This window comes from Corvus moneduloides, chromosome 2 (genome assembly GCF_009650955.1).
Source record: "Corvus moneduloides isolate bCorMon1 chromosome 2, bCorMon1.pri, whole genome shotgun sequence".
Lineage (NCBI taxonomy): Eukaryota > Metazoa > Chordata > Aves > Passeriformes > Corvidae > Corvus > Corvus moneduloides.
This window is the reverse complement of record NC_045477.1, coordinates 43,989,146-44,250,392: the sequence shown is the minus strand read 5'-3', so window position 1 is coordinate 44,250,392 and position 261,247 is coordinate 43,989,146. Positions and strand designations below refer to the sequence as shown.

Here is a 261,247-nt window from a genome sequence, read left to right as displayed (position 1 = left end):
CCCACTGTTTCCTCAGTTCCCCACAGTCACATCAGGACTGGAACCACACCTGGCTACATAATAAAATTTCAGTGGTTTCATTTGGATAGCCATTCGTTTCCACCTCGGATAGTAGGGCCCAAAAGATTCTATCAGACTTTCCAACTACAACTCCATTGCACTCTATGCTGTAAATAGTACGATAAGGCTGTTTTTCTCTGGGGTCCAACACTGAGGAGTTCTGCAAAAGTGACAGTGCAAAGCAAGTTTCAGAGTTGTCGCTGAAACAGAGTGATAACAACCTGCTGGACTTTATTTAATATATTACACATTAATTAAAGAGCTAATAATCCTGCGCAAGGAAAAAACATATGTATTTCCTGATTTACTTGAATTATAATTATTAAAGACAGTTATCACTAAGGATTTATCTACACTGCTTACATATTTAATTTATAAGATGGAAGGGGAAAAAACTGATTTACAAAAAGATTCTGTTCAAAATGTAACCTGTATTTATACAATATCATTTCTCATTAAGCATTGGGTATCCATTTCTCAAGGAATTTAATTAAGTGTACTTGATGAGAGAGTGAACAGAAGTAATTGACAAGACTCATTAAATTCCCCTTAAAACTTACAGCTACGGACTTCAGTGGGAGTTAAATCAAACCCTAAATTAAGAGTCAGATTGCTTCAAGATTAAAACAACTCGTTTCAAAGCCTGGGGACAGTTTGTTCAATTTTATACTGTATTGGTATTCTTCTTTTATTAAGTGCACAAACAGGTGGGATGAGATTCCTCTCACCTAACTTTAGATAGATACAGTTTACAATTTGGAGCTAGTCATGCCAGACTCCCTTTACACTCAGTGGAGAGAAACAGCCTCTTTTAAGGCATGATTCATCTGACCTATTTAAATGTCTACTTTAGAATGAGATAAATTGTGTGCTATAACCATTTGGTCTTCTTCATTGAAAATAGAAGTAATTAGGCTAATTCATTTAAAGGGAGCTGTCTGCAGCATAAGTGTTTACATTTAGTAAAGTGATTACTTTCTTTGGCAGATGAAGGTATTTAGACTCATCATCAATGTGTGTAGAAGAGGATAAGTTAGTCAGTTGAACTAAAGCACAAATGTATGTTTTACCTGATCTTCCAGATGGAACTTACTGGCTATACACAGAGCAAAGGTAAAATATTTTTTACTCAATAATACTCTTTATTCTTCTGATCTACTATATTCATAGCTGACCGACATCCATAGTAACTGGTATTTAAAAGAAGGATGTGAATGGGCTACTCCTTCCCCTCCACTGTTAGGGGTATTTATGCAAACACAATAAAGTAAGGATTTTGTGTTATTCTTGTGATCCTCTTGCAATAAAAGAATTCTTGGAGTTACATGCTAAAAATGATCACAGAATTATCTGTCATATAATTAAGTTCAAGACAATCTGCTGCTTAGCTGGAATGAAAGGCATTTTCACGCCACAATTTATATTAATTTCCCCTGGCATATTCACAGAGGCATTCTGATTTAGCTCTATCATAGTTTCTGTACCTTGTTCTCCAAAACAGAGCATGTAAATAAAGCCAGAGTTTTCTCTGGAGCATTAATATTTGTACTTGCTTCAAGGTTTAAACAGAGTATGATATGGTTTTAGCTCAAAAACTATTTTACTAAAGATATCATTAGATTTTCTGTTATGCAACTTTATTATAAATTGTGAAAAATTTTTATTGTGTTTCATTTAGTTTAATTTTCTTAATTAAATGAAGATTGAAGTAATAATTTTTGTAAAATTTATTACCTTCTCCACCCAGCACTGGAAATCATTACGTTCTAAGGACACCCAGCACAATTGCTGTAGTGACTATCTCTGATAATCTGGTTATTAGTCTCTAGTAAAAGATGACCTGATATATACAATGAAACAAACTTCCTCATGATGGCTTATATTTACATCTTGCAGTCAGTACACAGAAGCATTCTGTGTCTCTGCAAATGTTTGTTTTGAAGAGTTAAGTGTGACATACGTGCTATAACCACTTGGAATCACAGAAGCATAAAGTAATCTAGATGGACTCTGGGACCTTGTCAGGTTGAATCCCCTCTCAAGGCAGGTCTAACTCTGATGTTAGATGCTCAGTGCCTTCCCCAGTTTTACATATCTGTAGTTCCTAGACAACTGGTTATAGTGTTGGATCAGCTATGATTCCATCATTGGAAGTGTTCAAGGTCAGGCAGGGTGAGGTTTTGAGCAACTTGATCTAGTGAAAGATGTCCCTGCCCATGGCTGGAAATGATCTTTAAACGTCCCTTTCAACCCAAATAAATCCAGGATATGTATATATATATATATATCTATTTTTTTTTTTTTTTAATAACGGTGAATAAGAATTTTTTTCATGGAATTTATGTCCATTATTACTTGTCCTTTTGTGTTGGACCCCCAAGGAGATCTGTAACCATCCACTAAAAAGTTGTACACAAGTAAATCCTTTTCATATTTTCTTCAGACTGAACAAACCCATTTGTCTCAGCCTGTACTCATGTGTCACAGGCTGCAGCCCCCTGGTCAGCTTTATGCTCCTCTACTGGACTTGTCCCTGTATGCTAATGTTTCTTGTATTTGGGAGTCCAAAACTGGACACAACATTCCAGATGCAGCCTCTTGAGTTCACAAGGAAGTCACTTTCCCTAGCCTGCTGGCTACACCCTTAATAACGCAACCCAGCATGCAGTTAGGCTTTGTTGCTGCAAGGGCACATTGCTGGCTCACGTTTGGGTTGTTCACCATGACCCCCAGGCCCTTTCCCAAAATACAAGGAGCCCACTGCAGCCACATGAAACACATATTCCTTATTACAGCAAGTTCTATTAGATCAATTTGGTGGCCCTTCATTCTTGTACTTGAAGAAATGCCCAAGTTAATTTCTTTCCACCATTTCCATACCATATAGAATTTATAGAACACCATATTCTAATTCCCTCGTTTATATGGAGAATATATATGAATTTGTATTCAGAATATATATTCAGAAATCTATGTTCATATGGTATAGGAATATGTAACATCATCTATGTTCCATACAGAATTCCATATTCATTTATAAGCTGTAAGAAAACTATGGATTTTTTTTTTCCTTTTCTAATAAATTCCAATATTTGGGTTCCTTTTCTGATGTTTTCACAAGTTATGCATATCATAAAGACCTTGAATCCAAATGATAATAGTCAGCTCAGAGTCCATTGCTTACTGTTGAAAGCTGCTTGCCAGGATTTTTTTCCTAGTCATTCTGTCTTACAAAAGCCTCTTGTACAAAAAACTCCCTCACAGTATGCCTTTGTCCTTATTACCCTGAATATCTTCATATCACAAACTTTCCCACCACACCAGCAAACTTGCTCGCCTCACTGCTCACTTCTTTTCCAGGTCACCTAAGAGCGTGCACAGAGCTTTGGGAAAATCAGTGGTTACCAGTGGTTGTGACCAGTTGTTACCAGTGACCTTCTTCCACTATAATAAGTAACCTGTCCTCTCACCCTCTGTTTCCCAAGTTGTAACCTGTTGTTTACGCATAATATTACTTTTTATTTAATGTCATGACTACTAAGTTTCCTTGGAAGCTTTTGATGATGGTACTATGAAATGTCTTCAGAAGTACAAGCAGATTGCATCAACTTGGCTGTCTTTGTCCAAATATTTGCAACTGTAAAGTAGGAGTTTCGTTTTTAGAAAACAAACTGAGTCTTCCATAGTGCATCTTTTATATACCAGTCATTCACCAGCCTTACAGACTCTCTGATGATCTTCTTGATGTGCTGAGGAAGAGTTTAGTCCTTATTTAGAGATCTTCAGCAGGATGCTCCTCCCAGGTCGGTTTTTTTTCTTTTTTTCTTTTTTTTTTTAATATATTATCAGCCAGAATTTATTAATTTTTCTATTTTCCTCATTTGGATATGACTTCAGTGTTTTGAAGGTTGCCTTCTTGCTTCTGATGACATCTCTTCCTTATTATTTAGTCATGCCTGGTTCTTTGTACCTTTACTCAAGCCTGTCTTAATAGGTTGCATGCACTGGCATATGACCTAAATATATTAAATGCATAATTCTGCCGTGTCCCAGGTATTGGCCTCTGGTGATTATATTTATGCACATATTAGTTAAGGAGGAAGAGAAGGTTGCCTAGTTTCTGCCAAGAGAGCAGATGTTATATGCAGTACTAGCCAACCTATGGCTCTGACAGTCAAGACATCAGACCTATAATAAAGCAGAAACCCTGCATAATTTCAACCAAATATGTTCACCCTCCCGTTCTAAGCAGTGGTTTTATACTCCAGAGCTGTAAAGGTAACAATCTGCTTCATATGCCTCTCCGGGCCGCAGCCCTCTGCAGCAACCCCCTACAAGCCCAATCTGTCTTGCCCTGTGAGGGATCCTACTAACAATACTCTCTTCTTTCCAGTCCAGGGAAAGTGCAGTCCCAATGACTATTACAAATTAAATTAGTGATTAACTGAATCCTAAAATAAGGGAGGAAGAAGGACAGACAGCCACTCATAAGGAAAAAGCAAAACAAAGGGGTGTCATGGAGTTATTTTCCAAAGCAGCACCAAATACACAGCAGTGTCATGAAGTGCCAGGGTCAGACTGCAGCTACCATTTCAGAGGTCTCTCTCATAACCACCTTTCCTTGCTGCTATGCAATGCTAATATGCTTTTGGGACACCACTCTTACCTTTCTTCTGGTTGGCAAAAAACAGATCATATCTTGCTATGATGTCTTTATGTCATTCTAAGGTATCAACAAGTCTATTTCAGCAGAAACAACCCTGTACAGGAAACAAATTGAGGAGTCCATATTGACAATGTATGGTGTAGGAAGGCCTTGGAGCAAGAGGCAGCAGCAACAAGCAGTACTTGTAAAGTGAGGAATGTGCTGTGTGGGCAGAGCAGAGTCTAAAAGTGGGGGAAGGGAGCAGCCCATTCTCCAGGGTTGGGGAGGAAAAAAGAAGCAGGTGAATGACAAGACTCAGCAAGAGGAAGTGCTGGAGGAGATTGTGAAAAGGAGTAGTCTGCAGTGACACAGGCTGCAAGATGTGACTTGTGAACACAGTGTTCCTTGAAGACTGGCTGTCCCTGTGGGAGCTGATCTGCTGCCTGTGGTGTTTACAGGGTGGTCAGTGATGGTCTACACCCCGCAGCCTGCTCAGCCTGGCCTTGGCTCTCTCCTTGCCTCACAAGGGGCTGTGTAGCACACAAACAGCTACAAAAACACAAACAGCATTTGGATCTTAATGTCCAGGCAATCTTCAAAGTGCACCACTTCACAGCTGAAATGCCTAAATGAAAGTCCAAAGCACTTTTGAAATGGGAGTTGAGGGCCAAGTGAGAGATCCTGGAGTACACCCACTGCTCAGTGAAAATGCTGACCTGTGGCAGTGGGAACCATACACTGCAATCCTCCATGTCCTCTGAAACTCAGATGGATCTCCAGATGTTAACACACATCAACACATAATGACTATTAGAATAAACTGAGGTATAAACAATGGGCTTGTTAAACAGAGGAGAGGCACTGCTTTCGTCCTTATGAGTACTTTGATCCAAGTATTTCTTACCTAGCCTAGTGTTAAAAATATTTATTTTAAAAACAATAAGCAGATTTAGTACATTTTAAATGAAAGACGCTCCGTATTTATGCTTTGCCTTGTCATGAAGCCATTCTCACTTAACACAGGGCGTTAATTAAACCAGCCTTCAGTAATCTGGCTGACAATTTACACAGTAATTAGTTCAACAGGAACAGACAAGACCTTAGAGTTCTTTCAAGCCTCAAGGCTGATATGAGCCTCAAGGCCAACTGCTACAAGATTTAACCAACCCTTCTGCACATTCTTCTCAATTTCCTAGGTACAGACCAACTTTTAGAATCAATCTTTCTGGCTTTCCAGAAACCTACACATTGAATTCCTCCACTGAGATAAGTGAATTAGCACCACCCATCTAGCACAGCAGTATTTGTGAAATGCAATTTTTGAAGAACTTTGCCCTATAATTAAGGTATGTGTGTCAGCATCCTCTTTAGTGGCATTCGCAATTAAGATTACTAATGATGTCTCATGTCTGCAGCCTCTCATATGCTATTTTGGCGCTCTGTTTCAGGTTTTTAAACCGGAAAACACTACTCATTTACAAGAAACACCTCTGTATCTTCCTGGAACAGCTGGTTAGCTAAAAACCATGGAAAAAAAAATTAAAGCATGTATCTTTATCTTAGGTTTATGGAGCAGAAATTAAAGCACATAAGGTGCAAGAGACTCTAAATAGTGAAATACAGGCAGTGTTTTCTTGCCATCATGATCCATACATGGAAAAGACATAAATTGTAAGTGAGGTGGAGTAAGGAAAAGACATTCTCATTTGGAAATGGGGTTATTTTTCACAAAATAAATTTCTGGTAAAAGACTCCATAGATAGGAGCTCCTTCTAGTCATGGTCCAACACACATTTTCTAATGCTTATGTGACGTACCAAAGATGCTGTGAAAAACAAAGGTCTTCTCATTATACAAATGGCTATGCCCAAATCTCTAAGTATTCTGGATAAAAGCCATTGAAATATAATTATCGCTGTGGTCTTGCAGCCTCCCTCTAAAGCCATTAGTGTATGTACTTGTCACTCTTCTAAACAATTCCATTGCTTTTTAGACAACAAAAAACATTTCTTCCTTATTATCTGAAAGACTATACATTGCTTATACATTAAATAAACATCTTGTCACTCCTTCCCTCTGCACTAAAAATATGCCAACAAAGATTTTAATGATGTGAAGAAAAAAGTACCATTAATCAGATTTCTAGAAACGGAGAAAAAGACTGACTGAAACTTAGAAATACAATTCCATTCTTGACTTACAGACAGGATAAATACAATTATAGATAGTCACCAAATTTGTGGGGGAAATGTCACCCTTTATTTGTAAGAACTGTATTACATAACTTGCTTTACAAAACCGTAAGAAAATGCACAGCCTTCCTATATATTCTGTATGTACGTATCTATTTTTCACCATAGAATCACAGAATGGTTTGGTTTGGGAGGGAATTAAAAGGTCATCAAGTCTAATCTCCTGCAACAAGTAGGGACATCTTACAAGTTTGCACAAGAAGTTAAAAGACCACAACTCACCAATAAGATGAAACATTGCTTTTGAAGGCAAGTGTGGGCATTGATGAGCTTCATTGCAATGGATGTGCAGAAAAAAATGTTACCATGTTCTCCCCCAGCTGTGGGAGCAGATCCAGCATGATGCAGAAGCACAGTGAGCAGCAACTGCTTCCCATATCCTGCAGGTGCCAGTCAGAAAGGGAGAGTGATGTCTAATTCACTGCCTGGGAGACTCCCTGGGAGAACTCCATGCACTCAGCTTCTGCTGGTGAAACAGTCACTCAGTGCAACAGAATGGGAAGCACAGGACGTTTACTCTTAGGAGGAAGTTCTCCTAGTGCACCAGGGACAGCTGTGGCCCTTGCACCTTTAGAAACAACATGCTTGGACTTTACCCAGAAGCGTCTCTCATACACTTTTAGAAATTCACCTTCTTTTCTCTGTCAGAGACACACCCTCTCCACATCATAATTCTTCATAGTTTGCTTTCTTACATTTTTATCAATTCTCTCATAGCCTTGCTTTTGTTGTTTGGTTACCAGGAATCAGGTAAGTTCCTCTGTGGGTCCGACAAATGATGCCAGAAGCTCTGCCAAAACCAGGAACCTCCTGCAACCTATTATTCCCGCTGTGCTCTGAAGCCCTTATTTCCACTTGCACCACTCAACTTCCTAGTGGAGAAACATTCTCGCGCAGCCCCCTGCTGCAGAGTGGGAGAGTGGCTGCGTGCATCACAGCCCAGCTCCTGCTGCACACTGCCCTGCCTTTTCCCACTGACTTGCTTTGCCATAACAAAAATTGTATTTTCTTTCATAGAACCAGAGAATGTTAAGGGTTGGAAGGGACCTTTAAAGATCACTCTAGTCTCAACCCCCCTGCCATGGGCAGGGACCACCTCCACTAGACCAGGGTTGCCCTGTCCAACCTGGCCTTGAACACTGCCAGGATTGGGGCATCCACAACCTCCCTGAGCAACCTGTTCCAGTACCTCACCACTCTCACAGTATAAAAATTCTTCCTAATATCTAACCTAAATTTCACCTCTTTCAATTTGTACCCATTACTCCTTGTCCTACCACTACAGTTCCTAACAAAGAATCCCTCTCTGGCTTCCTGGTAGGTCCCCTTCAGATACTGGAAGGTTGTTACAAGGTCCCCACAACAAACCTTCTCTTTTCCAGGCTGAACAGCCCCAAATTTCTCAGCCTGAAATAGTTCACCATAATTCTCTTTCTCCATCTGCAGTTCGGCCCTGAATAAAGCTCTTCTTTGATGTAAAAATTTGAACGGACATTTTACAAAGTATTCAACTAGTACAGTGTACTAGTCAGACACATACTTTGGAGAGACACAGCAATTCGTCGTGCTCCCACCAGCACAGAGCTGAGTTGCATTAGAGCCATTACAATGGAATCAGGATGAAATTACTTCTGAGATGTGATTATAACTCCCAGGTCAAGGACTTATGTTCTGTACTATTTCTTCAGGAAAACCTTAAAGGAGAGTAAATAGCAAACAGAGGAAACACTGCCCCGTTCTTCCCTGGTGGAAAAGTTGCCGCTTTGTATCCACTCCGCAAGACTACGGGCACGTCCTCCTGCAGCGGGACGCAGCGGGCTCCACGGAGGGGCTGCCGGGCAGAGCGGCGGGGCCGCGCTCGGGTGCCGCGGGGAGCCGGGCACAGACGTGCCGGGGCTGCCGGGCGGGAACCGGGCCGTCACCGCCATGGGGAACCGCAGCGGCCCCCCGTGCGGGCGTGTGCTCCCGGACAGCGCCAAAGCAGACACCGCGCCGAGTGCTCAGCGCATCACCCGACTCAGCCGTGGGCTCGCGGCGGGACATGAGCATGGGGCGAGCGGCGACTCCAATGCCAAGGCTGACTCCGATTCCGGCTCCGGCCCCGACAGCGGTGCCGCCTCTCGGCTCCTCCCTGCCCTGCCCTGCCCTGCCCTGCCCCGCCCCGCCCCGCCGGGCTGCGCTGCGGTCGCTCCGGAGGGAGCTGCCCGCCCCGCGCCCGGGCGGTTCCGGGCGGTGGCCGCTGCGGCTGTCGCCGTTCAGGGACACGCGCGTCCCGCGGTGCCGGCGTGCGCGGTCCGCCCGGCGTCCGGCCATGCTGCTGTGGCTGCGCGCTGCATGCGGGTCAGCGCTGCCCCCCCGCCTCCGCCCGCCCGCCCGCCGATAAGCAAAGCCATGACCGCAGCGCCTCAGGGGCCAGATCTCAGTTTTCTGAACGAAGAGGAAGCCAGGGCGATTTTCCAGGTGCTGCAGAGGGACGCGGAGCTCCGGCGGGCAGAGAAGGACAGAGTCAGGTACCGGCTTTCACCCCCGTCCTGTCGGTGCCCATCGCGCCCCCGCGGAGGCGGAGGGCGCGGAACGGGGTTTGCGGAGGGCGCACGGCCCCAGCCCGGCGGCGCGGGGAGGCGGCGGAGCCGCGGCCGCTTCATCCCGACGGGAAGAGCGGGAAAGGGGGCGGCGGGCGGGCGCCCCGCGGGGAAGGGTCTGCTCCGGCCAAGGTGGCGCGGGGCAGCGGTGCTGCGCGGCAGGGAGAGCTGAGCTCCCGGCGGTCCTGCCGGGGCATCGGGGAGCGCCAGAGCCTCCCGCCAGCGCCGGCTGCCGCCGGAGCCGTCCGGCCGGGCACCTGAAGCATCGGGACGTTTGGGAAATGCATATTGTGACAGAGGCGGCTCTGAGTCACGGCTGCGGCTCCCCGTGGCACCTCTCCTTCCCCGAGGAGGAGGAGGAGGCCACTTCTGTGCTTCACCGTGCCGCTGGCATGGGGTGCGGGCCAAACACTGGTACCCGGGAGACCACGGAGACAGGGAAGTTGTGCTGGACCTTGCAGGGAAACGTGGCAGCTCTGCGGCTTTTGAATCGATCCTGGCAGCTTTTGGAAACAAAGCCAGGCACTCACCTGCGTGAAAGGTAGTTCACAGGACTCGTGAAAGTGACTTAATTGAATTCTCTCTGCCTTATGGCACGTCGACCTTGCTTCTAACTCATATTTCCCCTTTGTGTAATCATCAAAGCTATTTGTGTTGATATTGAAAGCAAAGGTCGATGAAGTAATAGAAATTATGCTGGAAAATGAGCCGTTTATTATTAAAGGTTATCATTTCTTCCCGCAGGTATGACTTTTGGCACGTTGTGAAAGTGAGAGGCAGTGTCCTCTTAGATTTGCAAGTGGGCCCTTTTCACAAGTAATGCTTTCATGTAAGAGGTAGAAGGAATGTTAATTAGTAACATTTGCTTCAAGTGGGTTTTTGTACTGTGTGTTTTATATTTCAGTAAAGTGGATTTTATGATGGGCATGGTTAAATATTATGTGTCAACACTGACTTACATCTAAAACTCGTCTTAGTTTTCTGTGGCATGTGAACCTAGACTGAGTTAAGTTTGGCGATTTCTTTCTTCCATAATTTGGTATTACTTTTCTTTTTCTGATTAATTTCTGTTCCGTGTGCCTTATTATGACCCCCCGAAAAGGGAGGAAGATTTTGCTGGATGCAGGGAATTACATAGCTGGAGAGCCACAAGTTTAAAACTCTTAAAGTTTTTAGGACTAAAGCTGAAGCAAATGCATTGAAGTGTCCAATGCTGTAGAGAGTCTTGTGAAGCAGTAGCCTGCTCTTGAGCTCAAGGCTTTCACCTGCCCCCAAATTTGTATTTGTTTCTTCATCTGTGCGCTTAGGACTTTGTTAATAGAAAATGTTCTCTACGTGAAAGCTGTCAAAATAAATGTGGTATAACAGGATGTTTCTGGTTATGCTTTACTGAGATGTAGTCTATTTAAATCTCAGCTGAAGAGTCATTCACAAGTTGAGTGGAAGGTAGGTGGAGTGTTTATGACCAAGGCGCCCTACTGAAAATCTAGGTTAAACCCTGGATCTGTCAAAGGTATATGTCCTTGGGCAAGTTTCTTGCTCTCTCTTGGGCCTAATAAAGTACTTTCTTTCTCACTCCACTTGTCTACCTGGTGTTATTTAGACTGTAAGCTCTTCAGGCCAGAGGACTTCCATCGGGAGCAGACAGATTCCAGTCTGTGTGGTGTTGCCCTGTGCTACTATAATCAAAGTAATAACAGTGATCACCCTGGAGGGCCAAATCTTGCAGTTCCTATATGACCACAGTGAACTTCAGAGGCTCTAAACAAAATTGCATTTGTTCCTCTTTGTCCCGTATGCCTGCCTTCTTGTCATTCTTATTATTATTACTTCATTTTTTTCGGTTTAAAAGTTTTAAAATAATGCCTGAGAACTGTCGCAGCCCACTCCTGGAATATTTTCAGAGTGTGATTTTGAAGCTATTTGATTTATGCTCTCAGTCAAACAGGGTATATAGAAGATGCTGTGGAATGGAAGGAGCAATTTCATTAAGACTACTCTTTTCGCACAAAGTTAGTGAAGTGAGTTGCCCTTCAAACTGCTCTTGAGCGTGGTTTTGGAAAGAGCTAGTTGGAACTGGGCAGGACCAGGGAGAAAATCAGTAACAACCAGTGGTCAATAACAAACTGGTCAAGTTTTTTTCAGTGACCATCTGTATTTATAATATAGCATTTTCCAGTATAGACCAATCTAGACTGGATTGACAGAGGGAATTAAGCATCTGCTGGCAGACCAAAGTCAGGTTCTAATGACTGCGCTGATCCTGTCCATACTGTTTGATGTCATACAAGCAAGCATGTAGCTGTCTGCCAGTCTCTTAAAAGATCAATGAAGAATTGCAATTCATTCCCGATATAACTCTGGAATCCAAAAAGCAGGAACAAGCTACGTTAGTTATATTGAAAAATGTTAATGCCAGTTAATTTTGAAAGATGAAATAAGAAGTAAGGTCAGAAGATGAATTCTGACATTCTCTGTGGTTTATTCTGACTTCCTCAAATGTGTTGAGCTTGCAATTGTTTCCTGACAAATACTTTTTTTTTTCTTGTTGCTTACCTACACTGGGTAGAACCACTGGATCTCTCTTCATCCAGACAGCCCATGCCTTTATGAAATTAAGTGCATAATGGGATATTTTCTGGGAAAGGTTGCTTTATACAACCTCTCTCATCTCTCTTTCTCTTTGTAGCCTTTTGTAGAGCAGGAACGTGTGAGTTAGGTTGTCAATTGTGCGCATTTTTTGTCGTTCTCAGCTGTGCTTGGTGCTGTCCCCTCCTGTTGCTCCTGATGCCCCAGCACGTTCTCGGGTACCGTTGGCCCTTTCCTGGCTCCCTTGGCAGGCTTCAGACCTCTAGGCCTGGTCTGGGACACCTTTCAGTATAGCTTTCGCTTTTATACAGAAATGAACTGTGTGTCCTGTTGGACCTTAATTTACTCTCGCTACGGGCAGGGAGCAGAGCTCCTGCTGTCTCCTGGCCTGCTGGTTCCCGGAACTGCACTTTTTGGCTTGTTTTTCTCCTTCAGTGCCCTCTTCGTGGCTCCTCTCAGCAGTACCTTTGAGCAGCCACCGCAAACCAGCCGTACCTGCCTCCTTCTTCCTTGAAACAAGTCAGAGAAGCAGCAAACAGTCAGCTTTGGTATAACTCATATGGCGGTTCACTTCTATAAACACTGAAAATAGTTCAGAAACTTATTAATCACTTATTTAATAATTTAAAGGAAAAAATACGTATTTGTTTTGAACTTGGGTAACCCTTGCCTTCAGGTTTCTTTGCTCATCCAATCCAGTTTCATTCATAATACCAATGCAAAGAAAATTTCATTTATCATAAATGTTAGCATGGAAGGAGAGATGGAGTTAAGGTTTGTATATCAATATACATGCATTGTTCTGTAATAGTATTTGCAGTATTAAGGCAGAAGTCCAACTCAAGTCATGAAATGCTATTTTAGTAAGCTTGGTTAATGAAACTGATGATTTTACAGATGCTCATGGAAGAAGGTTCCTTGTCACAAATATTTCAGTTACAATGAGATGCCCAGGAGAAAACAGGAAGGAATACAGTATGTTCACAGTGCAGTATCATGTTCAGATGGCTCCCCAACAATTCAGTTTCCATAAGAACACAATGAATGCTCGTGCGATTATTAATACCACAGATCAACTTTCCATGTGTAATGAAATAGGCCTGAAAATCACAACATAAAAACATTCAAGATATTATTTGACTTACTGTTTCAAGACTTGAGGGTGCACTCTTCTTAAGCTTTGTTCTGCAGCTGCTGGGGACAGAAATTAAAAAAGAATTGACAGCTAATATTTGCTCCAGGTCCCAAAAGCTAAACAAAGCTGTAGGTGCTTCTCTTTTCTGTCCTTTATTGATGAAGTAAATGGGCTGGGCGAAGAGAGGCTGACTGCCTTCCATCTCTTCAGGACAATACTTCAGAGCTTGGCAGGTAGCAGAGGAACTGGCAGTCACTGTAGGAAGGCTCAGCAGCATTAGGGCATGAAGCTATGGAATTCAGAGGTGGAGCTTTTTATCTCCAAGGCAGCTCCTCCCTCTGCAGTGTGGAGAGACAGACAGTGCCCAAGCAGGTGTCATTCCAGTCAGCTTTGGGTCGCTGATGTCTCAGTGTCTGAGCACTGGGTGTAGAGATGCACCTCCACCCCTGGAACTGCATCAAGGCCCAGAGAAAGCAGCTGAGATGAGAAGAGCCAGGAGACATGGAGCCAGCTACTTAAAAGAGGCAGCAGGTAGGGGAATGTGGCATGGGAACAGGTTAGTTTGTACAGTTGCAGGCTGTCCAACTAATGAAACGGTTGCTAGATACAGTAGAAGAGCTATGGATAAATAGAAAATGCATGTAAAAGGGCACAAGAGCTCTGTATTTCTTTAATAATTAACTTCTATTTAGGAGACTTGGCTGTTTATATAATGCTCCTATTATGACTGCGTACAATAGTCTTGTGCTGTTTTTGTTTATTAGTTCTTGAGAAATGAGACATTGAAAATAAACTGAGAGACTGAAGCACAGAATAGGGAAATGAAACTGAATTGGTATTAGAGGTACCTCCTCTAATACCAATTTGCTTTTCTAGATTGTGTTTGAGAACTGTACATGTATTATGTAAGGATTTTTCTTTTTCCGGTAGGAAGAATGGCAAAATATTAATTGACAGCTCTAGAACATATCTAGTACCTCAGTCACTGTCTATGAATAGGAACTGAAAAAAAGTGGAAGGGAAATGAAGCTTTTGGGAGGGAAGAGCACTCATTCCATTTCATTTAATTTGTTTTGCTCTTTTCCAGGTTGGTTTATGCTTTTGGCGGGACAGGTGGTAGTTTAGTAGATTATTTTGCAGATGATAATGGGAAAAGATGGCAGCAAAACAAAGGTTTATTTTAATTTACCCTCAAATTTAAAGATGAAAAGCATATTAAATTAATTGGGAGGTACAGTCAGCACCACTCAGTGTTCCACTCTTGCTGACCCATTAACAACAGATGAGTGTTGTGGGAAAGATGAATCCCCTCCTTGGACCGTTCTGGGACAGTCTCTACAATAAATCACTTGGACGCAGCTATTTGTTACAGGCACACAACTGTTCTTACTGCCTCACGGCAGATCATTTACTGAGTTCATTTGTTGCAAGTAATTCCTTACTGTATTCTCTTGACTGACATTTTCTCTCACAGGTCTGGCAGTAGAAGGTGGGAATAAAATCCTGTGTTGGAAATGTATTTTTTCACCATATTCATAACTTTAGGAAGACATTTGTTGCAGAAGTGCAGACATACTCAGTTTTGTAGGTATTTGAGCATATTCATGCTTGGTGCTTCAATTATATTGCCTTGCTTACAATTTGAGGGGTCTACCATTGCAGGCTTTATTTTGTCATATTCACAAAAGTAGTCCTGTTTACCTTCTTGGAGACTAAGAATAACTTATTGGGTGTTAGAGATCTAGATTTGGGACTCAACTCCTCATAATTACAAAGAGTTTTTAAAATCAGCTCCAAAATACATGAGCTGCATGGGTGAGGAAAGCAGACAGGATACCAGGACAGCATTACTTGGGTATATTTTTGTTCCAGTGGAGCTCCCTCCCTGAACAAAGCATTAATAAAGAAATTCTTTCATAAGAGATACTCCACCTGGGAATGTTTCAGGGTGCAAGTTCCACTGTGTCGTGTTTGTGGAGGAGATACTATTATTACTTACCACTGATACTGTGCCACTGGCGTGTTTAGTGGTTTGTCAACACTTAGGAAAATAGGTCCTTGGAGCCCTGAAGGGCTAATATGCTAAAGAAGTGCAAATAGGAGCTAAAATGGCAGGGAAGACCGGGATTTAAAAACTTTTGCTCAATTTGGTAAACAATTACCATTGAATAAGAATCCCATTTTGGGACTTCCCTTGTTTGAGTGGGGGTACTGTAATCAAATGTAATTGGTAAGTTGTCTATCAAGTTTTTTCCTCATTGTGTTTTTTCAATAGTCCTGTCCTTGTGGTGGGGTCTAGACTCATGGACTGGGGCTTCACACAGGGTGAGAAGAGCAAGTAGAAATGGCCAGGGGCAGGTAGGCACTATGTGTGCCATTTTCTCTGTTGCTTTTCAGCTCTGTGCATCTGGGCTAACTAGATCAAAGTCTGTGGTGTAACTCCAGTTATACATTTTACAGAGCGGGGTCCGGACCAAAATTGCTGCCAGCTCGTTGGTTTTGTCCTTTCATAGTGAACTAATTTCAGTGTCAATCCTTTCCTCTAAAGATTTGCACTTGGTGTTTGAGGGTAGGGGGTTTCCTGTGGTGTTTGTGGTGGCAGAAGGAAGAACCTTTTGAGGTGTGTTACATTTGGAAGAGCCTGTCTGTAGGGCACTGAATGTACTTCTTTCTTTAGGTTACTGGGGCCATGTTGGCTCCTCACAGTTGCTCCCCATGGGGCTGGCAGGGCAGTGCCTGGCCACCAGGGCCTGTCCCCAGTGACACAGATGGGTGGCCCCAGGGATGGCTGTGGTGGCGTGGCAGGGCCGGGTCCCGGCTGTGGGGCTGAGTCACGCTCAGGGTTGGGTCAGTCCTGCTGATGGCAGCCAGGTCCACCACAGTCTGGTGGTCACGGGGCAGGGCTGGGATGATGGTGCAGGGCCATGGTCAAGCCAAGAAGTCATGTCAGGGTCAGACCTGGAGACAGTGACTAGGGTCAGCCATGGCCCCGTGATGGCCAGGCAAGCCAGGGGTGAGGTGGCCAGGCTTGAGGCCAAGTTGGGCTGTCAGCCCAGAGGTCAAGGCAGTGGCCATACACAGACAGAGCTGGGGATGCATCTGGGGCTGTAACTGGAGCATGGCCCAGTGGGACAGCCTGTGCTTAAACACAGCTCCCAGGGGAAGGAGGGCTCGCCCTTGCTGAGGCCTGTGGCTGTTGTCTTCACGACACCTTTCTCTAAGGACACCCAGCTCTGCTCTTCCCAAGCTGGTCCGGGTCCTAGGCAGCCAAACCCACAGGAGCGGGAAGGACGTTCTCAGGGCACTTTCACCCATGCTCATTCAAACACAGGCCTTGTGCTAGGTCTTTCGGACCATTGAGACTAATGTTTGCATTTTCAAGTGACCAAACAGTGTAAAAGTGGAAATCACAGATTATTATTGTTATTATTTGAGCTAACTTTCTGATGTCACTAGGGCTGCCAAAAATAAGACGGTGTTGAAATTGATCAGATTTAAGCAAAGAATTACTGTTAAGTCATAGGCAGACATTTTCTAAGTCCAAGCTTAATGGTAAAAGTAGAATTTATTGAACTCTGTCGATATAGGTAAATTGACCAGGCTTCAAGAATAAATAGGTCAGACGCAGCAGAGCAGGCAAGCACTAACTACTGAGTAGACAGTCAATATGAGGAGTTATTCTGGAATAGCTAATGCAGAGCAGTCCAATTTTTTTAGGTTTTCCATGGACTTGTGACCCAGTTACTGTCTTGTGCACTTTGTAGGAAGTCTGCACACTTCCCAGGTTTGATCTTTCCAGTAGTAATGTTTCTATATTCTCAACACCTTGTCTCCTCCACAATTCAAGTGCAGAAGTTAAATTAGTAATTGACATTAGTTGAAATTGGAAATTGACATTAGGTGGAAGAAGACAGCTTTATACTTAGCTTATACTAAGCAAGCAGAGAGATGTTGAGGTGTCTGTATGAGGAGAAGAGAATGATTTTCTCATGCTGACAGCTTCTACACACTGTGTCCCAACACCTTCAAGTCCTTGCATGTATTTCAGAGCTAGTAAATTGGTTATGCCAGAAATTCAAAGAAGTGTTTCACAGAAACACATCTGATTCAAGTTCAGAGTGTCCCACGCATACCAGCACAGCTGTTCTCCAGTAGTGAGAGTAGAGCTCCTGTGCTCAGGTTACGTGTGTCATGTAGGCCTGTCAAAGACTGCAGCACCTGCTTTCCATAGTGAAGCCTAAGGTGCTGGAGTTTTGCTGGATTTGGTCCCCAATGTACTCCAAACTCCCATGTCCATCCAGACAGGCAGCACTTGCACCTCCCGCAGACATGGCTCTGGGCGAGGCCTGGCTAACAGCTGGGAGCAAAGCTACTTGGGCTGTGTGTTAGGACTCCAGCTGATGTTCACTGGTTTCTGTCAGATACTGTTTTGATGGCATTTAAAATTGTTGTGTGTGTCCATCTCCTTTTCCTCTTTTAAATTTAGGTTTTGTCAGTGGTTTGTGTATACTGAATTTAATTATCCTTTAAAATCTTTTTACTCTCTGAATCTAGTTTTCAAATCGAGTGGAGTTTGGCACACTGGAGTTTTGAGTTTGGGCACGGAGACCCTATTTTCTTTTCTGCTCCAGAAATTTAACACAGGGCTATATAAACTAAGGCCTGATCTCAGTTTGGTCTTTCAGGTGTTCGTTTTAAATTGAAAAATTACTTATTTCCTTGGAGCTTACAGTCTGAAAAAATTCACTACGTATGTATTTCATGCAAGAAATTCATTAAAGCAGGTCTTTGGGACTTGTTCTGAGGACACGTGCATCTAAAAGTTCATATGAAATGTATTTCTAATCCTTCTTTGCAGCTAAATTATTATGTTAACACTGTTAACTATAATAAACTGTATTTAAATGTCTGCATTTTAAACTCCTGACAGAAACGATCTCCTTTTTCTCAGTCTTACCTCAGAAATAAATAAATCCATGTACTGGTACCATATTAACTGTGAACAAACACATCAAAACCACAAAAGCTAAGAGTAAATGATGGAAAGTACTGTCTGCTTACACTTTATAGCACATAAATTACATGGATTTTACTTTGTTGTTGGAATAGTCAGGGAACTGTAACACTTCTGCTTGCCGTGTCTTTGGATTTTTAGATCAGTAGGGGTCTGAGCGCAGAAAGCTGCAGTCAGGAAAAGCTGCAGCAATGTGTCTGGGGTGCTCTGCAGTCTGTTTCTTTCCGCATTATAGACTTGTGTATTCTTAAATACATATTTATATGTGTATATGTGTGTTCTTTAATATATGTAAAATTATATACATGTAAATATAATATTTTAAAGTGATATTATACTATAATATTTCTATTTCCAGTGGAAGAGTTGTGATAAACTATGAGAGTCTAAGGTACTATAGCAGAGGTTCTCTGTGTAGGTATATATTACATACATGTACATATATTACATACATATAAGCATTACATTTGCAGATGAACAACACCCACTGTGTCAACTTTTAAAGCTTATATTAATTCTTATGACCTCTTTCCTTAATTTAAAGCAATGTAAATGAGGCTTTTGTAGTGTTACAGTAATACATTAACTGTGTGCAGGTACACTGACCTGTCTTACTTCTGTTGTCCAGAACTGTAAACCCTGCTCGATGTGAGACTGTGCACAATTATCTGAGATTGCAAAGGTGTATTTTGAGAGCCCTAGGCTTCAGGCTTAGCTCTGTACAAGCAAATGTCTAAGCCTGTTTGGAACCTCTCAGTTTTAGAGCTCTGTCCAGACCCATGGGCCATCATACACAAACCTACTTGTAGAGGTGAGGATATGCTCCTAATTTGAAACCAATTCCCCTCTTTCAATTTCCCCTCTTACTTGGCCTGTGTTTTGTTTCTGTTTCTTGGGGATTTTTTCTTATGTTGTTGTTAGGAAAGGCTTTACATAAAGAAAGTCAAACAATAACATGAGGAAGAACATCTGCATTGTATGTCTTTGTAAGGCAGTTAAGTTTATAATATGTGACTGAGCTGTAAATTACTTGCAATAGACGACTGTCTCTTTGCATGCTATCAATATTTATGAAAGTTGATTGTAATCAACTAGCAGCTCTACCCTGGAAGAGTAAATATGCCTGCTGTTAATCATTTGCTTCAGATTTATTGAGAGACCTGATCCTCAGCCTTTCAACCCATCATGTGGTCCACATGGAATACATCTTACATTTCCATGTAAGATTTCTGGGACAGAAATTCAGGAGCTCAAAACTTATTCCTGGCATGCAGTGTTTCTGGACTGAGACTACATCTATACTGCAAACAAATCAGAATCTTTACATTGAGAATTATATCCATTGCCCCCATTAGCATGAATTCATATTAATAGAAATTCCTACTAATGAAGTAATCTCATTAGAGACATTAATTACTACCATCTGAAGCTATGTGACACACTTTAATGATGATAGGTGGCTTTTCTTTCCATTGCATCATAGATTTGTTTTGTTATTACCATATAATATTGGTAGGTAGCTTGCAAATATTAACAGTATAGTAAAGTAACACCCTTTTTTCTTGACTGTTATTTGTAGTCTCCAGAGACATTGTAACTAATTGATAAAACATTCACAGAACAGAGCTTTCCCCTGTTTTGCACACATTGTGAAGGGAATGGCAGAGAGTCAGCCCACACTGGAGAGTCACCTACAGCTGTGACATTCCTAGCAGTATTCCATCTCATTCATTCTTCGTGACCAGCTGCCCAAAGGACTAAAAGCTTTCATTTTCTAAGTATGTATAACCGCTAAAAGATCTGTACTTACAGACTTCTCTGGTTTTTCCAGCAGGGCTGAAATGATGTTTTCACTGTAAACTCAGGGTAGCTGCTAAAGAAATAGTTTCATGTTAAAAGTAATGTTTTGAGGCATTGTTACACCTTGAGATGCATGATTAATCACCCTCAGCTCCTGTGATCTCAATTTTCAATGCTCTGTATTTTGAAAACTTAACTTTTTGAAGACACTCATTGAGCTTCTGATTTCAGAGCTTTAACTGAGAGCTTCTGATTCCTGAGCTGCCAGAACAGAGGAGTTATGTAGTCAGCATGAGAATTAACCTTTGTTCTTGCCCTTAGAACATTTTCTAGTTTTCCATTTCAAAGGAAAAGTGTCATTCCATGCTCTTACTCAGGAAAGCAGACAAAAGCTTCAGGGGGAAAGCAGTGTTGGACTTGGTGAAGGAAAACAGCAGCTAGTGTAAGTATATTAATTTCACATAGTTTAATATGAGAAGTTAATGTTTTGGAGAAAACAGAGGTAACTTTTGGTCACTATACAGAGAGTGCTTAAGTTACAGTATTGTAGACACAAAAGACACTGCGACTTACAGAGTAGAAGTATTCGATGTGCACTGGGAGTCCAATGAGAATGTGTCATGTGTGCTCACAGTCTCACTGTCTTTGTGGGTTGTGTATAAGGAATGCACACAATGCCACTGGATTAGGCTATCTCAAAGCAGATGATCACCTTTAATTTAAAAGAATACATTTGCTGAATAGAGATAGTGTAATAATGTCAGATTATTCTACTCTTTAATTAAGAAGAGGAGAGGTTGAAATAGAAATGCTCCCCGTGAGCAGACAAGGTAGAACTTTAGTAAGGGAAGAAGAGATGTTCTGCCTTTAACTCACATATTCCCTGACTGTATCCCTGACTTAATGTGTGAATCTGATACCTATTCTCAGAAAAGTGTTCTAAGGACAAAATTATATTTCTGTTTGCAGGTATCTGTTTATGTAGCCCTACTTGCTGTTTGAAAGGATACTTCAGGGCGCATATCAAGATCATGTGCAGAAGTGAGATCTTTGTGTTTTAAGTACTTCTGCCTATTAAATGTACAGTCTGGGAGGAAAAACTAGAGAAGATTAATTCCCTTTTCACTTTCTTCTGTCTTCTGTGTCCTGGTTTTGCACATTTCCAGAATCTAAATATTTAGGGATAATTGTGAGCTGGCAACTTCATGTGACAATGAAAGTGGAACTGAAAACATATCCCATACAGTTCAGTGCTGAGCACCCCTGGCCTTCAGGTGACTGTTTCTTGGCACTTCCAGTTGCTCCTTTCCGTTCAGGGGTGTCACCACTAGGGGACTCCCTCCCGCAGCGTGACCTGATGCCTGTTCAGGAGAGTGAAAGTCCTTCCTTTACATTCATTGGTGTTTGGGTCCTGGTCAGTAACAAACACCGAGCCCACACACTCTTTGTTCTTCCTTGTTGTGGCCCATCCTCTTTGCCCATGCACATCTACAGTTTTATTGGTCACACACTGAGATAAATACATCTGAGGGCAACTTAGTGAGTTAATGGGCATTTTAAAATGAATACATAATAACAAAAATGACAAAAGGATGAAAAGGATGAAGATTTAGAAAGAAAACTGGTATTTCAGGGGAAGACAAAATTCAATATGGGTGGTTGATTGGCAACGACATAGCAAGTTAGATTCAAGCATTATTGCCAACACATTTTGTTCATCAAGCTAGAGGAGACCTTGATTTTTCGAGAATTACTGCAGAAATGTTAATTTTACAAATATCAAATAAAAAAGAAGTGTGTTTTCAGTTAGATCTTTTTACATTGTCTTGTAGTATGTGCAACCAAAACACAGGAGTAATTTTTCCTCTGTGATTCATCTACTTGTGCATAATGTGTCTTACATGTAATAATGAGGCTGACTTGGTTCATTTTCATTAGCCAAACACACAATAGTAAGAAAGAAAAATAAACAAAAGATGCTTTAATGTGAGTAAAAGTGTACCATCTACTAAGAATAAAGACTGCCTAAGAATAATGACACACCTGTCGGGTGTCTGGTGTACTAGGAAAGAGTGTGTTGACTCAGTATCACTGTTTTTCTTCTTGGTAGGACTAACCTGTCACAGGAGCTTCTCTGGCACCTTGGAAACCAGAATGTTGTCATTATTGCTATTATATGTTTCCAGGAAATGACAGATAATATTTTTTTTCAAATTACTTCAGCTGTGGTAGCTTTTGCCTTTGTCGGTAGTACTTTTTTCCCCCCTTTTTTCCAAATAAGATGATAACTTGGAAGTGTGTCTTTAAATTATTTTCATAAAATTAGAAGGAACTATAAGTAAGAAAATATTATTGCATATGCATTTTAGAGCTACTCATGGCTGTGATAACAGTCAGTTTTCTAGAAAAATAGCTGATTATAGAAATTATGGAGTTGTACTGTTCACTAGTGCAGCATGATGTATAAAGCAGTGGGAAGGGGATAAGTTGAAGTAAAAATTAGGAAAGAACAGGTTTTTCGGGCACTGTTTTTTAACATCTCCAGCTTTTTTTTCCTGACAAAGCAAGGAGTGTGAACAGAGTAAAGAGAAAAGCTTGGCTTAGGTTACTGTTTCTGCATGTTATCTGCCCTGCTGTAGTTTTTATCTAACGCTTTCAACACTGTTTTTATCTGCAATTCTTTCAGCCTTGTCTTTTCAGACACTGAGAGCTTGATCCAATGAGCAGATTGGATCTGCTTATTGTTCACCTGGTGCCATTCCTCATTCTTCGTAGTTGCTGTTTATTTGTTCTCTTATGAAGTGTGTGGTAAGAGTCATTTAGGGCCAAATCCTCCTCTGCTAAATTCAATAGGAATCATAATTTCTGCTTTAGCAAAAATGGGATAGAGTTCTTTGTCCCCTGCAAAAACCAGCATTGTTCCCAGATGTCCTCTTTGGCAACCCAGTTTCTACTACCTTGAACACGTGTTCTTCTCTATATTCAGGGTGAAGTTGGTAAAGAAAATACCTTTCCTCTTACAGTAGCATTTAAAGCTCCTTATTATCCTAACAGGAAGTGGCAGAGGAGGCTACCCATCTATTAACAGTATTTATGATAACCCACATGAAAGTCTAGTGCATACAAACCTTTAGGTTAACTTTTCCCTGGAGATGTCTGTAAGAAATACTGGGACATCCTTGTGCCAGTAAGGAAGAGATGTTTTTTAAAACAGTGCGAAGAAATTGCTCCTGAGTGATTCATTAGTTTAGATGCTGTGCAGAATAATAGATGGGAAGAGGTAATGAGCCTGTGAGGTCATTTAGGATTGCTGCCTGCTCTGGTTTGTGGAGCAGTCTCCTGTAAGTAATCCTGGGAATGGATTTGCCTTCAATCCCACAACAGTTTGTAGGTACTTTTCCCAGTAACAAGGATGTTTTCTCCACTCAAAATGTAGTAGCTCCAAATGTACAAAAGTAGCTGTAGACAAATGAGGAATAAGGATAGATGGAGCAGACTGGAAGCAGGATTAGTACATTCAGTTTAGAGGGCAGTAGATGTTTTTGACACTCCTATGGAGCAGTGGCTCAATACATAATGTGTAATCCCGAGCAACAATAAGGCTGCCTCAGAGGCAGATTCATTGCAATACTGACTGCAGATACCATCTCCTGCTGTAATTGTTCTTGAGACGGGCTTTCCTTCTGGCTCACAAACTGTCATTCATTAGTATCATGAGGGGGCATGTAAAACTTGACAGTAGCATGTAGGTATGTAGGGAAATGATGTGGTTTGGCTGGGAATCATTGCAAGGGAGAAATACTTACTAGTCATGCGATATTGCAGTTACATATCGTTTATCATATTACTATTATTCGTTGCTCAAATAACTATGTACATAGGGTTCCCTATATGGGCCTGCGTGAGTGCATAAATATAAATACACACAAGCAGTTTAAAGGATTTATTTGATGAGCTGGGGGTGACAGCACAATTCAAAAGCAGCACATTCACGGATAAGAACTACAGATAATGCCAAGCACGTACCAGTAAAGACTTTACAGTATTTAAGCATTAAAGTCAGTGCTTGTGCAAGACTTCATTTCTCAGTGCAAGGCATGTTCGTGCAGTAGCTGGTATGGTCAATGTTAGAGTGGTTGCGCGGTTTCTATACTTCCCCTTTGCTCTGGAATGCGCAAATGTGCAGCAGATGCCTGTTTTCATGTCAGTCTGTCGCTTCCCCGCCGCGGGCGCTGGGCTGGCGGCTCTGCCCCGGGAGCGGGCTCTCGGCCGTGGTGCCGGCGGCCGCCGCTGGGGGGCGCCAGGGCCCCGCCGCCTGCCCGGGAGCGGCGGTCCCAGCGCCTGTTCCGGCCGCGGGATCCGGCCCGGCCCGCTTCCCAAAGCCCGCGGCTGTGGGTTGTAACAAATGCTCTCCGCTTTCGGGGCTTCAGCAGAACTGCCACGGGGCTGTTTCCCGGGCGGTCCCTGTGTCTGCAGCCACTCCTCGAGCAGCTCATGCCTTCCTCTCTGTGCTTTTACTCCTCCCAGTATCTTGGATCCCCTTTGGTAAGGCCAGAGGAGTGAGGTCATGGAGTTGGCTCTTGAGAGCACATTGTTCGTCCCCTCGTGTTTCACATCAGTGCTAGGCTGTGTTCCAGGCTGCACAATGCATTTACGGTGTTTAGTCACTCCCATGGTGCGGTAGTATCTGGGATGATTAACATTTTTGCCTTTGTAATAAGTTTATTTGGAATGGCTAGTACTCGTGCATGTGGCTGTGTAATCTTCTTCAAGGGAAATACTCATTTCCCAAAAATGTCTCCCTCCAGCCTTCCTGTCCATCAGATGCCACCAGATGCATGGTAGGGCCTAGTATGGACAATGAGCTCTATAAATTCCATATCAAAATATATCAATTTCCAGACTAGACGTTTAATTTTAAGTTTGTTTTTGAAGAAGTATTGTCTCAGATGAGTTTTTATTTAAATTGATAACTGAAATGACTTATGTTCTCTGAGAGCATTTGTATTCCTAGACACAGATTTTTACCACTGATCAAGGAGGCAGATTTACATGAAAGCCTTGCTCAAAAATTGGTGTTGCATCTCCAGGCTGTGCACAGAGTCTTGTTTTGTTGCCATCAGAATCAGTTGGGGTGTGGATTTGCTGTATTTGCATCTATACTTTCGACACTAGTGTAATGTAATTTGAAAACAAGTAACTGCAGTATTCCCACTCCTTTGCAACTGTACCTTGTTCTTTTGTGTCCAGCTAAACAGTTAATTCCTGTGACCTCTTGGTCTAAAAGCTGAACTTGCTACTAAATATCTTCTTCAGTTGCAGCCACGTGTGTGGCTGGCTCAGGCTGCACCTCAGTGTAGTAGAACATTCATACTCAATATTAGTTGCCTCCATCCGTATTGAACACAGGGAGAATCACTATGCATCAAGGAAAGAGGAGAATGTGATAAACTTGTTGAACATGTTGCATGAATATCTATTAGCTGAATTCACAACTTACTGTTCTCTTTTGCATAGAAAGGGTGTAGTGAATGCCTCACTGTCAGGGCATCAGTGATCTTCCTCTTGAAAATAAAAATAATCTTGTTATTGCTTCTACTTAAATGAGTGAATAAGTATCTCAAAAATTGCTTTCTTTAGAGTGTTATTTATTCTTACTTGATTATTGGATCGACTAATCTTACTTTCAATTAGTTTTAGAATGCGTGTGAATTGCCTTATTCTTGCAAGGAAAAAAGATGCGCTTCCTCAAGGAAGAGAATAATGCAAGCATATGAGTCATCCACTTAACCTGGTCACATAATCTCATTTGTTAAACTGTAGAATGTTGCTGTCACTAAAACTTTAATGTGGTTGCTGTGAATGTATCACGTCTTGCTGACTTTGTAAAAGTCGTTATATGTAGAGATATACTGTAAATACTTTAATGAACAATAGGGAGGGTTCCTAATGATGGGCTTGTAATACCTAAAATGGCTTAAATTTTTTTTTTTTTTCCTTTTTAGCAAGCTTCTTAAGAGAAAGAAGTCCAAAAAAGGGCTGCAGGGAGTGACTGGAGAATGGTTTGAAGAAATAAAAAGAAGAAAATTTCAGAATTACATTGATGTCAATAGAATGCTAAAACCACCATTAGAGCATCAGCTAAGGAAGAGCAAAAACACCAGTGAGTTGCATTTGTCCATTTCCTTATCACCAAACCAATGTCTTATAGCATGTCAGAGTGTAATAGTTAAGGAGTTTCTGAAATTGCACCGAGCTTCTTCTCATATCATAGTTTTACCAAAGATATATTTACAAAATGGGTATGTTTCTTTAAGCAGATTTTGTTAAAAGCAGAGCTGGGATTCACAAGAGAAAATCCCTGTTATTGTTATGCCATAGTTAGAATCATAGTACGGCCCAGGTTGGAAGGACATCAGATGATCTTCAGGTCCAACTTTTCATAGGAAAGGGAACCTGGATGAGATTATTTAGTACCATTTGCAGTCACATCTTGTAAACCTCCAGTGATGGGGACTCTACCATATGCCTGAGGAGGCTGTTCCAGTGATTAATTGTCCTCCTGTAAAAAATTTCTTTATTAATCAAAATGAAATTGCTATAATTATGGTAAATACAGTGGTAATTTCCCAGTCAAAGCAGTGATGTTTGCACTGTATAAAAAGGTTGTGGTTTAACCCCAGCTGGCAGCTAAGCACTACATAGCCACTCACTCACTTCCCCACCTTGGGAGGGGGTGAGAATTGGAAGGCTAAAAGTGGATTGAGATAAAGAGAGTTGATAGATAAAGCAAAGCCACACACACAAGCAAAGCAGAGCAAGGAATTCATTCACCACTCCCCATGGTCAGGCAGGTGTTCAGCCATCTCCAGGACTCCATCACATGTAACAGTGACTTGAGGAGACAAATGCCATCACTGTGAACGTCCCCCCCCTTCCTTCTTCTTCCCCTAGATTTTATATGCTATATTTAGATTTTATATCCCTATGGTATGGGATATCCATTAGGTCAGCTGGGGCCAGCTGTCCCAGCTGTGTCCCCTCCCGCCTCCTTGTGCACCCCCAATCCACTCACTGATGGGGTGGAGTGAAAAGCAGAAAAGGCCTTGGCTCTGTGTAAGCCCTGCTCAGCAGTAAGGAAAACATCCCTGAATTATCAACACTGTTCTCAGCACAAATTCAGAACATAGCCCTGTATTAGCTGCTGTGGAAATAATTAAAGCAGCCAAACCCAGCACATTCTCTACTCCTTATTCCATACCTTTTGCATCATACTCAGGTCCCACACTATCCAGTATATCCCCATTAACCACCCCACTGCCTTCCCCTTGCCCCTGCTCTTGCTTGGACTTACCCGCATACTGCAGTCTCTCAGGGGAATACCTGCTCCAAGTAGAGCCACAGTCTCTCCAGGGATATACTTGCTGCAGCATGGACTTATCCACAGCCCCAGTCCATGTGAGGTGCAGATGCTGCCCCTTGCTATTTTTATAAATGACACTTAGCTTTCATTTCTGGGTTTGCTTTCTCCTACAGTCATTGGATAAGCCATGTTCAGGCTGTTGTGTTGTTTCAGGCATGCGGTGTTTAAAATGGAAAAGAAAATGTAATGCCTTATTTCTGAGCGAAGTCTTGTTTCCTTATATTCTCCAGTTCCCTGTGGTGTGTAGCAGACCCTGCTGCTTCTTTCCCTGATCTGTGAGCAATACTCATCCTCACCTTCACAGCAAATGCCAGCTGCTTTTACAGGCAGACTGAGTTTATGTTCCATTTGAAGAAAGCAAGTCATAACCTTCCCAGAGAAATCATTCACAGTATCTTGCATTGAAAATACAGTTCTGATATGCAATTTGTAGCAGAAAAAAAAAGGTACTCCAGTGGCCACAGGAATCCCATAGTAAGGAATTCTATGATACAGAGGACACATTAATCTGAATTAGTGTTATGTAGTTATGTTACAGTCTGTTAAGTCGTATATTCTGGATTGTCACATTCATATTTCTTACAAACATGAAAATAAAGTGAGTAATGATTGTGGGTGGCTCAATTTTCAAATGTTTGATTTGCTTATATTTTAAAACAGTTATGATTTTCGAGTGATTGAGTGCTGATTACTTTCAGAAAATCAGCCTCATGTATCCCATGTTCATCATCCAAAACCAATAATACCTTCTGAAACGTTAGACCTGTTTTCTAGTTAGTCATTATAAACCAGCATGTCACATAGTCTGTCCAAAAATGTCAAAACTGGATTTTCCAGACATAAAAGGTAAGCAAAAGAAAATTGTTTATGAAGACATAACATTTATGTATATTTTAATACTGTATTTATTAAGAACTTCAAACAAGTCTACTTTTTATCATGTTTTTAGATCATAAAGAAATAAAAATGTCATCCCGCACAAATCCTCAAGCACAAAAGAACACTTCAGCTTCTTTTCTGGGGTTCAGATCACCTTTTGCTTGGCTTTCCTCCTTTAGAAAATCCAGGAAAACCCAGACTCAGAAGCAACCACGGTGAGCTATAATCAGAACATACATTACTTCCAGCTTTTAAAAAGTCTATGAATTGTTCTGTGTTTTGCTTAGAAAACTTTGTTAAATTATTTTTCCAGTCTCTTGCTTTTCACCTCATTGGGAAGATTGGGATTTTACTTGGTCATGTAATGAGAGATTATCTGTATTGTATCAGAAGAAAGAGGACTAAGTCACAAGTAATAGGCAGAGTCTCTTGGCTAAATCTATTTTGTTCAGGTTTTGCATAAAGGCTTAAAGTATATGAACGACCGTAGACTTAGGAGTAGCTGCAGCCTATTTAGTTCCCTCTCAAGAGGACACGGTGTAAGGTGCATGGGGATCTGGTGCCCTATGGCTGTGATACAATAGGAAAGTGTAGCTTTCCCATGTCATGGCAGAGAGTACCGGCCCCAGGCAGCTCTGCTGCATCAGTTCCCACCACATCTTGCCCAGAGGCAGCTTAGAGGCAGCCCTGCAGCTTTAGTGCCAGCCAGGCAAACCAGACGGCTCTTGGCACTTTTGCCTTCTGTGCTTTGTCAGTGCTTTGGTTTCAGCTGGATCTGAACCAAAGATGGTCTCATACGCAGGTCTGGAGCTGCTGTTTGAAGAGCATCCTTCTCCTTTGCCATTTCCAATGTAAAAGGTGCTGTTCAGAGGGAATGGGGTGGGGGAAAGCTACAGCCAGGCTGGTTAGGCTGCCTGTTCTCTCTTAACTTTTGTCCTGTATGGCCGTATGTCAGCAACAAGTGAATGAAGTCTTACTATTCTTCTGTGCATCTTAGGGTAATGCTTGGGACTGGCAATCACAGGTAGAGCTGCATTGTGCAGTGCTGTGAAATCTAAGTATAAAGGTGCAAAATCTTTGGTACAAAAAGCTGATTTTCACTCAGTGAGTCTCAGTTTGGTATTCTGGTCTGTGCCTGGGGCTCCATGCTGGCACGATGGTAAGACAAGGAACAGCTGTAATAAACAATGAGAGGGAATGTAAGCCTCTAAAGAAATTATGATTAGTCTGATATGTAGGTTTTGTAACAGAGCAGCTTGCTATTGTGGAGTGTTTGTATCAAAGCAGAAGATTTAAGGAGAGGTTTGAGTAGAGGCTGTGAGGTTAGCTTTGTGGATGTTCACTGGTAACTATTCTCTTACATAACAACACAACAGAAAAAGAATATGCAGTGTTAACACTGCTCCTTACCTGTCATCTTCTCCTTCCTTTTTCTTGTAACCTCGTAATGCCCCTCATCCTGGAACACAGAAATGTTGGGCCACAGTCTTCCCTGAAGAATAAAGGGACACTTGTGTAACTGAGAATCAGATTTCACGGGTGCTTTTTCCTTGTGAACAGTGAGGTAGCCAATGCACACATGAAGGTCTAGGCTTTGCTGTACAATCTAAGCACTGAAATGATTTCTTAATTTAAGAAGGCAAAAAAACCAAACCGTGCCTACTCATTGCATCAGCTTTTTTCCTGTGTGTTTATCTGGCTTTTCCATGGAAAATCTATCGTATCTCGGGTTCAGATGCCTTTGATTTCTGACCGAGCATAACTTGAAAAATAAACAAGTCAATCCTGACGTGTAACTGAGCTGATTGCTACATTTTCTAGTCACGCCTCTCTGTTGAAAACTTCCCCCACCCTCTTCTAGGTGTTGCCGTGGCATGTGGTTTGCTTTATGCATAGGCAAAGCACTGAAATAATCTGCCTCTCTCCAGGTAGAGTTATTTTGGAGAGCCAGTGAAACACTATAGGACGCAGCACTGTAAATCCTTGTAAGTAAGCCTAACTGGCAGAAGCTTTTCAACGGCTAAACATTAATGGCTGGTTAGAGGGTCCTTTAAGTTCTGGAGAGACAGTTTCGTCAGCTGCGGTGGTGTTTTACTGTGAGGATAAATTATGGATGCTGCAGGAAGGAGTGCGCTTACATGGAGATACAGAAGATGCTAATAAAAGGTTTGTAACTGTAGTCTGAAGGCAATGAAATGTTTGCTCACTTTTGGTTCAAAGGTGTCAGTGTTCTAGAATTCATCCTTATTATTTTCTAATAGGTAAGTGCGATTCATCCTGGTCAAAAATGCTGTTTAACTGTGTTTTCAGCATATGTGAGTTATGCGTTTGGTTTTTAGTTGGCTTCTTATGTAGTTCTGATAAGAATAGTATTGAAGAAAATGGATTATACTGACATCAGACAGCTTGGAGGTAGCCTGGGGAAGACAGGTGCCTTGCCTCTGTGGAAATACTAATTTGCAGCAGATTTCAATTCATGGATTTTTATTACTGTTACCAGTAGTGATAGTCATCTTTTACTTTTAATCTTACATTAAAAAGATACATATGTATGTAAGTGGAAAAGTATAAAACATAATTTCTTGTCTTCCATACTAAGTAGTATTTTCCAGATGGCAAATATTTCTGAACTTGAACATCAATTTAGTTTCTTTCCTGTTTATGAATAATAGACAATATTTACAAGTATGTGTGTATGCATTGTTTGCAAAATAATGTAAACAGTGCTCAGTATCATTAACCAAAAAAGAAACTGTATTGCTGTTTCCTAAAATTAAGCAATATTTCTCTGAAAGTAAGCAAAACTTTAATTTTGAAATGCTGGAAACTTAAAAATGTTCGTAGAAAATAATGAGGCAGTTCGGGAAATGAAGAGATTGGCATAGGGAAAAAATTAAAATAACCTTGTTTGTATAAGTTAGCAGGGAGAAAAATAAAGCAGGATGCAGTGACCAGTTATTTCTGAGAGAACAGTGACAATAAAGACACGGATTAATTTAGAATAGTGCCAGAGGTGCAAATGAAAATTTAAATTTTGCCTAGACTATCAGAAGACATTTCTAACTGACATTTCTAACTAACATGTCTACTTCATGTAGGTTCATTGCAAGGAGCAATTAATCCAACATCAAGTGAGGAGAGCTTTGTGCTCTTGGGCTTTGCCAAAGAGTGGCTTTGCACAGTAAAGCTGAAAAAGAAAGCTTCTAACAAAGTTTTTGCATTTTTATTATGGGTATAAGTAAAACTAAGGTAACTTGCTAAGCCACAGGATTTTACTGAACTTAAATTGCAGGAAATCATTGTAAAAGCTCTGAAACGTGAGTTTCGTTCTTAATTTGTTTTAAAAGCATTAAAACATACTCAACTTTATTTAAGTTTAAAGGAAGAGCTACACATATTTCTCAGTTCTGGTTCTGTAAACTTCATTCAGAAGGAGAAGTAACCCACTGATTTAATGGCTGTTTTTATTTAGAGCTACAAGGAAAAATTAGGAATTTCAGAATCAGACTGTCTAGCCAAATCCTAATCCCGCTGAAGTCAACAGGCTTGTTTGGTTTCAGCTGGACCCCGTGTCAGAGAGGAATCCTGGTTTTACAGTTCACAATTACAGAAGCAAAAACAAATTGCACCTTTCAACTGTTCTTCCCTGCCTGCAAGCACATTGCAAACAAATGACAAAGCACTTCAGGAGGAAAGGCTGGGCCACAAAGAACTTGCCAACAAGCCGGTTTATACTTGCTGTTGAAGCACAATAAAGTAGTCTACCTGAGCACAGGGAGCTTTTAAGAGCCTAAGAACAAGGTCATTCATAAAGACTTTGAGACAAACAGGACTGAGCAGAACCATCTTTCTCTACTTCATTTTCTCTCAAGAATTAACTTCCTGGGAAAAAACAGTTTCTGAGACAAGGAAGAACTGGCAATAAGCACAGGCTGAACAACATTTCCTTCAGGGCTTTTGAACAGACAGGGTTTGCTTAATTGTAAAATAAGGATCTGCAGACTCGAATAGACTCAGTGTAAGTCAAGTCCTGTTCTTGTTTCTTTAGTTTATTTTGTATTTGTCTGCAAGTCACCCCATTGAACAGAGTACTTTTTATATTCAGGGTTTCTCGGCACGTTCTAACCACTGCATTACTCATGGACGCTCGAGCCAGTTCTCTGCCAAGCCCTTGCAGTCTTAAATAGCTTAGGAAAACAGATGAGCCTTCTACCATGTCTTAAAAATTGGTAAATAAAGGCCGTTTTGGGTGAGTAGCAGCAAGTTCCAATTTTCACACCAAAAACAATCTGCTGTCTGTCTCTCATCCTTTGCAGGGACAGAGCACAGCTCTGCATCTGAGCAGGGTGAAATGGAAGAGAAAAACAATAGAATTGCAGATGCAAACCAGTCAGAGATTTACAAGTATATAACTTAGGCTATGAGTAGTACCTACTAAATTATTGCTGTTTGGAAAAAGAATGAATACCATCTTACCATAATGCTGGATTGAAACAACTGCTTTATGGCTGTTGAAGACACTGAGATGTCAGTAGGTTGAGTTCATGTTGGGCTGTGCAGTTATGAAATTTGCAAGCTGACAAGGCCAAACTGAATGGTACATTTTCCCAGCACTCTATTTTTGCAGGATTTTGGCAGGGCGGGGAGTTAAGGATGAATTCTTCATAGAGCAAGTTTTCTTCAGATGCTTCTCAATAGTTGTTAAAATGAGAAGCTGCTGGATATTCACTACCTGATGAAATTACATCAAGTTCCTTTTAAAAGCCAACATTTAAATCCCTCTGCCTACAGATATGACAGTTCTGCTAGCCCATCCTCAAAAGTGGAAGAAATGGCAACGGTAAGTAGTATATCAATTTATTGTCTGCGATGCTTAAATACTGATTTTTCAAAAACTAGTCCCCATGGTTTAGGCCGTTGCTTTAACATCTGTTTAAGTAGTATTCCTGAAGTTCTTGTTTTAAATGCTGAGTAAAATGTCTGTGCTGTGAACTTGTTGCATGTAGTAGAATGAGCTTGCCTGTTAGCTATAAAAGTCCAAAGCCTTCCTAGCTAGGCCCTAAGTCTAGCTCTGCCAGATTTCAGTTCTTTCATAATGACAGAATAATTGCATGGATCTTTTCCTAGGTCAAGACACTCACATATCTTGGCAACTGTAACCAACCTGTAAATAGATCAAAACTTACACTAAACGATAATCTCATGTATTTACTTTGTTTCGTTTCATTTGTACAAGGATGAAAAAGAGTAGCTGGCTTGGGCAGGCAGTAGGGTAGAACCTCTTCTGCAACGTTTCCATGCACAGAGTTGCCATGTAAATGTAAATTTTGAAGTAGGAAATTTTTTTTTTATGTATGTTTCCTTTTATAAGCGCAAGCTCATTTTAAGGATAAAACAACAGCTTTATTTCTGATGTAATTTTAAGTGCATGCTGTTGAAATAACAGATTTTCTTCCAAGGATTATATTTTCTAGTTTAATTACTTTATTACCCTGTATTACTAACATGTTTTTCCTCATCTTCAGTTGGGTGGTATAAGCACAGAGGGGACTAAGAAGGTATACAGTGTATAATCAAAGGCACAGAGGATGTAAACTGGCCACCTCCCTTCTCTCATATTTCAAAAACAAAGGGATAATCTATATTAATATATGGCTGAGCAAAGATCTTATCAGAGAATCCTGTGTGTTATATAAACATATGATATAAAGCTGTATTATAGCTAGACTAGTAAAATATTATGAATATGGTGAACAACAAAGTAGTAAGGTGGGTTTTTTTGAAAAAAGGAGAAAGAGTTTCAGCTAAAATAATTCAGGAGTTAAACAGTTGTCTGCACTTCTACCATCTGAGACTGTGAGCTGAGAGAAATATGGATGGGACAGAGCCTCTCCAGTTTAAGATTTGATCCAAACACAGATGGGGAATAGGATGACATTTTCCCCACTTTTACCACTAAGTGCTGTCTTGCAATAAGAAAATGGACTGTAGTGTTAAATTACTAAATCTCTGTTGGGAGGTCAACGTGTGAATTTTAAAATACACTGGTCAAGGAAGAAGTGATTGGGGAAAACTAAATTGAGAGATACAATTCAACGTGTGAATTTTAAAATACACTGGTCAAGGAAGAAGTGATTGAGGAAAACTAAATTGAGAGAAACAGTGCAATAAGGATGCATTTGGATAAAATAAGTAAACTATGCCCTTATCCAAAACATGCTACAGTATGAGGACAAGATGAGTAATTCTCCTTATTATATGTGTAGAAGTCTATAAAATGCATGCAATTTTACAACCCTCAGTTGTGTATTTTAATAATACGTTATTTAATGGACTGACAGAGTTTGCTCACCTCTGGGACTTGTGACACAATTTGTGATGTGACATGTGAAATGTGATTTGAACTCACATGTAGAACTGAAACCAGGTTACCTTACAATTTTTAACAGGCTGAAATGTGTAATTCTCCAAAGTCAACTGTAACAAGTGGTCATTCTTTTGATACAAACCAAAATGAAATAATGGAGAAAAGTACACTGGAATGGAATGAACAGCTGGAGAAAGAGATTTTCAGTGGTAAGTGTGTGTCCTTACTTTGTTCTGATGGTATTGTTACCAGAAGTGACTGTGTTTTGAGAGAATTTTCTGCAAAAGCACAGGCTTTATAGACATGGCTCATTTCTAGCAGAGTGGCTACTTTTCGTTCTCTTCATCTGACCGTGGAATGTCTACTCCAACATTGACTTCAAGAGATGTCACTGATCACTCTTTGAATGCATTTTATCTCATACTGATACAGTTCAGAAGAGTCACATGTAGCTGTGTACAGTTCTCCCTGCTGTTTCTGTTGGGAGCCCACACTGCACCCTCTAGATGCAGACATGTGGTTCTGTGAGAATTCTATTCCAGTTTCCTGCATGCATAATTTTGATAATGATGAATTACTGGGCTGATTTTAAAAACTGTAAAGCCACAAACCACAGAAGCAAGATGCATTATGGCATTCAGTTAGCTTTCTGGGAGCCTTTATAGCCCCAGTCAAGAGTTGCATGTTCTTTTTTAGCTTGGCTCATGTCCTCCCAATGAAAGACTCAGAAACAACTCATCTTTTTTCTTGTTCTGAGTTTCTCAGGAGTATTCTCTTTTGTGTGCTGAAGAGAAACTTAGAAAAATGGAGAATTTTAGTACCTTCAGATCACATTTTATTCCAACTATACATACTTATCAATGTCAATGCTTTCTTAATGATTTTGTACTGTTAGCACAGATCTGTAATGACTGGTCAGTCAGTCTTACGTACTTAAGTGGATCAGGAAATTCTGTAACAAAACAGTCATATCCATTGTATATTATGTATATTCTGGTATTTTCAAAATACCAGAAGAAGACAATTAGCAAAGGCATAATTTGTTTTGACAATAAAAATAGTTTTAGTACATTGCTGTCAGTCTTCTGACTGAATATCTTGGTTAATTGAGCTATATAATGTTTAATTCCAGTTCATGAGGTTGCCTATATATGTGTATATAAATATGTATTTGTTGCTAGATTGAATCCTAACTATTTAATTACCCATTCTTATCCAGAAAATGCCATTTTCAGTGCTCAATTAAGTGTAATAGACTACAATTCAGAAGAGAACTTCTTTTATGAATGAAACAAACAGTGGACACGCCAGACTACTGAATATGCTTCTTTGATGGTTTGCAGGATTTTGTTTTCTTACAGTTACGTCATAACTATGCTTTGTGAACATGCAGAAAGGTCCATGGTTGCCTAGTGAATTCTTTTCAGGGATTTTTTTGCTTACAAACTATATTTGGAAGGTTCACACACACACAAATATACAATGTGTGAGTGAGAACTCAGACTTCAAATTGTTTTGTTCTTCTTTTGAATAGCATGAAGACTAACATTTACATAAAGAGCAGTCATGGCAGAGGACATTTTTTTTCTTGTAGTTATAATGGGTGACTGCTGAAAGGTCCTATGGAGGAAGAATGTGTGGTTTGGGAAGGGTTTTGAATTCTTTTAAAGCCAGTTCTGATTATTAATGTAGTACGTGAAACTTTTTAACATAAATAGTCAGAAGATTATTAAAGAAAACAAAACCAAGTATGTTTGTTTTTTTTTTTTTTCCTGTGCAGTTCTGAGTGATCTGGATGACCAGCTGGCCCAGGAACAAATCCAAGACCCTTTGGACAGGACAGTTTCTACTAGCAGTGCATCAAATGTCCAAAGTAGTAGTGCATTCCCTACTTCAAAGAGGCAGACTGCTAGTAGGGGGCAACAGAGAAATGACTGGAGTGATATGCCTAGCACATTTTGCCCAGATGGACTGAGAACACTAAGGGCCAAAGATGAACACAAGATTTTCATCAGACCAAGGAAGTTACACAGTGCATATATGAACTGGCACCAAACAGCCTTTCAAGAAGATTGCAGTTATGGTGATGCAATCGATGGAAATCCTCGTCTGCACCGTAGGAGGCTGTCTTCGGTTTCTTTCGGACGGTCTTCAGAAGGGAGCTTATATCCTCCTTCTGTAACACAGAACAGTGGATTTAGGCACAAGAGTTGTATGAACAGGGATACAGCTGGCAGAAGTTACTCTGTATGTTCCCTTCGGAGATGTCCATCATCAGTATCTTCTGATCAGCTATCAGCATCAAGTTTACAGCATCCATTGGCAAGGGAGAGCAAGAATGGTTTTGTACCAAGGTTTGGTCGACAGAACCCAAAGAGAATTCCTCTGTCTTCCATTGTATGGAACAACACACCAGACTCTTCTGAAGAAACTCCAGAAAAAATGTTTAGAACTCAATCACTGATGGAGTTTCATGCTACAGACTATGGCAGATATCCCAGCTCTTTACAAGAAACTAAGAAACGCTCAAGTTACCACTCAAAACACCACTATAGAAGATCTATTTCAAGTAGTAATTGCTTTAGCAGAGTTAGTTGCCCTGATAAAGCTACTTCTCCGTTGCCCTTTGATAACTGGGAAAACTATCCTTTGTACAAATCAGAAAGTAATCTCTCTAGGTCCTACTACAGAGATACCTCTTCTCATGGCAAGTTGTATGCAAACCAAAAAAATTCTTCTTATGGAAGAAAAGACAGCTATCCTTCTTGGGCTGATATTCCTCAGTGTTACAGTGATGAAGTGTTTGTTTCCCCTGATGCCAGCTTTGAAGTGTTTATGGCCAATTTAAATGACCAGCAGTGGGCACATACAAAGAATGCCAAGTTTGGTTCACAGCGCCTGCAGAACGATTTTCACATGTACTCTCCAGAAAATACAAGTATCAAAAGGATGACAAGAACTGCAAACAGAACTTCTTCAGAATTCACTGAGGGCTGTCAGCCTTGGCTAAATCGTAGCTCTTCTGTTTCTTCATCTGGTATCAGAACTGATGAGTCAGTCTTTCCCAGTTCAAAGGACCAACCAAAACCTACAGGACTGAACAGGAATTCAGTTGTCATTACCCAAAGGAGTACTAAGGCAGACTTTGCACACCTGGAAAGGGCTGAATGTATGAAACAGCAAGATGGAAACATGCTGTTACAGTCAGTTCCTCAACAAGCAGATACAAGCTACATCAACGCACAGAGTTTTTCCTCTAACAGCCCTGCTTCTGCCATGTGGCAAAGAGATGTATCTCTCTTTAACACAATGACATCAAAGAGACAAACCCAAGCCACTGCCAGAGGAGATACTGCAAAAATTTATATATCAAATGGTGATAAAAGAAATTTGGAAATGAAGGAAAATGATTGCCCACCCAACAGTGTGTTCAGTCAGCCTCTCTGTATTTCCCCAGCTGGTAAGAGCTGGAAAGAACCTTTTCTTCCAAGTCAGAAAGAATGGGAACATAATCTGCATTATGCAGCACAAAGAGAGAGCATCAAACAGGGTAACTGGAGTGCAGAAGCCCTTAACGAAGCTACTCCAAAGAGACAGTCCTCCCTACTGAATGTTACTTCTGCTCTATCCACTGAAAAATTAGCAAGCTGTCAAGGCATGTTGTCCTGTCCTCCTGAGTGCTCATCTAGTTTCTCAAAAAGCTCTCCACAAGCACTTTCTCATAAAGACAATTCTCAATGCTTAGGAACACTAACTAGCTCTTCAGTAAATTGCACATTTACTGACTCTCAAGCAGAAGAGAGAAAAACAGCTCAAGTGAGCAGAACAGGTGTTAGCAAAAAGATTTCACAGAAAACATGGCAAAACGCAAGCACTTTAGTTACTAAGGACTGTAATGGACAATTCACTGCTAGTTCTCCACAAAATGGAAATAATGGAAATTCTGGAAATATTTATATTCATAGTTTTGATGGAGACCCCAATACCTCTGAAAATAGTTTAAGTTATTTTTGCCTTGAAAAAGGAACTGGAAAAATGAGGAGTACTTCACCTTGTATCGGAAGGTTTCACAAGCAAGACAGCTCACCAAGACATACCAGTAGCTGCAGTATTACTGGCTCCCCTGGCAGAAACAGCTCCAAATCTTCTGACCCCCTTGTTATTTATTACACTTTGCCTAGAAAATCAGCTAGCATTGCGGGCGGTATTATGTCAGATACACCCATCTCTTTACCTAGAGAAAGCAGAACAACATGCGATTGTTTGAGGTCTGAAACTCCACATAGAGCTGACCCCTTTTGTTCTAATCAAAGAGATGTGTCTTCTTTAGACCCAACATGTTCCTTTTTAACATCAGCATCATTAAATGCTGCTACAAGTAATAAAGATTACCCCAGTCCTTTAACCAAAAGTATGAATGATTCAATAAGTAGTAGTACATCAGTTGATCTGACAGACAGATGTAAACATCTAAGTAGAAGAGAATCCTCTGTGTTTTCAGATTATAAGGAGGGGGGAAATTTTTTGCAGAAATATAAAACCACAAGCACATTTACAGTTTGTGTTGATGAAGATCATGTCAAGTATCATGAATTAGTTTCAATTTATTACACACTACCACGGAGGCATTCAAGAACATTTTGTAGCCTCTTTAGAGATAATTCAGAGGATGCAGATTTACCTTGTCCCAAAGAAAATGTTCAGTCACCAAGAATACAAAACAAGAAAAATGAAGATCATGTGAGTTTAGCAAATGGCTTTTTCCCTACTACTTCAGAAAAAGAGGTGCCTTCATATTCTTCTGATCAAGTATCTTCAGTTTTGGTCACACCTCAGAATTTAAGAACTGCTGCTGATAGTGAAGAGGAGAGTTCTCACTTTTCCCCTAGCTCTGAGAAGTCAGTGAGTGTGGTAACTAACAAGAAAGAAAATTCAGCATATCTTTCATTAGCAGAAAATGTGCTTTCTGATGTGGTGACAAAAGAAATTTCTTTTGGTAGCCCACAACCCACTGCAATAGTGGCTAAGTCAGGTAAGGTCATTTCTGATGCTTCAAGCAGCCAAAATGCAGAAATACATCTGAAAGAAAAGAAGGAAATTTTACAAAGAGCCACACCACTAATGTCCACTTCATCAATCCCTCCCAAGCCAGGCAGACATTTAGAGAATCGTTTATATTGTACTTCAACGAATAAAAATATTATTCAGAAGGGAAGCTCTGAAAGTTGCTCTCAGCCCCCAAAAGTGAACAACAGGAAAAATTTGAACAGTTTACTCCTCTGCTCCGGAGAGAAGAGTTCCCTTGGAAGGAGTGGTAACACAGCACATGCTGATGTGCCACTTACTCCCGTGGAAGACGTGTACACAGATAGTACCCAAGTTAAACAGAGAGTAAATTTCCTACACCAAACCACCCCTCTGCGTAATAATAAATTTAATGGACTGCAATTAAGAGCTGACAGTTCAAGAAAAAAAGAAAATGGTTTAAACTTTTGTAGCAAAGTGCTTCCAGAGTCTCAGAGAAAAACATCTGAGGTGAGCACAGCTTCCAGTGCTGATCCATTACTTCAGCTAGGCAAAGTGACTAGCACAGATACAGATGAAGTAAAGAATTTAAAAATTAAAAAAGAGCAAAACTCACAGAGTTCTCATATGGGTAAAGTTTACAGCAGTTTTCAGGAATCAAAGAGGCGTAGTGAAGGCAACCTGAACACTAAAGATAAAGTTCCCAGGGCTACACAAGATAAGAAGATAACACAGAGTGCAGAAGATGAGAACAAACTTCTCTCTGACTGCACAAGAGACAAAGTCAAAGATATAGAAAAAAGGAAAAACAGACCTTCAATTAAAAATAAATTGGCAGCTGTTTACAAAACAAGTCGTAAATTTTCAAGTAAAAATTTACCCCCCAAGCCACACATAAGTAACATTTTTTCACAGAATGATGGAAGTGCCACTTCTTTAGAGGTCAACATGTCCCTTGACTCATTGATTTCAATGGATTCTCACCAGCCATTCCTGGAGTTGGACAATGAAAATCAGAATCACAGTCTGAACTCTGATAAGAATTTGCCAAGACCAAGAACAGCTGAGAATAAGAAGACTGAAAATCAGAATGATCCTTCTTTGCTTAACACCAAAAGGAGGCCTTTTACAAGTTCATACACCCAGAAGGAAGCCATCAGTCCTCGAAAAACTGCAGTGAAAGTGGAAAATAGGCCAAGACTCACAACTCTATTTCCAGATAAACCAGTAACCATGAGAAATAAGAATTCCCAAATGCTTGATCTTGGGTTAGAAAGCAAAATCCAGCCCATCACTCCCAGTGCTACTACCTCATATCCACTGGATGAAGAGAAAGGAAGAGCTAGCAGTCATGCCTGCACTCCTCCCTCGCCACTTTTAACTGACAAAAACTTAAACACCTATGTAAATAACTGCTTGCAGGCAGACACATGTCCAGAGCAAAACTTGGCTTCCCAGACAGTGCTTGGTCAGCGTCAAAATACCTCTCAGCCTACTGGCTTAGAAAACGCTAACCTCAATAGCTATCGGTTGCGCAAGAGCCATGCGAAAAGTCAGCGTGAGCGTCACCTCTCTGAGAGCATTTGTGCTCGAGATTCCCTTGAGACCTCTGCCTCAGGAAGCAATATTCTACCCAAAGATGGCATACATGGGAAGAGATTTAAATCTTACTCAGAGCTGTTGTCTTGTGACGAGAATGAAAACTGGGCATCAGACCATGAGAAATGTTACAGCACTAGAAATTTAATGTATCCGTCTGTGGAATTTGGTATATTTGGCAAAGAGCAACAACTGGCTTTCCTGGAAAATATCAAGAGGTCACTCACAGAAGGGCGATTATGGAGACCGTGTCTTCTTAATAACCCTGGCGCTTTCAGAGATACAGAGAACTCTTCTATAAACAGGGCTGAGCTTCTGAGCTCGAGTTCTGCTGGGAGCAAAATGTCATCAGCTGCTTCATCGCCCCGAGAGCTGACTGATACCTACGTGGAAGACCCAGCCGCTTATTCGGACTCAGACAGTGATACCACCACCGATGATGAATATTACCTAGATGAGATAGATAAAGAATCAGAGCTATGAAGGGACCGTGGTACTAAGAGGGCATGATAGCGTGGTAGTTTCTGGGCAGGCAAAAACATGTCAAATACGTTGAGTCCATTCTTGTGCTGCTATAAATCAGTACAGCTTCCTTAGTTTCAAGGGAGTTAGTATGTTATATTAGCTGAGCATTAGACTTTTGTATCAAATGTGTGGCTTCACCATTCCTGTTTCTCTTAGCAGGGAAAAACAATGTTAAAAAATCCCTTCCCCAAATACTAGAAGGTAAATAGCTGTGGAGTTTTGGGCAGTGTGAGTCCAGGAATGGCTGAGTCAGCAAGCAGTAGTTAGGTTCCTGCCAGTTACAAAGCGCTGGAATGGATAAATTCTAGCTTGAGCTGCTTTTTCTTACAGAACTTAATAGAAAACCAAGAAGTTAATTTGCTAATAATTTGCTGTTTCTCTGATGTTCCTCATTATCAAGCATGATAATGCTAATCCATCTCACTGAACAAATATCCTCACAAAATGAAACCTCTTAAATTTTTACAGCATATTCTGTATGAATGTTATTTTTCTGCATTCCTGGGAAGTGTAGCAGTAATGTCCCTGGTGGCATTTATTCTGCTGTGCTGTTGAGGCAGATTCCACATCAGGACTTTCCAGCATTGCAAGAGCAGTGAGCAGTGTGAGTTGCAGAAGTATTTCTAGTGTAGGAGAAAAAGCTCAACACAGGGTACAGCACTAAAAACTGACTGAAAGAAAGACAGCTGAGCATGGAAATCTGCTTTCCAGACATGGAAGATTCATAACTGGCACAGCTTTGGTTACAGTTGACATGATTGGCCAGATTTCTGCATTTGACTTAGAAACAGGTCAATTTGGATTAGTAGTCAGACACTTTTAACAATTCAAAATATGAAAATATTCAGCCTGTTGATTTCCTATATAAACCTCATAGGTTGAATCTTAAGTTGTTGTGGGAAGATAACCAAAACAACTTGTGAGGTCCCAAAGTTCTGCAGCTGCCTCTGCTTGGCTGATCTCAGGATGAGGCAGCTGCATCCACTGGGCTCCTTCAGGGCAGCAGCACCTGGGGCAGCCTGAGAGGGCATTTGGCTGGGGCACCACTACTCTGGTAGTACAGATTGGTAGCTTTTTACATGCAAAGTAAAAAAAAAACAGTAGGAAAGGCTCTTTGTCCTTTGCTAAATTACCATCCGTTTTTGGTATTTTTAAACTGTTCCTGCTGTGACCACAGTACTCTTTATCCTCCAAACTGAACGGCTGTAAACATGTTCCATTGGCTCTTCTTCAGCCACAACAATAATGTAGTATTATTACTCAGTAGCCAAAACTTGTCCCTGGCCATTAAATTTCTAACTAAGCTTTGTTCTCTTTTTATGAAAAATCAGAAGTGGCTCACTGAGCCAGAAAATATATTTTAAAATAATTATACATGTTCTTCTACTTAATTTCTAATTTCACATATGGTCTGAAGTGATGGTCCATATTTTTATATGCTTTTTAATCCAATAAAATTTCTGTAGGATATAACTATATTTTTCTAACTCAAAGGACAGTATGCTGGTATTTTAAAATTATATCTTTCACACAAAACAAGCTTGTACCACTGACTACTCCACAAGAAACTAAAAGATGAAAATATTACAGTAGGTAAGAGGTATCCTTATTTTTTCATACTGTAAGCTTCGTTAAAGAAGTGGGTCTGTAGTTCAAATCTGTACTGATATGTAAGTATTATTTTATGCTGGGGTAATTTGTCTTTAGTTGTACATAGAAGGACTAACATAAACTGTATACTTATAGTCAGAATTGATCTCTATGACATGCCTGTTTCACAGGGATATAAGAATATGCTGACATGGGCAATGCTGTAATGAAATGACTACTGTATAATTGCAGTCTTGTAAAATGTGGTATTCTAAGGAGAAATTATGTTTTTCTGTAAATGTTTCTATTCTCTGTGTACAGGATTCTGTAGAGTAAGACAATAAAACCAGCTGAGTATCTGTGCGGAATTTCTGCTGTTGTACATTTCTGCAAAATATATTAATCCAAAAATTTGGGATACCAGCCTACATAAGGTAAAGAATAATAAAAGAAATGTTTACAAAGGAAGTAAATGGTCATACAGTTTTTCTTGACTAGAGGTGGATGGTTTAGAACATTTTTATTTGTAAATATTTTCTACCCATTCAACAGTAGTTGGATTAAGTTTTCACCTTGCAGGCATAAATTTTTTTCATTTGCTATGCTGTGTATGACAGGAAATCAGGTGGCTTGATTTAATGATTTAATGTAAGCAAGTAAAAACTGCTTTTGATTGTAAATCAGTTGTGGAAGACTGCAGCCTGTTGAGGATCTGTAAACTAAAATTTCTCTGAACTCTTAACAGTTGATTGCATGAAAACATAGGGAGAAATACCTTCCGAGTAGCAATCATTTCCATTCATTTTAGCAATTTTGACACTTCCACTCTTCCAAGATTTTCTTTGGCAAAGATATATTCTATAAATATTTATAATTTATAGGATTTTCATATTTAAAACTATTTGTTTGAAATAAATTCTGCATTCACATGAAAAAATGTATTGGTACTGCATTTGTTTTTCACTTGCTGTGAATGCAATAGATTATAAAAAAAAAATTTAAAAAATCCAGCATCTTAATATGGTTGCCAACATCATCAGGGTGCTGATGCCAACAAAGCCATGGATTGAGCGGGGCAGCCAGTCTTGGTCCGTCTTGCAGCTGTAGCCAGCAGCCACATCAGCTGCTGGGCTCAGGCCTGCATCCTGCACAGGAAGGATGTGCTGCCTTCTCCTGTCCTGCCAGCTGATGAGTCTCCAGCACACAAAAACTTTCCTGTCAGTGGTAGAATCTTTACAGTAGACATATTAAGCCCTTAGAGAGCCATATGCCTACAACTTGCCTTGAGGTGCCAATACTCCATGCAGGGGCCAAGGGTAGTGTTTGGTGAGTAGTTTTACAAGGTGATGATCTCCACATGAAAATCCCTTCAGCTGCAGTTAGGCCTGAAAGAAACCTGGCTGCCACGTGCCTGTAATGGTGTGTGAGACTCATCACGGTCTTTCAACCTTAATTACTGCAGCCAGTATTTGTGGTACCTGAGCTCAGTGATGCAGTCCCTCAGTCTGGCTTCAGAAGGAAACATGGTTTATGAACTAAGGTGGTTTATCTGTCTAGACCTCTATCCACCCAGTAGGTCATGCATGTGCCCAGATGATCTTTCAGCATTCTACCATCTTAATGACATTTGAAAGAAGGGACAGAAATCTCATGGTTTCATCAAAGGATAACTCAGGGTGGGTGTGACCTCAGAAGGTCTCCAGCCTCCTGCTCGCAGCAGATTAGCTTCGAGGTCAGGGCTGGCTTCTCAAGGCTTCATCCAGTTGAGGCTTGAAAATCTCTGAAGATGGAGACTGGACAGCCTCTCTGGGCAACCTGTACCTCAGTCTGTAACATGGACACATTACAGGGTGACCATCTCTTCTTTCAACTCATGCCAGTTGTCTTTCATCCTTCTGCCCTGCACCATCTCATGATCTTCCTGGGGGCTTCTGTAAGGCCCACCCCCTCATCGAAGGTATCTCTTAACAGGCTTAGCAAGTCCAGCTGCCCCAGCCTCTCCTCACAGAGCTGATGCTCCAGCTCTGCCATCTCAGTGGCTTCCCCTGGAACTGATCCAGTTTATTGATGTCTTGTATTGTGGAGCACGAGGCTGGATGCAGGATCTAGATGTGATCTAACAAGTACCGAGTGGAGGTGGATAATGACTCCCCTTGACCTCTGGCTCTGCTCGTGTTCATACAGCCCAGGCTGCTGTTGGCCATCGTTACTGCCAGGGCTCATTGACGGCCCATGTCCCTCTCCCTGCCCAGCAGGACCCCCTGGGCCGTTCTCTCAGAGCTGGTCCCAGCAGCTGGTCCCAGCTCATACCAGAACAGGGTATGAGCTTCCCAGGGACAGTGGCCCAAAAGCACTATCAGGCCCAGAGCCCCCCACCTCCTCAGAGCTCCTCCTGCTCTCCCTGCCCATGGCTCATGACACCATTTCAGCCCAGCCTGGAGCCATCAGTCCCTGCCCCACTGATGGCACAGATCACTGGTCTCCACCTCTCCACTGCCCTTCCTGGCCAGCCCACCCTGTTGAGTCTGGCCCTATCTGCAGGGTGACATCCCCAGGACAGGCAGCTAGCCCAGAGTGGTGTCTGACCCCAGTTTCCCTCACAGGGACCGATCCTGATCTGCAGATTGATGTCCTCACCTGACCTCAGCCCTCACCTGTACTCTGCAACATGACACAAGTTTTCTCTCACCTGTTGGGAGTATCACACATGGTATGTTGGTGGAGATCTGTGGCTGTCTGAAGTGAGGGAATTGAGGAGACTAAAGACAAAAGCAAGGAGGAAACCAGACTTCGTAATTCCCCCTTCAAGGAACCTGTTTTTCATGGTCTATATGCACAGAGACTTGAAGTTCACGTTATTCAAAACCAGGCAGAATTCATTTGTGCTCTCATTGCTTTGCATGTGAAAATCCAGGCTTGCCCGGAAGCTTCATTGAATTCTCCTACAGTCTCGTAAGCCCTCCCATCTACTCATACCTTGAAATACTTCTTGGTAGCAGCAAGTAGTAAAAATGATAAAACAACCCTAGGAGACAAATCGTTTGAGTTTTACCCTCTTTACTTGTATCTCAACATTTTAACTCCATGAAATTACCTTGTTGTTACATTTGCTAGAGGATTCTGTTATCCCTTTTTCCCCATCACCACGCATCACAGCACTGATGAAGGCCACCAGCAGCACCTCACCCACAGGCCTCAGGAGCACCTGGGCATGTGTGCATGCCTGAGCCTCCTCTCCGGGGCACGGAACTGAGCCCAGGGACAGGGAACAATGTGTCGGTGCATCCTAACAGGGTCCCTGCTCTGTCCTTCGCTTTAAATACAATTGCTATGGGAAACCCCAAAAAGAGAGAGGAATTTTAAACTGTGTCAGGGTTTTGGGGTTTTTTTCCTTTTACAGCAATTTACATCAGCAGACACATGGCAGTAACAATAAGCTATAAAGAAAGACGATTTTTTTTCCTCTTTAAATTCCAGGCTAGCTGTTCAGTTGCCGGCAGAGTTACACCCTAAACCACAGGTAATGTCTTCTTTGAGGGGGGGCGACACACCCCCCAGTCATCTGCTCTTCAGCGCGTCCCGCAAAGCGCCCACAGTCAGGGAAGAAAACCTCTCGGGACACGCAAGCGCAGACCAGTGGGTCCGAGCCCGCTCCTCGCTCTCAGAGCGGCTGTGCTGTGTTTTTCGCGGCTCTCGGGAAGTGCACGGCTCCGAACCCGCTCCCGTGCCTGAGCCCCGCGGGCAGGGCACGCTCCCGCCGCCGGCGCGGTCCGGCGCACACGGGCTGGGCTGGGGCAGCCTCTCACCCCCCCGATCTCCCCGGGGACACCGCGGGACGGCCCGGAGGAGGAGGAGGAGAACGAGGAAAGGCGGCGCCGGATTCAGCCGCCCGGGGGTAGCTCGGCCCTCCCCCCCTCCCTCCGGCTCTCCCTGGCCCCGGCCCCGTCGGGCCGCCCCGCGGGGCGGGGAGCGGGCGGGGGCCGCGCAGGGCCGGAGGAGGCCCCGGACCCCGCTCCGAGCGGGCGCGGTGGGGGCCGCGGAGCGATGGGGGCCCGCGGGCTGTCGCTGCTGCTGGTGCTGCTGCTGGGCGCCGCGGGGCCGCTGCTGCTGCCGGCGGAGGCGACGAAGCCGGCGGACCCCGTCAGCGCCGAGCAGAGCCTGGCATGGGGCCCCGGGCTGGCCGCGGGGGTCACCGTGCCCGTGCGGTACTTCTACATCCAGGCGGTCAGCGCGGCCGGACGCAACTTCTCCCGCTCTCCGCCAGGTACCGTTCGTGTGCTCCGGGTGGGCAGGGGCGCGCATGGAGACCCTGCCCCGGGCTGCGGTTTCACCGCAGGAGCTGGCCGGAGCTGCCCACCCCTTCCCTTCTTCTCCTCCTCCTTGCTTCCTTCTTTCCTTCTTTCCTTCTTTCCTTCTTTCCTTCTTTCTTTCCTTCTTTCCTTCTTTCCTTCTTTCCTTCTTTCCTTCCTTCCTTCCTTCCTTCCTTCCTTCCTTCCTTCCGAATTCCTTCCGAATTCCTTCCGAATTCCTTCCTTCCTTCCGAATTCCTTCCTTCCGAATTCCTTCCGAATTCCTTCCTTCCTTCCGAATTCCTTCCGAATTCCTTCCGAATTCCTTCCTTCCGAATTCCTTCCGAATTCCTTCCTTCCTTCCTTCCTTCCTTCCTTCCTTCCTTCCTTCCTTCCTTCCTTCCTTCCGAATTCCTTCCTTCCTTCCTTCCTTCCGAATTCCTTCCTTCCGAATTCCTTCCTTCCGAATTCCTTCCTTCCTTCCTTCCTTCCTTCCTTCCGAATTCCTTCCGAATTCCTTCCGAATTCCTTCCTTCCTTCCTTCCTTCCTTCCGAATTCCTTCCTTCCGAATTCCTTCCTTCCGAATTCCTTCCTTCCTTCCTTCCTTCCGAATTCCTTCCTTCCGAATTCCTTCCTTCCTTGCTTCCTTCCTTCCTTCCTTCCTTCCGAATTCCTTCCTTCCGAATTCCTTCCTTCCGAATTCCTTCCTTCCGAATTCCTTCCTTCCTTCCTTCCTTCCTTCCGAATTCCTTCCGAATTCCTTCCTTCCTTCCTTCCTTCCGAATTCCTTCCTTCCTTCCGAATTCCTTCCGAATTCCTTCCTTCCTTCCTTCCGAATTCCTTCCTTCCTTCCTTCCTTCCTTCCGAATTCCTTCCGAATTCCTTCCTTCCTTCCTTCCTTCCGAATTCCTTCCTTCCGAATTCCTTCCGAATTCCTTCCTTCCGAATTCCTTCCTTCCGAATTCCTTCCTTCCTTCCTTCCTTCCTTCCTTCCTTCCGAATTCCTTCCTTCCGAATTCCTTCCTTCCTTCCTTCCTTCCTTCCTTCCTTCCTTCCTTCCTTCCTTCCTTCCTTCCTTCCTTCCGAATTCCTTCCGAATTCCTTCCTTCCTTCCTTCCTTCCGAATTCCTTCCTTCCGAATTCCTTCCTTCCGAATTCCTTCCTTCCTTCCTTCCTTCCTTCCTTCCTTCCTTCCGAATTCCTTCCTTCCTTCCGAATTCCTTCCTTCCGAATTCCTTCCTTCCGAATTCCTTCCTTCCTTCCTTCCTTCCTTCCGAATTCCTTCCTTCCGAATTCCTTCCTTCCGAATTCCTTCCTTCCGAATTCCTTCCTTCCTTCCTTCCGAATTCCTTCCTTCCTTCCGAATTCCTTCCTTCCGAATTCCTTCCTTCCGAATTCCTTCCTTCCTTCCTTCCTTCCTTCCTTCCTTCCTTCCGAATTCCTTCCTTCCTTCCTTCCTTCCTTCCGAATTCCTTCCGAATTCCTTCCTTCCTTCCTTCCTTCCTTCCTTCCTTCCTTCCTTCCTTCCTTCCTTCCTTCCTTCCTTCCTTCCTTCCTTCCTTCCTTCCGAATTCCTTCCTTCCTTCCGAATTCCTTCCTTCCTTCCTTCCTTCCTTCCGAATTCCTTCCTTCCGAATTCCTTCCTTCCTTCCTTCCGAATTCCTTCCTTCCTTCCTTCCGAATTCCTTCCTTCCTTCCGAATTCCTTCCGAATTCCTTCCTTCCTTCCTTCCTTCCTTCCTTCCTTCCGAATTCCTTCCTTCCTTCCTTCCTTCCGAATTCCTTCCTTCCGAATTCCTTCCTTCCGAATTCCTTCCTTCCGAATTCCTTCCTTCCTTCCTTCCGAATTCCTTCCTTCCGAATTCCTTCCTTCCGAATTCCTTCCTTCCGAATTCCTTCCTTCCTTCCTTCCTTCCGAATTCCTTCCGAATTCCTTCCGAATTCCTTCCTTCCTTCCTTCCTTCCTTCCGAATTCCTTCCTTCCTTCTGAATTCCTTCCTTCCTTCCGAATTCCTTCCTTCCTTCCTTCCTTCCTTCCGAATTCCTTCCTTCCTTCCGAATTCCTTCCTTCCTTCCTTCCTTCCTTCCTTCCTTCCTTCCTTCCGAATTCCTTCCGAATTCCTTCCGAATTCCTTCCTTCCTTCCGAATTCCTTCCGAATTCCTTCCTTCCTTCCTTCCTTCCTTCCTTCCTTCCTTCCTTCCTTCCTTCCTTCCTTCCTTCCTTCCTTCCTTCCTTCCTTCCGAATTCCTTCCTTCCTTCCTTCCGAATTCCTTCCTTCCTTCCTTCCGAATTCCTTCCTTCCGAATTCCTTCCTTCCTTCCGAATTCCTTCCTTCCTTCCTTCCTTCCTTCCGAATTCCTTCCTTCCTTCCGAATTCCTTCCTTCCTTCCTTCCTTCCTTCCGAATTCCTTCCTTCCTTCCGAATTCCTTCCTTCCTTCCTTCCTTCCTTCCTTCCTTCCTTCCTTCCTTCCTTCCTTCCTTCCTTCCTTCCTTCCTTCCTTCCGAATTCCTTCCGAATTCCTTCCGAATTCCTTCCGAATTCCTTCCTTCCTTCCTTCCTTCCTTCCTTCCTTCCTTCCTTCCTTCCTTCCTTCCTTCCTTCCTTCCTTCCTTCCTTCCTTCCTTCCTTCCGAATTCCTTCTTTCCTTCCTTCCTTCCTTCCGAATTCCTTCCTTCCTTCCGAATTCCTTCCTTCCTTCCTTCCTTCCTTCCTTCCGAATTCCTTCCTTCCTTCCGAATTCCTTCCTTCCTTCCTTCCGAATTCCTTCCTTCCTTCCTTCCGAATTCCTTCCTTCCTTCCGAATTCCTTCCTTCCTTCCTTCCGAATTCCTTCCTTCCTTCCTTCCTTCCTTCCTTCCGAATTCCTTCCTTCCTTCCTTCCTTCCTTCCTTCCTTCCTTCCTTCCTTCCTTCCTTCCTTCCGAATTCCTTCCGAATTCCTTCCTTCCTTCCGAATTCCTTCCTTCCTTCCGAATTCCTTCCTTCCTTCCGAATTCCTTCCTTCCTTCCTTCCTTCCTTCCGAATTCCTTCCTTCCGAATTCCTTCCTTCCGAATTCCTTCCTTCCGAATTCCTTCCTTCCGAATTCCTTCCTTCCTTCCTTCCGAATTCCTTCCGAATTCCTTCCTTCCTTCCGAATTCCTTCCTTCCGAATTCCTTCCTTCCGAATTCCTTCCGAATTCCTTCCTTCCTTCCTTCCTTCCTTCCTTCCTTCCTTCCTTCCTTCCTTCCTTCCTTCCTTCCTTCCTTCCGAATTCCTTCCTTCCTTCCTTCCTTCCTTCCTTCCTTCCTTTCTTCCTTTCTTCCTTCCTTCCTTCCTTCCTTCCTTCCTTCCTTCCTTTCTTTCTTTCTTTCTTTCTTTCTCTTTCTTTCTTTCTTTCCTTCCTTCCTTCCTTCCGAATTCCTTCCTTCCTTCCTTCCGAATTCCTTCCGAATTCCTTCCGAATTCCTTCCGAATTCCTTCCTTCCTTCCGAATTCCTTCCTTCCTTCCGAATTCCTTCCTTCCTTCCTTCCTTCCTTCCTTCCTTCCTTCCTTCCTTCCTTCCTTCCTTCCTTCCTTCCTTCCTTCCCGTTCCGTATGCTCGCTGTGCCATCGCTGTTCCCAGGCTGCCCCCCGCGCCCGGTCCCGCACCGCCCGGGACATGCAGGTCCGATGGCAAGCGAGGCACATGGTCAGACCCTCCTTTCTTCTGGTGCTGCCCAGTGCTTCCTCTGCTCTCACCAGTAGTCTACTCTAAATAATATGTAATTTACAGCAAAGAACCAGCAAGCTCAAAAGGAACCAGTGCTCCTGGAACTAGTGGACGTAAAATCCCAGTACACCGCTGGGAGTGGTAACGCAATTATTTTTAATGCCGAACACAGACCAGTTGCTTAAAATTTCTGTCTCGGTCAGCACAGCCCTCTGGGCTCTGTTATCCTACTGCTGCTCCGTTAAGGAGTAATTTTCATCTGTTGTTTACTCAGCACAAGCACAAGCCACCCCGTGACACTTCTCCTGAGGGTGGGAATTGGGTTTGTTCTCGTAGGCCAGTAGTATGATGCCAGTCAGCTATTTGCTGCTGCAAGTTAACTCCACACACTATATTAATAGTTTAAATTTGGAATAAAAATTACTTTTGTGTCACAGATTCTATAATGAAGATAACCCTGAGATAGCCCCAGAGGAAATCCTGGGTTGTAAATTTATACTGGGTAGAAGCTACTTACTTTGCTGTGTATTATTTACTGTTCACAGAGATGGTACTGAGAGGGCAGCTACCAGGTATGCAGGGCCTCTTCATGTCTTGTTAGTTAGAAAGCTGCTGCCTGCAGAATCAAAGAGTAGACGTATATTATACTGGGTATGTCTTCAGTCTGACAGGACCATGGATACTTCAGATCTTTCAGGTCTGGACTTTCTCCATCTGCTGTTGCAGCTTGGTGTTGGATGTCAGCACACTTTGTAATTGCAGTCAAGAACGTGACTGCATGCTCACTGCCAGTGAAGTGGAGGCTGATATCAGCTGCACAGCGAAGGCCTTGGGTTCAAGCACCAGGTTGCTAAAGGTGAAAAGGTGTGAAGTTCAGTTAGATTCTCATGCTAGTTTAAGTCCTCCAAGATAAACTGGTAGGACATGGGTACTGAGAACCTAGTTTTGATCGCGGTGTGTTCGTGTGTGTTCATATTTATGTTAATAAATTCAATGTCCCAGGAAAGTTTCCAGGTCCCGATGCCATCTGGCATGGAGTGATCTCCATTCATCCCATGACCTGCTGTGGCCTCCAGTCAAAGACAGAGCATGCGTGCTGTCGACAGGGAAGAGCTGTTGCCTCAGCCTGTGCTAACTGCTGTCCCATGCTGAGAATTGTTTAGGAGTGTGCCAAGGATCCTTAAAAAAATTAACAGTAGACCTGATCATATTGCAGTGCATGAGCACTGTTTAATGTATTCATAGAGACCCTGGCTATAAATTTCTGTTCTCAAATGATTTAAAATGTTCAAATTCGTTCTGTAAAATGTCATTAAGAATTACAATTAACAATATTTTTTCAGGCACCACTCTCCAATATAAACTAAATACATCCCAAAATATCCCTAATGAGATAGCAAAAAATGGACATTATCACCTCCATTGCAAAACAGGAACACCGTGATCAGAGCAGAAGAGCTATGGTTAAGGCTGCGCATTGTGAGATTTGTCCAAATCTATTAAATTGTTTTTTGTGTGCATTAGAATTTCAGTCAAATGGGTCAGTACTTACTGGAATCCATTATAAAACATGTATAGCATAATTAGTAGATTTTAAATCCAGATTTGTTTTCTGAATGTCAAGTCTGTTCACCAGAATTGATATGCATCATTGCACATCACACTGAAATTTCAACCCAGAGGCTGTAAGTCTTTGACTGCCTCTGTAGGAAGATATCAAACAATGCAGAATTAATTCATTCCCTAGAAAAATTATTTAAAAGATTAAAAAATCCCTGCTGAAAATACAGAACTTACTTTTAGTGTAAACTGCATAGATTTTTTTTCTTTGAATACTGGGATACACCTTGTCATTCTTTCCTGCTGGGTTTTCCCCTAGGTTTAACAACTGCCAGCCATGTCTTTATGTGCTGTTGACCGTGATAAAATCAGCTGTTAACTGTTGTTCAGATGATCTACACACTCTGCTAACAAGTATTCTTCAAGGCCTCCCAGGTGTTCTTGCAGGTTTCACCAAATGCTTTCAAAGAGCAGAGCATGCTTCTTCCAGCTGTCGTTCCAGTGCTGCTAAACAGAGTTGTACACCTCGGTTCACTCACCTTCGTACCTGGGCACTGCAGCACCTCCCTTCCAGTCTTTGGTTGAGCATAATCCCTGTGCTTTTGTGAGGGTCACACATAGGACCTGTATTTGTTTGTTGCTGGATATATGCTCTTGCATCCGACTCTGAAAGTATATATTAATAATTCGAATGTCTCTTCAGTGACTCCATCGGTATTGTAGTTTCCATCTGTGAAAGTAACCAGCAAAGATTTCACTAAGTTGAATCAAAAAATCTTCAGATCTTTTAATTTCTCTTCAGCATACATGTCAGAAATAGGGTGACTAGGTTTTTTGTTCTTCTCTAGCAATTTTCCTTAATCAGTATCTTGTTATCTTTTCCCTCTTTTCCTCCATTTCGTCACTTGTTCTTCCATGCATGGCGTACCTCTTTTGCAAGCTGCACAGGAGGAAAAAGATGCATAAAGCAAGTGTCATTATCTGGATTTCTTAAAGTGTCCCATTTTGACTGTGTCTATATTTTAGTCTCTCTTCAGTACTGGGAAATTATTTCTGTACTTAAAATGCTGTCCCAGACATGTTTTCAGGGTAACAGAGAAGTACTAGTGGTACTGATTCAACAAGGACACAGATTTCTTTTATAATTCCTTTGGACTGAGAGAAACAAAAAAGCATGAGTGAAAGTACCATGGTAACTTCCTCCACTTAAAAAATAAAAATAAGCAAAAAGCTATTATAATTAAATACCTCAGTAGAACTTAGAGGCCTTGGCCCCATTACACAATGAATGTTGTGAATTATAAACAAGAAGTCTGTTGCCTCCAATGAATTATTTGTACTTACATGAAATACTCAATCTCGTTTTTCTTCCCCTTCCTTTTCAGTGGAGTTAGCTTCCTCCCAGAGAGTTTTGTTATCAGTCACTTCCCTTATCAAAGGATTCCTGTGTCTAAAGTGCCACCAACTAAAACTAACATATCATTTGGGTAGATCCAGGGCTCCTCATGTCAAGAGCAGGATGTACATAACCAGCAAGGAAAAAGACCCACATAGTTATTTCCTGTAGGTGAGGACAAGGACATGAAATTCAGTAATACTTGACTTGTGATTTCTCAATATTCACTCATTTTTATGACAGCTGAAAAGTTACTTTTCTCTAGTGGGAAATCACTGTACCTAGTAAAAATGTGGTTTAATAAAATGGGTACAAGGAGACAAAGACATGATGCCAACAGAAAGCTGTTTCCTCTGTGATCCTCATGACAGGCTCTGGATTTGAATATTGCTTCATGCAAATAATTCTAGGTGATAGTCATAGTGTGAGGGTACTTGGTTAAAGTCAGCTACTTTGAAGCAAGTTAAAAATGGTAGTTGTGATTTACAGTGACCTTTGGAAGCAGAGATGTTAATTCCTTCAGGAGAGTCATTTAATCTGGATACTCTTGCACAGTAGTTGACTTGAATCGAATGTCAAGATCCAGTGATCTAAGGAAGACATGATTGATTGTTAGAAGACTGGTACTTACCATTTGTCTGTGGATGCAAAGTATAGAATGAATCATTTAGTACTGTTGGGACACATTCAGATTTTAGTAACATCTTGATTTTATCTGGATTTTTTCAGTTTCATATATTTCTAAATACTACCTGGTGGTAGCATTCACTGTATTTGTTTGATTCACAATATCTAGACTGTCACACTTCATGAATAATTTGTCCCCCTCTTTTTTTTTATGAATAAAGTTTACAATGACCACTTGTGATAGAATTAAAGAACATAACAGATTTATGTTTTTTGTACTCGTATTGTCCATAAATTATTCCATATCCAGTTAAAAAGTCTTAGTGCATTAATGATGAAATGCTAGTGGTCTTTAAGCACCTTTAGCACAGGTCAGACAGATGTCCAGGGAACATCTCTATTATCATTCTCTTATCCCTGCTTTTCAGTAGCTGGGACTTTAAATGTTCAAGACAGTCAGCAGCAGCCCAAAGCTGAACAATTTGTATGTGACTCCTACATGCTGCAACTGCCTTTCTGCAAGCTGGCAAGTATTCTTTTCTCCTGTTACTTTAACTTGGTTTCCTGTCTTTCTTACTCTAGAGGAAATTATTGTTCCTCAGAGCACTAACTTGAAAACTCAGAATTAAACCTAGTCTTAGCTTCAAAATACTGTTAGCCTTTCCTTCTGTCTTGTAATCAAATATTTAACTTTTTATTTCCACCTGCAGATATTCCATTTAGAGGTATGCAATGACCAAGAATATTTGGTAGTATGATATTTCATCACTGGAAATTAGTTTTGCCAACTTGGTAATTAAATTAATTAAATTAAAAAATTGTAGTGAAAAAATATATTCAATTCCATGGTCTTAATTCAGTAGAGCTTGCTCTTACCCTTATTTACTAGATGTGATTCTAGTAGCTTAAAGTGCTTTTATCTGGTTTTATTTTCCTCTTTCCAGGGAGATCACAGTTTAAAGTGGTAATTAAAGCACTTTCTCCAAAAGAAGTCACAAGAATTTACACCCCTCGGCCTTTGGATAGAAATGATGGTACATTCCTTATGCGGTATCGGATGTATGGAAGTGTCACAAAAGGCTTAAAAATTGAGATACTTTATGGTGATCAGCATGTGGCTCAATCACCTTATATTTTGAAAGGTAAGAGTATTTTTTGATGTAATGTAATGTGTCAAAGTTCTGAATTAGGCTATATTTGAAAGTGCAATACCTGGCCTGTGGTAGCTGTGGACACCTCAAACAGTTCTGAGTCCCCCATGTGCTGGGCAGGTTCACAGTAATGGAGCTTCAATTAGCAGAATAATTTCACCCTGGTAACATGAAGTCTTGTATTTCTGAAAAGAGAAGAATGTTGCTGTTTTCTCAGTTACACTGCAAAATTCCAGAAATTATAGGAAGGATGATTTCCCAAGAAAACTGTAGAAAACATGGAATAAAAAATGCCAAGCCACTGTAATGTATACATTATGTTTGCTGTAGAATCACAAATACAGACTCTGCATGCTTTGTTTTCCACAGAACCAGTTTATCATGAATATTGTGACTGTCCTGAAGAAGACCCTGAGGTCTGGCAGGACATTATGTCCTGTCCATCCCAAGAACCTCAGATTACAGAAGACTTCATTTCGTTTCCCACCATTGACCTGCAGCGAATGCTTAAGGAAATCCCAGCAAAGTTCAGCCAGACAAGAGGTGCTATTGTTCATTACACTATTCTCAATAATCACATCTACCGGCGCTCCCTAGGGAAGTACACAGACTTCAAAATGTTCTCCGACGAAATGTTCCTGTCACTGGCCAGAAAGGTATCAGCTTGGATCATGTCAGACTATTGAGGCAGTATCACGGAATCACAGAGTGGTTGGGGTGGGAAGGGACCTCTGGAGAGCATCTAGTCCAACTCCCCTGCCGAAGCAGGTTCACCCAGAACAGGTAGCACAGGATCACCCCCAGGGTGGGTTTTCAATATCTGCAGCCTGTCTGGGCAGTCTGTTCCATGGCTCCGTCATCCTCACAGTAAGGAAGTTTTTGCTTATATTCAGATGGAACTTCCTGTGTTTAGGTATATGCCTGTTTCCCCTTGTCCTGTTGCTGAGCACCGTTGGAAAGAGTCTGGCCCCATCCTCTTGACACCCACCCTTAAGATATTTGTAAGCGTTGATAAGATCCCGTCTCAAGTCGTCTCTTCTCCAGGCTAAACATATTTAAATATGGCAGTTCTGCAGTTGTTGTTGTATCTTTGGATTTATAATTCCTGAAGTAAGATTTGACTTCCATTTTTTCATCAAGACAATGCTGTGTGTTAGGGGTAATATGTGGGGGCTGGCCTTGGCAGTAATGAAAATGCTCGGAAAGCTGCAGGGGCTAAGGCCCAACTGTGAGCTGTTTCCTGGCCTCTGGGTGTTCCTTTCGTACTTGCTTGCAGGGCAGAAACTTGGAACTCGTAACTTAAGCACAGCTAAACCTGTGAACTATCCAGTAGATGCACTGAGTCTGCGTGACATGAGAGAACTGAGGAATATGTGTAAGAGTGACAAACAGCTTCTCTGTGTTATTATCCTTTCCTGGGTGTACATTTAGGTTCGTCTTCCTGATGTGGAGTTTTATCTTAATGTTGGCGACTGGCCAGTTGAGAATCGGAGAGCTAATGATACACCTGGTCCTGTACCTGTCATCTCCTGGTGTGGCTCTGTGGATTCCAGAGATATCGTCCTGCCAACCTATGATGTAACCCACTCCACTCTGGAAACCCTGCGTGGAGTCACAAATGATCTCCTTTCCATTCAAGGAAATACAGGTGAATTAGAGAGCGTGGATTTAAAAGAATTTGTGATTTCCATCGAAGAAGCAAGTTGCATTCAAATAATGTGTCAGTCTTCAGTTCAAAGTGCCCTAGGACATCTCTGAATACAAGCAGCTTAGTCTTTACAGACTAAGTGCAGACACTTTTCAACGCTGCCACTAAGTAGATGTGTTATTTAGAATCAAAATTTAAGAAGTCCAGTTTGCAATAAATGTGAATTTTAACTTAAAGGTATCCAGAAGATACCTACTGTGACCTGGCAAAGGAAAACTAGATGTAATTAAAAGGCCTTTCTCCTCAGTAAAGGACTCAAATATGTTTCTTCTAGTCAAATAGTAACCCTTTTCCTAACTGTGTTGTGGCCCAGTGTTCTGTTTACAAAAAATGAATTTGAATCCTGAAAGAAGTAAGCTGATACTGTGCTGCAGCCTCTTTCAAATGAGAAAACATTGTATGTATGAAAAAGTACCTTGGAGTGAGATCTCCTGAATTGCTTTTCTGACTTTGAAAGAAGAGTCAGCTTTACTGACAGGTGTCTTCCTCTCCCTCAGGAAATTAAAGAATACTTAAGGATCAAACAAACGGCATAAGCAATACCTAAGGAGTAAAACTGGAGTGGAAAGTTATTTCTTTTTATTTAATTAGTTCTCAGCTCCTCTTCTCTTTATTAGTTTTTAAATTAAATATTTCAGTTAAGTAATCAGTTAGAGGCATTGTGTGTTTACTGATTTAGTACAGCTGCTTTTCCAATTAGGAGACAATAAGAGACTACTCCAATTAGTAGGTCCTTTAGGGAAATTTTCAGCAGAAAGGTGAGGAAAGACATAGTTAATGTTTTTAAAAGCAGGTAGTAAGCAGAGATTAAGTTGTTCAGGCTCTTGCTAAATATCTAGAGGACACAACATAGCCATTTATTTTCTTTTTTAAGGCATCGTTAAGTGGTTCTTCAAGGGCCTAACTAAGTTGCTGGGTAACAGAAATGGATTTTACTAAAGAAATGTGGTTATTGTGGCAGGCTTTATGAATGGAGAATTACTTTAATTATTAGTATTTTCCTTACATATTTTATAAGAATCCCTTATGTAGCTTTCAAGATAGTTGAAGTTATTGAAATACAAAATTGTTGAGTGGAAAAGCAATCCTCTGATTTTCCTATTATGAGTTTCTCATCCCAAAATTCCAACCAGAATTGGGAGTTTAACCCCGTGATTAATAAGTGGTTATGGGAAACCATGCATGTCTTACCATGTCTCTGAGTGTAATGCCACTGTCAAACCAAGTTCCTTACTTGCATTAAATGGATCCTGAACATTTCACTGCTGTTTGCTTTTGCCTTATCACTCACTGCTCATAGGCCCCTTCTGGGAAAACAAAACTGAGCGGGCTTTATTTAGAGGTCGAGACAGCCGAGAGGAACGTCTCCATCTTGTCAAGTTATCCAAGGAAAATCCAGAATTACTAGATGCTGGAATAACAGGATATTTTTTCTTCAGAGAAAAAGAAAAAGAGCTGGGGAAGGCTCAGCTGATGGGCTTCTTTGACTTCTTTAAGGTAGCGGTCAAATTACAGTTTTGGATTAATTTTCCTGTTAAGTTCTTACCAACTGAAAAGACAAGGCTTACTTTTGTAAATTCTTTTCAGTAAACAAAACAATTATGCTGCACTGGGAGCACGGGTCTATGCAGGGTAGATAAACCACCTGTAATTAATGTCCTAGTGTGACACACCTGTGAAGAAAGCCAAGAAAGACCTTTAGAGGGGTCACATCTTGTCTTATTTTATTTTTTAATAGATTGAGAAATTGGATTTCTCTCCATCAGGCTTTCCTTTATTTGGGGTAAATATGAAAACAACGGACACAATTTATATCCATTGCAAGTACATTATGGATGTCAGAAAGTCCTTGTTGTAACAAGTTAGAAAAATAGATGAGTAATTTCATTGTACTTCAACACATAAATTCCACGGCAAAAGAGGTATAAAAAAAAGGGGAACAGAGTCCTGTGTAAAGCCACTATAATATATAGCAATTGAAATTCTGTTCCAGAGATTGGTATTTCAGAAATGCTGTAACAGCCAAGAACATCTGCCAAAGCAGTACATTCATGGTTACTTTTAGTATAATGTTTCAGCTTATTTTATATAATAATACATGTTTCAGACTATTCTACATAATAATGTTAATTTTAAGTCAGAATAAATTTACTCTGTTTGAATTGAAGTATAGATCAGTTTTATTTCCTTCTCTGCTGTAGCCCTGGCTTTATCCCAGGACACTTCAATAGGATACCCATCAGGCAGTTCCTGTGACAGAAAGGTTCTTGAGTGTCATCCTGGTGTTGAAAACAAATCCTTTTTCCATTGTGTTATCCAGAAGACCACGTGCTTAATGCTAAAACGAGTTTGAAGATGAAGATTAATAAACATGATTACTCCTTGCCTGTTAAAATAATATTTTATATAGTCAGTGTTCCCATTCTGATACAAAACATTTCACCTTTTTTTTCCTCTCTCTTCACGCTGTAGTACAAATACCAAGTGAATGTAGACGGCACCGTAGCAGCTTACAGGTTTCCATACCTCTTGCTGGGTGACAGCCTGGTACTGAAGCAAGATTCCCAGTACTATGAACACTTTTATATTGGATTAAAACCTTGGAAACATTATGTTCCGGTTAAGAGAAACTTAGAGGACTTGCTAGAGAAAATAAAATGGGCTAAGGTAAGTTCCATTACTGATTCAAGTTCAAAATTATAAACAAACATGAAAATAATTTTTCTTAATAGTCTCTTTTTTTGTATTTCCACATATTTATTTTGCATGAACTCTGTCGAGATCCTGGAATAAAGGAAGTACATTTTGTTGTTAGTATAAAATGGGAAGGCCTTAATTGAAGTAACCATCTCTATTTAGGGCAATACTTAAGTGTTCATTTTAGGTATGGGCAGAAGAGTTAGTGAGTCAGAGCCTTAGTATACTGATTAAGGTAATTGTGGAAGAAACAACCAGATTCCTAGATACTACTTAATTAATGCTATAGCTTTTTTAGGCCCTGACTAGAGCAGAAGTTACTGCATGTTCTGTTTGAATGTACAAAAAATTACTGCCCTGTGTAACATGCTCAGTGAGAGGCTGGGATCCTGTAAGCAAAGAGACATGACTGTGTGATTGAAAACACCCTTTGTGCTTTAAGTCAAAGTGCTGTTAAGGTTAAAAGAACACAGAAGAAGTTTCTCTTCTGAGAGTACTGTAGTTCTGCCTAAGGAATCAGGAGAATACTATAAGCTTTGAAATATAGACCTAAAAAGCTTGGGAATAAGTACATTAATTCATGCAGTTATTTTCAAAAGGAAGGCATTGAATTCCATTGCATTGGACAGGACAACAGCTGTGGTTTTGTCTTCTGTAAAACTAAGTAAGTCTGGGAGATGTCAGCCCTGATTTTGAAGAGGCTTGTGGCTTGGACAAAAGGGTAGAGCAGTAATCAACTGAGTTTTCAAAATTGTACAGTTAGTCATGAAAGTTGTTATTGATAGCCCTAAGGTAGCAGTACTGACTGTAAAAGCAATCCAGTATTTTAAAACAAATCTGCAATTTTAATAACGCCTTTGCAATCTACCAGTAATTGCACATAAATTTGCATATTTGAGTAGCCCATTTAATAAAACTTCTAATGCTAGTCAGGCTTTGAGTAACTCACTGATTGCTCTGTTATTCATTTCTTTCATCTGAATTTTCCAGGAAAATGATGAGGAAGCAAGAAAAATTGCTAAAGAAGGACAATTAATGGCAAGAGAATTACTTCAGCCTCACAGGTTTTACTGCTACTATTATAAAGTGCTCCAGGTCAGTACAAGAGATCACCTTATTACTCTCCCCCAGGTGCTACTGCTACCTATGCTACAGATTTCATATTCACTCCTTACTTAGATCAATAGCAGACATGGTACATATTATTCACAGGAGATTAGTGTGAAGAGCTTTGCTAAACCCTGCTTCCTCATTAAAGCACATATTAGTTACTTTACAGAATCAGCAATTGTATTTTTTTGCCCCCATGCCCAATCAGCCCTGTTTTCTTTGTCACTTGGGAGTTGGTTTCCAGTAGATCTCTGTAGGGTATCATTTGTATATCCAGTTTTCTTCTTTTTTCCCTTCATGCTTACATCATGAGCTACTTCTACTACAAATCAATTAATACATGGAAAAGAAATTCCAGAAGTGTGACTAGTAGAGTGGTAGGCAGTGAAGCAGGCCCAGTAGTCATTTCTTCCTTAGAAAATGCAAATCTCTAACAAAAGAAGTTTCTACTTTCTGAAAATACGGATTTCTTTTTCCTGTTCTGCTGTGCAGTTAGATGTCAGCTTCAGCAGCCACAGGTTAACACAAAGTTTGGAGCTGTTCTGTGTACAAAAATGACATTATCTGCATAAAGTGGTTAGGAACGAATAATGACAATATTCAAGTTACCATAATAATAGGCAAAAACATGAAAGGAGGTTTTCAGAGGCAGTGTAGCCTATTAGTAGGTGTGTTACAAAGACACCTTGTGCGGAGGTTGTAAACAATGACATAAGGAGCCTGGATAAAGGTAGGCTTCTGACTGGAAGGGAGGAGGAAAATTCTGCTTCATGAATTATATGTTGGTGCTTATAGCATTCTTAAATGTTGTTTACATATTTCAGAAATATGCCGAACGCCAAGCCAGCAAACCTGAAATACGGGATGGAATGGAACTTGTACCTCAGCCTGATGACAGGGACTCAGTGTGCAGTTGCCACAGGAAAAAGCCTTTAAGGGAAGATCTATAACTGTACTGGATGGAGAAAATTACCCACTTAAAATGCAAGAATAGGAATTAAGCTGTGAAATCTAAGACACTTATGCAGTAGCAGACATTCTTAGTTATGTATTCTTCTTGTATTTTCATACCCTTTTTCACACTTATTCTGATGTACAATGTTGGTTCCCACAGTTTTGGTTCCATGACCACCACCAGACAGACACTGAGTCTGCAGTGGGGAGTGTCTGGGGGATTTGTTTGATGTACTGCATCATCAGGAAGAAGAGCACAGAGCTGCTCATGTTCCAGATGGGACCTGTTTACCAAAGTTTTATGAGGAACTAGTCACCACAAGAGATCTTGCCATGAGTCAGTGCAAGTTATTCTAAAGAAGCATTTGTGATACATTAAAACAGTGTTATGATTTCTTCATAAAGTTTACCTCAGTGTTAGATTGTTTCTTGTATACAAAACAACTTTTGAACTTGACAAAGAAAATGAATATTTGAGATTTACAGGTACCAGATCTGGTCGTGCTTTCAAATTATTTTGTGGTCTATGGCAGGTAACAGAATAGACAACATGATATAATACTCATCAATTTTAGAGGAAAATGGAGAGGAGGTGGAGAGATTAGAAAAATATGTTTATAAGCATCATGGCTGTGAGTCACCAGAATTAAATGCTGCTTTAAAACAGACTCTATAGCTATCACAATCACAGTACTTTGGGTGCCAAGTCCCCGCTCTGAAGACCTGTTCCCTACCAGTGACAGTGTCTGTGAATGTAGGCACAGATCCACAAAAGGACTTGGAAATTTCAGGCCATGGGAAACACTGGTGTCTTAGCTCAGCAATACCATCTACAGTATTCTAGACTGCTTGAAATCTGAAATTTGTTAGCAGAGTTTTAGACCACCTAGGTTCAACTTTTGTGTAACAATCTAGGGGTTGAGTCCATGTAAAGCAATTGGGAAGCTGGTTGTCCTCCTTGGTTTGATTCAAAGCCATTTTTTTCCAGAGGGTGCCTTAGCTCCAGACTGGACAAGAGGTCTTCAGGTCTTCTGCTGAAGTTCATGTGCAGCCATGAAGCTAGCAATGCAAAACTCACAAGGGCAGAAGGAGCTGGTCATACCTTTGTGCTAAAGTGTGTCTTCGGGTGTGGCAGAAGAAGACTCCTCGTCCTGGATGTGGCTCCAAATACCTCTGTTGATTTTTACCCAAGTTTGTCTTCTTCAAAATGCATAAATAGTCCTGGAAGGAGATGCCAATACCAAGACCAGTGCCCACAAGCACCCATTTCTGTGTTTTCATCTTGGCTAATGCAACCTGCCTGAGCAGCTCCCAACTCACTACAGTCAGATGAAAGCTCTCATGGATACCAAATTCTCCCTACACTAAAAAGAATGGAGATGTCTTAGGACAGTAGACTTGTCTGATTGATTTGGTGCACAAAGTTCAGTGCTCTATACCTCATGAAGGCTTCATTCTTGGTTCTATACTGCAAGTTACATAAAATTTCTCCATTAGAACAGGAAGAAAGGCTAGATTTTTCAGTATGCTAAGTATGGAAAGAACTTTGTGTTTCTTAAGAGGTTAATGCAACTGTCCATCAGTCATTTATTATATTATGCCAGTTAAGAAAAAAACCTGTATCATGTTGCTCTAACCATAATCCTCTTTGTTCTGGTTCAGCCCACTTCAAACACTCATGTATATAGTGGTTGTATTTTTATTTAGCATGAAAATCAGTCCTAGAACTTCAGGCTATAAATAAATGTTCAACTCATCTGACATAAAATTTTCTACATCAAAATTCAGGAACGGGGTTCCATTGCTGAAGCTTACACTTAAAACTGAGTATGTGCAGCTCTTTCCTTCTATGACAGTGTACGGTCATTTTTACTGTATTATACGATCTTATTTTGGGATATTACCCACTATACCATGTGCTTTTTATATTCAACAGGATTTGTGGAGGTGGTGTGCTCAGCAAAGGCAATTAAGCGTAACAGATGGTTGAACAACAAAGCTTTCCACATATTTCAAATCAAGAGTCCAAAAGTGGTCCATTTGTATTTTTTAAAATGGGAGAGAATAGGGGGAGTCATGACACATACTTTATGGTTCTTTGGAAATAGCTGTGTAGGAAAACTTGCCTGGCTTGAAACAGAAGTCTTTCAAACTGAAAGAAGAATCAGATAAAAGTTAAATTATGAATATAAATAAATGTGAATATTTTATCCCTCCTTTCTTCCCTCATAAAAAGGGAAACTATTTTTAATTCTTCTCTGCCAAAAAACTCCTTGCTTTTGTAATAAGCATCACTTCAAAGCAAAGACTAGTTTATCAACAGAGTGCCTTACAGATGCTTATATAGTTTACAGGCAAGAAACGTCCTGAAAAATATGACTGCATTCATCTTTTTGCTGTAATTTAAAAAGTAGCAGAGAGACGGTGGAACTTTTACTACAAGTCCATAGTAATTGGAGAAAATCTGGTTCAGTTATTAACTGTAGCTCTTCCAAAGATAAAAGAAGGTAAGGCAAAGTCTCTCTTCTTTGTATTGGTGCTACTCTATACAGTTTAAATTGTAATGAAGAACAGTCATAACAATTGCTCCACCAGGCCCGAAAAGATGTCAGATCTATTTGAGTTTGCTGAAAAGATGATACCCATTGGCCTGGTGTGTTACAGGAATTGCTAAATATTGAGTAAAACCTGTTTTTGCAAGTAAAGTGTAATATATACATTAAATAGAATTTCTAAGTGGCATACATAGACTGGACTTTGTATTATTCTGTGGTAGTTCTTGAACAGCGACTGTTCAAAGGTGTAAAAATCTCCTGTTGGTGGTAATTTTGGAAAACTGGTAGCATACCACAGTACTAAATTTTGCTATAGTAGTTTCAGTTTTAAAGTAGAGAGTAAAACCTGTCCTGTTTTCATCAGTGGTTTACCAGTGATGACAGAGACTGTTTTATTTGTTTGAAACAGTGTGTCCTAAAGCCCAGGGCAAGTGTTTTCAAACATAGGAATCTGCAGAGAAGGGGTTTGACTTCCAGAAACGTTGGGTAGGCAGAGTCTTTACATAAGGTTTTTTATTTTCAGATTCTTTAACAGTAGCTTCATATCATGAACACTGCTTTTGTGTTATGTCATATGTATTTCCTTATATATTTAGGCACCCACATTTGGAAATACCCAACTTCAATTTCATCTTGAAATGAGAACTAGTAAATCCTGATCTGATGAACATAAAAGAGATACAGTTTCATATATATTTTAGGCTGTATTTTTTTACATTTACCTCAAGATCACCAATATACTGGTTTCGTGACAGAATTGTGCCAGGCCCGCCCTGTAGATTCATAATTAAAAAAACCCTATAATCAAAGCTTGTCTGATGGAATGTTAGATTCAAGCATCCATGCTGGGAAGCATACGCCCGACATTTATTACATTACAAAGTAAATTATTTAGTTAGGGAGGAGAGCTGACAGGGAAAACATACATCACCTGTTGGAGCACGTTTGAGAAGCTTGCAAAGAAGCTATAATAAGGAAAAGAAGCATTATATAAACCTATGATATTATCAGCTCCTTTAGCAGTGCAGTTTTACGAAAGTTTTCTCTGTAAGGGCAGTGATGAAGTGCAAGATTTTATATTAAATATTATTGTTTGACTTCACAGGATTTAACGGCTGGAATCCTCTTGTCTGTGGAAAGTTTTACAGCATTTTAATGAGGCTTTGTGAGTACTAATGCTTGAGTTTTGAGTACAATGCTTCTGTGTTGAGTTGTTAATAGGAAAATCTGTACTGCAGACAGTTACGGCACTAATATTGGATTTTGCTGTGAGAATAAGGGAAAAAGGATTATTTGCATGTTTGTTTGAAAGTCATTTTAGACCTCTGCAGCACATTCCTTGAGTGCCATCATGTGAGCAGTGGTAAGCAGGAGGTGTACTAGCAGGAGTGTGGCCAGCAGGTCAAGGCAGGCATTTCTTCCCACCTGTTTGGCAGTTGTGAGACTGCAGCTGGAGTCCTGTATTCAGTTTTGGACTCTGCTGTACAAGAAATATGTTGACATCCAACATGGACCACCAAGGTGATAAAGGTGGGACACATGGTATATGAGGAGAAGCTGAGTGAGCAGGGTTAGGTCAGCCTTAGAAAGAGAAGACTTCTCAGAGGGACACAGCAGAAATCCTAACGACAGAGGCAGGCTGCGTCATCGGAAATTCCAATTAGATAAAGGAAAAAAAATCTTAAACTGCTATCCCCAAGGAGATGAAGCCTGGCCTACATGATCTCCAGATGTTCATTATTCTATGAACTACGTCTCAGTCATACAGCAGGCATGTATCTAGTCACATAGCAGAAGGATGAATCAAGCTCTTGAGTGTCTGCAAGAGGCAATGTAGCCTTTCTGTGCTGACAGTTCTGACACTAGTCATGGTTATGTCTCCCTTGCTTTTATGTTGGCTTGTAAGGCCATAAAGTTATATATTAATATTAATTATACATTAAATATATAATATTAATATGTATAACATAATAATATACCTTACTAATATATATAATCACAATATATCCTAGTTGTGCAGTACACAGAAGATTTGACAGAAGTGAGATACATTGATTTGGCAGTACAGGCCTGGACTGAAAGTGCAAGACCTGCTCTTTCAAGAAGCTGAATATATACTTTACAGGTATGAGACAATTGTAAAATGTTGTGAGTACAGTTATGAACCATCAAAGTAATTGATTTAAAACAGTCAGTGAGAATATTAATGTATTTTATAAGTTATACATATGCTTAAATGCCAGCATACTCTGTAGGCCACTGGTGAATGAGCATGACATATTCCCATCCCACTCCCAACACTAAAAAAATTCAGTCAGGATCCATCTGTACCACAGGTTCACAGTGTAGTGTAGAGAGGCTCAAGACAGCTCAGCAGAATGCCAGAAGGGCCTACTTGATTCAGATACATGAAACATGGTAACCATCCTGCTGAAAACCCACAAAATACATTATCCTGGATGGAACCTGTCTGAAAGATGATCACTTCAAGCTGTATTTGTGAGACCTTAACTTCCCCTCTAGCTTATGTGACTCAAAGAAGTAGTTTACCATTAGCAGGTGATTTTGCCTACCTTTGGGTCAACAGTAGCTGCACTTGCAGTTATTCTGTGTCTCCCAAAATGCCCAGCCAAGCTGTTTCACCACTCCAACTGCAGAGATCTGCCATCTCATGACTGATATCCACAATAAACCAAAATGCTACCACATTAATATCCTGCAGGTTCAACACCTGATTTCATCTTGCATGTTACTCTCACCAAATTTTTTGCCATTGCAACAGAAAGATATTTGAGTATCTTACTAACTTAACATGGAAATCTACTCTCAGAGTGAAAACAGTTTAGAATGAAAACTGGGTTTGCTTCCAAATGATGGGGTTTTTTTCTCAGGAACATCAGCTTTTACCTCAAGAAGAAGGTAGTTTTGTCAGTACAGTTCATTTCATTTAATGAGTGAAAAAAAGAAACATTATTATTCCAAACCAAACAAAAAACCACTCTGCATGTAAAAGTTGTTACTCTTTTTTAAAAAGATGCCTGTAACAGATATTTTGGTATGTTCCTTGTAGTGAAGGCAAAGCATGAACTGAACTTTATAAGCAAAATAAGTTTGAAGGGATACTTTGGGAATAGGCTATCCTGTATTACTGTACACTAATAGTGATCTCCAAGATTCAATAATTCAAAACAGTGAAAATAAGAGCCTGGGATATGCAGTTAGATTTTATTTGCTAAAACGTAAGATAAAGAAGAATCAAGAAAACACCATACCTCTGACATAAGCACTCAAACAAAATCCTGTAGAGAAGAGATTCAACTCATTCTGCCAAGTGTTCTTAAGTTTACTTCAGCCTTTTGGCAAGGCGAGTTATTTAGAAAATGTCAGGAATGTATGTTACTGATAGAAGCTGCATCTCTGCCAATAAATTCTGCTTTCTTCTGCCGTAGGAACAAAGGGACTTTAATGTGGACTAACCCTTACTGACAAACTCCAGCATGCCTTTCCACACTACAACCATTCCATATTATTTAGACTTTGGTATTTCCTCTACTTCCTGAAAGATTTATTTGTGTCTATAAGGTAACCAACAGTCACACTGATCCCAAACTTCCTGTAACTGAACCTGAAATGTAGGCGTAAATTTTAAATACCTGATTTGTACTGAATTAACTTTGACTCTTTAAAAAACCCAAGCATTTAAAGGTGGTACAGGTCACATAGATTATGACTTTCTAACAATTGTAAATATTTGGCAATACTTGAATGCAAGTAGTAAATACAAAATATGCAGATTAATTCTGAGTATTTTTTGTGAAATAGTTTCCAAATTCTGATTACCTATGGGAAGGCAAATTTCCCTGTGATAAAATGTTGTCTCACATCAAAATATTCCCAAAGATCCAGAAAAACTGTGACTTTTTCCTGAATATTAATAATACTGTATATATAGTGAATTGTTCACTGGAATCATTACTGGCTGTTGCTATTTACTCTTTTGCAAGATGTATATATGTAGATATAGATATATAAAATATGTATTTCCCTCATTGCAGTTCCATTCCAGTCACAGAAACACACACTATCAACTGGATCTTTTATTTCAAAATGGAGAGAGACATGGGAAAATTGGCTTTTCGCTATAAAATTTGAACCGATCAGCCCAGAACAGGCAATATGTGCTCTCAAGATGCCAATTTGAATGGGATCTCCTCTAGGTCTCCTCTACCATCATATGCCTACCCTATGAATCTAATGAATTAAAATCTTCAGGAAGTCCTTCATGAGCACACAGCTCTGAGTACCATCCACAGACTCAAGCGTTTACTTGAATCTGGTGATGATTGAACTACCCTCATATGCAGTAGATGTTTTCTCCACTCCAGCCCCAAATGAGTATTACCCCAAAGCCAAGCGATTCTTCTGCTCAGAAGTCACCACCTTCACCTTCTCAAGCAACTATGGTCCACTATCAAATGTGTTTGCTGTGTTTAATATCAAGTTACACCCTGCCCTGATGACATGCAGTAATGCATAATTGTTGCCAAACTGGATCTGTTAAGTAGGTTACTAGGTGCAGTTGTCACCCGTTCCTTGATGGATTATCTTGTTAAGGAGGCCATTAAAAAATCACTTTTGATGGGGAATACTAATTATGTTCACACAGAAAGGCCAAACTCTGGTCCCATTAGAGTAAAAGGCATTGGGTTTTTGCTGAGTGCATTCAGGTTTGTAACAATAGATAAAGGTCTTGAAGGTTACCTGATCCAATGAAAAAATTAAGGGAAAAGCACCTACTGTTCATAGACAAATGAAAAATTAGCTTGCTTATCTTTAGGGTTAAGACACAGGACATTTAAATCTAGCTAAGCAGTTTCCTATTTCTAAGAACTTGATTAACAATTAATGATTTGTCCTCTGAATCAAGTCCTTTGAACCACTCCATCATTTGTTAAGACTAGCTAAAAACCTAAAGCAAATAAGAAATTGTATGCATAACTGGCAAAGCTATGGAGACGAAATTTTATTCCTTGTCAGTTAGATTTAATTCTTATGGTTACACCATTAAGTACAATTTTAACAACCTCTGCGTAGATATGAAGAGCCCAATGAATGTGGATGATAAACTGTGTCATTTTCAGTGTAACAGAAGCAACATCAACACCCACTGAACTCATTAAATTGGCCCTTGAAAATTGCATCGTATCAGATTGTGGTCTCCTACTTGTTTCTGAGAACAAAATGGTCTGTTCTGAGAAATTCTTAATTCTATAGAAAAAGAGAAAATATGTTATGATACTGGTCACTTAAGTAACCCAATTTAACACGTAAAAAAAAATTCAGACATTTTCTGGGGCTTTGCACTTAAAATGGTTTGGCTTTTATTACAAACTGTGCTAATTAACCATATTATTAATTGTGGACTTCTTGAAGTGGATCACTATGCTACATTATCCCATGTTAATAAATGGTTAAAATTTTCCATACTCGTCTATTGCATGGGAAATAAATATTTTCTGATTAAATAAATATATTCTGATAGTGCTCAAAGACTTAAAAGTGGTTGCCTGAAAACTAGACAGAATAAAACTAAGCTAAGGCTCTCTTTCACACAAAAATATTGTATATTGGGTTGAATCCAAACTTGTAAATTTTCTCCTCTTCTTCTTGAAAAAAATCATCAGTTCATGAAGAATCAGTAGTTCACTGACTGCTGAGACAGATTTTCCTTTGGGAAGGAAAGCAAGTAAAGAAAACAAATCATGAGTTACAGAATGAATGTTTTGACCTCACAGGAACACTTGCTCCCATCATGGAGCCAGCAGGTAATCCCTTGGCTGGTATCTCGAGGTCTGAGAGCCATGACAGCTCTCCTGGCATTTTCCCATGATCGAGCATTCACTCACAGTAGGGAACCCAGCCCTTGTATTTTCAGTCAAACCAATGCTTATTGCAGGGTCCTCTCTGTTCTTCCATGGAACAATGGCATGTGTTTATAGTTATGGCTGCCTATTTGTATAATATTGCACCTACTTTTGTATTCTCCCTATATTGTCAGACTAATACTTGTCTGGATTTAGCTTTGCATTTTAATTTAATATTAAATTACGTGTAATTGCTTTCTGTAATAAATCGTTATTTGGAGTACTGATGAGGATGAAGGCCTCTGGCAAGAGCTGGCTCTTAAAACTGGCCTGAGTAGTTTCAAAAGCTATCTTGTGAGTGTACTTGGGCCTGCTTTCAAACAGATTTTATATTACTTTCACAGCTTTTTGATCACTGTTTCAAAGTCTTTGTCTATGAAATCCAGTTGCAATATCATCAGCAAGTCTAGGGTGTGTTTTCTCTTGTGCTTTATGTCCTCTTCTTCAATCAAGGATTTTGAAACTCTTTGTTATATAAAAGGCAAAAGGTTTTGTGGAACAGTATCTCCTGGCTTAATGAGTACAGGCATTCTCCTCTTTTATGTATCTGATTTTATCCATCTAGCTGATCTGACAGCATTAACCATATATAAGAGATTTATTTTAAAAGAAAAATCTCTATGGTTTGGTTTGGGGTTTTTTTTGCCTGTGTTAAAGTAAATAATACAGGACAATATGCTACATGATAAGAAGGACTAATAAACCAAAATGAAATAAAGTTTCTTCTTTCTCTGATACATTTAAAAATTCCCGTTACCTGGGGCTGGATCAACAGTGTGAATATGAGAGTCATCTCTCAGGTCTTCACAATATTGACAAAGAAATTCAAAGTAGTACCCATGCTGCTACCATATCTAACTGGTCGCAGGCTAGCCAGCAATAAAGGTATTTATTTGGTTATCTGGTAATCTCTGATCTAAGAAACAGAGATTCACCTTACTTACCAAACTGATGGACATTACATAAAAATACAAATGGACATACATATCCATTTTAAAAGGGATCCACTGGGAGATTCATTTGCATCAATCTTTAATGGCATTGAAATAAGTGACAAAATCTACTTTGTTGGCAGTAGGTATTATTTCCTTCTTCTTCTATTATTCTTTAAGTAACTGGATATTCTGACAGGGAGGATACTCACCAATGCTCTCCTTCCTGAATGTTCTTGATGCAACTCTAATTTAAACTCTAGAACTATTCAGCAGTAGAAGTATCATACTAAACAAATATCAAATTAAAAAAAAAATGACCGAGAGTGACTCCCTGGCAGCCACGAGACACCCCAGGCCCGGAGCTGACAGGGCTTGCTGTGGGAGTGTCAGCTCCCTGTGAGTCACCCCCTCCTCCTCCTGGCTTGGTCCTCAAAGAAAAAGGTGGATTTCTCTGCTCGTTCCCAGCTGGTGGGAAGTGCATTTGTCATGTCATGACATGAGTTTCAGCTTATGTTGCAGCTTACACCTGAGTGTCAAGCTGAGGGGGAAACAAGCACTGCTTGTGGAAAGATACATGGACTCAGAACTCTAAAATGGGGGTACTTTCATTGTTCAGGGATGGCTTTCTGTGATCCTCATGAAAGTTGCTAGTAGGAGGGGACCCACACGGATCATCGAGTCCAGCTCCTGGCCCTGCACAGGACACCCCGAGTCACACCATGTGCCCAAGAGCCTGAAATCATGTGTATCCCAACCTCAAGGATGATTATTCCAAACTTTCAGTGGTATCCTGTTCAGCCTCAGGTTCACCTCTCATCTCCTGTCTGCCCTCTCATGGTACCCAGGTCTGTTTTCTGGACCAGCTCTTGTGAAAGGCCACCCACAAACCTGCTCCTGCCTGCTTTGCCTTTCGTTATTCCTGCTTTTTTCCTTCTGCGCATGTCCTTTATTCTTAATTCAGGGTCATGTACTTACAGAGGTCACTCTTCCAAAACTAAGGACCTGTCCTATGTGCTTGCTTGTCCAACAGATGACTCTAATTCATCAATCATACACATATCCTCTGTTACTACTTGAAGAGGAGAAGAATTCTTCAAGGATCACAAGTAGTTACTTGTGGTTAGAAAATAATTCAAGAAAGGATATGGATATTATGACCTGATTTCATTAAAAAAGAAGTTGGGTAGGATTAGAACATTATTTTTTTATTTTTCAGAGTATCTCTGTAAATTCTAAGTTGGAGAAAAAAAGCCGAATTTCACTCAGTGATTATTTGCAGGAAAAATAAATTTAGGGATCTAGATGCTCTATTGCAACCTACTTTCTAAGTAGTCAGTGTGGGACTGTACTTTATACTGATACATACTTCTCTCTAAAAGCTTTTTCACTATTAGCTTATTCTAATATAAATATAAACTGTTTCTTCTAAAAATGTCTTCAATTTCTGTTACATGAATATGATTTATTAGACCATTTCAAGTTCTTAAATTCTCTAAGACTGGAACAGGAAAATCTGTTCATGGCTTTTTTCCACAACTGTAAGTTACAAAGACTTTTCTTTTGTATATTTGCACTTCTCTCCAGGATGCCCATATATCCCTTTACAACAAAGAACTTACAGGTTTTAGAGGAACAGATCTTCCTGAGGATTTACCCTCAGGAGATGAGGAGTGTACAAGTTAGGGAGTGCAATGCAAAATAAGATACATTCTGCTAGTGGCATGTTGGGTTCTACTGCTGTCTGTCTCACTGCTTTATAGTTGTGGCATAGGGTTGTAAAATAAGGCTTATTACAGTAATATAAATCAGACAGTTATTTTTGATTGCCCCAGTCTTTTCTGGGTCCCACAGTTACGGATGCACTGTGAGGTTAAAAACAACTGAAACTATGATCCAAGGGAAAACAAAGCTGAACATCAAAGTCAAGACAAAACTAAAGGGAAGGAAGAACAGAAGAAACTAAGCATACAGAAGGCAGCTGTCTTTTAGGATTAATTATGATGGACTGGAATTCATTTCTTACAAACCACTTGAAAGGTGCTTGATAATTATAAAAATATTTATAGGCCAAGTTGACTTCCTTTGCTTATTTGTGGAAGACTGTAGATGGTGTATTCTTTAAGCAGCTTTGTCTGCCTGCTATGTTTTGCAAGTTTTCTAGTTTCTCCACTAAAGGGCCTAAACCTGATCGAGAGCCTGTTTCTGCAAGCACTGCCAAGTAATTGAAACAGGGTATTCACCATAATGTACTTTCTGACCTAATTTCTCTGTGAGATGCAAGCATTACAGATTATTATCTTTCAACTTGCAGACAGAGTTGCTAGGTGTTGCAGCAGATACTGTCATCAACATCAGGCTAGGTACTGTAAGCATCATTTTACCATATGGGGTATTCTCTGTGGTGTTCATTCTGGATGCACAAAATTGCCACTGCATGAAAGCATTAAGAATATTTGCATTCACTAAATGTGTTCAGCAAAGCAAGTCACAAGGTGGATAAAACTAGATTCCTAAATCCACAAACTCTGCAGTGCTAACCACCTGTGAATGTTACTGACTTAGAGATTTTGGGGGGGTCTGCTCTTACTTAATCACAGCTTTTTTTTTTCCTGCTCAGTCTTAGATTTTCTGTTGGTTTCAGCTGCACCTGATCCTTATGGCAGACTTTTAGTGGCCAGATTTATTCCACCTGTCTTTGGTTTCTTAGTAGAGAGATATCAGTGAGGAGCAAGAGCTGTTCATGGTTCTTCTGTAGTCAGCAGGAAGAAACTGGTATTTCTGCAGGGCAATTAATATCTTGGCTGTTGTAAAATTGCTCTGGGGAACTACCTTTCCAGCTCTGGTAGCTACAGAGTGAGCCTGTGGTGTGTAGACTTCTGACTTGGGTGCTACAGGGAGACTTGAAAAATGGTATGAAATGCTTAGATGTTCTTTTACTTGAAATATCTTAGTACATGTGTCTGCTTTGATTTAAGCATAAAATGCTTGTCTCTTGATTTTTGGTGTTTAAATAACTTGAAAAATCATAGTCCTATGTAAATATATAATGCTTCTGAGGTATTTAACTAAGTATTATGGTTACCTAACCTGAAATTGCTGGAAGAAAGCTAGTTTATTGCCCAGCTGCCTTGCATTTTTACTAAATTTCTGCTTTTTGTCTATAATTGTTTGGTTTCTGTCTCAAACCTTCTCCTCCACATCCTTGTGCACAAAATGTCATTAGTATACCTCAATTAAATTATACAGGAGGATAATGAAGCATTAGGCACTGCTTAGATCTCTGTTCAAGTTGTAGTGTAAAGGCCAGGGTTTTCACAAGATGCTCCCTTTCTGTAAGTGTTAATGCCAAATAAGGAAAGGCTGTGTAGGTAGGAATTACAGAGCCCTGTCATAACTTTCTAGATACAATCTGTGCAGTGAGTTAGAGCTCCAGATGAAAGTACTATGGAAGGCACATACTTTGTGCCAGACCCATCACTGCCAGTCATGATTCAATGTTTATTTCTAAAGTTCAGTGGTTGTTGCTCCAGGCTCAGGAGGGCTCATCTCTGAGAAAGTAAGTCAATGCTTGCCACGCTTGTCATGTAGGCTGACACTGTCCACAGTGAAGTGCCATATGCAATTATTGCCATGAACCCTTCTCTACAGCAGTAGTAGCAGAGCAGTCAGCCAGCCAGCTGAATCCCAAAGCCTTAACTGTCCACTGAAGCCTGGTTTGAAATGTGCAGCTGTTGCAGTCAAGATTTCTGTATATTTCTTCTATACTTTTGAATTACTCTAAGGATTTAACTGATTTTATTGTGTTTTATTGTTGGCATAGGGTTTTGTTAAGCAAGATTGTAACACCACTGCACGTGCACTTAATTGTTTTAGGGTTAAGTTTATTTTGGTTCTGACTGTATTTTTGAAGAGAAACAATCTCATAAATGGCTGCAAATGCAGTCCTTTGCAGCACTTTCTTTCTATTTAACACTTCCAGTATTAGGAAATAGTGTCTTCTTGTACAATACATAGGAGTGGTCTTATGACTCTTTCAAGAAAAACAGCTGGTTTGTGTTAATCCACAAGGAGAAATCATTTCCAGATCATAAAAAATTGAGCAACACTACAACAAGGAAGCCCTAATTTTCTTCTTAGTGGATGATAAAGCATTTTCAGTAAATTCTAGTTAGCTCATAGAGAGACTTGGAAGACCAATATAAAAATAATGAGTTATTTTTTAAATTGGATATGTTAAATGCATTGTGACAGCCAGCAATAAAAGTAAATTACTTATTTTATATAGAGAACATGTAGTAACAGCCTCCTCCTCCAGTTAAGAAATCCATTAAACTCCGTGGTGTATAGTCAATTGGATCACTTCCTTACTGAGATATTTGTATTTCTAATAAAGAGTAACTGGAAAATGCAATAGGATAGAAATGTAAAAATATTTTTAATACCATCATATTGGTTCCTTTAAAATGGTTTTATAGACATGCAGTTTCTTAAAGCATTATTTAACTTCAAAAGCTTCAAGCATGCCTATAATTAAGAGATGAGTAGTTCTTTCACACCAAGGAGCTATAAAAAGACCCCTCAGCTAAACTGTAATGCAGATGCTGTAATGAAACTAGAAAACAATGAGTGAAGCAGGGGAGAGAGAGGCTGAGAGCCACATTCAGTAAGGGCTTTTGAAATTAAAAAAAAAAAAAGTGTACTCTATAACCATTAGAACAAAGACTCAAAAAATAGTGTAGGAGGGAGAGGGAAAGTGGTTGAGAAGGACAGTGAGAAACAGGGAGCCTACAAGCTGACTTCCATGTTTTACATAAAGTAAAACTGGTAATTTGGAACTGAATGATGACAAGACACTTTTGCTTTAAGTAATTGTTGTGTATCCTGAGGAGAAGCAGAGGCTCGAAGGTCTGTGTTTATCTTTCTGTACACAATGTCTGCCTTAACACAATACCTCCTGTATTGTCAGTGCTTTACGAGACCTTGTGTGTAAATGACAGAATTAAGGTGAACAGATAAGAGATAATTATAATGAGATGTGTGTCACATGGAGGTTTGCACCCACAGTGGTTTTCACAGACCTAAATAAATTGATTTAAAACTGGTTTTAATTACACTGGTAGGACAGCTGTGTGCTGATAGGGCATCAGTTTCTGTATTTTGACATAGCCAAGGGGCTCTTAGTGTGTATGATCTACTTGCACATTATGCAATGCATAGGTGTGTTAACATAACCAACTGATTAAGGTAGTGAGGCAAGTCTAAAACCAAAACAAAATCATATGAAGAACCAGATTCTCCTCTCCTTTACACTGAAATGATTGAAATGGTTTGATGTAATTTAGGACTCACACTGCTGTCTGGAAAAGAAATCGACCAACAAACTTATTTTGTGAGAAATTATTTTGTATTTTAAACAATGGAACAGTAGGAAGTAGAAATCATTAAGTAAAAAAAAAAAAAAAGACCCAAACCTCAGAGCATTGATTTCAGATATGTCTCATCATTACAGAAACTACTCTGTCAGATGTGCCATCTTAGGGAAATTTAATTTGCTTCTATCTCCATTTCTGTAGCACAAATAGAACTGTCTCTAGCTTTGATTTTATTGGGGTTTTTTAAAGTTTTAAGTTAGTGTTATAAGGATTTGTAGCAGGTATAGTGTAATTTTAAAGATGTAAATTATATCTTTACTAGTTTCCACTCTTTTGTTTAGACTTAGAGTTTATTAAATCACGGCATGATCCATATCCACAAACAGGCTTTTACTCCCTTTCAAGAAAGGGAAACAGACTTTGTATCAGGACCAGATATAACACCAGTAAGTTCACTTTTTCTCTGAGAAAGACCTTTTTCCAATGGATACAAATCCTAAGTGGTCTTTTTGCTAGTATTTGTTTTTGTTTTCTCTCTTCCATTGTGATGTGGAGTTGTAATTTCAGCAGTAGATGCTGACTAAACAAGCACTGCCTGACTGAAAAAACAAATGTCAGCTGCTTTATAGTGGACTCTGCTGTTTATAAACACCGATGTCAATGTTCTGCTCAAAATGCATTTGCAATAATTTAGTTTTTCAGAATGTATTCCTTCAGAGCACAGCACAAGGTTTCTGCACAGTAGATTGCTGAATTAATGCTCAAACTTTATACTGAAAGCTGAAAAAGTTGTTACAAAGTGATCTTTTTAGCTCTTATTACCAGGATCTTTAACCTGTTCCAGTAAAATTTAGTTAAATACCTTTTGCCTGTAAAGTCATCCCCTCTAAATTGTATTATTCTCTCTATCCAAGGCTGTTTGCTTTACTTCTGGCAGTTGATGACACAGAAGTTCCTCAGGCGAGGATGTTATGTGGGGACATTTTGTTCCAGTCAGTATTGCTTTTAGGGAAGATGAAGCCTAACCACAGGGCCTGCCTGAAGCCTAAGCCCTAAGGAACTATGTAGTTCACCTTGGATTTTGCTTAACTAAAGTCTTTACCTTTACTGCTAAATAAGAAATGGGTTAGGGAGCCTGAGGGCCATGGGTCAAGCAAGCTGCATCGCTGATTCTCCACACTGCTCAGTAATCACCGACTTTATGGGCTCTGCTTCGGGCAGCACCACTTGGCTTTTTCTCAGCTTTAGTTTGTCAGAGAGCTTGTTTCAGAAACAGGGTGCAAAAGGGACAGTGGATAGCAGTGCATGGGGTTTGGCTCAACAGGGTTTACATATATGTATATGTGTACATACACCCATAGGTCTGTGGGCGTGGTCAGAGAGTCTGGTAGAAAAAGGAAATGCAAACCAATGTGAAGACAAGCAGAGTGAGAGATACTAAGCGAGGCTGGCTAGACATTGCTTCCTTTTTTTGATTAGAGTAACTGACTTAACTTTTAATTTTTGAGTAAGGCGATGTTACTTCCAAATTAAAGACTTACATAATGTGTGAGCTATTTCAGGTATCTTGGCAAACTTCGTGGAATGAAAATCTTAACCGAGGAGTACTGGTCGAGTTCTGACGTGCCAGCTGCCTGAACACAGGTCAGGACACTCCAGGAGTCTCTCCTCCATGAAAGCATTTGTTTTGGGAGCTGCCCATGGGAAGTACTCATTTGAGCAAAACATCTCCTGTTGATAGGTATTATGCGGAACTTCTATGGCACGTTTAAGGGCCTGAAGCAGGGCTGGAGACTTGAGGACAAAGTGTAACTCTGTCTAACAATGACTGATTGTGTTGATAAAATTCATGATGTGTGACCTTGCTGGTAAGAAGTTGAATTCCCTTGAAGAACAGGACAGTGGGGTGGGAAGGCATTGAGGAATGTCCACACCACAAGCTGCAGCTACTCTACAACTATGTAATTTCAGGTTTTCCTTTGGCTTGATGGGCCCAAATCCAACAGTAGTGTCCAAGCAAAGGTAAGATCAAGGGTACAATGACTGGAAGGTGTCTGGAAATTCCAGGTGAGTCATGAGAAGTACAACTGCCTGATTAGTTGTTTATTTTATATAGTCTGAACTCTGTATGGAGCACTTCTGGACAGAGTTTCCAAAGCCATAATTTCCTCTGCAGTGGCTTGAGAAACACCTACAACTAAACGTGTGATCTAGAAATCAGAATCTATCTTTCTGGGAAACCTCAAGGTCTCTGCCACAGACAGAGGTAGTTTGGGGAAGGTGTATGGGAAAGCAAAGCTGGGTTTTGTATGGAAGTGTTAACAACTGCAATGGGAATCTAAAAGATCTGTATCTAGATGGAAAAAAGAATCACACAAAAGCAGGATCTGCTCTCCCTTTACTGAGGATATCCTGTACAAAAATACTACAATGATTAATAAGAGACAGTAACAATTTTTGGGCGCAGATAGATATGGAATACAATAGCATTATAGTTCACCCCAAGACAGTCTGTGGTGAAGAAAAATACTTCAAGGACTTTTTGTTTAGTCCTTTCCTACCTGCCATTGCTTGGTAGGACTTTTCTCCCTTTCCTAAGCGTCCTTTAAATTTCACATAAGGAGTGCATGCTCTGTCAGTTAAGTTTCATTTTCAGAGAACAAACAGATCACTGTACCCCTGGATGATAGCTCCTCCCCACAAAAAAGCCAGGATGCACTTTTGGTTGCAAGGATCAACAGAAATTTATTTCAGCTTAATGAAAACATAGTGCAAAAGACTCATTTTGCCACATAGACGGTATCTTATAAAATAAAGATCTAGCATAACAATTGTGGGAATACCATACAAATAAAAATCCATGAAATGGTGACTGGAACAGGAGTTCTTCATCTATGCTGCTGTAAAAAAGGTGTGAAATGTAAACCAAGATAATGCAAGGGTACACCAACCTTTATTCATATTTTTAACTATAAAGATGATTTGGGAAGATTTATTAACTAGGCCAGTTAGACCACTATTTGAATGGATTCTCTGATTATCCATATTCACTGACTATCCAATCTCTTGTTTTTAAGAAGGAGCAATGTTTTCTGTAAAACCATGTGCATTCAGAATGGGATTTCTGTGCTTGGACTACAACTTTGATGTTTCTGAGAGGTGTTTATTGCAGATACAGTGACCGTTTGCTTTACAAGCCTTTCCGATACACTAAAGTTTATTGTATAGTCAATTATGTTTTGTCAAGTCTGAGCAGCAAAAGCTAAATATTTTTTATTGTTTCATACTGTAAGTGTAATATAAAAATAAAGTACCAGCATAATTTAGTTTACAACAGAAAAAAAAGCAGCCATACTATACTTGACCTAAAGTCTGCACCTATATACAGAAGTGTCCATTTAACTAAGCTTAAAAAACCCCAAAACCCCTTGATTCATTACGCATGACATTCTCTGGTTTTCTTTCCTTTCACTGTGGAATGAAAGTATAACCCCCTTTTGGAAATATACTTTAGCTGGTTATAGCATGAGTCCTGGTTTTTGAATCATCCATTCTACACAGTCATGTTACCACACAGAATTACCAGACACAAGAGTCCAGCATTTTAGCAGATACACAACAGTGATGAATCTCATGTTTTAAGAATACAACACATCCAGTCTGCCCAAGCAAAGTCCTCGTGGGTCACAAGGAACATCAAAGCACAGTGCTTGGTAGTTTAGACTGTATGATGAATCTAAGCAGAACAAAAAACGTTTCTCAGTAACAGGTTACTGAAAAAAAACTCCAACGCATCCACCAACTGCTAATATGCATAAGGCTCCATGGTTGCTCCTGAGATAAGTTTTAATTGTGAAATACCAATTTGAAATGTTAAGACACTTTCTGCAGAAGAACAGGTTTCTTGTAAAAGCATGCTGGATCCTTCCAAGTCACACCCAGGGTTTCCATCCAGGAAAGAGTCGGCTCAGATTTTTAGGGTCCATGGCCTGTTGTATAAGGAGGTTCACCTGCCCTCCCACACTGAGCACTGTTCCCTCCTCAACACCTTTCAGCTTCTCCTGAAGTCTCATCAGAACACGCTCGGCCACCTTGTTAAAACTCTGGTCGTCACTGCTGGCAGAATAAAAAAAGAAAAACAGGTGCTGTAGGTGTGGATCCTGAACAACATGAGCAACATCCAGGGAGAAAACCATAAAGCAAGGCAACAGTGCAGAAAGAGGAGGGTAAGAAAAAAATCCTGCACCTGGCTTTTCTTTTAGGTTCTTGTGGATTAGTACCAAGTGTAGAGCTCATGTCAGCCTCATCCTCTGGCCTCTGCTGCAAGTACAAAGCTTTCAAGGGGTTCATAGTCCAGTCGAAAAGCGGATCATAGAGCAGCACCTACACAGTAAATAAACCTCTTTTTAATTTAAATTGTTAATTACAGCTAGTTCAGTGTCCTAGCACTGTTGGTAATGCTCACACTAACTACAGTATTAGGAGGTTGAGTGTTTTGGTTTGGTTTTTGTTTTTCTTTTAACCAAAAGAATTGGCCTAAATTGCTTAGTAAATGATCAAACAACAAAACTGCATCTGATCACTTACAGATATTTGTATTGTTCTTGCTTCACAAAGTTTTGCCATCAGTTCCACCTCAGCAGTGAACAAGTAATTTTTTAATACATTACTAGGCTCTAAATAGAATCATTAGCTTATAACCTGCTTTCAAAAATCAGTTTCATTTTCTTCTTTGTGACTTATGCAAAGAGGATTTAATTCAATCAGTATTATTCCTGCTGGAAATGTTGCACTAGGGCTAGAAGCACGTAGGTATTGAAGAGGGAAAACTGCCTGAAGGAAACAGTTCCCATAGAAAATGCAGACTGGTTATAACTTTACCAAAGATTACATGAATTAACAAATCTGACCAATGCCACTATGTTCTAATTCAGTACAAAACACCCTAAATGAGTATTTGGTGCAGTGATCCATATGAAGACAAAGCCAAGAAACTGAAGACATTCTGGCAGATTACTGTCCAAAAGAATGAAAAAATGCTTACCTCTACAATAGTCAACAAAGCTTCTTGAGAATTTCTCATAACAGCCATTGTTTTCTCACAGCATCTAGAAAATATTTTACAGTATTTTAGGTTCTTTTTGGTAAAATGAAATAGTATTTTTGTAATTTAAATAATGGATATTTGTACTCCACTTAATTTCTAACATAGGAGTTACTTCTCTGATAATTTCACTTGGGAAAAAAAAAAAGAGAGAAATTTAGACATGTAAGACCAAGAGGAGACTGTGCAGTTTGCTGATTATTATTTCTCTGTGGAATTATTATTATTATTTCTCTGCTTCACTGTCTGAAATATTTCTATATGTGGAATTAACCACTGAGTTAACACTGCCTGTTAGGGTGTGCCACGATAGCAGAATTGCTTGGCTGGATGAAAACAAGTGCAGGGGGTGCTCTGGAATGCACTGGAGAATCGTGGTAGGGTTGTTTTCCATGAAATGAGCAGAGCCAATAGCCAGACTACAAGCAATTGCCAAAACCTCTCCAATGACCTTTGATACAGAAGTTGTTACCTACATTCACTCTCAAGCAAACTAAACTCCTGGAAGGAATGCCAAACTATCCTATGGGACAGGTACTCCTGTGAAAGAGGGATTAGGCCTCCTGTCTACCTCAGGATGAGAACAGACACACCAAAGTGAACTGAACACGTTCACAGCCAATGACTTGTTTACCACTTACACCTGTCCTGTTAAGTACCAGTCAGGCTGGCTGAGGTAGAAACAGCATCTGCACCAGTGCCTTTTATATTCTTACTTACTTCAGCTGGAGCCAAACAATTCATGTTTTTCTGTATCATGGTTTCAGAAGTAATACAAAACTGTGAATTTGACAGCACCATTTTTAGACTGGAAGTGGCAGTGGCTGCTCCTTCACAGGACAAAGGAGTACTAGGAACTACTTATTAACCTTAATTGCTGCCTTAGAAAGACAACACCTACCCTGTGTGCTTTTTTAAAGACATGAAATTTGGGGGTTGCAAGTACTACGTTCATGAGCATTATCAAAACCTGAATTGAGAGAAATGTCCTGCTATGTAGGAATCCCTTGGGTCATTCACAGAAGATAGGATGGAGGCTGACAGAAACTCAACATGTTTGGGATTCTTCTGTTTTGCAGTCCAGATCTATTATGGGATTTATATTTTGCACTTGCAAAGTAATATAAAACATACGATCCAAAAGGGAAAAATGACTCCAAATTACTTACATAAAACTAAACAGAAATTAGAGTTAAAACAAATTGGTTCAAAGACATTTAACAACTCCAAATATATAGCATAGCTCTGAAAGAAATGCATAGTTCTGAAGGAAAAAAAAAAATCATTCTGAATCAACAGCTAGCTGTGGAGCCTTTGGAAACACTGAGCCCTCCCTGAATTCCACAAGAGGGTGACAGTAACCCATTAGCTAGGGCACAGTATGAAACGCTGAGCCACAATAATGAACTTGCAGCTGGTTATATAAATACAAGCATAAGAGTTAAAGGTCAGCATTTAGGTTTGGGTGTTACCAGCAGAAATCTGAGTCTCCTCTCAAGCATCAGAACTATTTAACATGTAACAATCACAATGCTGGAAGTACCCTGCTGCCTCCGTATCCCTGTGCAATACAGGAGCACTCACCTTCTGAAGACTCCCTCCACGCCAGTGATACCCATTCCATCCACAATGTCCCTGGTTAATCTAAATGGAACAGTCTCTGGTGTGGGAAGGATTTTGCCTTGCTCAAAAGCAACCCCTAAATGAAAGGATAATAAAAGTTAAAAAAAAAAAAAAAAGTTAAAGAAAAATTAAGGTTCTTTTGCTGTCCCACTTACCCAGATCTATATGCACTAGTTCTGCTGTTTGTTCATCTATCAAGATATTCTGAACATGTCTGTCTCCAAGTCCAAGAATGTAGCCAACTGAAACAGAAATATAAGTGCTGAAACCATGTCACAAAAATCACAGAAAGCTTAAGATTATTGGTGTTATAATAACAGGTGAAAACAAATTAAAAGTGAGAATATTTCTTCCCCCATATAAAGATATTACCAAGGAAAGAACAAATGCCATTCCACAAATCCAAAAAGAAAAGGTTGACTGAATGAAATTGCAAACAGGTTATTCCCATACAGATGTGCACTGTTTTATCTACTCACAGATTTCTTACCCATTTCTATTTGTAGATTAGAGTTTATCAAATATTGCAGCTTTCAAAAAAATTAAAAATTAAAAGCAAGTGCATAATAAAATCAGGTTTTGTTGTTATTACTATCATTAGCAAAACCCCCCCAATGAACCAAACAACTTTTGTCTAAGTCAATTTTAAAAAACTCCAGTGATCCAAATTACAAGATCTTTCATGTAAGCCTATTTCAGTGCTTTACTGTCCTTAAATGTGGAAGAACTCCAAACTACATTTCCCTTGCCGCAATTTACACCTGTTACTGTTTTCATTAGCTGATGGACATGGACAGCAGTAGTATTTCCTACAAAAATCTTTCATGTGAATTCTACTAAACTGCAGATTTACTTCATTTTTTTTTCAGTAAAAAGGGAGTGCACAACCACGTTAGCATCTAAAATGGGATCTACTGCAATGTGTACCGTCTGCTACCAAATGTACAGAACTGAGTCAGCCAAAAAAAATCCACAGTACTTACACTTAAGAACTTCTTTTTCTTTATTATGACAGGAAAATCAAAGCAAAAATCCCAGAGCTTAAATAACCATTTCAGCTATGGATAATAATGCCAGTACAAAGACAGTAAAAGATTGAGCTTTTCAACTCAGCTAAAACATCTGAGGCTACACATTGAATGGATAAATGTTAAAACAATGAAAATAAAAGTCAGGTAGGAAAAAAACCTACCAGAACCTAAGAATACAAACTGCTTATAAAACAAAGAAACACAGAATTTCATTCTTCCTTCTGCAGCAAAAATGGGGGTGGGGAGGAAGAAATCAGAAATCTTAATTACAAAAATAATGCTGATATTCTTGCTGGTCTTTTTTGCCCCCTAATAAGCTTTTTCTGACATGTGACAAAAGCAGGACATGGTAGAAACTGAAATGGTATAAACTCCTTGGCTGTGTAACCTAAAAAGCCACTGTAAATAATCCAATACCTATAGAAGATGTAGCCACACTGCGAGTGTATGCCAATCGTTTTTCAAACCACACTGCTGGATCCAGGAATTTCTCCATGCAGAAATACCGGAACACAGGCTGAAAATTCTCACAGACTTCCATGAACATTCTGTATTTCTCTTCAACATGTTTCTTTTGGGCATCCTTTAAACGCATAAGAAATGTTTTACCCAGGGCTAACTGCTTCAGAAGGCAATTACCTCTTCCTTCCTTTCTACCCACCTCCCCTCCATCAAATGCTGCTCTCACTTCTTTTCTCCTTCTGAGCTAAGAATTATTGTCTTTTTTTTCAGCAATTATTAATGTACCTATCTATCTGTTTTACTAAACAATTCTGTTTTCATACACAACTCAGAGGCTAAAAAACATGGGAAAAACCACACTCCTATTTCCTTGATGCAGCAGGTGCCCGTATTTTATAGGCATGTACAGGTAAAATGGATCTTGTTGGGCATTGTTTCCTTCCTTTGCACTCTGTTCTGGTAGCTCTGCTTATCTGATGGCCTCATGACACTGTGAGAAAGTCATTCTCACTCATTCCCATGCCAAAGCAGCTCAAAGCCAAAATTAAATACACTTTTATCCCTGTTACTACTATAGCAATTTGAAAGGAAACAGTTTCTTGCACAATCATGGGTATATAAAGTAACAAGTAAACTTGTCTGCAATTTTGTAAACTTCTGGTGAGGTGATCCATGAAAGGGAACTGAAACTCTGTGTTCTGAATCTATTTATTCCACGCCACTGGTCATATTCATTATTAGAAATACTAAAAGTATAGTACCTAGTTCTCTGTAAATTCCACCCCCCGCCCCCAGCAAATATTATGAGCCAGCTATTTTTCTGGTATTTTTTCAACTTATTTGGACTCACCTGCATTATTTTATAACACTGATAACCAGAGTAATCCTTTGGCCTGTACCTCTTGTGAGCTCCTTCTTCGGCATTCACAAGGAACTCGCCAATGGGAGTTGTTCCTGAGCACCACTCCAGGACTCCACTTCTCTGGGAAAGGGGAACCACCTGGAAAAGCAACACCACAGAGGTGAGGTTATACATGGGGAGGGTTATACACACTAAACTATGAATACTCACACTGCAGAGCATGGATGCACATTTCTGTTTGTTTAAAAAGACAAAGAATGCCAAACCATGCAGCTGGCCACAAAATATCTTCTAAATACACATGTATACATATATAAAAATCCACTCAAATTTTCTCTACCAAATAATTGCAATTTTTTCCTAGCCCAGAGAATCCTCCACTAGACGTGTCAGCACAACTTAATGATTAGCTACTGCCTGTTTCCTTCAATTTTCTTATGGAAGTCTCTTAATCTCATAATGCAACACCCATTCTCTTTTTCCCTGCTGTTGTTCAATTTTACACACATAAAAACCTGAGTCTTAAATGAAAATTATTCAAAAAATATGACTTTAACTCCATCTGAGAATTCTTAAAACCAGGCTAGCAATTCAGATAAGCACCTTTAGAGATTCCAGAGTGCGCATTTCTCATTTGTCAAAGACAAGGGCTTATACATCGAGAGCACTTATTCAGAGGTCACCTTCACAGCTATTATTATAATCCCAAGTACACAAAAAGGAAGGAGGAAGGAAAAGTTCAAGTACATTTTCTGCATCCACACTAAGAATTTATTGCTGTACTCCCAATTAAAAAAAAATCAGTTCAAATTCTGCATGAAAGACCCTCGATGGGACATCTGAATTCAACTGTAAGGAGTATTGCAAGACTAAAATTAATTATTAATTAAGGAATATCACAAGGCAAATTAATGAGAATTCATGAACAAACTTGTATGCTGAAGTTTAATGACTACCAACTTACAATTTAATGACAGTGCATTACCTAATTTCTTTTCAATTACAAGTTCATATAAAGAAAGCTTTGCAGAGTATATATTGGCCACAAAGAAATTTACTTCAATGATTTGAAAAAAATTAAATTGTAATAAATATATTGTTTATTCTATAACTTAAGGAGCAGTGACTGTTTCATTAACACATAAATAAAAATCCTTTTATATTCTTTTGGGTTAAAAAGGAGGAGAATGGAGAAATAGGCTTTATTTCTCTGCTGCTGCAGCTGTTCAGGGTTACCTTGTATCTTCGGATATTTAATTTCCTCTTTCGTGTTTCAGTGTTTTGCTGGAGCAATGTATTGCACATCTGGAAAACTTGTTGCATGACTGCATCTTGTCTCAGGTCATCACGCCCCTTCAGCATAATCAGAAAAAGCAGTTAAAAAACACTTCTCAGCATCCAATTTCTTGCTCAGCAAGTAAAAAAAAAAATTTTAAAAAATTGCACAAAACACAAGTTACTTTTCCACAATAATCACTTGCAATAAAATGTAATGAATAGTTGGTTTTTTCCTCTGTATTTCCTGTTTTCTATTAGTGCTCAGCTGCTTAAACAGAACCATCATTAACTTAAATCATCACCACTCTTTTTTTTTGACAGATGCTATTTGATTCAGGTTTCAATCAACCTACATGTTTTATGGTTCTCTTTTTAAAAATAGGTGTTTAATTCACCTTTATTTAGCAAGCCAGCACACAGGTGAAGCAGCATCAGTTGGCACTGCAGTTCTGATTGCTGGATGCAGATCTAGTGATTCATGCTTCTCTTTAAAGCTTTCAAAACTTAGCAGCAAAACAGAATTCTCCCAGCAACTGCTCAACATTTGCATTCAAAGAGAGAATGAAATCAGCTGAGTCTAAGGAGAAATAAATTTTTTGAGAGATTTTTACTTCTGTGTGCTTGCTTTTGATTGCCTCTGAATTGCAAATATTTTTTTATATGGGGAAGAAGAAAGGAGATATTTAACACAGTATGTTGATGGTTTTTATTTACAGTACACTTCAGGTCATCAGCTGAGACATGACTAGGCAAGTCTGGTAGTTGCCAGGTAAGGTACTGGATATTAAAGAACTGCTGAAAAATAATTACAAACATATATAGTATCATTACTTGTTATTTATATTGTATTACTTATTAATACTTTGTAATTTCATTTATTAAAGCATTCCTCAATGGAGAAAATTGACAGTGAAGTGTGAAAAGTCTGCTCATGGCACAGAAATGATACATGAGAAAACTGACAGGAGAACTGAAAAAATTCCAGTATGCCAAGTCTCTGAGATGTCATTACAACTGACAGAACCTACCTTAACCAGCTGCCTCCTTTCTTTACCATCTGATCCTACACAATCTATTATTTTAGGCAGATTCATGCCTCCTGCTAAACGAAATTCTTGCTTGAAAGAACTTATTGTGACCAAATTTTCATATTGTCCTGTGGGATCCACCTGAAATTAAAAATAAGGTTAAAATTAGTATAAATATTACCTCCATTTCACTCACACAATGTGGTAATGAGTTGTTTGCAAACCTCATTAGCAGACTATATGTTAAATATTAATATGAGCACTCCATCCTCTACAAGGATAATACCACAAAGGCTACGAAAATATGCTGAGCAAAGGATTTTTTTTGATTCCTCCTTGTTCATCTCATTGGTAGAGGGGACGTGGTGCTGCAGGACTTCCACTAAACAAGCTGTGACACAATGTTAGCCTGTCCCAGCTAGCACTGTCCCAGGAAAATGTTCACATATGGCTGGGGAGCATCAGGCTTAGACTAGGCTGCAAATGGACTCAGTCTACAATCCCAAACCTGCTGCAGGTTTGGCATTGTACAGGATCTGTACCTCAGCCACTCCCTGTATCCTCATGCCCCAGAGCAACCCGACTCAGTCAGCTGTAAGGAAATACTGCCCCAGCAGGCTACATCACAGACCTGCAGCCATTTCAGCCAGTCTGTACTGGAGGAGAAGAAAGGCAAAGAAAAGAATGATCCAGTTGTACAAAGGAGCAACACCTGGGGCCAACCGGAGCCCTACAAACAGATGTTATTCAGGCACGGGTGGCAACTTCCGGCCTCTGAAGTCAAACACCTTAAAGCAGTCCCTTGACTTACTCGGCTTTATAGACATAGCCTGAGGGATTTCAACACAAGGAATTCTGGCTTTGTAACATTTAAGTTTAGATGCTGGCCCAAAAAGCAACTCTACGTTCTTGAAACTGCTAAGTTTCCCAGGCAGAGCGTGTGGCATCAAAAGGTGAGTGCCTATGCACCCATCCAGTCAATTGTTTATGCCAATGGGAAGGCATAATTTCCCATTAATGAATGGTAAAAGCCTAACAGCAGAAAAGGCAAGTCTATTAATTCTCACACCTTTTTTGACATTCAGTGCCTCCCTGAAACTCTGAGTTAGCACCTACAACGCAGGACATTCAGCCTCCCAAATCCCCCGAGTGAGTTAGGTAGTTCACCACCCCTTTTGATAATGAGAAACTACTCAGAATTAAGTGGCAAAGCTGTCTTTGTACCATAAACCACTAACCAGCACACCTAAGGCTTGGGATCAACGTCTTCTAAGGAAACCATCTCACCCTGCACCTCCCACCTGGCAAGAAAGTATCCCCATAAATTGACCTGTAAAAACCATGGGAATTGGATGAAGAGATGTATGCCCTGACTGCCAGTACAAAAGCTTGAAGCTGATTCTATGATGTGGTATTATAGTGTGTACTTTTTCAGTTTCAGTCACCTTAATTTCCATGGTAGGAACAGCAACATCCTCCAAGTTCTTCAGTTTAATAATTGGCTGGTCAGCTGGAATACTTATTCCTTCTGTAATTAAAAGGAATTAATATTGATAAATTCAGAGCTATAAAAATACACCTAAATTGACAAAGCCCAGCTTACATTGCTTTTGGGACCCAAAACCTCACTGCATACTTGTATTGAGCTGATGTAGATAACCACAGGACAACTGGTGATTTCTGGAGTTTCATACTAAGGGTCTGAGCCCTACAGTGCAAGTAATCACTATGATTTTTAATCCAGACTACATTCTATATCTATCAAAAATAGGACACAATACTAATGCAGTACCTCTTTTAACTAAATATCATTATTTAGAAATACACTTTTTAGTCTGAGAAAATAAAACCTATCTTCACTATTAAAACAAAAACAGTTTTCCCAAGACTTACTTCTTTGAGATTTCCATGGACTAGGATCTAAATTAGCTAATGTGATGTAAGCATCACACAGTGCTTCGGTGTCTCTAACCATATGAGCTCTTCTTTTCCTTACAACATTCATTATAGTGCTAGCAGCTTCCATTCTGTCCTAAAAAAACCCAATGGAATGCAAACATCAGACCTTGTAAACTAAAGTTTTTAATATTAAAGGTGCATCATAACATGCAGTCAATTAAGTACAATTGAGATATGTCCTATGAAAACAGAGCAAACTGCAGTAAGGGACAGCCCTTTGTGACATGACCTGAAATAATCACGAGAAAAATTCTGTGCTGTCTAACCTGAGATAATGAGTGATGTAAAAGATTCCTAGGGATGGAGAGGGAGCAAACCTGTCCAGGCAAAGTGCAGAAACACATGCAAAAATTCTTCAGAAAAAAGGACAGGCAGGTTTTCAGATGTTCTTCCATCATCTGCCTGCTTCTGTTATTTGCTCCCAGCTGAAGAAAAAAATCTTGCATGCAAAAGACAGAAACCTGTCCATGCATTCCTTCTAAGCCTGACTCTGAAAGACTTAGTTGACTTCAGCATAATCCTGCTCCTAAGGGTGGGATCACAAAACCACTACAAATGTGAGAGAAAGGTAAAAAAACCCCACAATGAAATGTGGTAAAAAAATGTATCAGTGTGGGGGGTAAGAGGGAAGTGACAACCATGTCAGGCCTACAGTGATGGGGGAAAGAAGGGGCAATACTTTATATGCAGGATGATTCCAAAGATAGGTTAAACAAAAATTAAGCAATAATAACAGTAACATGAAACCACAGTTCAGTATTAGCTATCAGCATGGCTTTTAACATATCAAGGACCAAAAGATAGACTGCACAAGGCTAAATGCTTAGATGGAACACAGGGTACCACTCAAAGCAGAAAAAATACTCAATATGTACTTTCAATAATAAACCCACTCAAGTCTTTCTGGCATCTAAAATGCCTTTTACACAATGACACATCAGGGACTGTTATCACAAGAGTATGCAATAATTGGGGCTATTTGTGGCACAAAACATTAACTACATTTTGTTCAACCCTGTAATTATTTCTTTCAATAATAATTACCTACAAAAGGGGTTATTAAAAGTACTGTTTCCCTCCTACTGTTGCTTAACAAAAGTCTGCTGATGAGCTCTGTACTAAAATATCCCTTTACATGGTTTGGTTTTTTTTTTTCCATTTTTTAACAAAATTAAAGGATTGAATGCGATTAATAGAATAGAAGTTTTTGTAGTCACCACGTCAAGCTGGGAGATCTCTTTTGGTGCATTTTTAATTAACTTATTTGTTCTTATTGCATCTGGTTTTGTGAGGAGTTCATCTTTGCCAGCATTAGCCAAAGCTAATATTATAAACAGAGTATGATGTGGATGATCCAGTGAAATTCGAGCCATTAGCTGCCAACAAAAGAAAAAGATCCCATTATCAAAAACAGTACAGAAGAAGAAAAACAATACTTAATTAACATTATTAATTCTTTTGAACTTCTAAGGCTCCTAACACGAAATGAAAGGTAATAATTAAGACAGTATTTCCACAACTGAAAAAACATGCAAAGTATATTTCTATAGCTGCATAAGACTACTCTTACACTACAAATAAATACATGAAGTAGAAATGAAAAAAGTCCCAAATCCTCTTCCCCCACCATACTGATTTGGCATCACTCATTTTTAATATACCCTTATCACCTACATAACTTGTTTAGCTATAGTTGCTCAGAGGAAGGTGGATATGTTTAGAAGAAGGCACTACCAAGCCAATCGAGGTATCTTTAGATAAAAAAAGCAAATATTACATTATTCAGGACTTTGTGAAATCCTAAACCACCCATCATCTTTGTTCCCATCCGAGCAGCCAGCTGGTACATCAGAGGCAAGAACTTGTATGAAGGGATCTTCTGTGCATTTTTCTGTAGTAGAGAAAACTCAGTTAGAGAGCTGTACTAAACGCCTAACAAAAATTTTAACCATAAAATACATTTTTTTAAAATTAAGAATAATGGCTGTGTGATAAAATAACAATTCAGTGAGCATCACATCACCTTGGCCCATGTCTCCTAAATGCTACAAGTCCTTCATAGGAGAGTTACTATTTTCTATTCTACCTTTCTCATGGCTTTTCACCTAAAAGTATATATAATATGAACAAGAATAATGTACCCTAAGGATGTTGAAGATGGGAAGATTCCAAGGTATGTGAAGAACAAGGTGACCACAGTAAAGATCATGAGATACGTTTAATCATACAGACTTGTCAAATCAAAATGCTAATTTAAGTTAAATTAAAATGCATTGAGAACTACAGGTCTCACTGATGAAAAACTGTTGTCATGATAAGCAATGACAACTGAAAAAAGCAAGTTTTTGGGAAAAGTTGTGGAGCTACATAATTCATCTTCTAGAAATACAGGAGAAGGAGAAGAAAGATATTTATTTGTCAAAGCACTAGGAAAAAAATGGAGCAAACATATACCTTCATCATTTCGTTGACTCTATCAACTCCGGAATTTTCAAGCCATAGGGAACAGAGTCGGAATATCCACATATCATGTTCTTCTCCACTCAATAAACAGCTGATGTAGTTCTCCACTGCTTTACACAAGAAGCGTTTACGATCCTCAGTTAGGGCTTGTATTGCACCTTCATCCAGCTCAAGTTCTCGCTGAACCTTCACTGTGTATCTACATGAAGAGACATTATTTTTAAACAACAAATTATTTCTTAATGAACTTACAGGAAGGCCTTTCCCAGCTCTGTCACTTACTAATTTAACTTTTTTTAAGTTGTTTTGTATGTACAGGCACAGTAAAATAAACAACTAAGAAACTGAACAGTGGGAGCTACTCCCTTGCTGTATGTGCACACAGATGCACTGCTCTAAGTAAACTTCCAGTCAGTGTCTTCTTTTAAATGATTTAATCTCAATATCGGTATAAATTTGAATATCCAGTACAGATCATTTGTGTAAAGACTTCCGTTTCCAGCAGCTGAAGTTTATCCTTTTCTGCTCACTTGCAGTTGCTCTTACTAAATCCTTAAGAATTCCGTATTAAATTTAATTCTACTATCTCACTAAATGTGTAACAGAGAAAAATCTCAACTCATTTATTTACACTATGTAACATTTTGTCAAATAAACTGAACAGATCCAGGGAATAAACATGAATTCCAGGCCATGATCATCCATACTGTGTCCCTGGCTTAGTTTTGGCCCAAACTATCCAGCACACACCTAGACCATATCCAGGCACAGTTGAGAAACCATTCACAACAAGCACTCTGGATTTGATCACTGCTTTGTGGAGAAGGGAAAAGGCAGCTGTAAAGATGTGACCCATGCTGCACCTCTTGCCCAGAGAGTAGAGCTGAAGCCTGTGACAGCTCCACAGTAACCAGTCCCTACTTGAATGCTCACTTGTTGGTCTGAACTCTGCGCTCCCTGATGAGACCGACCTCCTCCTTGGCCTTCTTCAGCAGTGCCTGCTTATTTTCAAACTCTGAGGATTTCATGTAATTCTCAATTCGCTGGTACTGATTATCAGAAAAACGCGCCAAGGAGAGGAAAGCCTTCATCTTTCCTTTCTTCAGCTCATCACTGCTGTCTCCACTGGGGCTTGCAGCAATTTCCACAGCCTAAAGGAGAAGTTACAATGGTAAAACCAATAATCAGGTAACTAGAGCTGCATAATACTTGATGAAACTCTATTATCACAGAAAAACAGAATGGTTGAGGCTGGAAGGGACATCTGGAGCTTATCTTATTCATCTCCCTTCCTGCTCAGGCAGGGTCACCTGCTTGAATACATTATTTAATATTGCCTGTGATGGAATAAATATGCATACAAAATAAACCTAACAGACTGAATATTTTTCTCCTAAGTGAATGTAATCTTTGAGAAATGTTTCAGTGCAAACAGCCAAAAAGATTATTGTGTATGAAATAGCTTTAGTAACCATACAGGAATTTTCCACACTTATCTATCTCTTACAGTAATGAGGCATGAAGTTTTACAATAGTCTTACAGCCTTATGTCACAAGATGGTGAGAAAAAAACAGAAGCTAGTCCAAAATATACCAAAAAAAAAAGGAAATTAGATATGAAAGTCATGGATTCAAATCATCAGAGTGAAGAAAGTATATAGATAGCAACAGAGACAGGTAACTACTTTGATTTTCACAAATTAGCATAAAATAAAGAAATGCAGAGCAGACAAATATTAATAAAAACATTTCTATTACTGGCTAAGATCTTAAAAGAAAAAAATTACAGTACTTTGAAACACTAGAACAAGATGTTGCAGCATCTCGGGGTGACCTTATTGCTCTCTACAGCTGCCTGAAAGGAGGTTGTAGCCAGGTGGGAGCCAATCTCTTCTCCCGGGTAACAAGTGACAGAACAAGAGGACGTAACCAGAGCAGCAGCACCAGGGGAGGCTCAGGTTGGACATGAGGAAGAATTTCTTCACAGAAAGGGGGATTAGACATTGGAATGGCCTGCCCAGGGAGGTGGTGGAGTCACCATCCATAGCAGTGTTTAAGGGAAGAGTGGAAGTGGCACTCAGTGCCATGGTCTGGTTGATGTGGTGGTGGTGGGTCACAGGTTGGACTTGATGATCTCAGAGGTCTTTTCCAACCTGACTGATTCTGTGGTTCTGTGAAATATAATGGCCATACTGAAAGCCTGGCGAATGAATAATCTGTCCTGAGAAGGAAGAGGTAGGGAACAGGAAAGGGAAACTAGACTGGTAGTTGTAATCACTACACTTCTAAGCCAATATAAGATGTTCCACTGTGATTTCTACAAAGCCATATTCTGAACACTTTATAAGATTACAGTGCTACACAATACAATGTGAAACCCTAATACTTACATATAAGAAACCATATTTTCAATATAGAAAAATAAAGGCTGCACTGAAAAATCTACTTGGTATTTTAACACAGCATTATCTCAAAGATTGCACATTTCAAAGACTGGATGCACCTTTTCTAAGTATTTCTGCATGATGACTGTAGGGTTTTCCAAGCATGTTTCTGCTAACCAGGTACCGCAGAGCCTCAGGCACTCTGTATACATCAATTTCAGGTGAGGATCATTCTCGACCTTTGAAAAAGCAAGTTTTGGGAAAAAAATTAAAGAGAGGGAGGCATCAAACAAAAATATCTTTTACATATGAGGTAGGCAATTTCTAAAGCTTTTAAACCCTGAATAGAATTCAATCACTGAGGCCTATTACACATAATGCTAATCTACAGTCATTTTCCATCCACATCTACAGTAGTCAATAACCTTAAATCACATTCACATTCAATGTAAGACTAAAGGAGAGCACATATTTTAAAATACCTGATAGTTTGAACAATGAAAAACAGAATAAACCAATGATAAAATGAAATAAAAATTTTAAAAATTCACAACATGATTTCAGAATTGTATTTTATAACGTCCCCATTTAGTCGCAAGTACCACAGACAACTCCACAGATAACAGTCAGGAACCACAATAGCCATGTGTGATCATCAAATTCTTCAGACAGACTTCTACATGGAAACTTGATTAAAAGTGCTCTGAGAAGATGATGGAGCAGGTTTCCAAAGGACTTTTCTCCAGATTGGATGCTCAGCTTTAACTGTAGAGTAGGATATTATGGAGTATTGCAAAATACTTCTACTATAGGATACATATTAAAGACCATGTGACCAAGATGGCAACACTGACTGTGAAATACGTATGTGAACATCATAGGCTGTGAAAACACAAATATTCCTTACATGGACAAGGTAAATGTAAGGAAGGACTAAATTTTTGGAGGGCCTTATCAACTGATTCATGGAGAAATCACAAAAATCAAAAGAGCAGCAACTCTTGATTTTGCCCTGATATGTATAGAGAACTTGGCCCAAAATAATCCAGCCTTTCTAAAGTGTGATATTCTTTAAGAAGATACCTGGACTCAAAGCAAATGTCTTTTATCCTCCAGAAATACTCAAAGAAAGCCTTCATAGCTAAACATAAAGGTGAGGACATGAAGGAATTTTTTTCATGGTGCTATACAAAATTAGGTTCTATACAAGTATTTGTAGACCACATTTTAACAAACATCATCCTGAGAGATCTGGAAAGGCTGGATTGAGAGCCAAGGCCAACTACATGAGGTTTGACAAGGCAAGTGCTGGATCACAACCCCAGGCAGTGGCTGGAAAGCTGCCCAGCAGAAAAGGACCTGGAGGTGCTGGTCAACAGCAGCTGAACATGATCCAGCTGTGCCCAGGTGGCCAAGAAGGCCAATGGCATCCTGGCCTGGATCAGCAGTGGTGTGGCCAGCAGGACCAGGGCAGTGACCGTCCCCCTGTACTCGGCACTGCTGAGGCCACAGCTCCAATCCTGTGTTCAGTTCTGGGCCCCTCACTGCCAGAAAGACATTGAGGGGCTGGAGCGTGTCCAGAGAAGGGCACCGGAGCTGGGGAAGGGTCTGGAGCACAAGTCCTGTGAGGAGCAGCTGAGGGAGCTGGGGGTGTTTAGCCTGGAGAAAAGGAGGCTCAGGGGGGACCTTGTCACTCTCTACAGCTGCCTGAAAGGGGGCTGTAGCCAGGTGGGGGTTGGCCTCTTCTCTCAGGTTACAAGTGACAGGACAAGAGGAAATGGCTTCAAATTGCACTAGGGGAGGTTTAGTTTGGATATTAGGAAAAATTTCTTCACTAAAAGGATTGTCAAGCATTGGAACAGGCTGCCCAAGGAAGTGGTAAAGTCACCATCTCTGTTTAAAAGGGATTTGAAAGACATGTCCATCTGGTGCTTAGGGACATGGTTTAGTTGTGGACTATGAATAATGAATTCTTACATTTGCCACTGTTACAGATTCACTCTGAAAACCCCTAACAAGATTTGCTAACACAGGCTTTTTTGCTTTCAGACATTTTGAGAGTATAAACCAGATTTAGTAATACTGCAGAGGGGCTTTTAATTTTCTTCTATGGGAAAACTTCAGAAAGTGGATTAGAATCTTAAATAATTTAGTTCTCTTAAATTTATGCATTATGTAACACATACCTGAAACCAATCTGCATCTAATTTTTTAATCATCGTTTTAAGTATATTCAGTGCAAGACTCTCTTCCTTTTTAGCCCAGAAAACCTGAGCTTCTTCTAGTTGCCATTCAGAAACTCCATTTCCATTTGGATTGTGCTGTTTGATCTGAAACATAGCTCTTTCTGGAAGCTGAAATTGAAAAAATAATCATGAACAATTCTTTAAGTGAAATATCTGTATCTCACAGAAGGTTTTGTTTTCAGACTCTGTCTCAATTTTCTCTATTTGTGCAGCATAATCTGCCCATCCAGAGCTAAGAATTTATTTGCAGCAAAGATATGAAATTATTTTTCTATATACTTACAGAAAATCCTGGTTTGCAACAAAAATAGACTAGAATCAAACCTTATAAACTCTAAAATAAAGTATCTATGTTTAACAGTTTAAATTGGAGGTAGAGAAATTCTGTAAGTGTACATACTGAAGTAATGGATTTATAGCTTAGCAATTATTATTACATGTATTACAAACATTACTATAGACCACAGAAAAATAATTTAAAAAATGACACCATCATACACCAATGCCTTCACGTGCCTACATCGACACAGGTATCACTGGTAAAGTACCATCCTCACTACTTAGTATCACAATGACAGCACAGAGAGCAAACAATGTTTTTAACAAACTTGAGGCTCTTACAGGACACTCATTGCCACAGTGTTGGTGGCTAGGCCTGCATGAGACAAAAATATCTGACATAATTTTCCCAAAAAGCTTCAGAGGCACTGAGTAAAGCTTGCAAATTCATGAAATCAAAGACAGCTGTTCTACTGGTTTCATCATTGCTCATAAAAAGAGAACCTTTCTGAAACCAAAGTTTGATTTAATTTCGCATATGTGAAGTGTTAAACACCTTTCCTTTTCGTATTTAGCTGGAACTATTTTCTGTAGAGGTCCTTGGAGGATATTGCTGCTCTGTAAATTCTTGTGGAGTTATGCACTACCTAGAACAAGCCAAGACTGCCTCTGGATCTTAAATGCATCAGCAACTGAAAAATACCACTGATACTGCAAATCCCAGTAAGTGATTCACAAAAAGAGATTTACCACAGTGCAATGGTGCTTTGAGAGTATAAAACTTTGAAGACAACACTAAATATAGAGATGCAATGAAGTTATCTCTGCAGTTTTACTCTGGAACACTACAACAGTATGATGCCAGTGAAAGCTGGATATATAAAAATGCACCAAAAAGAGAAACAGCTAGAAGAGCATTCTTCACTAAAAATGTCATTTTCGTATTATCTACCTCACAGTGGCTTACACTTACGAACAAAATTCAAAAAACATACCCATAAATACAATTTGTTAATAAATTCTACATCGTTTAAGTCTCAGATTAATTGATTATTCCACTGAATAAACTTAGAATACAGCTAATCCTTAGTACTGTTAAAAAATGAAGTTCTTTTATAAACTAAAAAACAAACATCTGTTCCTGATCTTTCCTGGAAATTTTACCTGTGTATTTTTAGCAGTTCTTGCCAGTCTAGAGAGTTCCACTAGATGTTTGGTCAGGAGGTCTTTAATACATTCTCTTTTGGTATTTTCACTCTCCTTTTCAAGCAAGATTTCCAAAATTACAGTGCGCAGAGCCATGATAGGTTCCTGGAAATGGAAGTCACTGTCTTTGAGAAGCTGGGACTGTCTCTGCCATTTCAAATAAACGTCATTCAGTTGTTGAGTAGTAACAGATCTGCAATTGTTACCAAAAGAAAAAAGACTTGTTATCAATTCTCACTAAATATTAGTGAAATGCAAGATGAGTAAAAACTAAACTGCTGAGAAAGTTCACAATTCACACTTCAAAACCAAGAAATAGTTCATAAAACCCTACAATGGTTACTACATGCAGACTAAACTGGAAGCCTTCCAGTTTTAACAAACATGAAGTACACCACCACTCAGGTGGACTACTCCTCTGTAAACATTCTTGATTAAGCATCAAAAACTTGTGTTAAAGGTCCATCAGCAAAGGGAATCACACTCAAACACAGGACTGCTTAAAAGACTGTAGGGTGACTATTAGCTACCAAACTGGTAGAACTATAGCAGAGACAATTCACTGTTAATAGCACTACAGAGATAAATACCTTCCTGTGATTAAAAAGCAATCTTAAGAATTTAGGAAGAATATTGATGGGAATAGAGGTCCATGAAGAAGATTATTCAAACTGAAACAGCTTTCAGTAAAGCTATGGATATCATTAAAGAAACGGAAAACATTTTTAGAAAAGACACTAAAAGAGGAGGACTCAGTTCCTTGAGTAAACCAGAAGCTAGGAGATATGACTGCTACCTTGGAGTATGAGGGAACTCAATATAAAGGAAAGAAAACAATTATTTAAAACACAATACTGGCATGATATCAAATAATTCAAACTAGACTGTGAATAAATCCAGTCTGGAAATAAAGAGAATCTAAAACTGTCTTCACGTAGTGAGCTAAAATCCTTGTAATTTTTAACACAAACTTTGAGATGGTGATGAATAAAATCTGTTGAGGTCATTTGAAGTTTTGTGCTATGCTTGATTACTAAAAATCCTGAAAACTGAGAAAGTGGTGTTACACAATCTTAAGAAATCACCTGGAGAACAGCAGACCAGCATTTTCCAACTCTCCAATTAGCTGTAGTCTGCAAAGGGTTGGATATAAGGAATAAACAGACTCAAGACTGCCCTTGCACAGCTCTTCTACTTCATTCACTCTACGGATTTAATAGAAAAATAGTAGATTATTTTTATTTAATATCAGCAAGTAATTCCAAATATCCGTAACATAGTTTCCATACAGTGAACAGAAATTAAACAGCAAAACTCTTCAGTCTGAAGTTACTTTGTATTACCATTAAGATTTAAAAAAAAGTTTGTCAGTAAATGAAAACACAGTAAGCACACAGAAACTCCAAAGTCTGTGTGATAGCTCAGCTAAAGAAGAGCACTCAGCACTGGAATCCACTTAAGAGGACTACAAAGTAAGGGATGTGTAGAGGAAATGTATCTTCAACTGGCACACAAATTATATATGTACAGATGACAAACTGAAGTTAAAAATTTTAGCTGAAGTCTGGAAGTAGTTTTTATTCCATGCATGAGTCATTATTTGAGCCCATAAAACCCCATGATAGTCTTTCATGCATAACCTGTGATTATAAACACATACATTCTGTCCATCTCTCTCTAACATCACAGTATTTGCATACAATTTGTTACCTGGCATCTTTAAGACTGTCATGGAAAGCAGAGAATTCCTTATCTCGTAAAGACTGAAGGGCATCATACAATGATTCATGGTACCCTGGACTTCCTGCTTCATCTCTAACAAATAAAACAAAAGTAACAGAATAAAATGAAAACCATATTTCTCTACCAAGAAGTCAATTTTGTCTTTGTGACAAATTGTTTTAGTTGTACATTTTCTGCAATTGGACAGATCGCTGTTTTGCATGATAAAAAAATTGATGCAACCCTTTACATTTTAAATTAATTTAGTGTTTTATAAATTCAAGCTGTTCTTGAATCTTGAATCTTATTCTAGCTCACCCATACCAAGTTTGTTCTGATCATGGCATGGCATATGCCCTTCAACAGGCTGCTTGTGAAGTCCTCCAGGTGTGTCTAAACCATGATCTTAAGACAGTGTAGGAGAAGGGAACGAGCACACCAAGAGTATGTTCCCCATCCTAATGTAAGAGTCTTAGGAGAAAAATTCTCCTGACTACTAAAAATTGATGCAGAAGGAGTTACAGAAGACCCCATAATGTGACTCTTTTTTTTTTTGCTTTTGCCAAAACATAGTGAGTCTATTCTGTATTCCTAAAATGTGCAATGATGCAGCTGTACCAAGAAGGGACAGAGTTCACACCAGATCCTGGTCAGTCATACCAAATAACTGCTGCCAGGCATCCAGCAGTATCCTCTCTTCAGGAAATTATTCCTTACGAGGGAGTAGCCATGAATCAATACTGGTGCTTACTTATCCAGGACTTGATAACCTCTTGTGGCTTACTGAGCAGTATTTTCCCTATTTTCTTATAAATTAGATACTAAAAACTATCTATCCCTCTCCTGTACTCAAGATACATCTACTATGTGAGTCAAAAATTAAAAATTTCAGTTTAGAGCTACAAACAATCAAAAAGAAGAATCACCTGTGTACAGCTTCCCAGGAAAAGAAAAGCAATGGGCATACACACCAGACAAGTCTAAGTGAAAAACACTGCTTTTCAATTCAGTGATTAAGACGAATTAGGTGACCTGCTTCACAGGGACTATATTCTAATCTTGCCTTTTCAGCTTGGATCTGACCCCATTGCCTTTTACTTAAAGAACTAGCAAAAAGATAAGGTGGTTTACTTGACAGAAGAGATGTGGCTCCACTGCATATTCCTCCATGCTGCTTGGTAGCGTATTTCCCGGAGTTCTGCACACCACTCAGTGTTTTCACGTTCCAGCCCTTTTAAGTACATGGAAAGAGTGTGGCAAAGCCCAAAATTCTGCAAAGCCTGGAATTAAGAAAATTACTCAAAATTGATTTTCGTCCTTTATTAAACTGAACTAGTATTGTTTTAAGGGCTTCGTTTTACTTTAGGAAACAAAGAACCCTTTGCAGGAACCGTAACTATTTCTAAACTGTACACTACATAAGATGAAAACTTTTTAATAAAACTACTAATCACAGTATTGATATCTGCAACTAATACTGCAACTGATACTAAATAATTTGTGGTAAGAAAATAAAAGTACCATGTGAAAATTAAATAACGGAAAACACATACATACCTGTGCTACATTATTATAGAACTGGTATAAACATTTTTAGGCTAAAAAAGCAACATATTTAAAGGTTGAAAATAACATAAATTATTTTTATCTATTGTATCAGAAAAACCATGGTTTCATACTGGAGAGGTTTAAAGAACAAGACAGCAAAAATAACCAATTACATTACTTTCTATATCCTGTCACTTTAGGAGCTGGCCAAAATCTGGAAAAATATTAAATATACTTATTTTTAAGTATTTCAGAAAATTCATTACCCATGATGGGGATTGTGAGTGACAAGAGGTCTAGGAACCTTAATGTTTTCAGAACAAATATTGAGTTGTCTTACATTACACAGCTTGGATGCCTATGACAAAGGGCTAGATTTAATGAACAAAGAGATCACTTTCAGTCCTAAAACAATTTCAGACTCACTACAAATGATTCAATATGATGAATATCAATTCTTACACTCATTTCCTCTTATAAAATAAGATTACCTCTATTATTCCTGCCTGGCGAGTAGATGGAGAGAGGCTTGTCTCAAGGTCGTATGTTACAAGGGCTTTCTCCCACACTGCTTCATGCTCATATGTTCTTATCCTGTTGTAAGTGAAAAAGAAGTTTTCAATTTAAGTTCCTTACTAGTAAATGAAAGCAACGCCTTTAAAGAACATAAGAACACGAATAAATTATACCGTGCTAATGGCTGTAACATTCTTCCTCCACCACAGCCATAAAGACTGTCAGGTTCTCCAATGCTTCTATAGATGTCCATGAGAAGGTCCTAGAATATGCACCACAAGACAAAGAATTACCTTTTTTGGAGCCAGCTCCAGTTAGTTTTATATAAATTGTATCAGTTTACAAATGTTTTTACAGGCAACATCATTGCTTAATTTTCCTTTATGCAGTATCTGAGCCTGCTATCATGACAGGAAAAAAAAAGTTATGCAGTCTAGCCAAACTCTTCAGGACTACCTATTTTAATGCTAATTTATTTTTTAAAAATCCAGGATGGGGCCTTAGGTGGACTAGTTGAAAAGCAAAAGGCAATAGTACTGCATGAGCATTAGACACATCAGCTATGTAATGCATCTTAAAAGTTATACAAGCACAGTTCTGGAATAATGAACTTTGGAAAGAAGTAACTTAGACAAGGCTACTGGATCAGATTTGATACATCAAATAAACTTGTGGGAGATAATACTACTTCAGTTTTGATTATTACAACTTCTACATCACTTGCTGATTTTTAATGAACATATATCTGTGACAAAACAAACTGAAAAATATTTGCCTGGCTACCACCCTGAAGGCAACTATTTTGGGAAACAAAGTCTGCTTTGCTGTGATTTAAAACTTGCCAGTTAGTTAGTGTTTCAGGTGAACAAATACTCAATTTAATTTGTCTGGAAGGCCACTGAGTTCACTTTGAATTCAAGCATGAGGAGAACTTTAAAACACATTTTTGAATTCTACTGGATCTACCTTCAGCTCAGATGAAACCTACTGTTAATTGTAATTATACAAGAAGGTTTGCATTCTGATTATGAAGCACACACAAGTACCTGTAAACTTATGCCAGTTTCTTCTTTACTTTTTTCATTTAAAGTAGTAATAGGTGTTCTTTGACTTTCCTCTTCAAACGTCAAACTCTTAGCTGCTTTAAAAGAAGATCTAAAAGAAATGCTTTTACCAGCAAAGTTAAATGAAATTTCATATAGAGAACTAAAGAAATTCTGAGACAAGACCCAAGAAACAAGGGGCACAAACATTAAATGCAAGACTGTCATCCTCAGGTTATTCAGTATGGCTCTCCATCAGAATGAGGAAGTGATCAGTTGAGCTGGGAATATCAACATCAAGGGATTTTAATACCAAGATGTTTTTTTGGAGAATCCCCCCCACACACCTTGTAATTTCTAATCTTTTATTAAATCAAATTGCTTTGGTGAATGCCTGAAGTGCTCTTTCCTCTGTGAAAGAATAAAAGCAATTAGTTAATGTATGTGCTTACAACCAAACTTTTGTTATATTTTCACTACCTTACAGTGGGTTGTCACAAAATCTAAACTAGTTCCAAATTTTGATCTTGATAGACCAGAAAACAAAGATAATTGTCCGTTAGAGAAGAAAGCTCCTACAAGGGTCCTTTGGCTCTATTCACACATAATTCTGGCCATCATTCTGGGGTTTCTTTCCCCCCTTGATTAACTTCTGGCTGTAATTTAACCAACAGCACAAAGAAAGTTTCTGATTACAAGTCAACATGACGCTATTTTGAGGCTTGGATCACATTCAAGGACTGGAAATACTTTCCATGTCCATACACACACCTACGGAGTATTTTTAAAGCTTCCTTGACTTTTCATATAACTAAAACCAAAACACTGCTGGAACTCACAAAACATGATCCATTTTACCAGAAATGTCAAGAAAGAGCACTCCTCCTACCTTTCTTGCTGCTTATCCCTATTTATCTTGTCTGCGTAGATTTCTGCGTAGAGCAAGGCTGTGAAGTGAGCAGCACAAGACTGTGCTGCCATAGCAACCTCCAGATAATTCAGGTCTAGCCAGAAGCTGTCATCAAAAACTGTACCTGAAACAGATCTGATTAAATAAAGACTTCAATACTGCTGTAACAGACCTTTTCTCGAACATTAAACAAAATAAATCCAATATTAACTATAAAGCTTTCCAAAGGCTACTTTTATCTTAGTCCCTGGAAAACCCATACCACAAGAAGTTTACCAGACAAAAGGGTTTTAGAAAACTCCTTCAGCATAGTTAGAACCCTTCAAGGGTAGCCATATCACTTCTGTAACAAATGCAAGGTCACTAGGGTATCTTTTCTTTTAACCAGTATGTCCTCTACCATGTTCGTTTTCTTTAACCTAGAACACCAACAGATCTTTGAACAGTCACAATTAAATAAGGCAACATTTTGAAAAGCTTGAATTCACCTCTTTTGTCTTCTCAAGTAATCAACAACAGCAAGCATGGCTCGTCGAGATACTTTATCCAAACTTCTAAAATTATGGGCTTCTTGCTCTGGGATGTATATTTCAAAGGAAAGAATATAGTGAACTTTTGTCATAACATATCCATTTACAAGATAAAAAGGTCTATTTTGTAGTCAAGAAAATAACTAAAAGCTTCTTTGAATTGCACTTCCAAGATTAAATTAATAGTTTGTCACAAAATGTATTTCTTCCCGTTACATGATGTTAGTGACATCATAGTAGTTTACACCACAATTTTATGAAACTTTGTATTATTAGCTTATGGATTCTATTTTTTCTTACAGCATTCAGAGATGAACTAACATCATTATAAAAAGCTCCATAACAGACCTCTTCCATTAGGCTTCTGCCATATAAGTTATTCCAAAGTCACAGAAATACTTCTTATTAAATTACTTCATTGCAGATTTTAGAGTGTGTATGGTTACACAAAACCCCCTACTTTCCACACACAGGCCCATACTTTCATAGAATCTATGTTTCCATGTGCTGCTTCTGGATTAAAAAAGAAAATCAGACGGCTACAGGTTGTGTTTTGGTGATTGGGTTAATAATTTTTTTATTCCTCTGGTCATTTCTGAATTACCAATTAAAAGAAGCAAGAAATAGGGAGCACACAAGCAAAGGTTTGATTACTACTACATTACAGTAAGATGCAGAAGTAGCAATTTCTCCTAAAGAAAGCAAAAGCCACATTAAAAATGTATCTGGGCATTTTGTGTGTTCCTACAAACAGAAATAAACCTGATCAGAAGCATTTAAATCTTCCATGTCCAACTGCTTGATTTTTTCCAGTTTGGATTCTGATGGTTTGGAATGAAATTTACCCAGATTTCATAGGAAGAGCTTTCTCCTTGTTTTCCCAGGGCAACAGCTTCTACTTGAAGAAACTGGCAGCTACCAGATGATTAAAATTTTTGCTTTGAATACTGATGTTCTATGACTCCAATTTTGGAATTAACATATCTTTGCTGAGTTGGCTACTGCGCCTCCCATTTACCTGTAAACGTTTGGGGTTTTTTTTCTGCTACCAGGACAGTTTTTCATCTGGAGAATTCCATTTAAAGCTTCTATATGTCTTTCTTTTTTTTTTTTTTTTTTTTTTTTTGCACTTATTGCCTCAGTAAGTATCCCTTGCATAGAATTCTTTTAGGAAAGAATTTCTTCACAGAAAGGGTGATTAGGCATTGGAATGGCCTGCCCAGGGAGGTGGTGGAGTCACTGTCTCTGGAGGTGTTTGAGGAAAGGCTGGACATGGCACTCAGTGCCATGGTGTAGCTGACATGGGGGTGTTCAGCCACAGGTTGGACTCGATGATCTCAGAGGTCTTTTCCAAACTAATTAACTGTGATTCTATGAATCACAATGTTTGAAGGAGCCTCCATCATTTGCTCACTGGTATCATTGAACTAAGTGCAAGTTTATAAAACTTGGAAAAATCCCTTCATATTTTTCTTAGAATATTTTGGGTCACTCTATACATCTGAGCATAAATTTGCGCAGTATTTTCCCTGGCTGCTTCCAGGGAAGAAATATAAAGTTGTTAATCATTCTCTATCGTACGAAGTGAAACAATTATGAAAACATCTGAGTCGTAGAAACAGCTTGTCACCTGAATTAAAAAATGTGGAAGAATATTGTTCTAGTATTTCAGTCCAGGCTAGTGAGCATCCAAAAAAGTACTTAAAAATACACCTAGCATCACTAGGGTTATTTACACCACTCTTACTAAAAAGTGCAATACTAAGGGTTCCTCTCCCTCTCTGACAACCTGAAGCTTGCATGAGTTGCCTCCAAAGAGACTGCAAGACATTGTACAGACTCATTCCTTTGGTGATTTGCCACTGAAGAAGGGAGTTAGAAGATACAGCACAGTAGGTACTGCACAAAAAATAAAACCAACCCAAAACAAAACAAAACACCACCCTAATCTGAAGTTACTGTATTTATTTCAGCTCCTGAGAAAAAGTGCATGTACCATTCCCACTGTCTAAAAACAAAAATCTTACTTGTACAAGGATTTCTGCTAACTTCAACCATAATCTAACTGTAAAGGATGTGAATAGTTTGATTAAAAGGTGCTTTTTGTTAAAATGAACTTAATGCCTTTCTCATACTCTGCTGCAGTTCTTTTGGTTACAACCTCCTTTTATTTTGCTGGAATGGAACAAGTCTTTTGTTACATTGTATAGGAATGTACAGGAAGATCATTATCAATATTAGGCAGTAGTTAAAAGAAGGGTTAGTCTTCTCCAAAGGGAAAATTCAGGTGAAAACTGCTTTTTATTGCTCTTGTTTGAGTAAGAGAGGAATTTGACTGCAAATCAATCATTTTCAAAGGCAGTCCATGACTCAGTCTTGCAGCACAAGACACTGGATAACATCTAAATTCAGCAAGTACTAAACATTATCCAGGTGTGAATAAGAAAATAAGTTAAATAGAAGAATCTTCTCAGACGCTGCCAATGAATAGCTTCAAAATTACTGGTATCTCCACTGAAAAAAAATAATTGGGCAGAAGCTTCTAAATTCTGCCTGCCCCCAAGTGCACATCATACATTTGATACTAGAAGATAGTTTTTTCACAACAAGAATCCCTTTTTTAGCTGAAACAAAAATATTATGGCATTACCTGAATCAGAATTTGGAGTAGATCTACTAGATGAGGCAAATTTGCAACAGGCTGTAAAAAACTTCTGGATATGAAGTGACAGAAGATTTCTCCAAGATTCATCTGAGTCATGAAGAAGGATATCATGAATTAGGTATGGAAGCAAAGTTTGACACAAGTCTGTTTTCACCTAGAAAACAATAATGCACAGGAGCTGCTGAGAAAGAAATGCTTTTTGGTTGTCTTTCTCAGGTTACAACCAAACTCACAATTAATCAAACTTGAGAAAGAACATGCAAACCACTCAACAGGGCTATGCTGGCATTCAGTTAAAGAAGCCATATAAAGTTCACTTATGTTTACAATTATCTTCTAAATTCTGTATTTTGAGAGCATATTTTATGAGTACCTGCAATATATGACTACAAAGGTCCTGAATTATTTAACAGCAGAAACTACTAGTTGCTATCAAGACGAGTAATTGTATTTCTTGTGCATCACAGCACACGTACAGTGATTTAGCTCACCTCACACAGTGGCTTCATTAACTGGAGAACTTCATTTTTCACACCTCCACTGTCCAATATTGAACTAGTAAGGTGCTTGATCCAGGTCTCGTGACTTTCTCCCAGAGGAATCCACAGGTTTGTGTCATCCAATCTTTCTAAAGGAGCCTCTGTATCATTGGCAGGTACTACAAGAAACTACAAGGAAAATATACATATTGCAAACAATTAAAAATTCTATGGCATTTTAAAATGCCATACTGCAGTGTACACATTAAAATATATTAACTGGTCCTTCAAATGATTAACAATATCAATTTTGTTCATGCAAATGTAAAGTTTTCCAAAGAAACCTGAAAGTATTAAAAACAAAATTTTACTGGTAACATCAACAAGGTCACATTAGGCATCACATTTAATTTACAAATGAAAAGATTGAAAATTAGGAAATATCTGATTTATGGTTAATTATGCACTTTTTTCTGACTTATTTTCCACCTTTTTTTTGCACCAAATAACACTGGAATCCTGAGAAAGAATGTATTACATTATTAATCAGATAACCAAAAATTGTCTGTCTAAATGAAACCACACAGCTTTCTAATGTCAAATTAGTAATTTCCTACATGAAGGGAAAGCTGCAACTGGTAAAATAGAAAGGAGAAACAGATGTACAAAAGCAATCAGATTTGCAATTATATTGACGCCAAATTTGGCATTTATCAAAGCCTATCTCAAATATACTTTTAAATCTGCTTTTTAAAAAAATATATATATTTCTTTTTTTCTCTACTCCATATGCCATGTATATAAGGTGTATCAGAAGTACCTTTTTCCTAGATGTTCTGAAAGGCTGTAGATAGATTAACATGGGATCAGCTTTACTTTTATAAACTTCCCAAAATTCATTGCCAGACTTGGTGGCTAATATGTTTTTCAAACAGGAAACAGCAGCAGCTCTAACATCAATACTGAAAAAATAACATACACACAACATAGTTATTATTAATTTCATTCAGGTATTTTATTTTCAAAATCACCTTTATAAATATACAAGATAAATAATTCCACAATCTATGTGTGCATCAAATCAGAAATTTTTGGAGAAGGAATATGCCATTGCACATTTTATTACAAAACAAAGCCAGAGTATTTACTCCACAGCACTGCTACCCTCTCCAGCACAGAGGAGATTCTCTGGCTTGCATTCTACTACAGAATTTCTAGGAAACATCTAAGGCTGACTGAGTAAATAATCTGACCCTTGGAGAAGCACATGGTCGGACACTAACAGGTATTAAGAACACTTCACAAGAGTTACTCTGAGGTGATCTGAACAATGTAAAACTTAATGACTACTATTTTGCTTTGAGCTAACTAAATAAGTAAGAATACTCACCAATTATCTGTTAAAGCAGTGTTTATTTGAATTAACATTATGAAGACCCACTGAAGTTTTCTATCTTCAAGTAAGTCTGCTGCTCTAGAATCCAGTGCATTTTCAGCACGCTGGAGAGCTGTGGTGGAGAAATCCATGGGACCTATTTCTCCCAAGCAACTTCCAACAGCCTCTGCAAATGCATGTAATTTTATAGTCTTTCTGTAGTCTTAAGCACATTAAAACAAGGTCTCACCCTACTTTTAGAACTGAGACTGTTATGGGTAAAAAGCAGCAAACATTTATAAATAATCACTTAAGGAGCTTTATGATTAAAATTACATATAAACAAATTTTGCAGCTGAAGACTCATAAATATCAGTTATGCTTTTTAACTCAATTTTCTAGGAGTGCCTGCAGCTCTGGGTTTTCCAGCTTATATCAGATATGTATTTTATGTTTACTTCTGTCAGAAACTGGCAAATGCAAAAGGTCAGAATCACTCATTTTCAATCCCTAAAGGGTATGGTAAGTACAAACAGTAGCCTGTGTGACCCCAAACAGTAGACTGTAACCTCAGTAAGAATTAATCTACATTTTACATAAAAGTGTGTATCAATGTGTCCCTCATTTGCTTTACAGACAAAATACTTTATTAAAATACACAACTACTGAAAAAAGGTGAAATAAAACAAAACAAAACTGACCTTGAAAATAATTTTTAACAAGGGATGTTAAATGTTCAACAGAAAGAAAACAAAATGTATTTCCCTGCTCTTTCCTTCATACTCTGCAGGTGTGTTGAAGTGGGAAGCACAGTGGGAAGAAACACTGAGAACAAGCACAGTTTCAGTCTGGTGTTTGCAATGACAGCCCTAATTTGCCTGTGGGACTGATTAACTTACCCAGCACTGCTTTTTCTCCTCTATGGTTAACTGCCATCTTGGACAGCTGCAGTAAGCTCACCACCAATTTCACTACTACAGAATCTTCTGGCTTTTCTATCATTCAGAAAGAAAAATAGATGCCAAACATGTCAGTATATTTGTAATGTGAAGTTATTAGAAGAAAACACCACTTCAGTGTCTTTTACCTACAAATATCAATATGCATTACTAATGTTGCAGCAAGTTGGTATTAAACAGTACATCAACTAAATTACTGATTTTTCTTATTCATTATGGCTTGGAAAAATGTCTGTGCATTTGAATAAGCCAAAGAATCCCCTAAACTAGAATGCACATATGCTATTATTTTCAGTGTTTTGATGCAAAAATTATAATTAAATACATTAAATATTACTATAAGTTGGTGTAAGAATGCTATTTGAAACAGTGAAGTCATACTATGTGGCTCCACTGACAGCCCTTAAGCTAATGTCATCATTCTGTTCTAAATCTGAATCCAAGGAATACCTCAAAATTAGGCTTTCCGCCAGGAATTTCTAAGAATTTGATTAGCTTTCGGTTGCCAAATTAACCTTGCCAAATTATAAACTCTCAAGATGGGTATTTCCTTATATATTTGCTCTCTGCCTGAGGTTTTTTTAAAAATAAACATTCTAAACAAAATGGTCTAGGAAAAAATATGTCAGTGTAAGGAAGAAAAAAACCAAGAAAGCAGTCCTTTTTTAAAAAGTGCTAATCAGAGTGGAAACCTGGAATTGGACTTTTTGCTTGTTTACATCTTTATAAAAATGAATACATATAATAATACATTTTAAAGTGCTTAATAGAATTTTATTATAAGGCAAAAGCAAGGCAACAGGCCCATCAAGCCTGCCAGCCCATCTCCAGCAAAGCAAGAGAAAGTACTTCTTCTCAGGTCTTGCCTGAGCACATCTTCATACCTAATAATCTCTACAAAATATGTCCAACTTGTTTTAAGGTCAGTTATGTGGTTAATCTCCACAGTAAATTGCATGGTAAATATATTTTGAAGAAATTACACGATTTTTCTTGTATAATTTAATCTGGGATTTAATTCTGGGCTTTAATTCCTTCACTATGATAAAAGCGGTAAGTACTCCCTACTTATGCTTCATCGTTCATACCAGTTCATACACCTATTCCCTACTTCATACTCCCTACTTATGCTTCACCAGTTCATACACCTCCCTCTATTTCTATTCTCTTTCCCAGTCTCACAAGGCTCTCCTCTGACGGAAGTTGCTCCACACAAGCTTGTTGCCCTTTCACTAACTCTGTTCAAACAGAGTTTGGAAACTAAAATTGTAAATGATATACAGGATGCAGGGGCCAAAATGCACTTGCACCGTGGCCTTACAAGATTACAATTCTTATCCAAATTTTACTTTGCCCTTATTGACAATTAATTACATCATCTCTTTTTATCTTCCTGTCATGCACACAAGCTGATGGAAACTTGATGTAGAGAAGAAAAGTGAAATGGTCTGGCACAATTATCTGAAAACCAAAATAGGAAGAAACTGAGTCTGGATTGAGGACTGAAATACAATCCTGGCACCTGTCAAAATCCAGCTAAACTAAATCCTACCATTTATTCTGAGAGTTTTACTTTCTAACATGCCTTTAATAAACTGAAGCTTCATTACATTTAAAAGAGTAGGGAGATTCATATACAAGGAAACTCACTAAGCAATAATAAATCAATATACTTCTACATTAACCTGGTCACTCACAATCATGCATGCCCCATGCCAAAAGCTTGAAGGGTATTTTATCCTCTCTATCATGTAACACCTCATCTAGTATTTATAATGCACTTTGCTAAAGATATTTCTGATGTTGCATGAATCATAAATGTCATTCTACTCTGCATGTGAAATTATAATATTACATTGTTAAACATACAAAAACCAAGACAAAAAATAAAACATTCAATGTCAAATTAGAATAGGGTACATCACTAAACACCTAAAACCAGGTAGAAAAGAAATAAAACACATAATCAGATATCAGTACCCTGGAAAATTTTCAGGAGATCCTTCATCTGATCTTTATATTGTTCCAACTTTTTGCGTAAATCATACAGTCCTTCAAGCCGTGTCAAGGGCAGTGAATCACAAACCCCGACTGAGAGAAAGTGATTACTTTCCTGCAAAACAACACTGTATTAAGCACATATAGCATACAAACAAAGGTAAAGAAGTGGCTCTCAGCAGTTCACAATATGGATGCAAAGTAAAAGTGGAGACCTACAAGTATCTCCGTGGCTGAAACCAGCAATAAAAAGACTCCACATGTCTCATTTAAACTTAAACTACAGTTAGAAAATAATTCTTCTGTGGAAAGTTTGCATTACAAAAAACCATTATATTGTGAGATGTATTTTAAAGTGTAATTACCTCCAAAAGAGAATATGATCCTTTACTGTATTTTATTTTCTGTTGAGCTGCTCGCAAATCTTTAAAAGCTGGATATTCAGGAAAAGGATCTAAGCTTTTGATTGCTTGGTACAGACTTTCATTATCCTTATTATCTATCACCAGATACTTCAACAAGCCTAGGACCTGAACATCAAAAGTAAACAAAAACCAAAAAAGACAAAGGAACATTTTTGAGCCATATTTCTTATTCAGGTTATAAAGTTTGTATTTCTCTAAGTTCCATTAAACTGGTAAGATGATTTATTTACACTGTTAAAAGCTGTAAGATGTTTAGAGGCTTGGGGAAATCACAGATATATTGTAAAATGGTGGGGTATTTTTGCTCTTCCTCCTCCCAAACAGAAATCAAAGCTTTTACTATCACAGCCTGCAGTTTTATTCTGTCCTTTGATTAAGCTGATTTCAAATGCTGAGATTCAATATCATCTCTATGATATTCACAATGATTTAACAACACACTGCACCCAAGTAGTTCTGGTGTAATATATTAGGACTTTATTGTTCTTACCAAAGTGCTGGTAATTTGAAATTTAGACAAATGCCTATATGTCATAACTTACTACCCAAATCACTGAACTCTGGCAGAATTTGTATAACAACATATCTACAACTTGAATAAATGCTTGTCAAAGAGGTGCTATACCTTCTTTGGAAAAACACTGCTTTTATGCTTTACTTAAAAATCAATGCAACTGGATATTCAATCCAAGCACCTTTGAGGAGTTTTAAATCTAAATGATGAGGGTTTTATTTGAAGACTTGTATTTACCTGAAAATTATCAACTAGTCTCCATTCAATGCTAGAAGAAAAAATAAAAAAGAAGAAACTGAAAAGTGATCCCTAGAAGGTGGGCATCCCTGCAGGAGTATGATATGAGAAGGTTTCATGTTTTACATCAGTTCCAATACAGAGAAATTTCTGTCCTCCCCACTTTTTTCCTGCCCAGGTATACCCTGACATGTTGCCTTTGCAGATGTGCATGTGCAACTGTTTACATAGAGATATTGTAAATCTGATCACAATCACGAAGCTGTGAAACAAGATTGCCAGGCTATTTTCAGCTGGATCACCACAGCCCTCCAGGTGAACTGGAAGTACAAGGAGGAGGACAGCGTAGGGCTACAGTGCAACCATGGAGATGCCTGTGGTACAATGGAATCAGATTAAGCCAGAAGGCAACATGAGGACTGAAGTGGAACAGGCACACTCTTCTCACCTACAGCTACCGATTTTAAGTCTCTGAATCTTCTTATATTTTTAGCCCCAGCAGAATGCACATAAAAAGCAACACCAGAGGGAAAACAATGCTTGTCACACAACAGAAACTGCTTTGTTTCCTTTTTTAAGGCCTGTGCGCTACATTTCTTTTTAATGATAATTCGTTAAATAAACAGCTCAACTACTGAAATCTATTCTCTGCACACACTTCTTCTTTGTCCTTTAGACACCTTCTCATACCAAAGCTCTTCATCATATTTCCCATGAAATCATCCACAGTTTTTCAAGGAATTGCTTAGCTACTTGATGTGCTATTTGGCAAAACAGTAGTACCAAAAGTGAAATTGCATTTAAAAAAATTAAAGGCATAGTATTACATCCCAAATAACAGTTTTTATATAAATCTCCAAAGCATAGGAAAAAGGAATTAAAATTGAGCATGAGTATAGATAGAGCCTTAAGAACAGTGAACATGAACTGGAAAGCTAACAGGTAAGGAATAAACGGCAACACAAAACTACCTGCTCCTGAATCTGAGACTGGTCCATGGCAAGAGGTATTAGGGTTCCTACAATAACATGAAGGTGGGTCTCCAAAGCATCGCTGCAACATGTAACTGCTGTGTGGCAAACATGATGCAGAAGATCACAGCAGAGTGAAAAGCTGCGCATGGATATGTCTCTGACTATGATGGGTCTGTCACAGGAAACAAAGCGAAATAGAAGAAACACCAATTGTCACTGTCTCAAGTATCAACATTTTATACATCAGGGAATAATATGGGAAAAGGAAAAGAAAACCAGGAAGAATTTATTCCAAACTTTACAATTTAATAACTCTGTCAATCAGCTCTAAAGACTTATCTCAGGAGACACAGAAAAACTGAAACACACTGAATTTGACTGATCACTTTAGAAAACGGAATAAAACCTTGTAGAAAAATATATACCAAAGAGAAAAAAAATCCCCAAACAGGTTTTAGATTATTATTTGTCAGGACAATCTTGACAGAAGCAGAACAAAGTGGGAAACATGCTCTCTGAATCCTTCTCTATCCAAAATGACCATCAGTTTAAAAAAAAAATTAGGTTATAAAGGACACCTGGAGATTATCTAGTCCAGCTTCCCCCCTGAAGCAGGGTCAGCTTCAAATTCAGATCAGGTTCTCAGGGTTTTGTTGAGCTGAATTCTGACATATTCCTTGGATGGAGAACCAATAGCTTCCCTGAGAAACTTGCTCCACTGTTTGACTATTCTCACTGTGAAAATCCTTTCCCTTACGTCCAACCACAATCTCCCACACTGCAGCTTGCTGGGTGCTACCCCTTGTCTTTTCACTGTGCACTTCTAAGAAAAATCTGGCTCTACCTTCCCCACAAGGAATCTTCCCCTCCAGAAATTGGAGAAGAGAAATTAGATCAACTCAGTTTTTCCCCCCTGGGGTCTTCCACTCAAGCCATCCTGGTTTGTCATTCATTATCTCTTATAAGACTCAAGGGGGGAATGGCTGCTTCCTTCAGCTTGCTGGCCATGCTCCTGCCAGCACGGCTGAGTACACGGTCAGCCTGCGGTGATAAAAGGTGAGCTGCTGACTCATCCAGCTCCTCTTCTAGACAGACCCCAAGCCTGAACTCATGATGGGATATCCTGGTGATAACCATGGTGGGATATCACCCGGGATATTCCACCCTAGGTGAGAGACTTAGGGGTTGCTTTTGTTCAGCCCCACAAGGACCTGTCGTCCCACCCCTGTAGCTAGGTGAGGTCCCTCTGAACGGCAGCATTGCTCTCCAGTGCCTCAACAGCCCCACCCCAGCTCAATGTTCAACACAACAACTCATCCCATAATAATGCATTTACCATAAAATCCACACATCTCTTCAATATCTCAGGGTATGAAATGCTTCAAACCAGCCAAGCAATCAATTTATACATAAACTCAGAGACATTTATGCAAATAACTGTCTGTGAAACCCAGAGTTAAAGCTCAAATAAGAAAATACCTGTAGCCTTCTTTGTAAAAGGCAAGAATCCTACTTAAATTTTAGCCTGATAAAGGACCAGTTTCCTCAACCTGAAAGCAAGCTAAGATAACATGCAGCAGTTCTCACTTTAACATTCTCACCAGTGAGTACCTAGCAATGTCAACACTCCAATTAACTCAATAAGCGCATTTTATTTGACATGTGCTTACTTTGCCCCTAACTCCACGCTTTAAATTTTTCTCCCATATGCTTTAAATTCCTAAACACCCTGCCATCAAAATCTCCCAACACTGCTTATTCCTACAATTTGATAGCCTATTACAGATACAAAACCTGCAGTATAGCAAACATCTAAATACAAGGCTAGCACAGATTAGTCCATATTTTAGTAAGAGTTCTAGGTTTAAATTCTGAAATTATAAAAGAATAGTGATTTAATTTTTAATTTTAGCAAATTCTAACTAATTTTACTGATTAATTAACATCTCCTAGCAATATCAAAATGTAAGTTTACAGAAGCCAAGGAGCACAGACAGAAGATCTAATTACTTTCTTTACCTGCTATTGATGTGGTGAATCAGGGTGTAAATTACATCTCGGAGGACAAAAGCCCAGGCTCCTCCTAAACTGTCCTTGATCTCTTTAAGTAACAGACCAACAAACAAGTGATAGATTACGAGAACTCTGTGTTTCTTATACATGTTTTTTGTATCTGATGCATGCTTACAAAGAGCTAGAAGGATTTTCTGGAACGAATCCTAAAAATGAATAAAATAGGAGTAAAAAAATTATTCATAATGTCAATACAGATATCAAGAAAAAACTTTAAAAACCTAAAACCTAACATTGGCAAAAATGCTTCATTATTTTTATTGCTTTAAACAAACAAAAGACCTACAGAGAAACCAATTCTCCAAACAGGACAATAAGCCACATACCTCCTAATTTTCCTTTTTTATTCCCCCAACATGTGAAATGTTATGTACATTTTTCAGAAAGCCAAACAGTTATGGCAATTTTTACCAAGAGGAAAAACATCAAATAAAAACCATTGAAACATCAGGTAAGGATTCAACCTGTATTTTTTCAAACATAATGTTCATTATGTTTGAATGGTGCAAACTGCACCATTTCACAGAACACAGCACTATAGATTGCAACTGTTAAAACTGTAAACTTAAAAAAAAAAGTCATTTTAAAACACTAGGCAGGTTGTGTAACATTTTAAAAAACTTATTCCACTGTCTGGCAATACTAACTTTTACACTCAAAAGATTTAGCTAAAACATGGTTCAGTAAAGTTTTTTTCTTATTTTTAGATTATTTATAAATAGGCCAAGTAAATTGTTGACAACATACGCAATAACACAGCGTAACTTTAAAAAGATACATTTCTAAGAAACAATGTTAGAAGACAGTAATATGTTTATGATTTATTGCAGGGCTGTATAATTTCCTATGTCTTCATATTTGCCTTTAACAAATGAAAATCAAGTGTCAAAAAATATCACTGAGTATAAAATTTAACACTGTCAGTAAAAGTAAGCAAGTTTTATATTTTAATTGTAGGCTGTATTTAGTTAAAATTGACCAAATATAATTATTTTAGAACATTCTTCAGACATGTGACAAATATGCCACATTCTAAACCATGTCCGGTACACAGAGATTTCCCCAATCTTTAAAATAATCCTCTTTACTTTGCGTGTATTATATAATGTATATAATTACATAATTTATGCACTTATATAAGACATATTGTATAACACGTATATTATAATAATTAATAAAATAATATAATTATATAATGCACTTAACTCTGTCCCTGAATTAAGGACATTTCCCATTTCAGAAGGCAAACAAATGAACAGAAAAGGGTCTAAGGTGGTTTATTTTCCTCACATAGAAATGATGAAAATGTCTAATTTGACTAAGAGGTACCCATAATAGAAATTTTGCATTCTACAGAAAAGTAAAATCATCATTACATACTTACAGGGCTTTTAGAAAGAACTTCTACAATACTTTTTAATTTGCTTTTATGACAGTTGCTAATATAGTCCAAGGTTGCCTTAATCACATAAGATGGAAAATGAGGAGGATTAGGAGCAGGATCCAGTTCCCTAAATGAATAAAAAGGATTTATATTTTTCTTCTCAAAAATCAAACCACTTGTATCTAATACAGTAAGTCTTAATGAATAAACACATTAATTCCTAGAAAATATTTTCTGCTTTCAGTAAGAAGCACCAAAAGCATCCAGAAAAGTGACATGCACCTTATTTTGTAGCTGCTTGTTGTCCCTCTATGGCAGCTTTCTAAACTGTACTTTCTTAACATCCTTTTTTTTTTTTTTTTAAAAGATAATTTGTCTCATCTAAGGTATTTAGTACAAAAATCTAATTACAAGTCATGGGTAAATCTTCTGCATTTTGTAATTGTGGGAACAATTTGGCTGAGAAAAAAGCAATCATGAATCTTGACATAAAAACAGGGTAGTGAGGTCTTCTGGGACCTCAAAAAGAAAAGAAATGCATCATGGTAGAAATAAAAGTGCATAATCTAAGTTTCATCACTCTTATTCTTACCATTTCCTTCTTAGAAAGAAGAGCTTTGTCTACAAGCAGACACCACAGTCTGTTAATAAACTCACTACAAAAAAACTTTTAAAGAGTTCTTAAATCCTCAGCTGTTTAACTTTTGGCAGATTTTCCCAGAAATGCTTTGGTTTCTTTCAACTTAGTATTTTTACAATAAAGGTATCTTCTTCGAGAACTTTAAAAAATGCAATGTTTTTCCAAAAATTTCTATCTGAACATAAAAATCTGGAAAATTATTAAACAAATAGGGATATTTTAGGACAACAACAATGACTGAAAAGCTAATAAACTTGAAGACATTTATGGCACTAGACTATTTCTATTAATTAGGAATTTGTTTATTTGACATTGCTTAACCAATCTCCTTACCAAAGACAAGATCTGCCACTACAAGAAACAGTTCACTTTACCTCTCTGTGACTTCTAGTTATTAAAGACCATTAAAAGAATCACTTTAATTTAGAGACTAAAACCTGACCAATTTAACAGAGACAGCAGTCCATCCAAACCTGAACTAATCTAAACTGGCAGTGCCACAGCAGTCCAGCTCATCAACACACAACAGCATTCGCTTGCACACCGTTCATTCCTTCCATTAGCTGCAGTATTACAGAGCTTCTCCTCCCTGATCTTGGGGAGTAACTACACAAAGGCACAACTATGATGTATCATTACTAATGACAGTAAATCCTTCAGTTCTCAGCTTCAGAGTTACCTCTTCTTATGCCTGAAGCACACATTCTAATGCACAATGTTACACAAACACACTCAGCATTTAGAGAACCTACAAGTTCATACCTTATGTATTTACTTAGATGAGACCCTCCTTCGACCGTGGTACCAGCTGGTTCATGTAAGGTCATCAACAGTTCAACCACAATCTCTGGCAAGTTATTATGAGATAAATTGTCAATTTGCTACAAGAAGAAAAATAGCATTTTAATAAGAAAAAGGTATTTCAGCCAGAATTATTTCTTTGGCTTCTGAGAAAGCCCACTTTTCCTTGTCTAGATTCTCTATTTGTTCCATTATCCATGGCATACAATTCATTCATAAATTAAGCCTGGTTAAGCTTCTCTATGGCAGTCACAGGTAGAACAATTTGCTTTCCTACAGTATATAGAAAAAAGATTATGTTTCCTTTTACTTCTAGTTCCAAACACAGAGTCTGCCTATGGAGAAGATGGTTCCTCATAAAGCATTAAAAAATATTTTAAGAGGAAAATGTGACAGATATACGACAAAGAAACTCAGGGTTGTATAATGAATGTTAAAAATTTTTTTTTTGCACTCTGAAAAAAATTATACCTCAGTCAACTGTTGGCCTGAAAGTTTCTATTGAATAGCTACTTGAAATCCTCGGGATAAAAATTGGCTAGCTTGAATTAAAATACAAATTTGTACCTATAAATTTGAACAATTTACGCTTACATAATACATAAATGTTTCTTTCTGGTCTGTTAAACACCACAGAACTCAATTTACACATTTTAAATGGATACCTACCTGTTTTCCTAAGCAGTTTTCATCCTTAAGCCTGTCGTAGACTTTAGAAGCCATTTCTCTTTGCTCTGCTACTTCACTCTTTCCATGGCTTTGATAGACAAAGTATGGGAGGATATTGACAAGTAACTTTGGAAAACAGTCTGCCAGAACTTGTCTCCAGTCTTTTTCAATCTTGTTGGCAAGTGATTTCACATCTTCAAACTGACTTCTAATCACCAGGTGTGGAACCAGAACTTTGTAACAAGACCTACACATAGCAAATACATTTCCAAAATGTCCTTAAATTACTTTTTAAAAAAACCTCGAGCATCTTAGAGCAAATACCATTCCTCTACTGTATAACTAAACTTATAACCACTGTTTAGCTACTGCTACACACACACACACACAAAAAATCTTACCTGCATAAATATAATACACATGATGCTTAGAATACATTTCAAAAGTTCTCAATACATCACCTTACAACAAAATTCTGATTAATTACTATATTTAGCAATTTGAGACCCAGTGTCACAATTCTAAATAAAATCTAAGTAATGCTTTTATATAGCAAACTTACCTGTAGAACTCCTCAAGGCTAGTATAGTTCAGAAGAACGTAAGGAAAAGCAGACAGGCTATATCCACTGTCATTTATTTTCAGCCACTCCATCACCAAATAGTCTAAATGGGATGTCATGAAGTCTTCTATACTTTTATAGCCAAAAATGTCAGATACTTTTTTCAAAACCTGAAATGCATGAATTAAGATCGCGAAAATAGTGTAGAGAGTACATGGTACTATGGCAAACTGACAATATTACACCTCCATGTGTACACCCCAGCCTTTTAATGAATTATTTGTGTAACTCAGCTCCTGTTTAGCATAAGCCATTTTACTATTTGTTTTGCCATATCTCAGAAGAGGGCAATCAAGGAACTACAACTAACCCACACTAGTTAAGAAAGGATGGCCAGTGCCCATTTTGCACGGTACAGACTGTGTACAAAACCAGGAAGCAGTGAGTAGAAAAAAAGGATAAAAGGAACATGTGGACTTAAAAAATGACTAGCATGAAAGGCTGAAGTATAAACAGCAATAATTTCAGTACACCCTTGTGAACTTAAAAATAGAATTCCACACAACACATACCATCTTCCAATACTCTGCATTTATTTTACATATTTTCCACATAGGAAAACTTGCTTCCACTGGGTAGAATGATTTTTCTAAATGAGATCTGCAATATTCAATGTATAAAAGTCTATTTGTATTTCAGATCTGTGCTTTGAACATACAAGATTTACCATTAAAATTGCCTTTAATGATTTCATTATTTCTATGTAAGTCATTAAATATAAAGACAAATTAATTCAGTTATGTAAGTACCACGTTAGTCATACCTTTACAATATTTAACAAATTTCAATACTGAGATAAACATTTTGTAGCTTCCAATTGTAACCTACCCTTAATTTATAACCTAAATATAAAATAAAATGTTAGACTTGCCTTTTTCACAAGGTGAGGTTCTAATCCATTCTCTTTCACAGACTGGCAAATAGCAAACAGAGCTTGCTTTTCACAGACTGGACTGCAGCACAGAACCATGGTTATAAGCATCAGAAGAACTGCTTTTCCATTACCCTGTTTGTCCAAAAGATCTTCAGGACTTACATCACCTCTGACCTTCAATAAGAAATTACAAAGAACTTGGACAAATATTCTGTTAAAGCAATTCCCTAGTTAATAAATGATCATAAATAATTTAAAATTAAGGGCACTGACATAAATACTGCTGAACATGTCTAGTCTCCTTCTTTTACTCCTTGATGCACATAGGGAAGAACCACCTTGCCATTCAAATGCAATTCTCCTCATTAAGGCATGGTGTTGCCAGGTAATGAGTTTAAATAAAAGCAACAAGAAACTGCAATGAAAGGGGAGAAGTTAACAGACACTGCCAAGCTGAGGGGACAGAACAAGGACTCAAAGCAACACAGAAACAAGACGAAGACAAAGAGCTGGAGGTGACAGTACAGAGGGATGAAACAAGATGACAGAGATGAGGCCTCAGCAGCAAGGCCAGGGTACACAGCAGGCAAAGGGAACAGAGGAAAATGCAGCAGAGAGACAACATGCAGGTAGATAACAGCATGACAGAAAAAAAAGGAAAATGTAGATGAAGTAGATGACTTAGCATGGTAGCAAGGAAGGAGGAAAAGTGAAAGACATTAAAAGAAAAAGTAATAGTTAAAAAAATTCCACAGTACTATACCACACCACTGTATTTCCAGTCACTGCACTGAAGTGTAACTTTTCCTTCACTTCAAGCTTCTGAATAGTTCAAAATTTTAAGCAAATCTCAATTTTGTGAAAAAGCTTGCTCTAATACCACTAGAAACATAATCCTTCTGAAATTTACAAATTTGGTTTTATACTGTGTAAACACAAGATTTAGTTTACATTGCCCCTTATTCATTATTTGTATGTTTTCTAGATTATTGAGGCTACATTTTTCTATGATTTTGAAGTGTTACAGTACTGAGCCTGCAACAACAAATAGTATGATACAGAAGAGCAGTCTGAAACATACAATTTACAAATTTACAAACTTCTAATATGGGTGAAACTGTGAGTGACTGGATGAGAAAGGAATTTCCTATTACTTTGTTTCACCATCTCAGATTACCAGAAGTCCAGAAGAATTAATGCTTCTGGAAAACTAAACATGATCATGTTAAAAGTAATTTTATTCAAAAGATCAAAACCAGGCAAAACTAATGACTAGATGTTGGTACCAGATTGCTCATTCCTTCCTGAACTCTGAGATATGCATTCTCAAAAGCCTTTTGCTGGAGCTTCAGGGGAAGAGGTTTTGACATTCCAGAAGAATCTCTCTGTTTCACATCTTGAAACAAACTTCAAAAAAAAAGAATAATAATTATTAGCATAGCACTACAGAATTACTGTATGTTGTATCAATAAGGTTCTGATTTTCTGAATATAATTATTTTTGTCTTTATTTCCTTATATTGATTTTTCTTTACTTTCTTCTAGAGCAGTTTCTTTCTATATATCGATCTCTCACATCACAGAATAATTGAAATACAGACAAAGTCTAAACACTTCAACAAAATTTGGTAGGCTTTTATAGTCTGTCAAGATTGAAGTTCCAGAAGTATCGAGAAGAGCAGCTATGCAGTATCCCAAGTGACTTAATCCCAGTTAAGTGAAATGAAGCATTATTCTTATAAACAGAAAAAATATCTACATTATCACCTGGTAATTGACCTTGCAGCAAGAATGCGAACTTGATGGTGACTGTCTGCAAGGAAATGTGGGAAAGCATCGCTCACAGGTAGATCTTCATTTTTCACATTAAGGATCGCCCACTTGCAAAGAGGATCAACCTGAAGAAAATTAATATTGTGATTTAAATGTACAGAAGACACACAGAAATACGCAGAAGATCTTTAGACACTGTTTTTAAGTACATCTTAAGTAAGTATTGAGTATGCTAATGAATGCCAGAAAATCTGAGATTACCTCAAGCAGGGCTTTCATGCAGTTTAAAAGGGCCACTCTTACTGATGCTGTGCATTTCCCTCCTTGAGATAAATGCCTAAAACAAGGAATACTCGATTAAAGGAAAAAGTTGCCCACAATTTTAAGAAACATTCTAGCAAGTTAGCTTCTGCTGCTCACAGTTGATTCTTTTGTGCTCCATGGGCATGTTTAAGAGAATTTGACATTTTAATTGGTAACTGCAAACAACATTCTTTTTTGGTTGCTGAAGCTATCACTTGTTATAATTACTGATGCAATTCAGCATAGAATCAGTCTTTGTTTATACACAACAGTATAGTGTTTATTATTCTAACACTATCTTAAGGATTAATTTTTTTCTATAAATATAGCATGACACAGAAAATCAGAAAAATTAAATGCTGGATAAAAATTCCACAGTACACACAAACAGCAACACACAGCAGCACTGCAGTCTTTTTACTGATAGCAAAGATAAAAACTAAAAATCAAAAATTTTATGTCCAACAGACTTCTGCATTAAATAACATACCAAAAGGCTCCAACAACTGTCAAAAACTGTCCTTTGGCATTCCCTGTCTCTTCAGCATGTTCATCCAACTGGGCCAACCCTACTGCTATAGGGAGCAAATTATTTAGGATTACTTTACAAACTTCTTGATCTCGACGATATAAAGAACACACAGTACTGTGAAAGAAAGAAAGAAAGAAAGATCTTGAAAAAGCCACCAAATCTCCTCAAAGGGATGTAAAACATGCTGAATAGTTTCTTTCTTACGAAAGAGGCTTAAGAAGCATATCAACATCGACTGCAGGCAAGAGGTGTTCTTCAGTAGGGAGCTCCTTCAACAGGATCAAGTACTGTGGAATAACGAAACCAAATGGAATAAAATACCCAAATGGAATAAAAAAAGCAAACAAAACCAAAATGCAAAATAGTACTTAAGAAAATAAGTCTACAAAAAGAAAAATGAGGAAACTTTTTTGTTAAGTCTTACACAAAACCATGCAGCAAAGATTGCTATTGTCAGCGATTGCGTGTTAGATTGGTCACCTTTTCATGCAAACACCGTCACACAGTAATATAGATAATGAAATTCTGAGATCTGGCAGTGAAAAATATTTCCCTTTTAAACCAAGCCACAGATATTATTCTACCACAGAGACTATTTCTAGTTCTTTAACAAATAATTAATGATAAAGGCAAGATATTTATATTTCTCAACTCTTTTATTTTCTGGCTTACAAATTCGAACTGCTGTTTTCCCAACCACAACACACTTCAAAAACACCAAATGTAGCCATTCTAAGTCTTCTCAGGAGACTGATGACAGGAGGAAGACAATATACAATTGAGAAGACTATGCAAATGTAGTAACAGTACAATGACAGAAGTGGGCCTGCTGTAAAAACCCCTCATACTCACCATGTGCAGATGTAGTGGCTTAGTGCTATCAAAGACACTGCCTTCAGTCAGCATTAACAGCCTCCTCCGAATATCAGAGGCTCGGAAGCTCACTGTCTGAACTCGGACTGTAGTCACACAAATACACAAGAACCTCACAATTTCAAGGAGAAGCAAATCCTGCTTTGTCAACTGTTCTTCAGCTAATGGGCTCAAAGCACCTAGAAATAATATTTTCATGTAAGAAATGCTTCTCCAAGGACAGTAGAAGAGGTGGTAACGTTTTAGGTCTTTACAAAACTAATACAAGTTCCCAAAAAAGATAGAGTACAAGCAACCTTTATGTTCATTTGTTATTGAGCAGTTAGGGCATTTGAAGTAAGAATTTAAAACAAAAGATAACATCAGTACTTTTAGCCCCTAACAGGAATAAACAGACAGACTCATGCTCCTGTCCCTCTGAAGGTCCAGATATAGTGTCAAGAATTATTAATCAGCAAAAGGAGAAAAGTTAAATAGGACTATTTTTAAAAGAATGAAGCACAATCTGTTGAGAGACAAGTATTCTACAGACTTATTTTCTAGTATTTTCCTTGCCAAAACTTCTGCCTGACTTTGAAAAAGTTAGTTACAGCTTCTCTTCTTGCATTATTTTATTTATAAAATAAAAAATAAACTTCTCTTTTCTAAATGAACTAGAACACTCCATTAACATCTTTAAAACACTGATGAGAATTATTCTTGCTTAGAAAGTACCTGGTTCAACCACCACCTGCTTCAACTACTAATAAAGGAGCTCAATTTTGCACCCCACTACCTTTCAAGCAAAGAGATATTTGCAAAAACAAGCTTTTGGAAGTAGTTTTGGACATAGGGAATACTTACCTGTTACACTCTGCATGTCACCAGATTCATTTGTATCACTGATGTCAGTCACTGAATGATCATCAAACAGATCATCAGATACCCGGTTATCTACTTCCATTATACTCTCCTCAGGATCATTCCTGAGATCCACTTCTCCCAATACATTTGGCTTTCCAGTAACTGTCATCTGACAAAAAACACCACATCCTTTTAAAGTTGGCTTTTAGGAACAGATGAAACACCACAGACATAGCACAAGGAGAGACACTGCAGTTTCCCAGTGAACTAGAACAGGTGAAGACGTAAAGGTGACGCAGAATTGATGAATTTCATCTTTTGTGATAAACCTGTTTCCTATACATTGTCTAAACTATTCTCTTTAGGATAGACTCTTCCTCAGACAGATACTGACCTCTGCGTTTTAGATTCTGCCAAGGACAGTGTTAGTTTTTTAAAAACACTTCTCTTTGTAAGACTCACCAACTTCTCACCACACTTCAAAGTTACAGAGAAATGAAAATGAGTTACGTGACTTTTTGCGGGAACACTAATTACTACTTTCCCAACCAGATGACAACACAAGGCAAAACCCCCAGCTCTTCCTCATCTGAAAAAACAAAGGAACTTTCCTACCCAGACCTGACTACAGCACAATGTGCCAAAAAGAGAAGTTTTAAGAATTGTTCTAAACACAGTGATGTGCCACACTTCCACTTTTCCCAGCGAGAAAGGAGTCATTTACAGTTAGATTTAATACCCACATAATAAACACAAAAAACCCCCTCCTTTGCAAGTGCATTAAAGTTAAATGTCATGTGTTATAGAATTCTTTTGTATATACTTCTACTGTAACGAAGTATTATAAAAATGAAAACCAGCATAAATTTGTTTTTTAATGTGAACTGGAATGCTAACCTTGATCAAATGTTATCCATCTGCTCTTCTTCTTACCCTAAGTCTGTGTTCAAATGCTAAATTAGAAATGTTTCCGGTTAGGAATTCTCTATAAAACTCAATGTATTTCAATTTATGTTTTTCAATAATATGTATCTCATTTGGTTTGCCTCCAGATTATTGTGCTGTAAAAACAATCCTCTCACAGAAGAGCACTGCAATCAGAAACAGACAGAATGTACCTACCAGATTCTTGCAAATATCTATGAGATCATTCATAAATTTTGATGTTAACAAACGCAGGAATATATTAGACAGCATCTTATTAGCACTGCTCTGTAAGGAAGCAAGATGTACAGATAGATTAATTTTCTTTTTTCAGGAATTATAGGTATGCTACTCAATTTTCTGAACTCATTAATGAAGAAAGAAATTAAAATTTCTATAAATTTTACCTTGGTACAATTGCACAAACATTTAGTACACTGCACTATCAAAGTCCTCAGCATGTTGATCTGGGTATCTTCATTTAGTTTGTTCTTAGACTGAGAAATGCTTTCTCCAGCATAATGAATGAGAGACTAGTAAAAATATAACACAGAAACTTCAGTGAAATGCCCTTATACACTGACACTTGTATAGCACACACATAAAGACAAAAGGATATGATTCCCATTCATACATTCTCACTCATACAGCTTTGATGTTCATAGTGTGCATCAATTAATCCACATTTTTTCGTGATTTTGCTCAAGAAGTGACAAAACCATGGCCTAGACATGCTTGAAACACTAATATTTTCATCACAAAAGAAAAATACAGCATATCTCCACAAAGTGTAAGTTTTGGGTTTCTGTGTTTAAGCAAGAAACCACCTTGGACAGTAGCAATAATAAAAATAATAGCAATAGCTGTCTTCATACTGGTTTGAACTATCAAATTATCTCAAATTCCTGAATAAAAGACCTATATATGAAAAGACTTGATATCCTATAATTAGTCCTTTGTCTACATGTCAATGACTTCCATTTTTTTGAAAGGTGTGACTCAGAAATGTATCAATATCTAGAATAATCTCCACTGCAAAACTCGTGCCTTGGCAGACTGACAAAATTTCAGTGACTCCTCTCCTTCAGCAGCAGTGGCATGCTTAAACCTCCCTAAGCTGCCTTTTTCTGAGGAGATACCTGTGCTCTGAAAATGTGTCAATACAAACAAAATTTTATGAATTAATTTATATTCAATGCTTTATTTCATTTTTAATAGGTCCCAAATGCATTACTGCTTACCTTAGCATTCTGGAACAAGGCTGACTTACAGGCATCCTCCTCTTTAAAAATACCGGTGTAGCAATAGCAACCCAGAACACCAACCAAGAGACTGACGCATCGGACAAGGTGTTCAGCAGCAACAACCTTAGACTAAATCAAATACACCGTATAAATACCAGTGCTTCATCACCACAAAATACAGAATCCATATACTTTGCCTTGAAAACAGATTGTTTGGGAGCACAAACGTAAGGATGTAACAATAATTTCTAACTTACCTTAGGACCACAACTGCTTAAAAGCTTTTCCGACATTGCTAAAAGGCAGTTCTCCAGTGTTTCCCTAAGATTTTGGTTGATGGCAAGTCTGGAACCAGTCACATTTTTATCTGTAACATTTACTGCAAAGTTAGTGAAAATATCCATTTCATCAAATGTTGTCTGCAGGTACAGCTCTTCAACATCAGAAAAATTGTTTTCTTCTTTCCCTTGCACGTGTTGCTCACTTGAAGAAGAGACACAGTTTTTATTTTAGCAGCCAGTATATAACTCAAAAGTCTTAAAAACTATTACTTAAATACAAGAAATATACAAAAGCAAAATAAAATATTTTATCTTTTTGTGCTTCCAAACCCTGGTTGACCTTTACTTTCTGACATGACTTTCCCTGTGGAATGGACACTACCATTTTAGTTCTACCTGAACTGTAAGGAAACATGAAGCCTGCACACAGATCACACCTTCTCCTTGGCTATTACAGACACTTCCTATCTATCTTAAAGACTATTTCAGCGTAGTCATTTCCAAATAAAAATTTAGAAGAAAACATACTTCTCCTGCAGTTATGGAGCAGCATCTGCATTGTGTTAGGATCCCTGACCTCAGCCTGCTTTACACAGTTGGACCAGAAATCCACAAAACCCCTGAAACTAGTATTTTTAACTTCTAGTAGGTAAGTTCTATCTTGCATCCAAACAAGTTATACACATTTTAATTTCATTAAGAAGAAACAGGATATAGTCCAAAGCCTTGAAGATATGCATTGGTGAAAGGTGCAGCAGCATTCCCAACTTAAGCTTCTCTAATGCTTAACTTAAAAACATACCATTTAGCCTCATTTAGGAAAAAGATTATGGCAGCTCTGCAGTTCTTCATTGTAAGGCTCACAAGAATTTTTTGTAATACAAGATGAGGAAAATCACTGTAAAAAAGAAAATTTCTTTTTATTTTCTTGCAATGAGACAAGGTCTTAGGATTCCTGAAGTACACCCGAACATTAACCAGACTAACAGTGTATCTTCAAAGAAATGTAAGTTTTCACGGAAGATTTCTAATGCATAGGTCACATATCTGCTATGATATGGACAGATAACCAAATTATATCTCCAGAATGATATTTTACAGGAAGCTTAAAAACCCTCTGCTTAAGCTTTAATATAATACATTTTTCCCTGCAGAATTTTTTGTGTTACACAGTGAGCTTACATGTAAAATTATGCCACAAAAGCTTTACCTGCAGAGCACAGGAGGCAACTCTGCACATTCTTCTATTTCTTCCTCCAAACAGCTGGACAGGAGCCATTTCATTATTGCCTCCCTTAACACAGAACCCAGATTTCTTTCAGAATTATTCTGTTCCATTCCTATGTCCAAATTTTCTGGCACTGAGCAGGTAGACATCACTAAAGATAAACAACATACAGCAGAACTGCAACAAAAATGAAACAGGGGATTTGTGAGAAACCATGTGGTATTTGTTGATCAGCACTCTACAACAAAGCCAGTATTTCTGCATGCACAGGCAGCATCAAGTACATAACCAAGTCAACAAGCATGCATATTGGTCAACTCCCTCGTTAAAATCTTCGCATTTTCATTTTTCTTGGCTATTACAGACATTTCCTATCTATCTTAAAGACTATTTCAGCGTATTTATTTCCCAATGAAAATTTAAAAGAAAACATACTTCTTAACTTCAAAAAAATCAACATTTATCTGTTAGTCAGATTTTTAAATTTTTAGTCCATTTTACATTTTAGTATACTCTAAATGTGAAGATGCTTGCCTCTCCTCTTCTGCCTCTGCTTTCAGTCTTACTATGTATTTATGATCATATCAAATGCTTTGAACACTAATGTGTGCAGTTCCCAAACAGAAACACAGTCACAACAACAATAATATTGATTAACACAGTGGTTTTGGTTGCACAGTGAAGAGAAATATGAATCAGACACAAAACACTATCCTTGCTTCCATTTTACCTTGAAGGTTTGCATGCAGGTCCTGAAAATATCTTCCAGAGTTCTTTATCTGTTACAACAAGGTTCCCTTGAATCATAGCTCCAAGCAGCCCAAAGCTCTCCGCTTCAATTTGCTGAAGGCTTACACTGCGAATGGTCAGAGTCCAGATCTTTGCCCAGGTTCTCTGGAGCTCCAGCTTGAGGGTGCTCTTCAAATCAGTTTTCTGGTTTTGACACAAAGCTACCTCTGTGAGACACTTCAGCACGTATGGGGTCCTTTCTCCTCGGCGCTGCTGAGGCAGTAACTGATGAAGGACATTGAGCAAGGCAGGCAGCTCACTGTTAGGAAGACTCATGGGATACTTGGATACTAACTGACTTGTAATCTGTAACCTTGAAAGCACAAAGTGAAGCAATTAATACCAAATACACAGAAATTTGTATTTTCAGAAGGAACACACAACAAAGCTTTCTCCAATTGCCATTTCTCATTTATACTTTGCAGTATTGAGTTGATTTGTTTATCAAAAGTTAAAGATTCAGTATTTCTACCATTTTTACTTGTATAGACTGCTCATCTAGCCTCACTATCACTAACAATTTCCTACAATTCAGAAGTCCCTTGTGGCAAACAAAATACCCCTCAATCAAGGTCCAAGGAAAGAAGCCAGGCCTTGGAACAGTTTTCAGGACAAGTATTAAAGAAAACTGTATGAACTAGTCCAAAATGGCCAAACTCTTAATGGTTACTGTACTACGACACAGCCAGCTTAAAGCAGGTTTCCAAACGCTCTGACACCAAGTTCACTGCTTAGATAGATAATTACAGCATGTGCAGACACCCAACTTAAATGCACAGCATATTCAGGAAGAAGGTTAAATACAAAAAGATGTCTGGAGTGATATGTTTTCCATGCAAAGATGTTATTACCAAGGTATGACATCAAAATCCTTCTGGGATCTTTGCACGTTGTCTCGAATGACCCCCCAGCCAAGCTCAATCCTCCTGCGCTTGTTTGGCACCGTGTCCTCACAGGACTCTCTTTGTGAAACAGCATATGACTGGGTAATTTCAAGGACTTTGGTATCCTCTGTAAAAACCTTTCATAAAGAGAAATTAAAAAGTATGCAAATTTTAAAAAAAGCAGCAGTATTTACATGAAAACTGAAATGCTTAGAGCCTAACAAGAAACACTAGTGAAATACAGTCTAATACATTTCTGAACTGTACAGAATTAACAAAACCCAACAGAACACAGACAAAAGGTATGAATATTTCAGCAAAACATACGACTTAGTAATTATATAGTCAACCTTATATTCAAATAAAAATGTTACCTGATGACAAATATCAGCCATTAACTCAATTAAATTTTCCTTTACAGCAACATTACGTGAGACTGAAGAATACTTCCCTCTGCTACTGATGAGATTTATTTCATTCACCAGCAGATCATACAGGTTATGTAAGATGCTTTGCCACTTTGTTAAGTCATATGCACCTGTACATGCAAAAACAATTAAAAGATAGCATGTATCACCCACTCGATACAATATGTAAACCTACCTAGAGAATGCAAATACAGCCAAAATATGAGTAAGGCACACAAAAGTTCAACAAATGCAGGCATGAAAAGCAAATTCTCTAATGGAGAATGAATAAAGCAAAAAAAGTGAAAAAATGAAAGAGAACTTAATCAGCATATACAAATAATTAGGGTAGGAATTAAGTTTCTTATAAACAAATCTTCATCTAACTGGAAAGAACACAATTAAAAGGTAATGGATAGATTTGTACAAAGTATAAAAAAAAATTAAGCTAGAACTAAAATAGGCCATTACAGACAAACATAATTACTGAGTTATATTCTCTGAGCCGTTTTATAGTGTAAGTCAGACTTCACTGACAGTAGTAATTTCTGGGCTAAAATAGACCTGGTAAGAAACCAATACATGTAGCAATCTAAACCCAATCTAAATTATTATTTCCTATCCCCAAAGACTTTGTATCTTCATTTAGCAATTAAAACTGCCTTTTGATTAAAAGACACCCCAACCTTTAAAGGACTTAACACAATTAATATGCTCTTAGTTGATAAAATTTGAAAACTCCTTTTCACTTTCACTCAATATTAATTTACACCATAAAACTACTGACAAATAATCATCACTACCATTAATGTTTCCAAAACCCAGTATGAAAATTCAGAGTTGGCACAATAATTTGAACAACCACATGCAGCAGTAAAAAAAAAGAAGAAAAAAAAAAGCTTTTTATTGTACCTCTTCCCTGAGTTTTTGCACCCTTTGGATGATGAATATGAACTTGGAGACGAAATAACTCAATTATTGATTCTTTCAGGGAATCCTTTGGTCTATACTGAGTCCATATGTAAAGCACTGTAGGCAAAATTTCTTCCCCTACTTTGCAAATCCGTATGCGACAGTTGTCAGCAAATTTGTGGCAGAAGATATTCATAGCTCCAACAATATGATCCAGGCCTGCAGTGTTCTTCTCCTGCCTGTAACACAAACCTAACACCTGAACTTCCAAAATAAATTATCTTATTTATTTTCACAAGAATTGTTTAAATGTAAATACTAGCAAGTAACAGCATTCAGAATACTATTTGCCTAATAAATGCAGAAGTTATTAGTATTTTAGAGAAGTTATTCAATTGATATTCAAAGACAGAAGAAAATATGTCTGAAGAAGTATTACCTGTTATTACTGAAGTCTAATCCCAAATACTTAAAATAAGTTATTTTCTAGCATGCAAAAGGAGCACTTCCAACATACCTTGCAGACTGCGCTGCTTTAGAAAAGAAGACAAGCATATCGGAACTCAACCCATCAGTTTGGAAGCAGTACCCTCTCGTAAGTGTGTGAATTATCCTAGCCACTAAGACTCTATTAATGTTCCCAGATGATTCGAGGTATAAATGGGCATACAGGGTCAGCAACTCTGCAAATGTATTAAAAAAAATACAACTGAGTATAAACACATATATTACAGAGGATTACATTACAAAATGTTGACACAAAATATTGCATTAATGATACAGAGACCACCACTCTCTGGTCAAGAGCTGGAATCCATGTTCTTACTTTCAGCAGCAACAGATTCCTGATTTTATATCAAGAATATATTTATATTTTTAAATAAAAAACTGACTTCTCTATTGTACCCCAAGAGTTACAAGCAAGCATTAAGGTGGAATCACTAGAAAGGTTACAGTAACCTTTAAAGGATGACATACCCCTCCCTTAATAAAAGCAACTTGTTTCACTTAACGGATTAAAGTCTGACTTCCTCTAGATTTATGGCCTTCAGCCCTGCCTCACCTCAGTAACTGAATTCCACTGTGCTCCTTATGATCTAATGTCAACATTTCTTCTGTCACATTTGTGGCTTTTGCCCATACACAGACTCCGCTAATTTCCATGTTCCTAAAGAAACTAACCACCTCTCAGCAACCCCCCCTGGCTCCCCATGCCTGTGCTCTCTTCCAGTGACACTCAGCCTCAGTTTCCCTTCTCCAAATCCTTCAATATCTGTCTTCAACCTCCCTGGCTTCTTGACCCATTCCTTCTGTCCTGTTTACCGCTCTGAACTCCAGCTTCCAGCCTCCTGATGGGATCAGTCCCTGCCTTCACTTTCTGTCCCAGCTGCAGGCTGACAGCACTTTGTCATTTATGCACCTCATTGGCTCCCAGTCTCAGGCAGGGCCCCCATGCAGTTCCAGCTTCCTCCTCAATCATCCAGTTCTATCTCCATTGCCAAAGTGTACCAAGTTATTTAACTTTGGCGATCCCACCCTCAGGCTCTTTAATTACCCAACCACATAGAATCACAGCATCACAGAATGGTTTGGATTGGAAAGGACTTTAAAGATCATCCAGTTCCAACCCTGCTGTGGGGACAGGGACACCTTTCACTAGACCAGGTTGCTCAGGGCCCCATCCAACCTGGCCTTAGACACTTCCAGGAATCTCCCATCCTAAATGATTCCATCTCAGTCACTCTGCTTTGCCAACCTTCAGCAGTTTTTCTTGCCTCCCCTTTCACGCACAGTACCACCAGACCCCTCCTCCAAGTTCTTTGCAGGTTTATTTCTATTCTGTAGTTAATGAATTAAGCCCCTCTACTCAAGTTACAGAGCAGAGCATTTCCAGAAATCCAAACTCTGACTTCAAAGCACTACACTATGCAAATAAAGACAGTACTTTTAAACTTTCTCCACACTTGCACACACAACACTAAACAAACTGGACCGTAAAATTTCTAATACCCTTTTTTTCTCTTCAAAACACTCTTCTTTTACATCAGTAAATGAAAATGGGTGAGTTGAGAGCTTAGTACATGTCAGATAATTCAGAAGACGTAAACATTCTTCTCCATGCTGAAAAAATTAACTGTCTTGGAGTCAAATCCAATCCCTTGAAAAGTGAAAAATTATCTTTGCATTTCCACTTAGTTCGGCTTGCATGCTAAATCATTATTCAACTTTTACATCTATTTCCCCCTATTTAAATCGTAAGTTTTTCAGTTTTTCTTTATGTATGATATGTGCATATAGCGACTCAATGTTTTTTTAGGATTTCACAAGCCAGAAAAACTCAGATAATAAAATTTAGCAGTAATACATTAACTATATCAAAACTACACCAGCCTGTTCTTAATAACTTGCTAACAACTGCACACCAACACCACTTCTACTGAGGTGTTCTCCAGCACACACATTCCATGGATTTGTTACACATGTTAAGCTCTGTGCAGACCATGCATACATACTGTACTAAGTACATGTTTCAGCAAGCAATAGACAAACAGTACACAGAAAGGAAAAAAAATCAATTCCTAATCTTTGTTGCTTTGTTTCAAGTGTAAGCCCTCAAGGCTGACACTGCTTTACTCCATATTTTGTGTACTACCTCACACAACAAGGCATCCAACGAATTAAAACGCATCTAGGACATGCTTCTATAAAAGGAAAAGACATTTCTAAGTAGGCTCAAAAATGTTACCTGACCATTGCTGCTGGGATATCTCACACCAGTATTTCCTTACTGAGAGGATATCCTTTAGGAGTATACTACTACAGTCAGAACCATAAGCAGCACAACTTGTTGGATCTCTTATAATTTCCATGACATAAATCAGAAGTTCCTGACATTTCAGTCTGGGTCCTCCTACATGAAGAAACAACATGATACTATTTAATTAACTCAAATTCTAACAAATAAATCTGTAATTAATTGTTTATAAATGTTACTTAATTAAAAAAAAACCCAAAACAACAGAACCCCAAAATCTACAGTTCTGAGACAGTCTATTAGGAAATCTCATCTTAAACTATTTCTAAAATATAAATTACCTATGGGAGGGTATATCAGTTATAAACACATTGAGTAATTAGAAAAAGGCACTGTGAACATCAAAAAGGGCAGAAAAGGAGCACAAAGCACTGATTCACATTAAATAGGAAACATCTGGAAGCAAGTAAGATGAACCCTACATTGGTAACTTAACTTCAAAGTAAAAATTCAAAGTTGAAAGCAAAGTACCAAACCAAACCAGTAACTACATGATAATGTGTATTACTGACTTTTATTAGCACATCTGATGAAATATTTGACCAAACTTCCAACTTCTTGTATCTTTTTCTGTCTGGTAGTTTGGGTTGAAGCAGATGCATTTGGTTTTGTCAGCTGCAGGTTTTTAAGCTCTTTCTGAAAATATTTCTGCAAGACACTTCAAAAATTAAAGAGATATTAACCAAGGATCTGCTCACTTATGACTGAAGTAAAATAGGAAAATGTTCTTTTAGCCTAAAATGTCAGTTCCTGTTCTTCTCACTATTCTAATGATCAAAGACGAAAACCAACTGAAATATACTACAGTCCAAGCATGACAAAAACAGTCTATAAAAGGAGATGTAAGTTTTAAAGATAACCCAGAAGCAACTTGGTGTAGGGACCAAACCTTCCTTAAAACTTTGCATTATGCTAAACATACAAGTCAAAATTAGGAAAAAAAGCAATACTAAGTCTTTTTATTTATGCTGGAACATTATAAAACAAAATAGTAGGAAGTACTTATCATTGTTTTTATTGGGGAAAGCCTTCAAATCCTATTTCTTTATCAGTCAAAGTTAATACATGGATTATATTTTCAATTTATGAATAACTTAAACCTTTCACTTTGTCACTGTAAGTGTTATAGATTTTCTGGCCTACTATTTGAATTCAGTTTAGAGTCTCTATTTTTGTATTTCTCCCGTGTATTTCTAATATACTACTGTCTCTAAAGCAACATACAAAATTTATCAAAGAATCTTTATGAAACTTTTGGTACACGTGTGAAACAAAAACGATTCCAATGCTCTCCAATTAAAAAACATAATGGAAAGCTGACCAGACACCATTCTACAAAAAGTAATAATTCACATAAACTTTTAACATGAATTTAACACTGGTTCAAGCTGCTGTAAGAACTTATCACACTCATGCTTAGTCCAATCTTATAGTACACCTGAAGCAGACTGCATCAAAGATTAGCCTCTACAAACCCCAGCACATCTTTTTTACTTCACGTCACAGTCCTTCTACTGTGTCTTGAGAAATTCAGCAACACAAGAAACTTTAACAAAGCTATCTGTAATCTACATAAGAACTGTACACTGAAAATTAGATGCAAAGGATAATTTTCAATAAAAGAAAGTAACTATTATTTTTGCAAGGAAAAGCATCTACCCAATTAATGATCAGTTTCCTAGCAGTTTTCTGCAAGTGTTAAGGGCAGCACTTTTGTCCATTTTAAATTTACTTCCTTTAGAGAGTAAGATAAGTAATGTCTTGTTTACAAGCTGACAAGGAGTCTAAATCAATATCCAGAAAGATAAGCATTAAAATAGGCCTGACAAACAAAAGAATGATGTCCCATTTAAGCAAATTGTGACCATTCACAAACAAAACCAAGAAACTACCTAAACACAGCATCCCAGTTGAGTTGCTTCCCTTGTTTAGAATCAGAATTCCGGTCCAGCTGGAGAACTGTTTCAGAATCACGGAGAAGTCGCTTGAAATTTTCAATTTCTTTCTGAAAATGTATTACAAGAAGAATAATTTTTTATGATCCCCTTCATTGCTAATTGAGGTACACACCCCAAAAGAAAACTTGTTACCCTTCGCTCCACAGCTTTCTCATTTTCAAGGCGACGACAACAAACAAGCAAATTGTGTAATGCAAGACTCATGGTTCAGCTTAAAGGAGAGTCATTTGTATCTGCAGACAGAAGAAATAGATAAAACAGTAGTTATTGAACACACAGCCAAGTAAAACAAATGGGATTGCAGTATACTGAAAGTCCAGTATCAAACAGAACCACGATGTTCAATGTTCCACTGAAAATCTCATTTGTGTCTGGGTCAGTCTTATTGCTTGCAAAACTGAAGCAGTTTCACGTCAATATAATCTGTTCCCACAGACAACAGTTACGGAATAAATGCAGAGAACCCCTTCACACAGCTCTGACTTCCTCCATTTTTATGAGTGCTAACTGAGTAGAGCTGGGCAGACAACTGGGAGTACAGTTATAGTAAGAATGACAGAGCTGAATACATTCTGGCAAGCAGCACTAACTTTCAGTAGCTCTCTTAACCTGACGCTGCCAGAAGGCAGCACTTGGAAAATGCTCTTCCTCCCTCACATTGGACATTTTCATAGGGTATGCACTATCTGTTGACAAATCCCCGGGGCACTCAACATGTCAAAGGATGATTAAACATCAGTCATATGAAAAAACCAACTTTTTCCTTTTGTAATCACTTAAAATTATGCCTCTTCTTCCTCAACAGAGGTTGGAATTAGCTAGACCTTGCATTACATAAAATGATGCTGCTGCAGATCACAGCCATGACATTCTATATAACTTTCATGCTTCTACTTTTACACCTTTAAAGCAGACCCAAGGGAAACCCTGTTTGGTAAAGACAGATCACACAAGCTGGAAGTAACTCTAAGCATATGCTGCTGCTGTAATAAGTAACAGAGAACAGGCAATCATGACGCACAGCACTGCATCTTGACTGCTTATGTGAGAATATAAAAACAGCCATTTAGACAAGCAAAACTTTAAATATCTACTGTCTTAGACTGCATTTATTTCCTTTTACTTCAATCAAGATCAGGCTGAAACTAAGTATGATCAGAGGTTTGGTGACTGATAAATGTGTATAAAAAAAAAAACATTTTAAGTGTGAAGGCTGCCTGTACAGTACAACTGCACTCATTTAAATTAAGTGCTCCTTTACTAGTTTCATAGAATCATGGAATATCCTGAGTTGGAAGGGACACACAAGGATCCCCGAAGTCCAATTCCTGGCGCTATGCAGGACACAAGAATCACACCATATGCCTGAGAGTGTTCTAACAGCTCTTGAACTCTGGCAGGTTGGTGCTGCGACCACTTCCATGGGCCAATGCTCAACCATTCTCTGTCCCTCTGGTGGTTGGGCACTGGAACAAAATAAACCCAACCCAGCAAGCTTGCTGCTTTTGCTGGAAACGAAACAGAAAGAAACTTGTTAAATACTAATGGCGTCTGAAGTGCTTGATCGGAAACTGTGGCAACAGGAGTCGTCTGCTGTAGGGCCTGGGCATTCAAGGGGAAGACGGCAATCCTCTCGTTTGTACTTGTTGGTATTTCAACAGCCGTAACAGCAGCACTGAAAATTCCCAAGAATGAATCCACCTACTACTTCTTAGTTACACGGTTTTCCAACTAGCACATGACGGCCACCTTCACCCCCTACATAAATTACACAAGGGAAGGAAGGCGTACCAAATAACACGAATCACGGAGAGAGGAGCTGGCTAAGCCGCTGCGAGGTGCCCCAGCACAGGCGGACACGCAGCGCCGTGCAGCAGCTCCGGTCCCCGGCAACCCCGGGCCGCCGCCGCGCCCGCAGCCCGCGAGCCGCCCCTCAGCACCCGCAGCCGGGGCCGCGGCCGCCCCGCCCGGACCCGGGCCCCTCACCTCGGCCGGGACGCACGCAGCCCCGCTCCCGGCGGCGCGGAGCGGAGCGGGGCTCGCGTGTGGAAGCAGCGGCTGCGGGCGGACCTGGAAGCGGATGAGCGGCCGCGGCGGGTTCCGGCGGAAGGGGCCGGGCGCGGCGTTGGCTGGCGGAGTTTCCGCGCCTTCGCCTGGGTGGCGGGGCGGCCGGCTGCGCTCGGGGAGCTGCGCCCGCCCGTGCCCCGCTCCGCCTCGGGCCATGCTGCTGCCGTCCGACGTGGCCCGGCTGGTGCTGGGTGAGTGAGCCGGGGAGGGAAGGAGCGAGGGATGGGTGAAGTGCGGAAGCCCGGCCGCGCTGGGAAGGCTCTGCCGGGCATTGTCAGCCGCCCGAGGCGCGGCGGGATACAGAGCCGGCTTCGCCCTTGACCCTCGGCAGCATCTCTTGGTCCCCCCCAGCCTGGGATTGTCACTGCCCGGGCGTATCCCGGGCCCGGCAGCCCCCGGGCTGGCCCCCGCCGGCCTCCGGCCCGGCCTGTGTCGGGCAGCGAACGCAGCTCGCTCCTGAGAGATTCGGGTCCTGAGGGACCAGGCCGCTCCCCGGCCGTGCCTTGGGCTCGGGTTCTTCACGAGTCCAAGGAAACGTGGTGGTCTCCGGTGCCCATCTGCAGGCTGAGAGCTGCTGAGCGGTGCTTAATCAGTTCCTGATTACAGGAGGAGTTCAAGGGTGGCCAGAAATCCCAGGGAAGGTTGCGATAAGGGTCAGATGGTTTTTCTTTCCGGCCATATTTCCCCCACCTTTGAGGGTGCATTAAAAGTTTAGGCGTGGTGAGTCTGTGAAAAGCACAGCGTTAGTGTGTTCAGGACATCGGCAGTAGACAGGGAATTTTTCAAACGACTTTATGCTTTGGATAGAACAAATGGATGGTAAGCAAAAATATGAGCCACGTATTTAAGTCCCACACATAAATACCTATTGGTACAGGTTGCCAAGATTTCCTGGCAGCTTGCCCTATGAGATTCAGTTTTCAGTTGTTCATAATTTTTTTGAATCCAAAGCCATTAAAGCTGAATCTCTTTTTCAGTGTTCCTCCAGCACAATTTATTTTTAAATACTACCTGAAATGTTCCTTGCTATTGTCTTGAGAAAAAAGGCTAGTAAGAGATGCAGGTTTTTTATTACTGTGAAGTAATAGAGGATTTTTAGAAACTCCATTCGCTGTAAAAGAAGATTTGAAATCATACAAGGAGATCTCTCACTGCACTCTTCCAAACAAAACTGGTGAAGTTACAAGTTTCCAGGTGGAATGCTTATCTTGTGTGCGTACCAGAGACTTGCAGACGTAGTACACAGCCTTGGCAACATCCTGTGCGCTGAGGATGTTCTGTCCTATCTTGTGTCTGTTGTGGTGTGAAGCGCATATTATGTCTGGAAAACCTCTGAGCAACCTAAGGTTGTAGAACAGGATATTCCTTGTAACTATTTCTCTTGTCTAATAGGGATTCCTCTTCTCTGAGGCGTCTGTGAATTTCAGCATATAAACAGACTTCCCGGTGCAGCTCTTCCACCTTTCTCCCCCAACCTCCTTCCAAAAATCTTTCTGGTGCTGTGAAAGTTGATGAATATTTGTTTAAAAAACAAAACTAAAATGATAAGCTGAGCTCACACATGGAAAAATGCATAAGAACATTTATCTTTTCCTAATTGATAGAGTGAATGTGTACTGTGAGTGACATTCCTTAAGATAGAACAAAATATTGGGTAATTTCTGTATGTCTAAAACATACGGCAAGTTTTGTGCCTTTAATTTGATTTTGGTGACCTTAGGGACCACATACTCTTATGTCATTATACAGTGTGTGCACAAGCAGTTTGGGTCAGCTGCACAGGCATTTTTAGCCTTTGGAATGCTTTATTACCAAGAAATTGGTGTATGTAAAAGGTGTCTGTATGTGAGCATTCAGTCATCCCTTGCGGTACTGTAGTAGTAGGTTCAAGAAGGAAAAATTGCAACTTTTTGAGTAAATGTTCAGGTGAATTTGATTTTAAGAGCAGTCATACTAGCACAGATCAGAGCTCCACCTAGCCTAAAAGCCCATCTTCCAGCCTGGACAACAGTGGGATATAATCATATAATATAGTATTTTGCTTCCTGCTTTCAGCTTCCAGCGATTTGTGGCTTGAGATTTTTCTAGAAAAATGTATTTGAAAAATTAATCAGGACAGTCCTTTCCACAGGCACTCCTAATGTTTTCTGTCAGATAGGCCTGCTCATACATAGTGATTAAATTCACAGTGGTTTTTCCCGAAGTATTTAACTTTCAAGTTGGCCTACCTGTTGAAGACCTGAACGAGGGCTTGCATGTTGCAAATACGATTTGTGCTCTTCAGCTTATACTCGGATCTGCTGAAAGACATTTGTCTTCATTTAAACATAAAGGCCACATTTTTCTGCAGGCATTCATGAACTGAGGTGGACCATCTTGGGGGTCTATTGAAAAAGATAATGTATATATATATATCCTGCATTGCATAACTAGGCACATGTTTTATGCTTTCTTTAAAACATTTCATGTTAAGCTCTGCTAAGAGTGAGAAAGAAGAAACATTTTCTTTGTGGTTCTTTGCTCTAGAATCCTTCATTCAGATTGGTCTATTTCTATGTCTTAGTGTTTAAGGCGTTTGAAGATTAAAGCAGGTTTATAAAGTTTGATTAAAGCAGAACATATTTGATGAGGAATGGAATTTTGGAAAAGAAAGCTTTGTGAGTACATTTCCATTTCCTGTGGCGGTAACTACTGAGTCTTAGGGTGTGTATGGAGCACAAGCTGCATGTAATACATCTATCCTGAATGAAAATTACTGTGAGGGGAAAAACCTTTTTCTGTTATTAATGTTTGTACAATGCCAGTATTTTTAATAAATGTTACATACTGTGTCGGCAGCTGTACAGGTTTTACCTCTTTGGAAACAGTACAATGTGTGGATAATTACTGTTACATAGCAATGAATTTTACTAACAAAATATTGTAGATTTCCATTGAAGTATCAAATAGGGTGGTTCAGCCCATATGAGGGTTTGTCAGCCTTCTGAGCCAAGAACTTTTATTTTCTTGTCTGTACTAAAGATAAACCAAAATTTGTTCATACTGCATATTTCACTTCCAGTCTTGAATACTTTGTAAGTACAGTGTAATTCCAATATATATTTTTTGCTCTCAGTTTTAACTGTTAAATACCTTGTAGGAACATGTTTTGTCAAAATAACTTCACTTTCTTTTTGTTACACAGAAATTTTTATCTGATTATTCCAACACTGTATGCAGCTTTGATACCTATTGAGCAGAAGTAATGAATAAAATCCAAAATTTTCCATCTGATTTGTTGCAGGCTATTTGCAACAGGAAAATCTTCAAGCTACCTGCCACCAATTTATTCTGGAAAGCTCCGATTTGAAAGAATATGCAGAGCACTGTACAGAAGATGGTTTTATTCCAGCCTGCTTGCTGGTGAGTTTGTATTTGCACAGCAGAAAGTTACATTATCTTGCACTTATGGAAAAGAATATTGGGGATTTCTCATTGTAGCAATTACTTCTCAAATGCTGCTTAAAATGTGTGGTTAGGTCGTCCCCTGTGCTTTTTGGGTTGTTTGGTTTTTCATTTGATTTGCTGGGCATTTTTAGCAAACACCCCTGTGATATTAGCAGTTATTCAGTTTCTAGTATTTAATCTTGCTTAGAAACATTTAAGTGGGAAATATGCAAATTGTTTTCAGTGTATTATGCTTAGTCTGCCCTATAGCTTTGAGGTTGATTTATGGAAGGGTGTTGTCACAAGGGTTTTATTGATTTCAGGGCTGCTTTTGTAATTTACTGAAGATGGCTTTCCTGTTCTAGACATGGGAGCCAATAATGTTTCATTTCAGGTACATATGAAATATTTAGGTAAGGCACTTCAGATTTATCTGAATCTACCAAATTTTATTGACAAAAATTATGTTCAGCTTCCTCTCTGTTCAGTATCATCTGCATTGTTCTGGGTGATGGGTGGAATTTTGGGTGTGCATGAACAGTGTGTAGCCACATCTGTAGATATGTGTGTAGAGCTAGAGCGTAATTAGATAGTTTGCCTTTTTAACATATATACAAAATGGGATTTTCACTATACTGTATAAATTACAGGGTTTAGGTATTGCTACGTATCAATCTTTTAGTGTTTATGTGTGTGTCTTCTTCATGTTTTCTGTTTCATTCTTCTAGAATATTAGTTAATTTCATGGTCTGGGATTTTGTCCACAGTATTCAAAATGCCTAGAAGTCTTTTCTGAGATCCAAGGTGCGCCTTCTTGATGCACCTATTCAAAACAAACTTTGGAACTTATTTTATTTGCAGGTGTTTAGTCATCTGTTCTTTGGTGGTAGGGAGTTGAGAACCAACCTGTGGCCAGCAAAAATTAAAAAACCCAAATGTAAATAGATTATTCCGATTAATAAAGCTTTTTAATTATCATCCTTTTTTCAGTAGAAACATTTTTCCTGTTATTCACAGGAAAGTGATATCATAGTATCTAAGACAAAATTCTTACTGCAGCTCAAATACTTGCAATAAAGGGCTGTATTTGTCATGTCTTGTAGAGTTCCCACTAGTGAACAAGACAGCAACAAATGGTAGTGTCTTTGTGTCACCTCAAATAACAGGACAAGTAAACATGATAAGAAAGTTAATTCTGTGTGACTGTTAAAAATTTTGTTTCAGACAGGTTCTCTTCATGTTCGCATCTTAGTGCATGTTGTTTTCCAGCATGATGCATACTCATTAGTTTGTTACAGCTGTTCATCATCTAATTTTCGTGGTTTTATTCCATAATAACAAAGGTGAGTGAAGGTCAGACAGCTCTGACTGCTGTACCAGTGTTGGACATTGAGATCAAGCATTTCAGATTTTGGGTACATTATAGCATTTTGTTCCACTGATTACTCTCTACCAAGTACAGTTCCTTGTGCTGAGGGTCAGCATGGTGTAGACTTCTAAACAACTCCTTAAATATGATGTGATACAGCAGATGAAGTAGAAGTTACTAGTGAAGATTCTAAGATCAGTGTTTTTTCTTTTCCAGTCACTGTGTGGAAAAAACTTGACAACTATTCTTAATGAGTACGTAGCCATGAAAACAAAAGGTAAGCCTTCAGGATGCGGTGGTGTTTTATTTTTATTTATCTGTTGTGGGCTCCTTGTGGAAGAGGTATATGGTCTTAGAGTAATCCCCCTTTTAGGCTACAGTTTGAGGGTTACCATATTACACAGGCAGCAGCCACTGTATCTAGTGAGCAAAAGTAATTGATTATCTTAGTTTGCATATGCCAGCAGATATTTTCACTTCAAATGTGAGCATTTTTATATCTCAAAAGCATATAGATATAATAAAGTGTGCAAAATGTATTAGTTTATGCTTGTAAAATTATACTGTTTATTGTTGTTACTATCAATAGGTGAGGGAGGTGCTTATCTCTCTCTGCTGACCAGCAATAGAATGTGAGAAAATGGAATGCTGTGTCAGGGGAAGTTCAGATTGGACCTTTGGAAAAGGTTCTTCACTGAAAGGGTGGTTAGTCACAGGAACAGGCTACCCCACGGAAGTGGTCATGGCACTGAGCCCCGCCAGAGTTCAAGGAGAGTCTGGACAATGCTTCTAGTCCCAAGGTTTAGAGTTAGGAGTCCTGGGAGGAGCAGGGAGTTGGACTCAATCATCCTTATGGATCTCTTCCAACCTAAGGTATTCTGATTCTGCGAAATAATCAGGAGGAGTTCTATAGTATGAAATATTTCTTGTCTTGTTTTTAAGACTAACTAAAATAGTTTCAGAATTACTTAATATTTTGTATGACTATTGTAAGACAGAGTTAGAACATTTGTTGGTTTTGAATGTTGCCAAATCTTACAGGTTTTTGATATGTGTTGTATGATCGTATTTTAGTGGTGCTTGGTTTTAAAATTTGCAATTTAAGACATGTAATATATGGAACATTTCTGAACATTTTTTCCTTTCACACTAGGTTTGATAGAAGTGGTAACTAAGACACATGCTTCCTTCCAAATGTTTTGTACTTGGCACCTTGAAAAACTTAGTAAATTGAACTGTTTACTTATCTTTTCCATCACACATTTAATGTTCTGTGCTTCAAAAAGACCAAATGTTTTTGCCTGTTTGGGTAACATTATAAAATAAACTATTACTTTTAAAGGCCTGTCTGCCAGGTTATAATTTTCAAAGGCACAAAAGTGACTTGGGGATATGAATACCATTGCCAGAAGTGAGTTGGGGGGTTTGGCATGTGTTAGGTTAGCATGTGTCTTGGTTTGAGACAAATTTGGAGGGAAATGTCTGAAATGAATGTCCCTCTGTTAGAAGGCAGATTTCAGCAGCCTCTCCTCCACTGGGTTCGAAAAGAAATTCCTCAGAGGAAAGTAAAAAAAACCTATTTATTTAACAAGGAAAGTGCACGCAGGCACAGAAAAAGAACAGTGTTAGATAATAAAACCTCTCACTGTGGAGAAGAAACCTGGGTAGATTCAAAGTCCTTTGTGGGTGTGGCTCTCTCCTCTCTGGAGCTGGGGTTCAGCATGGGCCCCTCTGGGCCATGGTGTAAGGCCTCCCGGTGGTGTTCTGGTGTTGCTGAACAGTCCAGAAGAGAAAAAGAAGAAGCCAAAATCCCAGGAAACTCCTTGCTCCAGCTATGAACAAGAAGCTAGCTAAAAATCAAGAGAATGCAACCCTCTTCCCTGCTGCAGAGAGCTGAGAGCTGAGGAAAAAGCAGGAAGGTGCTTTCCTCCTCTCTGTAGCAGCCAGGAGCGCAGGGGAGTGTGTGTGTCCTTGAGCACAACCTGCTCTGAAAAATTTGCCTGGCTTCTCTCCCGCCTCTCCTAAGAAACAGCTTAAAGACACAGGAAGGCACAGGATTCATGTCTGGCATAGGGCAGGCGATAGGGAATGCAGTAGCATGCAGTCACCCCAGGACATGTGTGTTTGCTGAGGAGTCAACACCATGTGCAAATTCCACTGAGAATTATAATCATTGATGTATTTGCTTGAGTTTCATCTGAGCTTCTAAAACTGAGAACTGTATCCATATCAATCAAAATTCTTTAAATTAGGAGTTACGGCTCTCTAATTAATAGAATATTAAGAAGGCAGCTAGACGCCTAAAATTAGGTGATGTCTGAAACACTCCATAATAATGATTTTGCTTGTGAATTTACTTTTTTCTTAACATATATCAGTTTTGGGCATCAATTTTTTTTTATGGTTCATTTTTAGAAACAACAAATGAAGTTCCAGCGATGATGTCATCTCTGTGGAAAAAATTAGACTATACACTTTCTCAGATCAGGTAATGTAGTTTTGAAATAAAAAAGTAATATTTCTCTGTGAGTCTCTATGTTGATCGGCTCCCCTTATCATTGTATGAGAATGGTTTAGCTCTCTTGTTTCCTCTGAGAGACAGTGAGAAAGATGGGTATGTGAGAGTTGATAGTTGAGCAGACATTTGAAGGTTTTAAGGTGGGACTGGCAGATAAGGAGGGCATTGGTGCACGCACGTGGCCTTCCTGTAATAAAACAATATACTATGAGTCTTTACAATCTTACACCTTTGTGGTTACTTGATCAAAAACAAAACAGTAAGCTTCATTTCAAGGATCTGTGACCATTGTTGGAAAGAATAAAAGTACCCATCAGTGGATTTTTCTGAAGGAATGTGTGGTTAGGACCAGACTGACATTAACCATGTGATAGGTACTGTCACACTGTAGCTGAGTGCTTCCATTATGCTCCATTAATTTATGTCACTTGCTTTATTTTTTAGGAGCATGCAGAATTCAGATTTCAGATTCTCTTCTAATCAGAGGAGTAAGTAACTGAATCAATTCCATGGGATCAGTAGATTTTATGTTAAAATTACCTGTTTTGGCAAAAGGTAGGGGGCATCTCCAGCCATCAGTAGTGTGTGTCTGTTGTCTTCAGTGTGATCTGTGGATTACTGTAATGATCAGGAAAGGAAAATAAGAAAAGCTGAGCTTTTTGCAAGGGGCTTAAATTCTCTATATAGCATTTTCTCTGCTGAAAACTTTTTGGAAGTTTACCTGGTTAAAAGGTTTAAAAAGTGCTGCTTCACTTCTGAAACTGTCAACTCAACTTAATTTGTGGTTCATAGAGGAGCTAAAAACATAGCCAGTCTAATTATAATGCAGTTGAGTTTCTGTAGAAGGGGAACATAAAAATGTTACAATCTTATAGCACTTTTTATGCATCCAAACATGTATCCAACCAAAATATGAAAACATACTTGTTCTGTCTAGAGTTTTTCTTTCATTACAAAAGCTGGAAATGAACTCTCAAAAATAAAAATTGTTTCAGTTAAAAATAATTTTTTCTCTGTAGTATTTTTACTGAGTAATCTGTATAAGAAAAGAGAATGTGAGATATAAATAGTGATTGTTCTCGGATGAGATTCGCTGGATTGGGTGGTGTTCTGTTTAAATTTGTCAGATTTCATTTGAATATCAGCAACCTTTTAAAATTCCTTTATCATATATTTTCATCTTGTCTTTATTTCCAGTACGTACAAGAAGTGGAATTGCAGAAATGAAAAGACAGAGAATGCTTCAGCAGTCAGCTCCTGTAAACTCAGGATTGTTGTCAATAGCCCATCAGTCAGGGCCACAGAATTCCTCTGCTGTTGTACCTCCTCAAGTACTTCACAGGCCAACAGTAAATCAAAGCATGCCACAGACAAGACTGAATACACTTTTTGTGAACCAGTCACAAACTCAAGAAAACAAGATCAACAGTAAGTTGCAAAAAATTTTAAACCTTTTTTTCTGTGAAAAATCTGTGGCTATTAGATGGAAGTTGTCTAAAATCAGGGCTAATCGTCTTCCACCAAAAAGTTCCAGAAAATTCATGCTTTGTTCCCCTAGCTCTCCAGACTGGTTCAGGTGATTAAAAGAAAAGAAGTGCCCAAAAGAAAGGTGGCTCTTGCATATTTGCTTCCCGATGTGAGTTCAGAGATCAGAAGTGCATTAATTTGTGGTTATTCTGTTCTGTGTTCTCACCCTCACCCAAATAACTTGTTTCGTCAGATAGGGATGATCCACATTAAGTGGATGTTTATTTCAGGATATATTTAAAAGGAACAGTCCTCATTTTCATGATAGTACCAAATTATTTTGTATGACTTTCCAGGAACTGATTGGAACATAGTCAGTAATGTGTAGATCTCGCAGTGCTTTAACAGTGCCACTGGAAAAGGTATTGGCATCATGACTTCTTTTTTTGTTTCCCTCTATGAAGCAGGAGGTCTCATACACATTCAGGTTCCAACATCACAAGAACGAAAGCTTCATTCAAACTTGCTTTCTCCGGGAAGGCGAAAAAGGTAAACAGGGATGTGGTTTTGGTTTTTTTTTTTTTAATTGTTTAGAAATTATACAGTGTTCTAACCTTTAGTATAAATTTTCTTAAATGGTGGAATGTTTAAATGGTGGAAAGTATAAGATCCACTGAGGGGGGCCAGTGTGCAATGTTTCACAAAGGAAAAGAAAGTCAAAGATCTTAACATTAGACTGATAGGAGGCTACTCATGCTTCTTCGTGTTCAGTCTTTCTTTACACTACTCCAGTATTAGACATAGGCAAAAATCTTGGAGCTGAGACTTGGTATTCCTTCCAAAATGTCCTTTTCAATTATGAAAATTCTTAATACTGATAAAAATATGCATTTAACTTTGCCGAACTATTGACTTGAGTAAATTTTGTCTGAAAAAATACTAATATTTGCACTAGAAGTTGCGTAAAAACTGTTCTTACTCTGGCTTTGCATTTCTTATTCTCTGATTCAAATGTCCTTTTTTTTGCCAAGTCTTTCCTATTCCTTCATGATTTTTCTTAAGTGATTTTAGTGCCACGGCTGATTGGTGTTTTCAGAAGAGCCTACACTGTGGTCTCATATAAAAACATTACATTTCCTATTAATCATCTAAATTCTTATGGAACCTAACATTTGGTTTCTTCTTTGAAAACAACTGCTCCTGGAGAGGTCTTTGTTTTCAGTGGTGATGCCCAAATCTGATTTTGAGTTGCCGTTAATTAGGATCCATTAACTGCTACTGCCAGTTAAAGTAGCGGAGGAGCAGTAAATACTGAATAGTGGGCATGGAATTCAGCTTGCCATTGTGCTGTTTACCCACAGTCTCTATATTTGTAACTTCTGTGGAGTCAGACACAGTAGATGCATAAAAGTTAATAAAACAAGTACCAGCTTTTACTGCATTTTCAATATGTTGTTAACTTTCTGGTGATAAAGATCTTTTGTTTGCTAAGAAGGGAGAGAAGCACTTGATTTACTCCCTATTAGATCTACTGTTTGCAATTTTCTCATAAACTACATCATAAATTTCCTGGAATGTTTCAGTGAATCTCAGAAGAGGAAGAGCATTCCAACGTCTGGACCTCTTCCAGCAGCTAGAAGTTCTCAAGACTCTGATGAAGCAGTAATAGAAAAAGAAAGTGAGCCCCTAGAAGAATTAATTGATGGTAACTTCCCAGTGAGTATATGCCTACAGAAGGTATTTACATTTAAGAAACAAGTACTAGTTTTTAACATGTTGTTCATCTTGGTTACTACAGAAATTACCTTTAGAAGATAAATGTATTGATTCATATTTGAGCTAGCTCTTGTGTGTCAATAAATTTGACATGGCTATGTAGAGTTTTTTCTTGGTTTATTTGCTTTGCTGAGATACCTGTAGGCTGACAGAATACAGTAATTCTTTAGAGAATGGAAACCAGAAGGCACAAAAAGCCTTGCTGTACTTCAGGAGAGTAGAAGTACAGGAATGTTTTGGGTTGGTTTTCATAGCAAAGTCGTGCAGTCACAGGTGACTCTCTGTTATAAAAGTCTTCTCTCTTTGAATTAATTTTTTAATTAGTTTTACCAGTCAGTCAGAAATTAATGCTCCTTTTCTAGTGAAGTTAAAAATAGAAATCTGACTACTTCAAAACTGTTTTCCAGCAACTGGTTATTGAAAATGCCAGAGAAAAAATCTTGAGCAACAAATCTCTTCAGGAGAAGCTCGCTGAAAACATTAACAAAATCCTGGGGAGGTAATAAAAGGAACCTCTAAACTTCATATGTATTCTTATTTGATTTGGTTTTGAGTTTTGAACTAATGACTTACGTGTTGCAGTGATGGCAGTGTTGCTCAGGCCCCTAAACAGACAGACAGTGGTCCTACGGAACAGGAGACTTCAATTGATGAAATCCTTGGACTTCAGGTAGGTGTGGATTGCCCTGTTCACATTGTTTTTAAGACCAGGCATGTGAGAATGACCAGTTATGGCAACTATGCTGAACCTCTGACATCTGAGGATATTCTCTCCTCTCTCCATCCTTGCTTTTTATTGGTTTCTGTTTGCCAGTACAGCTGAGCCTCCCTGATGCTCCCCTCTGTGCACGGGCAGCTCCGCAGCTTCCCTTGCAGAGGAGTGAAGTCTGACCTTGTGTGGTGCTGGGCAGGTTTGAGGAGCTGAGCTGACAGGACACTGATGTTCTGCAGGAGCTCATTTTGTGCCAGTTTAGCATTCTGAATTCATTCCCAGTGCCTGTCCAAGGCAGCATAAGTATGCAGCAGGGTCGAAAACCAAGGGAATGGGATTGCTTCTGGCAGTAATTAGCTGGTAACCTTACACTCAGACTGGATTTGAGACCACTTTCCCAGGCACCAGCTGCCTGCTTGTCACTCAATCTTTCGTACCAGTGATTGCCTACCAGCTTCTGACTGGGGATCTAATCAATAGCCTTAGAGAAGAAAAAAGGATTTATAATATCTTGCTGTCTCCAAATATGTTTAATCTGATCTGATGTTGTGATTTGCTCAAATATAAGCATGGATCATTTAGTATAGCAAGAGAAATTAATTTTGGAACCTAAATAATGATGTTTTTTCTTCAAATTCAGTATTTTCTTGCTTTTGGAGGAAATGTGCATTCTGCTTCTGCAAACTAAACATAATTGTAGTGTTCTCCCTTCATACTTCTACAAGCCTCAAGCTGGCAATCACAGAATTAAAAAGGACTTTTAATGAGGGAAATTACAGTCTTCACAGCCCTCATGAAAAGGACAGGAGAGTAGAGGCAGTTCCCTGTTTATGAAGTAAAGGTGTCAGTAAGTGCTGTTCTTCTGTTGCTTGGTGATTTTAGGTCACTTGTGGTCAAAATACAGAGCTAAAAGGCTGTATTCCATTTTTCTGGGCAGAAATAAAGCAGCTTCTTGGTTTGGTTGGAGTAGCTGAGACAAAATCAAGGATATGACATGGAATATCCACCCTTAAAACCACCATATCAAAAGTTGTACAGTGCTTAGAGGGTCTCTGGAAAGGCAGGAGAATTTAAGCACTTGAGTATGTACTGGATCTCCTACTCATTTTGTTCCTGGGCTGCCATGGTACAAGTCAGCTTGAAACAAGAACCTTAGAGCTGTCCCATAGCTGTGCTTTCCAAATGCCTTCCACAAAAAAGTAGTTGGAGGCTCAGTTATAGAACATGTAATGGGTATATGAAATAAAACTTCATTTGGTTAGTGTTGGCTTCTAGATATATTCTAACCTAAGAAATTAGGGTTAATTTGAGGATTTTTTTTTTTACCAGTGGTTTGCTTGTGCAGGCTCACAGCATCCATACCACGTGCATTAGTTTCCTGTGTAGCCTGAGATTTAGTCCTCCTTTTTGGTTATTGCTGGCCATTGTGTGGAGAATACTCCAATACACACGTGGTGGGGGCAATGTCTGACAGACACATTTGGGTTTTGGAGAACCTTATTTCTTAAACTTCAATCACTAAGATTTTTTAACAGATGTTCTATTTGTGGCAGAAATGTTCCCCAGCATTAGTCTTTACATTTCTGTGCTGAGCAGAAGTAATAGTACTAAAAACAATCTGAAAAGAAAACAATTCTTTGTTTTTCTTTTTAGGTTATGGAAGTAACTGGCTAACAGTTCTGTTTTTCATGTCTTTTTTCAGGGTGAAATTCATATGTCAGAAGAGGCTATCCAGGACATTCTGGAACAGACAGAATCAGACCCAGCTTTCCAGGCTCTCTTTGACTGGTTTGATTATGGTAGGCTACATTGTACTCAGCTGTGCTGTTACTCTAAAGCATCCTGAGTGATGAGCTTTCCCAAGCATTGCTTGATGACGCCAAGTAATTCAGCAGGCCTCTGCAAGAGAAATGGCACTGGTATCCCTCAATACAGAATTAGATTCTTAGATACATTTATACACAGCTATAAAGTACAGCATTTTCCTGTGGCTGATATTCTGGGTTTGTGTTGGCTCAGTGATTCTTTTATTGCTGTTATTTTAGACTCCCTAGATCTAGAGGATGATAGTTTATACTTGTTCGCTCTTGTAAAATTTTCTGTTTGTCTGATCAGGGATATCCTCACATTAACCATAAGGAGATTTTTACACTATGGTTCATTTAAAATGTAGTGATGACACGTATGTGTAAAATGACATATTTAACCTTTCTTCATCCTTTATTTTGAAAATAGGAAAGAGCAAGGTAAACAAGAACTTACCTGCTGGTATTTCTGGTCGGAATGGAGTAGAAAACGAAATCCTGGTGGGTGAGGATAGCCTGGAAACATTTGAAAGTTCTTTAGGAGCAGAAGAAACTAACAGATGTAGGTTTTTTATTTTTTCTCTAAGATTTCTCTGTATGAAAGTATTTTCAGACAATTCGTACCTTTCAAAATTTTTGTTTTTCACTGGTGATATCTGTGTGGACATTTACATTGCATGAACATATAAACACACATGGTCTGCTAGAGAGTTTCAGTCTATTAAATTTAACAGTAGCCCCATCTGTGTATTTAAAAGTTGTACTTGATAAGCTCCTTAATGCAACCAGACACAATATATATAAATGGATACTTTGCAGTATCCATTGTGGAACACATAAAGAGAATATTTTACTTCTAACCGTATTAATCTTCTCTCTCTATGCTGTAATGTACCTGCTGAGTAATAGACAAAAAGAGCCTTACTCTGGACAAAAGGGATGTTAGTCTGTCTTACCATTCTTAACAACAGTCCACAAGTAGCAGGTATTTAGTGAAAGTATATGAGAGATAGAACCAAGAGGTTTTTATCATGAGGTGGTTTTTGTGCTTCTGGAAATCTGATGCAGTGACCTGAGCTATTTACATGTTATGTGTGTACTTACCAGTAGCTTACAAACTGATTTTCCAGATTATCTAGTGTATGTAACTGTATTTTATATATATATATTCCACTCAACTTGAATGTAAGGATGAGTAACATTATTCCTGCTTAGTTTCACGTGAAACAGTTGAACCGATATTATTGAACTGATAAGTTATTTCTAAAACGCTGTAAAAGGATCATCCGTTCTAATGATTATGGAACTAGTTTATTTTATGTTTTACAGGTGATAATTCTAGAGAACTACTATCCTGTAAAGGTTTTCAATTAGGAGAAGCATCATGTGCCTTGAAGACCAGCATTAATAATGATGATATGGCTAAGAAAAATGCAGCCAGTGAACAGCTGCATGGAAATTGTAGACCAAGGAAGCAGCCTGAAGTGCTTACAACCATTACTCCTGAACATATTGGAGAGCTTGAAATTGCTTTTGACTCTGTGCCTGGTTTGACTGAACCTAACAAGAGACAGAGTTCTGATAGCAAATGTAATGAACACTGTGCAGATACTTACATTACAAAAGAGTCATCTGCTTTAGTATCTGAAAGTGAGAGTGCTATGGAAATTGAAAAAGGCCCACCAAGTCCTAGTTCTCAAATTAGTCCTAATTTAGAATTTGTTCATTCTGGTACTCCACAGATCCCTTTGATTTCAGTGGCAGAGGATACTGAAAACAAAACTGATTCCGGAAGTAAGTGCCCGTTATCACCAGATACATCACTGTCTGAAAAAGCACTTCCTGGAAGCCCTTCTGATGGGAGCCCTGGCCACAGTGCACTGCTGAGAAAAAACAACTCATCCACTTCTAGCCCATCAGCAGATGCAGGAAAAGAACAGACTGTAACCAATGATCCAGCTGCCTTGCCTGGAGTTTCACAGGAGAGCTCCAGCCACCCCTCTAACCAGCAGGACCAGAGCATACGGGCAGACTGTGCAGTGAGATCTGCAGTGGACATCGCGGATCTTGACAAAACGGAGTTGCAGCTTGAAGTTGTTGATACTTCTAATAAAAACTCAAATGATCAGCATACACTTGATAAGCCTTGTGAGAAAGATTTTAACCTCCCTTCAGGACTGTCAAACACAGAGGGTACACAAGGGGACATGCAAGAACCTTCATCTTCTACAAAAGTAGACACTGATAATTTATATTTCTCCTCTGGTGCTAATGCATGTACAGAAATTTCTGTAGTATCCACTGAAAACAATCTTACTACCTCTGAAATATGCCACTCTCCTCTCCCTGAAACTACATCCTCAACAGATGAGTCAGGTACTGAGGCCAAAAGTATAAGCAGTGTATCTTCTAGTAGTCAACCAATGGATGTTGATCCTTCTAATATAATGTCCCTCAAGATCATCATCAGTGATGATCCGTTTATTGCATCAGACACGGAGTTAAATAATGCTGTTTCCAGCATCACAGGAGAAAATTTGCCTACTATAATATTGTCATCTCCAGCCAAATCCCCAACCAAAACTGCAGGCCTGCCCAAATGTCTGACATCAGAAGAAACAGAAAAAACTGTGGATTCAGCTCTGTCAGAGCAGAATCTTCTTGTGCTTAGACCTAAAGATCCTGTGGTCACCTCCGTTAACACTCAGAATGAAGACTGCACTGGTTTTTCAGTTGCAGGTTCAACTCATCTTTCCAGTGAAGGGGGATTTATACAGCTGATGCCAACCACAAGCACAGCTTTTGGGAATTCAAGCAACCTTTACATAGCCACCTGTATGACTGATCCATCAGCCTTGGGCGCAGCTGTAACACCATCAAATGTAGTTGTATTGCCTGGCAGTTCTATGCCACTGGCTTCCCAAGCTCCAGCTGTTCAGCAGTTGCGGACTCCTCCCAGATCCAGCAATACATTTCCAGCAAACCAGACTGTCTCCCCAAACTTCCCACAAGGTAATCTCTTTATTAAAAAATTACTGAAAATGTGGTGTTTATACAGTGGTTTTGTTCTGTTTCTTTTCCCTAAGCGCTTTCAAAGTAAACCATTTTTAAACTGCTCAGTCTGCCGCTTGAAACTATCCAGGAGTTACCTTTTTTTAGAGTATTAGTTGCTAGTAGAAATGCAATAAAACTAGCAAAAGTCATTGACCAGTCTGCTTTGAAAAAAAGTCATTATATTTCAGAAGCTAAAATTATATAATTTTAGCAGCATTAGGTTTAGGAAGCATATTTTGGTTTACACTGGAAAGGATTCCACTACTTTGGCTAAATAAAACAGGTTTTTATTTTAATACGATTCCTGTTATAAATGGAATACTTTGTGTTACATGTATACATATTTAGTTTAGATAACTGGGTAGATATATCTAGTCCTTCCCAAATTACTTCCTTGGTTTTGTTTCATTTTTTAAGAACTAGTCTGCACTAGAAGTACTTTAAGTAAATACGAAAGTATAACATTATTTCTTTGCATGAGCTAAAATCTGGCACTAGCATTTTTATTACTACAGCAATAAAAATTTTGAGCGCTGTTTGAAATGTTAAAACCAGCTATAAAACAGCTTTCTTTCAAACTAAAAACTTTTTGCAGTTACCTTTGAATCTGTGTGTAGTCGTTTTGTTGAGGTCAGAGACCAGTGCAAGGTCTTAGAGTGACAGCCTTTGCTGTCATTAGGATTTCTTTATGCAACTGTTACCTTCAATGCTTTTTTCATAGAGAGAGGAACAGTTCTTTCACTTTTGAAAATCTTCTTCCACTTTTCAATTACTGTGCTGGGATAGTTTCCATATTTTATAATTCCCATGTATCTAGCAGCTAAATAAGCTATTTAATGTTACTTTTACCGGTTTTTTTAAGTCATTTTGATTCAAGGTTTAAACCTTGAATTAAAGGTTTATCATACTTGAAGCTTTATTTTGAGCTACCTCTTACAGAGGGAAACAGACTTCAACTAAAGAATTCCTTATAAACTACAAATAACACTGCCACTCACCCTGTTTTCTAGTAGTGAACTATAGCAAGGACAGGGAAGCTTTTCTGAAAATCCAGAGCTTTTCTTGCCGCAGGTTTGACCGCACATAATTTTAAAAAATCCTGTCTTGAAGCTTTTCTTTTATTGAAGTATTTTTAGTTTCTGTACAATCTTAACACTTTGGTATTTTTTAGGTTCTGCTATTATAATTGCATCTCCGGTGCAGCCAGTTTTGCAAGGAATGGTGGGAATGATACCTCTCTCTGTAGTAGGACAAAACGGAAATACGTTCTCAGCACCTGCCTGCCAGGTAGCATATCCCAAATAAAGATTTTCAGAATTAAAGCTGGAGTGATAAGAAGTGCTTTGGTAAATTGTAATAGAATATTTCGATTCTTTCAAGGTTCTTCATATGCCTGTGGCTAATCCAGTGTGCAACGGAAGTGTCCCAAAGCTTCCCATCCCTCCTAAATCACAAAAGATTCCTGGAGCAAGAAACAAGACTAATACAGGTACCTGCCTTGCATCTGGAGAGGGGCAGAAGAAAAGCAGGGGGTTCTAAGGACACGTCAGTTCTAAGTAAAAAAGTTTTATAAAAACCTCTACTTCTGTTCTTGGCAACTGCTGGGCTAGCTTGAGAGAGGTCTGTACCTGCAGTTAGTGACTGTTGTTTGCTCAGTTTACAAAGAACTTCCAGCATATAACATAATTCCAGTTTTACTATCAAGCTTATTTCCAAAATTCAATGCTTCAAGGCTCTCATGCAGTTTTAAAAGTTTACTTTTCTTTATGTTTCTGGTTATTTTTCATCCTGTTGGTTTTAAGTAGTTTACTGCTGCCATTGGAACCAAGCCACATAGCAATGAAGATATTAGAAGAGTCAGCAGTTCCAAAAATTTATTGAGGAAAAATATTTAATAGAAGTGTTGCATGTTTATATAAAAAATGCACTCTGCTACCTGTTTTCCTTTTGCCCTTTCAGGTATATGCTTCTGTATATTCTTTTCATTGAGACCTTGCTTCTTTAAATAGTTAATTGTAACAACACTGGAGTTATGTTCATTTCTCGGTGTTGGAAAGGGGTAAACAAAAATAATTGAAAATAGAAACACTGAGTTATAAGGACACCTTGTGCTTTAGCCTATCTTCCTTTTTAAAAAAGAGTAGGCTTACATGTAAAACTGAAAATAGAATGAAATTTCAAATTAAGACAAGAGCGTGGATTGTATAGTAGTTTGCATTCTGGCTTGCTGATAGATAACTGAGAGTTCCCTGTGTTATTTCTCTTCTACTTGGAAATTCCTACTGTGCATTTTTGAGTTTTGTCTTGCCAGGGCTATGTATTATCTAAGTGTAGACAGTGAGATTCTTGTTTGTTCTTAGTTGGGGACCTTTGCTAGTACACTAATTTGTAAACTTTAAAGTTACAAGATATTGCAGAGTTTGTTGCTGGGTCTTTCTTTATTGGTTCTCTGTCAGGCGAAATGTCATTGTACTAACTGTGAAATTATTTACCTGTCATTCATTAAAACTTCATTTGTTGTTCCAGGAAAACTGGTACCAAATGTAGCTGAGCCTTTGAACCATACAAATCCTCGAACACAGAGGTCAGTACTGCTAGGTATTGAAACTTGCTTTCTTCTTCCTGTCACGAATTTCTTCATTCAGTATTGGTGAAGAGAGCAGCTTTTTTTAATAGTGACATAAACAGTACCCCCTTTCCTGCTGCCTGTCTGCTAGGAATATTGAAACCAGCTGGGACTGCTGCAGCCTGTGCTAGAATTGTCTTGTTACTGTTCCTCTGTTAATTTTGTATGGCTTTGTCTTCATTTTGTCCTGTCTCAATTGTCAAATAAAAATTGTTTGGGCGGAGTCTAAGCTAGGAGAATTGCCTCTTAGATTTACTGGGAGATTTAAATGTCTAAAACCTTTGCTTTTTCTTTTCAGATGAGTGGTACCCAAGGTTTTGTAGTGTAGCCTCATTGCCTCTACCATTCTCTGACCCAAATCAAATAGAGTTTATTAGATTGGGTTCTGCATCTATGTTTCAGTTGTGTGGATTAGAACACTGCTTGGTCATTTAAAAAGTGAGAACTGAATGCAAAATGGCAAGGACAACAGCATGCTAACCTTGTATTGGTGAACATAATTTCTAATGGGGGTAGGTACTAGTTTTCTGTTGGGAAAATGAGAGCAGGAAGCAAGGCTCCAGGAGTAACTCTCCTTACCGTTAATGGACTTCCTAAACAGAAGGATGTTGGAATGAGCAAAAGAGTGTAGGAGGAGATCAGAAGTTCATTGAAATATTAGAGGTGAAATGATCTTTTATTGTAAAAATAGCACATACTTTAAAAAACCCCATACCTATTCAGAACTCACTTTAAATGTTGGGAAAGTGGAGATAAAACAGGAACATGAAAGTCAGTTTATGAAAAAATCCAAACCCTATATCAAGTTATACCATATACATGCATGCAAAAAGTACTGATTTTTTAAAAACCACGGAAGCAAGATCTTGGATAATACCACTTCAACAATTCAGCTTTCTGTTAACTTTAATTTATCTCTAAATGTATGTTTTGCAAAGAGGTGTAATTTCTTATTTCCGCTTTCTACCCTCTGTCTCATCTCAAATTTCGTGCAAGTAAAACAAACTGCTACAACTCAGACCTTTTCTACCATTTCAGAGGTACCAAAGTTAGCATCCCAAAAACCTGACTTTTCCTCCTAGAAGTCATAGGGGTTTATCTGCAGGGAGGCAGTTCTTACAGGCATAGATGAATGATGCTGAAGCTTCTCTTGGAAATGCAGCGTAAGCCAGGCAGAGGGCACAGAGACAGCAGTGTTATGAGCTGACAGAGCAGCAGCATTTTTCTTTCCACATCACTACAGTGCAGTGGTGGCTTTTTGACTTGAATGGGGCTCATTGTCAGGTGGAGACCACGCCCCAGGGAGTTTGTCTTGCTCAGTATCCCGCCACCCACAGCAAATGCATAAGGAAGAGTACAAGGCACACACATGATTATGTTGTCCAAAATATTCTGGCAGCCTCTTAGGAATTGAAGCTCCAAGGACTTCCAGAACCATAAGTAGTATTCTGGGATGGACTGTCCTGTGATGAATGCACTTAGTTTCTTTTTGAAGTCAAGTAGACTACCAGCATCCACAAATATCCCAAGGCATAGTTACATGCAGTGTCCAGACCTCCTTGTTGTGTTTTGAACCTAATACCTGTGTTATTTGATGCCCCTAGTTTTTCTACTGGAAGGTACAGCGGATAGTTTCCTTTTTGTGGGCCTTCTTCACAGAGCTCTGCTGCATTTCCCCTCAGTGATCTCTCTTTCCAGACTGAAAATCCCCAGTCCACCTAATTGTTCAGTGTACAGACTCTGTTTCATACCGTTTGGCCAAAAACGCCGCCTCTGAGCTTTCTGTAGTTGTCATTCCTTACTCTTGGTCTTTGCCTGTTGATACTTATATTTTAGGATGGAGAGAGCCTTTTTGAGGGATGGGTGGGGACTTCCAGCCAGCTGAAATTAACTTGTCTCGTAAGAAAATGTTGATGAAATGTTTTCATCTTGTTTTCAGGACTGGAAACTGGGACAAGCTTACCAGTGCAGAGCTAGGAAGGAAGGTGGAAGAGAACTTACCTGTTGTACCAGCAGAGAGCACAAGCTCAAATTCAAGACAGAGTGAGAGTCACAGGAGAGTGCTTTGCTTTGATAACCTCCTATCCACTCCAGGAGTGAACACCCAAATTCAGACTGCCAAGAGTTCATCCCAGAAAGAAAGAAACGAAAACCCTTTATTTGCTGTTGACTCTGCATCCTCCTCTGCTAAGGCACAGGTACCAAAGAGAGAGAAAGACAAAACATTGCCCAGAATTCTGTGTAAGCCAGAAGTTGGTAGCAACAGAAGCGCAGCTGCAAAGGAGCCACAGCCCGAGCGGAAAGTGACAACTGCAGGGCTTTCATTAGATCCCTTCCACAAGACGACAGCAAACAAAGAAAATGAGTTACGACGGGACACGGATGAAAAGCAGAAGAACCAGGACACTGCCAAACTCTCAAATGGCCAACAAAGCGTTGCCTTGTGGAATGAGAAGACAGTTCCTTCAGTACAAGAGCTGAACAAGAAGCAGGGGTCGCTGTCGAATGGGGCTGGCAATGGCAAATCATCGGTGTCCGTTTCTTTGTCCTCGAAGGAGGCAAAGCGAGAACCTGCTAAAGCTTCCAGCCAAGGCCTTGGCCTGTCCAGCCCGTTCAGTAAACAGTGTGTGGAGATGCTGCAAGACATCCAGTGGCAAAGCCCCACTGGAAAGACAGTCGAAAATGGAGAGCTGCCAGTACCCCGGACACCGTCTGGAGTTGGGGACAGGCACACGGATGACACTACGGACAGCATCCGCACGCCGACCTGCCGGCGTTTCAACGAGGACAGCACCACCCCCCGCATCATGGTGCCCCCTGCCACGCCAGACCTGCCCGCCTGCAGCCCGGCCAGCGAGACGGGCAGCGAGAACAGCGTCAGCATGGCTGCCCACACCCTCATGATCCTGTCACGGGCGGCCATCGCAAGGACTAGCACTGCCACCCCCCTCAAGGACAACACCCAGCAGTTCAGGGCTCTGAGGAGCACCGTAAAGAAAAGGAAACTGGAGGACTTGAATGAGGGGGAGAGAAATTCTCGTTCTGCAAATAGAAGAGACCTGCAAAGCTCTCCAACCCCATCAAAAAAAAAGAAAATAAAGGCAAGTATAAACACCTGCTTCTTTTATTTAAATTTCTAAATACATATATCTACATATATACTACTTGTAATGGAATGGTTCAGAGATGCTAGTGCAAATCCCTGACATCCTATTAGCCAGTTTTTCCAACTTTGCCTCTTGAGCATACTCTGAACTAAGTTTCCTTAAGATTGGTTTAGTTTTCAGATACACACAAGTAACTTCTACTAACTCTAAATATGCACCTATGAAAATTACATAATTTCTACTAAAACATGAATGAGTTTCTAAATTCTACCTAAGTTTCTAGGTGGAATGTAGGAATTAGGCCAAACTCAAAGTAGGCCTTATTAGAATTGAGGCTGTTCTTGCGTCTTTATCACCATGAGTGATAGTCCCAGTCTGTAGTGTGCAGCACTATGCCTTTGACTTGAGGATTTAAGGGCAGAGAGCCAGGGTGTGAGACACAAAAAGGTGTCTTTTGGATGTAAATGGATGTAATTGCCAAAAGGGAGTATAACTTTGTAATTCCCATACTTAGTTCTAGCATGCTGCTGAAAAACGCTCCCTTCTGTGAAGGGGGGCACAAGTGAAGGGCACATGGCAGTATCTGAGTTCTAGGGGAGAGTTGTGCAGGAATGGTTACAAGGTGGATGGAAGGATGAGGAAGAAAGGAGTACTTTCAGGCTCTTCAGTTCCCCCAGGTTCTTTGTATTTAACACAGTTGTTACTTTCCTCTCCTACAGAAAAAGAAGCTCCCGAATTCTTTTCCAGCAGGAATGGATGTGGACAAGTTCTTGTTGTCTTTGCATTATGATGAATGAACAAAAAGAAGTTGAAGTGGGACTGTCTGAAGCTCAGTGAAGCAGTGCTGAGGTTTTGCATGGGAAGAGAAGTTAACTCTAAAGGGCAAGTTGCACTTTCAGTGCACTGAAGTTTCACTTTATAGCAAAGTCGTGCTGTTTCTGAAGCAGGTTGCGAAGTGTAAATATCATTGAGTCGGTATATGTTTATTTTTGAAAAAGCACTTGCAGAATTATAGAGCCATTTAAATTGCAAAATTGTAAATTTGTATAAATGAAATGTAAGAAAGATTGTACATTTCCTGTTAGATCACGTTGTCTGTGTTCTGCTGCTTTCTCTACTTAGCCCTCTGAACGGCTCAGCCACTGAAAAGCTGGTGTTTGTCACTCACCGCTCTAAGACATGGGCAGCCACCCTGCCCACTTCTCATTGTCTTGTTGAATCTGAAAGGGACTTAAATCTTCAGTTCTACCTGGCTTGTACTCACACTCTCTCATCTCATAACTGTCAAAGCCATGTTTTAAGGCTTTAAACAAAATAAGAAAAATACCAATAGCTAAACATAAAAACCTCAAAAAGCATTTCTCATCTGGTGAAGCTTTTCGCAGCCAGTCTTTCAGACAAGAACTTTCATTTGGACCTGCCACCTCTGTTTACAGTATTTGCTACATCAGATGTCATTCAAATGCAAAAGCTGTTTTCAAGCAATGTACTTTTGTGGGGTCATGCCTCAGTATGAATACTTCAGCTTAAGCAACAGCTAAACAAGAATTACAGGGTGTTCTATTGCAAAAGTCAATTTCCTCACCTTTCATTTGTACTGCTGAGAAGTTTGTTACTATCTAGCTCTTACATTTTTAGCCAGACATGGAAAAATTTGCATCTGATTTTTCTGCTTTAACATAGAGCTTGTCATAGCTATTATTATACAAACTCTCTCCAAAAGGGGTGCAGGAGAAGCTCAGCCTACATTTTACTGAATGAGCACACCTTGCTCCAAAACTGCAGAATTTTCTCTACTGGTATTTCTTCCTTTGTTCTCAAATTGTTGAAGTCTTAAAAAAAGAAAAAATTGCAAGTTTTCTTGTAAGAGATCTGTACAGCAACAGGGCAATGTTTCAGATAGAATACAAGGATTCCTAAGGAACCAAGATTATGCAGTAGATGTTTATATTAAACCCATCCAATAACTAAATACTGCATAGCATTTACAGCTTGAATAAATATTTTTGTTTTAATAAAAATTGTGTGTCTTGGTTAATGTTTTTAAGTCCACTAAGCAGCTTTGCAGATACTGAAGAGACAAGTCCTGTTGGTCAGTTGTTTTTGATGACAGAGTCCAGTATCAAACACTAAGTTCTAATAGCAGTTGTCAGAGGGGCTGGGACAGGCAAGCATAAAAATTGTCTTAAGCATAAAATGCTTAATAGTGATGGTGACATTTAAAAATAATTTGCTGTTTGAGACCTAATGTAGCTCTTGCCTGGAACAGCCATTACCCACCCTAATCTTTCAGCTCAGGCACTCTGGTACTGCTGAAGATGTGAATTATCTGTTCACTTTCGTAGGAAAAAAAGTATCTTCAGTACCAAGCTGCTCTCATACAGCAACGATTTTTAGGAGAAAACAGCACTTTCCAGTAGTAGCACTCCGTGAGTTACCAAGAGAATTCCTTTTCGAGGGCCTTTGAGAAATATGTCAGTGACAGAGGGAGCCATAGTTAACATTCTTTATTGTCAGGTTTCAAGGCAAAATTATAATTTGACTTTGTTTATTTGTACTGTATAAAAACTTGCACTGATGAAGCAGTAAAAGCCCAGCTGTCTGGATCAGTAATCATTGATGCTTTAGGAAATTTTAGAATAGCAGTTACAGAATTCATCCACCGATTGATAAATAGGATGTAACAGCTACCACTCATCATTTTGATCGGAGACCATTTAAGGCTGTGTTTCTGATGCTACTTGGGCTACAGCTTCTGTATCAGTATTGCAGAAGCACCTCCTCCTCCATTGCAGATTCCTGCAAGACCATATTGTCCTTGTTTCAAAGCATTGGCCATGTGAACAACAATTCTTGCTCCAGACATTCTAAATATAAGAAAAAGAAAAGAACATAGCTTAGGTTAAAGGAAATTCTCCCACAAACCAAAACCAATCTCCTACAACCAAATTGATAATAATGATTAAACTCAAATATACTCTTACTTGCTTAAAACTTGTTTACCTAAGCAGACAATGCCTCTGTGCAGAGCAAACCCAGAGCTGATTTTGCTTACCCTATTGGATGTCCAAGGGAGACGGCGCCTCCATTAATATTTACTTTTTGTGGATCAATGCCCAGCATTTTAATATTGGCCAGCACCACAACGCTGAATGCTTCATTGATTTCCCACATTGCAATATCTTCTTTTTTCAGGCCTGTCTCACTTAGAATCTAGAAATAATAAAAAATAATTACTACCGTGAAAAAATTAGGAAACTAATTATAGAAACCATTGGTCTATTTTGACGTCAGTGACTCAGGCTGCCCGTACTCTGATTCACGATTTCACATTTAGGAACCTCTTTGTCAGATGGGAAAAAGCAAAACTGAGGGACTGAAGCACTAACTTGAGTTTTCATCAAAGAAGGAATGGAGAGTAGCCCATGCCAAGGATACATTTCCCTCACACACTAAGATTGCTGCTACAGTAAGTCCATTTAACTGACACAGTACTGCCTCACACCATACACTTCAGTTCCTTTTAGAATGCGTCTATCCTTCTACAACCATATTTATTTTGCCTTTCAGCCATACAAGCTGCAAAGCTTCAAAGTTGTAAACACACTCAAAGTTGCTAAAAGCAGTATAGAACAATATCCTCTTTCAAAAGAGGTGTGAAAAATTTGTTATTCTGAAGATCTGCATACTTGATCCTCTGAAAAAGATCTGTTCTTTGTATTTATGACATTTATAATTTCAGTCCTAATTCAGGAAGACCCACTGAGGGAGAACCAACATTGGAATGCTAGGGAAGTTTCTGGTATTTTTCCCCCAAACCCCACTCAGTTTTATTCTTACCTTGGGAACAGCATATGCAGGTGCAATTGGAAAGTCAACAGGATCGACAGCAGCATCTGCAAAAGCTGAAAAAAAAGAAAAAAAAAATCACAAAAGGTGTTCAAAGACCTTGTGTTTTTACTATACATGATTTTCTTTCATGCAAGCAGCAAACACCGCCAAGATAGAAAAATTTGGAATACCATGGTCCATGAAATAGCTGCATCTAAAATGTAGTGCCCTAAGTATGCCACAGTAACATTTTCAGATTTTTGTTATTATGTATAGAAAATTCATGGTCAGAAGTCTGCTGGTATAACACTTGAAATGTCAAGGACTGTACTGAGAAGATGCAGCCATAATGTCAGGTAAGCAGCCTGAGAGCACACTATGGGAGTATTTTCCAGGACTTTCCGAGAGATAAGAAGGATCATACCCACTATCCGTGCCAATGGTTTGACTTTCAATCTCTTGGCTGCCTCTGTAGTCATCAGCACCAAAGCAGCTGCTCCATCATTCAGGGTACTGGCATTAGCAGCTGTAACTGTTCCTAGAAAAGGTAAACCTCTCTTTAGACAGAAGTGAAAGTGTTATGCAAAGCAGCTCATGTATTTCCTCTTAAGGATTGTTTTTCCCTGAGTTCATTGAACATGAAGTCTCAATCATATGATGATACCTATTGCACTGAGTTAACTAAAAATGGGTTGGGTTTTGGTATCTGATGAAAGAACTGCAGCCACAGGTACTTGTATCCTTATCCCAGGACCAGGTCATGCCTTCTATGGCAGCTGCACTACAGGCATTTTCACAGAATTCCAGCTCGGAAACGGTTGTGAATGAGGGGCAACTTTGAGTTAGCCAGGAAGGTTTATCAATTACAGATTCAGGAAGCAATGGCAACTCTATAAAGCCATTCCAGCTCCCATGGCAACAGGAGCTTACACTTGGCAGAGACCACACCAACAGTGAAACTGAAACCAATCTGTGTCAGTCTTTTTAAGGTAAACATCCCAGACAGAGGTGTTCACTGGTTTAAGGTTCTTGGACCATCTTTTAATCCAAGCCAGTTCATGCTGTTGTGCAGCATGTTTCTTTATCTCAGCAGACATTTAAAAATAAAGGGACTATTGTTGGGCATTCAAGTTCTTGTGAACAGCACTCTTCACCCTGACAAAGCATCCTTGCACTTGGCAGAAAATGAAGTTCTTTTAAAGACATTTACCATTTTCTTTTTGGAAAACAGCTTTCAGCTTTGGAACTTTACTGAAATCAACACGTTTGTATTCTTCATCTTCTTTCACTTCTGTATCTGGCTTTCCTGAAATTCAGATCTGGTTTAGTATTTTGTAGAACAGTTGACTAGATACTGCCTTACACAAATAACTTATTTCAATAAAAATGTGCAAATTCATGTAAAATGTACGTCAAGAAATGTGCTTACGAAAATGGAGAAACAAAACTATTCTTTAATCAAATTTATTCACAGCAAATCCATTTATCCTTCCCAGTGGCTGAACAAAAGGGACAAAGAGCATACCTTTAATGTAAATTAAAACATAGATGTCCTTAAGCCATAACTAAATTCAATAGCTAATCTTTCACTTAGACAAAAAAGAAAGACAATATGGTGTGCAACATTAAAGAAAAATTGAAAAACAAAAACCAGATGACAGGTCACTGACTGCTGCTCACCAGAAAGTCTGCCTAACAGAAAATTCTTAGGTGATCAAAATTAATGTTCCTGAGATTTGCACGTTTAAACAACACAGTTTGCACTGAACACAGACAATGTTACAGCTTTCAATGAGAAACACAATTCCTCTCATCACACCTGTCCACAATACCTTTTTTTGAAATAGTGACAGGCACTATTTCGTTTTTCAGTACTCCTGAGTCCCAGGCTGTTTTGCTCTTGGTGTAAGAGCCTATGGCATAAGTGTCTTGTTCCTCTCGGGAAATAGTGAACTTCTTTGCAGTATTCTCAGCACAGTTGCCCTGGGAGAAAATCAGGCCTGTTAGGTTCAGTATTGCTGAAGATGCAAAGCACAACTACAACTGAAAAAAAACTCAACCAGCAGATTTCCAGAATTGAATATGACTAATATTTGGTGTCCATTTCTGATTTACACAGTCATGAACAAATAGAAACTTTTGGGTTTAAAATATCATCTTCAGATTCAGCAAATGTCTTCTGGATCCAGATTATCGAAGCCATAAAGGAACTTGCCCTTAAGGCTTTTTTTTTTCTTCAGTTAAACTGCATGCAAAAGTAAGTTTAAAGTGCTTAGGGCTGACATCTTCAGAGACTGAAGATCATTATTCAGCCACAGAACCATATGTTCATTTTCCTAGTGTTTTCAGTCCATTATTACCTTGCCTATTCCAAAGATTACAAACACAGGTCAACACAGAGCTTACTTAGCCCTCAGAATCTCTGAAAACTGTAGAAATAAAAAGTATGTATCCCTTTTTTCTAATAACTGGAATGAAATAAGTAGAATGAAACAACCAAATACTTTTATATATAGGCAAATTATGATTGTAATTATACATTCACAACTCATTATCAACGCTGTTTAAATATCCAGTGACAAAATTTAAAAAAAAAAAAAAAAAAATTTAGCCAACTGGAAAGATCTGCCCTTGAAGAGGTTTTGTTCCACCTCCCATTTCATCAGAATACTCAATGAATCACACAAAACCCTTTAGTACTGTGTCCCTCCAGTTTTTCAAACAAGCAAGTTCACTTCTATGTAATTAATGAATTTAAAGTCGTCAAACCTCAAAGCACCAGCAACTTAGGCTATTGCCAAAACACAGACAAGAGTAAGCCCCTAAAGCCATCCGATGGACTTCCTCGTTATGTTCTCACACAGACTGCTAAGGCTTTCTGAACAACCTACAGCAGCTATAAGAAAGAAAAAAGGTTCCAAAATAGTGTCCCAATCTATTAAAACTTGGTGTATGATAACCAGCTCTGAGAGCTTTTCCTCACATAAGGGAACTATCAAAGCCACCATTTAGATTCCTATAAAATACTCACATTCAAAATCCATTTCAGCTGAAACGTGGGAATAAATTTCAACATTCCCACAGAGCTTAAGCACTACAGTGCAAAAAGAATAAATCACACCAAGTGAGGTCTGTATCAAATCTATGGATGACAGTAAATATTCTTCATGACACATTTTCCTGTACCCCAGCAAGAACACTAACTGATTGATCAGTAATGCCCTACAGTTGTGAATTACCCCTGGCAAAGGTCAGAAATACTCATAGGCTGAAAGTAGCTGTTCTCTTTTCAAAGTTTTCTTCCCTGGTGATTGTTCTTGATTATCTCTGCATCAGTTGTTTTCCAAACCCATCCTAGGTTTGCCCTTGTTTGTCCAATTTAAGTCACCCTGTGGATGAGTAAGCACACCAGCTGACTCAAACCTTCCCACAGGAGATACGTACACTGCGGGGGGGAGAAAAGACATGAGCCTGCTGGATCCTACAGAGCAGGTACCCTCAAAGACTCCAAGCACTTTGATTGCTCCCTCCCTCAGATGGAGCAACAGCAATCCATCAGTAGCAGAATTAATTTTTCTCTTAATCCTTGCTTTAGGCTATCCAGACTGCAGAGACAGGTAAATATTAACACACAAATTGCTGTGCTATTTTGGTCTTCTGCCCAGCTCTTCCATTACAGCTACTGCAGGAAACCTGGAAATGGAAGACTTTTTTCCTCCTCATTTCCAGGCTTGCTAGATGAAGCAGTTTCATAACAACTATAAGCAAGCTCTTCAGATCTGCATCAGGTCTATCTATGGTTGATACATTAGCACTGTGCAGGAATCTTTACCATATGGATATGGTTATAAGCATCTGTCAGCCCATCTTTCACTATCAGGTCTTCCAGCTTTACTCCTCCGTAAGGTGTTGCCCCTCTGCTCATCGTGTAGGGAACATTAGACATGCTCTCCATTCCACCAGCAACCATGACATCCTGCCCAAAGGAAACAAGATAAAATCAATGATCATGCAGTGTGTTCTCCATGACCTCTTGGAGGAACAAATACTAGCAAAAGCTTAAGCATGGGTGTTTCATATTCCTGAAGAATCTTAAAGAAAGAGTCAAAAAAACCCTTTAAGCAGTTAAAAAGCAAACAGCAGGAACAAGTGAAGATAGTTAATCCACCCTGGCAGAACAACTGACTTCTGTCTGGTGTGCAGCTTCAGAAAGCTGCCAGACCCATGTTGATCTCTTACACTTTTATATCAAAAGCTTCCAAGATCGAATTAGAAATTTTACTTTTACAGGTTTTTTCTCCTGTAAGTTTCTCATTTTTCTTCTTTATTCCAAGCTCCTTATCCCTTTGAAACAAACAACAGTCAGAATTAATGATACATGAAGAGACAGAGATTTACAAGTACCCGCAGTCTTACATAATACTATTTCATCTTACTATGTAAAAACAGATGTCCTTCTATATGGCTTTATCATCTGAAAAGGCCACAAAAAAAGACAATTATTAATTAATGATTACTTAAATCATTATGGGCATTTGTAAGCTACTGTACTGTTTCAAGCTGAAACAAAGCAAACAGAAAACCTGCAAAGCTACAGGGACTATAAGTATTCCCACTGTTCATCAGGCCGTGGCCCCAAAATCCATAGGATTCCAGGATGTGAAGAATAGACATAGTTGTGTTTAATGGCATATTTGAAATACAGAAAAATGTAAGAAAAATACACACAGCATGAGTCCTTGAGAGTTCAACAGTACTGTCCATATAAAATCACAAACATTTTACACAAAACAGCAGTAAGAAGATCAAAGCTTTTTTGGCTTCTTTAAACTAAGACTTGGAGAAATAGTGACTTGGTTCAGAACAGATTATAAACTAGATCCAGAAACATGACATGAAGTAATAAAGAAGAGAAAGAAGGCTGAAGACAAAACTATTGAAAAGACAGATAAATCGGAAAGGCAGTAGAGATACAGAAGCAGCAGCAGATCAGAGGAACCTGAGTCCCTGGCATTTCACTTCCATAAAGTGAAAGAGATGGAGAGAGAGCCAATGCAACTGTTTAGCTAATGGTCTACACTGACTCAAGCCACAGGGAACCATCACTGACTGTCATACCACGGATACCTCACAGTCCACAGCCAGGAAAAACAAACCAATACCAACCCCCCCATAACTTACAGCTTGAAGAGACTAATAACTGGCTGAGTCTCTGCTTTTGCTGAGACTGGCAGCACAGCTTGTGGGATTAATTCAGCTGAAAACTCCAGTTCTATTCAGAGCTCATGGCCTGTCAAACCAACCAAAGGCACAACCACACTCATGAACTCATTGGATATAAATGACTAAATCCAAATGTAGCTGTTTACAAAGACATGCTGGGCCTGGTTCAAAGTCTGATGACAGGATTTCCACCAACTTCAGCAGGCCCCAGACAAAGTGCTGTTCTCTGCAGGGCAAGGCCAAAGCAATAAAGCAGTTGCTTAACTCCAGTTACACTGTGATTTCCACAGAAGGGACACCAAAACTTAAATATTTTACTTTTGTTCTAAACACACACACAGAAGAATTCCTCACTTAGGAGCCACTTACTTTTTAAGCCAAAAGATATATATAATTGAACTGATGATATTTTCACTTCAGAGACCCAAAGATGCTGCCAAAATGCTTTGGGTATGGAAAATGAAAAAACTAAAATGTCTTTCTTCACATTCACACTTCTCCCACATTCTTTGCTGCACAGCCTTTAATGGCTTACTGAAAATGATGTATTCTCCTCTCCTCCCATCAAGTGATAGAATCTTTCCCATTATACAGAAAACCTTGGAAGAAAGTTGACAGAGATGAACAATTCTCCTTCATCAAGCTCTTTAATGAAAAAGCTTTTACAGCAACAATAAATTCTGCCTCTTCTAAAGCGATAAAAAAGCCTTAAAAATCTTTCGTGTACTTGAAAACAGCATCACTTGGATATGTGTATTTAATTCATTTAAATGTTAAAAGTGTCTGAAAGTCACATCACCCAAAACTACAATATATTACAGACTTTATGTAAGTCTATAAAAATTTCTTCAGCTTTTCAAAACTGAAAGCTTGAAAATTCCCTTAATTATATTTTGGGGGCTAGACTGGCAGGTGGGGTGGGAGTAGAGCAGTAGAGATGATGTAAATACCCCCCAAAAGAACCCACCTTGTTTGTCAGCTCTGAAAAAACATATCTGACAATATTCCAACTATAATATTTTTTTCTGCTTTAAACCAAAACATACTTAAATGACTATAAAATTAGAGTTGCATAAACAAAACAAACCGTTGCTAATTAGCTTTATTATCCCAAGCCAAAACACAATCCCAAATCAAAGAGCACAGTCATTGGTAGGACAAGATCTACAACATTAACTGTGTAGTTTTTCCAAAAAACAGCACAAACTCCACATACCTGACTCCCACACATCAGGCTTTGTGCTGCCATCATGATTGATTTCATTCCTGAAGCACAGACTTTATTGACAGTTGTAGTAGGAGTGGCGATTGGCAGACCTGAGGCAAAGAAGTTGTTTGTACAGCTGTGTTATTGAAAGGGTAGACTTCAGTATTTTCTTGGTGTTTCAGCAACATTTCATATGGCACCAATTTTTATCTAAGCCCAGGATGTTCAACTTGCACTATTTAGCCTCCCAGGGCAATTTATCTACCCTTATCCATAGCTACCATCCTTCTTGGAGACCCCTGTTGTTTCTCCCCTTCCAACAACACACTTGCGATAAGAGGGAAAGCAAGCAAAGAATCAGGAAATGGAAGATCAAGGAAGGGACTCCGGAACAACTCCAGTTCCCAAAATCCTGATCCCTGCCTCTAACCAGCATCCAAGGCTGAAAAAGCATCAATAAGCTGCAGAATTTAGCAACTGGTAACAAGACCAATCCCAGGCAAGGTTGGACAGGGCTCTGAGCAACCTGGTCAAGTGGAAGATGTCCCCGCCCATGGCATGGGGTTGGAACTAGATCTTTAAGGTCACTTCCAACACAAGCCACTCTATAATTCTGTGAAAGAGAAGAGCCATACTCAACACTTTGCCTAACATGGAAGCAGTTCCTTCTACTTCAAAAATGTGCAGGAACAGAGCCAAGAAAGTATACAGTTCTTCCCTGACCCATAGGCTTTTCTAGGAACATGCTACAGTATGGAATCCCATCCCCACAGAGGGAAGAAGAAAATAATTCCTGCACCCCAATAACATTCATGTTACAGCTAACATTACACAGAGGATCCTTCCAGTGTCAGCTCCAGACTCCACAGGAAGATGAGTGTAAAGACACACTCATGTGCTGAAGGAAACTCACTGACTCCTTATGTAGTAACACTTAAGAATAATGATATACTGAAGAAAAAAAGCCCACTTTGTGAAAGATTCAGAGCAGCATCCACCATTAATGTAACATACTGTGGAATTACCAGCCTGGTCTCCAGTACTGCCTTCTCCTGGTTCTGCAAACACTGTAGGCAGTAACGTCCCACTTGCAGGAGTGCAACACAACACCCTTCACCCACCACAGGGGAAAAAAGAATCCACAGACTGTCCTGACAAAAGGCTGCCCACCACTCTGCTTTAACTCACAGCCCAGTAGACTCCAGCTACATAAAGACAGAAAACCTTCAAACCCAGTGTCAAGAGAAGGAATACCTGCACCCAAGACTGCTTGTCTTGCTGGAGCTTGTCCTTGTCCAGCTTGAAGGACATTGCCCATATAGGCCTCTTTCACTTCTTCCGCAGGGATTCCTATAAAACAAAATTCTTTTGATTCAGGAGCCTTTTTACAAAGGTTCCCATTGAAGTTTTCTATCAAATACTAATGAAATTTGCCACATCCAACCCATGTTTTAACAGCACCCAGGCCCCTGTTGGGTGCCTCCCAGATCTCTACCCCCATATTCACGGAGTATGGTAAAGTGGTAACCTGACACAAGAGAATTCTCTGTCACCCTGCAGAGCAAGCTACAGTTATTTCACTGAAATCGACATTTCCAAGTCTCACTGATCACCCAAGAAGCCAAATTTTCACGGACAGTTAAATGAACAAAACTTTTTATGTGCTACAATTATGTCTAAAGACAGTTTTGTTTGTTTAGCAAGGGCAAGCCAAGGCCACAGCAAGCTGCCACCAGAGAGAAAAGGCCTGCTCTCCTACTGCATCTCTTGCAACAGCCCTGGTGTCCAAGTTCTTGTAGTATTAATCCTCCTCTCCCCTAAAAAGACTTTTTTGTTAGATTGAATCCATCAAAAGGCTCACACGGCTGTCCTTCAAGTACATATGCCCACATAAATAAAGGGCAGGTAAAGGCCACTGGTCTTAGCAACAAGTAGCCTTTGCATCAGCTTACTCATGTCATAAAAGCTCACCCTGAAAAAACAATTAGCATGCTCAATCAGATTTGGACTAGCAAAGATATCCCTAGGCAATATTCTGCTCCTAGAAGCAGCACTTAATTCAGATTGAACCAAAGCCTGATAGTCAACTTTACTTAAACAGCATTTGTGGATACACTTAAAAATGCCACAGGAGCAAAAGAACCCAGGACACTGCAGGGTTTTTCATTACCAAGCAATAGAAAAGACACAGACTAATGCTGTTCTGAGCCACTTGAGGGTTTTTTTGTCACAGGAAAGAAAAATGTGTATACATACCTGCTCTGTCAATTGCTCCTTTAATTGCAATGGAACCAAGTTTAGTGGCTGGCAGTGATGAAAGAGATCCTTGGAAAGATCCAATTGGTGTCCTTACGGCACTTGCTATCACCACCTCCTAAGTGCAGAAGAATGGAACAAAAGTCACAATCTCTCTCACAACTGCACACACATACCAGTATTTTTTAAATGTATCCACTGTTATTCTTTCATTGATGTCACAGCTTCTCTTTTACCCTGCAAGCGGCTCCAGAGCACTAAAATCTTTATTAATGCATGCAGCACAAAGAGGAAACATAAGGAGGTCTGTGTGCAGCTGCAGGACTACAACCTTAGGATCACGAGCTGTGGTGAGATGGCTCACATGGCTGGAGTGCTGCCATGCAGGGATAAGGACTCTTCAGGAAGGACAGGTCATTAAGAAAATAAAAGGGGGAAGAGGCTTGCCCTTCATGTGACAGAACAGGTGGAGTACATTGAGCTCAGCCTTGGAATCTATGATGCTTGCAAGAATCTTGAACATCCTGGAGCAAAGGGGGATTGAAGAAAGTTGCTTGATGTTCAAGGATTGCCCCCTCCAAGCTCCAGAGCAGTCCAATCCAACAAGCAGTACGTCAGGTAAAAATGCCAGGATGGACACCAAAACTCATACACTGCTACAGCAGATGGAAATGGGGACAGAGAATCTGGCACACAGTCTGAGCATGCAGGGATGAGGTTATGAAAGCCAAGAGCTGAATCTGGCAACAGGAAGGGCTTCCATGAGCACCTAAGAAGCAAGGAGAATGTGGGCCTGCTGCTGAATAGGGCAGGGGACATGGTGACAAAGAACAATGCTGAACTATTGAATGCCTTCTTTGCCTCAGTCTTCAGTACTAAGACCAGCCTCCAGGAATGCCAGACTCCAGAGACTGGAGGGAGGGTGGAGCAAGGAACATGCACCCTTGGTGGAAGAGGAACAGGTCAGGGCAAACTGGACACACATAAATTCATGGGCCCTGATCAGATGCCCCCATGAGTCCTGTGGGAGCTGGCAGGTGACTTTTTAAGGTCACTCTCAGTAATGCTGGAATGGTCACAGCAACTGTGAGAGGTGCCCAAGAACTGGAGAAAAGCCAAGCATCACTCCTGTCCTCAAGAAGGGTAAGAAAGAGGACCCAGGGAACTACGGGTCAGTCAGCCTCACCTTAATCCCTGGAAAGGTGATGAAACAACTAATCCTGAAAACCATTTACATGAACAAGAAAATCATCAGGAGTCATCAGAATGGATTCACCAAGGGGAAGCCATGCTCAGACCAAGTGCCAGCCTTCCACAGTGAAGTGACTGGTTTGGTAGATGAGGAGAGAACAGACATTGCCTACCTAGACTACAGTGAGGCTTTCACCACTGTCTCCCATAAAATCCTCACACAAGAAGCTAATAAGCAGACAGTAAGGTGGATAGAAAATGGCTGAATGGCCAGGCTGGGGGTGGTGATAGCGGTACAAAGTCTGGTTGGAGGCCAGTTACTGGTGATGTACCCCAGGGATCAATACTGGGTCCAGTCCTGTGTAACATCTTCATTAATGAACTGGATGATGGTGCAGTGCACCCTCAGCAGGTTTGCTGGTGACAACGAACTGGGAGGAGTGGCTGATACACCAGAGGGTCATGCTGCCACACATAGAACTTCAGCAGCTGCACTTCACCATGAATATTAATACTGGAAGGAAGGGTGCAAAGAAGACAGAGCCAAACTCTTTTCAGTGGTGCCCAGTGACAGGACCAGTGGGCACAAATTGACACAAAGGAGTTCCCACTGAACATCAGGAAACACTTCTCCACTGGGAGTGTGACTGAACTCAGGCACAGGTTACCCAGAGTGGTTGTGAAGTCTCCATCCCTGGATATATTCAGAAGCCCAGGTCCCAGCAGAACGTGTCAGCAGTACTTTAAGACATGGTATGACATTCAGCCCTATGCTAGTAGCCCCTCAAAACAAGTTTACTCTTATTTTGCCTCTTAGCTTTAGTGTTACAGCCACACGCACACCTGATAACCCTGTGAGAGTAGTATGAGAACCTGGCACCAAAAGATGCACATGTCAGATCCCTGGCTGCCCCTGACAGCCTCCAGCTGTGTTGGTTCCAGTACAAGCTAAGCACAAAACTTTACAGGGTCTGCTCAGGAGGTTTCTTTTTATTTAGACAGACAGGCAAAGAAAGAAAACACTAGGAAAAAAATAAACAAAGACAAATGATACTTGCTTAAAACTAGGAAGGACTGTCTGTTACTGTAACCCCTTCATCATGATTGACTTCAGTGATAGTAACATATTTGTCCTCATCTTTTATGTTGTAACAGAAAGTTGCAGGATAACACAAATAATTTCAAATGGATCAGTTCATAAGAGCTGTCTTCTCCCATTCTGGGTGAATAGTTACATGAAGCTCACGTCAGCTGACACACTTCTAACTTTGTCCCACACTATCAAACAATTTGCAAATCAAAATAAAAATGGCAATCTGACTTTTATTTCAGATTTTGCAATAAAGTGTGGCTTAGGCACAAGTGACATTGTCTTTAAGGCAGTTTTTTTGTGAGGATTTTCTTAAAAATGTCAGTGATTAACAAACAAATCTAAAACAGCAATTTATTAGGCAGATAGTGCTTCATACTTACATTTAAAGTACGCTGCGATGCATAGCCACGGCCTGTATACTTCAGAGCCTGAAAATAAGAAAGTCCTCAGAATTTCATATCAAGAAAGCAAATGCCATTATGTTTCAGTAATGTACCCATTTTCATAGAAGTTGTTATTTCAAAAATTAGTATCTAAGAAACACTGAAAAAAAAATGAAAAAATCATAACATGCCTTTTAAAAGAAGTGTAGTCTAGTACAGTCCCACCATAACATCTGTGATAAAATGCTTTCTGAAAAATAAACAAATACTCCTTCAAAAACAACACCCAATTCATTTTTTCCAAGTCTGTTATGTACACCTATAACACACGTCTAAGGCAGGAGTGAGTGGTGCTATCTTGAAAAAGTTTACTAGTCCCCTGTCTGCTTCCCTGGACTTTGGTTCATTCATTCCTACCATTAACTCCACTGCTTGTTAAACAGTGGCAGTTTGCATCTACAGCTTCCATTCCTTTGGTGTTTCACGAACAAAAATGAGGATAACTAATTCAGAATGTCACACCAAAGTAGAATAATAAAACAAAACCAAGAAAAAGGGATTATCTGAGCAGTCTAATTCACCAGCCAGTAGCTTCATCTAATTAAGCAGTGCAAAGATACAAAATTACATCTGTATGTATGGTTTCATATGTTAACAGAATGATCTTTCCATTAGTGATTTAAACTACTTTCTTTGGCCATTTCAGCACACTGGAAACTTCTGGCCATTACTGAATCACAGCTAAATAAATGCTAATTAAAAACAACTGCTTAAGGACATCACAAGAACACCATAATTTTTATAAATTAGAGAATGCCTTCTGGTTTTGTATCTGCAACAAGAAAATTTAGTCTGTTTCTCCTCTTAATTTGACAACCTTCAACTAACAAAAAGATTGATATTTTTACTGTTTTGAATTAGTTGTTTGATTTTTGTTTTGTTTAGGTGTTTGGGGATTTTTGTCTGTTTTTCTCCCCAGTTTAAGTTATAATAGCTTGCAGGAAGTTTCAAATTTAACTTCTCCCTGAAAAAGAATGATATCCCTTACAGGGCTTTAATAGCAGTGCTTTCAAGGGTTAGCGTCACAAAAACAAAGCCAAACAAAAAAACCTGCCTAGCAAAATAAATACCTACACTACCAAAAAATACTGTTACAGCAAAAGGCCTGAAATTTAAACTGGACAAACCAGACAATTATTTACCAAGTGCAAACTGGCGCCTGCTAGGAGTGTTCACGCTCTGTCGTCGATTACAGACAAAAAAAAAAAAAAAAAAAAAAAAAAAAAAAGGCAAAGCAAACCCCCACTTCTACATCTGGTAAACCGCAACCTCCAGCTTTGCATATGGCAATTCGGATGCGAGGCACCTGCCCTCCTTTTCTTCCCGGCACAGCTCTCTGCCGCTTGTCGGACGCTGGCGCCGCAGGCAAGGCAGGCACAGCCAGCACCTCCATCCAGCAGGGCTGCCAGGCACACAGGCTTCGTGGGCAGCAGCATCCCACCGCCCAGCTGAGAAACAACACCTACAGGTGCAATTTTATACCTCTGCACTGCTTAATTAGAGGAATCCAATCCGATTCCTGGCCCTACCCCGGCTGGGAAATCCCCACGGCTGCAGCGGGTACCGAAGAGGGCTCGCCAGCCGCGGCACTCCCGGCGCCGGACAGTGGGAAAAGCCGCCCTCAGGATCGCGGATAAAGGTCCCGCCGGGCTTAGTGCGGGGCCCGGGGCTGCGGGGGCAGGAGAGGCCGCCCTTCACCCCCTCCCCGGCCCGGGACCCGCTCCCTCCCCTCGGCTGCCTCCCAGGCCCGGGATTCCCGCAAGACCGAGGGGAGGGGGCGCAGCCGGCCCGCCGCAGGGGCGGTGTGACCTTGGCCGAGCTTTTCCAGACCCGGCGGCGGGGCCGGGGCTGCGCAGGGAAGGAGAAGGGAAGGCCGGGGCCAGGGTCGCCTCACCCGCAGCAGCCCCGCGGCCGGACGCCGCCCGCACAGCATGGCCCCCGCTGCCGCCGCCATGTTCCCGCCAGCGCCCCCGTCACCTTCACCGCCGACCCCGCCCCCTCCCGCTGCCATTGGCCCTGCGGCGCGGGCGGTGCCACAGCCGCCGCTGCCATTGGCTGACGCGGAAGGCGGGTGGCGGCGTCAGCGGGGCCGGGCGGGGGGGGGGGCGCGGTGCTTGAGGGGCCGCTGCTGCCGCGGGACCTCCCCACCCCAGGAACCCGGTTAGGCTGGATATTAGGAGCAATTTCTTCATCGAAGGGGTGATTAGACATTGGAATGAGCTGCCCAGGGAGGCGGTGGAGTCACCGTCCCTGGAGGTGTTTAAAGAAAGAGTGAGCGTGGCACTCAGTGCCATGGTCTGGTTGACATGGTGGTGTTCGGCCACAGGTTGGAGTCGATGATCCCGGAGGTCTTTTCCAGCCTAACTGATTCCGTGGTTCCGCAGCGCCAGGCGAGTTCCTCTCGCCGGCGGTGCTGCCGCTCGGGGGCCAGGCGGGGCGGGGAGAGGGCAGGGGCTGCGGGGGACGGCCCCGGACGCGGGATGCCTGGGATGCCGCGCGGAGAAGCAAAATCGCTGCTAGCGAACCGGAGGGAGACAGCGCGGGCGATCCCTGTGGGAAAAGAACCGGCCCCCGGGGGTGTGTCCTCTCCGCCACCGAGGCTGCGCTCCGCCCCTCCTCGGCCGCCACAGGCTGCGGGTTAAGCTGACCTGAAGCACGGACGTTTAATCTCCACGAGGAGCCTGTATCGGAAACATCCTGTGCACGACAAGGTCGGTGGGGATGAAACTGCCAAGTATTTCTGAGCTGGGACGCTTTGTGTCTGGCGTGCCCTTGTGCTGTAGCTGCGTGCTGTTTTCAGAAGAGCCAACAACTTAATTCCCCTTAAACTCCTTCCTGCCTGGCCATGGCATAAACCCCTAACATCGTTACCTAGAACTCAAACCTGGCCGAGAAGGGTCTCGGCAGCTGCCTTCACAGAACGACTGATGCCAGCTCAACCCCAGCTCAGTCTCAGGATGCCCATCTCAGTTCCACAGATTTTCCTGCACTTTGCTTTCCCCCCCTCAAACTCTCTTGTCTCTGAACCTGGATTTCTAGACGAAGGCCAACACTAAAACTCTACAGCTGTTTGCCAGCCTGACAGTGCCTGTCTTCACCCTGTCTCTCCAACACACACAGAGCTAGGCCAGGAAAAGCCTGGTTCTTTCCCGGTCTCAAGCTTTAGTTCTCAAAGGAACAGGTTTAAAACACAAAGTGACGTTCTCTGAATTGTGTTGTTGCACATAATCTAGAACAAGCAATTCTGTATTTGTTTCTGATCAGTCACTTCTCCTCAACCACTTTTTTAATCCCTGAAGGAGTTACTGTTACAGTAACCCACAACGGAATGAAGGTTTCCCCAGAGTTGATGTCTACCAGTCACATCAAGCAGCACGTACTTGCACCTTTCCTTCCTCTTGTACCACAAACTAGAATGCCAAGAACCAGGTTTTGGATATAGCACCTAGAAAGCAAGAGTATTTCAACAACTTGTTAACATCCATTTGCTACCTTGACTTCTTTTTATCTTCACATTATAAAACTAACGTTTGTCAAAACTACTTCAGTTAATCTTCTGTTCTACATCTCATTCATTTTCCTGTGAGAGAGGATTTCACTTTGTCTTCGCTCTCAAATGTAAAATACTTCTTGCTTTCCATATATATCAAAAGATTCTCCAGACATGCAGCAAGAGGCTGATTGGGACAGGCACTGGTGAGGAAAGCATTTGTACTCCTTTGCTCCCTTGACTCTTGGTAGCTGATGTTTTAAGGTGCTCTAGTCTAGACCTTTGATTTAAAGCCAGAGTTGTCAATAACAAACCAGAGATAACATAGGAACTGACAAATACTGTCTCAGGAAGAACTGAAGGTTTTACTCTGAAAATATGTATGTACCATATAGGAAAAACATCCAGGTTGGATGAGGATATTTTTCAGAAATGAGTAATGCCAAAAACATGCAGAACAAAAACCCAGAAAGCTCTTATTTAACTTTGCCTTTACTCCTGCAGTATAAAGCTCTTTTTTAGGGATATAGCCTGCTAATGCACTGTCACTAACATCCATCTCAGGCAGAAAGGCACTTGGACTCCCACACATATTGATTAATCGTCCCTTTATCAGACCTCACAGACAAGGAAAAAGAGAACTGTAAGGATAATCTTACATCCCTTCAGATGCTGGCAACCCACAGCTGTGCAGCATCAAACACAGCCCTTGGTGCAGATCTTGCCCATAAAGAGGTTCCCCAAAGTTTTTTGTCTTTAGAGCTCTTCCGAGTAGAAAACAATTCTGGTCGCTATTCCTATTACCAAACAAAAGCTTCTTCACATGAAAACCTGCTGCTTTGAGATAAAGACAACATGAGGTGGTGTAATTACCAATGCCAGGAGGAAGCTCCTACAGGCTCCTTTGTCACAATTAGCTGACCAAGTGTTTTCTGTGGCCAGGGAATAGGTGCAGCACAGGATAGGCCAGAAGGCCAAGCACAGGTGCTGTAACATAACTTGTGTCCTCTTGGGCTAACTGGTTCATGGGTCTTTAACTCCTTCACAGCCTTTTGGTTCAACAGGACACTGCTGAAATATGACTGTTGTAGTAGCACAGAGTATCACATCCCTGGCCTAAAGAGTAAGCAAGGTGATGGGGTAATTCACCAGTTTTCAGCAAGGTAAGTATTAACTCTATGGGAATGTTGAAGATACAGCATAGCACTATAACAAATTTATTTAATTGCTTTGAAACTTATCTCCAACAAGATGACTGATATTCTTGAAATTCAAGTTTAAAAGTTAGCCTGGAGCTGTGTACGAACTGCAGTGCATGGAGAAACTAAGAGAAGGAAAGAAAGAGTCCCTCCCCAGAGCTAGGAAATATATTTCAGGATACAAATCCTCTAATGCAATATAAACAAACAAACAAACCAACCAAAAAACCACCAACCAGAAAAAAATACCTTTAATACGTCAAACAAAAAGCCGTCACAGCAGCTATCTCTTAAGTGCACGAGTACCACTGTGGTAGAAGCCACTGTGGTTCAGTCCCTGTCCCAGTCCTTTGGGCTGCTCTTTCCCCACATCAGCTTATTTACACCCTCCCTGCCTGATGCCACGCCAGCCACACCACCAGCAGGAGAAAGCTGGAGCAGCAGTAGGGAAGAAACCTTTTTGCTTGAGGGATCTGTGTCCCCCCTCACGAGGCAGCAGCCAGGGACTGCTTGCACAGTTTCAGGAGATGGTGAGCACTGACAAGGCTGCTCTGCTGCGTGCTACCCTACATTTTACATCTTTGGTCCTGGTCCAGTGATCTTCATACATCTTCCTCCTTCTCCCTGTTTCTGCTATTGCTTTTAGTAATTGGTTCCCTTTTTCCCCCCCTCCCTCTTCAGCCCTTTTCCTTGAGGAGGGCTTTTAAGATTTTTCAGGATATTTCCTATTTAGAAGAATTAGAGATTTCCATAGAGACTGTAGGAGAGGAGCGCCTGCCACAGCCCCGGCCTGAGGCCGAGCAGAAGAGCAAGGTGCTTTCCCACCTTCACTGCTGAGTGAAGTTAGAACCTTCATGCTTGGCTATTATCTTTAACCCATGAATTTGTCTAGCCCTTTTTGAACTTGCTGCTAGCGGGGAGCTGCAGCCCCCAGAAACACGTCCTCTTATAGCATCTTAAACCAATCTTCTGCTGGTCTTGTCAAGTAGCCCTAGTGCTTTTGTTACGTGATTCTGTGAAAAATAATCCTTACTCTCTGCATTTCTGCTTTTGTAAAGCCCAGTCGCACATGTTTGAATTCTCCTCTCCCAGCTGAAGCCCTGGCTTCCCCAGATCCATGGCACTTTGATTTCCTTCACAGCTTTTGGTGTGTGGCAACCTACCAGTCCCCTGCCACCAAAGCTGGGTGTAGGGCTAAGTGACACATCTTGTCCGGAGTTCCATTTCACACTTCTATTCCTTCTGAAGCAATGGCTGAATTCCATCTGGGACAGCAGGCTTATTGCCATCCAGCATAACTGCTTGGAACAATAAATCCCACATATTTACCTCAGCTTGAGATAAGTTCCAAGTGCCTGCTCCAAGAAATGCAGGAGGTGTGCTAATTTCCTTAATGTCTTCAGTAGCAGAAGTCAGCGACTGCAGTAGATGCCAAATCATGAACTGTATGTACGTAATATGAGACATAATATTATGGTCTTAAAAACAGGAAGAAACCTCCATTGCATTCCCTTCTTTAATTTTTTCAGCATCTCTTCTCACCAAGAACAACTATAATGTACTTACTTCAAAGTCACCAACTTTAGGTGTTCAGTCACAAACTATTAAAAACAGTCACACTGTGCTCTCTTCCTTAGCTCACCAGGGAAAAGCAGGGAAAGCACTTACTTTGGTGTGTCCCGGATCCGCAGAGGGAAGCAGCAGCTGCCATTTGTGCCTCCAGCTGTTCTTTCTTATGGGTGTTTCAGGTTGCATGCAGGAGCTGAAGTACAGTATCCAACTGAATTTCCATAGTGGATCTCCATCACTAAAATAAATGAGGAACAAATGCAAGGCACCAAGTCTACCTAGAGATGTTGAGATGTCCAGGGAGAGGATCAAGAGCACAAGTCCTGTGAGGAGCAGCTGAGGGGAACTGGAGGTATTTAGTCTGGAGAAAAGGAGGTTCAGTGGGAACCTTACCACTCTTCCTGGAAGGAGGTTGTAGCCAAGGGGGGTGGGGTTGGTCTCTTCTACCAAATAATAAAAAAATGGCCTTGAGTTGTCAAGCAGTAGAACAGGCTGCCCGGGGAAGTGAGCGAGCCACCATCCCTGGATGTACTTAAAAGATGTGTAGATGTGGCACTCAGGGACACAGTTTAGTGGTGCACTTGGCAGCGCTGCGTTAATGGTTGGACTTAAGGGTCTTTTTCAGCCTAAACAATTTATGATTCTATGTTGACAGGCAAAGCAAAGAAGAAAGTAAAGCCACATTCTCACACTATCAGAAGAATGAACCAGGTTTAGCCTTCTGTATTTAGGTCAATGATTCTACCTAAACCATGATCAATTTACAGTGGTAGGAGTTGATTCAGGCAAGGAACTCCTGCGACAACTGGCTTCTAAAGAACAACTTCACCTGGAAAACCATTGTGAAAGACTATGTATTGCCCTAACAGAGGGAAAAAAAGTTTGGAAATAATGGCAACCTGCCATCAAAACTCTGCCTGCAAGAACTGCCAGGTGGCCAACTGCCACGTGCAGTACCGAACAGTCACTCAAAAATAGCTGTTTATTCCATACAAGTAGTTCTAAACTCTGCATGTACCAGAAAGCACAGAACACTGATGTTAGCTGGTGCACTTAAGGAAAGGAGCTGAAATGTACAAAGAGATTCACGTTAAAAAGCAAGGACAAGCAGAGAAGAAAAGCCATTACATTAAAAGCACTCCTTCAGGCAAGTGACTGCTCCACATCACTGTTTACTGCAGGATCAGCTACCTGAAGGTCCCAACTATCTCATGGCAACACCGGTAACTTTCAGTGACACACACTGTAATAACTTCAGAGACAAATCAACCAAAATATTCAGCAATCCAACTGCATCCCAGTAAGTTGCAGAGAGACATAACTCTTTTTAAAAATGCCATAAACTAAGGCAATTCCCAGCCACTTTTGGCATGGCAGGCTTTGATACACTGAAAGACTACAGCTCATCTTTAAATAGAATTCAGAAAACTAAATAGCTCTACATATATAACTTTTAAGTACTTAAAAATTTTTAACAAGGAAAGAATTGGAAATATCCACTTCTTTTTTAAAGTACTCTGATCATAACAGATGTTGGGATTTGAAGTCAGGCAAATTTAATACTTTGGCATTTTTTAGAAGCAGCACCTGAATTCAACTTTAAAATTTTATAGGGTGAGACACCAAAATACCTTGCTAAATGAGTAGTCTTTTAAATTACATTTTTATTTTGCAAGAAAATAAATTATACAACTTAAAAAATAAAATTCAAAAATTAAGCAGTACATCAAAATAGTTCAGCTGGACTGCCATACAGAAACTACCACCATTCAAAATTGTACAGCATTATTATCTTGGTAGTGGCACACATTCAAAATTGTAAATACCATATGGAGATAGTTATTACAACTCAGGAACTTGAGTTCGCTCAACACTCCAGACTACATATAGTGTATATGACAGAAAAGCTTTCATGTATTGTTTATTTCACAAATATGACCTTAAAGAATTACAAAGATAGCATCCCAGTCATTTAGATGAAAATAGAAAACAGTTTGAGATAGCAAATCTTTCTGTAAAACTATCAAATCTTTTTGCCAATTGTATTTTTAAAATTTGCACTTTACAGGACAATGGCATCCCAATGCAGATAAATGCAAGATGTGAACATTCATAACATTTATATTAATTTTAAAAAGGTGAAAAATGAGAAAGTCACATTGTCATTTGGAAATGTAACTGCATTACAGTCGTAACAAATGAAAGATAAATGAGTAAAAATAGAAGCTAGGGACACCAACTGTGGAGAGAGGAAAATGGAAGACTTCAGAATTGAAAGAGATTCTCATCAAGTTGTTGGGACAGAGAAAGATTTAACAGTATTTCTTAATTAAACCCATTAAGGATGAATTCCCCCCCACCCTTTCTACATCAGATTTCGTTCCTTAGCTATTCACCGTGGCAGTGTGTGTGGCAACGTGTTTTTCAGATGCAGCACCTCCTTAAGCTAGGTCTTTGGACATATATATTCATAGCTAAAAATTGCAGCCTTAAAAGTGCATTGTTGCCATATTGCAAGTGAGGAATAGTTTTCATTTAGATCTGAACTCTACCCTCCCCAAAAGAAAGCTTACCCCAGGTATCTCCCTTTGCCCCAGGTGATACTAGTTTTAAGTGCATATTGGTGAAGTGACCTGATGAAGGACGCTAAACGTGATTCTGCATCTTTAACAAATTTGCTGGTGTCTGTCTCAGATTTCATAAAAAACCCAACATCCATTTCTGGTATATATTTAAAGAAAAATGACCAAGTCATAGGCACATTACCAATTCTATTTCCATGCCAGGTTTTGAAAAATATATAGGTAACAATTAGGTTGTATTGTATTTATTAGTTGAAGGAACATGTAGCTCCTTAGCTTTTAGCAACCTTTTGCTTTCTGCATGCACTCCAGCTTCCAACTTCCTAAGTTGTATCTGAGATGCAGTCTCTTAAACTTCCCTCTCAAATCTAAACCAATGGCTTCAAAATTAGCATTATACCCTTGCCAGCTCTTTCGTGTGACCATTTCACACCTCGTTTTCTCTGGTTAAGGGTTGGAATTTTTCATGTTGAAGAGTGTGCTCAGACTGTAATGTTCTCCCCAGTTATCCCAAGTAAGCATTTATTACTTTTAAGTTACAAAGACTGAAAGTCTTGCAGCACAAAGTTTTTTATTAGAATTTTGTTTTCTGATGTTCAAATAGTTTCATTGGTTAACTACACAGAGCACCACTTGCTTTTGATTCTGAATTGCAACACCACAGGGCCAACATAAAAGATGCAATATTTTTAAACAGCATCTACTTTTGAGTATCAATAAAAGCATGTAACACAAGCTGTAGAATTTCAATCGTTATTGGCCAGGCCTTGATTTCTTGCAATCTCTTGGTCATGAAACCCTCACTACCAAAAATTTCTTACTTAAACAGATGTCCAAGTACACACTGTGCACAGGCAGTCACACTGGCATTTACATTAGTAACAGAGCACGCAGCCTGCTTAAGGGTGCAAGCAGCCATTCTTGGAGAGTTTGCTTTTCAACCACTCTTATGGCATACTTTACTGTAACCATGTGAAAGTAAAACTCCTCCTCTTACTTACTGGAAAGCTTTCTTTTTTGACTAAAGTTAATGGTATCCTCTTCCCCATTTCTCACCAAAGATGAGGCCTTTAGATGTAGTTCAACTCATTAATTAAAAAATAACTTCACACACTTGTGATTTATAGAAGAAATATTCATACAGAACTGAGTAAAGCGCAACTTACCTTTGTCCTAAGACAGGCACTCTGCTCCTATGACTCATGGTATCGCTCCAGTACATGCTGGGACATTTCACAATAGCAGAGAGTAGGGTAGTGCCAAATGACTACTTCAGATGATTGAGAATGGAAGAGGTAACTTTAAGAAGTTGAGATTCCTGATGCGTGTTTGGCACTCTCTCTGCATCCACTAAACACAGTACTTTTCCTTAGCGTTGTATCATTTTCATTAGAAGTGTATTTCCTACCCTACCAGTTACAAAATAAAAAGCAGAGGGTTTGGTTTTCATATAAAGATGTTGACTAGTCCAATTGGATTAACCTTGGATGTATATAAAAGTTACCACTGAGGAAATAGTACTGGGATCTTCAAGTGTTATTCTCTTTCTGGGGGAGTTGAGCATAAATTACTCTTTAATGCATCCTGATATATGTAGTCATACTGAAATATTTGGAATATAAATATTAAATGTAAAAGGAAATACACTTAATATTTCTGTTCATATAGCAGGCCCGCCCATGAAAACTGCTTTTATAGTGAAGTATCTTTCAAGAAACCTTTACCTTGTCAAAAAGGGTTGTAGCAAATCATCTGTCCATATGAGGTAACAACATATCGACTTGTTTAGAGGAAACAATTTAAAAAACAATCATCTCTTGCTTAGGGAAAAATATCACCGATGACTTGGAATTACTTCTGTGTCACTTAATGTGTCAATTATTAAAATCCAGTTACTAGATTGAAGCACTACTCTAGCCAACAGGTTTTAACTGTAACAAATACATATCAGTCGCGATGCATGTGTCTGTCTCTTGAATATTATTACATGAAAAGGATCCGAGATGGACAGTACATTACTCTCTTGATCCAAAACACAAAAGTGAAAGTGCTACTTCTAGTCCTAATTGCATTAAAAAAAAAAAAAAAACAAAACAACCAAACCCAAAACCCAAAACCAAACAAAACAAAAAAAAAACCCAAAACAAAACTAATAGCAGTTCCTCAGTGCATGAATATTTGAGTATTTTTTCCTTGTGCAAGTACTGGTCATCTAAAAACCAAATCTGTATTCTTCCTGGTGGGTGTAAATTGAATCTACTTTAAAAAGTTCACAATGGGCTCTTCATGAATGCAAGTTTCCCACAAAACAGCATGCTGTTAAAAGTGTGCAACATGAAGGGAATGCCATCATGCTAGCTGAATGAGATTGGCAAAATATAGTCCTCTGTAAGGTAAGGCAGGGATTTTAATATGTAACGAAAGTCAAAACAAGTCCTTCTGCAGCACAAACTGTTGAGCTGTCTGTCCAAGCACCCTTCCATTTATGTTCTCAGCATCCCGCAGAGTCCTCCAATTATGCCATGTATATAAAGGTGTTGATATCTGACTCATCTCTTCTGATATACTTGTGCTCTATAAGCCATTCAATTTGCTCTTTTATCATTTTCTTTTGTGGCAAGAACATGTTTTTCAATATTTCTACCAGTTCAGTCTGAAGCTGGGCATTAGTAATTTTCTTCCTCATTTTCATTATTTGGATGATAGCCTCCTGGTGGGGGACAAGAAGAAAAGAAAAATATTTTTAAATGTCTGGGTGAAGTGACAAATGAACACAGCATTAATAGGAGGCTCCTGGTAAGGGAAGACAGCAAGGAAATCTATATTTTTCCCTAGAAAATAGAAATATGCTGCATTTTTTAGTCTATGTATATACAGAACTGCTTTTATAAAGAAGTTGATAAAGGAAAAGAATGAAGCACTGTCAAGATGCAAGAGATATAAGACAATTCCAGTCAAAGGAGGAGCTAAATCCTATCCTAGAGTGTGAATTACTCACTAAAACCAGATGTTCATTCACTCCCTGAGCAGAAGTTGCAGTTTCCTAGGTGACTTATGATATACCTTGTGAACGTCTCACTCATTTCAGAAGTACAACCAGGCATTAATCCCGCTGCTCCCAGAATGGTCACATCATAATGTTACATCAGGTGGTACAATTCACAGTGTGCATGGCCTGCAATCCAACCTGACTGACAGAACAGACCTGAAACTTGAAGGTAAAATGGGATTTTTGAGGCTCCATTGTAGGTAATGATTCCTGATGCCAGAAAAAAAATCAGGCTTTTCTAAAACTGTCAGCTCAAAAGATTTGACATGAGTAGCTGACTGAAGAACTATCAACCACAGAGCAGGAAGCTGCAGTTTGTATAGCCAAGATGCACTTTTCAACTTTTCCTCTAAGGAGAAGGCCTCTCCAAAGTCGTAGTGCTGTTACCACGGCGTGATCCCACCTCCAAGATTATTCTCTTCATTGAGACTAGAGATACCAAGATCAGCAACGCTGTTTGTTCGTGGTGGTGGCCAGTGTCACTCAACTTTATCAATCTGGTGCTGTCACCCACAACCACACTGTTGCTCAATATCTGCTTTGTCCTCTTTGAAGATGGTGACCTGGTACTTCAGAACAGGAGGCTGACAACTAGAAGTGCATGAACACACATCCAAAATCAGGTATTCACAAGGATCTAGAGTCATATAGCAGAAGTGACTTCCAATGGGATTCCAAAGCACCCATTTCATACATCAACATCCAACTGTGGACAGCATGTAATGATAATACAACAAATTACAGTAATGATAATGCAACAAAAGAAATAGAGGAATTTTGTATTGCTCTGGCAGGTTACTTGCCTGGGTTCGCAATATCCTTAGCTGGACTATTCCTTCATTCTCCTCTTCCCGCATCCTCTCTGTAGTAAGTTGTAATCGACCAATCAAATTTATCTTGCCCCTTTTCTGAACTTTAGCGTTTTTTCTGAAAAAAGTTGTATTGCATGAAAGTAAGCAAAAAAATAAACAAACACTTTCAATTACAGAATTCCTGGTAAACTTAAATTACAGCAGCAAGGAGTACCATGATAGATCAGATACTTATAGGTTATCAGCATTGCAGCAGCGAGAGAGCTGTCTGACAGATCAGAACTCAATGCCAATGTCTCCACACAATGAAACCTAAATAATGCTAGCAAGCATTACAAGTAAATCCAGCAGCTGAAACAATAAAATTTCAGAAAAATAGATTTCAATTTAATTATATGAATGTGGGGCTCTTTGAAGGAAGTTTTTACAACAAAGTTCAGGAAATATGACTAGTTAATATTCCATCAAAGAACCATCTGGGACAAAACCCAGCTACTGCAACCAAGAAAGCTGATGGCATTCTCCAGTGGTCACCCACGAACTATCTCTACAGCCTGTGTCTTCTGTCATGTCCTCTCATCATTTCTCAGAGCTCAAAATCCTGATGACAGGAAAAAGCACTATGGCCCTGGACAAGAAACTAAGCCCCAGGAAAGCAGATTTGTCACTTATCTCTTTCTCCACAGATCCAGATGTCCAGCTGCTACTGAGAATGAGGCACAGAATCTGAGGTTACTAGCAAGGAGCCAGTTCTCATCATAGTCACTGACAACAGAGGCAGGCAGAAGCGCAAGTAAAACACGCTGAACATAGTATGTACCACTTGGATATTCTGTCTTTGTATTATCTTGTGCTCAAAGGATTTCAAAGCACCAGTAAAAGAGTCCTGCAATTCTCACAGAAATAAAGACACTCCTCGCTGGTGAGAGCCACACTAAAAATCCTGGCTCTTGACAGCACACCATATTATTAAAGCAGTTTCACTTCTTTTTAACTTATCACTCCATTTTTGAAATTCTGCGTGCACGTAATAATCAATACAACACTAGTGCTCTGATCACAGGCTGTCTTCCATGAAATTTTATGGAGTTATTGCTAACTGGAACATGGCAAAGCCTCCAATTTTGCACCTCATCCTTAGATGTGTAAGAAATTTAATTTCACAGGGATTAGAATTATAGAAATATTTGTTTGAAGGAGCTGCTGTAGGTCATCAAGTCCAATCACCTACTTGAAGCATGACTATTGCCAAAACTAAATGAGGACAGGGCAGCAAAGCATGTATCTAGCTGAATTTTGAAAACTTTCAAGAATACAGGTTAAGTTAAAGTGAATTCCTTTAGTTATAAAATAGTACATTGTTATTTTACTTTTCAAACATCATCTTACATTAAACTGAACTCCTGGTTCACGGAGAAGAGGGTTCCTTCTGTAAAGTCTTTGGGTGAATTGACTTGAGGTTCATATAATAAAACCTGACGTTTCAGCTTTGGAAATGCTACAAGAGACTACAGAGAAAAGGGGAGGGGGAGAAAGAATGAAAATAAAACACCAGACTTTCTAAATGGAAACAACTACTTTCTAAGACCATAATTCACTGCTGTGCAGACTGTAGTGAGGGAACCACACAGCCTTGTTTGGAACTGGTAAAATCAGAGGGGGGACACAGTTTACCAAATCTCCTTCTGAAATGGGTTAGCATAAACAAAATCATACAAAGCAGTAAAACACACGAACTCACGGCTACAGAAGTGGTGTTAAGTCTGACTTACGTGGTTTCTCTCTTTATTCGTGAGCTAAATAATTAGAAGTCTGCTAAAGCAAACACTGAAGTTATTTTTAAGTAACATATATTTATCAGGTGTCACTAATTTCCTAGAATTAGACCAGACCCACTCGACAAAACACAATCGTAACTCTGTGCTTTAGGCAGCTTTTTATGGTCAAAAAATTCTTGTAGTTTCCAAAAGTTTGTGAAGTAATACTGGGTTGAGAGAACGTGTTAATGTAAATACTGTGTGTGCTCAGCAGTAGTGCAAGGAGCCAGCATTACAACTGATTAATTACCAAGAAAGGCATTCACGTTTCAGTTTCAAAGTGTTATCAGACAGTGCTTTAAAAATACTAATCCTGTATTTCAGAGTACAGAAATCAAGAAGCAATCTGTTCCAAGAGAAAGGGATATACCCATAAAGTCCTCCTAAGTTCTGCATCAGGGAGTTCAGTTGCCAGTTTAAGATTTTCAAAGCTGATCTTCTCTCTGGGTCTTTGGTTCCATGCAAACAGCACAGCCAGTTGAAATGTTGTTACCTCCAAGTCATACTGGCCAACCTCGTTCTTAAAGGTTATCTGTGAAGAGGATGAAAATTTTACTTATAAGCCTGTCTGGATCACAAGCTTTCTTACTGTTATAAATACAGAGAATACAGTCATCGAGACTGATACGCTGAAAACTGCACACTTACAATTCCATTGGACATGAGGTGGTGCCAGTGGAGTTTTCTACCACTGTGATTCTTTTTATAAAATTCTTCGACCTCTGGGATGAGATCTTCTAATTCCGTGGGCAGTGAGACAAACACTTTTTCAGAACTTCGGGACCAGGCGCCAGCATTTAAAATTTTAATATTCACAGAGTCAGCTGTAAGATGATATTGGATTATATGAATCTAGGCATAACAGATAGATAAACCAAAATGTTTTGGGTTTTTTTCCTACTCTGAACACAATTATGGAGGACTGAATTTTCAGAAAGTTGCAGGGTGTCTACCTACTTAAACATTAAGGTACTCTATGCAGCACTGGCTTTCTGCCAGCAGCACTGATTGAAACCTGTTTTTTTGGCTTGCTACTGAAGAGCTCCTTAAACACTGGTGCAGCTTTACAGCTGATGCTTATAAGCACTACTCAAGGGTTTTCAGCATGGCAAGTCCAATAATTGATGCTCCTCAGCCTCCCTCATCAGTGAAACAATTTCAGAATGTGATTTAAGCTCTTCATAGCACACATCCAGTTCTCCCGCTGGCAGATAAAGGAGGAGCACAGCATGGAGCACTTGAAGAATAATGAGGGCATGAAAGGAGGAGATAGTTCAGGCATTCACACCTGGCTGATGTCAATTCAAGCCCCTGCTTGCAATTTGTCTAAAAGAGTAGGGAATCTGTATTGGTAAGATTGCTCATAAGGAAAACCCACAACTCAGAGAGTGATATAGCTCTAGTATCAACTGCAGGAGAAAGCAGAGTCTACAGACACTTCCAGTCTAGGGGCAACAATGTCATGGAGACTGTGTTCAACCTGCAGTTGACATCATTTTTAACTTAAAATTTAACATAATTTTTCACCAAAAGAAATTAAAAAGAGCAAATAATTTGAAAAAAATACCTGGTAAAGCAAGTTTATTATTTTTGTGCATTTCCTTGAAGGCCTGATTCAAGTCTTCAGACACTTTGATATCCTGGAACATTCTAGCCAGCTTGTTTACATAGTCTGCTGGCATTCCCACTTCCTACATAAACAAACAGAACAGTAAATATGACATAGAAAACTATGAACAAAAAGGTTTATTTTTAAAATAATAAGCTTGAATAAATTAAGAGCATAAAAGTATACAGGTATAATCACCTTACAGTAATAGTGAATCTGCAATGCAATATAAAAGGTTTTTAGCATGGATCATAAGTAGTTATCCCTTAAGGGCATATGATGATCCTTTTAAAGAAATTCAATTTCTGAAGAATGTATGCATGCATTAAGGAATCCGTAAGTTCTGAGATTTGAAGGAATGTTTAAGGCATGCAAATAATACTCTAATCTACATAAAAATTCAAAATTAGAATGGATCTCAAATTATTTACATATCTAAACAAGTACACTGCATTTTGCTTATTTGCATATGGAATCTATGATGCCTTTAGATAATTGTATGTGAAACATTTTTAAATCTATCACTGCCATTATTAGAGAAGAGTTAAACTGTTTTACTTTCACAAAGTACTGTGATAGAAGGGAAGAACAAGATGCCCTGAGTGGCCCGCTATTAAAGATGAAACTCACCTAAGCGAGAAAGATATTTATGTTCAAGAGTGGAATATTAATTAACCACAAGCATGAGGCACAACCAAAGAAAGATGTGATGCTACTTACTCTGAGCCATTCCACCATATTCTCCTCAATTTCACTATCTGCTGATATATCTAATATCAGACGTCTTGTTAAGTGAGCTTTGTGATATCGCATGAAAACATCTTTATTCTGTACATATTTAAGTACCAAAAGCTGTCAAAAATAGAGTTTAATATATTTATTTGCACTGGCAACCAGACATGTCTTTGAATGCTGATCTAATGCACTGTAGACTATGAGTAGAAAAAGACTACTTGACATTGCCTTAGGAGCAACTGTGTTAATACTATCACAGGCATCAGCAATGAATGTTTCATAATATCACACCTTCAACTTCTTCATTTGTCAAACATCAAGAAATTCTCTTAAATCAAAAAAGACATTGACACTGGTATGTAAAAATCTCCTGGACTATTATCTAGACAAATATTAGTTATTGTAATACATTACAGTGTCATATAGGCATTAATTTAGTATACCAATTTTGTGAACTGACACAGGAGACATGAAACACTGGATGATTTACAATATTTAAACACACACACACACACACTTGATAACATAAACTCTTTTCTCTACTATTACACCTCGCATAACTGCTTTTGAAGATCAAGGCCTCAACCCACATAAGGAAATAAAACAAACAAATTCATTCTTCAGAGTAACTGAGAAATAGAAGGCAAAAACATACCACTTCTTTAAGCTTTGCTTCAATTTCTTCAGAGGTTAGTTTTTTGCTTAGTGGTGTTTTTCTTAGCAACATGTCACAGTAATTAGCAAGAAGCTCAGGGCATTTGGATTCAGGTTGTGTTTTCAATCCAACACTAGATAAAAAAAGAACAATATATCTTCAAACCATACAGAACCCTGCTATCCTGGAGTGACTACATTGTTAACAAGACAGACCACTCTCTCCTGATCCCCTTGGCAAAGATCCTGGTGGTGAATTTATAACCTTGTTAAACTAATGAAAAATTAGGGATAACGCCCTTTCTTCTTGAAAGAATAAATACTGCCAAACACTTTTAGACAGCTTCTACAGCTTGATTATTTTAACTAATTATAATTTTAGAACTGTAACAATGAAAGATGCAGGTGAAACTGCAGTTTGAAACAACTAAATATTGCATGGAAAGAAGTATTCCAGTAAAGAATTAAAAATGCTACAGTGAAATGTTTCACTCATCTCCTCAGTATGCTGTACTGAGGTCTCAAGAACAGCCTCCTGCACCACACTTCACAGACTGCAAATCTCAACACATCTACCACATAGTAACAGGATAAAATTATTTCATCACAGCTATAAAGGATGGACTAACAGCTTGGAGACTAAATGCAGACTAAAGTTGAACAAGATGCTACAGTAGGCAAACTGTGGTTCTTCAAAAATCATCAAGCACAGGTCATGTTCTAGACTGGTAAATAAAACCGTATGGCAAGGACCAATCCCTATCCCTAGAGTCAGATGGCACCAACTTGACTGCTGCTCCCAAGGGCTGAAAGCAAGCTCAGGAATCCAGTTTTCTTGCTCATTTCACCCTCTCACCAATTAGTATAGACAGAGCTAACATTCTTCAGACAACTGGTCCTTTTTTTTTTAATTCATGAAGCAGCTCGCAAGGTGTCTTCTGCCCTCTGAAGACCATTTGAAGTATAAGCAGATCACAAGCCTTTTGGCTATTACAAAAGACTAAGCAAGATAAAGTTTTGTTTTGCTCAAACCAGGCTGCATATCTAGACAACTTCAAAGTGCTTGGGAAGAAGAATGTTGAACAGAAGACCATCACTATCACAGTGGTTTCTAAGAAACCACTAGGCAGGGTTCACTTTAGGAGTGAAACAGTTTGAATGAGGTATCGATTTGGATGGTCTCAGGGGAAACAAAACATTAGAAGATACCTAGGAAACTCCTCTACCTTACCTACACCTACGCAAAGTATAGAAAGCAAGGATCCAGTCTTTTGTGACAGCATTCCTCCAATAAATATAAGGAGAAAGACTAATCCCTATTCAGGGGAATTGACTTGCCATTAGTCCGAGACCAAACCCGGAATACGAACCAAGATGCTGGACAGATATTTATAACCATCCACCCCTAACTAGAAGCAACTGGAAAGGGAAGCTGGCAGCCCAGCTACACAAGCTTTGTTTCCGTAGTAAATCAGGTGACAAACTATATATAAGCAATCCCAAGCACCTAAATATTTACAAATTCCTACTCAAGTGGCACATCACATGGTAAATGTTAACAATCAACTGACTGCTACCTTCTCTTGGCTGAGTTAGCAGAGCAGGCACTGTAAGCATGGTCCTTCTTCTTGAATCACGCAGGTCTGCCTAATCTACTCGAAGCTGTTTAAACTAACCTGGTTAATCCTGCACTGAAACAAAAATGCAACAGCTGGACAGGTCACACTCACAACTGGAACAAGAGGAGGTGGAAAACAGCTTGTGGATGGTTACACCTTAATCAGCCACAGTTATTCCCATGAAGATTACTGCCTCATTTTTCCCCAGGACCTTTGCTGAAGTTGTGGCAGAGTTATACAGCTGAGGTTTTTGGAATTAATAATCCAGGAAGCCATTATGAATTTCAGCTAACAAACTGACTCATAGTATAAAAGAACAGATCCCCAAGTACTACAAATAAATTTAAGTTGAACCAGGCTGCTATTCACTGATCTACTTCCACACGAAAAGAGTCTTACCAGAAGTCAGTAAGCAATCTGAAATTCCATAATGCAAATAACACAAAGCCCTTTTAAACACAGCATTACTTTTTGAAGAGACATTTTAAAAACCTTGATTTGCACAAAGTTTACATGGCTTACCCCTTTTGCTTCAATGGCAATTCAAGTTTAAATATTGTAGCATCATTCACAACTGCTTTGTATGCCTGAAAAATAATTAGATTATTGGTGCTTCACTCAATTTTTCTCTGATATGAATTGCAAAGATTATCTCTTTTTACACTGTTGTAACATTAAATTAATTCAATTTTTTTTTATTATCCCAAAGCTTGCAGATTCTATTTTCAGTTTGAGAGTTCAAATTCTATGACTCACTTTCCCAGTAAACTGATGTATTGAGTTTTCCTCTTTTCCACTACCATACTAGTTTCCTTTAAACAACAACTTAGGAAGGGATTACATGGAGCAGGTTGGACGTCTGAAGTCATGAGACAAATACATAGTAAATTCTAAACACAAATTATTGCTGAATCGGACACTCAGGTTCTCAATACAAAGGTTATCTTCTAATGTGCTCTACAACATTACAAAGCTGAATGCATGCATCTTTATGCAGGACTACAACAGAAATTAAAAGCTACTCAGTTGATAGTAAGTTTCATCAATATTTTAGCCTGCATATTTAATAGAGAAACAGCAGGTTCTAAATTTAACAGTGAATAGGCACAGGGTTTTGGAGACATCATAATACAAATTGCAACAATTCTTATAGTGAACAAAAGACCAGGAGAAACACATACCTTATCTCTGGCAGTAAGAAATCTTGGATCATCTTGAAAAGCTTCTTTAACCAATTTGCTAAACCGATTAAATAGCGTGAGCAATTGCTCTACATATTTCTCAGAATCCTAAAGAGGCAAAAACCAAACTAAAAAAAAGGGCTCCACAGAATTCAGTGTGAGCATACATTAATTCCCTAATCTGCAAAAATGCTGAATCCTCAAAAGCCTGCATACTATGAACATACATTTTATCTTTAGTCTCTGTACTGAAGAGCTCTACAGCATGTAGGCCTAAACACAGATTTTCAAGATAGTATTTCCAATACACAAAAAAAAGATAAAAATCTATAACTTCAAATATTATACAATAACATTTTATTTTAAAGGATGTTTTGAAGGACCAATAAAAGACACATGCCACATCCTAACTGCTGCAGACACCTAGGCCTCCCAGACCCGAAAAAAAACCAGATGATAAAAAGCTGAAAAAATACAGTGCAGAAAAAATCCTTATAATTTCCACAATGAACAACCACTCTTAGATTGAAAGCAAATTTCATCAGGAAGTTAGAATTCTGGAAAAATTAATTAGGCTTTTAAAATTAAGATTCTAACACAATTGTATTTTATAAGCATCCCATGCACCTAATTTATAACCTTTACTGCAAATTAGATTCACTTTTTAAAGCTACAATTGCAAACACAAAGAATAAAAAGCTATCCTAGACATTTAAAACTTTCAGTGGATCAAAATTTGATCTCTACACACAAAATCTCGTAAAATTATTTCCATTCATGCATTTGTCCCACAAATAGAGAATATGTAACTTCTGCAAAGTTGTTTTCCTGTTGTTACTTTACTAAAACCCAATATACTTACAGTAGTAATAGTTTCAGCAGCTGCTACCATGTCTGCAAGTCCAGCACTAACAATATGTTCTTCCAAATCCTTTAGCATAGGCTCTATGCCATTCGGAACTTTATCCATCAGTGAAAACATTAAATGCAACTCTGAAAGATACAAACACTGATGAAGCCACCAGTCAAAGATCTGTATAAAAGCCAAATACACTTCATTTCTCCTAGGCATGTCTCAAGTGGAACATTAAATATCTGAAGAATAGATAATCCAATCGGTCTCTTACAAAGAAAGAGATCTTGAGTACTGTTTTAACTCTGGTCCCCCAAGAGGATTCTTTTGAAGGCAAAAAGAGACATTTATTGCAGTGTTAATACTTGCTTACGCATACAGTATTTTCTATAGTATGCTAATGCATATAGTATCCCAAGCTTGAATAAGACCTCCCTAAAACCAACGACCATTTGGATTAAGTCCAAGTTCTAACTGCCTTCAAATCCCTGGCAAGAATGTTTCTCAGTTGGAAGCCTACAGGCACTTATGCAGGAAATTGTATGGATTCAAGACATTTCAAAATTTTAAATTAAAGCCAAACAAACCTGTCTTTGTGTATGTTTCAATACCACTTACAATATTTTGTTTTAGTTAAAAGTTTGCAAAGTTCTGAAGTAACCAAAACTGACTAATGCAAACAGTGAACTCTTCTTCCCTCAGAGTTTTAGTTTTTCTCACAGTTACTGTTTAAAAACTTCAAAAAGTGATGTGCTTTATTTGTCTACTTTTTGTGAAGATATTTCAATACTGCTTTTAAAAAAAAAAAAAAAAAAGCTACTGAAACATCAATAATCATCTTGACAAAGCTGTCCACGAAGAACACTGGGATTAAGGTCACCAGGTTGTTGTAAAGAGACCACAGAGATTTGAACTCAACACGGCAAAGGACTTTGCTTCATGTAGAACAAGTGGACTCTGATTCTTTTTTTGATAGAAAAAAAATTACAGATTCACTTAGTTCCTCAATGTTATGTCTACTGTGAAAGGGGAAAAGTCAGAGGCCCCGCCTTTGCTTTCTCCTCTGCATTACTTTTGTCAGCAACAAACACCAAGATCGTGTCACCACTGAGGATGAAATATACTACCATCATCTGTATCTCCACAGCTGCTGCAGAAGCAAATAGAGAAGTACAAAGAAAAAAAAAATCCTTTTAGAACATAGCAATGCAAATTAGAGAATGGAAACTACAAACAACCTTGAATAAGAACTTGCAATGGTACTAGAGACAACTCACAATGGGCTGAATGACAGGATTTCAGGAACCAGGAAAAAACCCCAACATGTAGTCGGAGGCATTCTCAGTGCAATTTAGATCTACTGTAAGAAATGGCAGCATCATTTTACATAGAAAAAGTCCAAAAAGCTCCCTCAACTTTTACTGGATCTTTTAAAAAGAGTAAGAGGGAGGAAAAGATGGCAGAAAAAGTGAAACAAAAAGGTATGTTAAAGGGCTCTACATCTGTTTCTGTACAGTAGTGATGGCATAAATACTTCGAGAAAAAAAATCAGTGGTTTCTCTTAAGAATCAGTAGCAAAGGAAGACTCCAGGTGCACCCCTAAGACTGCAGGACCCAAAAAACCATAAACTCTTCAAAGACAGATTTCAAAGTAACAAAAGCAAATGGAGTATTTCACTTGAATTTCTCTCAGAATACATTACGACACTGAAGAGCAAAGAAATTCATACTGTACTTGTTGGGGCACTTAAAGTCTGCTTTCATTCTGTATTCAGGAAAGCCAAGTGTACTTTTTGTTTCTGTTGCACTCCAAAAATAAAATTTAGGCCTCCCTTCCCCAACACTATAAGCAAACAAAACCACTGTAAGTCAGTTCTAAAGTCTTTGCAAGCTATGACATTTTTGATAGTTTTTAGCTGGAAAACATTATTCCTTCCTGTCTTTGCACAGCATGTAAATATTACTTAATATAACAAGACTATGTGCCCAGCTCATAGCCAGAAGTCCCCACCAAAACAGCCCTTTTTTTGTCAGTGGTGTTTAATAAAGACAACATCACTGAATTCTTTGTGGCAGATAATATCAGAAAGTCACATGCATAAGCAAAGCAGAGCAGGGGACACTATCAGATGTATACATTACTATGTATAGCTCCAGTCTTTAATTACATTTCAGTCATCTGCACCTGCACCCTTCATTAAAGCATTTTAAACAGATGTGACAGACTAAACGGAAGTGCTCTGCAACCAAGCACTATCAGAGGACAGACACAGCCACAAGACAGGGCTGTGTGAATATTTCAACAGGTTTCTAAAGAAAGATCCTTTGGTGCCTGTAGATGAACCCTTCTGAAGCTCTGCATTTACATAAGCCTCCTGCATTCTCCCAAAGGCTGTAACATATACTTGTAAGAAGTTTCACGGCTTTCTACATTTAGCTCTGGACTATTGCCAGAAATCATGCTGCTAGATGAACAGATCAGTATGACATAGTTCTGAGGTCAAATATTTTCTTAAATGCTGCCTTTAGAAGTGAGTGTTTTCTATAATATTCTAAGTCATAAAACAGTTTTCTCATTTCAATAGAAATGAAAACCTCATAAGACATTACTAAATATTCCCTGGCTGCTGGATACCAAAACTTCAAAGAAAAATTAACCTGTGATTTCAACTTTTTTTTTTTCATTTTTCCTACCTGAATTATAACATTTTAATGACATATCAAGTTTCTTTTATCATACAGGACCAACACAAGACTTCTGAATCACACTAAACTCTCAACTTCCGGCAGCAGAGTTAAAAAAAACTTCTGAAAACTTTCAAAAGGCATGCAGAGCTAACTTTCAATACTCACACTGACATACTGGCTATAAAACCACATGAACATCTTGCAGAGATTTTGTTAACTTAACCTACTGGTCCTACATCAATAATCAGAGTAAGAAAAATTTCTCCCTGCCTTTCAGAAAAAAAGCTTTTATAAGGAGATGCTTCACTTTTTTTCCAGGTGTAAAGAGGTAGCGGGGTGAAATGAAGAAGAAATGTTTGTATCTGGAGTATTCAAATAGAAAGTGAAAACATATGTAGTATTTACCAGAGTTAGTCAACATGATGAAAGTAAGTGTAGGAAAAAATAAAGAAAACAGAGCACTACATACTCTTTGAAACAAGATGAGAACTATCCACTCATTCAAATTAGGAGTATTGTGGACATAGATTTCAAAAGTGATAGGAAAAAATATGAACCAATGATGGAAATTTTTTGTGGGACTGCTCATGGGCAATAATATTTTTATATGAAACACTACCACCATCTATTAAAAACAGTAATTTGATATATCTACACACAAATCTATTTTTATGCTGTTCATGCAAGGTTCACCCCGCACTGTTCTTGAAGCTTCACTTACTTTCTGTTTCATTTCGTTTGATCATGCCTTGGCATTCAGCTAAAATAGTCTCTTTAAAAGATGTCACCAGGGCATTGACGCAGCACTCCATGAGCTGAAATATATTAAACACAGGATTAGCTCAAGCAGCCATCTGAACACCGAAGTCTGATGTGTCTCGAGTTTGCCATGACACAAAATTTAACCTGCTCTCAACAATTAGCTCTATAAAACCATAAACTCATTCACTGATTCAAAAAAGTATGTGCAGTTCGAATAGAATCTATACAGGAACCACACTTCTTCAAAATGTTTAGCTTAGTAAATGTGGTAAAGTCTCCTCCAAACCATTAATGAGCTTAGTATTTCTGTCGGCTCTTTTCTCTCAAGGGAGTCACCACTTTTGGAACAGTAACTACCCTACTTCATTTCCAAGTATACATCCAAGAGCTAAGAATAGTTCTCATTCCAGCATACCCTATTTGGACCAGGCTGGATGGCTTGAACAAGGCATTAGATCTAGAACAGAAACAGCCTGTACACGTCAGGACCATCTCTCTTTTGTCAGCCTCTTTATACCAGCAGTATAACAGTTTATACCTGTGCAAAACGAATGATTCACAGCTTAACAAAAGGTGTAAAGCACATTTTGATCCACTGCAAAAAAATTATCAGATTTAAAAGGTATTTATTTAAAATAACCTGTTTCCTGAACTAATTTCAACACAGACAATTATGAACTATTCACTGCAGTTAAATCTTCCTCTAGAATCTGAACTGTGTAAAAAATTGCTGAAGAGGCAAGAAGGGGAAGGAATAAAAAGAAAACCGATCTTTTATATTAAATGGCCATATTTTAGCCTAAGAGGAAATACATTACAGCTTTAATGAAATTTCTATCGCTCCTTTTGATTGCAATGAACAATAAATCTTTCAGGTATTCTCAATGAGTACTGAGAAACCCTTTGCCAAACAGACTTGCCCATTTATTTTCAAACATGATTCTCATCCACTGTTAAGCATAGGAAAAAAAACCACCATATCTAACTCAAAATGAAAGAACAAAAACCAACCTGAATAAAAACCTGCCCTTCAGTTTTAAGTTTTGATCTACATGTAATGTTAAAATACTTGCAGAAATTGTAGATTACCAGACTGGAAAGTAATACATGTTTTTGTAACAAATAATTTATGATTAAAAACCACAAAATTAACAGTTTCAATTTACTGGTATCAAATAATACTGTAACACAAAACTAAACCCTGCAGTACAATACTATATAAATATGAAACACATGATTTTTCTACACATTATACTCACTGCTTCTACAGAGTTACATTCGCGTCTTGTTTCTAAATATCGTAGTGCTCTTTTCTCTTCTTCTTTTAGTTTAGCATCTGCCTGTGCAAAAGTAGAACAGCAATCATTTTAAGTACTAACACTTTCAGTATAAAGGTACAACAGAATTTTTACTTACATATTTCATATAATTCTGTACACCGTTTTGTTGTAAATAAGAAGGAGCCTGTGTTCTATAAAATCTCTCTGTTGAATCCAAATATGCCTTTTCAAAGTTATCCCGATATATCTGAAGTTTATCTTCAGGATTAGAACAAAGGTTAACTGCAAAGAGAAAGTCCAAACTTACTCTCAAGTCTTGGAAATTTATGTGGCTAATAATAAGCAAATTTCAATGAGAGAGTGAGACTTGTATTAAAAGGTTGCATTGAACAATTTGAAATATCGCAATAAATGGACTCCGATCACAAAGGTAACCAAACTTGGCCAATCTTTGCTCCCAAAACCATTCAGATCAATCAAGGGAAACTAGAAACAAACTTCATACTTAGCTCCAGCACTTCAACATTCAAACATGGTAACCATAAATACACATAAAACTGCAAAATTGTAAGGAAGGAATAAAAAGCTCAGAATAGTGTCCAGTAAAGGGAGAAGTTCTCTATCTGACTGAGCAAAAAGCTTCTCTTAGACACTGTTCCTGGAATCACAATGTCTCCATTTCAGACTTTTTTTCCTGTTTTACAAGAATGGAGACAGTGAGCTTATTGCAGTGCTTTGCACTATTTGAGAAAGAGTTTCCACTTTCCTCTCAACTGTTACAGAGAAATGAATAGTCATTAAATGGAATAGGCTTTAAAAAAAAGTTAGAACTTGACTTCTGTAAAAAGCTATCTCAGAGAGTATTAGCCACAAGTTTAGTTCAACGTGCTGGAAAGCTTTCAAAAGCAGCAGGCAATGATGAAACATCACAGAAGTTTCAGATACACAGATCTGTTCTGCAACAAAGAAAAAGACTGGAAGTCTTAAATGTAGCCTGTTTAGCATTTCTTCTTCAAACTGTCTAAGAAATCAGAAACAGTATGTAAAGGACTACAGACTAAGTTATAGCTGCAACCCCAAAAGGTCAAAAAGTAGTCTTCTCTTTGAAAACATTGATTGTGCAGTAACTGATACACAGGTAAACCACTTAGAAGCTAAAGATTATAAACAGAATTTAACTGGTATCATGTATCAACAAGCACAACAAAAAAATCAATACAAAACGCTGAGATAATTTCAACCCTACCACCACAACTGCCAACTTTGTATGAAGAAAATTCATTTACTCAAGTGAGGAGGCAATAGATTGGTGTGTGCAAGACGTACCATATGATTCTCGAACTCCAATAACGAGCTGGGAGTCGAAAGCTTCTCCTAGTCTTTCAGCATGAACTAGCTTCATTGCACTGTCCTGAAGTCTATTTTTTATATTTGAAAATATGGATTCATTCCACGTATCTAGCATGAGCTGCATATCAGGAAGAGAAAAACAAAATCCTGTCAGAAAGGTACACGCAGACCTAAGTTTGTGCAAAAAAATACAAGAGCTCAGAGACAGAAATCGAGCAATTAATAATGTAATTTTCAGGTCATACACAGCAGTTCAGCTACATTAGAACTTGATCTTGCTCTGAACTTGTTATAGAAATCATATTCAGTCCACATGCTAAATTTACTTTATGTAACTGAACAGCTGGGGAATGAGTCTTGAATGCATGTATTCATTCCATTATTCTGTATTATTTCTACAGTTCTTGATAACCAGTCAAGTAACTTTTCCAGCAACACAATGTGTCAGAAGTTGCAATATCAGGGGCTACTTTTGAGGCAAACACCTAAATATAGTTCACCATTTGGCAGGTGCAGTCTTAGACAAAACTAAAAACTCAACTAACACCATAGTTACGTAAAGAAGACGACTGATGGCTTTAAATTGCATTAATCCAACAAGAAAATTCAGTATGCAAGTAATGCATATGTAGTTTATAAAAAACTCCAGATCTCATCTAAGCACTGCAAAGTTTTAAAATTATTTATGGAGGCTCTTCTCAAAATCTTCATCACTCACTGTGTCCCTTTATATTCCATTGTGTGATTCATTATTTTTGGTGATTGCTACTGATGCTGCTGTAAATGCACTGCATTACACCTGACCACCATACCTGTGCCCACCTAAGCCCCTTTAGCTGTTCAGTAGTAAATACTTGCAGCATGCTACATATTTGCTAAACATCCTTGTTTGCTTTTAGTCTTCAAGTTACTGCAGTTTTGTTTTTTTTTTGCCCTCAGATGCTGGATCTGGCTCTTTCTATATGATACTGAATACCCAATGAAATTATGCCAAAGTAAGGCCACTTCATTGCTTTAGAAGAAAGCTCAAACTTAAAAGTATCTACAAACTTGACAGCAACTGCTATGAATGTAATTTAAGCATGGTATTTGTCAGTCTACACTGGCAGTGGAAAGCAGGTTGGAATAATAAAATTTACTAATGCAAACTTTACCTCATGACTGTGAATAAGCTTACTAAAAAATACAACATTGCATGGCAAAGTTAATAGTAAAGATTAGATGATCTTATTCCATTATTGCTTTGTAAATTTTAGATTTTAACACAGCTAGCACCTAATAAAAGTCAAGATTTCAAGAGAGTTAAGTTTACCATACTTTATTCCTAATTTTTTCCGTAACTGTCTCTCAGCTAAATTTCCATTTCTGACACTGGAGTCTTATGTGTTGGAAGAGAATGTTTAAAACATTGCAACATTCACAGAAGCAAAACTCTATTTGATTACTTCCCCAATTACTTTCTCATTATTTTAACTTTATTGATGTAAACATTATGTTGCACTGTTTAAAAGAGCTGAAGTGAGTGAAAACTGGAGAAGAAACAGTGAGAATATCAAGCAACCTGGCATGCACATTAACAGCTTTGTCATGGTCAAAGTGCTTCTACACATTACGGATAGGGAAGTTTTACAGAGATATTTGAAGGAAAACACGTCACTTTGGGTGACTATATGAAGAACTTCTCAAGCAAGGGAAGGGTTTCCACAAGGGACTTTTTAGAACAGAGAATGATGCTATAAACAAGACCTTCAGCAGTGAATATGAAATAATGAGACAGGTTGGAGACTCCGGGTTTTCATGTTCCAGACACAGGCTGGTCCTAACTGGACCACATATGAGAGACAAGATACCTCCATCTGCTTCAGTCCTGACTAAAATCTGAATTGTTAGAAACCAGTTCTTTCTCTTAGATTCTCCTCACTACTTTGTCCACTCTATCTTGTTTCTTTTTCTTTAATTTCTTAGTTTTCCTACCTTCTGCATAAAGCAGAGTCAAGAGCTCAGGTTTGCCAAATCTTGGGGAGTCTAAGATTATGTGTTTTCTCCAACAAACAATGAAAACTATAAAGGTAATTTGAGGTGGCAATTCCTCTCGGCTGCTGTTTTCCTTTTCTTCAAGAGGTACAGAGGACAAGATGTCAAAATAGGAGGGTGAAGGAGAATGGAGAAATGATTAATAGCTCAAAACAACTAAAGTGTGTGTTTGGGGAGGGTGGGTAGGGCAAGTTCTGTGAGGGTGGGGTGGTGCACTGCTCCACACCCCACCCACTGGAGCCTGGAGCCTCTGGGCCAGCCCCAAAGTGGCTACCAAACTACTGGCACAGTGGAAGCCCCATCTGTGTGGAGGGACCAGAGCAGATAAAGGTGTCCCACTGCACTGGATCTTACAGCAGCTAAGATTGTGCTGGATCCCAGGTGGTAACTATTGATCTTTATTGATCTTTATCTTTCTCCCTCTCATAAAAGTTTGCTGTTCAATGTCCTGAGAAGTTTGTTGTCTTCTCCTGTGCCCTGCCTGGGAGTGTCAAGGTACTAAAACCCTTTAAAACACTTGCTGAGCAAGCCTGGGACATAACGAAGGGCAAAGAATAGAACTTTGCCCAACGTAAGGAATTCAAACTATTTTGCTCTTCCCATCCTGAAGACAGAAGAACAATTAAAATGATCTTCAGTACCAAATGAAAGACTGCTAGAGAAATTTCATTTCTCTACAGGTATTTTCTGCAATGAAAAGGGAAAATGAATAATGTTAAAGGACAACACTTTACAGCTGGTATGCTTTGTTCTTGTAATAAAAGACTAAAGCAATTTACAGGACCATTATTCACTGGACTCAATACTGAGCACTCCATACTCAGAGCCCTAAACTTTCTTTATGTCTTTGATATGAAACAGTAAAATGATCATATCCACAAGATTCTGTATGTCCCATCTTGTCATTGATATGACTGACACTGCTATGACTGCTTGGAAAAAAAAAGGGGGAATTAGGAGATCAATAGCTATATTTAACTCAAAATGCATTTAATGGGTCATTTATAAAATGCAGATATATGCCCAAGTTAAGATTCTGGCCAAGGGATATAAACCAGGAGCAGAAGAACTATTCATTTATCTGTACAGGTACACTCACTACTCACAGATATAGAAAAAATACATGAATTTGCAACTATTTGCCATTCCAGGGTTCAAGTCATAATTAAAAAAAAACCAACCTCAAAACCCAAACAAACCCAAAGCTCCTCCCCTTCCCCAGCTTTAATCACATGAACGAAACTGTTAATAACCAAAGCAAACTGGGGAAACAAAGTCAAACTATTGTGGAGAGGGAAAAACAAAAACGTTGTGGGGTCGTTCTCCCAAAGCAAAGTGATACATCAGGTTACAGGATTGGTGCAATTCCATCTTGAATCCTCTCAGTGCTGTTGCTGAGGCCAGCTGTGCAACAAAGCTCTCTGGCAGTACTGCTCACTCACCTTTCGAACAATGCTGTCTTCCACGTTGGACTTCTTGTTGCTGCCCTGCTTGCCCATCAAAGTGATCTCTAACTGACAGAAGGGCTTGGGCAGAATGTCGCACTGGGTGAAGAACTTGCGCCACTCCACGATATAGGCTTTGAGTAGAGCTGTATCATCCTGGTGACTCAGCACTCTCTGCAGGTGGGGGAAGCAGAGGAGGTAACTTATAAATCAATTTATGCACAAAATTTATGGGTTTTGTTTATGCTGAAAGTAACTCCCCATATAAAACTCAAATATACATATATATCAGACTAAGAAAGTCTACATACTGAAGTGCCACTTAGTTTCTTGAAGTAGTTATTTACCCATGTCATATGGGTCATTTCTAAAGGGCAAAGAAAGATAGCAGCAAGAAAGTATTCAGTAAGTTCAAATTTTCCAAATTAACCTTTTTTTTCCTCCTTTTAAGTAATCTGCAAGTAAAAAATTAAAATCTTTGGTCTAAAGGCATGTGGTGTAACAACCATATAAAATAATTCAAATTAACATAACCTGTAATGACTATGTAATACTCTATACAGTGACAGGTCTTGATTCAATGGCATCTACTAACCTTTCATTAGACCCAGACAGTTAACATGCACATTTCATTAAAGCCTGAAAACTTAGCTACAGTGTACACTGGTTATCATAATGCCAAAAAACCTGTCTATCAAATGACAGCCAACACAGACCGCATCAAAAGGCCTCAGCTCAGCATAGCATTTATGCATGTAAGCAGGTAAGCTGTAGAACTTAAAAATCAACACTTATGTGCTTGGTTATACAAAGGCCTCTATAAAAAACTGTTTTCCTTGAAGCAAAGCCTTAGTGGTATAAATCACTTCGTTAAAGAAAGGAAAAAATAAAAGTACAGAATCTTTCTAAACCTTTGTCATGGGATGCTTTAGAATTTTTTTTTTAATTTCACAACAACTCCCTCTTTTAAATCCCCCATAGCAAAAGATGTTTTCTGTAGTATGTGTTACAAACACAAGAATGTCCTTTGAGTCTACTGACAGTTTCACTCGTTTGGAAGGAAGCCCATAAAACTGGACAGCTAAGCTTGCTGAGTTGATAGCCCAGGTATTTGTAGTACACTGCACATACGGCTTATTTTAAAGCCATCCATGAACATGTCAAAATAGCACTGAAGCTATACAAACATTTTTTTTTTTTTCAGACAGTAATTTCTTATTACTGGAAAAATTCTGCCTTTAGAAGTTTTCAAGTGGAAGAAAATTCCATAAGTACTGTTGGATAAACAAAAATAATGGCGCATTTTGTATTTTTTTTAATATAACACAAAAATCACTGCCCATCCCAGCTTCAAGCACTGTGAGAAAACAATGAGCCAGGCAAATGCTCAAGGCTCTTCTTTTTGTCAATAGAAGTTTGCAGGGTAATTAGGATCTCCAGAACATCATAAAATTTCAAACAAAAAAGCAATGCATTTAGATCCAACAAAAGTCAGAATTATTTGGCTATTTTTCTAGCAATGTGAATAGAAGTTATGAAACATTAAGAACTTACTGCTTGTGCCTGTTTAATAAAATCAAGGATGTCCTCCTTCAGAGCTTGATGGATTTTTGCTGGACCTTTATCATCCCACAAGCAAACTGCATGTACGTCTCTAGAAAACAATTTATGCACCTTTTAGTAACAGCTACTCAAATTTTAATGCTGTAATGTATGAGGCGTTAACAAATTCAAAAGGTCATAATTTCAGTATGTCTAAGAAATTAATACACTTTTAATCTGCCATTCTTAACAACACACAACTAGATCCCAGTGACACATGGGAGAAAGCATGTTTGGGGAAGAGACTGAAGCTTTAAGAAAGTCCTGGAAGCAAGTAACTGCAACCTATCTAGGAAAAGGCTGTGGTCAAGAAGATGTGTAAGACAATTCTGTTTTCAGTACCCCTTCGGTAATCATTATTGAATTAAGGATAATTTTTAAAGCTTTTCTTTGACAAAGACAGAAATCACTTGCCAGTAGCAGCATTACTACTCAGCCCATGCTATTCTAAAATGCTATCATTAACATGCAGCCTTCTGACAGTTTCACAATCCAAGCACTACAACATCCTACAAAGAAAATAGACCTTCCTTGTGAGAAATTTGAACCCTGAGGGATCAGGTAATTTAAAAGACGATTTAATTAGTTTAGTAAGATCACTCAAACATTTCATGGCAGTGGTAGCATTTTCAAGTGAAACATTACTGGGGAAAAGTTACTAAACAGCACTGCAAAGCAAAATTCTATTACTGAGTTTTAATCAACATTCAAATGAAATTTTTCCTACCTGACAGTCCAGCAAGGGTAACTTAACTCCTACTCTTTCCATACTGAAGACTAAATAAAGCAAGTCACACTCCTAACCATACATCATATACAACAAACCTTTTTTTTTCACTCATTATTATCCTCTGGTTCTTCTTCCACCTTTCAGTAACAAGGCCACATCTTTGCAGAAAAACGCCCATATAGTCTAAAGCTATTATTTTGTTCCTATTAAATCAAAACACTTATTTCAATACAAAAGCAGCTTTTTTAGTTTAACTGAAAATACAAAACTTGCAAGTTGCTTTGGTACAGATTAAAGGGGCTGGCCCAAGGTTTACAGAGGTCTAACCCAACTGGTGAGACTTACACAACATCTGCAGGCAGAAAAGGTGTTACTGTATTTAGAACTTCACTGTTTCCTGACAGCAGTGAAAAAAAAGCAGTACTGGATAATTATACTCAAAGGGCATGTAGAAGACACCTACAGATTTTGCATTTTTATTAAGAAGCTTAACAAAGAACACTGTCCAAAAATATAAACCTAGGGAAGAGGGATCCTTTCCCTCAATAGCCTTAATTTAGCCATGAAGTTACTTAAGTTCTATTCAATAACTCAGCTACAAGAAAAGCAATAAATATAAAGTTTCAATTCCAATGCAGAATTACTGAACTAGTTATTAAAAATTAAAGCAGTGACTCAGAACTCAATTTGTACCTTAACTATACCATGTTTCTGGCAACTACTACAGCAGAGACATAATTAGATATTAAAACCCATTACACATTAGATTACCTTTCCTCTTGGCTGGCAGAAAAGCGTGACAGGTGCATTAAACTGGGTGCAAAAAGAGTCACTACACTGTCCTCATCAAAAAGAGCAATAAAGACAGAGTGCAACAAGACTGCATTTGAAAAAAAACTACTGTTGTGACAGATTTTAAGAAGCAAAAGGAGTGTCTGCAGATTTAAATTACGAGAAATTAAATTTATATTTGAGGGAAAATAACTCCATTGAGACAAAGATTATTTTAGATATACTTCTGATATATCTTTTATAACTCACTTCCATATCATGTTTGCAAAAATCACACAATGTATGCCACAAAAAAATCATCACCTAAACTTCTGGAAAAGCAACTTCTAGCTTTTTGGAAGGAAGAAAATGGCAGGGTTTATAGAAAGCACATTATTGCAAACATTGTCTGAAAACTATTACATTTCATTCTCAGGGTACAAAACTATGCAAATTATACCAGTTAAACTGCATTACCCTGTTCCTTCAGTTATTTTAGCAGTCATTCAAATCAGAATAATGTACCATTCAGCAAACTGCCTTTAAATGAATTTACTGACACAGCAGTAAATATTTTCTCTCTAATTCTAACAAAAAAGTTTGCGGGCAGGTACAAAACTTGTTTACTATGGTCAGCTGAAGTCAAAAGCTCTGCTGTTCTTTCTCCATCCTACTTGCATAGACCTGAATCTCAGCGAAGTTCTACTTTTGCACATTTACAATGATGTTGACATGCTTACCACTTAACAAAACTTGAACTCATATTTTTGTTCTGTGTTTCCACACAATCTGTGTCACACGTAACTTCTGTATTAGGAGTAGTTCAGTAACTGTATTCCCATCATGTAGAAGGATGTAAGATACAAAAAAATTACTTACGAAAACAGATCAAACCATTGCTGTTTTGTGACAGACTCCTGACGAAGAAGTTTCAGAACAATTGGGCGCATGAAATCCCATTTGTCTTCAAACTGAAGAGAACCTTTATTCTAAAAGGAACAACAAAAAAATATTGTTAATAAACCAGTATCTTAAGTTATCACTGAGGATTGCAGTTTCTACAGTTAACAGAAAAATACTTTCTCAGGTGTCCCTCATAAACTAGCATTTAAGCTACGCCACTACAGCTGAACACTTTTCACTCTAAGTATTATTTTAAGAAGTGACAGGGCTATTATTTGTTTCAAAGAGACTGCCAACTTCTTCATTTATTCACTGCATTAGCTACAATGCAACAAGTTCGAGCAAGTGTTCTTCAGCTGTTAGTGGAGTTATACACAGACAACATGGGTCAGCTTCACTGTCCCAACCAAGATACACGCAATGGAAGTCAGGAGGCAGTTGTGAACCTGTCTTGAATAAATTATCCTGACCAAAATGGCGGCCATGAATCAGGAATCGTATTGTGGATGCTACCATGTACCTTTTTTCTCTCACTGTGCATTTGGCATCAGCAGCAAAGAGGGAGGAAGGAAGCAGAGTAACATAGGAGCTGCTGTAGCGCAGACTCCCTTCCTGTGGGTTAACTGGCCACAAGGCCAAGACTACAGCTGATGCAGATAAAAATTATTTACACCATGCTGAAAAACATAATCCAAGGTGGATTTTTCAAATTTACAATACAAATTAAGAGGAAAGCTAAAGAAATTAAGTGCTTCCATATCATTCTGATTATTCTGAAAAATCTCACCACGGTATACAGGCTAACTTCCATTATTTAAAAAAACCCAAACAACACAACAACTTGGAGAGAAAAACAGCAGTTCTACCATGTATGTTGTGATTCTATTTGCTTAAAGCTGCACATTTAAAAAAAACCCCAAACCTTGCACTTAAAAGAATACACTGATTGAGAGTTCTGTAGCAGAAAGACTACTGGTTGAGTTATCTGCAGGGTTATGTTCCAGTGAACTGTTTACTTTTGAACAGATCACTGTCTTGGCTAGAAATAATACATTTGACACAATTCACTTTAAATACAGCAACTAATACAGTCTAACTACTTGAAATTCTAACAAATGCACTGTTCTGCAACTAACATCTCTTCAGATAAACAAGCACAAGCAGCACACCACGTTCCCTCAATCACCTCCTTTTGATTAATTTCTACATGGAAATTTACAATTAAATCTGTTATTTAGTATTCAGAATAAGCACAGTTTGGCAACTATATCCCTTGGTGTTCTCAAGTGCAAAGATACCTCATTTTTCAAGCTATGAAGATGCAACAGGCACCATAGTAACTATTTTGACAGCCACAGCACAGCACCTGGAGGCCACACAGCATTGTGGTAGGTGCTGAATACAGCTTTCGTAGAATCAGCCCCTGTTGATAAAGTCTATAAATCTTTCAAAACATAAAACAACAAATTGGTTGCGTATTCAGAGAGTTTTACCTATTCTTTCCAACTGAAAAAAAAGAAAAAAAGAAAAAAAAAGCAATTTGAATGCATCATCTTTGAAAATCACCAACTAAATGCTTCCCCTATATAGAGCTAGCTTTACAATTATTTCCTAATGTTTGATGCATTACTCTAATCTTTCCTAGTCCTGTGAAAATTGTTAGCGTCTCCTTGCAGATACTTCTGTTCCAAGTCACTCTTCGAAGGATAATGAATTTAAAATATCAGCTACTGAACAGTTAGAAGTTCCAGAAAAGGCATTATAAAGAAAGTAAAAGCAACTTCCTCAAAAGTTTTCCTTTTGAATGAAACTTCAGAAAGACCCCTTAAGTTTTTTTGAACAGGCAAAAAAATCTCTTCTGCAATTCTTGAGAAGTGCAATTCAGCCCTTCACCAAAAACAGCTGAAGATAAAATGAATGCTCTATCTTTTTGAATAAGATTAGTTTCACTGTAAAACATGGGGAGGAGGAGGACTGCAAACACAACTGTTTATATGATTTAGATTGTGATTACCTACTTAATCCTAAGAAGTACAAATAAAACTCAACTTCAGTTGTAAAAACCCTGTGTCCACTTGTAACCAACATCTGCCTACTTAAAAAGAATTCCTCACATAAAGCTTGTCCTGAAATCCCATCAGAGAAGTATAGAACTTTGTTTCCTATACATAGGAGTAAATTTTTTTTTCCACATTTCCTTCTTTATTCTTTAAGCTGAAGATGAAATGAAATTAATGGATGAAAAATCCTACTCAACTAAACTATTCTTTAAGTTCAATAAACAATTCACAGAAATATAGGATAAGCTGAGTTGGAAGGGACCCATGAGGATCAAGCCCAGTTCCTGGCCCTGCATAGGACCATCCTCAACAGTCACACCAGGTGCCTGAGAACATTGTCCAAATATGCTTCTTGAACTCTGTCAGGCTGGTGCAGTGACCACTTCCCTGGGGAGCCTGTTCCAGTGCCCAACCACCCTCTGGGTGAAGAACCTTTTTCTAATACCCAGCTTCAGGCCATTCCCTCAGGTCCTGTCACTGGGCACCACAGACAAGAGATCAGTGCCTGCCCCTCCTCTTCCCCTCCAAGGAAGCTGTAACTGCAGTGAGGTCTCCCCTCAGCCTCCTCTTCTCCAGGCTGAACACACCAAGTGACCTCAGCCACTCCTTGTATGGCTTCCCCTCAGGGCCCTTCACCATCCTCATTGCCCTCCTTTGGACACTCTCCAATAGTTTAATGTCTGTCTTACATTGTGGCACCCAAAACTGCCCCCAGCACTCGAGGTGAGGCCGCCCCAGTGCAGAGCAGAGTGGGACAATCCCCTCCCTTGCCCGGCTGGTGATGCTGTGCCTGGTGCCCCAGGACACGCTTGGCCCTCCTGGCTGCCAGGGCACTGCTGACTCATGTCCAACTTGCCACTGACCAGGACCCCCAGGTCCCTTTCCACAGCTCTGCTCTCCAGCATCTCCTCCCCCAGTCTGTCCACACATCCAGGGTTGCCCCACCCCACATGAAGAATCCAGCACTTTCCCTTCTTGAACTTCATCTGGTTGGTGATTGCCCAGTCCTCCAATTTGTCCAGGTCTCTCTGCACGGCCTCCCTGCCTTCAAGGGAGTCAGCAGCTCCTCCCAGTTTTGTACCATCTGCACACCTGCTTAGTGTCCCTTCCAGTCCTGTGTCCAAGTCATTTATGAAGATGTTGAAGAGCACAGGTCCTAAGATGGAGCCCTGTGGAACCCCACTTGTGACAGCTCTCCAATCTGACATCACTCAGTTCCCTAAAATGAACTAGTTGCTCACCCATCACATGATGTGTTTATCTAGCTGTGGGCTGGACATTTTTTCCAGAAGGATACTCTGACAGACAGTATGGAAAGCTTTACTGAAATAAAAGAAGATTACATCAACATCATCTAGGTAGATTTAGGCTTCCATAATATCACAATTTTATACAGTAATTACAGGAAGAAAGGGTGCAATAAATACCACCTGCCGTGTATCATTCACATTCATTAATTCCATCCCTATTAGTGCACGAGAGAAAACAGATTTTATAGTAGAAGAGGAGGTCAAACACTGGCAATTCTTAGTTGTGACCAAAGTCACACATGCAATTTCTGAGCAGTATTTACTGGGCATTTTTTCTTTCCTAGCTTGCTTCCAACCACAGTTCCAAAGGAAAGGTAAGCAGGACAGTAAGGCATACCTTTGATGAAATAAAGTTACTCCACTTATCTTCTCTGAAAAGAGAAGGCTAAGGAGCCATTCTAGAGTTTAAATTTTAATGTTTTGAAGAATAACTCCACTTATGAAATATTTTGTTTTAAAAGTCACTTCATTACATTTGTTCCTAAAGATTTCAAGTTCCATTTTAAGACTAAACTTTACTTGAAATACATACTACTTTACACATTATACTTTTCCCTGTTCTTCAATTCTATACATAAGCACTTAGATATAACAAGAAGGCAATACACCAAGACTTCATGCTGCTCTCCCTTTGATCCTCAAAATGTCTGTTTGGAACTCTCTTTGCTGCATACTCTTTATTTCATGCCACATAGAAATTCAGCCCTCATCTCTGCCAGATGCTCTAAACAATATTGTAGAAAAGCAACATCCTCTAGGTCTTAGTGTACATCTGATCTACATATGAGTAATATCTTCACCTTTACTACTTCATTGTTTTCAGATAGTATTTATACTAAAGCCAGTCCACAGAGGGATGAAGTAGGAAATATAATGTCCTAGACGGAAACAAGCACTGTCTGATTAATCTCTGCTACAAGCAGCTCTAAAAATCAGTGTAATGCTTGTAGCAGTTTCTACTCAAAGCAGAAAAGTAGCCACAGGAAAAGCTTTTGTTTGTAACTAACTAGCATGCAATACTCCTTAGCTTCTTAAGGATACCCTAAATGGAAACAGCCAGGAAGAAACAGACAAACTTAAAATACAGTATTGATCTGGAAACATGTACTTCAAATCGAAAAATTCAAGAACTTCAAACGTGTTTCTAGTTGTCAGTGACAAGCAGTTGAAACTGATGCAAAGATAAGTAATGATTCTCATTTCGTTTAAGTCCATGGAAAAACTGTTGCTTCCTTTGCTGCTTCTTTCCTAATATCAGGCTCATGCTGGAGTTCATCTTGCAAGGATAGACTCCTGCATTTGCTGGCAGCTCCAGTAAGACTCTACAATAGTGTCAAGATCTGCCAGCATGGATACAGCTACAGGTTTTCTTTGTGCTACAGTAAGCTGAAGTGCTTTCTGCTCCAGAAACTGCAGAGAAACTCAAGTGTCTTCGTATCACGTGGGTGAATTGGTTTAGACTGTATCATCACTGCAAAGAGAACAAGTTACAAGTCCAATAGGGCCCCTGAAATGAAGTACCGCACTTGAAAGCGTCACATGTGTGTTGAGACAAAAAACTCTACGGAACTCTGCTGGAAATGGCTTCATCATCTACCAGAAAGCCACTGCCTCAACGAGGGAGAGCAGCTCGGCTACAGGTAGGGTGGGCTCCAGCTGACCCTGTAATGGCTCTTACTAAGTACTGCAGTATTTCCATCACATTACAGTTTGTTCTGTCTCACCAGGATTCAACATGACCGGTCATGCTAATCTTGCATTTAAAGAAGGCTCTCCAAGAATATGCTTCTCACTAAAAAATTGAATTTACAATTAGGAAAATTATGCACTAGTGGAGTTTAAATGATGCCCTTTAAAATTATGACAGCCAGTCAGATTTGGATTCAGCTAGTATCTCTTAATAGAATAAGAAAGCAATATTTCACTTTATTTTCTCAACTATGCAGAAAGCTGAACCAGGATGGGGGACAACAAACAAAAAGCTCAGTTCCTGTTCACGCTGACAAAACTAAGACCTGTCTATACCCAACTTAGATTTGATTATGCAGGCTTATTTGGAAAAGATATGGAAAAATCTTGCAGATTTTAACACCTTTCCTTTCTTATCCTGGGATTTTTACTGTGCCCAGGCATTGCTCTTTTTCCCCTTAAAGATGAAAGCAGAAGTAGGTTGGACAGACTCAGATGGCACAAGGCACTGCCAGGCAACACTGGTCTGGAATCAACAGTTTGCTTCTCTGACAGCACTCTGACGAGTGGAACTGGGGAACAAAGGACCTTACCTAGTTCTAATTCTCGCACTGGTTTCTTTTGCCATTATAAACGAAGTCAAATCACTACAATCTTTCTTTCTGTAATGTGGGACTTGTACATTTTGTCATTGAAAAACTCACTAATTAGTAAGTTACAGTGCTTAATAACACCTGGGTGACCAGAAAGGCCTATTTTAGAAGAAATATCTCTGCAGCATTTTTCCTAAAACACGCTGTGCATATATATCTTATTCTCAATATAGAATATTGGTGACTCAAATGCCAGTGGCAAAAACATGACTAGTTAACACAAAGACTTCAGGTTGGCAAGAGCCATGTCACCAAGTCAAGGCCTTTTGACTCTTTTTATGTACTTATTGCTCTTTCAAAATAGCTGAAGTGGAATGCTGACAAATCTTACAGGCCTATGTTTCTCCTATCTACTGTGGGCTATCCCACCCCGTGTATCATCAAAGCATGTGTTGGACTTTCTAGAAATCCTCAAACATACAGCAACGAGATGGTCTAAAACATTAACAAGTGGATAAAGTCATCTGAGCCCTGCTCTGAACACAGGCTTTTCCACAAAAAGGACATTTCTTCTCATGGGACATTATTTTTTCCACCCATGTTCTTGGATTCCTCAATTTTAGATTTTTAAGTATTTTGAGTATTTTCTGCTTAAATATCTAACTAACCTCTTACTGGCATAAAAATATACAGGAATTAATTAAAATTAATTTCAATTACATTTCAATTTCGATAAAGATTTTTTTAAGCACATCTTTTTAACATGGAGATTTTTTTTGACTATCGGGAAGAAACGAGCAGATAAATTATTTCTCATTTCTTCACACTGAATGTCTCAGAGCAATAAATAAAACCAGCAGATTTAGGCTAGATCTATACATCCAAATTAGGTCAGGTTACTAAAATGCAAACAGCACTTCTTCAGGACCACACTGAACTATAACACATAGTGCCGAACACAAGTTTATGCCTATATTTATACATATCTTCAATTGCTAATTCCTCAAGTTAAGCAGACAGCCTTCCCTAGGCCTATCTTACCACTGTAGTTAACTGGTGTTGTAGAAACACTTACTGGAGGCATTAATAATAGTGGTTTCAAGTAGGCCCATCTTCCCTGTGCTAGCATGGCCTCAAAGGCCACACGTAGTCTTCTCCTCATACATACCGCAAATATCAGGACAGGCAGTCCTGAGCTCAAACACTGGACTGTCCCACTGAAATCTTCTGTTCCAACCTGCGGCAGCTTGGGGTGACTGACATCTGCCATCAAACGCGGGGAAAGTGCTTGAAAACATATGACTACAAAAACAAAGCTGCTTAACGTAAGCGAAAGGCCTCCGGGAGTTTTCCTTTGCAGGAGAACTGCAATTAACATGAAAACTGGAACACCGTGGCCACCCCAAAAACAGCACCTGCCCTCAGCGAAGACATTTTCCAACTCTTTGTTTAACTTAAAACTCATTTTCCGTACACCCGGGTTTTCTTAAATAAACAAAGAGAAGACACCGTTCCCTGTCTATCGGCACGACGCAACGCTTTTTCCCAACAAGGCGTGTTTGGGAAGGGAGAGCCGAGGGGAGGGAGAACGGTGCTGGCAGCAGGCAGCAGCCGCCGGCGCGGCCGGGCCGCGCCGGGCCGGGCCGAGCCCGGCGGCCCAAGGCCGCTCACCTGCGGGATGGCCCTGGGAGCGGCAACTCCGGGCAGCGGCACCCGCGGCCCAACCCCGGCCCTGCCCCCGTCCCCACCGCCCTGCTCGGTCCGGCCACCCGCAGGGCCGCCCGGCCCCCCGCCTCCCCCCTCCTCCCGCAGGACTCGGCCGGGCCCCGCTCTCACCTTTAAGAGATTAGACGTCGCCATGATCCCCAGTGCGGGGCCTCCCCGGCCGGTAGCGGCGGCTTCTCTGTTCGAGCTCGGTTCGGCTCCCACCGGCCGCTGCCGCTTTACATGGCCCCGGGCCGCCCGCCCGCCCAGCCGGACCCGCGGCAGCGGCGGCGGCAGCAGCAGCAGCAGCGGCGACGGCGGCGGCCTCAGCGTTGGGCTTCCCTGTCCCGCGGCGAGGCTCGGAGGACTCGGCAGCGCTGGGACCGGCCGAGTGCTCCGCACGCAGCCGCCCCTCAGAGCCTCATGGCGGCGTCCACCCGGGCGGCGCTCGGCGGCCGCGGCTCCATGGAAGGGGCCGGGCCCACATGATGCGGCGCCGGGAGCGGCCCCGCCGCCCAGCGCGGCTGCGGGCCCCGCCTGCAGCGCCCCCTGCCGGCCCGCCGCCGCACCGCCCGGCCCCGCCGCTGCTGCCCTCACGGCCCCGCGGGGACGGGGCTCGGCACGGAGCCGCGGGTTCACCGTGCCGAGGCGCCGCGGTTTGTAAGCACAGAAATGAGTTGACTTCTAAGTAACTAACTAACCCCGGCCCGTCCCACTGTCCTGCCCCCGCGGGTGCCGCGGCACCGGCCCCCCGGACGCCCGGCCGGAGGGAGCGGAGAGCACCGCGGGCACAGCCCCGCACGGCCTCCCGCACCAACCCGTGTGCTGCGAAGCCAAGTCGCTGCCCTGCTCCCAATCTCCGGGTAAGCCGTCACGCTTCGTACCACTTGTCACAAGTTCTATTTACAGAATGGGTAAGTGTGTAAGTATCTGAAGGAAGGGTGTCAGGAGGATGGACCAGGCTCTCCTCAGTGGTGCCAAGCATTTGGGACAAGGGGCAACGGGCACAGAACTTCCACCTGAACATAGGGAAGAACTTTTTTGCTGTGCGGGTAACCAAGCACTGGAACAGGTTGCCCAGAGAAGTTGTGGAATCTCTCTCAATGGAGATGTTCAAGAGCTGTTTGGATACAATCCTGTGCCAAGTGCTCTAGGATGGCCCTGCTGGAGCAGGGAGGTTGGACCTGATGACCCACTGCGGTCCTTTCCAATCTGACCCAATTTGTGATTCTGTGATCACAGCATATTCAGAGCTGGAACGGACACATAAGGTTCATCAAAGTCCAGCTCTTGGCAGTGAGACAAGGGAACATTTAGTAGGAAAAGTTTGCATTTAGGCACGTTTTGAGAAGGATTTGGAAAATTTCAGGGTTTATTTATACAAAACAGACTCTCACTTTTCTACTAAAATATTCAGCCTTTGCCTAAAACTGCACCTTGAAGAAAATTTCACCAAGTTTTTCGTACAGCCTCAGAGCCCTGAGAGCTGATGCTGCCTGCTCAATCTGTCCTGCCATGAATCATTAGCATGGACAGCCACACCACTGGCCACCAGGGACGGCAGCCCTCCCTTCGCCTCTCCTGGGGCAATAGGATTTGAAGATAAATTCATATTGCAGAGGATAGGGACCCTGAAGTGTAAGAAAAGCTGTAACAAAATATTTAAGAAATGTGTATACTGTTGCGGAAGTTTCCATAATGCTGACCAAATGTGGCCTGCAGCCTTATTAACTGAATAAATTACGATAGTCATATTAAGGCCTTCATTCAATTGAGAAGTGAAAAGAAGGTATTGAATAATCTATTTTGACAAGTTTTCCAGCTTCCAAATGCTCCACTTAGTTTACGATTTTTTTTCTCTGCTGCTATCATATATTCTGTACTATAAATATCTAAGTATACTGTATTCATTTGTACAATATATAATTATGCAATATAGATCTAATTGTATTATGCACTTTCCATTGCACATATATTCTACAACAGTGCTGAAGTTAGGAGTAGGGGCAGTAAAATGTGTGCATTGTGTATCTGTGCATCAGCCTTTCCAGTGCCCAGCCTGTGTATTATGTTACAGGTATGTAAGTACCAGAAAAGCTGAGGCACATATTCTGCAGAATGTGACATGGAGGCAGCCATTTCTATGAGCCACTACTCTATGAACTGATTTATTCTCTTTTGCCCAAACCCTTTAAAAATATGAGCATTTCCAATTATTTGATATTTTTTGCTCTTTTCATTTTCCATTCGTTTCTTTTAAAATATATATTTGCTATTAATGCCACCATTCAGTGATGTTTATAAACTGCTTTTGATACATAGAGCCAGAAAATGAACTACTATAGAGAACTTCTCTCAGGTCCCTTTGATGCCAAGCTTGGAGTACAAAACCACAACACAAATCTATTGCAACAGCAAATTTTGCTTACCCAACATTGAAGCTGAATGAAGTTGGGCAGTGTTTTAAAATGCTATGTTTGAAAATTACGGAATTCTCTATATTTGCATTTTTCATCCAAACTTACCAAACATTGCCACAAAAATGTAGGAGTACACAGGATGCAGTAGGACCTGAGTACCTTTCATGGTCTGGTGTTTTCTAAGTCCCCTTAGGCACGTGGTAGCCATTACATAACATTTATGCTGCTGCCGTGAATGGGTCATCAGTGACTGTACTGATTATGAGAGTTTGTGCGTCCTGCCCAAATATGGTCTTGTGCAATAGTTCTGAGTAGGCTAGCCAAGGAATAAAGAGAACTTGAACATTTGAGAAGCAGGGAGACAAGGAAACACTGGTACTTTTTACTGATATTAAAAATAATGTGCATCTCATTTTGCATGGTTTACACAATGACTTAATTCTTTGGGGTTTTTTTCCCTGAAGATCTGTGCATGAATTTTCTGGGAAGTAAAGACATCTACGAGTCTTAAGGTTTTATATTATTGTAGTACCACTTCAGGGTGCTTTGACAGTACTCGGTGTTACATAATATTGTTTTATTTGCTTTAATTCTATTACAAATGGATTGTTATTAAATTCTGCTGGTAATGAAGATATTAATTATTGATTGGTACTACATTGGCCTACAGTTTTATATCCTTTGCATGGATTGTAAAAGGCAGAGTGAATGACAATCCCGGACATGTCCATGGCTTCAAAGTGATTTGCAAGGAACAGCTCATTACGATTTGGATGATCAGTGAAATTAATACCATGATAATATTCTGGATGTGTTGGAGTGAACTGATTCCAGACTTTGAATGAGTTGCATCAGAGAGGAATATGTGCTTCTATGATCTGTTCTAATGCCTTGAAACACATGTACCACTAAGATGAACACAGTTTCTTCTAATCTTCACTAAGTCCGTGAAGGGAAAAAAAGCATATGATGCTTGATTAGTCCATTTTAAACTCTTCTCCCATCAAACTAGTTATATTCAGTAGGGATACTAAAACTCACAGTTTTTCTTTCAATGGGAAATTCTTGTTTATCACTGCTGTGGACTATCACAATGACCTCATGCACAAACTGTGCCGTGAGTCACCAAAGACAGTCCTTTTAAAAGGGCAAGAACACTCAGATATCTATCTATAGCTGAAAAAAGAAGCACTGTCGGTGACCAAACTTCTCCTGCGTTTGTTTCCATTTCAACAAGAAAGCAAACACTTCTGGTGTTTACTATCTGGGCTTTGCATCACCTTTTCAGTTAATGACAATGGCATCCTGGCGAAATTGCCTGCATGTGGCAGTAAAGATTACTGTTGCTTTCACTTACAGTGGCCCAAGGCTTTGCTATCTTAGCGTCACCAGAACCACCTATCCTGTGCATCTCAGTATGACCCCTTTGTTCTCATGCCAACATTGTTCTTTAGCTTAAATAACCTCTCTCCCTGATGTTTGTTTTCCTCTGATGTATTTTTTAGACCACAGTGCTATTCCATCATAGTTTCCTTGCTGGAAAACCTTACATTTTTTATCCTGAGTGTCACTGAGGATGGTGCGGGGTGGTGCAGAGTGACTGTTTGCAGGCAGAACCTACGGGAGGATTTTTGTTGAGGCCAAATTCCTCCTGGGACACAGAGAAGCACATGGCATGTGTTAGGCAGAATGTAGCCATTGTTCCTCACCCAAGCTCAGAGTTGTGGAGAATTGCTGCGGGGAATAACATGTGATCTCCTAGTGTTTTTTGGACAGCTAGAAATTTACTGTTCCATTCACTATGTACTTGGGGAGCTACAGTTGGGCTGTAAAGCATGGTAGAGTGAAAGACGATACAACATGAAGAAACATGTTCTACTTTTCTGACACTTGTTCACATATGCATCTTTTTTTCAGTGCTCAGTAAGCTTTGTCTCTCTTTTGTTTTAAAAGCTTTTCTGAGAATCAGACTCTCTTTTCTACAGAGAATTGGGCAGAGAAAAATCCCAATAAAATGAACAGTGCATTTCAATGGCCTGCTTGATGGGATTTGAGACTTGTGTATTTAAAAGTTACGTCTTGGCATAGCTTGCTCTTTTAAAACATACAACACAAGCTGTATGTCAGCAAAATTACTAAAACTATCTGCACAGAGAAGACTTTTCTCCCTGAATAATAATCAGTAATTATTTTTAAATGACAAACTAATATAAATTATTACTAAATAGCTGAACTATTTCCTTGGCATTGAAAACTTAACCAAAATGGACAATTCTCGAAAGTGCTGCAGAGCAGTGCCAGCCCTGAAAGGTTTTTATTACTAAGATTATGACTGGAATATTTTCCACAATTCCTCCCTTCAGTTTTAGTACCTTAATACTTAGCAACTACCACTAAAATTTTCAACCATTGCCCTCCTCACTGTCAGACCTTGGTGCCAGATATGTCTTCTGACAGTCCCTTCCTGTAAAGAAACCACATGGGGGAGAAAGTGAAAGGGGAAAAAGCCTGCAATGTGGACATTTGCTTTTATGCAATGTAGGCATAGTGCCAGCATAGAGTTATACCCAACCGTTCCTGCAGCTCTGCCACAGAGGTAACCTACCCTTAGGGAGCACTGGAGTTAGGGAGCCAATAGCCTGCATCTCTGTGCCAACTCCAGGCCCTTGGCACGTTCTTTCATCCCACAAGTCCAACAACAGTGATGGATATTTCTACAGGGTCTTAAGGGCTCTGGAAGCGGAGTCTCATTGCTCCCCCAGGGTTGTGCAGGGATGGAAGAAATTATCTGCGTCCTCCTTCCACCCCTATCTTGTGCAGCCTTCTCCCTGGTGATTGGCTTTATTGCTACAGGATGCTGTTTGTCCTTCCACAATTTTCACGGAGTTGGAAAACTCCATTTGCATAGACTGCGCAGATTTGAAGCCACAGCAGTGAGGAATTGCAGTAACTGAACTGTAGCTGAAATGTCAGTTTCTTTACCTAGACATTGCTTTTATTTACAATGCATAGATTTTGGGTTTGCTACTTCTATTTTTACCTTTCTGTAGAAGCTCTTCAGCTGCAAGGTGAGCCTTTAGCAGCTTGTGATCAGGTTAATCTTAATCTGAGCTGCCCTTGTAGCCTGTGAGGCTGCTGGAGGGTGTTGTCAGCTGGCTCCCAGTACTGCTCCCAGGGAGTAGTCATCTCTCTGCTGGTTACACACTGAGCATCCATCCCTGCATAGCTCAGGCCTAGCCTAAAACATTACTTTCTCTGAGAAGTAAATGAATTAAATACTTTCAAAGACAGTGATCCACTCTAGAATTTTAGGATTGGGATTTTGAATTCCTCTGTTTGAGTTTAAATGAAGATTTATTTAAACTCCTCCATAAAGAGCCTGCTACTCTCCATTCCTGTCTAGCCTCTGTGGGTGATGGGTGTTCATGGGAGAAGAAGCCATGCAAGTGGCGTTTGTGGCCAAATGACTGTTCCCTGACTCCCCAGGGTAAGAAGCCCACATTGTGTATATTTTTGTGGATTGGTGCTATGAAGCTCTTTTCCTGGGCTCATTTTAGCCATGTGTTTGCTGTTCCACTGGTTGCCTGTGGGAGCAGCAACTCCATGAAGAAAACCGATTGCACTTTAGAATCTGCTGCCTATATATCCGGCTCTTCCACATTAAAAGTCCTGTTTGGGAAAAGGCTTTTAGATTTGCAGAACCAACTTCGTTTTCTTCACACTGCTTCTGATTAAGTATTATGCAAGGTAAATTGTATTCAGGAACCCGTGCCTTTGTAGTCTTCGTATTAAGCTCAACTGGCACATCTTTGGTTGCATTATTTTTATCAGATTTGCGCATTTGTTGACACGCAATAAACAATTCTGCCATGCTTAAAAGAAAAATTCAGCTTTTCCACAGCTGTGTTCACTTCACAGAAGGGGAAATGTCGATGAGTAAAACAGCAAATGTAGGTAGTCAGTTTTCAGAGGCGAGCATCCTGGGATGTAGCACTAGACCCAGACATTGAATTACTACTAGAAATGAGCTGGGAAGTAAGTTTACATGCATTCATGAGATAGTAATATTTTTCCTCTGAGGACAGGCAGATGACTTTTTGGTTGAATTCTTCTAGTTTTAAATACATTCAATTATACCATTATTATCCTTAAAGAAATTAGGCAACGTTTGTGTTACCACACAGTTAAGTACTAGAGGAGAGGATCATTGCACAAAGGCTTGACTTATTTATTATTTTTTTGATCTGTTTATTTTGTTGCGTAGTCCTATCCATTAGGCTTTTTTAGGGAGAGTTATATTTTACAGATTCCTCTTTTAGAATTTTAATTTCATTCACTTTTTTGGAAGATAGTGTACAGACTCTGAGAAATGAGCAATGCAAATTTTTGCTATTGACAATTGTTTTTTGATAAGTAATGATTTCTTAAACAGTCCAGCATGTTTGTGGTAAGGTTCCATGTCCATGTAGAGAATAAACCCTCAGCCTTCCTTCTTTTTCTTCAAGACTGAATAAAGGTTGCTGAAATTGCTGTGCCAGCTCTGCATAAAAAGCAAAGGTGGAGATTTGGAGGAGCTCACATTGTTCCAGGGTCTACAGTGAAGAAAAAGCACTCTTCCTGGATGTTAATTACGTAAAAAGAGGGCAATGAAGCGTGTAGTCCCTAAGTGACCTGAAATGCTGAGACTGAAATATCTGAGATCATGGTGCATCCACCCACCTTCGCTTTCAGACAGGCGACTTGGGTACCAGTGTGTTCGTCTGAGGCAGAAGGGATCTCAGCACAGGGCCTGGGGCCTCAGTCAAGCCTGCATTATTATCTGTGAGCACAGGACAGTCACCAGTTTGAAGTTAGATCAGTAAGTCTATTCCATATTGAAGGCATAAATGAGCAATAGGAACATTTGCTACCTCAAAATCTTTTCCTTGGCTGATTCCTAACGTATGAATGAGGCTAGTTTCTGCTTCTTACATGGGAAGGATCCAATTATAAACAAGCCAAAATATCTGAAGGATTCATGTGTAAAGTATTTTAATGAGTAGAGGAAGATATTTACTCTTCGTTATCAAAATTCAAATAAAAGCAATGTAAGTCTAAACATTTTAGGAGTCCAAAACAATACTTTTTATCCATTCATTTCCCAGGCCTATGAATCCAAATAAAACCTTTGTCAAGGTTTTTCAACATTTTCCACTTCTTAACTGGGATTGACCAAACCTTAATTTGCAAAGTTTGTGTTTTCTTATTAAATATTTTATAGTTTTTAATTTGGCTACCAAGTAAGATTTATCTAATGTCTGTAATTTCTGGGAATTTAATTCTGTTATCAATATTCATGCTTCCTTGGGGGGAAAACGAATATACATGCACTGAACTATAACCTGTTCTACAGCTTATTCAAGCTGTTACTTACATACCGTATTGCAAAGCATCTGAAAAGAAAACAATGCATTTCAACAAATTATCTATTTATCAGACATTTCTATCAACTGCAAGTGTGTAGTGAGACGGTACATTAGTGTTTTAATATATCATAAAGACAGACAATGTTTGAAAGTACATGTTAATCTACATTTTTAGGAATTACAAATAAGACAACTATGTGCACAGTAGTTTAAAATGCAGTGAACTTCTCTTCTAGTTGCATTGACAATACCAGTTCCTTACACAGTTGAATCTGGTTAAAAGCTCTATTCCGAGTGTAATAAATGTGACACCACAGGTACAACATTGACAACAGAGATTAAGGCTCTGTTCTGATGATTGTTTATTTCTCTGTGCATACCTCCCCTCCACTCCCCTCTTCTCCCAGCCCTTTTCCCCCCAGTACAACCCTTTTTTTTTTCATACAGAATGAAAATCTCATTGGCTCCAGAGTATTCAGGAAAAAAAATTTAAGATACAAGATTTTAGTCTAAAAGTAATGAAATGTGCAATGAATTATAGATTCACAGCAATACCTGGCACTTATAAAGCTGTTTTAATTTTTAAATTATTATTATTGTTATTTGGGTATGTCAGAAGAAACCAGTATCCACATCCCATGGTGCTAAACACTCAAAACCAGGTAGCACACAGAGGGTAGAGTCCAGGACTGGAGATCATAGAGACTGATTTGGTCTCAGCAGTCGTTGTGAATTTGAGGAAGAACAATCATCTCTATATTTGAGATACAGAAGGTGAGGCACAGAAAACACAAATGCCTTGCTCAGAAACACACAGCGAACCAGTGGTAGACTTTGGGTCTGTTGACTCCCCAGTCACATTTATTTGTTGGCCTCTTAAACAACGAAGAGAAGATCTTCTGAGATGCACAACACAGGCCTCATATCATAGGGGAATCAGTGTCAAATGCACACAGCCTGATTCTGCGCTACCTTTTGGCATCTGTAGTCATGTTTACTTCATAAAGAGGGCCTCAAATACCCTCCGAACAAAGTTGATTTGGTGTCAATACATGTAGTTTAATAGAGAATCAGGCTCACAGCAATTACTCTGTTGCATGCTGAGACTAGAATTAACTGTTTTATTTGCTAATGAATTAAGGCTGATTCCTGTTTATATTAAGGCCTCTGTATCCTTCCATGATAGTGTAACTGTACCTCAGTGCAAGTAAGACTTAGGCTTTAGAAAAACTTAAACTTTTATTTCCCTTCAAAGTTAATGGTTTTAGTTGCCCTAAATGTATAAAGTAAGTGGAACCAAGCAACCTGTCTCCATACTAAAAAATATTTGAAAAAGGATTGTAAAAGAACATAAAAGTAACCTGAGAGAAAACCAACATATGCTTGTTAAAGAAGAAAATTAGATTAGATAGACTTGTTGCCTGGTCTTGAAAAAGGAGAATTGTACATGATAACACACCTTTATATGAAGATAACTGGCTTGATGTTTGGTGGTTATGAGTATGCCAGATAAATTGTAGATGTTTATCAACTCTAGAGATCAAGTAATCTTTTATACTACTACAGTAAAATAGAAATAGATTTATTTGGTATTTAAGTGCTAGACCTAGTTGGCATAAAGCTAGAGTGTGTTATATTCAGAGGAATAGGAAGATGAGACTCCAAGCTCAGTAAAATGCTACATGATCACAGATTTCTCCTATTGCTGTTATTAAAAGCTATTATGGGTTTCTTTCTTGGAATAGGAGTTCTCTAACTTTGCTCTCTGTAGCCAAGCATTATTTTAGAAATTCTTTTCTCTCCAAATGCTCTATTCATAACAGTTTTTGTTTAAAATCTTCCTTTTTTAGATAACAGTTTAACATTTGCCTGCTAAGAATAAAACTGTCCTTGCCCTATTCAAATTTAAGGCCTGGGTTCCCATGGGTTGCAGCACTTTTAAACTTCTTTCACTTCTAGTTAGAAGTAGGTTTATTTTTTAAAGCTAATATGGAATTTGTTTGTGTAAATTAACGTAATTCCATAGGCATCAGTGTGACAATGATTACCCAGCTGAGGATCTGGCCACTGAAATGTAACTCCAGTGGTTGGAAAAACTGTTTTGTATACAAGTCAAATAACAGCTGGATCATATGTGATGTTATGTTTAGTTTCATTGGCAATTCAGAAAATATTTAGTAATAAATTCCACGGTTTCTATTCCCTATTTTTGTATACAAATAAATCATCTTTTCTTAAACATTCTGTTTTTAGTAAGGCTTGTATTCATTGTCATATCAAAAGTGTTTTCTATTGGAGCAATCTTTCAGTTTGCTTTCCTTAGTTATCTTTATTACCAAATTCTACAGCATTCTAAACTTTAATGGTTATTAGCAACCCTGCACTTGAGTAAAGAATCCCATTAAAAAAGTATAAGGTATAATATCTTCTTGTCCAAAGCTAAGGCAGGATGAACAATAGTAATGAGCTCATCTGATCCTCACCTAACGAGATGTTGATTTTAAACAGTATTCAAAATACAAAGCCCAAGAGAGGATGTTGTCACGATGATTATTGCGCTTTCTCAATGTCTTGCTATAGAATTAGTTTTCCCTTTAGCAATATATAATTTCTTTTCCTGAAGACCACACAAAGTTATTGTACTCTGTAAAGAAAAAAAGCACTTAAAGTGTTATGGATTATAACCTAGACAGAAGGATACAAAACCAAATTACTGTTCTATGATTCAGCTATGTCATGATCTAATATTGTTTCAAAATTATTTTTCTGTCATTTAGATTGGCATCATCTTCTAAACACCCCATGGGCTCTTTGGCATGCTACAAACTCAGCAGATGCACTGTCTTCTGGGCTTTACAGCTTCTTCTGATGAATGTACAACATTCGGAACAAAGCCACTCTTGACACCTTCCCATCCATCTTGTATTGAGATTTCTCCATTTTTTACAAGTTCATAGATGTCTCGTGTAAGAATTGTAAAGGACTCTTCAACATTTGTGGCATCTTTTGCTGAAGTTTCTATGTATTTCATACCACAGTCAGATGACAGTTTTTCAGCTTCTTCTCTTGTAACCTCACGCTGCGACACTAAGTCACATTTGTGTCCTACTAACAGGAACACAATCTGAAAGGGCTGCACGTGCATTTTTGCTTCCTCTAGCCAGTCCTTCACATGTTCAAAAGATCGTCGATTTGTGATGTCAAACACTAGTAAGCCACCCACAGAATTGCGATAATAAGAGCGTGTTATTGATCTATGAAGGGGAAATAAAAGGAAAAAGGAAAATTAAAATGCATTTTCACTTTATTCAAAGGTGATTACTTTTCCATATGGCAATATGTTTTTATCTTTTACAAGTTTTATTAAATAACTTTACTTTTTAAAAGCTGACTGAAATTTATTAATTTATCTACTAGATTACTGTTTTTTTCTTACATTCAAAATTCACTTTCTAAACATTCCTGAACCCGACACCTCTAGGGCAAATATTGAATGCTGAATTATTCTGCAAAGTGGTCTTTATTAGCAAACTGTGGGACATGTTCAGAGAAGAAAAGATATATACTTCTGATGTCAAGTCTGAGTCCTTCAGCTTCATATAAACATGCACTTCACTTTGTTATAATCAATTATTTCAAACTGAAATATGTACACATATGTCAAGAAACCTGGAGCCTAAACTTGCCAATATACAGGCATATCCTTTTGCATTCCTTGCAGAAACATTCTTTAAAAGAAAGGTTATATAGATAACCGTAACTTTTTGTGCTTGCAGAAGTCAACAGGTAACAGGCAGAGAAAGGAAACTCCCTGAACAAAACTGTCCAAAAGTTTTGAGTGAGCTGGGCAAACACACACTTATTACAGGCAAGGGACACATCTGCCTCCAGCATCTCTCTCACAGAGGATCAAAAGCTCTTTATATTTTATACATTTACATTTTTTTAGCATGAGGGCTGGCAAGAGATATTTTCTAATTTTGAGCCCTCTAAGCTCCAGAACATTCACTGGAAGGAATTTTGGAAGACAGAAACTCTTATTTTGGTTGAAAATTTTTTCATGTGCTCTAAAATTAAAAAAAAAAAAAAAATGGGGAGGGAGAGAGAGAGAAAAATATAGGAACTAAAAAATTATTTAAATTCTCTAATCATGAGCAGTAGGGGAGAAAGAAGGTGAGAGGAGACATTTTAAAGGAAGTGACAGCCTACCAAAGAGTGGACACAAGCACTTGTTGCTGGCATAAATATAGAGCTAGTGTATACAGAAGTATTCTGCAAATGAAATGAGATGCACAATATCTAAACAGTCATTATTTGAAATCATAATGTAAGCTAAGAATGAATTCCATTTTATCTCACGATTATGAAGAGGATGCAGCCTCGAAACTTTCGGAAGGAGGATGAACTGTTCACAGTAGCACATCTTTCTATAACAGTAGCTCCCTCCGATTCTCAGCTCATTGCATTTCACAGAGTTTTTGATAACAATTTGAACACAGAGGTATAATTAGCAGCAATAGTCCTATTACAGATAGGTAAGTGCACAGATAAATAAGGCTTCGATTTCTTGGCATATCTAAATTCATTTAGCCACAGCAAAGAGCATTTGAAATGGTTTTATTTAGATAAGAGGGAGGGACTGTTTCTCCTAATGCTTAGAAAGATCTTTTCTACGTTCCCAGCAATAGACTCCATGCAGTGTCTCTCTGAATGTGAAGACAACAGGATCTTAACCTCAGATTAATTCAAATAGCCTGGATATGAAAAATGGCACACTGTTCCCCAAAATTACTCAAGACCATAAATGAGGGGTGTCACATTTTGTGAAGTATTAAATATAGGTGCCATAAGGATCTGCTTCTGGCTTTCGTAACCATTTTTTTCCCTTTAGAGTGTCTGCAAACACAAATGAAGGCATAAAATAATTTATGTAGTTCTAGTCAGAGCAAATGTGGGTGACAAAAATGGGATTTGATTTGGAGAAGTGAAAGCTAATACAACGTACTTTCATAAAAAAGAAAACCCAAACGAAAAACTGAAACAACCCTCCCCCCGCTCCAAACCTTGAAAACAAAGAAATGCATTAGCCAGGAAAGAAAGTAGGTTAGTATTGAAAATGCAATGCCTCATCTGCCAAGCATTTCTATATAAGAAGATGTTATATCATGTATCTATGAACTGGAGTACTGAAACAGCCCTCTGTGTGTTTTTGGATGCTTATACACAGCAGTCAGTACCCTCATCTGTTGTAAGTCCCTTCTGCAGAGATGTGCTAATTTACAGTAGCTGATGATCTAAGTCATTATATTGAATTATGTGTATGTATTGCATACACATAATGTATTAATTATTTAATTAATTATTTAATGCCGATGACTAAAAAGTATTCTGTAACTTTGTACTGTACATCACAAAAACTGGGTAAATATATTGGAGGCACAACAGTCATTTTTTCTGTACTTCTGGTACGTATAATTTGAAACTAGTTTTCTCATTACCAAAAAGGAGATTCAACAGTAACTCAAGAAAAAAGCAATACAAAATTTTTAAAGACACATTGATGCATACAGTATCATGTTATGTGGTTTTCTAAAATCTGAGAAAAGGATCATAGAACTACAGAATCATTTAGGCTGGGAAAAATCTTTACGATCATTGACTATGATTGTTAATTCAGTGCTGCACAGTTCACCACTGAACCACTTCCTTGAGCTGACACATCTACATTTCTTAAATAACTCCAGGGATGGTGATGCCACCACGCCCCACACAACCTGTCCCAGTGCTTTTACACTTCATGAGTCAGCAGTGCCCTGGCAGCCAGGAGGGCCAACCCTGTCCTGGGGGCACCAGGCACAGCATCACCAGCCAGGCAAGGGAGGGGATTGTCCCGCTCTGCTCTGCACTGGGGCAGCCTCACCTCGAGTGCTGGGGGCAGCTTTGGGTGCCACAATGTAAGACAGACATTAAACTATTGGAGAGTGTCCAAAGGAGGGCAATGAAGATGGTGAAGGGCCCTGAGGGGAAGCCATACAAGGAGTGGCTGAGGTCACTTGGTGTGTTCAGCCTGGAGAAGAGGAGGCTGAGGGGAGACCTCATTGCAGTTACAGCTTCCTTGTGAGGGGAAGAGGAGGGGCAGGCACTGATCTCTTGTCTGTGGTGCCCAGTGACAGGACCCAAGGGAATGGCCTGAAGCTGTGTCAGGGGAGGTTTAGGTTGGGTATTAGAAAAAGGTTCTTCACCCAGAGGGTGGTTGGGCACTGGAACAGGCTCCCCAGGGAAGTGGTCACTGCACCAGCCTGACAGAGTTCAAGAAGCGTATTTGGACAATGTTCTTAGGCACATGGTGTGATTCTTGGGGTTGTCCTGTGCAGGGCCAGGAGTTGGACTTGATGATCCTTGTGGGTCCCTTCCAACTCAGGATATTCTATGATTCTCTAAGTCTTTGTATAATCACATCAGACTATGGTTTAGGGAGGCTTTAAGGCAGTCACGGTGTTTCTTTTTCATTATGATCTTACTGATCTTTACCAGATGAACCAAACTTTCACTAGAAGCTTTATCTAATTTTGAAGAGTTGTTTTTATACTATGACTAAAGACTACATTTTAATGGTCTTACTTTTGAAAATACATATTGCTTACTGAAAAAGAATAGGATAGAGTTTTATTTTCAAGACGTGCTAGAAGCAGAATGTATCTAATATTCTGGTCTACTAAAAAGTGGGTCAGTGGAATCACCCCCACAATATTTTGCCTCTACTTAAATGAGCTCTCAGTCTTAGCACCACTACTGAGCATTTTATAGCATTGGCGGTTTCATGATTTAATATATTATTGGATTTAAATATGGGAAAATTAAACAAACAAACAAAAATCATAGCAAAGTAGATGATGTAAAACACAGCCAAAGTAGCAGATTTCTCTAAATGACTGATCTGAACATAGAAAGAAACTGAGGGTCTACCCTTCATTTTCGTTAATCTGCATTACAGACCTGAGGCTATACTGCACGTCTGTAGGTTCTTGTTCTAGTAAGGTGTTAAAGGTGTTAGTGATTATGTTGTTGTCCATGTGGCACCTCAAACAATGGGAGATGCTGCTTAGTGATGCCTTACTGATGTCAAAATAAATATATTCAATAACTGCCCTGTCAGGGCGTGTTAAAGATGATTTCTAAGCCAATGCATGAAATCCAGTTCAAATACGGAATAATCAATGAACTAGAGACGTGAGAATTTTTTCCAAATAATTCCTCCGAGAAAGTACATGACATTTTTTAAGAGATTGTAATGGCAGGTGTGTCACACCTTACTTTTCCCCTGGGAATGTCCCTAATGCCTGGGACCAAAAGAAGGGGATTATTATGCAGCCAGTAGTTTGCCCTGCATCCAGGGAACTCCCCAGGGAGCTTTAAAGACAGGTTTTACCTCCTCTAAAATCCCAATGCAAGTGAGCCAGAGCAGAATTGGAAATCAGAACTGCAAACTGCTTGGTGTTCCCCAGAATTAGATAACTTCTTGGAGTAATTAGCTCTTCCCTAAGATCGTCTTTGCTTGTGATCTGTAGTGTTCTCCATTAGCAGAGAAGGGAATGTGCAACATTTAAACCTGTGGTGTAACTTAACAAAATATTTATAATTTATTTGACTAAATGTGAAACAGACTATACATTAAACACCATGATATTTAGTACACCAACTGACAAGAAACTCTTAGCAGAAAAACAAATGCAAATATTTAAAACGACTTTCTTCAGGTTGTATCTTCTGAGTCTTAGAAAAAACACAGAGGTAAATTTAAGAGCAGCTGACTGCATGACTCATCAGTGTATATTCCCTGAGCACTCTGGGGTTAAAGGATGACTATAATTTGATTTTAAATGTATGCAAGATTCTGTGCATTTGCATTTCTTTCAGTTGAGTGTCTTGTCATTGGCCATCCTGGCTATATGTCAGCACATTCAAAATAAAGAGACTGTACACTCTTAGTCACTCATTTACAAGTATTCTGCATTCTGTCTGGAGAGCACAAAGAGGGTGAAAAATGCTAAGAGCTTTCCATTAACATTGTTAATTTCTTTGCTAACCCTTCAGAAGCCTACCTACAAAAATACATCTGAAGTTGTGACTCATGCAAGCCCAGGAACCTTGTTTGTTGTTTCACTCTAAGGCTTATCATAGAGAAAAAAAAAGTTGTCCCCCACTAAAACAATGCAATCCCACCTCTTCAGCTGGGTGTGGGAATCTGCACAACTGTTGCGATGGAAGACAGGGAGTACAGAGGAATTGATTTTGGCCAGTGAAAAGGCCCGTTTCAATCCTCCTGCTAGCATTCCAGTAACAACAGGTGCACAGTTCAGGTGCACGGAGATGGGCTACGCATTTGCCCGTGCCATGAATTCACATCTATTGAACCCCAAGTCCAAACTAAAATCCATACAGAAGTTGCCTGAAGTGGCAAGTACTACAGATAAAACGGAGATACAAGAGTGAGTGAGTGACAGTATCAGCTTGTAAACTGGGAAATGACTGAGACTTCTGGGGAAGGAAAAGAGGGTAGTTTTGCTACCTGTTTGTAACAAAGGGGAGAAAGGAGAGTATTTAATACTCAGTGCAGCATTTGAGCTATTTTAGCTACATTATAAATGGTAGAGGTAGTAGTGAAGCAATCATCAGATCACAGCAGGTGCAGAAGGCAGATAAAACACTAATAAGGGACTGAAGCTGGCTGCCCAACGGCTTCCACACTGCCACGGCTGCACTGGTGCACACGGTGCTGCTGTGCTGGAAGGAGGAAGAGCTGGGAGGTGGCCTGGTCTCCAGATTGCATGGGAGAGTTAATGGCAGAGGGAAATACTGCAGGGGAGGATGAGTTCGGAGGGGATGACAAAGTAAGAAATGCAGAGTTAGGCAGAGGGCTCTTGCAGCAAAGAAAGAAAAGAATGTGGAGGAGGAATTTCTATGTTAGGTCCAGGACTTCAGGGGCAAGATGAGGGAGGGAAAAAGAAACAGGACAAGGCCACTTGTTACCCCACAGTGAGAGCTGGGAGGAGAAGGGTAGCTGTTCTTTGGTGTGTCTGAGGGGAAAGGGTGAGGAAGGAAACTCTTGAAAAGGAACTGGTGGACAGTGGGGCAAGAGAGATGGTGGGCCACAGGGCTAGGACCACTGGCAGGCAATGGGGTGGAGGACTGTTTGGGGCAACAATTGGGTGAATGGAAATGTGCTGGGGGGCAAGGTAAAGTCCTTGGGGCCAGAGATGTGTCGGATGAGGAGGGTACAGGGCCGGGAGGGCAGCAGGGTGTGCCCGGCAGCCGGCAGGTTTGGGGAGTGGGCGGGAGGGGGTGTGGGTAAGATCCCAGGTCCTGTACCTGAACCGCTCCTGCCCCGCCGTGTCCCAGAGCTGCAGCTTGACCCTCTTGCCGGGCTCGATCTCCACCAGCCGGGAGAAGAAGTCCACCCCCACGGTGGGGTCGGAATGCAGCGGCCCCGGGAAGCGGCCCTCGGTGAAGCGGTGCAAGAGGCAGGATTTGCCCACGGTGGAGTCGCCCAGCACGATCAGCCGGAACTGGTAGATCCAAATCGCCGCGTCCATGGCGGCCCCGGCCTGGCCCGGCTCCGCCTTGGGGCTTTTCTTGGGGCTCCTGCGCGGCCGGTGCCTGCACCGCGCCCCGATCGCCCCCACGCCCGGCATCGGCGCGGCGGGCGGGCGGCGGCGGGCGCTGCGCGGGGCCCGGGGCGCCGCTCCCGCGGGGGCAGGACGGGGCCCCTGCGCCCGCCGCTCCGGGCGGGGCCCGGGTGCCGGCTCCCCCCGCCCCGCTCCCGGGGCGCCGCGCCGTGGTCTCCGCCGGCTGCCCGAGCGGGGCGGGGCGGGGCGGGGCGGGCGCTGTCCCTTCAGCACCGCGCTGCCCGGCTCCGGCCGCGGCTCCGCGCCCCCGCTGTCCCGGCTGCTCCCGCTGCCCCGGCCCTGCCGCCGCCGCCGCCGGTGCGCGCTGGGGCCGCCTCTGCCGCCCGCTGGGCGGTGGCGCGGCCGAGCCGCCCGCCGGGGCCGCCCTCCCACCGCGCCGTCATGTGCGCGGCCAGACGGGCCCTCTTCCGCCGCGCCGAGCGCAGGGAGCCCACGGAGCGCAGCGCGGCTACCCGCGCCGAGGGAATGCTGCCCTGGGGCTACAGCCCGTGCCCAGCGTCCAGCTCCCCCCGCGGGCAACAAGTGTAGGGTTGGGCCAGGAGAAGAGGGATGCCGGGGCAGGGCACCAGGCCGGCATGGAAAATCGTGGGAGACTGTTAAAAGCATGACTTTTGCAAAGGTATTGGGAGCAGAAAGGAAATACTGGGGGAGGTGTGGGGGAACCAGATCGGCAGGTGCAAAAGGGGCATGGACCTGGAAAGGAAGGTGGGGTGGGAGCTGGGCAGGCCAACAGATAGAGAGGAACAAATGCCAGATTGTAATGATGTGCTGGGAAAGTGGCAAAAGGGAAAAGGACAGTTAGCAATCTAGGTATCCCCAGAGAGAACCATACAAACTGCCTAGAGAAAGGACATAATACTGGAAATGATAGGGACATACACTCTTCATTTCCCAGTGGAACAAACTGCATGTATTTGGCCTTGGTGAAAGTGCCTTTACCCACGGTAACAGAAGAATTGTGTCAAAAGAGATTCCCGCATCAGAGAAATTTCTTTGCCCTCCTGGGATCTTCAGCTGACTATAATGTTACAATAAATCTGCTGAGCAATAGATTCCTCAGATTTCTTTTAAAGTCTCAGAATCACATGGGATAACAAACACTAACAGTCCCCAGATGGCTGGTAAGGGCACTAGAGCCAAATAAAAGGAAATCGTTGGACTTCTGGTAAGCAGAATTGCAGCAGGTTCTTCTGTAGTTCGGGCTGGGGTGAGGGAGCCATGGGCAGACAGCCTGAAAACCCAGCTGAGTAGGCTGGGAGAGCTGGGAAGTAGGTTGTTGCTGGCAGAAGGTCAGCAGCAAGTGGATACTGATATGAATAGGCACTTTGACAGTGAAAAGGACAGGGAGAAGAGATGGGTGACATTTTTTTTCACACAGCCTGTATTCCTCTATTCATGTCGAGCACAAATGCAGCTAAATGCCTAAGTACCTGTGGCTGGTTAGAGGCATATCTGAAACCACATTTCTTCTGTAACTCTTTGGGGCAATTTGCTGTGATGACAGTTCTCATTGCCTGAGTCTGGTATTGTTACTGCAGTGTGTTACTTGGTCACCAGTGTGAGACTGGTAGATTTCCCTTGTAGGCTTGGCTAGATCTTGCAGCTCCACAGGGGGGATGAGTGAGGCCGAGGGCAGGGTGAAGTTGAAAGAGGGGTTGCATGCACTGCTTGGGAGATCATGTCTCCTAGCCCCAAAATGAGTTTGTCTGGGATATGAATGGGTGTCTGGCCCTGGGGAACAGATCCAGATGACCCCAGAACCTTCCAGCAAAGACTTGGCCAGCAAGTCCAGAAGCTGTAAAAGGCATAGCCAGGAGCTGCCAGAGGGATTTATCTTTCTATGCATGCTGAGCTGAAGCTGCAAGATGCCACCTGCTCCAAGAATCCATTCTCTCCAGGGACCTTGCGGGCTGGCCAGTCAGTCCCTGGGACATAGTGATTCTGTATCTGCGTGTATCTCTGAGTGTTCCCTCCTGAATCCTGTACATTTCTCCCTTGTACTTTCACCAGCTCTTCTTAAAATAAATTGAACACACCTTGTACTTGACTAGTTGCTCCTTTAAGTAACAATGGTTTAAGTAACCATCACGGTCATCTGTTTTAAAATAAAACTGTGTTAACAATGATAATGATAAATGAACCCTTGTAAGGCTAAAATCAGTCAATTTCTTGCAGTTCTGCATGGGTCATGGTTACAGGTGATTCCTGGGACTCTTTCCAAAAGTGTTCTGAAAAAAGTAGCACTTATATACAAGAAGTATTCGCATGTGAAACAGAGGTTTGAGGTACATGCTATCAGTAGCTCTGATACTTGCCAAATGTGAATACTGAAAAATTTTAAGTGGGCTTTGTTCATTGTATAATACCTAGAAGATCAGATGCACAGCAGATTGCTATCCTTTGCACATTTGGGCTGGAAGAACCCCACACTAATGAGCTACACAGCTCATTTAATTCCTAACAGGTGAGCAAAGTCAATTTGCCTAGGGCATTTACAGTTGAGCTAAATATGTCTCCAAATATTATCAAGCTACCACAGTATGGTCTGTCTAGCTAAGCTTGTCATTGTAGAAAGACTGTGGTATATACCTACCTAAAGCAAAAACTTACACCTTCATTTGTGATCTTTTTGAGTGTCATATGATAAATGTTACCTAAAGAACCTGCATTTATATTGTCTATTCTGAAGTGAACATGGTGGGTGAATTTTATGTCCAAGTCATTCAGTTTTTTTCATTTACCAGTGAGTACAGAGGCCCTGACAACACACAGTTCTCACAAAAATCTCAGACTAGCAGTCAGAAGAAGCAATCAAAAACTGCTATGTTTTGAGGAGCTAGGATGGTTAGAGCAGAGTGGTTAAAGTAGCAACACGAACCTGACTTTCCTTCAGGCAGTTTCTACCACTTTTGCATGGGCAGCTTCAATCTACTCTTCCCAGGGAAGGTGAATCAAACCTAAATTCTGGGAAATAATAAAAGAGCCAAACAACCTCAAACTTCCAAATCTTCTCCATTATCACCTAGATAACTGCACTAAGCTGCAAATCCAAGATGTTTCAATCTAAAAATTCCTCATTTCCTATTACATTTTTGACCTGGAATGGATTTTTCTCCAACGTTGGTAAGTGGGTGGGTGACTACATAGATCACAGCACTTCTGAAGAACATGAACACGTGCTGACATAGAAGTTTAGAGAAACACAGATGAAAGCAATTGATTCTCAACCCCAGACAGCCTATGACTGAGAAACTATGCCTTCTGCTGCCACCCAAGGACCTAAGAGAACTGAGGGATCAGTCTGGAAGCAAGATGCCATCCATGCCTGTTTTAATTGCCTAGGCTATTGGCCTGGAGGCTGATACAGCTGTTCATTTTTTCACAGAGCAAGTTTCAATAGATGCAAACTATTGATTTTTTTTCTGCAAGCTCTTTTTTTTTTTCATAGAGTAGTACTGGAGGTGGGATACTCCCTGCTAATGAGCAGTGACTTTCCTTCCTCTAAGATGTCACCAGGCCAGCTAGGTTTCACATGATGGCAGGAAGAATATTTCTTAAATGACAACATCTTAGAAGATGTCCTTGATTGATGATGGTGTTCCTTATGTTGTTGAGATAAATATGTGTATGGAAAAATATTGTACAAACCTCAGGAAAAAAACAACTTGCCCAACTGAGTGATCAGAATCCATGAATGGACTTATAGAAAAATAAATATCTAAATAAATATCTAAATAAATAAATCAGGATCTACATACAGGTTCATTTTGCGCGGCATTAATATGGCTCTGTAGAGATGATGCAAGCGAAACTACTCCACAGCTGAATGAACTCACACAGGCAGTCAGTGAAGAAGAGAAACACCCATCTAGGACAAGAAAAACTTCTCCTAACTGTTCAGACCTGATCTTCCTGAAGTACCTCCAACATAATGTCAAAGATAAGCCTGGGAAAAAAAAAATCCCAACTTAACAGAGTATTAAAAGTCAAGGACTGAGTATTTACTCAACAAATGCTTTACAATCATTAGATATTTTTATACTTTTCCTCACATCTCATCAACTCTTAAGCCATCTGTATTACACACTGGTTAACAGTGTGTAACTGAACTATAGGCCCATCATTGTCTCACCCCACTTGGCCAACTATGTCCTCCCTCAAAATGTTAGTAATATTATATTATACTTAGAGCAATGACTCACAGCTTGATCTTTGCTGTGCCTAGATAAGATGTACTACAAGAAGTGTATTTCCCTCCCAAACATCCATGTATTCATGGAGCAATAGAAGGTATGTAGCTCTGAGAATCTTGCCATTTTAGACATCTAAGATGGCATCTTAGACAGCTACAGTTACAGAAACACATCTAACTCAGGAAAGTGCCAGGAAAATACAGGAACATGCAACCTGCTCCACTAAAATACTAAAGTGAATTCATGCTCATTGACATTTCAGAGATAATGCCTAAATTGCCCAAGAACCTGCCTTTAGGCAGGATTAGATTGCCTTTAGGTGAGATTAAGAACCAAACCCCAAATGGAAATTTATTCTGCTACACAAAACAGGTAAAATATTTGTTCTCACACCTCACTCTTCCATTTGTCACTTGGAATGACTCCTTCTAGGATTCTGTGCATCTTTTGCTCTGATAAAATCTGTCTCCTACATTTCCTTTCTGTTTGGGAAATGCTGGTGTATGAAACAATATAGATTTCCACGAACAAAGAATGCTCTTTGTCTGAGATTTGTGCCATGGACCCTTTGGGCACGTTGATCAAAGAGGTACATTTTTCTGTAAGCACTGCATTTCTGAAGGAATCCTACAAGTCATGGCCCACCATCACGGTCATCTGTTTTTCACAGATTCCCACTTTTGGTCAGATGCAATCTCTAATGGTTTCTTAAAAGGTGTATTATTTTTAATTGCCTTCATAAAGGTAATTGCTGAGATAATTCAGGACAGGCAAACAAGTCTTCCTGCACTGTTGGCAAATGCTAAACAAAGAACTTCCCTGTATGGTAAGTTCTGCTGAGTTTAGCCTATGTGGAAGAATTCCCCAGACAAATAAGCTGTGATAACATCTGCCAAGTTTGAACTGACTAGATTAATCCAGTATGAGCTGGTAGCACAGGTAATGTTTCTTCTCTTGTACATTACTTGGATGGAGGGATGGAGGGTTATAGAAACTCTGGTGCGAATTATTAACTTGCCTCTGGGATGGAGGAAATCAAAGATATTTGGCCTCAGGCTGTGTGATTAGCAGAACCATTGCCACCTTATATCAATGATTTAATATGAAAGGTATTAAATTGTTAAAGTGATAGTCCTTTGGGAGCAACACCACATGTAGTCATCTGATACCATGTAGGAGCTGAAGCCCAAGAACTGCAATGCATGGAAGCTAAACTGCTGTCCATAGACCCAGCATGTCAACCAGTCAGAATGAGCGACCTATTCCTCTGGGATTACCAGTATGGGCCTGGCGGGGCTGAAGCTCTGATCTCTGTGGGATGTGTCTGCAGATCAGGAATCATCATTACCTGCTTACCCATCCACTCAGGCAAACTGTATCACTCAGTGGAGTATCACACCACCTCATCTCCTCATGACCATGGCATGCATGGTGTAGATCAGAGACAAAAAAACAGTGACAGCTGCCCTCCACTCCTACTTCTGGTGTAAAGGCTTGTCTTAGGTTTTGCAACTGGAAGTAGGCCCCACGATCTTTCTCCCAGAACACCATCCCCTATGCTTCCAGTTGAAGCCCCACCTTGTTTACACTGGAGGTAGACTGAGTGCCTTTAGGACAGGAAGCCTTCCCTCTGTCCATGGGAACTTAAAGTCTTTTAAAAGTGAATAAAATTTCTTATAAATTTAAGAGACTGTGTCTCTGCTCAAAAAGCACGCATCACATGAGGATATTTAGAACAAAGAAGTTTGTAGAAAGGAATTAGCAGACATAGTGGACAAAATTTTCACAGTAAGGGCAATCATGAGACGGGGTTAGACTTAAAAGGCTACTGTCACAGAGCCATGTAGGGACTTTTTACCCCAAAGAACTTCAAGAAGGGAACCTAAATGAGGACAGCATTTATGGACTAGGCAAAGATTAGGTTATGTGACTGAAGGCTCATTCCCATGAACACAAAGAAGCAGAGACACAATGGCAGGGAGGGGAACCCCAGTATTACTGTTTACAGGACCATAGGACTCACCACAGGAAGTTGGAAAGAACATTTTGGGGTTGTACAAGACTTACTATGGGATGTTTAGGGGAAGGATCAAAGACAGGGAAGGGAAAGATCAAATTGGACCTGGGAGGAATGAATGTGAAAAAATAGAGAAGAAAGGAGACAAAAGGAGGTGTACCTGTGTAAATAGGTTACTGGTCAGTGTGCTTGTGCTAGGGCCTTTGCCAGCCAGGGTTCCATTCCTGCTGGGGGATGGCTTTGGTGTGCTGAAGGACACAGATAGCCAATCTGTGCCAACGATCATCAAGAAATGGAAAAGCATCCAGAGGTAACTGAAGCAAGAATTGGAAAACAACAACAAATCAGAAAACAAGCGGTGTAATCATCAATGAGGTACTGTCTAACCAGTCCTGTAACTAAGGACATGGAACGGTACTGGGGTAACTGGAGGGGACTGAAAAAAGACCCTGGAGAGGGAAGCCCTATGATTCCGCTCCAGGATGCAGGACTATTTCTGTAGCCTCTGAGTTCAGGGAGTAGAAAAGAGTGAGATCCACCCATGTGCCTGTGCTAGAATGACAGAGCATACCAGGAACAACCACACTGACCCACCCATGCTCCCTTCAGGATTGCACCATGTCTCCTGCAGAATGAGGATCTTGTGATTGAAACCACAATGCCAGCCTACCCAACTGCTCCACTTCATTGCACCATCTGTCCCATGGCATAGGGAAGTCACATAATTTGTAAAATGCCCCAGAATGTATCTGAATTCAGAAGAAAAGCTCTCTAATTTTGCAGGAATCAATCAAAGACCTTTAGGGATTCTCAGTGTTCAGATGTGAACACTGCCACTCACATGCATGTTGTTCTTTTTTTATTTCCTAAAGGATGTCATGTGGAAGGAAAGGAAACACTTTAAAGCTGCCTTATATGCCACGGCAGACAAAGCTGACAAGCAGCGCTATCCACTGGAGGGCAGTGAAAGGCTGGGGAAACCTGAGATGAGGCTGAGAATGCTCCTACCTAAACACAGCTCCTAACTTGAAAGATCCTGAGTTGCCTCAAACTGAAAGAAAATGCTACAGTGTGCATAGCTGGCAGAGTTTTGGTAGCAGTGGGGCTACAGGAGTGAGCTGTGTAGGAGAAGGTCTGCCCTTCAGACCTGGTTCCAGCTGGCTTGGCAACAGATACCACCAACCCACCATATGCCAAAACCCGAACCAATTACAGAAGCATACAGCATCTCTGTGAAATACATTTAATAAAGAGAAGCGGCTGCTGGGAGATTTGTGAGGGTACAAGTGATGACACACAAGAAGACATAGGTGCAGAAACATCTTGAGATGACTGCAGTCTGTGAAAGCATCCCTGCAGGAGCAGGTACTACACTGAGGGGGACTACAGTCTGGGGAGGAATCCAAACTGCAGCAATTGAAATGTGTAAGGAGTATGAAGTGACAAGGAAGAAACCACTACTTGATGCTGTAAGCAAAAGGCAACTCCTGTTCTAGCGCTCTTTGTAAAGCCCGCTTGAGAGGTGTGATTTGAGCAAGTGCAGATGAAACAAATTTGTATCAAGAGAGGATGCTACCTTTCTGGAGAACACTGTGTGCTGTGAGGGGATGCATATCAGTGTGTGCACACCTGCAAATATCAAGATGGATTAGTTGGTGAGAAGGATAAGAGGCTAGGAAGCCATAAAATGGAGAAGCCATAGGTCTAGGCTAGATACCAAGGAGACCAGAGTGGTCTGACAGTTGGCTCCTGGAGGGACCAAGAGGTCCAAACCAACCACTGGAGGGGCTGTGAGGTCAGTAGTCAACCTGAGACCCATCTGCAAGTTTATGTCTCTGAGCATGAGTCAGGGGGAGACAGGAGGACCCAGGGACAGTTACTGGGAAGATCCATAGTGCACATATGTAGATGTTGGTTTGTGTAGGGTCATGCAAAGTAAAGTGGAAGGCTGAGGGTCCAGGGTCAGTTACTGGACAGACTGAGTGCCTGAATTGTACTCATTCCATGGCCATATTAAAAAAAAACTATTTCACAATAAAAAAAAGCCCTTTAACTGTCAAAGAGGAGGCAGGATTAGGATGTTTGTGTCTCTGGTTGTGTGATCAGCTATGTATATATCTATATATGCACACACACTCTGTGGGACTATTGGGAATACAGGCAATAGCCCACCTCAGTACTGACTGCATCTGGCAACAGGGAGCTGTGGCAGCCTTGCCAGCCAGCTTCGGCACTCCTCAAGCCAAAAGGTTTCTCTCACAGCACAGAAAGAAGCTCCAGCATTTGCAGATAAGTGGTTCTGCACAAAGTACACCACTCTAATGCTAGAGTGTCTGTATTGCATGTGCAACAGCCATTTAATCCACCAACAAAAGGTCACTATGAATGCCTTGCAGCAGAAAAGTGCTGAAGCTTCAGTTCACAAGTTTTATTTACAATGGGGAAGTGCAGAAACAGAATTTTGAAATTTAGCTAACCTGAGAAATTAGAGAAAAATCTTTGGAGTACATCCAACATCCTCACAGTTCTTAAAATATACCTTAAAATATACCATATAAAATATGCCATAAAACAATCATGTAACATCTGCATATGTGTAATGTTTCCATGGGTGCCCTCTGAGTCTATTACTGATTTGGCAAAACTCACATCTTAACATTTAGAGTATGACAATTAATGTTGAAGATTTTCCTGGATAAGCAATCAAAGAAACTACTTTTTCTTCCTCAAAACATATGCTGTGGTCCGGCATGCTGAATAAGTGTGATATATATATACAGAGGAAACTGCTCTTTACTCTTTAAAAATCAAACATTATCAAAGAAATAGTTAATATTTACCCAGAATTGCAGAGAGCTTTTTAACAGAGGAGCATTTGCCTTTCCCCATCCCCCCAGTAATTGTTATAGGAACTTTAGAATAGAATAAAATAGAATAGGACTATTTTTCTTGGAAGGAACCTACAATGGTCATCCAGTCCAACTGTCTGACTACTTCAGGGCTGACCAAGTTAAAGCATATTATTAAGGGCATTGTCCAAATGCCTCTTAAACACTGACAGGCTTGCAGCACCCACCACCTCTCTAGGAAGCCTGGTCCAGTGTTTGACCACACTCTTGGTGAAGAAATGCTTCTTAATGTCCAGTCTCAACCTCTTCTGCTGCAGCTTTGAACCGTTCCCACACACCATGCCACTGGATAACAGGGAGAAGAGCTCAGCACCTCCCTCTCTACTTCTCCTCCTCTGGAAGCTGTGGAGAGAGATGAGGTTGCTGCTGAGCCTCCTTTTCTCCAAAGCAGACAAGCTCATTCAAGGACCTTCACATCCTTCTTAAATTGTGGGGCCCCGAACAGCACATGACACTCAAGATAAGGCTGCACCAGTCCTGAATACAGTGGAATAGTCATCTTTAAGCCCAATGCTCCAATCTATCTAGATCCCCCTGCAGGGTCTCCTGTCCCTCAAGAGAGTCAGCAGCAGCCCCCAGTTTGGTATTATCAGCAAACTTGCTAATGGTGTATTCAGCTCCTGCATCCAGATCATTGGTAAATATATTGAACAGAACTGGGTTGAGAATTTATCCCTGAGGAACAACACTGGTGACCAATGGCCAGCCAGATGTAGCCCCGGTCACTACAACCCTTTGAGCTGTGCTCTTCAGCCAGTTCTTCACCCAGCACACCGTGAATCCACTCATCCCACGGCTGGACAACTTGGCCAGAAGGGTGCTGTGCGAGACAGTATCAAAAGCTGTACTAAAATCCAGGAAAACCACATCCACTGCCTTCCCTTCATCCACTAGGCAGGTGACCTTATCATTGAAGGATATCAAATTAGTTAATCAAGAATTTCCCTTTGAGAACCCATGGTGACTATAATTTTTTCTTTAGATGTCTTTCAATAGCACACAGTGTAATTTTCCCCCATAATTCTTCCAGGAACTGAGGTTAGACTAACAGGTCTGTAGTTCTCTGAGTCTTCCCTCACATACTTTGTTGTAGGTGGGACTAACATCCTGTCAGCAGGGATCTCCCCAGACTCCCATGACCTTTGGTAGATGATCAAGAGGGGTCCTGCCATAATATCTGCAGGCTCCTTCAGACCTCTAGTGTGAATCTCATCAGGCCCCATGGGCTTGTGAGCATTCACCTGGTAGAGCTGCTCCCTTGCAATTTCAAAGGGAAGGTCACTGTTCCCACACTCGCGGTCCTTCAACTCAGAGGACAGGGCAGCCCAAGGTCTACCGTTATTAAAGGCTGAGGACAAAAAAAGCTTTGAATGGCTTAATTACCACTAAAGTCGCCATGCATATTGCCTTTCTCGCTTGGAAGGAGCGGGGATTTCTTCCAGGCTGTGAGGGACCTTTGCGGTTCCACCGCCCCGGCCTTGTTGTTATTGCGGCCTGTGGAGGTGCCACGTTACCGCGAGGGGGCGCCCTCTGCCCGCGGCGGCGCGGGACCGCTCGGGGCTCGCTCGGGGACCGCCGGCGGCGCGGCCTGGAAATCTGGGAATGTTCGTCATGGAGCTCAGCGCAGGGCTTTGTAAACAAGCGCTTTCTGGGGCACAGGCGGCCGAGAAGGCCAATGGCATCCTGGCCTGGATCAGCAGTGGTGTGGCCAGCAGGACCAGGGCAGTGCCCGTCCCCCTGTACTCGGCACTGCTGAGGCCACAGCTCCAATCCTGTGTTCAGTTCTGGGCCCCTCACTGCCAGAAAGACATTGAGGGGCTGGAGCGTGTCCAGAGAAGGGCACCGGAGCTGGGGAAGGGTCTGGAGCACAAGTCCTGTGAGGAGCAGCTGAGGGAGCTGGGGGTGTTTAGCCTGGAGGAAAGGAGGCTCGGGGGGGAACTTTATTGCTCTCTACAGCTGCCTGAAAGGAGGGTGTAGCACGGTGGGGGTCGGTGTCTTCTCTCAGGCAACAAGTGATAGAACAAGATGGCCTCAAGTTGTGCCAGGGGAGGTTTAGATTGGATATTACAGAGATTTTCTTCCCTGAAAAGGTGGTCAGGCGTTGGAACAGGCTGCCCAAAGATGTGTGCAATCACCCTCTCTGGAAGTGTTCAAGAAACATGTGGCTGTAGCACTTGGGGATGTGGTTTAGTGGTGAACATGGTGCTGTTAGGTTAACAGTTGTCCTCGATGATCTGATAAGCCTTTCCCATATATTCTGCAATCCTATTATTTTAGCACAAAACTACAGAAAAATTATAGTTTACCTTCCAAATATACACCTTGTCTTAAAACACATTGTCTTTAGCCCATCGTATCTTATGGAACACACTAGTTTTATGTGGCTGCATTAGCAGTAATTAAACTTGGTAAGAAGTTGTAATGGCATGTTGTGCCCATGATGTGCTATGCCAGAGATGGGTCTGCATGCATCAAGGGCATTTTAAGATGGGAAAAAACCCAAATGATTTGACAAAGTATTTTTTGCTGAAGCCAAAGGAAAAAAACCCTTGGTGCTGAGGTGATTCCCGCTGGTTTTCAGGATCAGACCCACAGACAGATTATTTTTCTAGATGGATGTTTTATAGAAGGATCATTTTTATAAAAAACTCTGGGAATAAATTCCAGTTTCTGTGGTTAAGATGTATTTCCTGCATTCTCTTCTCTGATGTATTTGGAAATGACAGCATCATGTTCACTGCCCCAACAGAAACACCGTAATGAATGTTATTTACTACAAGCATATTTACTATTTGATAACCTTGTCCATACAAGGTTATCAAATAATCTAGAAGACAATTACCCAGCTGCTTTTAAGAAAGAACACAGGCTAGACATGTTCAACCTGTTACTTTTTTTTCTGGGAGGTGCTAAACACACACAACTCTCTTGGCATTACAGATCAATCACCAGCTCTCTTCAAGCCAGACCTGAAGATAAAATCTACTGACCTTGGTCAACACTTATTAAGCAACATTAGTCTTCTTAAACATTCAGGGTTTTGTATTTCATTCAAATAGATGCATTTATGTCAAACAGTTGTAGAGACAATTTTTTTTTCCTTCATCTAGTAGTTACAGCCAGCCAAAGCCAGCTGGCAGGCTCAGCTACCTGGTCCTTTGATTTGGGTCATTTTTCTACACAAGGAAAATAGAGTGCGGCTAGATCAAAGCTGGAGTTTAGATGTATATGTACAGCCTTGGCAGCCACCTTGAATTTATTCCACTCAAACCAAAATCTGGCTTGTCATTTCCAAATAGCAGAATGCCTTGTTCTTTCTTTTGGTAAGTAACTTTTAAAGAAGACGGGAAAAGGTGTGACAGTTCCAGATGGGTTGAAACACAAGCAGGTACATATTTGACTACAAATCTAGGAAGTTCTTTTTCTTAAGTGTGCATTGTCTAAGATATACTATTTACAGCTCCAGGAAACACAATGGCCTTTTCATAATGCAAAAATAATCAGAGCTATTTGAAAAAGCCTTGGCTCACTGTTAATGCAATGGGGATAACAGGAGTTCCCTCCTTAGCATATGGAGAGAATTTAACAACCATTGATTTGTACATACTGATTAGAGAATCAGAAGGTGTCTTGGAAGTGGTCACTGTAACCTGAGGCACTTGACGTGACTGCTGAAGTTATGGCTGATTTCACTGGTTTGGAGGGTTGGGCAATGCTGACAAGGGGTTTTGTGGTATAAGAGGTCTGAGTGGTAGTGGTGGACTAAGAGATATTGATGGGTCAAGGGTTGCTGGGGAGGGGGGGACATGAAAAATGTGTGTGCCAAACAGAGACCCCACAGAAAAGAAATGTAAACAAAAGAAACAGGGCACACAACAAAAATGACAGTTTCCATAAAATAGTGACTTAGTAATAAAATCATGCAAGTGATTCTGGTAAATCAGTCCAGCCATTCTTTTTCTTCTATCACAGATGTAATGCCAGTTTTCTGGCATGAGGTATTACATTTATCATACCCAAAGAGCATGAAAAAGCAACAGTCATAACACCCTGTTACACCATGGTTGTTCAGTCTTGGACACCAATTCTTTGCCTGTGTATTTCCTGTGGAAAGACCTAGCTTGTAGCTTCTAGGACTGACATTCTAGACTGAATGTCAATGAATTGATATACTGGTCAATGCTATGATTTGCAAACTTACTACTACCTCACATTGTTATAAAGGATATAAGAATCTGAAACACAGAGCACACTTCATCATAAAACAGCAACTAAGCTTTCAGATAAGTACATATATTTTTAAACCTCCCCTGCTAAAGAATAATTCCCCTCTCATTAACTTATGTTTCAACATAACATTGAATTTACTAAGGTTGCAAATATATTAAGACTGTCAGATAAAGAGAATTCTGTGATCAGTCTTAGTCCTAAAATAATCTAAGTCCTATGATGGAATTATAATAGGAATAGAAATGACTAAAATGATCTGGTTACATTTCTTAGTAAAAAATGTTTAGGAAAGCACTTCAACACATGAAGCTAAGTGGGTACTTGATATTTTCCTAACCTGACAACTAAGCTCTGCAAGTGTCTCAAATACCAGTATTTTCTTACAGTCATATTGAAAACAAACAAACAAACATGTGATTAGCATTGCTTGTTTTGTGTTAATTTTTGAGAACAACGAAACAATTTCCCTTGGAATGTATATTAAATTGTAGGTTCAAAATGTCTTCCAACATCTTCCCACAAGGTGAAAGTTCAACTAAAGTAATACTACAATCAAGGTGCAGCTTGCATAATTTACTCATTAGTGGAATGCCTTGCTAAGATTAAAACAGAGAGTGGAATGCAGTTCCACAGGTCTTGTTGACACCTAACCTCTTTAGCTTTTATTCTACTTTTGCAAAACCTTTCCCTCTCTCTCCTTGCTTAAAGAAAGTCTTTAGGGACTATTCAGAATAAAAAATACAAAGACCTAAACTCCCACATGGGTAAAAGAACAGATATATTTAAACACCCCCCCCAACTTTAAATACTTAATACTCAAAATAATGGTCTTGAGAAAAGTTAATTATTTTTCTGAGAAGGAACTGATATGAGATGTGAGCATATTATTTAACTAAAATTTCTTCAAGCTAGAAATTTCAATGAAACGGCTTTTGTATATGTAGGAATTAAAAAAAACGTAAAGCTGTTTACTCTGCATTATTTACATAGTAGCTCTTTTCTACGGTATCTTTTTAAATGTAGAATAGTTTTATTTTACACCATTCAGATGTCTGGTATTACTTGTGCTTTGTTGGATTGCCAAAAACTAAAAGGAAGAAAAAATAATTTGGTCTTAGTTCCACACTGAAGTTGATACTCAATTTCTGCTTTTTCTTGTGTAACACCTGATATGCTTCTACAGAATGCTTTTCCTCCAAGTATGATTTAAAATGTCAGAAGACATGTTTTTATTTCAAGAATAAAGTCTATCATAAGAATAAGTAACACTTCTTTCAATGTAGATATGAACACAAAAATAATGAAGAATCAGTAGATCAGTAAGAGAATGTAAGTCTTCAGAAAGGACCTGGCAGAATCCATGTTTCTGAGACAATAAATGTTAAAACTGCTGAAATCACCCTGCATGATCACCTTAATTTCTGTGTCCAGGTTTGGGCTCTCCAGTACAAGAACGAGAATGGCATTTAGGAGGGTGTCCAGCAGTGGAGATGGTCAGGGGTCTGCAGCATATGAGAGCCAAGGTGAAGCTGAGGGAACTTGGAGAAGAAAAGGGGGATCTTTCTGCAATCTTCACCTTCCTGATGGCACACAGCATAAGGACAAAGGCTGATAATCACAAATTGCAACAAGGGAATTTCTGAGTAGGGAAAAGGATTTATTTATTTATTTATTTATTTATTTATTTTCTATTGTATTGTGAGGATACTTCGACGCTGGAGGAAGGACCCAAAGAATTGTGAAATCTTCAGCCTTAGAGATATTTAAGCTTAATAAGACAGGACCGTGAACAACCTGCTCAAGATGACCCTGCTTTAAGCAGGGGTTTGGGCTAGATAACCTCCAGGGATGCCTTTCAAGTCAAGCTATTCTGCAATTCTATAAATATTTTTGATATATCCTAGGGTCGCTGTCTTAATAATATTGCATTGATACAGCCCAAATCTGCAACAGTGCAAATCCCCTTGGATGAACTGCTGTGTGTCTGGATAATGTCTTTTCAAGAAATTACACTAGTTGATTTAATTAAAGAATTTCTTCTGCCTGGAATCCAAGTTTTGCTTGTGGTGGATCATCACAATGCTGCCTTAGGTGTTGTTACCTACACCTTTTTCAACAAGGTGTGGCGGAAAAGTGCCAGTGTCAGTCAGGTCTAAAAACAATCATGGAAAGACTGTCCCAACTCTTCTGTTAGGTTGGGAGTGGAAACAGGGGTCTCACCTGCCTATAAAATACTATCCCACCCTTAAACCTGTTTTAGTCGGGGCCTGGTTAGTCTCTTCTCAGCCCTAGTCCATATGTAAGTGGTAAGATTTAAAGATGCACCACACAATGCAAAGTCTGGCATTCACACTCATGCAGGGAATTGTGGATTCTGGCCTTCACCACTGTAAGTTTAGTCTCAATTACTCTGACAATATCCCATCACAGACACACAAGTAAATTGAAATGAATACTACACAACCTTAATCAAGAAAGATCTGACTGGCAAGTTTTGCAATTAAATTTACACAGATTTTATTTTTCATGTAATATCAAAGCTGAATGCAGTGTCACAGGGTATTCTGATTAGAAAAAAATGGGGTCAATGTAGTAAAAAGACTTTTGTTTGTGATTTTCTTTTTAAGACTAAAATTCCTAATCTGATTATATGAAAAATAGGGTGTCAGCACAGCTAAAATGTACTTTGTCAAGAAGAGCCCAATCCTGACAAAATGGGTCTACATCAGAGCTGCCCTTGTCACCCCAACCCATTATCCATAACACCTCTACCTTTGCACTGGAACTGGAGGTCGTCTCCATGACAGGAATTTGGTGCAGAGAGATGAGTCAATGTAGCACTGATGTTATTTGATAAAAACACCCCAACCCCCTAAATCCCAAAATATTTTCTGATGGCTCAACTAGCTGCATGGGTAATCTCCGCGGGCTTAGAGGAATACAAGAGAAGGGGCAGGACCACACAGCCAGAGGTGAAAGGCTCAGCACAGCAATCCAGAAAAGGAAAGCCAGTTCCACCTGGAAGGTATGACCCCCAGTGTCCCATACCAGCGCAGGGCAGGTATCCCATGCTGAAGGCTTGAACTAAATGGTGGATACAATACACACACTGGATTATCAGGCCCCAGGCCAATAGTCCAGGCCAGAACAACCATGTGTGTCTTTCCCACTCTGACAGAAATGCTGCCAAGTATATACACGTGATCCCCAAAAATTTGTATTGCCAGGAGTTGCTCACTGCAAAACAAAACATGAAATCTTCACAAACTTTGGGAATATTTGTTGGACTATAATTCCTAAATAATGTGGAAAGCTATCATACAGGGTTGTACCTATCTGTATAGAGGAAACTCTGGGCAATTTGCTGGGATCTTTCCAAATATTATTTTCATAGTTATCACTGTGATCAACTAAAAAAACCCCGAACTATTCTGTATAGACGAAAGAGCAGAAGATGCCTGTTATAGAGGACTTATTTTATCCTGCAGATGCAGAGTCAGGGGTGTTAGATGCTATTCCATGAAACCACTGTGAGAACACAAATCTTTTAAGAGAAAGATATCTGTCAGAGGGTTGAAGAACATTTTCTTTCATTTCAGGGACAGAGAGTTTTGACAAAAAAAAAGCCTTCAACATGTGCTAAATACGTTTAAATTTTGATGGTCCTTGGGCATTACTATATTTGCCTTTCTGAGACTGAGCTCATGGTTTGAAGCTGTAATCTCCATTTGTCCCACTAGCTCCTTTATATCATATATGTTGTGTCAGTGCTGGAAGGTTAAAGATTTGAGGGAACTGTGTTTGGACTGGGTGCAAAACCAGAGTCCTTTGAGATTTTGCTAGTTATTACTGAAAGTAACACCCACATTGGTTTATTTAGGCTTTGGAAACACGAAATTTGCAACAAAACCCCACATTTTTTTAATCTGGGTACAGTTCCAAGCAGGGGGTCACATTTCAGGTGAGTGGGAAGTGAGGATGGTGTGTGAGATCAGAATTACAGATGCACAGACTTGTGTGACCTCATATTGATTGCTCCCAAAATGCATCTGTCTTACCACTTCTGTTGGCTCTGGTGATTTTCAATGACAATCAAGTACCTAAACTCCATTCTTGATATTTTCTCATAAATAAACCTCACCACATATTGAAATTCTCACCCCTCCTCATTCAGTTGTTTTTGCTTAGTAGATACCTTTTTTAACATTACAATGTGAAAACTTGTCTTTGTATTTCCTTCTTGGTAGAGACAGCGGAACCACCCCTGCACCACAGGATATGGCAGCGCAGCCATAAGATGTGTTTTTCTACTGACTATCTTACTGTGATGTTTCTCAGATTAAACTTTTTGAAGAATTTTAGAGAATATTAAAATATTTTAATTTTAAAATGGTGATTTCCATCATCTGCAAATATTTTTTTTTTTTTAAAGATACAGGATGGCAAGGAATCTTTTGGGTATCAGGGTTAATGCCCTGCTTGTTTCTGCTATTCCTATGGAAAATCTGTTCCAGGCCATGCTGGTCCTAATAGACAGAGCTGTATTGTAAATATTAGTAAGGAACCCCCTTCTCATTTTCAGCCTAAACCTAATAATATTTCATATATGCATGTTTGTTCTGGTACTAATAGTGTCTTTTATCTAAAGAAGCTTCTTTGTAGGGTTTGCTCAGTGCATTTTTGACAGTGTTCTCATTTCCTCTCAGTGTTCTTTGCTAGACCAATGAGCCCATGGTCTCCCACAGACCCTTTTGCATCTTTCTGCGTATTTGTCTTGAATACGAGTAACCAGCACATACCCTATCTTTCATTAAGTTTCCCCAGGACTTTGTACAGGGTAACACATCTCTTTCTTGATTCCAGCTGATGCATTCTGTGATTCCATTTGCCCTTTGGGCAGCTATTAGGCCTTTCCAGCTCATGGCCACCCCAGGTGTCTTGGGGTGCCTTTATGATGTGTATCCCCTATGGCTGCTCTATGCCCAGAAATTAACTTTGTGCCTTTCTGTGCCTTTAAACTGAGCCTGAGAGGGGGGAGAGGAAAAAAACCGAGTGAACGTCTCAAAGCGGTTGTTCAAGGATACACGCTCCTCTGTGCTCTTTTGCTGCGGTAGACAGCGGAGGAAGCACCCTGCTTGCTTTTGGCTCCTTTTTCTCCAGAGGGAGATGGAGAGTTGAACTTTGTTTTCCTGGGACTTCAGGTTTTTTTTCCCTTCTCTTCTGGACTGTTTCAACATCAGAACACATCGGGAGAATTTTCTACTGAGGTGGAGGCCCTGGAGGTGGGCCCACACTAACGCAGCTCCAAGGAGGAAGAGAGAGACCACACCTATGGAAGGACTCTGAAATTTTCCCAGGTTTCTCTCCACAGTGAGAGGTTTCATTATTTAGCATTATTATCCTTTTCCTGTGTGTTTGTTAAGTAAATAGTTTTTATCTCTTTCACTTTCCTTCAAGGAAAATTTCTTTTTCCCGAACCTGGTGGGGGAGGGCTGGTTGTAACCTGCCTTCTATCAGAGGATATTTTCCTCCAACTTTGATCAAAACCAGCACAAATAATTAGTGGTGCCCAACTCATGGCTCGAAGGAAAGTGAAAAAACCTGTACTAATTACATTTTGGTTTGAATTTAATTATTTTGTGTTGGGGTAAAGTAGTCACTATGTTGGTTGAGTTCATAATGTCTCTCTGGCTTGATGTACTCGTGTCTTTCTGGTCCCTAGGCCTATTTGAGGTACTAATGCCTTTCTGGTCCCTAGGCCTGTTTGCCTATCCACGGGGTTGCTCCGATCTTGTCCCTGATACATAACTTTTGCCGAGCAGGGGCATGAATCCAGATTTCTATTTTGCTGTGCTTGGGGACAATGATTTATAAGAAGTTGACAGAGGTACAGGCAGCTGTTCGAAGTGTGTATGATACGTGGTTTCTCCGTCCTAATCCCAGTCTTAGCTTCAGTAGCCTGTTTTGGGGGTTTATTAGTAATTGCACCTGGATTGTTAGAGGAGGAGGAGATGAAGTTTCCCAGCCTTTCATGTCCCTCCCCTTTAAATTTGATACGTTATCTTTTGAGAATGTTCAGTTTCCCCTGGATGTTAAAGAGACCACCTTCCTGGTATTTTATCTGGTAAGCTTCCTCTTTGTGGTCTGCAGCTTGTCTAGAATGAAAGCTCAGATTTCCAGGGTGAGTGATGAGACACCTGACCCAGATGTGGAAAATCCTCAGTGGTGTGGGGAATGGGAGGATATGGACCAAACCCTGAAGAAATTCTCTGACCCAATAGCTTGGAATTTTCCCCTTCAAAAGGCCTACTGCAGATGGGTTCTCTGATAATCCAGGCAAGGTGTTCAATTGCTTAATGCCCGCATTCTCCACCATTATGTAGCGGTAAACCAGGCAGAAACACCAATTAAGTGTAGTGGTTTGGTTCAAAATACCCATTACTTATTTATTTTCCTTCTGTGAGATAAGAATTAGGAGAAAACAAAGCAGGCACAAAACTTAAAAGAATATAAAGAAATTTATTACCAGACCTAAAAGAAAGAAAAAAAGTCAGACTAAACCTTCAGAACACTTCTCTTCCCCCCACCTTTCTCCCTTCTCCCACTGACAACGTAAAAAGACAACCCTTGAGATTTTCATCAGTTTACCATCTCTATAATAATCATTTTCAGTTCACTCAGGGAGAGGAGTCTCTCTTGCTCATGCTGTGGAGACATCTCCACAAGAAACAGTTCTCTCATGGCTTCAATGTCACAACAAGACAGCCGCCCGGGTTGGTTCTCTGCTTGCATGTGAAAGTCCCTTCCCTTGTCTTATAGCTTTCCCCACAACTGTTTTCAAGAGTCCAGTTTTGAGCTACTGGGGTACCATTTTAAGGTTGAGCTGTTCAGAAACAAAGCTTCTCTTCACCCATCTCTGGGAGCATCTTCATCTCTAGGAAGAGAGGTCTTCTTCTTCTCTGGGAGCAAGGGTCTTCATCACTTTCATCTCTCTCTGTTCAAGCTTCTCATCAAATCACAGCTACTTCAACATTTGTGTCTTTCAGCACAGGTGCTTTTGCTCACAATTGCAGTTTGAACACTCCACCCCCCCATGCTTTCATGAAATTACAACGGGTACTCTGATGTATCATAGTCCATCGCCACCATAGCTTTACAACAGAATTTCAGCTTCTAGGTTTGAAGCATATCCTCTTTCTCCTCCCTCAGGGTTTCAGCTCTTCCTTCTTCACTGACTTTGGTGTCTTTATGGTGTTTTCTTCACGTGCCCTCACCCTTCCTTTTCTTTTGACTTAGGAGAGGATTGATGTCTGCAGGCTTCATTTGTTCTGGAGAAAACTTAACAACACTAGAAAGGTTAATCTCACCCAGGCCTTGCAGCTGGAATTCGCTTATTGCCGGTGGTCACACGATCTTTGCCGGGCAGCGGCCTCAGATGAATTTTGGCCGCACTGGGTGAGGGCCAGCCTGGCTTGGCCGCGCCGTGGGGCCGCCCGCACGGAGCAGGGCCGCAGGTGGAACAGGGCCACACGGCTCCGGCATGGCTGTCACCCGGCCGGCCCGGCCCGCACTGAGGGGCTGCACTGGGTGTCCAGCGAGCAGAAGCGGCTGAGAGATCTCAGCCAAGCTGCGCCGTGGCCAACCCGGCCAGGCTGCGCTGAGCAGGGCCCAGCCCGGCCCTGCTGGGCCACGCCACAGCTCCCCAGTTACCTGTCCGAAAGCTGGAAGCAAGAGAGCTTTCCCGGGCTTTGTTCGTTCTTAAATGTGGATCACAGAGGCGTGTCAAGCTTCTTAAGTGGCTTTAAAAAGTTGTCAATATTCAAACTAGCCAGTTGATAGGTTCTGTTGGGTCTAGAGGAAGCTGTAAGCACCTCTTTGCAAAGAATCACTTCCATGGCTGATGGAGCCTTCTTTAACTAAGAGCCCAAACTATGCTAAGCCATAACACCAGGAACAGCAAGTATTTCTTTGCCTTAGTTCCTAATCATTTCCAAATAATGAGCTATGAATCTTTGTTACTAGCTTCCCAATAAATGACATTGTGTTCTGTAGTGATAAATCTAATATCAGTCCCAAGGCTGCACAGTTCTTCCAAACATTTTAAACCAACTTTTAACTAGGAAAAATAAGAAAATAATGACACAGCAGAGAAAAATTACCTTACATCTTGTTTTATTGTTCCAGTTGTTTATCCTAATTTCACTCATTAGTTTGACATTTGTTTCGTTCCTTTATTTTTCTAAGAGAAAAGTGATTATGCTGAAGACATGGTATAAGACAATGAAAAATTGGAAATGTGAAAACATGCAGTTATTGAATTAAAAAATAAATAGCCTTTATTATTTCATAATAAAACAAGAGCTCTTACTTAAGAAATGCTATCTGAAAAATTGTATTGGTATCTTCCCAGAAAAGGTTTCACCAAGGAAAAACCACTCTATTATTCTAGGAATTTAATACATTAAAGAAGATAAATATCTTTAGAAATGATAATTCTGATATATATAGCATGGATAAAATAATAGAAAAAACCCTCCCAAAACGCTGTGGAGGAAAACATAATCTGACCATGAAGGACCTCTAGTGGCACATATACTTCCAGTGAAAAAAACCCTGACATTATGCTTGCTCAGCATTTTAGAAGGAATCACTTCCGCAGTTTCAGATTTTGACTTCAATTCCTGTTATATTTTTTGTCCTTCCTTTGGTTGATGCTGATGCAAAAAATATAATTTTGTTACAGTAATGTACAACAAAGTGTCTAGCTGTACATGGCTTTGCCCTTTACTTGTTATCATTGTTATTGCCCTTTATCACCTATTCAAACTTACGATTTTGTCAGCAGGAGGAACAGCCTGGTAGGACACACTGAAATGAAACTGTTTAGCAAAAAGGAGTTGGAAGCAGACGAGGATATCAGAGCTATGTCTGTGTCTTATTTGTTATGGCTGTTCTAATTCTTTTATTTGTCCTCAGCTCAACAGTTTTTGGTTTGGGTTTTTTTTTTTTTTGTTAAAGCAGCAAAAAAAGCTGTGCTGGTACTTTTGAGTTATCCATCACCCATTCTAGAAGATATCCAACTATAAGAAATATTTGGATTCTTAGTTCCTTTCAGTCACACTTCAAAATAGTTTGATATTTTAGACACAACTTTTGAACACAAGTAATTAATTTTTGAAGAATTCTATAAATGTATTGCTAAAAATTCTTTGTCAAAAAGGAGGTATATACCTACCAGTTAGTCTAGCTTCCAAATGCATCCTGCAGATAAACTAAAGTAATTCCCAAGGATTTCACCCATCCTGGAAAAGACACAGTAAACTATGTTACAGTGAAACCAGTTACTTTTGTAGAGTGCCAGGAACAGAGTTTCTATCTCTGAAAGAGGATGCACAGCCTTAAATGCACAGACTCCCATGTTCCACTGGTGAGATGGCAGAGGGGAGGGGTAATACTGGTTCTGAGCTGAACGAAGGGTGTCTGCAGGGCCGGTCAGCCTGGCTGGCACACACTGCAGGCATAAGATCTCTTCACTGGCATGAGGAAAACTCAGGGGCCAGCAAAGATCCAGAAACATACAGCCACAATCACACATGAGATGGACCCTGAATTGTAGCAAAGCAGGTGCCTGAAGCAGGAGTACCTGAACAGGAAGTCATGTTTAGATATCTCAGATATCTCTGCATTCATGGCCATGTTGTCCACAAGCCATAAAATTTCCTGAGATAGTGAAGTTTATTATACTTTGCAATGAACTTAGTCCCCAAAGTCTAACAAAGGGCACTTTTAACAGTTGTTGCTGTTTGGTTTTTTTTTTAAGGTTTTTTTTTGTTGTTAAAATTTAAATTAAAAAGAGATCCCTGCCTGTTTAAACTCTTTTTATTTTGTTTTATATTTTCAGTTCATAGATACCCCTCCGGCACTGCAATCTTTCTGCAGCTGAGCAGCTCTGGTGTAAAACTCTGGCCTGGTAATGCCTTTCTGTTGTGAGGCTGCTGCAGCCTACCTGCAGCAAGGAATTCCAAGAGCTGAGCTTAAATGGACACAATCAGCACCAAAGCCATGATTCCCCCTCTTTGAAAAACTGGCAGCAGATTGCAGACATAGGATGAATAAAATTAAATGCAAAGATAATAGTACCACAGTTGTGCAACTCAGATATGACTAAAGATACAGGGTCTGATAGGTCTGCTTCTTTTAAACTTTTTGTTAGTTTAGGTTATGAAGAATTGTGACCAGCATGACCTGATTCATAACTATCATAACACTGAGACTAATCTTGACAGACTGAATTCTTGCAGGAGTCACAGCAGGATTTTTATAGGATTAGGAATTCAAAATTAAAATACCAATAAATTGTTCTGTTATACGAGTGAAGAAAAAATATATAAAACCTCAATGTAATAAAGAAATGGGTATGTATATTATAAATATAAAAGTATATTTATTAATACTTTTAGAACATATAATTATACAGCTTTTCTTTCATTATGATCTTTAACATCACACCATCACAGAGTCAAAGAGGATATTTGGGGTCCAATCCTCTCCCACATAGCCAATACCTGGGTGCTTACTTGAGCCTGGGCCCTTGGGGAAAGGGGAGACTAAAATTCACCTTCATTCATGACAGGTACATGAAATCGTAAAGATAACCTGAAACTGGCAGAGTAATGCCTCTTTGACACTCATGAATCTAATCCTACGAGGATGAATTTGAGTAGTAGCAAAGGAAGATAAATGCAGTGAGAGAACTGTGACAGAGAAAACCACGTCTGAATAAAACGATATGGTGTTGGTGGGAAGAAGATTAAATTGTGGTGCTCTGTGGGGAGCAGGTGAGGGTAGAGACCAACAGTGTCTTGCAGCAGAAAATCCTTTCTGCCAGCACAGCCAAGACAGTGACAAATATCTGCCCCAATGAGGGCAAAGATTGCTCTTCCTGGAGACACCTCTGGGGTTCAAATCCATCATCTGTGACACATACAGAGCATCATTAGAAGTGTTGTTTAAAAACCCA

The 261,247-nt window shown here is 39.7% G+C and overlaps 7 protein-coding genes across 17 annotated transcripts; 3 read left to right on the top strand and 4 right to left on the bottom strand.

Annotated features, from left to right (window-relative positions):
* Positions 1-8,868: 8,868 nt before the first annotated feature.
* EXPH5 (exophilin 5) lies at positions 8,869-43,853 on the top strand. 4 transcript variants are annotated; one of them, XM_032099326.1, is made up of 6 exons: positions 8,869-9,467; positions 26,083-26,240; positions 28,450-28,594; positions 33,171-33,219; positions 34,829-34,955; positions 36,527-43,853. In XM_032099326.1, exons 1-6 carry the CDS (start codon positions 8,884-8,886, stop codon positions 41,851-41,853), a joined length of 6,390 nt encoding a protein of 2,129 aa, XP_031955217.1. In that variant the 5' UTR covers positions 8,869-8,883; the 3' UTR covers positions 41,854-43,853. The 4 variants fall into 4 exon arrangements, with proteins under 4 accessions (XP_031955217.1, XP_031955219.1, XP_031955220.1 ...); XM_032099328.1 differs by lacking the exon at positions 8,869-9,467 and adding an exon at positions 13,646-13,794; XM_032099329.1 differs by lacking the exons at positions 8,869-9,467; positions 26,083-26,240; positions 28,450-28,594 and adding an exon at positions 30,308-30,545.
* Positions 43,854-47,461: 3,608 nt separating this feature from the next.
* On the top strand, positions 47,462-66,333 carry POGLUT3 (protein O-glucosyltransferase 3). The gene is made up of 8 exons (XM_032099324.1): positions 47,462-47,749; positions 55,996-56,193; positions 56,572-56,858; positions 57,634-57,850; positions 59,211-59,407; positions 60,383-60,577; positions 61,598-61,702; positions 62,542-66,333. Exons 1-8 carry the CDS (start codon positions 47,530-47,532, stop codon positions 62,665-62,667), a joined length of 1,545 nt encoding a protein of 514 aa, XP_031955215.1. The 5' UTR covers positions 47,462-47,529; the 3' UTR covers positions 62,668-66,333.
* A 13,843-nt stretch (positions 66,334-80,176) lies between these two features.
* ATM (ATM serine/threonine kinase) lies at positions 80,177-140,180 on the bottom strand. 3 transcript variants are annotated; one of them, XM_032099319.1, is made up of 63 exons: positions 140,093-140,180; positions 138,239-138,339; positions 138,041-138,153; positions 136,661-136,806; positions 136,080-136,244; positions 133,851-134,016; positions 133,334-133,572; positions 132,389-132,552; positions 131,982-132,151; positions 131,072-131,443; positions 130,324-130,518; positions 129,916-130,011; positions 129,090-129,315; positions 128,830-128,961; positions 127,996-128,121; positions 127,787-127,876; positions 126,665-126,833; positions 125,801-126,000; positions 125,153-125,235; positions 124,907-125,062; positions 124,375-124,450; positions 124,108-124,238; positions 123,627-123,747; positions 122,338-122,514; positions 121,407-121,576; positions 120,845-121,091; positions 120,137-120,255; positions 118,735-118,861; positions 117,297-117,496; positions 115,275-115,449; positions 113,493-113,657; positions 113,110-113,242; positions 111,070-111,165; positions 110,186-110,357; positions 109,616-109,757; positions 108,808-108,984; positions 108,302-108,470; positions 105,610-105,697; positions 105,101-105,256; positions 104,215-104,323; positions 103,342-103,430; positions 103,144-103,246; positions 102,236-102,384; positions 101,093-101,197; positions 100,468-100,587; positions 99,341-99,575; positions 97,838-98,005; positions 95,771-95,890; positions 94,201-94,418; positions 93,259-93,466; positions 92,582-92,695; positions 92,022-92,180; positions 90,739-90,877; positions 90,291-90,373; positions 88,846-88,986; positions 87,776-87,892; positions 86,528-86,677; positions 85,633-85,798; positions 84,340-84,426; positions 84,146-84,260; positions 82,502-82,565; positions 81,704-81,840; positions 80,177-81,573 (listed from the first exon to the last, which is right to left on the bottom strand). In XM_032099319.1, exons 2-63 carry the CDS (start codon positions 138,308-138,310, stop codon positions 81,390-81,392), a joined length of 9,201 nt encoding a protein of 3,066 aa, XP_031955210.1. In that variant the 5' UTR covers positions 138,311-138,339; positions 140,093-140,180; the 3' UTR covers positions 80,177-81,389. The 3 variants fall into 3 exon arrangements, with proteins under 3 accessions (XP_031955210.1, XP_031955208.1, XP_031955211.1); XM_032099317.1 differs by lacking the exon at positions 140,093-140,180 and adding an exon at positions 139,898-140,024; XM_032099320.1 differs by lacking the exon at positions 140,093-140,180 and adding an exon at positions 139,898-140,024 and having other exon boundaries at positions 80,177-81,570.
* A 34-nt stretch (positions 140,181-140,214) lies between these two features.
* LOC116439591 (protein NPAT) lies at positions 140,215-164,054 on the top strand. 3 transcript variants are annotated; one of them, XM_032099322.1, is made up of 18 exons: positions 140,215-140,364; positions 143,457-143,575; positions 145,185-145,245; positions 147,384-147,456; positions 147,931-147,974; positions 148,684-148,914; positions 149,421-149,502; positions 150,537-150,690; positions 151,137-151,228; positions 151,312-151,399; positions 153,144-153,240; positions 153,677-153,808; positions 154,576-156,258; positions 157,472-157,587; positions 157,681-157,789; positions 158,827-158,884; positions 160,866-162,027; positions 162,753-164,054. In XM_032099322.1, the coding sequence occupies exons 1-18, from the start codon at positions 140,328-140,330 to the stop codon at positions 162,828-162,830; spliced, it is 4,416 nt and encodes a 1,471-aa protein (XP_031955213.1). In that variant the 5' UTR covers positions 140,215-140,327; the 3' UTR covers positions 162,831-164,054. The 3 variants fall into 3 exon arrangements, with proteins under 3 accessions (XP_031955213.1, XP_031955214.1, XP_031955212.1); XM_032099323.1 differs by having other exon boundaries at positions 149,418-149,502; positions 150,537-150,669; XM_032099321.1 differs by having other exon boundaries at positions 149,418-149,502.
* A 470-nt stretch (positions 164,055-164,524) lies between these two features.
* Positions 164,525-179,251, bottom strand: ACAT1 (acetyl-CoA acetyltransferase 1). The gene is made up of 12 exons (XM_032099325.1): positions 179,172-179,251; positions 177,215-177,262; positions 174,551-174,668; positions 173,549-173,644; positions 172,304-172,404; positions 169,697-169,840; positions 167,697-167,847; positions 167,075-167,170; positions 166,289-166,402; positions 165,874-165,938; positions 165,089-165,246; positions 164,525-164,900 (listed from the first exon to the last, which is right to left on the bottom strand). The coding sequence occupies exons 1-12, from the start codon at positions 179,229-179,231 to the stop codon at positions 164,780-164,782; spliced, it is 1,272 nt and encodes a 423-aa protein (XP_031955216.1). The 5' UTR covers positions 179,232-179,251; the 3' UTR covers positions 164,525-164,779.
* A 6,174-nt stretch (positions 179,252-185,425) lies between these two features.
* CUL5 (cullin 5) lies at positions 185,426-219,865 on the bottom strand. 4 transcript variants are annotated; one of them, XM_032099315.1, is made up of 20 exons: positions 219,500-219,863; positions 218,832-218,926; positions 211,988-212,097; positions 209,560-209,659; positions 208,003-208,179; positions 204,503-204,644; positions 203,313-203,458; positions 203,156-203,236; positions 201,856-201,949; positions 198,456-198,586; positions 197,594-197,701; positions 196,935-196,999; positions 194,795-194,927; positions 194,125-194,256; positions 193,363-193,486; positions 192,444-192,619; positions 192,166-192,327; positions 191,368-191,486; positions 189,970-190,093; positions 185,426-188,827 (listed from the first exon to the last, which is right to left on the bottom strand). In XM_032099315.1, exons 3-20 carry the CDS (start codon positions 212,056-212,058, stop codon positions 188,633-188,635), a joined length of 2,280 nt encoding a protein of 759 aa, XP_031955206.1. In that variant the 5' UTR covers positions 212,059-212,097; positions 218,832-218,926; positions 219,500-219,863; the 3' UTR covers positions 185,426-188,632. The 4 variants fall into 4 exon arrangements, with proteins under 4 accessions (XP_031955206.1, XP_031955205.1, XP_031955204.1 ...); XM_032099314.1 differs by lacking the exon at positions 218,832-218,926; XM_032099313.1 differs by lacking the exon at positions 219,500-219,863 and having other exon boundaries at positions 218,832-219,162.
* Positions 219,866-226,801: 6,936 nt separating this feature from the next.
* On the bottom strand, positions 226,802-236,903 carry RAB39A (RAB39A, member RAS oncogene family). The gene is made up of 2 exons (XM_032099312.1): positions 236,562-236,903; positions 226,802-230,446 (listed from the first exon to the last, which is right to left on the bottom strand). Exons 1-2 carry the CDS (start codon positions 236,882-236,884, stop codon positions 230,020-230,022), a joined length of 750 nt encoding a protein of 249 aa, XP_031955203.1. The 5' UTR covers positions 236,885-236,903; the 3' UTR covers positions 226,802-230,019.
* Positions 236,904-261,247: the final 24,344 nt, after the last annotated feature.

Coding starts and splice junctions, on each gene's coding strand:
- EXPH5 (XM_032099326.1), top strand. CDS start 8,884: ATGGGGAACCGCAGCGGCCCCCCGTGCGGGCGTGTGCTCCCGGACAGC. Junction 9,468..26,082: donor GCAGAGAAGGACAGAGTCAG/GTACCGGCTTTC, acceptor TTTCCTTTTTAG/CAAGCTTCTTAAGAGAAAGA. Junction 28,595..33,170: donor CAGACTCAGAAGCAACCACG/GTGAGCTATAAT, acceptor CTCTGCCTACAG/ATATGACAGTTCTGCTAGCC.
- POGLUT3 (XM_032099324.1), top strand. CDS start 47,530: ATGGGGGCCCGCGGGCTGTCGCTGCTGCTGGTGCTGCTGCTGGGCGCC. Junction 56,859..57,633: donor TCCTGTCACTGGCCAGAAAG/GTATCAGCTTGG, acceptor GTGTACATTTAG/GTTCGTCTTCCTGATGTGGA. Junction 61,703..62,541: donor ACTATTATAAAGTGCTCCAG/GTCAGTACAAGA, acceptor TACATATTTCAG/AAATATGCCGAACGCCAAGC.
- ATM (XM_032099319.1), bottom strand. CDS start 138,310: ATGAGTCTTGCATTACACAATTTGCTTGTTTGTTGTCGTCGCCTTGAA. Junction 128,122..128,829: donor CCTTGTTCCAGAATGCTAAG/GTAAGCAGTAAT, acceptor TATTTTTACTAG/TCTCTCATTCATTATGCTGG. Junction 127,877..127,995: donor GTTTGTGCAATTGTACCAAG/GTAAAATTTATA, acceptor GCTTCCTTACAG/AGCAGTGCTAATAAGATGCT.
- LOC116439591 (XM_032099321.1), top strand. CDS start 140,328: ATGCTGCTGCCGTCCGACGTGGCCCGGCTGGTGCTGG. Junction 147,457..147,930: donor TATACACTTTCTCAGATCAG/GTAATGTAGTTT, acceptor TTTATTTTTTAG/GAGCATGCAGAATTCAGATT. Junction 157,790..158,826: donor AAGAAACAAGACTAATACAG/GTACCTGCCTTG, acceptor TTGTTGTTCCAG/GAAAACTGGTACCAAATGTA.
- ACAT1 (XM_032099325.1), bottom strand. CDS start 179,231: ATGGCGGCGGCAGCGGGGGCCATGCTGTGCGGGCGGCGTCCGGCCGCG. Junction 173,645..174,550: donor AGGAGCAATTGACAGAGCAG/GTATGTATACAC, acceptor TTTGTTTTATAG/GAATCCCTGCGGAAGAAGTG. Junction 167,848..169,696: donor CTTATAACCATATCCATATG/GTAAAGATTCCT, acceptor ATTTTCTCCCAG/GGCAACTGTGCTGAGAATAC.
- CUL5 (XM_032099313.1), bottom strand. CDS start 219,128: ATGAGTTTTAAGTTAAACAAAGAGTTGGAAAATGTCTTCGCTGAGGGC. Junction 197,000..197,593: donor TTCTTACTGCCAGAGATAAG/GTATGTGTTTCT, acceptor ATTATTTTTCAG/GCATACAAAGCAGTTGTGAA. Junction 188,828..189,969: donor TAAGGATATTGCGAACCCAG/GCAAGTAACCTG, acceptor GTCCCCCACCAG/GAGGCTATCATCCAAATAAT.
- RAB39A (XM_032099312.1), bottom strand. CDS start 236,884: ATGCCGGGCGTGGGGGCGATCGGGGCGCGGTGCAGGCACCGGCCGCGC. Junction 230,447..236,561: donor GCGGGGCAGGAGCGGTTCAG/GTACAGGACCTG, acceptor TCCCCTTCATAG/ATCAATAACACGCTCTTATT.